The sequence below is a fragment of the Microcaecilia unicolor genome, chromosome 13 (assembly GCF_901765095.1).
Source record: "Microcaecilia unicolor chromosome 13, aMicUni1.1, whole genome shotgun sequence".
NCBI classification, from domain to species: Eukaryota; Metazoa; Chordata; class Amphibia; order Gymnophiona; family Siphonopidae; genus Microcaecilia; species Microcaecilia unicolor.
In genome coordinates this window covers 61,701,617-61,928,572 of record NC_044043.1, presented here as the reverse complement: position 1 = coordinate 61,928,572, position 226,956 = coordinate 61,701,617, and the positions used below count along the sequence as shown (strand labels likewise).

At 43.6% G+C, this 226,956-nt stretch overlaps 4 protein-coding genes across 7 annotated transcripts; 3 read left to right on the top strand and 1 right to left on the bottom strand.

Annotated features, from left to right (window-relative positions):
* Nucleotides 1-10,344: 10,344 nt before the first annotated feature.
* On the top strand, nucleotides 10,345-50,380 carry SERPINF2 (serpin family F member 2). The gene is made up of 10 exons (XM_030222140.1): nucleotides 10,345-10,351; nucleotides 10,619-10,662; nucleotides 35,375-35,440; nucleotides 35,866-35,919; nucleotides 38,643-39,111; nucleotides 40,008-40,151; nucleotides 44,112-44,315; nucleotides 46,728-46,864; nucleotides 48,045-48,249; nucleotides 49,482-50,380. Exons 1-10 carry the CDS (start codon nucleotides 10,345-10,347, stop codon nucleotides 49,823-49,825), a joined length of 1,674 nt encoding a protein of 557 aa, XP_030078000.1. The 3' UTR covers nucleotides 49,826-50,380.
* Nucleotides 50,381-62,903: 12,523 nt separating this feature from the next.
* On the top strand, nucleotides 62,904-86,434 carry SERPINF1 (serpin family F member 1). Its single transcript, XM_030185640.1, is given in 10 exon segments — nucleotides 62,904-63,188; nucleotides 74,509-74,593; nucleotides 76,712-76,914; nucleotides 83,104-83,228; nucleotides 83,230-83,247; nucleotides 83,965-84,025; nucleotides 84,028-84,051; nucleotides 84,054-84,176; nucleotides 86,016-86,132; nucleotides 86,135-86,434. Coding segments are annotated over 9 exon segments (894 nt in total). The 5' UTR covers nucleotides 62,904-63,188; nucleotides 74,509-74,516; the 3' UTR covers nucleotides 86,281-86,434.
* SMYD4 (SET and MYND domain containing 4) lies at nucleotides 66,707-120,629 on the bottom strand. Of its 3 annotated transcripts, none has more exons than XR_003939886.1 (11): nucleotides 117,994-119,923; nucleotides 115,883-116,027; nucleotides 111,196-111,285; nucleotides 101,213-102,359; nucleotides 100,915-101,097; nucleotides 98,517-98,674; nucleotides 97,807-97,939; nucleotides 90,071-90,187; nucleotides 88,080-88,203; nucleotides 87,758-87,972; nucleotides 66,707-67,290 (listed from the first exon to the last, which is right to left on the bottom strand). XR_003939886.1 is itself a non-coding variant. In XM_030185639.1 (11 exons), the coding sequence occupies exons 2-11, from the start codon at nucleotides 118,128-118,130 to the stop codon at nucleotides 87,810-87,812; spliced, it is 2,397 nt and encodes a 798-aa protein (XP_030041499.1). In that variant the 5' UTR covers nucleotides 118,131-118,214; nucleotides 120,584-120,629; the 3' UTR covers nucleotides 86,874-87,809. The 3 variants fall into 3 exon arrangements, 2 of the variants coding, with proteins under 2 accessions (XP_030041499.1, XP_030041498.1); XM_030185639.1 differs by lacking the exon at nucleotides 66,707-67,290 and adding an exon at nucleotides 120,584-120,629 and having other exon boundaries at nucleotides 86,874-87,972; nucleotides 117,994-118,214; XM_030185638.1 differs by lacking the exon at nucleotides 66,707-67,290 and adding an exon at nucleotides 120,251-120,623 and having other exon boundaries at nucleotides 86,874-87,972; nucleotides 117,994-118,214.
* A 100-nt stretch (nucleotides 120,630-120,729) lies between these two features.
* RPA1 (replication protein A1) lies at nucleotides 120,730-214,415 on the top strand. Of its 2 annotated transcripts, none has more exons than XM_030185713.1 (17): nucleotides 120,730-120,910; nucleotides 121,235-121,282; nucleotides 136,288-136,366; nucleotides 139,971-140,079; nucleotides 140,270-140,358; nucleotides 140,944-141,030; nucleotides 145,710-145,845; nucleotides 147,758-147,860; nucleotides 163,644-163,712; nucleotides 163,943-164,135; nucleotides 164,875-165,014; nucleotides 165,479-165,627; nucleotides 185,261-185,393; nucleotides 196,907-197,083; nucleotides 199,068-199,175; nucleotides 204,739-204,825; nucleotides 214,077-214,415. In XM_030185713.1, exons 1-17 carry the CDS (start codon nucleotides 120,872-120,874, stop codon nucleotides 214,185-214,187), a joined length of 1,857 nt encoding a protein of 618 aa, XP_030041573.1. In that variant the 5' UTR covers nucleotides 120,730-120,871; the 3' UTR covers nucleotides 214,188-214,415. The 2 variants fall into 2 exon arrangements, with proteins under 2 accessions (XP_030041573.1, XP_030041574.1); XM_030185714.1 differs by lacking the exon at nucleotides 120,730-120,910 and adding an exon at nucleotides 121,033-121,051.
* Nucleotides 214,416-226,956: the final 12,541 nt, after the last annotated feature.

Sequence of the window (226,956 nt, the reverse complement as noted above, 5' to 3'; positions counted from 1 at the left end):
ATAAGCACGAGGGATCCCACCCAATTTCCAGATGATATGAGTGTTAGTCCTTCACTGCTTCCAATAAGAGTTAAAGCTTATATTTTTACAATGAACCTTTATACTGTAAATTCTTTCTGCCATATGGGAAGGGCATTTGATTTTCAATGTGGTGGATAATTCCGCCCTAAAAGAATAAAAAATGTTTATGAATCCTGCCTACTTCACCTCTGAACAGCAGTACAGAAAATGCTTTGACTGTGGTTTGTCTATGATTGCTGCCCTCTGAACTGCGAAGTTGAGTCCGATTATAGATAGTTTCACAGTAGAAAAATGCTGATTTGAGAGCTGTATGGTAGAGTGTTGTGGAGCATGCTATGATGAGTGATCCACATTTCCTTCCCATTACGTATGGCTCTTCATTACCATTGTCTCCTGCAAGCATTGATTTCATGTCTTCCAGTCCACTGCAAGTTAAATAAAATACACATATTACAAATAAATCAATTTAACATAAGACCCCAAATGGAGGAAGGACTTACCCAAGAACCAACATCTTATTAAGCCAAATATCTATGAAAGAGCCAAATTTTCAGCAGATGGTGAAAAAGCACGTAATCATGCTCTCTTCAGTTGTCAGCAGGTAATTCATTCCAACAACAAGAATCTATATAAATAATCTTAGGTACTCTTATACCAGAGATCTCTACAGTTCAGAAACCTAAGCTTATAAGTGCCAAGAGAATGCAAAGATCTTGAGGGAGTGTTTAACTCTAACAAAGTAGCCATGCAAGCTGGTGCTAACCTGTGAATTTACAACTGACCAATGAATTTTTCATGTTCAATGAAGATGGAGCACTGCGAAAGCGGAGGACCGGATGTCACTACTTGGACTGAAACCAGCAGAAGGAGTAGTAAAGGTAGCAGGGCTGTTCCACAGAATACCATAGGACGAGAGTTATAGTCAAAGTCTTTATTTTTCAAAACCCGACACAGTACTGAGTTTCGGCATAAAACCAGCGTCAGGGGTCTGTATATAGACTGATGGAAGTAGGGGTCAGGATAACGGTCTTTAAAAAGACGCGGATCCTAGAAGACATGCAGTTATCCTGACCCCTACTTCCATCAGTGAGTCTATATACAGACCCCTGAAGCAGGCTTTATGCCGAAACACAGCTCACCTGCCTGCCATTAGCTCCCCGACAGCCCTGCTTTCTGGTCCTGCCGCCCCGCGTTTAAATCTTTTATTTTTTTACCTGAAGTCGCAGCACTGGTGTTAGTGAAAGCAGCAGGCTCGCCTCTTCCAGCCTTCCCTCTCAGTGTCTCGCCTTCCTCTGATGTAGTTTCCTGTTTCCGTGAGGGTGGGACACTGAGAGGGAAGGGAAGGCTGGAGGAGGCGAGCCTGCTGCTTTCACTAACATTGGGAGGGGAGGAAAGACAAAGGAAGGAGATGCACACAGTTGGAGGGGAAGGGAGAGTGGAGAAATACTGGACATGGATGGAGGGAAGGGAAGACAGAGGAAGTAGATGCACATGGATGGAGTGGAGGGGGAGATGAGAAATGCTGGACATGGATGGAGGGGAGGGAAGACAGAGGAGGAGATGCACATGGATTTAGGGGGCAGAGGAGAAATGCTGGACATGGATGGAGGGGAGAGAGGAGAAATGCTGGACATGGATGGAGAGGAAAAATGCTGGATGTGGATGGAAAGAGGAAGGATATGCATACTGATGAGATGAGAGAAAGGGAAAAGAGAAGAAAAACTGCACATGGATGGATGAAATAGGCAAAAGCTGGATCCACTCTATACCTCCTCGAGTCCAGTCTGCGGAGGACCCAACTTTTACCTATGGATGTAGGGCAAAAAATGAAGAAGAAAGGAAGAAATAAATGGAAAGGAAGCACGAGTTAAGGGAATAGATAGAGCAGCAGAATCAGAGATTGGGACCAACATGATCAGAAAAACAAAGTCACCAGACAACGAAGGTAGAAAAAAATCATTTTATTTTCATTTTAGTGTTTAGAAGATGTCCAATTTGAGAATTTATATCTGCTGTCTTAATTTGTACTGGGTATACTGGAGTTGTAACAGCTTATAGTAATTATTTATAATGAAAAAAAAATCACAAATTATTTTTTTCTTCTATACTGATATAATATTTTCAATGATACTGCTTATATGTTCCACAGCTGGTATAAGGGGTGTGGCTACTGTGGGTGTGGCTACCATAGGGGTGGAGCCATAAATGGTGATCCCGCCCATAATGAATACCGGTACCTTTTTTCCTAAAAAAAAAAAACTGTGTCTGTAACAGTGCCCCCCCCTCAGAGGGTTGTAAGCATGGCCTTCACAGCAGCCCCACCCAACTGAGGACATGGCAAGCCAGAGATTGCACTAGGACTCTGGGCACTGCAGCAAACAGCTCTGCCCTGAGCCAAAGAGCTGACCTTTTAGTTATTTTATTTATTTATTTATTAGATTCTTTTTATATATCAATTTTCTGTGTCACAATCAAAGTGGTCTACATATATTATATAAACAAAACAAAAAAAAATAGTGGAAAAGATATGTTCCCACCTATATCATAAATCAGACAGGCTTACAAATTACCTTAAATTAACCCAGTGAGAATAATATCAGAAATAGTAAATCTGGACTTAATTATGAGCTATTAGGTCTCTTATGAGCCATCCCATTTCAGACCTCAGCAGGTACTTTCTGTCCCTAGTGGGCTCACTTTTGTATCTGGGGCAATGGAGAGTTAAATGACTTGCCTAGGATCACAAGGAGCAGCAGTGAGAATTGAACCCAATTCTCTGGGTTCTCAAGCCACTGCATTAACCGTTAAGCTATTTTATGCACTTTGATCTGACTTTGTTTTCTAGTGGAGGAGTAGCCTAGTGGTTAGTGCAGCAGACTTTGATCCTGGGGAACTGGGTTTGATTCCCACTGCAGTTTCTTGTGACTGTGGGCAAGTCACTTAACCCTCCATTGCCCCAGGTACAAAATAAGTATCTGTATATATGTAAACCGCTTTGAATGTAGTTGCAAAATACCACAGAAAGGCAGTATATCAAGTCCCATTTCCCTTCATCATGCCATCATTTTTACGCTTCATCTTGGAAGTACAGTGCAATCCGCTTAAGTGCAAGGGTCTGGGGCCAAAGAAATACATGCAGTTAACCGGAGCATGCACTTAACCGTTGTGACCCAAAGAAGCTTGACATCTGATAAACATATGTACAGTACTGTTTATTATACGTACAGTATACAGTCTCCATTAACCACAAAAAGGTCAGCACACACATTCTTGAATCTCCACTACCCCAGTTGCAAAGGACTTAAATATAAATCAACATATGCATCCAGCTTCTCCTACATTAGCACACAACTATGGAATGCACTGCCAAACGTCATAAAAAACAATGCACGACCTAACAACCTTCCAAAAATTACTAAAGACCAACCTGTTCAAAAAGACATACCACAATGACCCATCCTAAATACCAGACAATGAAACTCTACCAAAACCAGACAAAACCGAACTCTCTACACCGGACTGCTTCAGTCACTCTGTCACTAATGAACGTTAACGCACTACCACCTTACTTCTCACGCTGGAAATGAACTGATTATCTAACTTACTCTATAACTTACTCTATCATTTATGATCTTTAATGCAACACCACTTTGTATTTCTCATTCCGGAAATGGTGATCGCCATTATGGCATAATGTAAGCCACATTGAGCCTGCAAAAAGGTGGGAAAATGTGGGATACAAATGCAACAAATAAACTGACGTTATACAGTCTCCGTTAACTGACGTTAGGCTTACTTGAAGTAATCAGTCATAGTCCTCTGTACACTATTGTGTCTGTGAGTTCCATAGACTACGTCTGCCAGATGGTAAAAACTGTCATAGCACTGACATCCAGTGGCCTCCAGATAGGCCCGCACGATGTTGAGACTCTCCAGCGCTCTTGCAAAAGTGACAGGAGGTTGTTGAATTTCATCAGCATGTGCCTCGCTGCTCATTTCTTCATCTGTTTCATCATCAGCCGTTGCCTGCTTGTAGGCGCATATCTGGACATCAGTGCTGTCGTCAGCTGTTTGTAGATCGTAATCAACAGGTATGTAGTGATTAAACTCCTCTTCAGTAACACCGGCTGGGATGTCAATAGCCTGTTCATCTGACGCGTTTGCAACAGCTACATGTTTTGTCCCTCTGCACATCCTTAACAAAGCTTGCCCGCTTGTAGCAGTTCACAATGGTTGCCTGTGTAACATGATTCCAGGCTTCTTTCTGCATATGTAGGGAATCCAACAGTGATAGATTACGAGCCAGTTCAACAGCACGTTTATCCTTGCCAGTCTGGTCATCCATAACGCTCATCAGACGACGTAGCACAAGAGCCCGATAATGTTGTTTGAAATTGGCTATTATGCCCTGATCCATAGGTTGGATCAGAGAGGTAGTGTTTGGTGGCAGGAAGACCACCTTGACGTTAGACAGCCTGACATCATCACTGTGTGCAGCACAATTATCACAAAGCAACAAAATCTGACACTTTTGTGCCCGCATTCTAGTGTCTTAACTTCTTTAGCCACTGCTTCCAAATTTCCCCAGTTATCCATGAATTTGCGTTAGCCTCGTATGACACAGGAAGTCATTTAACATTCTTGAAGCAACGGGGCTGTTTGCTCTTTCCAATGACGAGGGGTTCCAACTTCTCACTCCCATCCATATTGCAGCAAAGGAGGATCATCAGTTGGTCCTTCAACGTTTTACTGCCTGTAGTTTCAGCTTGTTTGAATGCAAGTGTTCCATCAAGAATCACTCGCCAGTAGAGACCGGTTTCGTCAACATTGAAAATGTCACGAGGTGCAAACTCATTCAAGATGGTAGGAAGAACTGAAACAACCCAATTTTCAGCACCAAAGTCATCAGCGTCTTGTTTTTCACCATGCTGTTTCTTGAATTTTATGTTGTTCCTCTCCTTCCATCTTTCCAACCATCCAACAGTGGCTTTGAATTCAGTTAGTCCAAGACTTTCAGCTAGCTGATTAGCTTTCTCCATAAGCAGTGGACCACTGACAGGAAACTGTCTGCTCCTGACTTGAGAAAACCACTGAAGGAGAGCATTTTCTACATCCTCAGCTTTTCCCGCCCGTTTACGTTTCTGATGTGGATTTGTATTGTTTTGCCAGTCTGCCAGAAGCTGGTCTTTCTGCTGCAAGATGTCACGATTGTGACTTTTTCTTGGTTTGTGCTCCTCTCGCCCTCTGGTGGCCAGAACCGGTGGCTGCCATAGACTTTCTAGACTCTCTTTTCGGTCCGGTCCAGACATTTTAGCCCTCCAGTCTTGCTTGGAAGTTTGGCAGCTAGTCTCACCCTTAGCTGCCTTGAGATTGCTACAGCTGAGCCTCAGCTGCTGATGGGCTTATTAGCCACCTGGAAACTTTCTGCTTTGCCTTTGCAAACGCCAAAGGTCCAGGTTAGTGTTTGGTGCTGATAGGAGCACTTCTGTCTTGCTGTGCTGTTAGGAGCACTTTTGCCTGCTTGTTTAAGCTTCCCTGCTTTACCCTTCTGGTGCTGATAGGAGCACTTCTGTCTTGCTGTGCTGATAGGAGCACTTCTGTCTTGCTGTGCTGTAGAGCATTTCTGCCTTGTCTTGTGTCTTACCTGTATGCCTTGTTCTTGTCTGGGTGCCTGTGGGCACTCCTGTTTTGAACCCTAATCCTGTTTCTGTCAAGCTTGTTCTGTATCCTATTTCCTGTCTGAGAATCCCGTATCAGTAGTCCCGAACCCTGTGTTAGTCAAGCTTGTTTAATATCCTGTTGGTCTAGTCTGTCTGCAAGCTAGGTCCAGTAAGTCCTGCCAGCCGCCTGCACCTGGGGGGTCAACCCCTGGGGAATGGTGGTTAAGCGCAGGTGAAGACCAGTTGCTCTGTCCTGCTTATTCCCTGCCTGCCTACTGCTGTAGTTCCAGTCCTGTGGTTCCAGTTCGGTTGTTCCAGCTTTGCCTGTCTATAGCTTCTCCTGCTTTGTTGGCTTACCCTGTCCTGGTTGAGGGTCTTGCCTACTGCTGCCGCTTGTCGGCAGCGGTCCAAGGGCTCACGTGGTGCCAGTGTCCAAGAGCCTGAGACCGTGACACAAGACACGTGAAATTTGACTGGGATTGACACTATATTCTTTAGCAATAGATGCTTGAGTTTGTTTTCTAATTTTTTAAGAACTTCTATTCGTTCAGCCAGTGTTAAAGTCTTATAGTTGCGCGATGACGACTCCAGTGTACACTACTCTAACATCTTTCTTTCACTTATTCTCCTTGTGGCAGTTAACCAATGAGATTTCAAATTTATCACCCCTTTGTCACGTGCCAATCGGCTTCCATATTCCGTGCGTGTGCTTATGCAGAGTCTTTCCTGCAGAGGAGTGGTCTTAAACCATGCATATAAGCGAATCTTGCACTTATCAGTGGTGCGCTAAACCGAAGTTTGTCCCCATAGAAACTGATGGCGCCAAAAACGGGACTGAAGTACGGCATGCAATTAAACAGAGCATGCACTTATCCGATGTGTACTTAAATGGAGTGCACTGTATAAGATATCAAGAAAATGAAATTTCATCTGTTGTGTCCCAGTCAACTGTTTATCCATGTAGAAACTTGTTTGTCATCATACTGCCCACTCATGTTGTGATATCTCTTTATTTTTTTCTCCATCAACTCTTTGTAGAGAACGAAGACTGCAAGATTCTCATCTGTGTTCTTGGTTTACCTATAGTCTACACATAATGCTGTTGAATAAAGAACTCACATGTGGTGCTGGCCTGTGTGGACCATGTGTTCCTGGTCTGCGCATTTGTACCAGCTACTGTGTTGTTACAGCCTTTAATAGACTTCTGGTTTCTTCCTGTATTTCCCCGGCCCTGAAGTCTCTTTGCTATGGTTTATTCAGGCTTGATTATTGTTACAGTTGACTCGTACTCATCTGCCAGACATCTGTTCCAGATTTCTACCCTCAAAACAGTAATGCAATGGTCCTAGTACTTAACAAATTCTTAATCATAACAAAGAAAAAGTACCTACATATTATACCATTCAAATTAAATATAACAATTCAATAAATATATAAATAATAAAGAACAAAAAATGTTATAAATATTTAGTGCAATGTGCTCAGTTCATCAGTATAATCGCCTATAATATGAAGAAAGTGAAACGGAACCATCATAGCACATTATCTGTTCCTTAAAATCGACTAAATAAATTAGCCAAATATTGACATTTCATCACTCACAATGCATAAATATAAAGTGCAGCCTATATGTATATACACAATTATGTGTGATAGCTGAATTTACTGGGATATAATTTACTATCCTGCAGCAAACACAAATTCTCAATCAAGAAATCTGTGAAAACGTCTATATATGTCCACACCATCAAACGCGACAAGGGTAAAAAAAAAAAAAAAAAGAAAACCAGTTAACTTATCTGCTGCAGGGTAGCACGGTTGATGGAATTGTAGCGATGACTTATGTGCAAACTGTTCCAGTCCAGTAAAGCAATAAAGTATCCATGAGTGAAAAAAAATCATAAATTTATAATTGCCTTCCTCCAACACCGATCTGGTTTCGCTAACGCTTCCTTAGGAGGGAAGGACTTGGGAGAAGAACTCCAACTCGTTCCCTCAGGATAACTGTCAAAAACCAGATGTTCTACCACCTTGTCAATGAGAACTATATACCCATGAAGCAGGAGAGGTGGTATTAGTATGAGGAAATAGATCATTTTATTTCAAATGCAATTGTGCTGTGAGATCTGTGGCCAGTTTATGGAGACCAACTTTAGAAAAAGACCTTGAGAAAATGAAGTCAGTTCAAAGAAGGACTAAGAAAGTGCTGCATGGGCTGCACTATAAATCATATAAGAAGAGATTTAAGAGGCAAAAAGTGTACTCTCTAAAATAAGAGGAAGGAGAGGTACCTTATGTATCTACCAGAGTTCAAAAAGAAACAGGTTCTGTGGAATGGGAAATTCAAGGTCAAAGGGTCATATAAAATTGGAAGGAGGGCAATCCAAAAGAAACAAGGAAATCCTTTAGCCTTCCTCACTTGCTTTATCATATTGACTCTTTTCCCATCAGAGATGCCGACACTCCCGACCTCTCTCCTTTTTGAGTGACTATTACTTCTTCCCCTCCCAAATTGTAAATACCCCTTGGATATCTGCTCCTCAAAGACATGTGGGTCAGTAATCAAAGGAATTTAGATTGTCGGTGGCACTATCCACGGATAAGAAGTATGTCGTCTGTCTAAGCACCATGGCACTATGTGGATGGAGAGTAATACAAATCCAAATAAAAAAAGAATCTATGATTTCACTTCTAACACCCCAATTCGAGTGTATTAAACTTGGGAGGGAAAGACCTCAGTGGCCACTGATTAGCGGGAAAACCGGAAGTACAGCCTTCCTTACATGAAATTAATCATTGATCGATAGCGAGGGACTTACCTTAGGAATGGTCTGTTTTGCTCAATGAACTTGTTCAGGAGCAAAACTCTTGATAAAGACCTGCCAATATTGCCTATCCCCTGTGGAGAAATTTTTTTCCTGCTTCTGCCAGCAGGTCTTTGTCAAGAATTTTGCTCCTGAAGAATCTTATTATTATTATTACATTTGTATCCTCATGAGTAAAACAGACAGTTCTGCTGAGCCTGATCTATTAAGCTTAAGTCCTTGCTATTGCTATTTTGCTGTATTTATGCTCTGGAATGTTTTGAAATATGATTAGTGACGGTTACAATATGTTTTGAAAAATATGGGAGTTTTTTATGATCAACAATTGATTTGATGTAAGGTTTCCCCGCTAATCAGCAGCCACTGAGGTCTTTTCCTCCCAAGTTTAATACTCTTGAATTGTGGTGGTGTTAGTAGTGAAGTCGCAGATTTTGATTTGAATTTGTATTGTTACAGATACAGTAAATCTGTGTGCCATCTCGTTTTGTAATTTTTGGTGTTTACCTCTATTACGATGTTGATAGTGCCAGGGTGAAGTTAGGGCCGAGCATCAATAGCTAAGTGGTTTAATTTAGGCCTTTTTCTGGCCTAAATTAAACCACTTAGCTATTGATGCTCGGCCCTAACTTCCTAAATTAAACTGCATAGCTAGATGTATACTAGCTGAATGTTGTCACTATGCTTGTAGGTAGTTGTGTTTACTGTGTTACATGTAGATTCAGGGCTACTGCCAATCCAAATAATTATGCTAAATATACATATTTTAGAAATGCCATACATTCACCATCAATTGCCGAACCCCTTGACCCATTCTTATTCTTCTTGAAAGGCCTGCCATTTTCTGCCTTACTTGTCTCCCTGTTGTAGATATTCATATTACTCTTGAAGACCTCACAATCCACTAGCCACCTTCCATTCACCAAAGTGGACCCCACTGACTCCCAATCTACAGTCACATTGCTCAGCCAGCATCCTGTTTTGTAACTCCCAGCTGGCTAGCTTGTTCACTACACTTATGCGATGCCCTCCTGAAATCTAGATAAGCCACAGCTGCTCTGTTCTCAATTTTCTATTCTAATTAGGCCATCAAAGAATACAGTCAAGTTTGTTTGACAAAATCTTCACTTTGTGAAAATGTATTACATAAGATCCTGTAATCCTCTAAGCTTGAAGGCATTTCATTACCTTTAGAAATGTTTCCATTATTTTGCCCATAAGTACCCATGTAAGACTAACAGCTCTGCGGTCTTCTGTCCCCTTATTCTCTGCCTGACCCCTGGCTTACATTTCTTTTCCAAAGACAGCTTGAAGAACTTGAGTACTGCCAATAACCCCACCCTATCCCCTTTATTTTCTTATACTTCAGTGGCTTGTTTGGTGCTGCTGCTACCAAAGACCGTGCATAGTATGCAAAAGAAACATGGACTCCTGCAGTCTCTGGAAATAGTTCTACTGATTTTTAGGTATGTTTTGCCCAAGCAATATCACCTATGGAGGAGGCTTCATCCATATATGGCATGATTTTGTCATGCTCCTGTGTGCAGGTTTCATGCTTGTTTTTGAAGTTCCAACTCTCTCAATAGACTTGGGAGTTTTCCTTCAACTTGCAATCCTGTTGACATCAAAAGAACTACTCAGTAAAACCGTCTACAGTTTATTTCCATATCAGTTATTGCAATCCTTTCTCTAATTTACTGATCATGTTTTAAAAGTTTGATATCATAATAATGCTACATATTGACAGGAAAATGTTATAGGAGAAACTGAAAAGCATCAAATAAGATGGAAGAGTAAAGAAACCAAGATAGGACTGAATAAGGCTGTATAATAGGAATTTTATGTACAGTAAGGTAAGAGTGCTCCATTGTGCTGTGCAATGGCCCTGTAATGCTATCCTAGCCAGCCTGAGAGAGAGAGTGCAATATTTCAGCAGAGAAAGGGACCAATATGTTCCCAGTCTGAAAACAAATGTTTAACCGGATGTTCAGGATCAATATTTGTTGAAAGAGACCCCTCCTGAAGTGAGCAGTGAATGGTTGCAGAGAGTGAATCAGTCTAGTTTGCAGCACTGGGATTGCTAGTGCAAAGCACTGACAGGCTTCTTTTCATGAGGACCCTTCACGTGCACTAGAGAAGCCACAAGATCTCCAAAACAGGTAAGAGACTTGAAACACTGCAATCTCACCCAGCATCCTCTGGCTTAGGTGTGAGGTTGCTTCCTGCTATGTAGAGAAACTACTCCTTAAAGATATGCACATTATAGCAATGGATTTGGGGGCTGCTTTCAAGAAAAATTAGTGTGAAAGGGATACTTTTCTCCCAAAACAAATCTTTTGGAAACTCACCAATTGTAAGAAAAAGATTCTGGATAAATTCTAAAGATAGAGCACAAAGGCAAATGCATTCTGTAGTACAATCCTATCCTACTACCTGACAGAGTGGCTCCAAGTAATAATTTTTATTTTTTATTTTGTATGAACCAGAAGTAAGCCTTGAACAAATAACTTATATGCCTGCTGCTTTTTTTTTTCATGTGTAATCTACCACCACTAATATTTCTATAGCTTATGTAGCTCTGCATAAACACAAACAAGAGTCCCTGCTCGGTAGAGCTTACAGTCCTCTTCAGAAGACAAATCCCCCTTCCTTATCCTCTTGGCAGGACTGTATTAACATAAGATCAGAAAACAGCTATGCTAGAGGATGTAAAATGGCTGTGAAATATGTTAATAATAGGGGAGCGGTTGAGATATATATATATATATATATATATATATATATATATATATATATATATATATATATATATATATATATATACAATAATAGGCTAACTTTCTTCAATTGGTTGCAATTATCTTAATCTACAATTACATAAACAACCATATCATATAGTTATCAATCTTTATTCAAAACTTTTTCATTTAATATATCACAATGTTATTCATCACTCATTAAAAAACATACAACCCAACACTCTTCCATACATTCTTAAACATTACACTCATATATCTCATCTTATTTTAAAAAAATAAAAAATGTTACAAATCTACAAATAGATACAAAATATTACAAATCATCTGCTATCAAAGCTATGTATTCTATGATCGTAATCGCAGGGAACACTGTTCATGAATATCAACCTCAGTTGTATGACTGTCATCACATTTACAGGTAGATATATATCTTTCACAAAATATATTAAAAATTCACCTTTAACACCAAAACCTGAGCAAGAAAATAATTTGAAGGATATCAAGAAGCTTGTTTCAAATGTGGAATTTATTAAATCACCATATTAGAATATTGCCATGAGCAGTAACAAATAGGATTGGAACCGGGGCTGCAAACAGAGCAATTGCTGTAGGCTCCCATGCTACGGGGGGGGGGGGGGGGGGGGGGGGGGGGGGGGGGGGGGGGGTTCCAAAACTATATGAAGGTGAAGGAGATTAAGCCTGTTGGTTGGGGAGTGGAGTCCTCTCAAACCTCTGCCCTGTGCCACAGCATGTTTAAACACTGGCTTTGATTGCAATTATGGAAATAACAGAACAATGCCTTCTGCACAGGAATGGATTTTACTTAGATCATTTCTGGTTGTTTTTATGATATTATGAGGAAAATGTCGTTTTGCACAGTGCAGAAAATCCCTCTGCCTCCCGCCCTCCATCAGATCTTCCAAAACTGTGCTGGTGACCCCACTATCTGCAGTGAATATGCATGAGATACATTTGTATATAATTGAGTATCCAGTATGTGCAAACACACTTTATGCACATTCATTGCAGATAGCTTAGTTGAGCCATAAGTGGAATATCAAATTGTAATAAAGAAATATGGAACCAGACTAGCTGTAGGGTGAGCAGGTCAAGTTTAGGAAGCCCTGTAGAGGTAGAGGGTGGGATGGTCTTCCCATGGCTGTGCTTATTGTGGTAGAACTTGCAGCAGCTGAATAAAACGAGGATAAGTAAAAAATAAAATGCAGAAATTCATTAATGTAATAGCTCTGCGGTTAAGCTCTAGGGTCAACAGAAACATGCACAAGGGATAAATAGGAATATCTAATACTATTTTATTGGATTCTATGGGTTTTATAAAGTATTTGGTTCCCTCCCCTGCTCCTTTTTCGCAGGCCAACAGAGGAGATCCTAAAAGAACAGGAAGGGCTTTGTACTCCCTCATCTCCTCCTCCTTAAAATTAGTGTGAAGAGCCTAAGCTGAGAACCCAACCACAACTCCACAGAGTGCATTGGTATGAGTTATGAAAGAGCCCCCCCCCCCCCCCCAAGTCCTGCTCCTGTAGCAGATCTAAAGCTGTCATACCATAGCCCTGCCAAGCCTTGAACTTTTCACTGCTGCGCTGGATAAAGTTTACTCGTTTCTCCACTTTTAATGGTGGCTGTTTAGCACAGTATCAATTAGCTTATGCTCTGCCAAAAAAAAAAAAAAACCCCACCCTCCTTCTCTTACTTTTTTAAACACCATATATTTTGCATGTGGAAGCTTTATTGTTTTTGGCCTTTTTTCTCCCTAATTTTCCACTTGGGCTTTTAAAGTGTGTTTTCAAGCACTGGCAAAGGCTGCACACAGAATTAAGGCTTCATCTTTTCCTTACTCCATTTCATTTTGGGCTTTATTCTCTAGTTGCATTCTCTATCGCTGTTGTCATTTCCCTTGCGCCCCAAGTAGGAAGTGTTCCAGGAGTAACACTTTATGCTCTCTCTGCACTGGAGGCCCTTGGAATCCGCTGACTGAAGGACGACAAAGCATAAAATGGGAAACAGACTTAGGCCTTTAGGGAGAAACATCTCAAATATCATGGTAATGTTATTAAAAGTGCCAAGAAATCATGTAAAATGTTAAAATGTTTCTTCATGGAAAACGTTGGTTTATTAAATGTTTGCTACACTGCATTGTGCAGTAAAGATAAAATGGTTTACAATAATTTAAATAAAAGATAGAAAATGAGAGGATCTCCATATAAACAGAAAAGTAAACGCACAGAGCATAAACAGCTGAAGGCCCAGACCACACCACTGAAGGCTGATTTGAAAACATGGTTCTTTAAAGCAGTTTTAACATTTTATAGGATGACTCACTATGAATAGGATGACTCACTATGAATAAAACTGGTAGTGACCTCCACTGGGAAGGAGCTAGATAGAAAAAGGTAGAGCAAAGGGTAGAATATTCTGAGAACGGCGAGTCCAGGAGGGAGTGAAAAGTGCAGACAGGTAAAACAGAAGTCCAGAGTGACATGTCCTCTGCGCAAGGAGCAGAACCTTACCATTAAGCTGATATGTAATAGGCAACCAGTGATGAGGAAATAGGCTTGGGAGGAATCTAAGAAAATAGTCTTTCACGGAAATGGTGGTGGAGGTCGTGGAGACAAGGACTGTGTCAGAACTTAAGAAAGCATAGGGATCTCTTAGGAAAAGGAGGAGGAGTTAGTGGTTACCGAGGACAGGCAGACTGGATGGGCCATTTGACCCTTACCCGCCCTCATGTTTCTATGATGATATAAAAGTGGTGAAATATGGGCATAGCTAGTCATATTATGTAGGGGTCTGATGACAGTATTTTGAACTGTCTGAAAATGCTCAAGTACCACAGTAAACAGAATTATAGGAATCAAGCAAGAAGAAATTAAGGCGTGAACCAGAGTATGTTAGGCCTGCATATCCATGCAGTATTTGATTACATTAATTCATTGAGAGAACAAAGAAAGAGGTTCAAATGGTAGCTGAAACCGCCTCAAAAGACAATTGAGCATCAAGAATAATCCTAGGTGAGAAGAGAATCAGTGAGCATGATAGGTGAGCCCTAAAGAAGGGGAGGGATTACTGGCTGGAGCGGTCTAACTGTAATCCAGATGGCTGAAGACTTAATCGGATTCAGTCTAAGATGGTGATCATGAAGCCAAGATGCCACAGTATCCAAACAGAAGGCCATTGGTGTGAGAGAAGGAGAACATGGACCTCTGTAGGCAACAAGTAAGATATCGTCAAGGTAGTAAAAGCCACTAATGCCATGGTCTTGAACAAGTACATAAGTATTGCCATACTGGGAAAGACCAAAGGTCCATCAAGCCCAGCATCCTGTTTCCAACAGTGGCCAATCCAGGTCACAAATACCTGGCAAGATCCCAAAAAAGTACAAAACATTCTATACTGCTTAATCCAGAAATAGTGGACTTTCCCCAAGTCCATTTAATAATGGTCTATGGACTTTTCCTTTAGGAAGCCATCCAAACCTTTTTAAAACTCCGCTAAGCTTACCGCCTTTACTACATTCTCTGGCAACAAATTCCAGAGTTTAATTACACATTGAATGAAGAAAACTTTTCTCTGATTCGTTTAAATTTACTACATTGTAGCTTAATCGCATGCCTCCTAGTCCTAGTTTTTTTGGAAAGCGTAAACAGATGCTTCACATCTACCCGTTCAACTGCACTTATTATTTTATAGACCTCTATCATATCTCCTCTCAGCCACCTTTTCTCCAAGCTGTAGAGCCCTAGCCACTTTAGCCTTTCCTCATAGGGAATTCGTCCCATCCCCTTTATCACTTTCGTCACCCTTCTTTGTACCTTTACTAATTCCACTATATCTTTTTTGATATGCGGCAACCAGAATTGAACACAATATTCGAGGTGCGGTCGCACCATGGAGCGATACTAAGGCATTATAACATCCTCATTTTTGTTTTCCATTCCCTTCCTAATAATACCTAACATTCTATTTGCTTTCTTAGCTGCAGCAGCACACTGAGCAGAAGGTTTCAACGTATCATCAATGACGACACCTAGATTCCTTTCTTGGTCTGTGACTCCTAACGTGGAACCTTGCATGACGTAGCTATAATTCGGGTTCCTCTTTCCCACATGCATCACTTTGCCCTTGCTCACATTAAATGTCATCTGCCATTTAGATGCCCAGTCTCGTAAGGTCCTCTTGTAATTTTTCACAATCCTCCCGCAATTTAATGACTTTGAATAACTTTGTGTCATCAGCAAATTTAATTACCTCACTGGTTACTCCCATCTCTAGGTCATTTATAAATATGTTAAAAAGCAGCAGTCCCTTCATAGACCGCTGGGGAACCCCACTAACTACCCTTCTCCACTGAGAATACGGACCATTTAACCCTACTCTCTGTTTTCTGTCTTTTAACCAGTTTTTAATCCACAGTAGAACACTACCTCCTATCCCATGACTCTCCAATTTCCTCTGGAGTCTTTCATGAGGTACTTTGTCAAATACCTTCTGAAAATCCAGATACACAAAGGTGGCAAGAGGAGAGAGATATATGTTAAAAATCCATTAAGATGATACCAAACCCTGAGGGCCACCACCTGACAAAGCATAGGAAGATGAAAAAGAATCCAAACCAGTGAAGACTCGAAAGCTGCAATCTTGAAGGAAGAAGGCAAACCACTTTAGTCCTGACTTCCCTAAATATTGCTTCTAAATCATGCCTACAATTATGGTGATTCATTGATTTAAAAGAGAACATGTAATGGTATTTTATTCTAAATGTAAAAACATTGACACTTTTTGTCACCTAATGTGATACTTATTTATTTATATCATTTATACCCCACAATTTTCCACCACTGGCAGGCTCAATGTGGCTTACAACATTTAGTTAATAAACAGGAAAGTACAATAAATGGAAAGTGATACGAGGGGCGGAAGGGTACAGGGTTAAGAGAAAGTAGTTAAGTCCACAAGATCTTTAGAGGAGTTGGAGTCCAGGAATCACAGAGGCAGGACGGGATCTTTAGGGTAAGCTTGCCCAAATAAGTAGGCCTTGAGAGACTTCCTGAAAGTCAGATGATCTTGAACTGTTTTTACAGATTTAGGTAATGTATTCCACAAATGAATGCTGATATAGGAAAAGGTGGAAGCATATGTGGTCATCCATATATACTGGAGCTGCTCCGTAGAGGATCTTATGGACTAGGGTGCAAATTTTTTTTTATATCAATTTTTATTGATAACGCTTAAACACAATACAGCAAATAAAGTGAACAGCACATAAGAGATGTCATCAGGCTTATAAATTTTCTCCCCTCTTCCCCTAACTCCCCCCCCCTCTCCATCCCCACCCTCAACTCTACCCCCCCCCCTACCGGTTCTGTTAACAATTCAATATCCTGCTTCTCGCAACAGGTGTCAGAGTGTCCCAAAATGGAAGCCAGACTTTACAGAACTGGTCTCCTTTTTTCGAGGCCAAGTCTCCCGCTTTTTTTTTTTTCCAACATGCAGCATTGCATCATGGCTCCTCGCCATTGTGGTATTCCAGGTGGTTCTGATTGCAGCCACAGTTGTAATATAGTACGTTTGCCCATCAGGACCACTCTTTTCAAAAACGATTTGAGTCCCTCTGGTGACTTGCCACGAACATTATAGACATCAAACAGTTGTCCCGGCGTTGGTTGCCAGTATATGTTCCACATTTGTGATATTTGTTGTCCCAGTTTTGTCCAGAAAGGGGTCACTTTTGTGCAATGCCAAAACATATGCCCTAGAGAAGCTCCCACAATTCCACATTTTGGGCAGTCGTCTGTTGTTCTCAAGGTCGCCTTATAAGCCCTGTGTGGTGATATATACAGCCTCATAATAAATTTGTATTGCATTTCCTGCCATGCCACATTCTCTGTCACCCGATACACATTTCTCAAGCACAGTTTGATCTGTTCTGGGTCTGGTTTCCACCGCAACTCTTGGTGCCATTGTTGCGACACTTGTGTGTAGTCCAGTGTCCCCTGTAAGTCTCTGAGGTGATGGTGGAAGTACTTAAGCGGTACTTTTAATTGTGCTTCCAGACCCAGCATATCGCTCATGGATTCCCATATCTGCTGAGTGAGATCCGATGCAGGCAATGTTCGTAGGTAGTGCTTGAGTTGCATATATTGAAAATAGTCTTTCTGTCCAAATTCTGCACACAGGGCCTGGAATGTTTTAATGGTCCCTGTCTCAGAAACTACTTGAAATAAGTATTTAATACCACAAATCTCCCATTTCCTAAACAAAGCAGATTTCCCCCCCTCTGGGAAAGCTAGGTTACCTTTAATGGGCAGTAGTGGGGATGCTACACTGTTCCAATTATTTTTCCTGCTCAACCATTTCCATGTTTTCCGCAAGGGGTTCAAAATAGACTTATATGGGCCCAGGGTTGGGTGTTCTTCAGATGAGGCATGAAGCCAGTAAGCAAATCCCATTGGGGCCATCAGTGAGGTTTCCACTCTAGTGCAGGAGAAAAACTCCCTCGAGCGAAACCAATCTGATAGATGCCGCAGATTACAGGCCATTGTTATAAGTTTTAGGTCAAGTAGCCCCAGCCCCCCTTTTAGACAAGGTCTCATAAGTTTATTTAACCCAATGCGTGCTCGCTTTCCCTGCCACAAGAACGTTGTAAGAGTTTTGTGTAGCCACTTCTCCTCTTTATATCCCAATATAGCAAGGGTGCAAATTTTAAAAGTTATTTGCTCCTGTACAAGAAGCCAGTGTAATTTCTCACGAAGAGGTCTGGAACTGCTGAACTTTGATACTCCGAAGATAAGTCGAGCTGCTGTGTTTTGGGCAGTTTGTAGTTTTTTGAGAAGTAGGTCTCTGCCCCCTGCGTATATGCCATTGCAGTAATCGATTCAGCTTAAGACTAGTGATTGGACTAAATTACAAAATATTCCTCTTGGGAAATAAGGCTTTAATTGTTTTAGTTTCCAGAGAGAGAAGAATATTTCTCAAAATACTTCAAAACAGTAATCCTTATTAGGAACAGACAGCAGTTTAAATTTACCATAGTCCATCTACTCTACCCAGCAAGGTGGCTAGAGTTTATACCCTGCCACTCTGTGTTCACTACTGACCTGGGAGCAAAAACTGCTTAGAAAAATAAGAATATGAGAACTTCAACATTTTTCTGAATGAACTATGACCATCTTGATACTTTGGGATCATCTCTAGGTTATATTTCACATCGCTCTTTCCGATGTTATTAAGACTACCATGTTTTTCTATAAGTGTCTTTTGGGGCCTTGCAGACACTTGGGGGGGCCTGAGTAAACAATTTTCCAGGTGTAACACATGTATAGGTGGAAAACTGCTATTATATAAAGTTGGAGGTAAACATGCACACCAAAATATAGCCACCTACTTTTACGTAGTCTGTGGATAGGTGTGCTTTATAAAATAAACATATACATGTAACGAGTATATGCAACACATCTGCCTCATCAAAGGTGTAAATTTGTGTACTATTTTCAAGATCATATATAAGCATGGATTAATGAAACAAAGCCAAAATGGATTAAGTCAGGAAATCTTGCCTAACCAATCTACTACATTTCTCTGAAGGGGTGAATAAGCATGTGGATAAAGGTGAGCCAGTTAATATTGTGTATCTGGATTTTTAAAAGGCTTTTGACAAAGTACCTTATGAAAGACTCCAGAGGAAATTAGAAAGTCATGGGATAGGAGGCAATGTCATATTGTTGATTAAAAACTGGTTAAAAGAAAACAGAGAGGAGGGTTAAATAATAAAGAAGGGTAGATAGTGGGGTTCCCCCGGAGTCTGTTGAGACTGCTGCTTTTTAACATATTTATAAATGATCTAGAGATGGCAATAACTAGTGAGGTAATTAAATTTGCTGATGACACAAAGTTATTCAAAGTTGTTAAATTGCAAGAGGCAGATGCTTCTTAATGTGAGCAAGTACAAAGTGATGCATGTGGGAAAGAGGAACCCAAACCATAGTTACATGATGTAAGGTTCCACATTAGGAGTCACCGCCCAGGAAAAGGATCTAGGTGCATCGTTGATGATACGTTGAAACCCTCTGCTCACTGTGCAGCGGCAGCTAAGAAAGCAAACAGAATGTTAGGAATTATTAGGCATAGCTGCCGAGAGGGGTGGGCAGGGGGGACAAAATTCCCGGGCCTGGGCCTCCAAAGGGGGCCTGGTGCCGCAGTCCCAGTCCCACCCACCCTCCGTCGTTGACTGTCTGCCCCCTGCATTGAAATTGCAGTCTCACCTCCATGAAAGCAACGCTGCAGGCAGCAGAACGCCTCCCTTCGGCCCTCCTTCCCTCCCTGTGTCCCACCCTCATCTGACGTAACTTCCGCAAGGGTGGGACACAAGGAGGGAAGGAGGGCCGAAGGGAGGCGCTCTGCTGCCTGCAGCGCTGCTTTCACGGAGGTGAGACTGCGATTTGAATGCAGGGGGCCCAGTGGTGGACGGAGGGGGGGAGTGGCAACCTCGGGGGGGGGGTGGAGGGGGGAGCAGCGGCGACCTTGGGGGGAGGGGTGGCGGAGGGCGGCAGTAGCAGGGCCACGGGGGCGGCCTTGCCCCAGGCCCGGCCCAGTCTCTTGGCAGCCCTGTTATTTGGAAAGGAATGTAAAACAAAACCTACGGTCCAGTTTACTAAGCCATGCTGACACGGCCCATTCACTTTGAATGGGTTGTGCTGGCAATAGCGTGTGGACAGCCACTAGCGCTGCTTCATATATAGACCTCTGAGAATGTTATAATGCCTTTGTATCGCTTCATGGTGCAACTGCACCTCAAATACTATGTGCAGTTCTAGTCACTGCATATCAAAAAAGATATAGTGGAATTAGAAAAGGTACAGAGAAGGGCAATGAAAATGATAGGGGGGTCATGTGATGCTCTTAAGCTGAGCAGACGTCTTCTCACCTAGCTCCGCTCTTACCACCCCTAAATCATTGTTATTATCTGTGAATCTTCCTGTGGAGGCGCTGAAAGTCGATCCCGTCGATGTGAGAGTCGAATGACCATTCTGGGGAAGTAGGAGCCATTCTGCTGGCCGTGTGAGGGGATATGCCAGGTTAGGACTCTGCGGTCAGGAAGGCACCGCGGTCAGAACATGAACAGCAAAATGGCGGCAGCACAGGCAAGCTCCACTTCGGCAAATCTTTCTGCAGAATCTACTCAGAATTTAGTGCAGCAGATAATGGAAGCACTGGAGGAGAAATAATCTAAAATTCAATCGTCAGTGGACCAGATAAGAGATTCTTTGGAGCAGCACAGTGTGTAGATCCAGGAAGCTGAAGATCGGATATCTTGCCAGGAAGACCGAACTGTGGCGGCAGAAGCTAAAATTGAGGCGCTTGAGAAGCAATGTGCGTTGCTTGTTCAACTAGTGGATGAGCAGGAGAACAGAAGCAGGCGAAATAATTTGCGGATTATAGGAGTGCCTGAATCTGAAAAAGAAAAAGACCTATGGAATTTTATTGAACACTGGCTGCTAGACCATTTGTGTTGGAATGTAATTGTATTTTACATGCATTGCCTGTCACCTATTATTTCTCTGTGATTACTCTGTGACCTCTGATGTGAATTACTTAGAGAGGTCACACAGCTATGCAACTTCCTGTGGGGGATAGATGCAGCAGATGCAGCACATGGAGCACATGGAGCTCATGATCTCTCCTAACCTGAGAGGATCTATGGTGGTGTGAGCATCCATTACCATCTAAGCACATGGAAGGAGCTGATAATACAAATGTATAGTAATATGTATATATAAGCCTATCTGATTATAATCTAACTACAAACTGTGAGTAAACAGATGTTTTGTTACTTCAACTTTAAAGTGACTCAGCAGTGAATTATTCAGGGGTGAATGAGAGAGAGATGAAGAAAGAAATTAACATTTCTAAAGCTGAAGCTGTGTGTACTAAAATCTGCTAATTATTTACTACAAATAATCCAACAAAAGGGTTATGGGCCCAGGGTCCAGGAATTGAAAAAGAAGAGAAATATTACCAGGCAGAAAAAAAGGCCACATTTTTCTCTTAAGTTTAAAGGAAAGATTCAGTCTGTCTCTCTCTCCCCCCACACAGCAGACAGAAGGCTAAGAAAATGGCTGAGGGAAGAATTCACCATTGTTCTATTCTCTCAAGTGCCTAAATTAACTGAGTTTAATTATCAGCAGTGGGAACTAAGATTCATATGTCTCCTTCGAGCAAAAAGATTAGATATATGCTTAGACCAAGACAGAACAGCTGAAAATATGGCTGAATGGGACATGCAAACTATTATGTGAAGTGCATGCTTTTGGAAGCTCTCTCAGAGAAACAAGCCATATTAGTGGAGGGAAAAGATACACCAAAGGACATTTTATATAAACTGAGAACTATGTATGCAACTACATATGCAAAGCAGCAACCAATTTGGTTGGCAGAGTTGAATGAAACCAAATTAAGGGATAAAAGTAAATGTAATGATCACATTCTGCATCTTATGTCTTCATTTCAAAAGCTAGAACTTTCTGGAATTCCCATGTGTGATGCATTGAAAAAAGCATTTCTTTTTACCTCACTATCAAAGAAGTTTGATGTTTTTAGGTCTGTAAATGAGGCCATGAAGGGCAATCTTTTGAACAGACAACATCAAAACTAAGGCAGGAATGCATAATAAATGATTCTGAGGAGATGTGGTCTCAAAGCAAGTCAGAGAGAAATGAAACAATTTCTTGGCAAAGAACAGAGGAAGGCGGAGCTATGGGAAAACTCCACCCAAGGGCAAGCTGATTTGCTACTCATGTGGAAAGGAGGGACATGTATCTAAATGGTGTAAGGAAACACAAAACAATCCCTCTAGCTCACCTAAGCCAATGGAACCTAAAGAATTTTCAAACAGGAAATGTATGAAGGACAAAGATAAACACCAGGGCTTTCTAATGGCAGAAAATCTTTGACTATGGTAATAATAATTCAAATGAAAGTACTTGGATTTGGATTCGGGGAGCACATGCCATTTAACCAATTGTAAGGATTTCTTTCAGGAAATGTGTCCAGAGGAAGGTATTCTTAAAACTGCAACGCAGGGATGCTAAGATCCAAGCAAAAGGTATTGGATTCTTAAAATGCAAAGTGTCTAATGAAGTTAAAGAAATTCCTGTAAGTGATGTCTTGTATATTCCCCAAGCAGTTGCAATATGCTTAGTGTATCTACATTAGATAAGAAGGGATTGTGATTCATTTTGAAAACAGTAAGTGCACCAATCTCTAAAAATTATGAAGTGTATGCTGAAGCTTTTATGCATAATGATGTTTATAAGCTGAACATTTCAGGTGAAGCCTCACATATTGCGCAAGTAAGGAAGAATGATGGTAAATGTAGTCTGGAAATCTGGCACCGCCGCCTGGGACATCGTGATTCTAAGGTGATCCAGGCATCTTTACAGTAAGCAACTAGCCACCGGCATTCAGATAAGTGCAGATGCTGGTAATATGGAGAAATGCATAGACTGTGTTACTCAAAAAGGTGTGAGACCCTCATTTCCTGCATACACAGGAAATAGGAGTAATTAAAGTGCTGGACTTAATACACAGTGACTTATGTGGACCGTTTAATATCCCATCATTGGGAAATAACAGATTTGTGCTAATATTCTTGGATGATTTCTCTAGATATTGTGTGGCCTATTTGCTGAAAGAGAAAAGTCAAGTCACAGACATGCTGAAGAAATACGTAGCCATGGTGAGCAATAAATTTGAAAGAAAACCAAAGGTTCTTCAGACCGACAATGGTGGTGAGTTCACTTCACAAAGCATGCGCACATTTCTAGAACAAGAAGGCATTCAACATATCACAACAGTAGCTTATACACCAGAGCAAAATTCTGTTGCAGAGAGAAAATTTAGGTCACTTGTGGAAATGACCAGATGTATGCTGTCAGATAGCAATCTCCCTAAAAGACTATGGGGGGAAGCCATTCTCACAGCAGTGTACCTACAAAACAGAATGCCAACTAAAGGCGCTGAGCGCACACCACATGAGACATGCATGGTAGGAAGCCAAACCTGTCACACATAAGAACATTTGGGAGTACAGCATATGCTCATGTACCAAAGCAAAGAATGGCATAAGCTGGATTCCACAACAGAAGGGGCATTTAGTTGGCTATGCTCCAGGACACAAAGGATATAGAATTTTGAATCTGAAAACTGGCATTGTGGCATAAGACATGTTACATATTTTGATGAAACAAAGGGTTGATAAAGGCTGGATTATCCCAGATGAGCCTTATCATCCAGAATATGAAACTAGAACCATAATAGACATGCCAGTGTATATAAATGCCATACCAAGGCAGATGTCTGAAAGCAACTCATCTGTATCTAACGAGGAACAGGCAGAGGAAGCAGACACAGAAAGGATCATTGAAGAAGACAGTACAGTTGGAGAAGGGGAATCAATTGGAGAAGAACTCTCAGATTTAGAGGATGCGGAAAGGTCAGACCAACCTGTTGTCAGACGCTCATCCAGGGAAAACAAAGGTGTTCCACCCCAAGACTGTCTTACCTAACAAAGTCAGCAGAAGCTCAAGAGCCCTTAACATGGGATGAGATTGAGAAAATGCCAGCAGAAGAAGCTGCTGAATGGCATAAAGCTGCACAAGAAGAAATTGATGCATTGGATAAAAATAATACTTGGATTCTTACAAAATTACCTCCTGGCAAGAAAGCTATAGGATGCAAATGGGTATTCAAGTTAAAAAGGAATGCACAAGGAAAAGTGGAAAGGTATAAAGCCAGATTAGTCGCAAAGGGATATCTTCAAAATATGGAGAAGATTTTGATGAAGTGTTTGCACCTGTAGTGAAACACACGACAATAAGAACACTTCTGAGCATTGCAGTCTCAAAAGGCATGCAAGTCAACCACATTGAGTGAAACAGCATTTCTTCACGGAGATATAACTGAAGACTTGTACATGGAACAACCAACAGGTTTCATAAATACAAACAAAGACAGCTAGTGTGTAAATTAAACAAAGGTCTTTATGGATTAAAGCAAAGTGCAAAATGTTGGAATGAAAAATTGCATGAAATATTGACAAATTTAGGATTTAAGCAAGGTGAAGCAGATAAATGCTTGTACACTAGGTGCACAAATGGACAATATGCATACATTTTAGCTTTTGTTGATGATCTGCTCATTGCAAGCAAAAGTGAGCAAGAGTACAAGGACATTGTAAAGTGTTTAAACCACAATGTTGAGATAAAAGAACTTGGTAATGTGTCATACTATCTTGGTATAGAAATGAGAAACAAAATGATGGTTCTTATCTTCTAAGCCAGAAGCAGAAAATAAATGAGCTTATTGAAAGTTTAGGTATGCAAGATGCCCAAGTTGTAAGCACTCCCATGATCACTGATTTTCTGAAGGATGAAACAGTAAGAGAACCTTTACCAGATAACATCCAATATAGATCAGCCATAGGTAAGCTTTTATATCTAGCTACCACATACAGGGCTGATATAGCAAATGCAGTAGGAATTTTGAGCAGAAGGGTCAGCTCACTACCAATCAGATTGGACTGCAGTTAAAAGGATGGTAAGGTATTTAAAGGGTACCATTGATTGTAAATTAAAGATTTCAGCCAATAGTAATCCAAAACTAATATGTTACTGTGATTCAGATTGGGCAGGGGATCATTCTAATTATAAATCCACAAGTGGATATGTGTTTATGTATGGAAATGTACAAATTTCATGGGCCAGTCATAACAAAGTATTGTGAGTTTGTCTTCTACAGAAGCTGAATATGTGGCAGTATCGGAAGCGTGCAGAGAACTGATGTGGATTGAAAAACTTTTGCTGGATTCGGAATAGCTGAACAGAGACCAATCCAGATAATGGAAGATAATCAGAGCTGCATCGACTGTCACAGAATGACAAGGTTCAGTCACGCACCCAAGCACATCGCAACGAAATACCACAACGTGCGAGAGTTGGCAAAAGAAGGGGTCATCAGTCTACACTATGTCACACCAGTGAGATGACAGCTGACATCATGACCAAACCGTTACCCAGAGAACATTTTGTGAATCTGCGTATAAAGCTTGGACTTTGTATGAATAAATAATTGCATGACAGTTATGCATGAGAAGGGGTTTGTTGGAATGTAATTGTATTTTACATGCATTGCCTGTCACCTATTATTTCTCTGTGATTACTCTGTGACCTCTGATGTGAATTACTTAGAGAGGTCACACAGCTATGCAACTTCCTGTGGGGGATAGATGCAGCAGATGCAGCACATGGAGCACATGGAGCTCATGATCTCTCCTAACCTGAGAGGATCTATGGTGGTGTGAGCATCCATTACCATCTAAGCACATGGAAGGAGCTGATAATACAAATGTATAGTAATATGTATATATAAGCCTATCTGATTATAATCTAACTACAAACTGTGAGTAAACAGATGTTTTGTTACTTCAACTTTAAAGTGACTCAGCAGTGAATTATTCAGGGGTGAATGAGAGAGAGATGAAGAAAGAAATTAACATTTCTAAAGCTGAAGCTGTGTGTACTAAAATCTGCTAATTATTTACTACAAATAATCCAACAATTTGAAGGTACAGTTATCTGATAAGGTGCTACAAGTCGAGAGGATTCACAGAGTTGGAGCATTGTGAGAGGGGGAGCAGCAGCCACGTCCTGTGTTGGCAACAATTCTCAACTATGCTGATAAAGAGCGGCTGATGCAAGCAGATAGGAGCAAGAAATTGGTGGAATTTAATGGGCACAGGATCCTGCTTTTCCAGGATTATTCTGCTCGTGTGGCCGATCAAAGGAGGCAGATGGGTCGCCATTGCAAATGCCTCTTTGAGAAGGGAGTGCGGTTTGCGCTACTATATCCGGCTAAGGTGAGAGTGGTGCATGAAAATAAAACCTTATTTTTCTCCAAACCTGGAGCGTTGGGCACCTTTGTGGATAAGCTGCAGTGACTTGACTTTTACTTAGTCTATGTGATATCTCTTCGCACCATGTTGGGTTTGAACTGAAGCATGAGTTTGGACTATGGCGATACTGTGAGGTGACGCAGACTACAACAGAACTGAGACAGAGAGGCCATTGACAGCATCTGTGTTGAATTTAGAATCTGTAGGGAGTATTCTCCTTTATTTTTTTCAGATCTAAGCAGTTGGTTTGAGGAATGTTTATTCTTATTCACCTGTGTTAAAAAAATAAGTTGTTGTTTTGACCTCAGCATTCTCGGGAGGGTTTCAGTGTTTTTTTTCTAGTAAGGGGGGTGGAAGGTGGGATCTAGGGTGGGGTTAGTGGTGTGTAGGAGGAGGGGAATGACTGCTGTGAAGTTGTTTGGGGTTATGCATGATAGTAATTCTTTTATTTTGTTTTGGGGGTTGGAGGGGGGTTAGAAGTGCATGGTCTTTGGGTTGTAGGGGGGGGATTGGGGAAGTTAGGGGGGGGGAATGGTTGGTCCAAGCTCACCGAGGTATAACACATTATGTGGAAGGGACATGTTTGGGGGTTATTGGTGGGGGAGATTATTGTCCCTTGTTTGTTTTCGCATTGTTTGAGGGACTCAGCTGGGAGGGTCCCTTGAGCATACTACTGCTTTCTTGTGTCTGATTATCTTTTCCTTTCCTGACGGTGTCCTATGACTCCCCTTAAGGTTATATCTTTGAATGTTGATGGTGTCCACTCCCCCATAAAACAAACGAAGATCCTACAGGTGCTCAAGCGACAGCACGCAGATATTGCTTTTTTGCAGGAAACGCATTTGAGGAAAGCAGAACATTTTAAATTAAAAAGGGACTGGGTAGGGGACCTCTATTTTGCTGCTTACAACATCAGGCAGCGAGAAGTGGCCATTTTGTTTAGGAAAAATGTGGTGTTTGAGATGCTCTGGCTGTACCAAGACTCAGAACATAGTAACATAGTAACATAGTAGATGACGGCAGAAAACGACCTGCACGGTCCATCCAGTCTGCCCAACAAGATAACTCATATTTGCTGCTTTTTGTGTATACCCTACTTTGATTTGTACCTGTGCTCTTCAGGGCACAGACCATATAAGTCTGCCCAGCACTATCCCCGCCTCCCAACACCAGCCCCTCCTCCCAACCACGGCTCTGGCCACAGACCGTATAAGTCTGCCCAGCACTATCCTCACCTCCTAACCACCAGCCCTGCCTCCCAACCACCGGCTCTGGCACAGACCGTACAAGTCTGTCCAGCACTATCCCCGCCTCCCAACCACCAGTCCGCTTCCCACCACCGGCTCTGGCACAGACCGTATAAGTCTGCCCAGCACTATCCCCGCCTCCCAACCACCAGCCCGTCTCTGATCTTGACTAAGCTCCTGAGGATCCATTCCTTCGGCACAGGATTCCTTTATGCTTATCCCACAAAGGCTGCTTTGTAATAGTAGTGGGGTTGCTGCAAGGAAGAAGAGTAGCTTTTTGTAATATTTATGCACCCAACATTTATTCTCATAAATTCTTTGCGCTATTGTCAGCTCGTTTAGCTACCTTTGATGATTATCCCCTGGTCTTGGGAGGCAATTTTAACATTACTAGTGACCCTTCGATAGATTGTGAGCCTCCTAAAAGACCAGCTAGAGACTACGAAGGGAAGGGAGTGAATTTCTCATTAGTGAGTTGGGGGGTGGTTGATGTTTGGCGTATGCTGCATATGGATGAGCGTGATTTTACATTTTTCTCCCACCCTCATGGCGTTCATGCACATCTGGATTACTTCTTAATTTCTCAACTCTTTGGTTAAAGTCACTTCTAAGGCAGGGATAGGGTCACCTGATATTTCTGATCATGCTTCGGTATGGGTCAGCTGCGCTGGGAGAGGAAGGTGGGGTGCCTCGATGGTGCATGAATCCTGCCTTTATCAAGATCTGGAGTTTTGTAGATATCTGGCCAGGGATGGCTGGATTTTGTGACTGATAATGATGTTGAGTCAGTAGGGCCTCGTGTTTATTGGGAGGCAGCTAAAGCAGTGCTTTGTGGTAAAATGATAGCGTATAGTGCGTCAGTGAATAAAAATAGAGAATCCAAAATCTGGGATTTTACGAAACAGCTAAGGGATGTTAGGAGAGTTTTGATCTTTGCTCCATCTGATGCTAATCGAAAAGTCTACTATGAAATTAAGAAGCAACTGCAGGGCCTTATGGATGCTAGAGCACTTTATCGTGTTAAACTTTATAAGTATCGATTGCACAGTGGGGCAATAGAACTGGTAAGCTGCTGGCTTCTTTAGTGCAGCAGAGGGCAGGGGAAAAGTTATATTGGTAGAATCAAAACTGCTACGAGAGTTATTATAACAGTAGAGAGACCATACAGGGGGAGTTTGTTCGGTTTTATTCCAATTTGTATAGTAGTGGATCCTTCTCAGTTGAAAGTGTGAAGAGTTTTTTACCAAATTGTGCTTACCTTCGTTGACATCTGGTCAGGTGGCAATCTTAAATACACCCTTACGGGGAGTGGAAGTGCAGAAAGTCATTAAGCAATTGAAGTCGGCCAAGCACCAGGCCCAGGTGGTATAGGCACAGATTCTATAAAATCTTGCAGGCACTTGATGATTCTTCTTTTAGTGACATGTGCAAAGAAGTTAAAGAGTCCCAAGTCATGGGTCCTTTCTTAAATCATGTACATATCACAGTTATACCTAAACTGGGGAAGGACGCAGAACTGGTAGGAATGTGTAGACGTTAAGATCTAGGCATCTGTGTTGTCCTCTAGGCTCAACTCTTTTCTGCCTCAGCTGGTACATATGGATCAGGTGGGTTTTGTTCAGGGTGGTTTGCCTCCGTAACATATTAAAAGTGAGCTGCATTTTTGTCAGAGGGGAGACGCTGTCGGGGATGCATTTTAGCCAGTCTGGATGCCGAGAAGGCTTTTGACAAAGTAGTGTGGGAGTACTTGTTTTGGGTTCTGAAGTGGTTTGGTATACAGGGGAATTTTTTTAGATGAAAAAGACAGGTACAAATCAAGGTAAGGTATACACAAAAAATGGCACATGTGAGTTTATCTTGTTGGGCAGACTGGATGGACCGTGCAGGTCTTTTTCTGCCGTCATCTACTATGTTACTATGATTCATGCGCTCTATAGCAACCCTTCAGCTCAGATCATGTTAATGACTTGTTATCTGAAAGGTTTTGTCTGCATGGGGGAAACTGGCAGGGGTGCCCACTGTCCCCTCTATTGTTCTTTACCTTGGAGCCACTTGCCCTGCACGAATCGGCAAGACTCGGTATAGTGAGGGGGTTTTGTGTAGGTGGACAGGGTACCAAATCAACCTATTTGCAGATGAATGCTTCTGGTGCTTGACGATGCGTCTTCTAGTCTCTCCGCAGGTTATGGCACTTGAGAGACTTTGGTGCATTTTCAGGTCTAGCATAAACTTTGGAAATCAGAAGCCTTATCAATTAGTAGGCCGTGTGTTAGTGCCTCTTCATCTTCCTTTTTTTTTGTATGGGCTCGGTGTGGCATTAAATATCCTTGGGGTGTATTTGGGGGCAGACCAGGCCTGGGTTTACAAGAAGAACATAACAGAAAAGCTAGATGCACTCAAACAACTCTGCAGTCGTTGAAAGGATCTCCCTGTGAATTTCATGGGACGAGTCGAATTAGTCAAAATGATCCTTTTGCCTAGCTGTTGTACATATTTAGTGCCTATACTGGGAAAGACCAAAGGTCCATTGAGCCCAGCATCCTGTTTCCAACAGTGGCCAATCCAGGTCCACAAATACCCCGGCAGATCCCCAATGTACAAATATTTTATACTGCTTATCCCAGAAATAGGGGATTGTTCCCCAAGTCCATTTAATAACAGTCTATGACTTTTCCTTTAGGAGCTGTCAAACCTTTTTTAAACTCCGCTAAGCTAACCGTGTTTACCACATGCTCTGGCAATGAATTCCAGAGTTAATTACCCGTTGAGTGAAGAAAGATTTCTCTGATTCGTTTTTAAGTTTACTACATTGTAGCTTCATCGCATGCCCCCTAAGTCCTAGTATTGTTGGAAAAGCGTGAACATAACGCTTCAACATCTACCCGTTCAATTCACTCATTATTTTATAGACCTCTATCATATTCCCCTCAGCCGGCCTTTTCTCCAAGCTGAAGAAACCCTAGCCGCTTTAGTCTTTCCTCATAGGGAATGTCGTCCCCTCCCTTTATCATTTTCGTCGCCCTTCTCTGCACCTTTTCTAATTCCACTATATCTTTTTTGAGATGCGGCGACCAGAATTGAACACAATATCGAGGTGCGGTCGCACCATGGAGTGATACAAAGACATTATAACATCCTCATTTTTGTTTTCCATTCCCTTCCTAATAATACCTAAAATTCTATTTGCTTTCTAGGACTTCCCCCCCGCAGCAGCACACTGAGCAGGTTTCAACATATCAACGACGACACCTAGGCCCCTTCTTCTTGGTCTGTGACTCCTAACGTGAACCTTGCACGACGTAGTTATAATTTGGGTTCCTCTTTCCCACATGCATCACTTTGCCCTTGCTCACATTAAACGTCATCTGCCATTTAGACGCCCAGTCTTGTAAGGTCCTCTTGTAATTTTTCACAATCCTCCCGCGATTTAACGACTTTGAATAACTTTGTGTCATCAGCAAATTTAATTACCTCACTAGTTACTCTCATCTCTAGGTCATTTATAAATATGTAAAAAGCAGCGTCCAGCAGGGAGCCATGGGGAATCCCAGCTAACTACACTTCTCCATTGAGAATACTGACCATTTACCCTACTCTCTGTTTTCTATCTTTTAACCAGTTTTTAATCCACAATAGGCACTCCTCCTATGCCATGTATTCGCTGCAATGTTACCACTTAGGTGCGTGTTAGGGAAAGATCGGGCATTTCGTAGCATGGTTAGTTCGTTTATTTGGCGTGCAAAACGACCTAGGATTTCCTTTAATAAGTAACTTCCGGAAGGGTCCATGGAGGAGTTAGAGGTTACCTGATTTGCGGATGTACAATGTCTCTGCATTGCTCTGTTGGGTGCATGAGATCCATTTGGGAGCTAACCTTTTTGCACCGGCGGATTTCTGGCAGAGTTTGAGTTCCCCTTATGATCCTCTTGTAGTAATAGCGTCCGGGCGACGACAGGGGTATGGGGATGTACGGGGGAATCCTTTTCTAGATGCTCTGAGAAGAGCATGAACGTGGTGGAGAGCTCATCATGGAGCACCTGGAGGTTATAATCCGTTCTTGACTTTAGTGGGTAGCCCTGAGTTCCTGGCTGGTTGTGACTCCCCGGTGTTTAAGGGATGGGGTGAGGGGGGTTGTAGATATCTGGGGCATTTTAGGTTGTGGGGAATAAAGAGTTTCCATCCTTTTAACAATCTGACGTGCATGGAATGTCCTAATTCTCATTTTTTTGCTATCTTCAGGTGAGAGATTATGTCCAGTCACTGAGCGTCATTGGAAGACGCAGTAATTTTCCAACGGTCCGGACCTGCTTTTTCTAAATTTGCCACCTAAATTAAATAAGCTGTCACAGTGGTATCAGGTTATTCAGGACTCCAGGAAGGCCCCCTTTTTGACAAGTTTGGCAAGGGAATGGAGCCGGGATATAACAGTGGATGTATCAGAGGCACAATTGGGAGCTGCTTTCGAGAATGTACATTCCGTGACTCCTAATGCGGCATTGCAAGACATACACTTTAGGGTCTTACATCAAGTGCATATCACTAGACAGAAAAGGGAAGATTATGGGGTTGTAGGAGGATGATGCACGTGTAAGTGTGGGAAACATACGGGTATCTTTTTACACTCCTTTTTGGAATGCCCGGTGTTGTCTTCTTTTTGGACTGACGCACTGGGGGTCATTGAGAAAACGTTGTGTTGCAAAATTGACTGGTCCTATTCGGTAATATTGTTGGGAAGCTCATTGTCGCTGCGCCAGAGAGAGGTCTGGAGGAGGCACAGTGTAGATTTATTTTTATTGGCGACTTTTCTTATGAAAAATTTATTTGCAGTCTTGGGTGGATCCGAGCCCCCGTCGTTGGCTGTTTGGCACAATCTTATGGGTGAGATGGCATGCTGGTTGCTACCTCTCTGAAATTTTCTACTTCAATGGACATCGTCAGATCGAGATTTGTGGGGCAGATATGTCTTACTGTACTCATCCGCAAGCCTCTGGATGAAGTACTGTTGCTAGATTGATGCCCTTGACAAGCATGAGACCCGCGAAATAGGGTCCTGTCGGGCTAATCACAGTATCGGTGTTGCCAATGAGGTTTCACTAGAATTTTGATGGAACCAGCTAAGTCCCAAGCCACGGAAGGACATACACCACGGCGGGAGCATTTAAGCTAAGTTATATCTGTGCATTATTTGCTTTTACATTGCAATAATGTTGATTTTTGAACGGTAGGATGTTTGAAAGCTATTTACGCTGAAACGCAATTAAAGTTCAGTATAAACACTACCGGTTGGCTGGAGGTATTCGATATAGAAATTTGCATTTGACCTGGGAGCCACTGTATAGGTTGATATGCAATGTCCTAAAATGATATGAGATTAACCTCTACAGCCTATATAAGTTATTCTCGATGTTATTTGCAATATAACAGTTTTTGTCTAAATTGACGTGTTGTTATATTTACAAAGTGCTGAGACAAAACTGAGCCATTTATTGAATAGTTGTATTTCTAGGATAAGCAGCATAAAATCTGTTTTACTGTTCTGGGATCTTGCCAGATACTTGTAACCTGGAATGGCCACTATTGGAAACAGGATACTGGGGCTGATGGACCTTCAGTCTCTTCCAGTATGGTAATGCTTATGTTCTTATGCTCTTAACAAAGCAGTTTAAAATCACTAAATAAGGACTGTTAGAAAGGAGCTCTAATATATCACAGGACAGAATTATAAAGCAATGAAGAAAAGCAAAGAAAATATTGGCAAGATAAAAAGCTAATTAGAGACAAAAAATATAAGAAGATGGTCATCGTTTCAAAACTGGAGCCTTCAGATCGTGTTGAAATTACAGAGGGAAATGTAGGCCAAATAAATATGTTTAAGTGCAGCCTTAAACCTAGCTTTCAGATCACGTGGCAAAGAATTCCATAAGAATGCAGCAAGAAAGAAAAATAATAAATTACGAGTTGAATCAAAATGTGCATTGGTCAGTGGAAGAAACACTACGTAGATGAGCAAAGATTATGGGATGGTTTATAAGGGGTTAACAGAGAGGAAACATAAATTGGGACCCCTTTATGAACCACACTATGTGTCAAAATCAAGATTTTAAATTAATATCGATAAGAAAGAGGAAGCCAACGATATTGAATAAGTTAAAGATGAAATGTGATTAAACTTCCACACCCAGCATAAAGCCCTAATTGCCATGTTCTGGATAGATGGAGACAAGCAAATACTGGGGTTGTGTGACTGGCACAACATTACAGTAATCCAAACAGGATATAATTAAGTCACAAATAACTGGTTGTTGATCATTTTTATCCAAATTATATTGAACAGAACGGAATTCATGGAGAGCATATAAACAACATTTAACGACAGCAGAAATGTGAAGATCAAACTACAGCAAGTGGTGAAAAGGAACTCCCAGATATTTAAATCAATCTACCACGGTGCTACTAAGGGTCTCAGGATGTGATCAGTCAGCTAAATAGCTATCATCTTTGATGAATTCAATACTAGCCAGTGGGCCTGAAGCCAGAACATAGTAACATACATAGTAGATGACGGCAGAAAAAGACCTGCATGGTCCATCCAGTCTGCCCAACAAGATAAACTCATATGTGCTACTTTTTGTGTATACCTTACCTTGATTTGTACCTGTCCTTTTCAGGTCACAGACCGTGTAAGTCTGCCCAGCACCATCCCCACCTCCCAACCACCAGCCCCACCTCCCACCACCGGCTCTGGCACAGACCGTATAAGTCTGCCCAGCACTATCCCTGCCTCCCACCCCCGGCTCTGGCACAGACCCTATAAGTCTGCCCAGCACTATCCCTGCCTCCCCACCCCCAGTCCCCTCTCCCAACCACCGGCTCTGGCACAGACCGTATAAGTCTGCCCAGCACTATCACTGCCTCCCACCACCTGCTCTGGCACAGACCATATAAGTCTGCCCAGCACTATCCCCGCCTCCAAACCACCAGTCCCGTCTCCCACCACCGGCTCTGGCACAGACCGTATAAGTCTGCCCAGCACATCCCCACCTCCCAACCACCAGCCCCACCTCCCACCACTGGCTCTGGCACAGACCGTATAAGTCTGCCCAGCACTATCTCTGCCTCCCAACCACCAGCCCTGCCTCCCACCACCGGCTCTGCCACCCGATCTCGACTAAGCTCGTGAGGATCCATTCCTCTGACAGGATTCCTTTATGCTTATCACATGCATGTTTGAATTCCGTTACCGTTTTCATTTCTACCACCTCCCGCGGGAGGGCATTCCAAGCATCCACTACTCTCTCCGTGAAAAAATACTTCCTGACATTTTTTTTGAGGCTGCCCCCCTTCAATCTCATTTCATGTCTTTCAGAAGGAAACCTGATCTAAGCAAATCTGAAGAAAAATCTGTAAGATGGTCTGTATGATGTAAAGGGAGGATATCTTTTGCGTAAGAACTAAGCACTGATTCCCAACAACTGAATGGGAGTTGCTAAAAAAAACTCAGAAATGTATTACAACAATATTACTGATATATTAGTAGAGAAGAGGCAGTAATCTCCATTCAGCCTTGTCCTGCTGTTGTATCCTTCAATGGCTTCCACTAACAACAAAACTTTGGTTAATGATGTTTGTGTGGGCCATTTTCTCACAGGCCACAGGTTGCCTACCCCTTCCTGAGGGCTCCTAATACTTTGTCACTAGCCGTACCTAACTTATGGAGGCATGAAACATTCTCAGATGAAAGTGAGATCTTTCACTATGGACTGACCAGGCAGGAAAGAAACCAAAGCAATATACACACAATTCTTTCATTCTAAGATTTCAAATCAAAAGTCTTTGCTCATAGAGTTCACCATATTCTGAGTTTCATATTCAAATCGTCACCTTCATGTTTATATTTCAGGACAATGAAGAAGCTGCTCTTGCCACATTTTTCCTGTTCTTGTCAGGTCTGCAGCCTCCTATAAAGTGTAATTCAGAGTGAACCAGTGGTTTCTCCTGTGCTCCTTTCACTGTGTAGAACAGTCAGTATTTGATCTAGATAACAGAAGATAATTAGAGACTGTTAAAGTGGTTTGGGCAAATTGGGCTGTCAGTGACTGATGTATGAAACAGGGAAAAGGCACAAAAGATTGGGATGCTCTATTTCTAAAGGAAGGTGGCATGAAGAGTGACTTGCAGGATTAACGACACCCTGAACTATATCGATCAGCATTGTGGCTATGGCAGGGAATGAGGTGGAACAGGAGTACTCGAAGTTATCAGGTTCCAGCTAGGAGTCTGATGTTATAGTAGATGCCAGAGGGTGAATAATTGCAGTATTACACTGAGCACCATTCTAACGTGTATAATTTTCTTAACATCCAAACACATTGATGCCTTTGTATCACACAGGGCCTGGAGCTTGACTGGCTGTTCTATGATCCTGATGTCGGCGAGACTGATGAGGTAGAGCTGTGATAACCTGATCACAATGGAGCAGACCTGGTACCTGTTTGACCTGGTCACAGCTTACTCTTGTTTTTTTTTTTCTGTCTTCCGTTCTTGGCATGGAGTGGGGAAGGATAGCAGAATGGACATTAGGTTGTCCTTTCTTTTCATAGTAACATATAAGATGACGGCAAAACATGACCAAACATCCTGTCCAGCACCCCTCACTTCCCCTGTCTAGCCACAAAAATGTTTTAGTAATGTTACAACCAATACCAATACCAATAAGACCATTGTCCAAACATCCAGCCCTTATGTCCCCTGTTTGTGTAGGTTCCTTTGTTGCTGCTAGGCACTATTCTAATTATTACTGTGCTTATAGCCTGCCAGACAGACTTGTCCATCTGGTTGTCTGTATTTTTGCTAGGATTTCTAATATGTCTTGTTACTCATCTTGCCATCCTGTCTCTACCTACTATATCTGACTATACCCTGAGCTCAGATTTGAGAAGGCAAATATGTGTCCATTCATTTTTTCCCAACCAGTTGGGTATGATCATGGGCCCTAACCCAATCTACTAGGTGTTACCATTGAACAAGGCTTGAGATGCCAGGACCCTGAGCATTGCCTCTAGAGAACCTCAGCAGCAGACTGGCCCTGGAATTGAATCCAGGTCTCCTGCAACGCAGTGTCCTGCACTACAACTGTGTGAGCGAGCCAGTCTCTCTTTTTCACACTACTAAGGTGCCTTTCCCTTTAAAATTGTATTGTAAATAAATTACATATACATATACTTGGATCCATGCTGGGAACAGTACCAAGGGCTAGAGTTACTAATTTGCTACTGCGTTTTACTACGGGTGCTATTTTATACAGTGGGACCTAGTGTCTAATAATGTCTGCTAATGAAATTAGCATGTGTTAGTAACTGTAGCTGAAAGTATGAAGGGTATACTTAATCCTATATGTATACTGATTTTAAATGCACTCTGTTTATCTTAATATCTTTTTTAAAGTCTAGAGTAGAATGACCATAACATATTAAAAGTTAAACTCGATGGAAGTTCTTTTTCCCTCCTGATTTGGCCAGGTACATAAGCTGTGCCCAGTGAAGTGAGATTTCAGGGTGTTAACTGCATGTCGTACAGGTTCTCAGCCTCAGCCAGAAGAGCCCACCCGTAGCTCACAGCTCAAACTCTGTGCTTGGATCTCAGCAAGAAGTAGACTGCACAAAAATCTATAAGGTCCATGTTCAGCCCCCACAGTCAGAGGTTTTTCAAAACTCTGGTTGTGGCTGTCAAAATTATCCATATATTCAGAACCACTATCTGGGTAGTGGCAGTCTACGGTCTGTTAGCTGGATAACTTTAGCTTAGCCTTCCATGTGTCATATATTATCCCAATAGTGGTGGTGTATGGTCTGCTAGCTCGATAACTTAGGATAACCTTCCATGTGCCACACGTTATCTGGATAGTGACGGCATGTGCTCTGTTAATCGGATAACTTAGGATGGCCTTCCATGTGCCACACGTTATCCAGATAGTGACGGTATGCGGTCTGTTAACCGGATAACTTAGGATGGCCTTCCATGTGCCACACGTTATCCGGATAGTGGTGGAATGCAGTCTGTTAGAAGGTTATCCTAAGTTATTCGGCTATCTGTCTTATGTTATCAAGATAGCAGATAGAGGCAACTGTCGATCCAGATACATTCTGGGATCATCCTGACACTACCCAAGTGCAACTCTGGTACTATCTGCATAGTGCAGAGGCAGTCTGCAAGGATATGCAGAGGTACTATCTGGATAGTACCTCTGAATAATCCAGTCAGCAGCACTTTCTGGATAGCAGGTGCTGTTACCAGATAAGTCCTTTAGAGTATTGGCCCCTGTATTTTTAAAAGGGGGATTCAGACTATGATGATTACATTCTTGTCACTGCTGGACAGATACATTATAGCAAAAATTATTTTTTGGTGTGTGACTAAGGGGTGAGAGAAAATAAGATGCCTTATCCTGCTTGTACACGGAGAAAACCTATTTACTTATACTTAGGTTTGTGGAAATAAAGGTCAACAAACACGTTTCTGGTTCCTGTTTCAGTCTTGTAGGTGAAAACCTTTTTTATTGGTCTAACTTAATATGTCTGTGGCTTGCTTTCAAAAGTTCTCATGTCTTTCTCGGGTCAGTGAAGAAATAACAGTTACACTGGGTTTAAAAGTATAGACAGCATAAGTCTTGACCAACATAGGGGTCCTTTTACTAAGGTGCGCTGAAAAATGGCCTGCACCTACAAGAAATCCCTTTTTAAAATTTTTGCCAAAAACAGATGTGCAGCAAAATGAAGATTGCCATGTGTTCATTTTGGGTCTGAGACCTTACCACAAGCCATTGACCTAGTGGTAAGGTCTCACGCAGTAACCGGGCGGTAATGGACTACGCGCATCAAATGCCATTTGACACGCACAGCTGCTGCACGCCAGAAAAAAAATTTCAGATGCGCGTATCTGGCATGCACCAAAATTGAAATTACCGCAAGGACCAAGTGGTAACTGGAAGGTAACTCCAATTTGGTACATGTTGGGCGTGCATAGGCGCCTACGCGGCTTAGTAATAGGACCCAATAGAGAGTTCAGTACATCTTAAGGTAAACTATATTCTTAGTTTTAGAACAGTGAAATGCTGGCACAAATTTCATTCCTGTGTTACCATTTTCTGTGAAGTCTCTGTTTCTGCTTAGCATTCAGGTGAAGTAGCCAATGTAACCAAAACTGATGGATTGTCATTCGAGACCACCACCACGTCTAGTTCTCCTTTGTACACAGACTCTTCATTCCAGGACTCCACTTCTGATACCTGGGAGGACATTTATCCACATGCAAACACAACTGCCTTCCCCCAAACCTCCACGACATCACCAGTGGAGGTCACCACTGCTACAGAGGACCAGGTGGTGCCAGGGATCACAGAGCAAAGTTCAGTGGAAGGCAGTGACTTAGAGGGAGACCAGGAAGACTTCTTAGAAGAAGGGGAGGATGAAGAACGGAGATGCAAAAAAACTGTGTCCCTGAAGGAGATGCACAGTCTTGCTGAAGCTATGATCAAATTCAGCATTGACCTCTTCAAGCAAGTTCACCTGGAATCCAAAACACCTAATGTTCTCTTGTCCCCTTTCAGCATCTTCCTCAGCCTGTCTCAACTTGCTCTAGGTAACTGAGAAACTAATTTAACTTTTACTTACCCGAGGACTTTGCAAACTGAAATTAGATTGACCCAGGACAGACTCGTGAGGAGGGCTCTTCTTTTCATTCTCCCCACCAACCTTGTCTCTACAGCATACCCACACCTGACCAGCCCAAGAATCAAACTCAGACTGTCTAAATGGTAGTACACAGCAAATTTAAGTTTGAGAGCTCCCCTGTAATTCTGTACAGTAAGTCATGAATATGCTTTCCAGCCTCACAACTATTTTAGAAAGAGAAAGTGATGGCGTTTAAGAGCTATAAGTCATATTCACTCTCTCGAATTTATATCCTGCTGCATTGGCATAGACTCCAGTGGGTCTTTGGCTTTCCCTTTACCCCTCTGCAATTAAGGGGCCCCATCTTATTTCAAGTTTATTTGAATTTGGTTATTGGTTTTGATGTTTTTTTCCAATGATATTCTTGAGTCTACTCTTTGGAGAGTTATACTGTGACTTCTTTTTCCTACAGAAAAATGTTTGTCGCTTGGGCACTAAATATACTAGGCATTACATATAGTTAGATCCTATGGTTTCATTTCAAACTTGTTCTAAATAGAAATAAAACAGGAAATTAAGATGATACCTTTTTTATTGGACTGACAATGCATGTTGTTTTTTTTTAACCAGCTTTTGAAGGCAGAACCACGTTCTTCAGGTCAGTTATCAGGCTGTGCTTCTGAAAGCTGGTCAAAAAATGTATGGTTGGGCCCATAAAAAAGGTATTGCTTTATCTTCCTTTCTTTTGTTTTATTTCTATGTATTACCTTTCAAGTGGTTTAACACAGCAACTATCCTCCTTTGTCCTTATTTGTTCTAGTCCCTTCTCTCTCTGGTGACTATTTTGCATTTTATGTTTTTCAGGAGCTGGCAACCAGACAGAGAAGCAGCTATTGGAGAGTCTGCATATAGACACAGTGACCTGTCTCCACAGCACACTAAAAAGTGCCCGGAAAGAGCTCACAAAGACAATCCTGAGCATTGCTGCACGAATCTACACCAAGAAAGGTGCACTCTAAAGGACCTATACAGGAAGAACAAAGGGTGCTGCAGGGCAGGAATGAGGTGTATAAGAGATGGATATATAGGTCTTGGTACAGGAAGAGCAGGGGGTGCTGAGGGCAGGACTGAGGTGCATTAGAGATGGATATGTAGGTCTCAGACCAGGAAGGGCAGGGAATGCTGCAGTGTAGGAATGAGGTGCATTAGAGATGGATATATAGGTCTCAGTACAGGAAGAGAAGGGGGGTACTGCAGGGCAGGAATAAGGAAACTAGGCTGGATGTGTGGGTCTCAGTACAGAAGAACATAGAATGCTGAGGGAGAGTGCAGTACATTGGCAGAGCTGTGCTCATGTGTGCTAGGGGAGGGGGCTCAGTTTTGGAATGAGAGAGCATGTTGTAGGCAGAGCTGATAAAATTCCAAGCACTGGGTTGTTTGGCTCCTAGAATTTGGTTCCTGGCATCTGTTACCTTTCTGAGTCAGCAGGAGCTATTGCTGTTGGTCTAAGGCCCAGGGAATGTGGCCACTTTCACTGCCAGCCTGGGCCATGGAGCTTGGTCACTGCCGGGGAAAAGAAATGGTGAGGACGGAGAGAGAAAGGAAAAAGAAAGAGGAATGGTCTAGTGACTAGAGCAGGAGGCTGAGAACCAAGGAAGCCAGGGTTTGTGACCCTGGGTAAATTACTTCAGCCCCTATTGATTCAGGTACAAAACAGAGGGCTGTATTTACTAATGTGTGTTAATTTAAGTGCACAGTTAATAAGTAGCACTGCTGAGAATAATGGGGCTTGCATTATTTAATACATTTACTGGTGCCCTTAGACTCTCAACCCTCTGCATTTAAGGAAATACCTCTTGTATCTGAATATAGTTTACCTTGAGCTACTAATGACAAGGTGTGAGCTCAGGCCTGGCTTAACCATTAGGCAAGACTAGGCAATCACCTGGGTTGGTAACCTTTTTTTGGAGGCGGAGGTAGCAAAGAACAGTGTAGTCAAAGCAACACAGTAGATCATGTCAACCTCATGCAATTCAAAGTACTACACACACACATTTTGGGATGGTCATCTAATCTAATATTACCATGTTTATATCGCCTTTTCCAATAAACAACGTTCAAGAAAATACAGGAAGCAGTTTAAGCATTAATTAGAAACTTTCGATATAGAGCTGTTTTAAAGTTTTCACAAAATGATGGTGACCACTAATCTAACAAAAAAGGAAGAGGATTCCATTCTTGAACTGCTCTATAAGCAGTGGTGTGCTGGAGCAGGCTCTCACAGGCTCGCAAGAGCCGGTTGTTAAGTTTTTAAAAAGTAGGGCCCTCCATGGCTACTTTAACAACTGGCTCCCAAAATGTGGGCGTGGGCCCCCTGCTGAATTCTCTTTTACTTTGCTGGTGGGGATGCTGAGCCCTGCTAGCCAAGTAAATAGACTGCTGCTGCTCCCCGCTCCTTGTTTCCAGCTCTGAGCAGCAGACTGGGATTTCTGGAGCATGTGTGAGAAGCTCCAGCATGCTGCTCAGAGGAAGACGTTGGGAGTGGTGGCAGTCCATTTATTGGCTGCCAGCAAAGGTATGCCTAGCGTGCCTGCACGAAGGGAGGGAGGAGAGACAAGTGTTGCTCCCCCTCCCCCCCCCCCCCCCCGCCACCTCTGGCCCTTCCAACTGCAGAGCTGGCTACGTCAGGAGTAAGAGCCTGTTGTTAAATATTTACCAACACACCCCTGTCTATAAGAAAAATAATGTTGAATTTAGTTATCAAAGTCTTTCTTGATGGAGTGTAGGTTGGGGGTCTGAAAGTTATTTGGGAGGGTGTAATACTGAAGAGTCATCTAAGGCACCCAATACCTTTGCACCAGCTCTGCGTGAGCTAAATCTAAATAAATAGAGACTGGAACCAAACCAAACTATGGGCAAAATAAGATAATACAAAAATAAAAAGAGAGAATGGAAAGGAGTAAAAGCAAAAAAATAAACCCACCCCCCCCCAAAAAAAAAAAAAAAACACTGTAGGGGGGAGAGGGGGAGGGGTGCTGTGTGTGTGTATGTGTAAAAATGTTCCCCTGGCATCTGAAAAAAAAAACTTGGCTGGTTCTCAAGTTTTCAGAAAATGTTTTCTACACCTAGTTGTGATTCAGGGTTGAGTGTAATGACAACAGCCTAGGCCTCTTGGATTACCACAAAGAGCACAGTTAGGCTGTCAGGAGAAGATTAAACTGAGAGAGTCTTTGCTCCTCTTGTAACCTAGTCACTAAGCGGCTGTCTCACGAAGCAGCAGCCAAAGAGTGTCTGCGCTTCTGATCAGTGGCGTAGCCACAGGTGGGCCTGGGTGGGCCGGGCCCCACCCACTTAGGGCTCAGGCCCATCCAACAGTAGCACATGGTAATGAAAATGCTGCTCTCCACAATACTGGTACCTTTGCATGCTCAGTTTTCAGCGCATGCCTGCTGCAGACTACCAAGTTGGAGACTGGAGAGAAGCATTTTCCCACCAGCGGAGATATTTTTTGGGGGTGGGGGTGGGGGAGAGAACATTTGGTGCCCACCCACTTCTTGCCTAGGCCCACCCAAAATCTGCTGTCTGCCTACACCCCTGCTTCTGATTGGCCATGGAGAGGGAGCCTGATATGCGACACCCTGTGGATCATTTATTAGCGGTGAGCACTAATGGCTTTAGTGTGTGGTCACTGCTGCAGTGCACAGTTATTTCTCTGAGGCTCGTGGCAGGAAGCATGTGCTAAGCATTACTAAAGGACCCCCTCTGTGTGTGTGCTTGTAGCTGTTTCAGTTTTGATGTTCTTACAGCAGATGAGTAGACATACTGGTGGTTTGGTTCTACGTTATGGAAGAGAAAGTTCTGGCATTTGGCCTAAGGTTAGTGTGTGTGATGACTATCCAACTCTATCAGGTAAAATTACTGAGTCAGTTTCAAAGATGGAGCAATGTCTTGACTGGTTGCACTGAACTTTAGAGATGAGTTCTCGTTTGCGATGAAATGTTCACCAAAGCAGTTTACAATATATTTCTCTTAGAAATTTGGACCTAATTTCCTGGGCTCTGAGTTGAGGCTTGCTGACGTAGCAGAGTGAAATAGCTTGCATACAGGACAAAGTTAAGCCCCTCACGTGTCCCTCCTGAGAACATTACCCTGTATTGGGCTAGAATTCAGATGCTGAGATTCTTGATAGAGCTTCAAGAAACAGGAAAACAAAGCAGATGAAACAGGTTCTGCTGGCTTTGACTTTGACTAGAATCTCTCTGAATGGATCTGTCACCACTATTTTGGATGTGGTAAACTAATGTTCTGTAAAGGGTGCTCTCTGCACGGAGAAGTTTTACAGAATACATGCTTAGTGCAGATTTCATGCCTAAATTTGGGCAGGAGCAGTTGTGCCTGCCAAAGGCTGGTGTAAATGTTCGAGTCCAACTAATTAGATGTGCAAATCCAAGTATTCTACAACATCACGCCTAATTTCTGGGAATGCTCTTAACCCACCCATGCTCCTCCCATGGCCACTCCCCTTTTGGAACTGCATGCTATAAAATTTAGGGCATAGGGCAGATCTACAGGTAACTCCTAATTAATGCCAATTAAGTGCTTGTTAACACCAATTAACAGATTTGTGATTCACGTCCAAATTTGTGCACCCAATTTTGGGCGACCTATACAGAATCCGGGGAATACTGCACACTCTTTAAGAAGAGTGAGTACTATTATTGGTGAACATTTCATCGCAAACGAGAACTCATCTCTAAAGTTCAGTGCAACCAGTCAAGACAATAAAGATGCTCCCTCTTTGAAACTGGCTCAGTTACTTTACCTGATAGAGTTGGATAGTCAGACACATAAAAACCCATTTTCATAGCTTTTTTTTTATTTTATAAACATGACTATTGATAAGATTGTAAAGGAGGGGAGATGAGGATAACTGAGCAGAATGACTTTCAAGTGGGTTCTTGTTGGTAGGATTCCAGATGAAGGAAAAATTCTTAAAGAGGTCTGAAAGTTTTTACGGAGCCAAACCTGTGAACCTGATTGGGAAGAGTGACGATGACCTAAAAGCCATAAACAAGTGGGTAAAGGAGGTGACAGGTGGCAAAATCACCAAATTCTTATCCTACCTTCCAGAGGACCTGGTGCTGCTGCTGCTCAACGCTGTGAATTTTAAAGGTAAGGACTTGTACCCTGCAGGAGAGTGTAGGCTGGGTGAAAGGCTTATTCATGAGCACAGGGACCGTCTGCAGGGGAAAGGATGTAGCAAAACAGTCTGGGGGTGGGGGATGGAGGATAGGGGGTAGAAGTAACCTGAGGAAATACTTCATGGAAAGGGTGGGGAATTTGTGGAATGGCATCCCAGTGGAAGTGGTGGAGATGAAAACAGTATCTGAATTCAAGAGAGCTTGAGACAAGTACATTGGATCTCTAAGGGAGTGATCGGGAGAATAGATAGCATGAATAGGCAGACTGGATAGGCCATACGGTCTTTATCTGCCTACATTTTCTATGTTTCTAATCAAGGTGAAAGCCCACAGGGGTGGGGGAGAGGATATGGGGATGGTACTGTGAAGGAATGGGGTGGTGGTGGGCAGGGCCACCGAGAGACTGGGCCAGGCCCGGGACAAGGCCCCCCCCCCCCCCCGAGTTCGCCGCCGCTCCCCCTCCACCCGCCCGCCACTGGGCCGGGCCCCTGCATTGAAATTACAGTGCCTCTCACCTCCATGTGAAAGCGCTGCAGGCAGCAGCAGATCGCCGGCCTCCTTCCCTCCCTGTGTCCCGCCCTCGTCTGGCGTAACTTCCGTGAGGGCGTGACACAGAGAGAGAAGGAAGCTCGAACGGAGGCGATCTGCTGCTGCCTGCAGCGCTTTCACATGGAGGTGAGAGGCGCTGTGATTTCAATGCAGGGGGCCCGGCCCGGTGGCAGACGGTCGACGACGGACAGGGATGGTCTTAGCAATTGCATGGAGCTGAGCAGACCAGTTCGCTGGGGCCTACCCACCCCTCCCCGCTCCAGTATACCCAAAATGACAGAAACCAAATTAGCATGCAGATTCTGCATGCAGCACAATACCAGAAAAACAGAACATTGCTATACATTGCAAAATAAGACAGCAGATGTAAATTCTTAAATTGGACATATTCAAAACACTAAAATGAAAATAAAATGATTTTTTTTCTACCTTTGTTGTCTTGTGACTGTTTTTCAGATCATGTTGGTCCCAGTCTCTGATTCTGCTGCTCTCTAACTGCTCCCTTAACTCCACTTCCAAGGTTTCCTTTCCATTTATTTCTTTACTTTCCTCCTTTCTTCTTCATTTCTTGCCCTACATCCATAGGTAAATGCTGGGTCCTCCGCGGACTTGACTGGAGGAAGTATAGAGTGGATCCAGCTTTTGCCTATTTTCTCCAGCCATGTGCAGTTTTTCTCCTCTTTTTCCTTTCCCTCATCTCCGTCAGGATGCATCTCCTTCCTCTCTCTTCCCTCTCCTCCATCCATGTCCAGCATTTATCCTCTTTCTCCTCCCCTCCATCCATGTTCATCTCATGTCCTCTCTTCCCTTCCCTCCATCCATATCCATTCCCTCCATCCATATCCAGCATTTCAACTCTCCCCTCTCCTCCATCTGTATCCAGAATTTTTCCTCTCCCCTCCATCCATGTGCATCTCCTTCCTGTCTTCCCTCACTTCCAGCCATGTCCAGCATTTCTCCTCCCCTCCCCTCCATCCATCCATAGCAACTCTCCTCTCTCCCCTGCCCTCCCTACCCATGCATGTCCAGCAATTCTCCTTTGCCCTCCCCTCCCATCTATGTCCAGAGATTCTCCTTTGCCCCCTGTCCTCCCCTCTCATTCACATCCAGTGATTTTCCTCTGTCCCCTGCCCTCTCCTCTATCCCCTCCATCCATGTGCATCTCCTTCCCTCACTTCCATCCATGTCCAGCATTTCTCCTACCATCCCCTCCATCCATCCATAGCAACTCTCCTCGCTCCCCTGCCCTCCCTACCCATCCCCAGTGATTCTCCTTTGCTCCCTGTCCTCCCCTCCCTTCTCCTCCATGTCCAGTGACTCATCCCAGCCCCAGCTGTGCCCTCAGTTTTCCACCACAGCCTTCCCTTCCTTCAGCCACCCTGCATTTAAAACGTTGCAGCGGTGGCGAAAAAGCATGGTCACCTCTCCTTTAAGCCCTTCCCCTTCTCTCTCAGCGTGCACTGTGCCACCTTTGTGGAAACCGGAAATTGAATCAGTGCACGCTGAGAGAGAAGGGGAAGGGCTTAAAGGAGAGGCAAGCCTGCTTTTTCGCCGCCGCTGCAACTTTTTAAATGCAGGGCGGCTGGAAAGAATGAAGCTGAGCGTTGCAACGATGTGGCAGGGAGCACCAGGAAGCGCCGTGGGGTCCCTGGAGGCACGAGGGTCCCGATGACGGAGGGCGGGTGGGACTCCGGCACCAGGCCCGGGGCATTTTGTCCCCCCTGTCCCCCCTCTCGGCAGCCCTGGTGGGGGGGGGGGGGGCACAAAGAATGAAAATTTAGTGTTTCTTGCTGCCATTCTTTCTCTGAATGTTGAATTTTTTATATTTGGAAAGGACTTTGGAGGAATAAATTTGATCCCAGCTTAACTACACAGGACATGTTTCATCTGAATGAGCAGGATGTGGTTACAGTAGAAATGATGAATGCTCAGCAGTATCCTCTCAGCTGGTACCCATTGAATAATTTGGAGGTAACCAATCCTGTTGGGAGGGAAGGGCTATGCAATTCTAATGACATAACCATAGGGTAACCATTACCTCCTTCATAAAAGCCTGCAAGCTATGGCAGGTGTCTTTAGCCTTTATCTGCCAACATTCTTTTTATTGGGTTATATGTACAGTTAAACATGGATTATATTTTACATTTATAGTTTATGACAGGTTGTTTTGTAACATGCTGGTAAGGATACAACAGTGATAGCCCTGTCTTAATTCTATCTGGTTGATTTAAATATATTTTGTTGACAAGAATATGGGCTTGGGATGGGGGTTGAATGGGTAGGGGGTTGAGGAGGAGAAGGGATAGGGGCTGGTTGCCTTTTGCTTAACTGCATTCAAATGTATATACCACCAATATGGCTAAAAGTCAGTCAAAGCAGTTTACAATATATGCAATTATAGCCTCATTTACAAATAAACTCCTAACTCATCCCTGTCCCATAAACACCCTCTCTCTCACTCTCAAACAGGTGTAGCCTGCTTAGTCACACTTTCTTTGCTAATTTCCTATCTTGGGTTTTCCCAAATACTCTTTTAAGGCATTCCTTTTTGTTTGAGTCATTTCTTGCTGTTAGTGACTGCTGCCCTACTGAGTGCAACTCATACAGCCACCTTTTGCCTAGGATCAGGACACTGTCACACACAGAGTCTATCTCTATGGGGTCAGTGATGCACACACATAGCATCTAACAGGGATTGAGTCTATGTGGACAATCACAGCGACACACACACAGCGAGCATCCATCTGGGGTCAGTCATGGTGACACACAAACAACAGGAGTCTGTGACTTTCTGTGTTACATGATTCAAATTAGAGCAGTTGGGCTTGATTTTCACTTGAAAGATGTTTGAGATGGATCTGGAAATCCAGAATTTGGCTGTTCTGACTGAGGCTCCTTCTCCTTCTGGGATGTGTGTGTGTGTGTGTGTGTGTGTGTGTGTTTATGTGTGTGTAACATCAGGAGGCCAGTCTCACTGTGTCTTGGGTCTACTCCTCCTTGCATTAATCAAGAAGTAGTTTTCTTCAGTTCAGTTGAGTTAGCTTGCTGTTTAAATGAGAGACTGAAGAATCAGTAGACAAGTTTCAAAATTGTCTCTTCTCTATTGCTCTGTGCTCAGCTCCAGCCTCTCTCATCATTTCTTTGTTTTCAGATTGCCAGGTTTCCCTTCAAAGGAAACATAAGTTTTGTTGTCATCATGCCAAACACTTATGAGTGGGATGCCTTAAGTGTACTCAGGAGCCTCAACTACACAGAACTGTTCAGCCGCTTTCCTAGAGAGATGCCCACCCTGGTAAAAATACCCAAATTGGTTCTGGAATTCCAGCTGGAGCTTAACCATGCACTCACCAGAATGGGTAACCACACTTTCAGAAGTACTATATTTCTAGTTATTTATTTGGGTTTAGCTCATGGTGAGCTACATTCAGGTACACTAGGTAGAGAATGACACGGGGACGGGGACAGGGACAGATCCTACGGGGACAGGGACAGATCCTACGGGGACGAGGAAGGAATGGGGACAGAGCCCACAGGGATGATGACAAACTTTGTCCCCATGTCATTTTCTAGTTGGAAGGGTAGAGGGTGGTGGTGGGAAGGAGGGTTATTATAGCTGCTCATTGTTATTATTGTTTTCTATTTGAATTTATACACAACAGTTGAACAGCATATTGTTCCTTTTTATACTTTAATAAAAAGATTTAAATATAAAACCATAAATGCTCAAGGCTTCTGTAGATGAGGACAGAGCCCACAGGGACGGGGACAGAACCTGCGGGGATGGGGCGGGGACGGAGACAGAACCTGTGGGGACAGGGTGGGGATGGAGACAAACCCACGGGGACGGGGTGGGGACAAACTTTGTCCCCATGTCATTCAACACTAGGTTCACACTCTAATGTTAAGTGATTTGCTCAAAATCACAAAGAGCAGTAGTGGGAGTTGGACTGGGCTTTCCTTGGATGCCAGCCCAGCACTCTAACCACTAGGCTACTCCTCCACTCCATATATATGTGTGTACGTAATAATGACATGTTTCCTCTGCACATTTGTGTACATGCATTCTGGTGCTGAAAGGCTTGTGCATTAAGTACTTTGGGCAGCAGAACACTCTTTGGGGAGCAGGCAAAAACCCTGGCTGCTGAAACTGTGTGGAAGAAAAATTGACAGGCCAGTGGCCCATCCCAATTTATTACCCATGACAAGGAAGCAAGTGAGACTGGGGGAGTTTTAGAGTTGCTTTTTGCTTGTTGTCACATGCAGACACTTCTTCCTAAGCTTGCTGCTTTGCATGAAAATGACGGAGACTACAATGGAAGTGGTGTAGTGTGATCCTTCTGTCTTAGGCCAGGACATTCCAACTCCCCCTTTTTATAATTTCATTTTATTTAATTTATTCAGCTTTACTAAGGTATATATGTAGCCACATTAACATTACCCTGAGCATCTCCTCAGTTGTCTCCACCTCATTCTTCTGGAAACATCAGAGAAAAGGGATGTGACATAAAACATACCCGTTTATAGCTGGACAGTACAGCACAGTCACGCCTGCATCTGCACTCTGACTGATACTGTGATTCTGTTTCAGGCCTTGGAGAGCTGTTCTCCCAGCCAGATTTCCACAAGATCTCCGACGAGACTTTGCTTGTGTCCAGCATCCAGCACCAGACCACGCTAGAGCTAAAGGAAGATGGTGTGGAGGCCTCTGCTGTCACTGGAGTGCTGATGTTTCGCTCATTCTTGACCTTCAGCATAAATCGGCCTTTCATCTTCTTCCTCTACCACGAAACAACAGGTTTCCCACTGTTTCTGGGGCAAGTTCGAAACCCAAAGCCAAACACAAATCCAAACCCAAATTCATCTGTAAAAAGGACAGAGCTGGAGGACTCCCCAGATCTCAAGCACTTTGTGAAAGGTATTGACCCTAAATAAACCAGAAATGTATGTCTCTAGCGTTCCATCTGTCTTCAGAGATCACCTTTGCATCTCAATTTCTCCAGAGAACGTCTGTTCTGACCTCTCTCCCGAGACTACCCTAAGTCTTATCTCTTCAACACCGTGTATTCCTTCATGATTGGAGCAACGACTGAGTGCTAGTAATATTTATACAGAGAACCACCAAATGCACTTGAGGCTTCTCACTGTAAGCTGGCCATTGTTTGCCTCTGTTTTATTTGTTGTCTGCTTTTATGATTTATTTTAAATTTCTGGAGAAGGGTAGAGGAATCTATAATGGCAGGCAATAGCTTCTCGCACAAGCCAGCAGTGGAGCCTGTTTCCATTTTGGCAGCCCACAGAAATGCAGCAGTTCGGCTCTCAAGTTTCTGCTTTCCAGTGGTGTGTTTCAGACAGTCTCAGTTCTCTTTTTGCTGTATCTATTATTCCACTGTATCTCCCTGACGTTTGTTGATATCTGTATCATTGTTGCAACTTTTTCAGTAATTTTGTAGTTGCTGAAAGATGAAGAATTAAAACAGTAAAGGCGAATGGCTTCCGTGGTTATTCTCAACTCTGGTTTCACTAAAGCGGGGGTGGACAACCTTTATACACAGAGGGCTGCATGAATGTTGGCACTTTTCCTTGTGGGCTGCAACATTATGTAAATGTTAGCACAAAAACGCACAGAGCTCCTTTGACATTCTTTGATAAATATGTAAAAATTTAACTAAAAATGGTGGAAACAAATGGCTAGAATGGCTATTCTGAAAAATATTTGTGAAATGCAGTATTTAAAATAATCAAAACTCTGGTTAATGACACTTTCTGTGTATACTTCCTATGGTCTCGCAGGTTGCATAAAATTAAGTGGCAGACCACAGGTTGTCTACCCTTGCACTATAGAGTTTGAAAAGAAGTCAACAAAACTATAAAGGTACTGACTTAATTTAATGATTCTTGACTAACTTTTGGGAGTTATACTCCCTTCCTCAGGTCATGGTGCAGGGTTGCTTCTATTTTTTGTTTTATTGCCCTTTCAGTAAATACTGACTCACTTACCAAGACAATCATCTCTAAATGGTTTGCTTTGTAGGATACAGAAGAACCCAATCTAAAGGTGTCAAATAGTTTTGTTTTGATTTTGGATAAGCAGACACTTACTACCTCATAGCTACTTTTACTTATGAACTCCCTGTTATTCATGTATTTATTTATTTATTTGTATACTACCTTTATGAAAGAGTAAGCTGAACATAGGCAACATACAATTAGAACAGTAAAAATATTCAAACAACAGTACACAGTATGGCATAGTATGCTACTTACAATGTCAACACAATACACATTAAAACATCTTAATAGACAGCATAGTGTGTAACTGGAGATGGAACACGTAGACAGATAAGAGTAATAACAGGACTTAGATAGAGATAAAGGTGATTAACAAGGATAACATGCACATAAAGTTAACAAAGGTATATAAAATGATCTCAGCCAGAATAGAAGTGGAAGCTGGTATTAGTCATATGTATATGACTAGCTAGTTAGTTGTTTCATTAAAGGCTTGGGAGACAAGCCAATCTTTCACTTGTTTCCTGCATGAAGTGAAGCCTTTCTGGAGTGTGTTCCAGAATGTGGGGGGGGGGGGGGGGGGGGGGGGGGGGGGGGGGGGTTATGCATGTCCCGGGGCACTGGCTACTTTTGCCCATAGGTAAAACTGGCCCTGATGAGATGGAAAGAGCAGGTAAAGGACAGGATGGTTTTCTGTGGTGCTTTAACACACCAAGGAACTAATGTTGCTTTCTTTCACTGGGTAGTTCCTTTTCCTTATACTGATCTTGCCTCTTTTTTTTTTTTTAATCCCAGTAATCTTTTAACCTGACTCTCCCAATGTTATCTTTTCACTTTTCTTTCCTTGCTCTATTGCTGAATAGTTTAAAGAAGCTAAAAACATGTATTCCCAGAGTCTGTGGTACCTTGCTGGGCATGGATTAATGTGTGTGGGGATGCCCGGGGTATTTTATAGGGGTTAGACTGGCTGTTTAGGTCTACTGCCCATGGTACATAGACTTCTGGGAGGCCGTTGATCCCTGGGTTCTCTCTTCTCTGCCACAGTACTTCCATTTCCCAAAACAGGGTTTGTTCTGAATAAATAAAGTTTGATGAAAGTCTTTAATCAAAATACTAATAAGAATTAATCAAAATGCAGAGTATAAAAATGGTAAAATTACAGTTCACTTTATTCTTTCCCCTGTGCTTATAGGTATAGGAAAGTTCTTCTTATTCTCTCCCTAAGCTAAGACTCCCAGCATTCTCCACGTTTTCTTCTTCTTCGTGGCAGGCAGGTCCCACACATAGGAAGGTGCTTCTTATTTTGAATTCTGGGTCCTCCTTGATCCAATGCCTTGCCATTTTTGGGATGCTGGATGCAAATGTGGCTGCAGGCACTTCTTTCTGGTAGAATCCTTTTTCTTAGCTCCTGGTGCTCTCCTCCCTATCCTCCTCTTCACTTCCTGGATCTGTAGGAAAGTATTTTACCTCCTTCCTTCAGAGGTCTTCTCTTGTCCCTGACTCAGTCTACTTAACTGATGTTGGCCCAGTTAGATGTAGTCGCTGTGAAGTATGGAGGCCTATGCAAACCATGTCACCATACTGGCTGGCTAAGCCATTGCAGCAGACCTAGATAGACTGCTGTGCAGCAGGAAACTGCCTTTGGCAATGGTTCCCAAACCTGTCTTGTGGGGGGGGGGGGGGGGGGGGGGGGACCACAACCAGTCGGGGGGGGGGGGGGGGGGACCACAACCAGTCGGGTTTTCAGGATATCTGCAATTAATATTCATGAGTTAGATTTGCACGCACTGCCTGTATTGCATGCAAATCTAGTTAATTAATATTCACTGTTACCTCCCAATTTCTAGAAAAACTGGGTGGCATACAAGTTAATAATACCACTAGAAGTCTTTGCCCTCCACACATGAAGAACCTTAGGAGTCTCTATACAAAGATTTAACTTCACATGTTATTATTAATTTAGATTTTGCTCACACCTTTTCCAGTAGTTGCTCAAGGTGAGTTACATTCAGGTATACTGGATATTTCTATGTCCCAGGAGGACTCACAATCTAAGTTTGTACTGGAGGCAATGGAGGGTTAATTGACTTGCCCAAGATCACAAGGAGCAGCAGCAGGATTTGAACTGGCCACCTCTGGATTGCAAGACCGGTGCTCTAACCACTAGGCCACTCCTCATAAGTACATAAGCACCGCCATACTGGGAAAAGACCAAGGGTCCATCAAGCCCAGCATCCTGTCTCCGACAGCAGCCAATCCAGGCTTCAAGACCCCGGCAAACCCCCCCCCCCCCCCAAAAAAAAAAAAATAATAATGTTCAATGGACTTTTCCCTCAGGAATCTGTCCAAACCCCCTTTAAATTCCATAAGGCCAGCTGCTGTCACTACATTCTCCGGCAACGAGTTCCAGAGTCTAACTACACGCTGAGTAAATAAAAACTTTCTCCTATTTGTTTTAAATCTACCATATTCTAGCTTCATCTTGTGTCCCCTGGTTTTGTTGTTGTTTGAAAGTGTAAACAAACGCTTCACATCTGTCCGCTCTACTCCGCTCATTGTCTTGTAGACTTCTATCATATCACCCCCTCAGCCACCTTTTCTCCAAGCTGAAGAGCCCTAACCTTCTCAGCCTTTCCTCATAGAGAAGTCGTTCCATTATTCCCTTTATCATTTTCATTGCCCTTCTCTGCACCTTCTCTAATTCCTTTATATCTTTTTTGAGATGTGGCGACCAGAATTGGACACAATACTCGAGGTGTCCACTCCACTCCAGACCAATCCACTTCCTAACTCTGAAAACAAATTATTTCAGAAGCACAATTATATACAGATGAAATGGAATTAATATTGTTGTACAGTGACTGTAGGTCCATATAGTTGTTATGAATCTTTTTTTGGGAAACTTCAGTTGAATGCAGTGTAAAAAGATAATTCTTTCTGAATTTCTCAATCTGCAGCCCCTCCTTACCTTTCTACCCTCGTCTCCCCTTACGTTCCTACCTGTAACCTCCGCTCTCTAGATAAATCACTCCTTTCAGTACCCTTCTCCACCACCGCCAACTCCAGGCTTCGCCCTTTCTGCCTTGCCTCACCCTATGCTTGGAATAAACTCCCTGAGCCCATACGCTAGGCCCCCTCCCTGCCCATCTTCAAATCCTTGCTCAAAGCCCACCTCTTCAATATCGCCTTCGGCACCTATTCAGGAAATCTAGACTGCCGCAATTTGACATTTCGTCCTTTAGATTGTAAGCTCCTTTGAGCAGGGACTGTCCTTCTTTGTTAAACTGTACAGCGCTGCGTAACCCTAGTAGCGCTCTAGAAATGTCAAGTAGTAGTAGTAGTGGAGAGATGGCACAAAGCAAAGCTATATGTTTGAAAAGAAACTTTATTGCTCATAGTGAACAGCTTCTCTAAGATACCCTGTTTTGGGGGCTGTCCAACTGGAAAAATCATTACATTGAGTCAGGAAATGGAAAGTAGAGTACTTCCAATCAGAAATTAGTGGAATACCCCCAAATACACTTCTTCAGGGCACAACAGGCCCAAGAGAAGCTTTGGTCTGGCTTAAAATGGCAAAACGCACCCAGGCAACCAAACTGGTAATTTTGGCTTTTGTGACCAGGGATGCATTTCGTCACAAAGGAAGGCAGCAGAAGTTTTTTTTTTTTTTTTGGGGGGGGGGGGGGGGGGGGGAGTGGTGGTGGTATGGCATCCATAAGGCAAGGCAATAGAACTTAAATGCTGTCAGTGTGACATAGGACTTTCAGCACAGACCTGTTAATCCTGCCTTCTCTGACAAGAAGTTTTCATCAGAGGGGACAGGATGTGGCAGGCCTATGCTCCAGCTCTGCACGTTGCTGGATTTCATTTTGCAGCAGCAGCCTTAAGTGGAGGTCAGAGGATAGAGGTAGAGTTGCAGTGGCAGCAGCAGGAAAAGAATGGGGGAGATGAGATGTTAGATAGCTTGGGTGGGGTTGGGGAAGGGAAGGAAAGATGTTGGACAATGTGAAGGTAGGGAGAGGAAGGAAGATGAAATGCTGAACACCTTGAGGTGAGGGGGAGGGCTAGGGAAAGGAAGAGGAGATACTGGACTATGGGAGGGGTAGGCAAGGACAGGGGAGAAGCTGCATGGGGTAAGGAATAGAAGGGGAAATAGTGGATGGGGGTAGGGAAGGGAAAGGAAGGTAGTGAAAATGGGGGATACAGAAAGGGAGATGAGATGGACACCTTGGAGTGGGAATGGGAGTGAGGGTGGGGGGCTAGGGAAGGGAAAGAGGAGATGCTGGACTATGGGAAGGGTAGGTAAGGGGAGATGCTGGATGGGGTTAGGGAATGGAAGGGGAAATATTAGACATGGGGGTAGGGAACAGAATGGAAGGGAAAATATTAGACATGGGGGAGGGAGAGTTGGAAAGGGAAAATGAGATGCTACACACCTTGGGGGTAGGCAAAGGAAAGAAAGATGCTAGATGGGCCAGGAAATGCTGGATGGGGGTAAGGGTTGGAAGGGGAAACACTGAATTTCATGGAGGTAAGGAAGAGAAGGGGAAATGGTGGACACACAGACAGGTAAAAGAATTGAAGGGGAGATGCTGCATACCATGAGTAGAGTAGGTAGGGAAAGGAAGGGAAGGAAAGGGGAGATGTTGGACTATGGGATGGAGGCTGTAGAAAAGGGGAAATGAGATGCTGAATACATTGGAGATCAGCAACAGAAGCTTTCAGTGATGCTGGACTACAGGGGGGAGGTAGAGAGGGATGGGAGAGCATGGCCATGAACCCTGGGGAAGACTATATGGCTGAAGGATCAGCTAGGATTTTGGATAGCCTTGGGACAGCCATGAAATATGTCAATACTGGAATATTGTACTGTTTCTACTCATTCCCTTCCTATTCCTTGCAGGTATCTCCAATAGATTAGTCTTTGCTGCGGTGGTTGCAACACTGCTCTTCTTGTGCTGGTGGGGGTTGGGCCACCATTCGTCCTTCAGCAATGTGCTCCTCTTAGGGCAGAGGTTCTCAACCCATTCCTTGGAACACACCTAACCAGCCGGGTTTTCAGGATACCCATACTGAATATGCATGAGATAGATTTACATGCACTACTCCCATTCTATGCAAATTTATCTCATGCATATTCATTGTGGTTATCCTGAAAACCTGACTGAATTGGGTTGAGAACCCCTGTCTTAGGGTATTTAGCTGCTGCACCTGGATCACCCTGTACCATGTTTTTCTCAGCATTCTCCCTATCTGTGCATTTGCAAACAGATGCATACAGATGGATATACCTTCCCTGACAGTTGCTATTGCTTAAGCGAAACACAGCTAATAAATGAATCATAAAAGCATTCCATGATAGTTTGAAGCGAGAGAGAGAGAGAGAGAGAGAGAGAGAGAGAGAGAGAGAGAGAGAGAGTGTGTGTGTGTGTGTGTAATCGGGGGGGGGGGGGGGGGGGGTGGTGAGGAGAGAGAGATGGATTGACAATCAGAAAGTCACAGGCAGTAGAATGTCTCTGTTAAGTCCTTTCTTTTATTTTCACAATATCTGGCCATTTTAATTTCAGAAGTCTTAAGTTCCTGGATTGTTTTAAAGTTCCCTTTTCATATACTGAAACATAAGTACATAAGTTTTGCCACACTGGGACAGACCAAAGGTCCATTAAGTCCAGTGTCCTGTTTCCAACAGTGGCCAATCCAGGTCACAAATACCCTGCAAGATCCCAAAAAAGTTCAAAACATTTTATGCTGCTTATCCCAGAAATAAGCAGTGGATTTTCCCCATCATTTTAATGGTCAATGGGCTTTTGCTTTAGGAAGCCGTCCAAATCTTTTTTAAACCCCGCTAAGCTAGCCGCCTTTACCACATTTTCTGGCAAAGAATTCCAGAGTTTTACATGTTGAATGAAGAAACATTTTCTGAAATTCGTTTTAAATTTACTACATTGTAGCTTCATTGCATGCCCCCTAGTCCTAGTATTTTTGGAAAGAGTAAACAAACTATTCATGTCTACCTGTTCCACTACACTTATTATTTTACAGACCCCCTAGCTGCTTCAATTTTTCCTCATAGGGAAGTCGTCCCATCCCCTTTATCATTTTCGTCGCCCTTCTCTGTACCTTTTCTAATTCCACTATATCTTTTGAGGAGATGCATGAAACACAACATATCAATGATGAGATGCATGAAACACAAACAAAATTATTTTGGTTTCATTTAAAAATCTTAGGATGATGCCAGGCCAGCACCATTTTATTGCAGGGAAAGAATAATATTTATTTATTATATACTGCCTGCAAGCCCAAAAGCTATCAAAGTGGTATACATTCAGATACAGCAGGTATCTTCTCCAACAATGATGCCAGTGTCATCTGTAAATGTCAACCTGGCAGTGTAGAACAACCAGGGATTGGCTGTGCTACAAAAAGAGATAGCAATACAGTAAGAGGGGATGGAGAATTAGGGTAGGGACCAGAAGGAATTAATAAAGTGTGTGTGTAATTTTGTGGCAGCAACTGATCCCAACATTTTGTTTTGTTTCTTTATAAAATTTAATGCATTTATTTTGCCTTTTTAATTTTAAATCTAGGAACTTTTTGCTGATATGTGAGCAGTTATGCCGTGCAACTTTGTTACTGGCAATGATGACGGCTATGATCTACAATTGTGCCTATGCTTTGATGTAAAATTGTCTGTTATGTTTTTATATTTGTTTTTGATATGTGTTATATTGTGCCTCACTTTGAATTATGAAAAGGCAATAAACATTTTAAATAAAACTAAATAAAAACAAAATGGGGAGGGAGGAAGAAGCAAAAAAAAAAATGTCTATGCACCACCTACAGTAGACCTAAGTAATAGAAGTACTTTCTCACCTTCATGTGGCGCCTTCCCACCTACAAGTGGAAGTTCTGCTTCTTTTGTGAGGTGAAGGTGGTTGTTAACATTAGATGACAGAGGAGAATCAGTTTATTTACATAAGTAACTTTTTCCAGACCACTATCATTTGCTTCCAAAATTTAGCCTCTTAATCACAGCTGCACAGCAGAGACAAGAGGGATCCTCAAGCACAGCTGGGAACTATTCACTCTGCAATCGGAGAGTGTTTGTATTGCAACTTGTAATCAACAGAAAGCCTGTCTTAATTAAAGATCTCCAGAAAGGAAAATGAAGACATTTAACCTTCCCAATTCTTTGTAAATTATAGCTCTTTGTAGCTTTAAATCCTCTGGTTGTGAATTGCTAAACCTCTGTTTTTCTTGTCCCAGGTAGACCATCTCATGTTTACTTAAAGTTACATTTAAGTTTAGAACTCTCAGGACGCAAATCACCAGCCTCATTGCTCTGATTACTACTGCTGCTTGGACTCTCAATCTAATTCTTCCATGACAGCCATCAGCGGTTCTAATCAAGTGATTTCATATTGCAGAGGCCTGTGATCTTTAATGGTTTTCTTCATAACATTCACAATGAGGAAGTGGGCTTTTTTTCACTGAGAAACAAGGATTTAGGACCTGTAGTAGCAGAAGCCCAAGGAGTGGGCAGGAGAGAACAAGTTTTATTCTAGTAATAGTTAATGACTGATTTGCATATACTGTACTAAGCCATTTGCACTCATTTATCTCAGTTGCCAGGAATGAATTGAAAGCTCCTTCCAACTCTTCTCCTGCAGTGCCCTCTACTGGTAGGGGCTGGAACTGCAGGGGTTGGGATCTTCCCATCAGCCAGTCTTCTGTCTCATTCCTTATAGCACCTCCTGCTGGGAAAAACTGGGACTGTAGGAATTGTGAGCCTGCTCCAAGTAGGATCTCAGAAACTCAGAATTGTGGACTGGGGGAAAGAGATGAAAATAAGTCAAAGGACTTAACAATGACTTGGATTTTTTTTTTTAACTGGCTACTAGACAACTGTCATCTTCTTACCACTCTAACAAATTGATCCCCTTTCTCTTTCATACTATCATTGTAATATGATCTATTATTCACTTGTATTGGCAAGTACTATCTGTTTTTTTGACCTAGTCATGTTCAGATCTAATGAAAGGGATGTTTGCTCCTGAAAGCTAGCCAAAAATGATTACGTTATTCCAATAAAAATATATCACTTTATATTATTATTTTATTAATCTTTCTATGCATTCAATTGACTGACAGGTCACCCACACAGTATTATTAAAAGTTTGAAATAGATAGCTATAACTGCAGACTGGAAGCTTGCTATGCTTTACATCCCTCCCACACCACCCACTGCATGGACATTTGCAGTCATGGTTTTCTGCCAGGTCACAGAAACAGAGAAAATGACAGCAGATAAATACCATATGGCCCATCCGGTCTGCTCAATCATACCATCTGCTATACTTTCCTCTCCCTTAGAGATCATATGTGCTAGTCTCATGTTTTCTTGGATTCAGATATTCTTTGTCTCCACCACCTTTACCAGAAGGCTATTCCACACATTCATCAACCTTTCCATAAAGAAGTATTTCCTTAGATTACTCCTGAGCTCATCCTTCATCCTATGCCTCTTCACTCCAGAGCCTCTGTTCCATTATGAGAGATTTGCCTTTCCCGATTGGTAAGCAGAGTGAAGGTCTATCTCTCAGAGACCATCAATACTCTTGTGGTTGGTCCTATGGATACATTTATGGATCTCTGAGGGGCACAGAGTCATCTCGAGAAAGGCCTACAGTAAGAGTCCTAGAGACAGGAGGACAAGGAACCCTTTCATTGTTTGATGTCACATTTATTTAGCTCAGATGAGCAAACTCCACCACTATGGCCTGAGGTGCCTCGCCCAACAATTGAAAAAAGCATGAACTAAATCGAAATCCAAAATCCAGTACCAGGCATACTGTGAAGAAATACAAAACCTTACAAAATCACTCAGGACCTATACAGCAATTCTACCATAACATAACATAACATAACATAACATAACATAACGCTAACCTCCAGGAGTCACACAAGGGCATTCCTAGGAAAACACATCATCACAAACATTGCAGTGGGTAGAAGAACATCAGTATACCTACTGGAAAACTAAACAAGCTAGATTAGTAGAAATCAGTCCTACAGACACTCAATGCTAACAGAATCCCAAGCCATTTTCATACATGAACATAAGTAGACCCTCGTCAAGTATAGAATAAGTAATCACACTCTAAAATAAAAATATGTAGACAGAAATGAAACTGAACCTCAAGAAGCCAGACTCTAAATACAGTGCAAAACCAAAGAAATAGAAACAGCTCCTTTGGTGAACTCAAGTCCCGATGATCAATTTCCCTGCTATAAAATTTTTTTTTTATTTGTAAGAAGTCTTTATTCAGCTTTCAATCTTAACAACATAATGTTTTAAACAAACTGTCAACATATTGTTACATGGAAACCCTGACAAAAGATATTGCCTTGTGATACATTTCACTTCCACACCTTTGCATCTAAACTAAACCTTTGCAGACTTCAATAACTTTATTACCTTTTTTTTTCTCAGAAAACATCCTCCCCTTATCCCTCCCTCCCCCCCTCCCCAAACAGTGCTATAAAATTAACGCCAGAACAGTGCAGGGAAATAACGCCACTATGATCAAAGCTAATAGCATTAAAATTTATGTGCATTATTAGCTTTGATCAAGGAGATACTTTAGCAGGAGGATTGTGCCTGGGCATGTCAAGGCACAATCCTCCCACAGAAGTTGTTTGACAGGTCCAGGCTGTCAAAAAATAAAAAAAAGTCTGGATCTGTCAAACATATCAATGCAAGGGGCTGGAGGTCCAGTGGACCTCCAGACCCCCCCAACCCCATCAGACAGAGAGGGTTTGAGGTTAGCACCCCCAAACCTCCTCCCCCACAATACCTTGAAAACAGAGGAGGGAGTAGCACTCCCTCCTCCTTCCAATGCCAACTCCAAAATAGTGTCATCCTACCCTGCCCAGTGCATCCTGGGATGTGCTAAGCAGGGCTTCCTTACCATATAAGAAATTGCCTTGTATGGTAGGGAAGCTCTGCCCAGCGTATCCCAGGATGCACTGGGCAGGGCACGGTGCTGCCATTTTGCAGGTAGCACTAAAAGGAGGAGAGAGTGCAACTCCCTCCTTCATCTTCAAGGTACAGGGGGGCTGGTTCTCTAGCCCTCTGTCAAAGGGGGAGGGGGGTTGTCTGGGGAGGTTGGGGGGCAGTAGACTACCCTAGCCATCTCTGAGGGGGTTTGGGAGCCTGCAAGCCATTCCTCCCCAATGCTCTGCAAACCCTGTCATCTCTGAGGTGGAGTAGGTTTTGCCATGGCAGCAGAGCCCTTCTTTGTTGCACTACCTAAGCATTCGGGAGAAACAGTTAATGCCCTGTTTAGCATATATTTGCATACTACTTTTTAGTACACCAGGATGGCTCCCCACTCACCTTGTTCCAATTTACGGCAGTATTGTGTAGATGTCTACAGAAATTGGGACATAATTTGAGAAACTTTGGAACCCACTCCTTTAGGATTGGTGCTGCCACCAATGTGGTGGCTGAAGGTCTCCCACCAATAGCAACAAAAATAGGCAGATGGAAGTCGGAGACATATAAATCATGTTAGGAATGTACTCCCAGACAGTCATGGGGTCCTGTGATAATCAACCGCCTAATGTGTTTCAGGGACCGCTTATGGGGCAAAAAGCGTGTAGCTTGTTGGACACTCTTTTGTCAAATGGGCTGCTTGCAGAGCCGAGGCAAGACCTTATGGAGCCCACCTGGGTTTGGCTCCCGAGGGCATTAGAGTGCACTGGATGGGAGTTGGGGGAATGAGGTGGGCACAGATTATCCCATTTCTCTGGCGTAGATCGGCTAATCTGCCCCCCACCTTCCCTGAGTGCCACTGTCATACATCTAGGAGGAAACGACTTGGGAGCATGGTCTTGCACTGAATTGGTGCAAATGGCTAGGCTTGACTTGTCTGTCATTTCATATCTTTTCCCCCATATCCTGATGATTTGGTCCACTATAATCTCCAGACTGTGTCACAAACAATGGAAGTTATGGGGCAGAGCAAGGAAAAAGGTGAACAGGCAAATTGCAACATGGGTCCTTCAAATGGGTGGCCTACAGGTGTCACATACATGGGCTGAGGAATTATGTGAGGGGTTCTTTTGGAAGGACAATATACATTTATCCAACATTGGGAACGACCTGTTGCTAGACATACTTGAAGATGTATTTTTGGCACAACTTACTGTAGCAGTGGTGTAGCCAGACCCAGTATTTTGGATGGGCCCAGAGCTAACTTAGATGGGCCCTTCCATGGCACGGCACCTACCCTACATCAACATCTGTTCTCCTCAGCGGTGTCCCAGCATCTGCCTGCCTGTCGCTGAATCCTGTCCCTCCCTGGTGTACCTTACAGGCATCCCCAGTGCTTGCAGTGATTCAATTATTACTGCCTGCACTGGCCCTGCAAGCTTCCATTGGCCGGGTCCCACCAGACAGGAAATGATGAAGGCAAGTGCCGCCGCTGGGTGGGCCTGTGCCCACCCATACCTACGCCACTGGACTGCAGTGGATGGGTAGATGGCCCGGGGCAAGTAATACTACCTCGGGCTGGTGGTGGGTGTACCCAAGTCTGATTTGACATAGGTTTTGTAACTGGGACAGCTGCGCATATGGTTGAGCCCTCTTGCAGTGCGGCAGGGAGTTCTGGTTTGCTGCTTGGTGAATTATCAGTCTTGCTAATGGCGGTGAACTAGGTTTGGCATGTTAAAGCTTGAAAGCTTTAGGATGGCTTGGGTATACTAATTTTAAGTTAAGTTGGATTTAAATAAAGCTGCGGCCAAGTTGTTGCCATTTTTGCAAATACATGAATCCTGTTTTCATTTATGCGAGTTAATGAGGTTTAGGCAGGCTTGAGAAATCACAGCTGCCTATGTTATATATTTTTGCTTAGGAGAGTCTGATACCAAGCTCTGTCCTTGCTCCCCCTCCCTCTCCACAGTTACTGATGCTGGGTGGAGCAAAATTTGGTATGGCCATGGCCCCAGCCCCCTGTCACCTACCCCATTCCAGTGCCTGTGTCCTAAACTAGACACTGTGCAGTGAAAAGCGACCTTTCTTGTTGGCCAAACCTTTAACCTTATATTATTTCCTGCATCATTTCTCTGAGCTAATTCCATGCCAGAATCTGAACGGTGAAGAAGTGCAGCCTGCAGCCTCTGGCTCCAACATCAGCAGAAGCAGCAGGCAGAAAACAAGCTGCAACCCTGCAGCAGTGCAGTGACTCCAGGACAGCCAGCGCCCAGACTCCGCTCAGAGGTAGGCGATGGAGTGCAGGCTCAATGCTTTTCTCTTTCTTTGCTTTCGCTGGGGCAGGATCCCACACACACTCAAAGGAACGGGTAGAGACCAGACTCCATTTGTTGACTTTCCTAACAAATGTTACTCCTTTATAAGCTGCCTCTACCTTTGATCTGTAGGAAACAAGATCCAAGCTTAGCCAGGGCGCTTCTCCCACTTTAAATTCTGTTACAATTACAACTTGAGAAAAGGCAAAGAACATCCGAATTAAAAAAAAACAAAGACTGGTTAAGCAGTTACAGAGTTCACAATATAAGTGAAAGACTCAAATGAAAAATAAAAATAAAACAAAACAGCAAACGAATAAAAAAAAGGGTATACTAATTATCAGAGCTCCAGGGATTAGTGGTTGTAAAAACAAAGCCCCAAATTGCTTCAGGCATCAAAAACGTGATAAAATCTAAAACAGATCCCTACCCTCAACTGAACTGCCGCAAACTACAGACTAAAATATAGCTCCATTTCACTAAGGAATAACCTAGAATTCTATTCTTTAGACCAAAGGAGGAAAAAGATAATATACTTTTGGAGACAGGTGGGATGAATTTAAAGATCAGAGGCAGCCACTTTAGGCAGATGTGTAAGGGGGAGACCTGTTTTACATTATGATCCAGAAAGATATTACCCTTGCTGAGAATGGCTTGTTAAATTTCCATCCTATAAACTGGTTCTTTAAATTGAGGCAAAGATTTAACTCTCTCAGTCTGAGTATGTTGATTAATTATATTGTTTGTTTTGTTATCAATCGTAGATGCATCCTGGACTCTCTCTATTACACTAGATCAGCGTGTTTGGACATCCTTGCTTGTTTTAAAATGTATAGTCCATACTGTCTTGTTTTTTTGAGAATCTTTAAGGCTGTTAGAAAAGGCAGACTGCATGGACCCTAGTTGACCTTCTCTACTGGCAGGCATTACCTATGAAAGAAGTGCCAACAGGACACTTCCAAACAAAACAGGAGGACTTTGTGGGTCCAACAGGAGACTATGTTCTATAAAAGACTCCACACAGCACCGTGTTTAGGCAAGAATGCCTGCCTCAGGAGTTTAAAAACATGAATCATACAGAAATCATACTAAAATTTAAACAATAGTACATACAAATAAAAACTACAAAACAAATAAATAGAAGAATAAAATAATAATAAGATAACCAGGAAATGGTGCACTAATAAAATTATATGATAAAAGCAAAACATAGACATGAACCAGAAATTATGAAATTGTAACATATGGGTGTCCTTAAAATAAAGAAATGTGAATTGGAAAAATGAAAGGGAAGTGGTACTCATAATTAGAAAGTAAAATTCTGGTAACAAGTAAAATGCTGTCACATTGGAAAAGGAATGTGTTATTTTGTAAAATTTGAAGTATATGAATCAAAATAGAATACACAGTCAAAGTTTTATCCAAATAAAAACCTACATAAACACTAACCTTGTAATATAAGTAATGGCTGAAAAGATTCCTAATGTATATATCCAAGCAAGACTGAACAATGAGATAAAGTAGTCTATAAACAAATCAGAATGAACACAATGAGACAAAATAAAGAGAAAGGAACAGCATGTGTGAGAAAAAGTACTGGAGAATAGTGATTCCAAACGCTGCTCTAAAAGAACTAGTAAAACTCCCTGGGTAGAAAAAAAAATAAGATTTACATACCATAGGGCTGATGTCAGAAATTAAAAGATAAACCAAATGAGAATGCTGAGAGCAAAATTATTCACATGAAAGTGTAGAAGATATGTATATAAATAAAATGTTTGTATAGTCTCATAGTTTCTGGTTCATGTCTATGTTTTTGTTTTTATCATAGGATTTTATTGGTACACCATTTCCTGGTTATCTTATTATTATTTTTATTCTTCTATTCAATAACAAATATCAACAACAAACCAGTGGTACATAATAGAAGAAACAACAGTCTGATCCAAACCACCCAACCAAAAATGACAGGAAGCAAAAACACAGTAGAATTAATCACCCATCCATCCCTCCCACCCAAAAAGAATTACTTTTATGCATTCAATTGTTTTATATTTTTATTTGTATGTACATTGTTTAAATTTTAGTATGATTTTTGTATGATTCAGTAAATGTTATCATATATGTTTTTAGACTCCTGAGGCAGGCATTCTTGCCAAAACATGGTGGGGTAATTAGTGCATGCTTCCAGGAGGTGGGGACATGGCCTGTGGCTAGGCTAAATCTGTACTATAGGGAAAAGGGGGAGAATTTGAAGGACTGTGCATTTGAATAGGTTGGCTGGCCACAGTTCGAGAGCAGAACATGAAGGATTTGTGGTGGCAAGAGCACTTTTAAAGGAAGCCAGAGTTGGAGCTATGGAAGTAGCCCAAGAGGAAGTAAGTGAGAGCAGACGTGGGGATGAGGAGAGAAGTGAAAGGGGGTGAAGTGAAAGACATAGGTGCTTGTGGAGCATACATTTTTAACCTTTTGTTCCCAGTAGGTACCTAATGTAGTGGGTGAAAAATAGATTGATTATAGGAGGGCAAGAAGAGCTCGATGGGGAAACTGACTCAATATATTGAAAGAGGGCACGGTGTTTAGAGTCTGCATTAGAGATACATCTTGAAATATAATCCCTTTTGTTTTGATGCAGAAAAGCTATGTATGGACGATAGCATGCATGAAGATCTAAAGTGGATGTAGAGCGATGTTTGCACCAAGTGCGCTCTGCTCTATGAAGTTGCTTCATGTGCAGATAAATGGAGAAAGAAAACCAGGGAGCAGTTAGTTGTCTTACGTTTGTGTTTTGGTGGCTTAAGAGGGGCTACAGTGACAAGAACCAGAGAGATTGATTCAGTGTTTGAATCAATGGTGAAAGTGGTGGGTGAGTAGGAGTAGCTAGGTGTGGTGGGCTTGGAAGAAAGGATAGCAGGGAAGGAAGGGTGTCTTCTGTAATTCACTTTCATGAAGGGGAGTAGAGGAAATAGAAAGTATGGAAACAGGGAGAGGAACGGAAAAGTAAAGAAGAACATTACAGAAATGATGTAGTGGAGAAAGACAAAGGATAGAGAAAAAAATATTCAAAGAAATATAGACCTCACTCATGGAATACACTGGCACTGAACTCCAAGTCTGTGATAATGCATGGAAACTCTCAGTAATGATGAACACCTACAAGAGAAAATTATTCTTCTTTGGCTGTAGGTGTATCCTTCTTTCTCAAATTTCCTTGCAAATGCTTGACCACTTATGGGTCTGATTCATATGTTTCTTGGGATCCTTCTCAATTAGAATCTTCTTTTATGTAAACTTACCTATTTGATATGAATGTGGGTTGGATTGCAGTTTATAATTTGAGTTCCAATTTGTATTTAAGCTTGCAGTTTGCAGTTATGTCTATATTAATGATATTAGTTTTTTCTGGAAGACTCCCCATGATGTGGACTTGATGATTGATTATTATGCTTCTTTTATTTTTTTTCTTCTTCTCATGCCACTTTCTGTCATGTTCTTTATTGTGACATGTTATAAATAAATCAGATTTAAAAAAAAAAAAGGAAAATTATTCTTCACTAGCTTCAGTGTTATGTTAGGGTCAGTGTTGGGGGGCAAAGAGGAGAACATCCCTGGCCCTCCATGCCTATCCAAAGCTGAAAGATACACAGTCTGCTGATGGACACTAGGGGCCCCTTCCAAATTTTTGCCCTGGGCTCCAGCATATATAACTGTGGTCCTGGTAATTCTGGTAGGCCAGCCCAGTGGCTCATTCGTACTATGCACTGCCATGCCGAGGAAATAAAATTGGTTCCTGGGTCAGGCTGGGGTTGGAATAATTTGAAGGCAGCATTCACAGTCCCCAGCGCTGGCAGGAGAATCTCAGATGCTACTTAACAGCAACACCAATTGGACAGACTTAGGGTCCACATTATTTGTGTTCCAGAATGACCTGCAGTCTCTGGCTCTTGGCCAAAGCCCATATTAAGTGTCCAGAAGCAAAAATTTCAGAAAGAGTTTGGAGCAGTCGCAAGAAGACCCTCTGCTTCCTTGGGTCCCTCTGATCTGTAGGAGCTGCCTGGGCTGAGTTTATGGACCTGTAAAGGATGTAAAAATACAAAATATAAAGAAATAGAGGGAAAATCCCTGGGCAGGTGTAAAGGAAGACTCATGACAGTGTAGCAAAAAAGAATCTGGTTCTGAATGAACAGTAAGTTCAAAGTGCTGGGGGGAAATTGCTGGTCTAAAAAATTAGGTATGAAGAGGGGTAAAGACAAAGATAATAACCCATAGCTGTCTCCTTAATTTTTTGTCCTGTTTTGTATATAACAATATTTTTCTTAGTTATGCTGTAACCTGTCGAGGACACAGCATTAGGATCATGTTTAAAATACACAAATAAATAAAGCTCTCATTACAAAACCATTATGCAAGTCTATCACATTTAAAAAAAATCTCCCACATATTAACCAGCATAAGTACAACACCCACCTGCCCCTGGGGCAGCTCTTCATTTATAGTCAGTGTCTAATTAAGGTAATAAGCAAGTGCTGCTCCCACGAAGTCCCAATACATCCATTCATCCAAACAGTAATCACACAATAACAGAACACATTATATCAAAATCCTAAAGACTCTGTGTCTACCCAAACATCCTTAAATTTGTAGCTAGTATTTATATATTGAATTATTCATATATTAATGAGATGGAGTCAGTAGTCCAGCAGCAACAGGGGTGCTACCCAGTCTTTGGCACAGAGTGTTGCATGCATGATTATCTCCCAGTTGGTGTGAAGTCATATGTGTGTGCCCGGTGCAAAGAGCTCCTAGCTCTCAGAGAACAGGTCTGTTCTCTCGAGGCTAGGTACAAGACTTGGTAGAGCTGAGGGGAGATAGAACAGTACATAGAGGAGACCTACAGGGATGTTGTAGAGAGGTCCCACCTCAAGTCGGGTAGCCCCTGTGCTACTTCGGAGGAGAGAGGTCTCCTAGAAGGAGAGCATTGCCCTGGTGAAGTAGGGAGTACTCCTGTAGCCAGGACCTGCCCACCAGAGAATGTATTATCCTCTCGCACTGAGGATATGTCTCCGATTACAGCCCACAGGGGAAAAGATAGGACCACTGTTGTAGTTGGTGACTCAATCATTAGGCATGTAGATAGCTGGGTGGCTGGTGAACGTGAGGATCGCCTGGTGACTTGCCTGCCTGGTGCGAAGGTGGTGGACCTTACGCGGCACCTAGACAAGATTTTAGATAGTGCTGGGGAGGAGCTGGCCGTCTTGGTACAACGTGGGTACCAACGACGTAGAAAATGTGGAGAGACGTTCTGGAAGCTAAATTAGGCTTTTAGGAAGGAAGCTCAAAGCCAGATTCTCTAGGGTATGCATTTTCTGAAATACTACCTGTTCCACGTGCAGGGCCCAAGCGACAGGCAGAGATCCGGAGTCTCAATGTGTGGATGAGACGATGGTGTGGGGAGGAGGGTTTTGGATTTGTCAGGAACTGGTCAGCATTCTGGGGAAGGGAGAGCCGATCTGATGGGCTTCACCTTAACCAGGGTGGGACCAGGCTGCTGGCGTCAACTTTTAGAAAGGAAATAGAGCAGCTTTTAAACTAGAAACGGGGGGAAGGCCGACAGTCGCTCAAAAGTGCATGGTTCGGGAGAAGGTATCTTTTGAGGATATCACCCAGATAGGGAAAAAAGGGTTACTTGTGAGTAAGGACGACAAAGAAATCATAGAGGATCAGATGGACTTAAATAAAATAATAATGACCAGACGGAAGACAACATATTAATAACGCCATGTATTAAACGTAATAAAATCAGAACAACAGCATACATTGAAAAGTCTATACGCAAATGCCAGGAGCCTAAGATGGGAGAGCTGGAGTATATTGCACACAATGGAAAACTGGATATTATAGGCATCTCTGAGACCTGGTGGAAGGAAGATACCAATGGGACACAGTCATACAGGGCTACAAATTATATTGCAGCGATAGGGTGGATAGGATTGGAGGAGGGGTAGCACTGTATGTAAATGAGACCTTGACTCAGATAGGCTGCAAATATTGCAGGAGACAAAACCCCGATTGGAATCCTTGTGGATTAAAATTCCACGTGAAAAGGGAAAAGGGATGGTGATAGGAGTGTACTAAAAAAACAAAAGAAGAAAGTGGAAAACACAACTTCAAGAGATCAATCCGAGACACAAGGTGAGATGCTCCAGGAAGCTTTATTAGGACCCTAATAAAGCTTTCCTGGAGCATCTCACCCTGTGTCTCGGATTGATCTCTTGAAGTTGTGTTTTCCACTTTCTTCTTTTGTTGAATTTTTGTGGAAACTGCGAACCCCTTTTGTTTCTGCGATAGGAGTGTACTACCATCCACCTGGCCGAGATGAGCAGACGGACGCAGCAATGTCAAGGGAAATTAGGGAAGCGAATAAAAAGGGCAATGTAATATTAATGGGTGACTTCAATTATCCAGATATAGACTGGGTGATGAACATCGGTACACGCAAGGGAGGTGAAATTTCTTGATGAAATCAAGGACTGCTCATGGAACAGCTGGTTCAGGAGCTGACAAGAGAAGGGAAATACTAGACTTAATCATTAGTGGAGCTCATGATCTGGTTCTGGGGGGTAACGGTGCAAGGTGCCGCTTGATAACAGTGATCATATGATCGGTTTTGATATTGGCTACGAAGTAAATGAACTCAGGAAATCAAATACACTAGCGTTTAACTTTAGAAAAGGAGACTACGATAAATGAGGAGAACGGTGAAAAAAAGACTGAAGGGAGCGGCTGAAAGGGTAAAAAACTTGAATCAGGCGTGGATGCTGTTCAAAAACCCCATCCTAGAAGTACAGGACAAATATATTCCGCGTATTAGAAAAAGAGGAAAAAAAGACCAAACGTCAGCCGGCGTGGCTAAACGGTAAGGTAAAGGAAGCTATTCGAGCCAAAAAACAATCCTTCAGAAAATGGAGAAGGGAACCGACTGAAGACAATAAGGTAAAGCATAAGGAATGTCAAGTCAAATGCAAAAAGGAGATAAGGAGGGCTAAGAAGGACTTTGAAAAAAAGTTAGCGCTAGAAGCGAAAAACACATAGCAAAAAATTTTTTTAGGTATATTAAAAGCAGAAAGCTGGCTAAAGAATCGGTAGGGCCCCTGGACGACTGTGGTGTGTTAAAGGGGCAATCAGGGAAGACAAAGCTGTAGGGGAGAAATTAAATGAATTCTTTGCTTCGGTCTTCACCGAGGAGGATTTGGGAGGGATACCGGTGCCGGAGAAGGTATTTGAAGCGGATGAGTCAGAAGACTAAATGATTTCTCTGTAAACTTGGAGGATGTAATGGGGCAGTTCTGCAAACTAAAAAGTAGTAAATCACCGGGACCGGATGGTATTCATCCCAGAGTATTAATAGAGCTGAAAAAATGAACTTGTGGAACTACTGTTAGTAATATGCAATTTATCCCTAAAATCAGGTGTGGTACCGGAAAGATCGGAGGGTGGCCAATGTAACACCGATTTTTAAAAAGGGTTTCCAGAGGAGATCCCATAAATTATAGACGGTGAGGTTTGACGTCGGTGCCGGACAAAATGGTGGAGGCTATTATTAAGAATAAATATGGAGCACATACAAAAGCATGGGCTACTGAGACAAAGTCAGCACGGATTTAGTGAAGGGAAGTCTTGCCTCACAAATCTACTGCATTTTTTCGAGGGGGTGAACAAACATGTGGACAAAGGGGCAGCCGGTGGATATTGTATATCTAGATTTTCGAAGGCGTTTGACAAAGTGCCTCATGAAAGACTCCAAAGGAAACTGGAGAGTCATGGGATCGGAGGCAGTGTATTATTATGGATTAAGAGCTGGTTAAAAGATAGGAAGCAGAGAGTAGGGTTGAATGGTCAGTATTCTCGATGGAGAAGGTAGTTAGTGGGGTCCCTCAGGGGTCTGTGCTGGGACCGCTGCTTTTTAAACATATTTATAAATGACCTTGAGATGGGAGTAACTAGTGAGGTAATTAAATTCGCAGATGACACAAAGTTATCCAGGGTCATCTCGTCGCGGGAGGAGTGTGAAAGATTACAATAGGACCGCATGAGACTGGGGATTGGGCGTCCAAATGGCAGATGAAGTTCAACGTTGACAAGTGCAAAGTGATGCACGTGGAAGGAGGAACCCAAATTACGGCTATGTCATGCAAGGTTCCGCTTTAGGAGTTACGGACCAAGAAAGGGATCTGGGAGTCATCGTGGATAGGATGTTGAAATCTTCCGCTCAATGGGAGTAACTAGTGAGGTAATTAAATTCGCAGATGACACAAAGTTATCCAGGGTCATCTCGTCGCGGGAGGAGTGTGAAAGATTACAAGAGGACCTCGTGAGACTGGGGGATTGGGCGTCCAAATAGCAGATGAAGTTCAACGTTGACAAGTGCAACGTGATGCACGTGGGAACCCAAATTACGGCTATGTCATGCACGGTTCCGCTTTAGGAGTTACGGACCAAGAAAGGGATCTGGGAGTCATCGTGGATATGACGTTTAAATCTTCCGCTCAATGTGCTGCGGTGGCCAAGAAGGCGAACAGAATGTTGAGTATTATTAGAAAAGGGATGGAAAACAAGCATGAGGATGTTATAATGTCGTTATATCGCGCATGAGGATGTTATAATGCCGTAATATCGCTCCATGGTGCAACCGCACCTGGAGTATTGTGTTCAGTTCTGGTCGCCTCATCTCAAAAAGATATAAAGGAATGGAGAAGGTGCAGAGAAGGGCGACGAAAATGATAAAAGGGATGGGACGACTACCTTATGAGGAGAGGTTAAGAAGGCTAGGACTCTTTAGCCTGGAGAAAAGGCGGCTGAGGGGTGATATGATAGAGGTCTACAAAATTTTGAGTGGGGTAGAGCGGACAGATGTGAAGCATTTGTTTACGCTTTCTAACAATAATAGAACTAGGGGACACAAGATGAAATTAGAATGTGGTAGGTTTAAAACAAATTGGAGAAAGTTTTTCTTTACTCAGCGCGTGGTTCTGGAACTCATTGCCGGAGAAAGTAGTGACGGCAGCTGGCCTTGCTGAGTTTAAAGGGGGTCTGGACAGATTTCCTGAAGGAAAAGTCCATTGATAGTTATTAAATTTTGGGATTTTGCCAGGTTCTTGGGGCCTGGATTGGCCGCTGTCGGAGACGGAGTGCTGGGCTTGATGGGACTGGTCTTTTCCCAGCGTGGAAGTGCTTATTACTACTACTATTTAGCATTTCTATAAGCGCTACAAAGCGTACGCAGCGCTGCACAAACATAGAAGACAGTCCCTGCTCAAAGAGCTTACAATCTAGTAGACAAAAAATAAAGCAAACAAATCAATTAATGTGTAGAGGAAAAGAGGAGAGGAGGGTAGGTGGAGGCGAGTGGATACAAGTGGTTACGAGTCAAAAGCAATGTTAAAGAGGTGGGCTTCAATCTAGATTTAAGATGGTCAAGGATGGGGCAAGACAAAGGGGCTCAGGAAGTCTATTCCAGGCATAGGGCGCAGCAAGACAGCTTATGTACTTATGTAAAGTCTAATTTGGGAGCCAGCCTATGGTTCAGTGATAGTACTGTGCAGAGACCTGGCTTGGACCTCTGAAACCAGTTTCTGGTCCCAGATGGGCTGCTGGGGCTTGAAATGCTGTGAAGGCAGCATTCACAGTATCTGCATAGCAGAAGAGCCAGGCACCACCCAGCAGTGACTCCTGTGACTGATCTCTGAGTATAATTTGGACTGGACTCTGAAACAAAATTGTTTGTGCCTCTCACTTGAGGATCACCATCATGAGGACAAGTTGGATGAAAGATAAAATAGGTTAGAACCCCCAGAAGCTGCTATAAATGGATGTTACTTGGAATATAGCAAAGCTTTGCATATGTTCTACATAAGAGGTCATAAACTAAGCCACCTTGAAGTGGGACCCTAAGATGGAGAGACTTGGATTAGAAGCTGGCCGAGAGACAACCACAAAAGCCCAGATAACTGTGCAATGTAGAGCATGCTGGATTATCCCAGAGAGGCACCCTTGGCTATTGCTTTGAACTGCATAATTAAGTTGTGGAATCTGTTGATGGAGGACACAGTCCAAGGTGACTAACATAAGAGATCAAAGTGGTTTGACAAGTTTGAAATGTATTTGGTCAGGTAGACTTGGGAAAGTAATTGCTTATGACTAGAAATGAGGAGAACCATGGAAGACCAGTTCAAGTGCTACTGCTACTTCCTTTTGATCTTGGGTAAGTCACTTAACCTGCAAGTGCCTCAAATACAGCTTAGATTGTGAGATCTCATTTGAAAGGAAATGTACTTGCTGTACCTGAATATGACTCATATAGAGCTATTACCAAAAGAATGTGAAATAAATGGAAACCCCCTTCCCCCTCTAAGAAACTGATCAATCTTTTGGGATTCTGCTAGGCACATGAGACCTAGAATGGTCATCAATAAGAGAAAGGATGCTGAGCTCAATGTACCTTGGTCTGACACAGAATGGCTTCACAGTTTTTAAGGATTACTACACAGAAAGCACTGAATTACTTCATAGAGAATTGGATTTAATGGACTTTGGGTTGCCTTTTTTTATTTTTTTATTGATGATGTATACAGGGGTGTAGCCAGACACCCAATTTTGGGTGGGCCTGAGCCCAAAGTGGGTGGGCATGACAACCCTAAACCTGTCCCCCAGGCAATCAGGGTGTCACTTAACTCCACTCCCTCAACCACCCTCCTGTACTTTTCAATCCTTTTGGTCTTTGCCAGCAGCAATATATTTTCCCTTGCTCCATCAATTCCAAGCCTTCCCTCTGATGCAACTTCCGGGCCCAAAAACAGGAAGTTGCATCAGAGGGAAGGCTCGGAAGCGATGTGAGCAAGGGGAATGAGTTGCTGCTGGCGAAGACCTAAAGGTTTTAAAGGCACTGGGAGGGGGGGTGGTTGTTGAGGGAGTGGAGTTAAGTGACCCCGCTGATCTCATGGAGGGAGATGCCAGGAGTTTTCAGCTGGTGGGACTTGGGAATCCCCACCAGCCACATTGCTACTGTGCCACTGCTGGGTGGTCCCGAGTCCAAAGAGGGTGGGCCTGTGTCCACCCAGACCCACCTGTGGCTATGCTACTGGTATATAATAACCTTTTAGTCCTGTATAGAGGGGTGAAGGGCTATTCTCTCAAACTAAGGCCTACTCTATGCCCCTTTGCCCTCTGCCTTCTCAGCTGTGCAGAATTGATGTTCAAGTTGTTTCTGAAATCTACTTCTGTTCTTACTGCAGGTTTCAGCATGAAGTCCTTCCTACTTTTCTGTACTTTGGATCATTGCTATGCACCAGCAGCACCCAAGAAGCTGAAAGACAGGAGGTGAGCTGCTCTGCCCTACTGCATAAAGCAATTGTGTGGAGAAGTGGCTTAGTGCTTAGAGCGCTAGGCTGACAATCAGGGAAATCAGAGTGCAAGCCTGCTGCTGCTGTTTCTCGTGATCTTGGGCAGTCATCTAAGCCTCCAACTCTTCAAGTACAAACTTAGATTGTGAGTCCTCTGGGGCCAGGGCAATACCTAGTGTACCTGAATGTGTAACTCTTCTTGAACTACTACTACTACTTAAAAAAAAAAACAACAACAGTGTGAGCTAAGTCTAAATAAATAAAATGTGCATGGGGCAGTGCAGTAGGAACTCTTAAGTGGACAGAAGAAGAGAAGGTGGAAACAGGTAAAATAATGGGTTCTACATATAGTATTGGATCATTTATGAGATCCCAATGCAGTTTGAAGTGACACTACTTTATAACCATGGACAGCTATTTCTACTGTGGATGCGGAGACACTGAATATAGGCTAGGACCCACATAACTACTGAAGGACTCTGTGAAGCCCTGGAAGCACCCCTCCTTCCCTGCCTTCCACCCCAGAACAGCCCCCTCCCCACCTAGTCTGGGTAGGCCTCCCTCCTTATCCTTTCTGGTCCAGTGGGGCCGATGGGGGCAGAAACAAAGCCCAATCGCTCCTGCCTTTTGCAGCTCCTTGAGAAAAATAGCTGCTGTAGTCTGCAACACACATTTTCATCAAGGAGCTGCAACGGGCAGGAGTAAGTGGGTTTTGCTCCTGCCCCCTAGATCCCACTGGACCAGAAGGGATAAGGAGGTAGGCCTGGGGGGGGGGGGGGCTATCCAGACCAGGGAGGGGGCTGGGGGGCTGTTTTTTTTTTTTGGGGGGGGGGAGTTGGTTCATTCTGCATGGCAGCAGGGAAGGAGGGCAGCTCCCAGGGCTCCATAGAGCTTTCAAGTTATGCGGGCCCCAGCGGAATATCGGCCGAAACCCACACATCAGCTCTGGCTACCAGCATTGGGGGAAATTAGCCCTGGCTCTTCAGTGCTGGGGCCTACATGTGGCTCAGCAATGACTATGTAGGGCTAATTTAACCGGCCACAGTCAGTGTATACTAAAATGCTGACCACTGCCGGCTGATATCAGGGGGTAATATTATATCCTCTTCACCACCCAGGAACCTGGACCAGTGGATGAGGAAGATCCATTCTACAAGATTCCAGTAAATAAGCTGGCAGCTGCAGCATCCAACTTTGGATATGACCTCTATCGCCAGCAAGCCAACAAGAACCCCACTTGCCAACATCTTGATGTCCACCCTTCCAGTGTGGCCCACTGTTCTGTCCAGCCTGTCACTGGGTAAGCCCATTGCCAGTCTTTCCTGTCTTACAGCTGATCCTTATGCTGTGAGATTTCATCCCAGGGAGCGATACAACATTACTTTCTTCCTGGCCGTGTTTTGTAGGTGCTGGACAGAAGACAGAGTCCCTAATTCATCGCACTCTCTTTCTATGACCTTCTCAATAACCCAGAGGTTCATGACACCTACAAGGAGCTTACTGCCAGCTTGCTTACGCCAGTGAAGGCCTGAAAACTGCATCTAGGATCCTGCTGGAAAGAAGTGAATTCTAAAGCTTCCACTTCCATACTTTCTTAGAGGGAATCGTGTAGCTCCAAATTGGGGGTGGGGGTGGGTGGGAGAAGCACTAAGATTGAGGAAAGAGGGGTAGATAGAAGGAATGACCACTATTGCAATGAGAAGGGGTGAGCTTATGTAAGCCAGGCAATGACCCCAAAGAAAGGTTTGAAGGTGAACTGTACCTTAACTGTACCAGCGGACCTTTTAAGTCTTACGTGCAACATATTGCTGTTTAGAGGTGCTGGAGATGGAGGAATTGCATGCTACTTCACGGGGAGAAGAGCTCACATGCTGATGTTGGGGTATTCTAGTGAGGAAGTGGCCATAAGCTGCTTTATGGGTGTCGACAAGGGGGGAGAGGGTCACATGTTGCTTTGAGTAATTGCTGATGGTGGTTGTGGTGGTGGTGGGGGGGGGGGGGGGACAATTTGGAAGGGTTGCATGCCTGTTGCCTATAAGAGTACTACATGGGTATAATACATTCAAGATCTGAATGCATTTTTTTTGGTCTTTAGAACTGCGTCCCAAATTGGAATTTTGAATCAGGTGGAAAAATTCTATGGCTCCCGGCCTAAAGTTCTGAGTGGGAACCCTCGGATGGATCTTCAGGAAGCAAATAACTGGATGCAGCAGAGGACTGGGGGAAAGGTCGTACGGTTTCTGAAAGAAATACCCAGTCAAAACAGCATTCTCCTCCTCACTGCTGCATCATTTAAAGGTAAGAGAGGGCAGTGACACAAGGATAAACCACTTAAGGAGAACTGGCAGAGATGAACTGAACAAAAACAAATCAGCAAAGAACGTGAATAGGTTATTTGGAATCAGCTTTTAGTTAGGACTTTACCTAAAGCATGTAGGATTAACAGGGACAAAAATCAGGCAAAAGAAATCATCCAAAGAAGGGGCAGGATCCATCTCCACTCTCACCTCATTGCACTTCAAACCTTGTACCTTTAGGAGTGGACTTTGAGTATTTTACTTTCCACACACACACACTGCACTAGCCAGTACTACCGCTACCATGGCCCACTGGGAATGGATGCCCAAGCCACACCTGACACTTAGGGCAAGATGCACAAAAGTCCTCGTTAGAGCCGTTCCGTACCGAATTCCATAACGAATCGGTACGGAATGGCTATGCACTAAGGAAAGGCCTTTGAAAAGCACAGTGCAATAATCCAGATGACAACCCGCAGAGCCTTTTTTTTCAAGGAGATGTCAAATGGATTGAAGCATTTGCTAACAGCATATGATGTATGAGCCCAAAAGGACAGCTTGGATAGAACACCTAACACTGTACCGGTGTCATGATTTCATTGTGGGTCTATACTACTGACATATAAAGTTGTAGTTCTTATGTTTCTAGTCCTGCTGTATAATACTGTGCTTGTGATGCTGCACTGCTAGTATATAACACCACGTCATGGTTTGTGGTGCAACCATATAGTGCTTGTTTTTGTGGTGCACAAGCATTACTGTCTAACGCCCATGTTGTGTTTCTGTCCTGCTGCTGTGTCATTATGAGACTCTAGCGCTACCCTCTAATGTTGAATTATTGTGGACATCAAAACAGGCTTATGTGACTATGGGGCTCATTTTCAAAGCATGTAGAAGTACAAAGTTCCATACATTCTTCAAAGTCTGCACAAGATTCCAGGATTTTCAGAGATAAGTTAGTTGGGTGCTGTTTTTTTTTTTTTTTTGCTCCTCATTCTTCTCTTAGACAGCCTACCTAATCAAGATTTCCACTACCCAGATCACAAACTCTAAAATAAATCTTCCTTAACAATTTCAATGCTGCTATTCTAGTTGATGTGTTGTCTTTTTCATAGTACTGAAGTAAATCTATTGTAGTGCTGTTCCATGTCATATGGGTAACTATAGAAAAACTTATATGCTGGCAATCTGCCTCTTATTACCGCCTTTATGTTCTCAACAGGCTACAGACAAGTAACTGCACCTGTCTCGCGGGTGCATCTAGATTCTACATAGCACCTTTTATTTCACAGCTCAGGTACTCTGAAATCTACTGCCTTCTATTTTTCGAATGGAGGCTTCCTACAAGAAACGTAAGACCTCCTTGAAAACCAATCTTTTCACGCAGGCCTTTGATGAGTCCAGCATCATAGAAGATGCAGAGGGGCTCCAGATTGTTGCCCTTATGCTTGTATACCCTCACCTCTATTGTTTGTACCCTGACAGCGGGCTGTGGTGTTCTCTTCTCGGTTCTGTCCTGTTATCTCAATTGAGTTCTTTTCCGCTACTTTTAATAGTTGATGTATACCACGCTAATATGCCTGGCATTATAGGCAGAATATTAAGCACCAACAAGCAGAAAGGATCTGATCTCCAGGTTACTTCTAATCATTTCTAAAGTGCTACTAGACGTACACAGCACTGTACACTTGAACATGAAGAGACAGTCCCTGCTCGACAAAGCTTACAATTCAATTAAGACAAACAGGACAAACAAGATATAAGGGAATATTAAAGTGAGGATGATAAAATAAGGGTTCTGAACAAGTGAATAAGGGTTAGGAGTTAAAAGCAGCATTAAAAAGGTGGGCTTTTAGCTTAGATTTGAAGACGGCCAGAGATGGAGCTTGACGTACCAGCTCAGGAAGTCTATTCCAGGCATATGGTGCAGCAAGATAAAAGGAGCGGAGGCTGGAGTTAGCAGTGGAGGAGAAAGGGTGCAGATAAGAGGATTTACCCAGTGAACGGAGTTCCCGGGGAGGAATGTAGGGAGAGATGAGAGTGGAGAGGTACTGAGGAGCTGCAGCGTGAATGCACTTATAGGTCAATAAGAGGAGTTTGAACTTCCATCTATTTGATAGAAGCACCTCTGTTTCCATCACAGCTCATTAACCAACCACCTTCTGGCCTGGGATGCAAATACTTTATATGCACATCATTTGGTTACCTTTTCACACAGACATTGGTACCAGTCTGGACAATTTTTGTATCAACTGTAACAAGAGTTTCAATCACTAGAACCCTAATCTTATGAATAAACGTTTTTGAAATATGCAACAAACAAGACAAGTATTCCAAACTTATCAAAACATATATACAAAGCCAAAACTGTCTAGATATCTATGCTCACTATTTTACATATTTATCCCTTTCCTCCTCCCGGCCCCCAAAAAGCCAGTAAACGTTATCACCATCAGCCTGGACTCTTATGGCTGCCAGAGATGAAACAAAAAGTACAGTATAAGTAAAGGTGGAGCTCTTTCCCCTCCCCCCAATAATGAACATGTACCATGCCAATTACAAAGAGTTCAATATGAGACTTCTCCCATGTGGTGACATATGCTGAATATAGCTATCCCAAATCATCAAACATTGGTTTTTTTTTTTTTTTTTGCATCGTAGAGCACCTTTTGCTTCCCACACCAGCAATTGGTGCACCTGATTTCTCCATCTCCAATAAGATGGTGGCTCAATGAGCACTCAAGATTGTAAAATACACTTACGTGCTACTAAGCAGAGCTTACATATAAGGAGAGTGTCACCCTTAGAATTCCCACTAGAATCCTAATGTTATTTGGCCACTTAAAATCCACCTTTCCTTATGACTCTCTTTATGGAACAACTTCCCATATCAGGAATATACAAATACCCATTTCAAACAAGGAATGGAAATCACAAACACGCTCCTTGGGACTTAACATAAGCTGTGACAGGCTGGGTCAGATGAAAGCTTCATCAAGCCCAGGATCCCATCTCTAAAAGGGGCCAAAGAGCCTATAGAATAGATCCATTTCCTTCCCAGGGTTGAGCGACACCATTTCAAGTCTAACTGGCTAATAATCGTTTGTAGACATCCCTTCTAGGAATTTGTCCAACCCCTTTAAAACCCAGCCATGTTAGATGCCACATCCTTTGGCAACAATTGCCACAGCTTGATTGTTGAGTGAAAAAAAATACTTTCTCCACTTTGTTTTAAATCTGCTTCCTGTTAGTTTCATGGAGTGTCCCCTAGTCCTAATACAGGTTGAAGGTAAAAATAACCATTCCCTATTTTAAACATCACAAGCAGAACAGAACAGGTAAGTCCTCATCATATCCAGTCTTCTCTTGTCTAAGCTGAAGAACGCCAATTAGCCTTTCCTCCATCCCCTTTAGCATTTAGATGTCCTGCTTTGCTCTTGTATTTTTTTCTAGTTTTACTATATATATATATATTTTTAAATAGGAAAACTTGAACACACAGTATTCAAGATAAAATCATACCTTGCATCAATTTTGAGGCAATCTAGTAAGTCAAGTTGGTTTTAATAAAACAGACTCAACTTGCTGTCTTTGCTTTTATTCTGAATTCAAGTTACTTACCTGTAAGTAGGTGGTCTCCATGGACATGCAAGATACAAATCCTCATAACACGGGTGATGCCACCAATAAAGCCCGGGGCAGGAACACTACTCCAGCCTAGGTTTCTAGAACCTTTAAGTAGGTTTATCACAGATGTGCACCACTTCCTACTTGTTCCTGTTCAACAGGACCATTTCAGTCCATCCCATAGCTTAGTTTAACATAGAATACAAATCCTTGTGAAGGTGGAAGGATATGTGAGGACTTGTATCCTGCTGTCCACAGGTAAGAAACTTGGTTGGGATGAGCAAAAAGAGGAGGAAAGAACCTGGGTCATAAAAACATCCTTTATTATAGGTTAAAGCAGACAGTTTCCACAAAATATAGATTCAAAGGGACTCAGCCTGAGCTGCATGAGTCCATAGGCTCTGAATGGAAGCAACATAAATAATTTGCTGTAACTGCACCTGAACAGACCAAGGTAGAGCAATGTAAAAAGCTGTAAAACTCTGAAACACCCGAGAAACCAAATTGCCGATCAAACTGAAAAACCTGCAGAATTCAGGCATTTCCATGGAAGCCCTGTTCCCTTCAGAACTGCCACAGAAAACCAAGGACCAGAGTGTCAGCAATGGTGCTGCTTCTCTGCATCTTACATCCCACTCCACCTCTAGTGTGATCCCAGTACAAGGATAGCAATGTGCTTCAACCGCATTATTTATAAGCTGCCCAACATTGTAGTGTGGGATAGATTTTTATAAAAAACAAGCATCATCCTCCCACTTGCTTCGGCAGGATGTTTATGCTTTGAACCTCATGGCTTAAGCATAAGTTAGTGTCAGGTGCAAATGAGGACATGGCTTGAGTTGCTACACTACTGATAGTGGCCTCTTTTGGCGACCAAATTGGGATGGGAGTTGTGAATGACCGAGTAAGTGGATGGGTGTCAAGGGAGGAGCAAGGGACTGGATGGAGATCAAGATAGTGAAGAGCTGCCGGGGTGAGGACAAGTAGTAGAACGGGAGCAAGGTGAGATGGAAAGGCAAAAGGACGAGCAAGTAAGTGGATCTGGAGGGGGAGGAGGAGTCAGCAGCTGGGGAAGTGAGTGAGTAATGGATAAGGCACGATGTGTGAATAGATGGAGGATCGGGGCGATAAGACAAGCTGCGGTGGTCTCCCAAGGTTCTATTTAGCCCCTACTCTTGACTCACTCCATCCTTGGAAATTCCTTGCTACATCTACACTGATATAGAAGTTCTAGTAGCCTCAGCTGATTTATCTCAGATACACACTCTAAGTAAGAAGCTCACAGCAATTGCACAATGGCTCTCCCCCCCACCCCCAAAAAAGGGATTGAAACAACTCTCAGAATCAAGATGTTTTTTGATCTTATGCACGGACTTTCTTCACAATCAGCCCTAGTTTTTGGCAGGCTAAGTAAACAAACCATTTGTTCAAATTCTTGGCATTACTCATTGATAAGTCATTAACTTTTCAACCTCAAATTTCCATCATCATCAAACACTCCTTTTCTAAACTCAGAATGATTTATTCCATATGCAACCTCTTTGATAAAACCACTCTTTGCATCCTGACACACGCCTTGGTCATCTCTGGTATTGAATATACTGCCAACTTTCTTCTACATGGACTTGGAGCAGCCATTCCCAACCCAGGGGCACACCTAGTCCCATCGGGTTTTTATGCATGACTAGATTTGCATGCACTGCCTCAATTGCACACAAATCTAACTCATGAATATTCATTGGTAGATATCTGAAAACCTGAACAGGACTAGGTGTGTTGCAAGGACTGGGTTTGCGAATGGCTGGACAAAAGACTTCAAATAGTGCAAAATGCTGCTGTGAGACTTATCACAGGTCAAGAAATTGACCACACTTATGCCTCATTCCTTTGGTCAAGAAACACGTTCTTCCTTCCTGGTCTGTGCAATTCCACACTCCTTGCTCACTCTCTCATGATTACCAGTACCCTACTCTCCCTTCTAAAGCCCTATGATCATCTCATCTCACCAAAATCATCAGGTAATCCCTTCTTTTTTGTCCAACATCTGGCTTTGAAACTTGTTCACTTGATAATTTTCAGTGGGGTAGGCCTCTCTCGCAGGAATGCTTTCCCTCTCCTGTACACCATGAATCCGCACAGATAAAAGTTTAAAAGTGCTCCTTCAAACTTATTATTTCATGATGCTTTTGACTTCCCTGACCTCCTCTTTAACCCATTTAGTGGTCCTCCGAGACTGGGCGGGCAGGGGTGCAACACCTATTTAGCTAGGCTTGGTTATTCTTGTCCTACAGATATTATATTCCTTACTTCCTGTCAGAGCTTTTATTATTTTATATTAAAATTCGAATTTGTAAACTGCCCTGAAAGATTACTCAAGAGCAGTAAATCAAGCACCTAATCAACTTGGTGAAGCTTGGATCTGTGGCTCATGAATGAGGGGAACACAAGGTGGTTGGATGAATGTTGAAGAATAAATTCTGCCTGCACAATTTGCAAACGCTTAGTAAAGAAACAGGATAGTTGTCACTCTTTTTATATACCTATTTTTAATTACTCATTGAAGGTCAGTGGGAGACAAAGTTTGATAACAGTCTAACTACCCTGCGTGATTTTCACCTGGATGAGCACACAGCTGTCAGGATCCCAATGATGTCAGCTAGAAACAAGATCATTAAGTATGGCCTGGACCTCTGATTTCAACTGCAAGGTGAGTGAGGGTAGATTGGTGGTGAAAGAAGCTAAGCACAGGCTCTACAGTTACACACACATAGAACCACATCAGTGCGATTACTGCAAATGTACATTCATACAGCTGCTGGCTATGACTATGAGTACACAGAGCTGGAACTGAGTACCTCAAAGACAGAAGAGGCAACTTAATACTCACACATCATTAACCATTTTCTACCTCCTATCAGTCAAAACTGTTTATTCTGGACTCAGAGCCTTACATGGAAACTGCGACTTCAGCTAGGAAACTATAACTGAGCAGCTGTGTTGGTGAATTTTTTCTGGATATGGTGACTACCTTGGTTTAGATAGGGATGGGATTAGAAGGAATGTACTGTGAGCAGCCTCAATTGGGTCCTGGATTAGAGCATAGATTCCAGTGATGTGTGGAAGCAGGATTAGATTGGTGTGTGATGTGAGCATCCTCAGGGTCTGGATTAGAGCATGGAATCCAGTGCACGTACAGAAGCAGTGTTTAAGTGAGTGTTGTGAGCATCCTAAGAAGGATTTGGATTAAAGTGTGGATCCAGTGCATGTGTGAAAGCAAGAATTAGAAGATATGGTTGTGAGCTTCCTCAAATGAGTTTGGATTAGAGAGTGGACTAGGGCACGTATAAACAGGGTTAGGTGGTGGTGTTGTGAACATTTTTAGTTGAGTCTGGATATGTACCATGAGGTCTCTTTCTCCTTACAGATTGTGTCTCAACTGCCTCTGAGCGGGGGTGTCAGCATCATGTTCTTTTTGCCCAATGAAATAACCAGAATATGACACTGATTGAAGAGGGTTGACTTCAGAATTTGTGCATGACATTTCTAAGGGATTACGGCCTGTCTCTATAGCTTCAGCATGCCAAAACTGCAAGCTGAGCTATGAGATTGATCTGAGCAGCACCTTGCAAGAGACGAGTACGTACCAAGATATATGGCAGAGATCCTTGAAGGAATGAAGTGTATTTACCTAAGCTGTGCTTTCACCAAACACTTTCCCTTTAGCTAAGAGTAAAGGTATACAACACCCAGCAGTTTCACCACCTGGAGACTAATATGCATAATAATTCTGATAGGAGCACTGACAGGCTACAGATGGGGCTATTTAGTGCTAGGCTGGGGCACAACGATAAGCTGGACTGCAGTTCACTGGTAACAAAGAAAACACAGGCATTCTTGTCCTGGAGTGCTGATATGTTCAGCAGTTGTACTGAGACTCGTCAGGCACATCCCTTCACCTCGGCTCCATTTAGTGGGAGGGCATGCCCGCAGACGGAGTTTGACTGAGATAGAGGAAAGAAATACAAACATGGAGACCAGCAGTGGATCGAAATTGACCTTTAGCTGGCAATTTTATACAACAGGTAGAATGGCAGCTGTGCACATTAGCTGCAAGTTTTCTAAGGGAAAGTATAAATATATTTTCCCTTTACAGCAGACACATTACACCCTCACACTATTTTTTTGGTTTATATTCTTAGACACAGTTCATAAAGTATGCATATAGCACCAGTCCAGTCCCCAGCCCATCCCTTGCAATGCCTTCCACAGGTTTAGATAACTTTATGTGTGTATATAGTCTAGGCAATTCTGTGAAAATGCCTCTTAAAACTATCCTAGGGATCAGTGAAAGTGGTGATAGAAGCAAGATAGGAGAAAGCGACAAGAGGACGGTGGAGTGGATGGTTGTAGATTTAAAAAAAAAAGTAGAAACTTCAGTTTCTGGGTATATGCAAGCACCCACTTGGATACAGTAATTAGAAAATGCATTCAGGAGAGAGATTTAAAGATCCATTTCATAGGGGTGAGAAGACGCACTGAACTGAGAGGTAGAAATGACAAGGGGAATGGAGCAGGCAATGAAACTTGCAGCACATACAGCAAAGGACAGTAAACAAGCAGTTAAAATGTGCAAGCAGGCTCAATGTATATAAGCTGTGCAAGCAGACAGCAGCATAGGAGAACAAGTTCCTTGCATGTGTACTGCCACCATAAAGAAACTAGGGGTTCACCATACTGCTCTGCAAGTGGGATGGGGAGAGTTCCCTTGCCTCACATCCCAGGCTTGGTACTCGAAAGCTCTCAGCCATGGCATTAGTCTTCATAAAGACAGTTTTTTTAACGTCTTTCCCCTGGCCCAAAACAGCATTTTAGATGTGCAAATGGGCTACTTGATAAATTGCTCACTCTCTATGTGTAAAATTGCATGTTATGTTTAGCCATATATGGTTTATTTAAAGTTTTCTATACTACCCAAACTGACAATCAGGTCTGGGTGGTGTACAAAAAAATATACAATGAAGGTGTTCCCAAGAAAAGTGCATAGTTTTAGATGTTCAGAACTACGCCTGTTTGGCCAGGAAATGACTTGCATAAAAAAACAAAGGAACAAATCTCTGCAGCTACTTTTTCTAGTGCCAGTAATTAAATCGATACTACCTACACATCTTTACTAGTGCAAACCCAAGTAAAAGCTACTTCGAGTTTGTACCCCGAAAGACAGACATTCCTCAAATAGTGATTCTGTTCAACAGGTATGTGAGGAGGAGATACTACTATTGTTTCCTAATATGAACTCTTTATTCATGAAGCTATAATTAAAGAGGCTTTAGCTTCAACCATGGAGCAGAGAGTGAAGCATTAGTTATGTTTCTGAGTTTCCCATATTGTCATCTGCCCTCTGCTCCCCCTCCTCAGTACTGCCCTCACATGTCATTTTATTAAAAATAAAATAACCTGTCTTCTTCCCTTCTGCAGGGCTTCAATCCCTCTTCTCCTCCCCAGCCTTTACAAACCTATCTCTAAGGCCCTCAAAGCTCTCACAGGTGAAGCATAAGGCGATGCTGGAGTTGAATGAGGAAGGTGCAAAAAAACGTGGCCACATCTGTGGCCACCCAGTCATCTCGCCTTCTCACTGGACTATCATCTGGACAAGCCATTCCTCTTTGTCCTGACAGATGACGAGACTGGAACACTCCTTTTCATTGGCAAAGTTATGGATCCCAGGGGCCTGGCACGCTAATGACCAAATCTCAGAGTGCACCATCGGCAACAAGTGACAGTCCAGTCTCACATTTTAGTTTTAAAATGTACTGAAAAATTTGCTGAATGTTAGAAATAAAATCAAGCCTAGATGGATTCTTCAAAATTCCATCACAGCTGTTTTTTTCATTCCACTTTCTATCTTCTGGTCTTATTCCCAGGTCTCCATCATTTTTATCTTAACATTTTGTTAGGATAAAAGGAGATCATTTCTTTTTGTACCCCAAATCTCAGTTTAAAAAATCATCTTCTTGGAGTCAGCGTTTCTGCTTTCTGTTTGTATTCATGCTTTATGTGTATCAGTGCAATGCTTGATTGCAGCTTTAATGTCTCTGCTATATTCCAGCTTCATTTCTATCAGTCAGAGGCTTGTGTATATTCCTTGTTTACATAGCTGCTTTTAAAAATTAACCTTAAATGTCCTCTTAGAAACTAAAATATCACAACAGAAAATGGGTATTTTAATAAAGATTATTTGACTGTTGAACAATGTCAAAACTTTTCCCTGCAGAAAACGCTGTGGGTAATTATAGGTACAGTTGCTGTAGCCCAGCCCCTTTCTCTTCCCACCTCCAGCACAATTTCACTCCCTAGAATCTCCTCCTGTCACTCTCTCACTTTCAGTTCAGCCTCTCTCATCATGGAGCCCTGCCCTCAGTCCCTCTAACCATGCTTTGGCGGTATATTATTGATACACTCCTGGAGGTGGTTCATGTAACGTTTTGTATAGTCTAAATTATGAGAGTTTCCACTAAAAGCAGGCACAGATATCTGCAACTAGTTTGTGAGGGGCAATAGTCAAATGAATTTACCTGCAGGGCTGGCTTTAAGCAGGGGGACAGGAGCATCTGCAGTGGGTCCCCGTGCTTAACTAGGTCAGCTTTACAACTGGGGGATGACCAAAAGTTAAAAGCTTCTTTCCCCTTTTCATCTCCCTCCCTCCCCCTTGGTAACTGTGCTCCTCAAAACTGATTCTATACTCTCACTGTACTGCCGGCTACCCTTACATCTCTTCACTCTCAGTAGTCAGCAATTAGAAGAATTCTGTTTAAATAAATCAATCCTCGACAACTCAATTGAAATCTTAAGTCCGGGGGACGACACCAAACTAGTTCACAGAGGGCCCCACAATTGCTAAGGCCGGCCCTGTACAGTTTTGTTTGAATATTGGTGCCAACCCCATGGATAAAAATGTCTGCGGGGTGTGTATCAACAGGAGTAATTTGACTATTGCCACCACTGTTTTAAGTAGAGCATAAAACTCCTCAGTTTTTCATGCCTTTTTGTAATACCTTGGTCCCTGTTCTGAGAGCTGCGGAAGTGTGAGAGACCTCTTACCACAAACAGGGGTTCTGCTTAGTCAGCAACAGTTTCAAAACAGACACAACACTCTCTCCATGAGATTATCTTGTCCAAGAATCAAGCATGAAGTTTAGGATGTTTTCAGCCACAACTACCTGTGAAGAGTGGCAGATGTGTAGCCTTCTGGCAGGGATCCAAACACCAGAGTCAGGAAACATCCCCTTTTAGTACTGCTTTCACCCCAGGCAGTTCTGCCAGGCATGCCTTCATTTCCTGCAGCTCTTGTACCATCTCATGCTGCGGGCCATAATGCAGCACTAGGATGTGCTCTGCTCTCACAATTGTCCTGACAGCATCAGTCAAAAAGCACCTGAAAGAAGGCACAGAGAAAGAGGAGTTGGAACTGCTGCAGTTCAACAAGACCCTGCACAAAAACAAATTCCCAATGAGAGCACAACAGCCTGGGGAGGAGCTCACCCATTAAAAAAGATCTGAGCCAGCTTGAAAAGCTCATGACCCAATTCCACGCTGGATGAACCGTGAAGCGCCTCCACACTTTGGATACTGCACTGTAGGTGCTTAGCTGCAGCTGACCAGTTAGCTGCAACCAAGAAAAACACAGAGTCTGTCCTGGACAAGTGATATGCTCAGCAGTTGAATGATATCCCCAAGCATAACCCTCCCCCCTCCAGCTCTCTCAGAGGCAGATGCACAAAGGTCCCGTTAAGGATCTGTTTGCGTTTCCAAATCGGTAAAACTTTACCGATTTAGAAACACAGAGGGATTCACAAAGAAAATCGCATGCAAATGAGCTGCTCGTTGCTTTTGCGATGCAGCTCATTTGCATGTGATATGGGGGAAACAAGTCGGTGAGCTGAGCATGCGCAGAATAGTCAATCGCTATGCCTGGCTGCTCTGCGCATGCTACAGACGACTCTCATACATGCAGACAAGCTGTGTGTATGATAGCAGTAGATTTACCCTTTTTTTGGGGCAAACACAAAAGCGCTTTTTTTTTTTGGATGGGCACATACCTCTGCTGCTCTCGGCTGTTCTGTGAAGAATCAGCAGCATCAGAGCTTGGTTCCACCCCCAGCTGTTCCTGCTGCTTCCTTCTACTGGCTGACTGACATCCTAGAACACCCATCTCCCTGAAGATGGACTCTCATTGGCTGGCTGCTATCCCAACTCCTCCTCCCTGCAGGACTTCCTTGATGACATCACTTTAGAGCTGTGAACTGATTGGATCTGAACTTCCTGGTGTCCCCCTCCAGTAGTGAGTAGGTGGGACATCCTAGGCTGATGCTGTCCAATTGGTTTAGCCTCTCTCTGTGGAGGGGGACATCAGAAAGTTCGGATCCAATCAGTTCACAGCTCTAAAGTGATGTCATCAGGGAAGCCCTGCATGGAGGAGTTGGGACAGCAGCCAGCCAATGAGAGTCCATCTTCAGGGAGATGGGCGTTCTAGGATGTCAGCCGGCCAATAGAAGGAAGCAGCAGGAACAGCTGGGGGGTGGAACCAAGCCCGTTTCCCACAGACGCTGTTTCTTTGATGGACCCTTGTCTTCCTTGCATTTTTGGTAAGTCACCATTACTTTTATGCTTTACATTTCGGTACTGACCCCCCCCTCCCAATTTCTTGCCAGTAAAATGCCATTTGAAAAACATATGGCACGGCTTTCATACATGCAAAGAAGCTGTGTATAAGCTGGTATACTATTTTTTTTGTGGTCCATCTTTCCTGCCTTTTTTCTTCCCTTCTCCTACTTGCAATAATGAAGAACCGGCAGGTCCACACCTCCCGTTAAAATTTTTTGACGGTAAAGGTGGGGACTGCTTTTGTGCATGGGATTGCATCGCATTCACATTATAATAGTAATTAGCTCATTTGCATTCCATTTTCGTTAGCTGCTACCGTGACAGGAAAATGGCTCGGAGAACCCTTTTGTGCATGTCCTGGTTTACTACTTGCGCACTAAACTGGATAGAACCAGTTTAAAAACCATGTTGCTGGCTCGTTAAGTTTAGTGCATCTGGCCCTCAGTGCTGAGACTGTTGCAGAAGCTACTTTAGCCCCTTCCTCTCTGGTGCTGGGAGACTCCTTTACAAGTTAAGAGCCCTTTCCCCTTCTAGTCCTGGAAGAGAAATCCATGGGCTAAGGCTGCTCCCTCTCCGATCTAGGAAATTCTTCATGAGCTTAGATCCTTTCCCCCTCTGATGCTGGAAGATTCCCTTATGGGTTAAATTTAGATCCCTCCTTCTGCTGGGAAACTCCACCATGAGCTAAACCCCCTCTCATTCTGATAATGGAAAACGCCCCATATATTAAGACTGCTCTCCCCCTGCATAAGTACATAAATATTGCCATACTTGGAAAGACCAAAGGTCCATCAAGCCCAGCATCCTGTTTCCAACAGTGGCCAATCCAGGTTGGGAGACCCCTCTCCCAATGGGCTAAAATTCCCTACCGCATGCAGCGTGTGCCTGTGCCAGGCAGTCCTCAATATGTGCCAGGACAGTGTGCTCTGGAGACAGAAAACTCCTTCCTTCACCCCGACAGTCTTCCAGCTGCAGAATGGCCTGCTCTGCAAAGGCAAACACACAAAGACGGCATTGTTCAACAAAGGAAGCTCTGCTTGAGATTAGTATAATTCAAAGAAATGGATTTCCGGCACTGCAAGTGACTGCTGTGTTTTCTATATTTCCTAGAAACAGAAAAGTCCTGAACATGTCTTTGTTCAACCTCACAAGTGTTGTGGAATTCTTTTTCCATGTGTTGCCTTAATTTCAGCTCATGTATCTTGTCTTGTCCTGCCTAATCCTTCTGGAGGCTGGGGCTTGCCTGTGTTCTGAATGTCTCAGAGCTTGTGCCTCGTCCTCTCTGTTTAGGTAAGAGCACAGGCATAAAGCTGGAATGTCCAATGATCTCTTCATAGAAAAGGGTTAAGCCACACCTTTGATTGAACCTCCAACAAAATCTTGTGAATGGGCAAACCAGTTGATTCTTTCGGGTTATCCAGATATTTCAAAGCTCCATGCAAACCATGACAAACATCAGTGTGCCACTGACCCAACAGAACAGAAAATACCTTCTGCAAAAACAGTGGATAAGAAACATCTTCCAGCAGCTCTTCTAACTGGCCAGCAGGAGAAGACAGAGAAAAGAAATCCACATCCTGATCTGCAGACAGCAACTCTGAAGAAAGGGTATGATACATACCTGTAGCAGTTGTTCTCCGAGGACAGCAGGCTGATTGTTCTCACGACTGGGTGACGTCCGCGGCAGCCCCCACCAACCGGAAAGAAGCTTCGCGGGACGGTCGGCACGCAGGGCACGCCCACCGCGCATGCGCGGCCGTCTTCCCGCCCGTGCGCGACCGCTCCCGCCAGTTGAATGACTAGCAAAAGATGAAACACACAACTCCAAAGGGGAGGAGGGAGGGTAGGTGAGAACAATCAGCCTGCTGTCCTCGGAGAACAACTGCTACAGGTATGTATCATACCCTTTCTCCGAGGACAAGCAGGCTGCTTGTTCTCACGACTGGGGTATCCCTAGCTCTCAGGCTCACTCAAAACAAGAACCCAGGTCAATGGAACCTCGCAACGGCGAGGAAACAACAGGAATTGACCTACGAAGAACAACTAACTGAGAGTGCAGCCTGACCAGAATAAATTCGGGTCCTGGAGGGTGGAGTTGGATTTACACCCCAAACAGATTCTGCAGCACCGACTGCCCGAACCGACTGTCGCGTCGGGTATCCTGCTGGAGGCAGTAATGTGATGTGAATGTGTGGACCGATGACCACGTCGCAGCCTTGCAAATCTCTTCAATAGTGGCTGACTTCAAGTGGGCCACTGACGCTGCCATGGCTCTGACACTATGAGCCGTGACATGACCCTCAAGAGTCAGCCCAGCCTGGGCGTAAGTGAAGGAAATGCAATCTGCTAGCCAATTGGAGATGGTGCGTTTCCCGACAGCGACCCCTAGCCTGTTAGGGTCGAAAGAAATAAACAATTGGGCGGACTGTCTGTTGGGCTGTGTCCGCTCCAAGTAGAAGGCCAATGCTCTCTTGCAGTCCAATGTGTGCAACTGACGTTCAGCAGGGCGGGTATGCGGCCTGGGGAAGAATGTTGGCAAGACAATTGACTGGTTAAGATGGAACTCCGACACCACCTTCGGCAGGAACTTTGGGTGAGTGCGGAGCACTACTCTGTTGTGATGAAATTTAGTATATGGAGCATGAGCTACTAGGGCTTGAAGCTCACTGACCCTACGAGCTGAAGTAACTGCCACCAAGAAAATGACCTTCCAGGTCAAGTACTTCAGATGACAGGTATTCAGTGGCTCAAAAGGAGGTTTCATCAGCTGGGTGAGGACGACGTTGAGATCCCATGACACAGTAGGAGGCTTGATAGGGGGCTTTGACAAAAGCAAGCCTCTCATGAATCGAACGACTAAAGGCTCTCCAGAGATGGCTTTACCTTCCACACGATAATGGTAAGCACTAATCGCACTAAGGTGATTCCTTACTGAGTTGGTCTTGAGGCCAGACTCTGATAAGTGCAGAAGGTATTCAAGCAGGTTCTGTGCAGGGCAAGAACGAGGTTCTAGGGCCTTGCTCTCACACCAAACGACAAACCTCCTCCACTTGAAAAAGTAACTCTTTTTAGTGGAATCCTTCCTAGAGGCAAGCAAGACCCGGGAGACACCCTCAGACAGACCCAACGCAGCGAAGTCTACGCCCTCAACATCCAGGCCGTGAGAGCCAGGGATTGAAGGTTGGGGTGCAGCAACGCTCCGTCGTTCTGCGAAATGAGAGTCGGAAAACACTCCAATCTCCACGGTTCTTCTGAGGACAACTCCAGAAGAAGAGGGAACCAGATCTGACGGGGCCAAAAGGGCGCTATCAGAATCATGGTGCCGCGGTCTTGCTTGAGCTTCAGTAAGGTCTTCCCCACCAAAGGTATGGGAGGATAAGCATACAGGAGGCCGGTCCCCCAATGAAGGAGAAAGGCATCTGACGCTAGCCTGCCGTGTGTCTGAAGTCTGGAACAGAACAGAGGCAGCTTGTGGTTGGTCTGAGAGGCGAAAAGATCCACCGAGGGGGTGCCCCACTCTCGGAAGATCTTGCGTACCACTCTGGAATGGAGCGACCACTCGTGCGGTTGCATGACTCTGCTCAGTCTGTCGGCCAGACTGTTGTTTACGCCTGCCAGGTACGTGGCTTGGAGAAGCATGCCGAACCGACACGCCCAACGCCACATACCGACGGCTTCCTGACACAGGGGGCGAGATCCGGTGCCCCCCTGCTTGTTGACGTAATACATTGCAACCTGATTGTCTGTCCGAATTTGGATAATTTGGCAGGACAGCCGATCTCTGAAAGCCTTCAGTGCGTTCCAGATCGCTCGGAGCTCCAGGAGGTTGATCTGCAGATCCTTTTCCTGGAGGGACCACAGACCCTGGGTGTGAAGCCCATCGACATGGGCTCCCCACCCCAGGCGAGATGCATCCGTCGTCAGCACTTTCGTGGGCTGCGGAATTTGGAATGGACGTCCCAGGGTCAAATTGGTCCGTATGGTCCACCAGAGCAGTGAAGTGCGGCAACTGGTGGAGAGGCGGATGACATCCTCTAGATTCCTGGTGGCTTGGAACCACTGGGAAGCTAGGGTCCATTGAGCAGATCTCATATGAAGACGAGCCATGGGAGTCACATGAACTGTGGAGGCCATATGACCCAGAAGTCTCAACATCTGCCGAGCTGTGATCTGCTGAGACGCTCTGGTCCGCGAAGCCAGGGCCAAGAGATTGGTGGCCCTCGCTTCGGGAAGGTAGGCCTGAGCCATCTGGGAATTCAGCAGCGCTCCTATGAATTCCAGAGACTGAGTTGGCTGGAGATGGGACTTTGGGTAATTTATCACAAACCCCAGCAGCTCCAGAAGTTGAATAGTGCACTGCATGGACCGGAGGGCTCCTGCCTCCGAGGTGTTCTTGACCAGCCAATCGTCGAGATAAGGGAACACGTGCACTCCCAGCTTGCGTAGGTAGGCCGCTACCACCACGAGGCACTTTGTAAACACTCGTGGGGCAGAGGCGAGCCCAAAGGGCAGCACACAATACTGAAAGTGCCGTGCGCCCAGGCGGAATCTGAGATACTGTCTGTGAGCTGGCAGTATCGGGATGTGAGTGTATGCGTCCTTTAAATCCAGGGAACATAGCCAATCGTTTTTCTGAATCATTGGCAGAAGGGTGCCCAAGGAAAGCATCCTGAACTTTTCTTTGACCAGGAATTTGTTCAGGCCTCTCAGGTCTAGGATGGGACGCATCCCCCCTGTTTTCTTTTCCACAAGGAAGTACCTGGAATAGAATCCCTGCCCTTCCTGCCCGGGTGGTACGGGCTCGACCGCATTGGCGCTGAGAAGGGCGGAGAGTTCCTCTGCAAGTACCTGCTTGTGATGGGAGCTGAAAGACTGAGCTCCCGGAGGACAATTTGGAGGCAGGGAGGCCAAATTCAGGGCGTATCCGTACCGCACTATTTGGAGAACCCACTGGTCGGAGGTTATGAGAGGCCACCTTTGGTGAAAAATTTTTAACCTCCCTCCGACCGGCAGGTCGTCCGGTACGGACACTTGTAGGGCGGCTATGTTCCCATGGATCCAGTCAAAAGCCCGTCCCCGGCTTTTGCTGTGGAGGCGCAGGGGGCTGCTTAGGCGCACGCTGTTGACGGGAACGAGCGCGCTGGGGCTGTCCCTGTGCCTGACGAGGCCTTCGGGCCGGCTGGTTGTACCTACGCTTCACAAAAGAATAGGGTGCAGCCTGCCGGGCCTGGGAAAAACGCCCGCCCGCGGGGGCGGGTGCTGAAGGCGCCCGGTGGGAGAGCTTGTCGAGAGCGGTTTCCCGCTGATGCAGTTGGTCAACCATCTGCTCGACCTTCTCGCCAAAAATATTATCCCCCCGGCAAGGGACGTCAGCCAGTCTCTGCTGGGTGCGGTTGTCCAGGTCAGAGGCACGCAGCCATGAGAGCCTGCGCATCACTATACCTTGGGCCGCAGCACGAGATGCCACGTCACAGGTGTCAAAAATCCCCCTGGACAGGAACTTTCTGCACGCCTTCAGCTGCCTGACCACCTCCTGATAAGGCCTGGACTGCTCCGGCGGGAGCTTATCGACCAGGTCCGCCAGCTGTTGCACATTGGTCCGCATGTGGATGCTCATATAGAGCAGGTAAGATTGGATGCGGGTCACGAGCATGGAGGATTGGTAGGCCTTCCTCCCAAATGAGTCCAGAGTGCGAGACTCCCGCCCCGGGGGCGCCGAGGCGGTATCCCTCGAACTCCGTGCCCTCTTGAGAGCAGAATCCACGACCGCTGAGTCATGGGGCAACTGGGGCCGCATGAGCTCTGGGTCAGAGTGGATCCTGTACTGGGACTCTGCTTTCTTGGGAATGGTGGGGTTAGTTAGTGGTCGCACCCAGTTCCGAAGCAGCGTCTCCTTCAGGACATTGTGCAGCGGTACCGTGGAGGACTCTCTAGGTGGTGATGGATAGTCGAGGACCTCGAGCATCTCGGCCCTCGGCTCTTCCACAGAGACCACGGGAAAGGGAATGCTTATAGACATATCCCGCACAAAGGAGGCAAAGGAGAGACTCTCAGGAGGTGAGAGCTTCCTCTCCGGTGACGGCGTGGGTTCCGAGGGAAGGCCCGTAGACTCCTCTGAGGAGAAATATCTCGGGTCTTCCTCTTCCCCCCACGAGTCCTCATCCTCGGTATCGGACATTAGCTCATGTAGCTGAGTCCGGTACCGGGCCCGGCTCGACGTCGAGGCACCGAGGCCTCGGTGTCGTCGAGCGGTGGACTCCCGCGCCGGCGGGGACGGAGCTCCCTCCATCGACGTCGACGGGGACTCCACCTGCGTGGCGGTCGAGACCGGCACCGCAAGCGGCGGCGGTGTCGACAGCCCCGGCGCCGGGCTAGAGCTCGCCGGCGCCACAGTCATCGGCGCCGGGGGCGCAAGCACCCCCGACGCCGGCACAGCCTGGCGCATCAGCCCTTCCAGGATCCCCGGAAGGATGGCTCTGAGGCACTCGTCCAGGCCCGCTGCCGGGAAAGGCGGTGGGGCCGGTAAGGGTGTCGGTGCCAGAAGCTGCTGGGGGCCAGGAGACGGCACCGAGGTGCCGGAACCCCGACGCGTCGGTACCTCCACCACCGACGGAGATCTCTCCTCTCTACGATGACGCTTCGGCGTCGACTCCCCTTCAGGGTGCACCGAGGGCTCCCGGTGACGGCGCTTCTTGTCCTTTTTCCGGTGCACGTCACCGGCGCCGGAGGGCATGGAGGAGGAGGAGGTCGATCCCCCTCGGTCTCGAGGTACCGGGTCCGACAGGGTTCGGTCCCGTGGCTCACGAGCTGAGGGAGTGACCGGGGCCGACAGCCCACGCGGCCTCTCAACCCCACTCTCACCGGCGGACCGGCGGGCCGACGGGACCTGTTCTCCTGGGGTCGCTGCCATCGGTGCCGATGTCTCGGGCATCGATACCGGTACCGAAGATCCGGCCTTCGATACCGATGCCGTCGAGGTCGACGTCGAGGGGCCGGCGCAAGTTCCAAAAAGACGGTCCCGCAGAACTTGCCTCGCAACCTGAGTCCGTTTCCGGAGACCGAGACACAGCGCACACGACTTGAGATTGTGCTCCGGCCCGAGGCACTGGAGGCACCAAGCGTGGGTGTCGGTCTGCGAGATCGGCCGGCCGCAGCGACCACACTTTTTAAATCCACTCGGGACCTTCGAGGACATCGACGGAAAAATCGCGTCGGCGAAGTCAAAGTCGGCAATGGTGGCTAAAATCACACCACGAAAAAACTAGCCGACCGAGCGGCCACTAGGCCGCAACGAGGCGTCCCCGCTGGAAGCGAGGGAAAAGGGGAGCGCGTGCTCCACACGCGCAGTCTTTTTTCTTTTTTTTTTGAACAGAAAAATACTAAAAGGAAATTAATTAAACGAAGCGCGATCCGCGTATACGCGATCGCAAGAATCCGGCGGCTGAAGTAGAGAGAGCGGCAAAGCACGACTCTCTCCAGGCGCGGAAAAAAAGGAACTGGCGGGAGCGGTCGCGCACGGGCGGGAAGACGGCCGCGCATGCGCGGTGGGCGTGCCCTGCGTGCCGACCGTCCCGCGAAGCTTCTTTCCGGTTGGTGGGGGCTGCCGCGGACGTCACCCAGTCGTGAGAACAAGCAGCCTGCTTGTCCTCCGAGAACATGAATCTTCATCCAAATTCACAAACACCATAGTTGGAGACTCGGAAGAACTGAACAGTTGGCATAGAGGAAGGTGAAAATCCAAGGCTGCACATCACTGCTGTAGAAATTCCTGCCACATGCAGTTGTTTTGTTAGCACAGGCCACAGACGTTGCAGTCTGATTTATGACATATGTCCAAGGGAGGACAGTTGAAAAAATAAAAATTATTGATTATTCTTCTTTATAATAGGTGTCAGTTTCTTTGTTTGCACTTATATAAGGTGTAAATAAACAATGCGAGGAAACAGGATGAGGCTGGGAGACACACCACAAGCTGCACCACACTGAGCATCATCTTGGCTGAGATTCAAAATCTAAACGTAGCACTCTGCGCTGCTTTGATGATCCCAAGGTGCTAAACTGCTGCGAAATGGCATCCTTGACCTTGCTGAGCCATGATGTTAATATGCAGAGACTGAAGACTGCACATTTTGCACTTTCCACAAGGGAGAGAGTGGCCTAATGAGACATTCTGGCACATTTTATGCAGTTTTGGACTGGATGGTCTTCGACCATTCATTTGACACACCAGTTATAAGTATCCAGCTTAGTCATCTTTCCTTTACACAGTAGACACCTCTTAAAACTCAGCTTAGACAACGATATGTTACCCGAAGATAAAGAGTGTGTGGGATAGAGGTATTGCTTGAATTGGTAGCTAGGGGACAAGATCCGACTAGGGTGATGACATCACCAACAGTGTAATTTTGGATCCTGGCTGTCCATGGAGAAAGGATAAAAACAGAAGCATACATAATTTTGTTTGATTTAACTGCTGGCTGAACTATCTGCAAACAGCCCATTGATCATCTGCTGTTTAACTTCCAGGTCCTATGAACATTTCTCCAAGGTTTGCAGGGGCATGTAGTGCACTGCCATCTAGTGGTAATTGTTTTTAAGACCTTACCTGTGTTGCCGGCAGTGAGTAGTTCTTGCGCTCTGCTCACTCGCAGCCGAATATCCTGAAGTCGGAACATCAGATGACTTCTGTCAGTAGTGAACCTGCAGGCTGCACAAGTACAGTGCAGCACATCCTTACCCTGTGGAAAACAGACTCTTTTCAGCTTCTTTCTGCATGTCAATATACATGTAAACTCAGCACATATATGCAAGTGTATAGTAGCATAACATAGTAAATGATGGCAGATAAAGACCTGTACGGTCCATCCGGTCTGCCCAACAAAATAAACTCATTTTACATGATATGCGATACTTTATATGTATACCCAAGTTTGATTTGTCCTTGCCATTCTCAGGGCACAGACGGTAGAAGTCTGCTCAGCACTCTTCTTGTACTAAAAGATCTGAAGTTAATGTCGAAGCCCCTTAAAATTTACACTCAAGCCCATCCCTATCTATTCAGTCACGATCAGGGCGTAGACTGCAGAAGTCTGCCCAGCACCGGCTTTGCTTCCCAATTACTGGCATCGCCACCCAATCTCTGCTAAGATTCAGTGGATCCATTCCTTCTAAACAGGATTCCTTTGTGTATATACTGTATGTCCAAACATATGGATACCGGGTGCTCATGCAGTGTGAATGCATGCTTGTAAAGCGTACATATTCAAGAAGACAGCTGCACCGCCATCACTTAGTATGTTATACACAGCTACTTACCTGCAGTGGAGCTCTGCAGTGAACACAGCAGAATGGTAGAGAGCATTTGACCTCTGATTCTTGCTGTTCAAGACAAGCACGGCACTGACAATCAAAGAAATACTGAGACCTGAGTAGCTGCAACCTCTCTTCTACCCTCATCCTGGAAAAATGTGGCCCTTCAAGGAAATATTGAAACAAAGCATTACAAGTGGGCCTCTGCATCTCCTTCCCCACATTATACCATGGTCCCTCCAGCACTGGCACAATGAGAAGGTGCCTAAAACAAATCAGATCTAGGAAAACAATTGTGTGGGGCAAAAAGAACCGATCCTGCAAGTGCTATTAACCCTCATGGTCTCAAACTGATAAATAAGGGTCTCCTCCGACCCACAGTTAGAATGGATGTTCCCAATTCTGTGCGTGGAATATCCTCTTTGAACCAGAGTCTGAAGGGAATCTCCCCAACCCTAAGCACAAGTGACCGCCCTCAAGTCAAAGCATGAGACACCATCTGACTGAATTCCTTCCCACCTGGAATAGAAAAGCCCCCTTCAATCCAGAGTCAGAAGGGATTTCCCTCAACCCTAAGCATGAGCAACCCCCTTTAATCTGATCAATGCTGAAGGGGTTGGAAATTGTGACAGTGCAAAACAGTGTAAAATTGCATCTGGGGCCTAAAAATCTAGGAGCCAATTATCAGTTAAGATGACCAAAACTAGCAGCTGTCAAGCAGGAAAGGGACCTGGGAGTAATTCTCTTATGTGATAGTAAAGGTGACTCCTGGGAGAATTCCGAGCCACAGCACATGGCAGAGTTCTGCACAGAAGCCAGGGAGGCAGCACAATTCACATGTTGCTCTCTGGGGGCTTTGAGGCCCACCTGCCTCTCTGCTGCAGTTGTTCTGCCCTCAGTGCACACTTCTCCACACTACCCCATCTTCTCCTCTAAAGGACATACCTGGAAGTTTGCAGCCTATTCCTAACTCCCCTGGCACTAACAGGCAGAAGTAGCAGTGTGGCTACATAATAGGCTGCTTCCTCCTCCTCTGCAGCCCAAGGCCAAGTGTTAAATTTGAAGCATGGGGTTCAATGGTGTCCCATGTGATTCAAATTCAGCAGTCAGAGCCAGGACAGCAGTAAAGAAAAAAAATGAATTTTCATGCAGCTGCTCTTCTCCACTTGTGCCAATTAGTATGGGGGTGGGGGTTAGGATTGGAGTAGGTCCTGGGTTTGTCCTTTATCAGAGGAGGATACGTGAGGGATTTAGAATGATAGCTATACATATGAATGTTGGAGACAGTTTTAAAAAGAGCTATGGTGGTGTGTGGGCTGAGGGGTGTTTGAGAGGTGGGATGGGGGTGAGAGAGATGGACCAAAAATCTACACATACATTCCCCATTCCCCTATATAAGATATGGAATACATATCTATGCTAAAAACATTTCCCCATCAGGTTTTGCACCAGCTCAGAGGCACATACAAATTTTAAAAAGAGCTAGTTTCACCCCCAGTTTTACACAAGGGATTAAAGCAGAAGTTCTCAACACAGTCCTCGGGACACACCTGCCAATCAGATTTTCAGGATATCCACAATGAATGTGCATGGGATAAATTTGTATGCATTACTCTGTGCAAATCTATGTCACGCATAGTTATTGTGGATATCCTGAAAATCCAACTGGCTAGGTGTGTCCTGAGGATTGGGTTGAGAACCCCTGGATTAAAGGGAGTAGTTCTCTTTAATCCCCCTCCCCTTTCTTTTTCCAAAGCTGAAAAAATGAGTAGCTTAATGGCTAGAGCAGTGGGTTAAGAACCAGGGGGACTGGGTTTGATTCCCATTGCAGATCCATGTGACTCTGAGCAAGTCACTTAACCCTCCAATGCCCAAGGGACAAACATCTTCCAGGGGCATTCACTCTCATCATTGGCACTGCCCCTCCTCCTTCTGGTTGTTTAGATTTTTTATATTATACTTTTCAACTTTTTTCTTTTTTGTACTTAAGTACAAAAAGAAAAATTTTGAAAAGTTTAAAAGTATAATATAAAAAATCTAAACAACCAAAAGGAGGAGGAGGAGCGGTGCCAATGTTGACAGTGAATGCCCCCAGAAGATGTAGGCAGATTGCTTAAAAAAAGGGGTGCACTGTTGAGGCTTCTTCAACCTCCAAAATATCCCCTCCTGGTTGTGTGTACGTATGTTAGAAGAGTGGTAAGTGCTAAAAGATTGTTAAATAAACCACTACAAGAAGAGGATTATCAGATTTATAGTACTATGTAATAAAACAGAATCCAGGTCATTTAGTAAATTATAGGCCCCACAAATACTGAAGTACTTAAGAGCAGGAGGCTGAGAAGGGCCCACAGAACACTTACATTTCTGGGCGTTGCCGCTGTATCTGGGTCTCTGTGTAACATACCGTAGCAGTGTGACACCTCCTGAGTTTCTTTGATTGGCTTCACGGCTCGAACTACAGCTGTTCGTCCTTGGAATGAAACACTAATGTTGGGGTCACAGGAATGGTTCATTAAACTGAGGACTGGGAAAAGTGCAGAAGCCACTCTCACCTGCTCTCTGCTTTCCACAACATGGCACCCGATCCCTAAAACAGAAGTCATGATTCAGTGCACAATCCCTAGTATACACTTCTGGACAGTGTATCATAGCTGTCCAGCATTTACACTAGTACACATGTGTAGGGTACAGTTGCCATGCACCTGTTGCTCGGATTATGTAGACTCCTTGGGTGTTACACTGCAGCTGCAACATGTGTCGGAGCATTGCAACTCCTAGATCGCTCAGCTCTGCAGACCACTCATCAGTGGTAGCTGCATTACATTGTTCAGCAGGCACTTTCTGTCCCTGCACAGCCGCCTCTAGACCTGCTTCTTGCAGCTTTCTGCAGATAGCAGCAGCAGTGAATCCACAAAGAAAGTGATGCTCTGGGGTCTGGTGCTCTGAGTGTGGCTGGAGGCTGAAGATAGCTCGGTATGAGCTGCGGTAAACGCCATCTGAATCACAGCCTGGGATGTGGCCTTCTGTCTTCCCAGGATGGTCCTCACTAGAATGTAGTGTTTCCCAAATCTCAACAAGATTCCTCCTCTCAGTCTCTTTAGGATCTCTATGATACTCCTGGACAAGACTGCTGACCTGTGTAAAACCAGCCACCAAGGTTGCACGCAGAGCCAGGTTGGCAAAAACGCCCAGAGTGAGGAGGACACTTCCCAGCACACATTCTGCCCAGTGGTAGTCCTGCCAGGCCTTGTCTTTACACTTGTAACTACAATAGATAGCATAGCTGCAGCCCTGGCAGGGCACAGGGGCAATGGCTTGTACTAGACACAAATGACAATGCCGTTCCTCATTCCCCACCTCTGTGTCCCAGTCCCTCTCTACATTGTATGCTGGGAGTGGCCTCTCTTCTGGAACAACAACACTTACAAAGGCCTCTTCTTTCACCAGCATCTCTCCTGGACTAATGTCCTCTGCAGCTACCAGATGGCGCCCTTTGGCGGAGCTAAGACATAAGCTGATGGCGGAGGAAGCAGTACAAATTCTGGGGTTCTGGCTACAGAGCACCAGGTCTTGTATTGGGTAGCCTGGGTTGTGTTTGGTCACCCTGCTGCTCTGGTGTTTTGTCTCAAGGGCTTTCAGATTCCCGATGTGCACGAGCACTGCCTGGCACTTGTTACTGGATAGGCTGTGCTGTGAGGCCAGTTTCTCTTCTAGCTCCCTGAGAACCTGGGCTGCCTCCTGAGGTCTCTGGAGCTGCAGCAGACACTCTGCCCTCCGCAGCAGGACTTTGTACACTAACTGCTCAGGGTAGCCACTGTCCAGAGCTCTTTCAATGTCCTCTAGACACACCTACAAAATAAGGAGAGACATGAGAGGGCTGCAACAGCCCATGCAATAATATTACTGAATGGACATGCAATCACATTTCATATGCTTAAAACATTACCTCTGTGCACTCTGACCATATATTACGTGGTAATTTTCAAACTATTATGGGTACTTTTTACCTGCTGCTTCTGCACCCAAGGAGCTGGGCACTCTATTCATCGAAAACAACAAAAAGGATCTATTTATTAACATGTGGTAACAGCAAAATTACTGTGCAGTATCTGCAAAGCCTCTGTGTTAACTTTTGAGGGTTCCAACATCTTTCCCCACAGTTAATGTGTAGCTCAGTGGTTCCCAAACCAGGTCCTGGAGGCACCCCAGCCAGTCAGGTTTTCAAGATACCCACAATGAATATTCATGAGAGATTTACATGCACTGTCTCCACTGCATGCAAATCTCTCATGAATATTCATTGTGGATATCCTGAAAACCTGACTGGCTGGGGTGTGTTTTAATTTCCCCCTCTTGGACCTCTTTCTGACTCCAGATCACACGGGGGACTAAAGATACCTATTTCACATAACAGGTTCTGTATGGTTTCTCCAACCTCCATTGTCACCCAATCACAAGGAGGTCTGCTCTGGGTTTGCATTAGGGGCTGTAATCGAATTCTAATTCCCATAACTACTGCTTTCTGTCTTCCTGGATCTAGGTATACTCTGGGCCATTTATGTTCCCAGATAATGCCTATTAAAATTCTGTCTAAGTTTCTCCAGAGAGTGAGTGTATGTGATTTGCCTTGTAAGCTAAATGTAAGGTAAAGAGAAGATAGAATAAAGACAGAGATAGGTTTAAATAGATAGATACATTTTATTTCTTACCCAAAGACAAGTCTTCAAGTTGATACAAATACAGACATCAGACTTTAATCAGGTACATTCAGCAGATAGATTCTGGGTACAACCGGACAGAGCTTCGCCGTCTGAGATAAGCGTTGGGGCGGATACCAAAGCTATGGCAAATTGTCCCCTCTTTTATACACAAACTCTCCATAGAAGTCAATGGTGAGATACCTAGCTCTCAATTTCTGAGATGATACTTTCCCATGCAGTCTTATCAGTATGTTTTGAGAAGCTTTGAGATAACAGTTCCACATCTGTCTGTGTCGCAATACTTTTAAGAACTCTGTATAACCTCTGTAGCCTTCTATACAAAACTAATAGACTCCATTTTGTTCATCTGATTTAAAGTGACAGTTGTACCAGTTTGTGTCAGGACTCATTGTTCAGACCTGTTTTTTTACAGATTCTGAAATATTAAATCATGTACTTGTTATTTGGCCTAGTCAGTACTTCTTCAGTTATTTTAGCTGTTAAAGGTATGTAAATTGACCCATCACTATTCCAGTGGATGGATCCCAAGCGGGGACACATATTAACTTACAGGAAAAGCAAGTCCTTGCGCAGCCAGTCATAGATTTTTAAACCTGGCTGGTATTTTTACAGCCTGAGTCCTAAAATCTGGCCTTCCCACCCTTCCGGTGGATCCAGTGAGGGTCTCTTGCTGTACTATAATTATACAGGTGCCTCCAGGACCAAGTTTGGGAACCACTGGTGTAAGACAGTTTCCTTACTGTAAGTTAACTACATTTCAGATAGGATAGCTTCATCTGTTTGAGACAGGCTGTCAGCGTACCAATCTCTTTTGCTCTTTAGCCTATCATTCTCTTCTACTCTTTCCCTGTCCTAATGATTATGGAGTTCCTTTCTTATTAAGGCCTTAATTTTTTAACTATATTGTACACCACCTTGTTTTTTTCCATAAAGAAAGGTAGTATGTAAAATATTAATGAACCATAATCTATTTAGAAGATGTTAACTGTTAACACACAATACTTTTGCGTTAACTGTAAAAGTGCAGTGCCCATCCTCCAAGCTAGTCATTAATTATTATTATCAGCATTTGTACAGCGCTACCAGACGCACGCAGCACTGAACACCTGATACAAAGAGACAGTCCCTGCCCAAAAGAGCTTACAATCATTAATGTGAAAATTAGCCTGTGTTACCAGTTAGTACAGTGCTCGCATTAACAGGTAATGCAACTTACACAGGTTTGAAAAAAAAAAAAGCAATCTAAGCATGTTGTTATCCCTTCCTCAACTTAATCACAGTCTTGGAACACCTCCTCAAAATAAACACTTTATACTTTTTGCTGCACTTAATGACTGCAATTTACACAAAATATTAAAATGACTTGCTACATATTGAAATTCCATTTTCTGAGGTAGTCTGATGGCTCAGAGGCAATGTGTGTTCGGAGGGGAGGGGAGAGAAGGTGGGCTGGCTAAGGTTGGGGAGGTGATAGAGGCTAAGGAGGGGCATTTCAGCTACTATCAATAATATAGGGGAGAAACTTAAAACAGCTCTGAATGAAGGTTCATTGTGCCATTGCCTAGTAGATGCTGTTTCCAAGCGAGCCAAAAGGAAACAAATAGGAGGAAGATTGCTTGGCCAAAAACATAATTTAAAAAAAGAAATAGAAATGTCCTTCACAGATGTGCCAGTTCTTGAAGTAAGAGTGGAGGAGTGGCCTAGTGGTTAGGGTGGTGGACTTTGGTCCTGGGGAACTGAGGAACTGCGTTTGATTCCCACTTCAGGCACAGGCAACTCCTTGTGACTCTGGGCAAGTCACTTAACCCTCCATTGTCCCAGGTACAAATAAGTACCTTTATATAATATGTAAGCCGCATTGAGCCTGCCATTGATCCTGTCTCACTTTGACCTCTGCCGCCAGCAAAAGGAGCTCTTCACCAGATCGCTCTCTCTCTCTCTCTCTCTATATATATATATATTTAGTGTTTTCTCTCTTTTGGTAGTGGTTTTAATTTAAGGTGAAGGGATTCTCTCTGGACTGATTACAGCAAGTTTAATCCTTCAGATACTGTTAGATTAATAAGAAAATCATTTCCCATGCCTCTTAATTTTCTTTTCCTGTTGAGATATCAGAATTCAGACAAACCCACAACAGACTCCGAGAACCAGATGCACAATGGTCCCGTTAAAGATCCGTCTGCGTTTCCAAATCGGTAAAAATTTACCGATTTAGAAACACAGAGGGATTCACAAAGAAAATCGCATGCAAATGAGATGCTCGTTGCTTTTGCAACCCAGCTCATTTGCATGCGATATGGGGGAAGCAAGTTGGTGAGCCGAGCATGCGCAGAACAGTCAATCACTATGCGTGGCTGCTCTGCGCATGCTACAGACGGCTCTCATACACGCAGCCAAGCTGCGTGTACGATAGCAGATTTACACTTTTTTTTTTTTGGCACACACAAAAGCAGTTTTTTTTGAATGGGCATACCTGTATTGCAGCTCCCTGCTTCCCGCTGATGAGAAAAAGTGGGAAAAACCTCTCCGCTCTTCTGTGAGGAATCAGAGGCATCAGGACTTGGTTCCACCCCCAGCTGTTCCTGCTGCTTCCTTCTATTGGCTGGCTGACATCCTAGAACGCACATCTCCCTGAAGATGGACTCTCATTGGCTGGTTGCTGTCCCAACTCCGCCTCCTTGCAGGACTTCCCTGATGACATCACTTTAGAGCTGTGAACTGATTGGATTCAAACTTCCTGGTGTCCTCCTCCAGTAGTGAGTGGGCAGGACATCCCAGGCTGATGCTGTCCAACTGGTTTAGCCCTCTCTGTGGAGGGGGACACCAGGAAGTTCAGATCCAATCAGTTCACAGCTCTAAAGTGATGTCATCAGGGAAGCCCTGCAGGGAGGAGGAGTTGGGACAGCAGCCAGCCAATGAGAGTCCATCTTCAGAGAGATGGGCGTTCTAGGATGTGAGCCGGTCAATAGAAGGAAGCAGCAGGAATAGCTGGGGGGGGGGGGGGGGGGGGGGGGGTGTAGAACCAAGCCCGTTTCCCACAGATGCTGTTTCTTTGATGGACCCTTGTCTTCCTTGCATTTTTGGTAAGTCACCATTACTTTTATGCTTTACATTTCGGTACTGACTCCCCCCCCTCCCAATTTCTTGCAAGTAAAATGCCATTTGAAAAAGAAACATATGGCACGGTTTCATACACGCAAAGAAGCTGCGTATAAGCTGGTATACTTTTTTTTTTGGTGCTCCCATCTTCCCTGCCTTTTTTCTCCCCTTCTTCTACTTGCGATAATGAAGAACTAGCAGGTCCACATCCCCATTAAAATTTCCACTGTAAAGGTAGGGACTGCTTTTGTGCATGGGAGTCAGAAACAGCAGTGCATTGCATCACATTCACATTATAATAGTAATTAGCTCATTTGCATTCCGTTTTCGTTAGCTGCTACCGTGACAGGAAAATGGCTTGGAGAACCCTTTTGTGCATGTCCTGGTTTACTACTTGTGTGCTAAACTGGCTAGAACCAGTTTAAAACCACATTGCTGGCTCGTTACGTTTAGTGCATCTGGCCCTGAAAAGATTAAGAAAGGCAAGAAAACAAGCATCTACCTCTGGATCCTAACAGAATGATGATGGGAAGTGGTGCTTGGACAAGCAAGGAACAAAGAAATTTATGAAGAATGCTACAAGAAATTAATCCTTTAGAGCAGTGGCGTAGCCAAGTGTGGGCCCAGGCCCACCTACTTTGGGCTCAGACCCACCCAGTAGCAGTACAACAATGATGTGGCTGGCAGGGATTCCCAAGCCCCACCAGCTGAAAATTCCCAACAACTGTCCCTTCTGCATACCCTGTAAAAAGCACATCTTTGCTTACGGCAATCAGCGACTGATACATATTACTCGCATTGGCCCCACAGCCTTCCCTCTGACATATTCCTGCCTATGTGAAAACAGGAGTTACATCAGTGGGAAGGGTGTGGGGCCAACATGAGCAGTGTGTATTAGTTGCTGCCGGTGAAAATCTGCTATTTAAAAGGTATGCGGGAGAGGGGGGATGTTTGAGAGACCATATGGCATGCAGGTGAGAGAAGGAGAGACCAAATCACCTGTGGGACGGGGAGGGGTTCTTCTACTCACCCATCTTGGGCCCAGGCCCACCCAAAATTGGATGTCTGGCTACGCCCCTGTTTTAGAGAGTTTTCTAGAATAGCTCAATGTTTGAGGCTGCCAGTGCTGTTTTAGCATTTGAGACAATATTTTGTATCTGAAGTAAATCTGTGTCAGAATAATCTCTGAAGGATGACATTATTCAGGAAAAAGAAAGGAGAACTAAGAGGGCTGATATTAAAAAAGCTGGCAAGTGGGTAACACGTGTGCATAAGTCTACTATTGAATGTATGTGTATAAAGTTATACACAAAACTTTATCCGCTTAAGACAGCCTTTCACCATGATCAGACTTATGCATATAACTTTATGCAGTGAGCACAGAATATTAACTGGAGCACAAATATTTGTTTCAGCTAGCCTTCTAGCTTCCTATCCTGTAGGTCTTTTACGGCAATGTCCCCTTCCACTGGCAAGATGTTCTTCTTAGTCACAGCTGTAACCAGGGAGCCCACTCTGGGAAGCTGCAATTTATCTTTCTCCTCTGGCACCAACAGGTACAGGCAAGCAGTAGCTCTTCACTCTCAGCTCCATGCCCGGTGAGACTTCTACTGTAATCAGGTCCTGAATGTCTGGATGCATTGGTAAAGTCTTAGAAGGACTTCTAAGCCCCCTCATGATTGATGAAGATGGAACTCCTGATGATGAAGCAGAAGGCTCCTCAAGGGAAAACACCACCATTGCTTCAGAAATAACAGTACTGAGCTCCTCTTTATGAAAAACCCTCCTCTAATGGTTCCTTCAATGATGGCTCCTCTAAATAGATGGAGGCCACATCAGATAGAGAGAGAAACAGAGAGAGCCATTACTGGAGGTCTAAACAAGATCTCCTAGGAGATGGAAGGGCAGTAAGGCGAGAAACTGAAGCACCTTACAGGAACATTGACTGTCCCTGCTTCAGTAAATAGGCCCGGTTTAAATACCACATAACTCCGTAGAAAACAAAGATCCCAATGCTCTTTCGGGCCCTGAGGCTGTAAAATGGTGGCTGTGCTCCGTGCACGATCAGCCAGAGGCTGCTTCTCACTGCCAGTTGGCCCCGACAAAATGGTGCCCATACCCATGCTCTCCTGCATCAAACTGTGCACTGGCCCTGCCAGCGAGCCCGAAGATCCTGGCATATTAGGATTCTGTGCCAAATCCGAAGATGTGCTGCCGCCGACTGTTTCCTCCGAGTTCTGCGGGATTCCCAGCTTGCATGTACTGCAACACCTCAATGCCGGCCAGTGGGTCCCACAGCAGGAACAAAGCTTAATTGCCTCCATGAGAGTCACCATTCACCCCGATTGCTACCAGTGCAGCACAAAGTGTCCCAAGCAAAGAGTCAGGATCTCCCCTGCACCAAGTAGAACTTGCAGCCCTCCAAGCAGGTCCGAGTCAAAAAATTTAGTTGGACTTACAACTGTCGGCTGCTCCCCCCAAGCTCTCAGTCTCCACAAATCTTACCACAGATGAAAAAGGTTCGATACTCTCTGTCCCACGCTCTCCAGAAAACCTCTTTCCGTTTTTTTTTTTTTAAGGTTGTTGTGCTGGAAAAGGAAAGCTCCACAACAAACAAGGGAGAGGTGAAGGGAGAGAAGAAGTAAATTCACAGGGCACCACAGACAAGGATTTCAAGACTTCCAGATATGACTCCGCATACTGAAGCCACCTGCAAAGCTCACTGGGGACCAGCTGACCAACTGGACCGGAGCAAATCAGTCAGAACCAGAGGCCAAAACGTGTGTCCATCCATCTGCTGGAGCTGGACTGGATGCCAAAAGAGAGTTGTCTCAGCTCAGTTCTCTATCTCCACCTGCTGGTTGATGGACACAATTATCCCAAAGGTTCTGGAATAGTGGGAAGCTATGTAATGGAAGTAGACATCAAGTTATGAAGATATAGTTTAGTTGCTGCAAGAGGCAGAAAATTCAAACTTCGAGTTTTGTGTTAACTATATAAGCCCTTTAGTGCACAACTGAAAGGAAAAGGAAAAAACATTTCCATTTGATGCAGTAAAATCAGCAAGCTATCATCGTGATGCACTAATTTCTCTATAAGTGCACGTTTTTAATGCAGTGCATGTGTTAAAATCCTTCAATGAAGCTCAATGCACATTTCTAACACACTGATTATTATATTGGCCCTTAGGTGGTAAGTACTTGCCTTGAATTATTACTGAAAAATTAACCCATGCTTCACAAACAGATTATTGCAATTCCCTTTATGTCTGCTTGCAGCAGAGGAAGCCAAGAATTATAACTGGTGCAGAATGTGGTAGCTCACTTACTCATAGGATGTAGCATGAAAGATCATATAACCGTGATCCACATGCAGCTGCAATGACTACCAGCTGCTTTAAGGGCCTCACAATCAAGTCCTTGAGAAGGCCCAAATTACACAAGGAATAGACTACAAAGTTTTGTTCTTTCCAGTTATCTGAAATCAAGCCAGGAATCTCTTATTGAAGTACCATCTCTGAAGGACGCAAGGTTGATAAAGACAAGAAATATAGCCTTTTTCATGCATTACACCCCACCTGCAGTAAGCACTCCCAAAGGAGGTATGGTGTAAGAGCAATCATTTACTGAGAACATGGCCTTCTGAAGTAGGAGAAGCAACTACGTTAGTTTAGGTTAATTATGAGACACAAAAAGAGGTAGCTGGTTGGCATTTATGACTGGTCACTAGCACTAATTAGTCATAACCTTACCGTTTCTTAATGGTCTTATATTTTAGAAGGTTGTATGTATCCCTAATTGATATTTTCTATATACTGCACGTCTCATCCTCTGTAATATATTTTATTGTAATAGAGAGATGTATTTTACTAGAGATACACCTATTAACGTGGAAAAGGTTTGTGTATGCTATGTTCTGGTAGAGAGGCAGGCTATAAATCTTTAAATAAACCAGCCATGACTTTGCTGTCACTGTGGGGCTTGTCTGGTATCATTCAACTGCATGTTTGTTGCAGAGCTCATATGACCTTAATCATGGCTGTGTTTTACTTATTTAGGGCCTCTTATCAAGCTGCACTAGCGGCTCCCGGTGCGGTAATGCCAACAAAGCCCATTCACTTTGAATGGGGCTCCACTGGTATTGCTGTGCGGCTTGATAAAAGAGGCCCTTGAAGATTTTTTTTAAAAATTATTTTTATAGAATTTTACATCAGTAATCAAGACAATCCTGATAAGACATTTTCCATACACACAGCAATATTATCACAAAATCAAAAGAAAACGAAAACAGACAACAATTAGGGGAGATCCAAGAGTAATATAAGCCAAGACAGTAGGAAACAAGAAGCCAGAAACAAGAAAAACTGGCTGCTAGATACACACAAAATTATTGGTCCCCAAACTCAGGTCACACCAGGTGTTCCTGAAGTGCCTGTTTTCCAACTCTGAATAAAGCTAAACAATTTAGAAGGTTCAAGCATCTCAAAGCTGAATTGTGCATTTAGAGGGAAACTGAAGAAAACTTTTGCCTCTAGGGGAAAGCACCTCCTCTCTCTAGAGGAACCACTTTCTTCTTTCATGGTCCTCTCCCCCCCACCCCCTCAAAACACATCTGAAAGATAAATAATTTAGAACAAAAATCCATTTAATGATTTGTTATACCATCCTAGTTAAAAATAGGTGGGTTATAAAGAAACATTACAGAAAAACATGATATGATACCTTCCTCATTCCCTCTGCTGCTTACAAGGCATTGCCATATATTTAGCTTCAGCAAGCTGAAGGGCTGATTCATTCTAAAGTGGTTTAAAAGGTTGAATTCATTAATTTCCCCTGGAATCATGGGGACCGCAGACTCGGACTTACCTGATATTGACCAAGGTGAAAAAGTGCAGCTGAACGATTGGCAAAGCAAACCGCAATCTCCTCGCTGCCAGTAGTGGCATGTGAGAGCGCCTGCAAAAATCCACAGTTAAAATCTTGAAGTAATAAATCCTGCTCCTGGCTTGTACTACAACCACCAAAAGTCCAAGGCACACAGCCTCCAAATATGTAACCTGCTAGAAATTCAAGTTTTTGTCATTACCTGTTTCTAGCAATCTAATACAAAAAAGGGGGTCCAAATCTCCCGTAAAAACGGAACCACAAAAAATGGCGGAAGATAAACCAAAACAAACCAGAAACAAAGGGAGTAAGATCGCCAGAAAAGTTTAATGGGACCCTACACGGTCCGTGTTTCGGCCAGCAGGCCTTCCTCAGGGGTCCTGAATCTGACGTTTACAGGTACACTTCCAAGATATTCATGAAACAGAAACAAAATACGTTAGACAGCATCAGCGTATTTTGTTTCTGTTTCATGAATATCTTGGAAGTGTACCTGTAAACGTCAGATTCAGGACCCCTGAGGAAGGCCTGCTGGCCGAAACACGGACCGTGTAGGGTCCCATTAAACTTTTCTGGCGATCTTACTCCCTTTGTTTCTGGTTTGTTTTGGTTTATCTTCTAGAAATCTAATTACACCATCTCCTACAGCAATTCATGGAGCCAGTTGTCCTCCATCATTCCCAACAGTACCTCCTGCCATCATTTCCAACTCGCAAAACAAATATAAAGCTTCAACAATAGGTAGACACACCAGATTCACCACTAAATTATTACAGAGGAAAAAGAACCTCAGACGTTGCAAGAACATTTTCCCAAAACCCATAACATAAAGGGTAAGAGAATTTTCACTTTAGCGACAGTGTAATCAATGGTCCATACATTTTCTTGTGTATGCTTAATTCAAAAGTCCTTTGTGATAGCACAATAGACCATGAGTTTTACTATCATGAAGGACTTTTGAATTAAGCATACACAAGAAAATTTAGGAACCACAGTTTTTTTGGACCAGTGATTAAACTGTTTCAAAAGTGAAAATTCCCTTACCCATAAGTACATAAGTAATGCCATACTGGGAAAAGACCAAAGGTCCATCGAGCCCAGCATCCTGGCCCTGACAGCAGCCAATCCAGGTCAAGGGCATCTGGCAAGCTACCCAAACGTACAAACATTTTATACAAGTTATTCCCGAAATTGTGGATTTTTCCCAAGTCCATTTAGTAGCGGTCTACAGACTTGTCCTTTAGGAAACCGTCCAACCCCTTTTTAAACTCTGCCAAGCTAACCGCCTTCACTACGTTCTCCGGAAATGAATTCCAGAGTTTAATTACATGCTGGGTGAAGAAACATTTTCTCCTATTTGTTTTAAATTTACTACACTGTAGTTTCATCGCATGCCCCCTAGTCCTAGTATTTTTGGAAAGCGTGAACAGACGCTTCACATCAACCTGTTCCACTCCACTCATTATTTTATATACCATTAGGTTATGGGTTTTGGGCAAATGTGTCTTGGGACGTCCAAGGTCCCTTTTCCTCTGAGATAATTTAGTGGTGAATCTGGTGTGTCCACCTATTGCTGAAGCTTTGTAATTATTTGCAAATGGACTTTTGTGACCTTTTTCCTGATTAAGCATAAAAGTGAAATACTGGATCAGATCAAAAGTCCATCAAGTCCAGCACCCTGTAACATGCCAATTCAGGTCTCAAATGCCTGGTAGGATCTCAACAAGCAGATCTATGGTAGCTTTCTTAAGTCTACATGGCTAACAATGGTTTATGTTTTTTTTTCCTTCAGGTACTTGTCCAAACCCTTTTTAAAATTCAGCTACGCTAACTGCCTTGACCACATCCTTCAGGAACAAATTTCACAATTTAATTGTGCATTGGATGAAACCCTCCCCCCTAATTTATTTTAAACATATTACCTATTAGTTTCATGGAATGTTCCTTAGTTCACTTCATATTCACTTGCTCCATTTCACTCATGAGTTTACAGATGTCTACCACATCCCCTCTCAGCCATCTCATCTCCAAGCTGAACAGTCTGGTATTTAGCCTTTCTTTACCAGAGAGGCTTTTGTTCCTTTTATTGTTTTGGCCACCCTTCTCTGTACCTTTTCTATTTCCACTATATCCGTTTTAAGATGAGGTGACCAGAACTGAACACAATACTCAAAGTGTGGATGCACCATAGATTGATCAATACAAAGGCATTATTATAAATCTGTTTTATTCTCCATCCCTTTCTAAACAATTCCTACATCCTGACCACCAATGCATACTAAGCTGAGGATTTCAGCATATTGATCCTTTTCTTGGATGGTAACTCCTAACATGGAACCCAGCATTGTGTATCTAAAGATAGAATTATTTTTTCCTACCTGCATCACTTTACATTTGTCCATATTAAAATTTCATTTGCCATTTAGATGACCAGTATTCCAGTCTAGCAATATCCTCCTACAATTCCTTTGAATAAGCAGAGGGAGCTCTTGACAACAAAGACTTAGCCAGGGCCCAATGCAAAAGAGAGAACTTGTAGCTGAGATACCAGATCCAGAGAAGACAAGATGGTTGGCTCTCACACTCTTTTCTGTAAGGACACGCAACTCTGAACAAGCCCTACAGAAGCAGCTGTGTCTCTCAAGGGGTTCACTCATTCAAAAAGTACAAACACCAGGAGACATTCAATGAAATTGCACAGGAATACTTTTAAAACAAATAGGAGGAAATATTTTTTCACTCAAAGAATAATTAAGCTCTGGAAGTTATTGCTGGAGGATGTGGTAATGGTGGTTTATCTTATCTGAGTTTAAAAAAGGTTTGGACAAGTTCCTGAAGGAAAAGCCACTGCTTGCCCACGGATTGGTAGCATGGAATGGTGCTACTATGTGTTTATGCAAGGTACATGTGACCTGGATTGGCCACTGCTGGAAGCAGATACTGGACTAGATGGACCATTGGTCTGACATAGTATGGCTATTCTTATGTTCAATCAAAGGCTAGATGTCTCAGAAAGCTTGAGCCCTCCTCTCCAGCATGCATGCCACATCAAGAACACCTCTCAGAATATTCAGAAGGCACTTCTATCAGGCTGCAGCAGAGGATCTGAGCAGATTTGCTGATCTGGTCTCCCTGTGCTGTTTCCTATGGCAGTAAACACTGATCCTTTGACTCTTCTCAGCTTGAAACAACCGAGGTGGAGGAGGGGAGAGGCTCCTCTCTTCACTCCTACCTCTTCATCACCCTCAACTGCACTGTATTCATTCCACTCCAGAACTGGAGAACTATCCAGCTTTCCTTTAAGGATTCCTTACCTGGGCCACTCCCTGTCCAGAACTGAACTACAGAGATGGAGGCAAAATGCAGTTGATAGAAATCCCTCCCGCCACTTATTACTGCCAGTCTAGGCTGCCTGCAGTAGCAGACAGCCTTCTCCACAGGTGAAGGGAAAACACCAGAATCAAGGATCTCTAATTATAACTAGTATTAGTTTAAATAACATATCAGGAATAAAAAAAGAGGGAAAGGGGGGCAGGAAGTGAAGATCACCAAACCCAGTGTGGTCCACTTGGGAAGGGGAAGGACCTGGACTCCTCCAGGTATCCCCAGTGCTGTGGAACCTCTCAGAACCCTGGACCTCCTTCCAAACAGGCTGCTGAACTGGACATCCAGTTTTCCAATTGGGCCCAAAAGTTCTTCCAACAGACCAGTCTGCTGCTGCCCAGAATGCCCATCACCATCTGCTGGAGACAGAGAATACTGGGGAGCTGGCACTGCACAGTGCCTGTTATAGGGTCTCTGTCTTCATCTCTACCTGCTGGCTGAGGTCATAACCCATGCATTCTGGGCTGGTATGCTGGACAATGAGAAATTTTGTTTACTAGCAATCTCCCACCATTCCTTACAGCCAAGAGTATCTATGGTCCCTATAGCATTGCACACAGTCAGCACCCCTACACTATCCTCAGCAATGGGTAATACAGGCAAGAGTAAAAGATGCACATGTAAAAGGACAACTAAGTAACAGCAATGAGGTGGCCTGCACAGAGCAGCCAACTGCGGCTTATGTCAAAAGGACCCTTACTTGCAAAAAGAGAAAAGAGAGCAAAAGCATGACCTAATGAAACTACAGGTCACAGGGGTAACCTCTATAAGCAGCGGTTATGACCCTAACAGCAGTGGTACAACTGCAGCGGACTTCCAAGAAGGCACTGGGGTAACCTGAATGGAGTAGCCGAGTTTACAATCCACATGTCAAGTGCCACAATGGTTTTGCTAGTTTTGGTAGGTGTATGGATTATTAGCAAACTTGGCAATAAGATACGTAAGGGGACTTAATGGATTTAGTGCTGGCCTCAAAGATCACACAGGAGGATGACCATGCCTAAGTGGATTAATCAGTGGATATGTTGAAGACCAGTTCTTTAACAATCTGGGCCTGCTTAGGACAGAATGGAAGGCAATGGTAGGAAAGAGGTCAAGAGGTCAGGTGAAAGGAAAGATAAAGGGGGGGGGGCAGCTTGTAATGGGTTGCATACTGAATGTACAAGCTTATCTATCCAAGTGGAAGAATCCAACTGAGCAGACCGGATATGCCAATCTGGTATTTTTCTACAATCATTTGCTAAGTTGGCTTAGAGATAGGATGTATTGTCTTAGGAGTTTTTACCTTGGAATAAAGGACAGCTGCAGATGCATATTTCTTTCCCTGAAACCTCTTGTTCCCTTCCTGCTTGTAAAATGCAGCTGCCTCTGGATCTTTTCTCACCAATTTATCTTGGCTCAGCTTCTGGAGAATCTTCTCATCCTCAGGTCTGCAACAAAAACCAGGCTAGAGTGGATGCGAGTCAAGCAGTTTTATACAGTCCAACTATAAGGGAAGTCTTTCCTTGCTCCTCTCCTGTAAAGTAAATTCCCCACCCATCTCCTCTCCCTCCTGATATATGAAATTTCTCAGACTGTTCACTCTTAAAATGAACCCCACTACCATGGGATCACTTCCTCTTGGTATGCGACACGGAGAACAACTTTGTATAGAAAGTCAAGGAAGCAAAATGGACATTTAGGTTTGTGCATTTTAACAATAACTACCCCCCCCCCCCCCGATATTCAAATCCATTTAACTGGCCAGGAACAGCACCTGGCCGTTTAAATGACACTTAACCGGCTATCTGGCGATATTCAGCTGGGGATAACTGGCTATCCCCCGCTGAATACTCCCAGTTACCGGCTAGGAGATAACCGGCTATATCGGACGATATAGCCAGCTATCCCCGAATATTCCGTGAATAGCCGGCAATTGTAAGTGGCCATATTGGGTCGCATAAATAGCTGGAATATTTTTGGCCGGTTTAAACTTAACTGGCTATCTCTGAATATTAACGTAGCTGGTTAAGTTTAAAACGTCCAGAAATAAACCGGATATTCAATGCTGGTCACCGGAAATGGCTGGGCATTGAATATCTGGGCTCCGTTCTGCAGTCTGAATATCAGCCCCCTAGTATTTTAGAAAAGGGGAACTCTGGAATATACATATATTGTTGTTTTAAAGAGACACAGAAAAGCAGAGGCAATGATCTACAGCAGTGAACACCAGAAAGGAGCAGACCAAGAAAACAGAATTCAAATTTCAGTAATTCTATTCAAATTTCAATAATTCTACTGATGGACAGAAGACCCCCTTTTTAGTGTACTCCTCCCCTGCTATGTCTACAAAGCAGATGCCCAAATATCTAGTCTTCTGGATCCCCTGTGTAATCTACCAGACCTGGTTATAGGAAGGCACTTCCACCAGGTCTTCTAGTTATAACTGCACTTGCACTCAGCCAGAAAGTTCCAGCTGCTAGCTTTGTTCTATCATCACAACCTATATCCATGCCCCATGCTTATATGTATACCCTGGTGGGAGGCCTTGGGATAAGAGTGTCTGATGATCTCAAGGTAGCAGAACAGAGTGCTACCTACAAGCCAGGGAAGATGCTGGAACATACAGGCAGAGGTATAACCATGGCATCAAAAAAGGAAGTCATCATACAACAGGTAAAAGTGTGCATGTTCCCTGTCCCAATGCGAACAGGAATCTCTTACTACCATAAAAGGTTAGTGACTGGTATATTTAACACATCATGGTGAAAGCACACCTCTGAGACTGCTGACAGAATTGATTATGAAATGGAAATAAATAAATAAATCCTGCAGGAGGCAGCTCTCACATCCCAGCACTACTAACCTTGCTAACCACTATGATAGACAAAGTCTGAGTTTTGGGTCATGAAAATTGCCTGGTGAAAAGTAGAATTTCACAGGGGTGTTTTTAGAGTGATGGGGCATTATCCACAACTAGGTGCAAATGATCCCTCAAAAACAAAGTAAACAGGCAAAGTCTCTAATCTAACCTCGGTCCTTGAGGGTCGCAATCCAGTCAGGTTTTCCCAAATGAATATACATGAGATTTATTTGCATGCACTGACTGTATGCAAATAAATCTTGTGCACATTCATTGGGAAAATTCTTAAATCCTGACCTGGTGAGAGCCAAGGCTGGACACCCCTGCTTTAGAAAGATGTTTCTCTCAGTGAACACCCAGTGGCATAAAATCTTAGAAATGTAGAAAATGATGGCAGATAAAGACCATGTGGTCTATCCAGTCTGTCCATCCATACCACTTACTATCCCTTCTTGTCCCTTAGAGATTATATATACTTGTCCCAAGCTCATCTCTGCTACCTTCAGACACATTTTAGCTACAGGGCCAGAGAGAAGATGGTGTCAGTCACTTACTGAAGCTGAGCTGCGCAGGCTTGGAATTTCTGGCTCAGATCCGAGGAAGCTGAAAAATTCTCTCTGAAGGCTGAGGAAGTAAGAGATTCCCACTTCTGATGGACATGTGCCCGCCATTCCTGGATGGGGAGCTCCATGTACTGGACACTTTGGTTGAAAAGATGGTACAAATGTTGCAGGGCCAGTGTCAACTAGAACTCACCATTCTTCCTGTGAATATCCTGAAAAACATGTGCTCACAAACTGTATATGTGGCTAACATATATTAGTGAAAAGCTGACAGCACTAAAGTGAGACTCAAGAGTAGTCATGTCGATCACCAAGCCTGTAACATTAGTTGCTGTCAACTTGCACATCTTTCACAAATGCTTTTTTTTTTTTTTTTGAGAGATCATGAATAATGAAGTCAACAACTCAAAGATACAGAGTGACATTTCCTCCCCCCACAACATCCAACAAAAGCCCCTCCCTCACCCCTTCACAGAGGAAACAGCAGCAGTAACAGTCTGGTCACTTAGTATAATATGAACACACATTCAGGACACTTCAGACCTCCACATCCAAGGTTTAAAGAGTCCCATTCAGAAAGACTGGACCCATTCCTACAAATTGCAAGGAGAAGATCAAATTCTATCATGATCCTCAGCTCAGTATACCACTTCTTCAACGTAGGGGGCTCAAAAGTGAGCCACTTCCTCAAAATTAGTTGCTTAACCACCACCATTAGACTTTTACTCAGGCCCCCAGGAACATCCTCTCTCCCAACTCTCCAGAAACAAAACAAAAATACTTCAGTGCCCTGGAACCCCGATACTTCAGAACTCCTTTACCCCATCTCCTTAATGCCACTCTACAAAGGCTGAAGCTTTGGACATCCATACATTACATAGACCAGATTGCCTCTCCCTCCACACAGTCACCAACAAGCAATGGATTTGGAGCGGTACATAGCATGTAATTGAACAAACCCTTAAACTGTTACTGAAATCACCAAGAAATTTATTAATGACGTCCAGACCCTTAAGGCAATTAGGGACCATGCTTCACCAGATGCACTAAACCCCTCTCTTAATCCACACACCTCTCTTGACATGAGGGGCTTCTCCTGTACCCTCTCACTCGAGGGCTTATAGAACTGGATAGCCTCTTAAATGGAGAAGGTGGTTTTCCAGGTAAAGCCAAGTTAGTAAAAGCTCTGTCGCCCTTTGCATCCTTGTCTTAGTAGCAACATCCCTCAGCTATGACGAGGATCATAAAAAAATCATCTACTATTGAAGGTGCATTAGACAGAAATTCTGTGGGTAGGTATGATTCTCCCACCTATTGAGAAAGGCATGAAATCGTGCCAAGATCATGACTTACAGGTAGAATCTGGAATCTCAGGTGAACTATGTAGTCTGGGTAGCTTGGTTAAAATGATAAATGGTGCATTGGTTGCATTATTTGGATGCACAAAATTTTCATATGATTCTGCAGACAATGGTGCTTAATCGGTTGGATTATTGCAATGCTATTTATATGGGGCTTCTTCAGTATGTTTTACAAAAGTTACCGTGAGTACAGAATGTTGCTGCTCGTATAGCATACAGGAAACTTTGGGAGAGGACTACTGCTCTTTTATATGTATTGCATTGGTTACCTGTAGAGCTTTGTATTCCATTTAAATCATGCTCCTTGATTTTTTGAAGGCTTTGCAAGGGATAGGACCCCAATATTTGAAGGGACCGTTGTAACTCTGAGCCAGTCCGCCAGCTGTAGTCTATTGGTAGGGATAATTTGGTGTTACTGGCAGCAAGAAAGATTTGCTTGGTGCAGATGGGAATCATGTTTTACAGGTATCACACCAGTCTTTGGAATAAGTTACCAGAGAAGTCATTCTGCAAACTTGTGTGTCTTTTTGGAAACAATTGAATACTTTTTAATTCAGTGTTATGGGGATGGGTAATTCTTTTTGTAGGGGGGGGGAGGGAGGGGGGTGTCATGATTTGCTGTTTTTTTGTCCTGAATGTTTTATTGCACACTGCATTGTACAACATTTAATGAAAGTAGTTGGTTACAAAACTTTGAATTAAATTAAAATTTGGCAAAAACTGGAAACTGCTGAAACTTAAAACTCCTTACATAGATCATCCAAAGAACAAAATGCCCTCACCAACATAGCTAGAATGGCATACAATCGTCTGTAAATCTTTCTGCTTTATGTTGACCCCCTACATTTGTGTTCCCACTCATATGCCAAAAGTACTTAGGCACTTACAAGCACTCCAGTGCCTACTCCATTCACAATTTCTATCCAGTGTTGCTGCCATTCTGGTTATTCCACTGGAATAACTGACTAAAAACAGTCAAGTTGCAGAGTAGGCGGGACGCGGCGCGCCTGAGAAGTGGGCCCCCGACGACGCACGCACGCTGGCAGAAGGCTGACAATGGGAATCGCCGGTGCTGGAGGGAAAACGGCGCTTCAGGGCAGTAAAGGTGACCAGACCACGCGGACGGGGAGAGCGGGCAGGAAAGGATTGGAGCCTAGCTTGGGAGAGGGCAGAAAAAAAATATTGCCAAGAGGCTCATATGTGCCATTTTTTCTACTAACCTCTTTGGGGGACAGGACCGCGCTGACCGCTCCCCCTTGCGCCCCGCCCCGCCCCCTAGCTACGCCACTGCCGTACACGCTACGTGTCTACGTACTACGCGATAAGGAACTAGCGTCGATCGCGCGGCGACGTCAGCAGGATTACGGCGGGACTTGGAGCTGGAGCTTTTTATAGTTTTGGCGCCAGCCGATTGGAGAGAGTGGTGTTATGGTATTTGTAAGGCCAGTAATAGCGCTCTTCACAGTTATAAGTGTTTAAGGTGTTTTGTTTTCTATTTCTGTGTATTCATGATGGCGGTACCGCGGCTGTCGGAAGGTGCCATTGCGGTGAGTGGTGTCCTGAAAAGCTTTTGCCTTCTGTTTGGTTATTCCACGGTTATAATGTTAGTATAGCTGCTGTAACATGACCTTTGTGCTCCTGTTTTTCTCTGGGTACAGCTTGGGATTTTAGGATTGGAAGAGCGTGAGGTGGGTAGTGAAGGCTTTGACTTAAACCTGCAAAGTATGGTAGATCTTAATAAGGCATGAATATGTAATAGTGTTTTCGGATTAGTTGTGCTTGTAGACCGAATGTGATTTTGTATTTACCCCAACTTCCTTTTTAAAGCTTATTAAATGTAATCAGCCTTATGTTTTTTGTTTTTTTTACAGAGTATGATGTTAGGAGAAACTGTTTCAAAACCTGTCCTGCAAGTTATTGTAAGTACTTAATTTGATTTGCTACAAGCTGATTTAATACTGATGTTTGTACAGGTTGTTCTAAATGTTTATATTGCACACACTGGAGCGATACAATGGCATTATAACATCCTCACACCTGTTTTCCATACCTTTACTAATAATACCCAGTGTAGAAGGGTTGGTTGACAGGAGCAGGTTTTTAGTGGCACCCCTTCTCTCCCTTCAACCCTGACCACCTTGACCTGGACTGCTTCATGCACTGGCCCTAGCCTCCCTTTCCATTCCCTTAATATTTAAAAACAAACATACAACCCCCCCCCCCCCGGTGGTCTAATAGCACCCCCTTCCCCTAATATGGAAAACAAATACCCTGATAGTCTAATGGCTATCCTGTCACAAAAACAAGCCTTGGTAGTTTATATGGTAGGCAGGCCTTGCCCACTGCATCCCAAGATACATTACGCGGGGTGGAAGCTACCATTTTGCAGATGACACCTGGAGACAGGAGTAGGTAGGTATCACTTTTGCCCTGTGTGAGGTACAGGGGTGAGTAGGCTCCCGCCAGATTACCAATTTTTATTACAACTTGGGAGGGAGACACCACCAGGGCATTTTTATTATTAAGGGAAGGTGGGTCAGATCAGAAAGGTGGGGCCATTAGATCACCAGGTGGTTAGGTCAGGAGGGGAGTTGGTCATTTGGGGGTAGGATGGGTGTTGGGTTGAGGGATTTTTTCAGGGCACTTGTGGCCTTGATTATAAAAAATAAAATGCCATCTTTTCCTGTCACGCACCTGAGCCAGTCACTGCTCAGGCTTTGACATTTAGCGCTGAGCCACAGATTACTGCTGCAATGTTAACATGGCAGTGATTTGCCTATTCATTAGTTTGAGCCTGCCAGGGCAATTTCTTTGCACTAATTTCATGGTAGAATGAAGACTCTACTGTAAACCTTTGAACATCAGCCCCTAAGTTTGAGGCAACAGGTCAAGTGACTCGTCCATGATCACAAGGAGCAGTAGTGGGATCATTTGAACTTGTCTGCCCTGATTGTCAGCCCGGTGCTTTAACTACTAGGTTGCTCCTCCACTCCAACTTTAAGAGTATTAATAGTAAAGATTGTGTGAAAATTAAAAAAATAGTTCATGGTAAATAACCTTTTAGATCCTTTTGTGTATTGGGAACTGGGTAAAGGGTCATGGATTTGATATACTCCTTTCTGTGGTACAACCAAAGCGATTTACACTTACTATATGCAGGTACTTTTTCTGTCCCTACTGGGCTCATGATTTAAACACCCTGTTTACTAAGCCACGCTAGTGGATGCTGTGTGCTAATGCCAACACAGCCCATTCATTTTGAATGGGCTGTGTCAGCATTGCCGCGTGGCAGCTGATAGCACAGCTTAGTAAACGTGGGAATCAAACCCAGTCCTCCAGGTTCTCAGCTAACCATTAGTCTACTCCTCCACACCAATGGTTAAAACATAGAAAAAGAGTAAGAATAAATGGACAATTCTTTCACTTGAAAGAAGGGGAATAGTGGAGTACCACAGGGATCTGTTCTGGGGACTAGTGCTTTTTAATATACAATGCATTCCGGATAAGTGCACAGCCTTGAGACTAAAATTTAACTTGTATATAGCTTTTGTCATCTTTTGATAGCAGCATTATTTTAGTTACCACACAGAGCCAGTGTGGTGTCACTTATTATTGTAATAAGGCAGTCAACAATGTTCTTCCAAAACCTAACTAGTTATAGATGTAAGGCATAGCCAAGTTTGTAAAAATGTTAATAGCACTTAATGTGCAACTGTAGTCAAACCACTAGTCTGTTAAATGGCAGAAATCAGTAATAGTTTTCTGTACAGTGTTCTGTTTATTTGTGTTGTAAGCTTGGTCAAGCAAGTAATAAAAATGTTTGTAACGCTGACATCTAGTACCTTTGAGATAAGGCTCCACAATTTTCAAGCTCTGCAAACATCACAGGGGGTACTGTATCAAGCTCACTGCCCGCTTCTTGCCCCATTGGTTCAGCATTTGAGTTTCCTTCATGTTCAACTGCAAACTGTAGGTCGGAGCAAATCTCTGCATCAGTTATATCAACAGATGTCTGGAGGTCATTAGCAACTGCCACATAGCAATTAGACTCCAGCCATCACTCCAGCTAGGAGATCTACAGGTAGCTTGTCTGTGTTCACCATAGTGGCAGCAGGAGTTTCAGCATCATTACGTTCTTTCATAAAGCTAGCCCATCTGTAGCAGTTGGCAGTTGTACTCTGGAGAACATGACACCAAGCCTTCTGCATGTGTGGTGAGTCCAGCAGTGTAAGCTTGCAAGCCATCTCAGTTGCTTGCTTTGCCTGTGTTTGCATCATCATGTGTTGTGCCCATCAAATGGCACAGCACCAGCACTCTGTAAAGCTTCTTGAAGTTGGCTATGATACCCTGAGAGAAGTTGTTTGTTGTTGAAATACAAGCATAACTTCCATATCATCAAGCAGATCAATCCATAGACTGGTGGGTTGTGTCCATCTACCAGCAGGTGGAGATAGAGTACATAAGTAATGCCACACTGGGAAAAGACCAAGGGTCCATCGAGCCCAGCATCCTGTCCACGACAGCGGCCAATCCAGGCCAAGGGCACCTGGCAAGCTTCCCAAACGTACAAACATTCCACACATGTTATTCCTGGAATCTTGGATCTTTCCAAGTCCGTTTAGTAGCGGTTTATGGACTTGTCCTTTAGGAAACCGTCCAACCCCTTTTTAAACTCTGCTAAGCTAACCGCCTTCACCACTTTCTCCGGCAACGAATTCCAGAGTTTAATTACACGTTGGGTGAAGAGTTTGCCTCTCTATATGTGGTCATGTGCTACCAGGAAATCCTCAGTATTCTCTCTATCTAGCAGGTGTGTGGTCAACGTGGCAACACGGGCCGAGGCCCAGTTTGGAGCTTCAGTGTTGCGTTCTGGGATTTCCATGTCCCGCCCTGGGTGAGTACTGCTTAGGTACATCCCACCAGTCTATGGATTGATCTGCTGGATGATATGGAAGGTAAAATTATGTATCATACCTGATAATTTTCTTTCCATTAATCATAGCAGATCAATCCATAGTCCCTCCCAGATATCTGTACTGTTTGTTCTAGTTCAGTTATATTTCAGGTTCAAGTTTAGACTTCAGTTCCTCTTCAGGAGGACTTCGAGTTCAAGTTCTTCCACTTGGATTTCCCTGGAGTTGCGACGACTTTGTGTTACAGTGAGCTGCTGCTTCTTTCCCCCCGTTTCGACGGTGGTTGGATTCATAACTAAATTATGCCAGTGCTCCCTCCCGCTTTGTGTGGTAGTAGGGTAGCTCTGTTTCCCTCTCGCTTTGGCGGTGATGGGTTAAGCCAGCTCCTCCCGTGGTTGCGGTAGCAGGACATGCCAGTTCCCCCCATGTCGGTGGGAGTGGGTGCCCCCCCCCCCCCCCCGCTTCGGCGGTGGTTGGGTGGCGGAGTGTCCCTTTGTGGGTGTAATTCTCTGTTTGGTGATTCCTGCAGATGGAGCTTTGATATCGACTATACTGAGGATTTCCTGGTAGCACATGACCACATATAGAGAGGCAAAAGATTGCTGTCTATCTCCACCTGCTGGTAGATGGACACAACCCACCAGTCTATGGATTGATCTGCTATGATTAATGGAAAGAAAATTATCAGGTATGATACATAATTTTACCATTTGTTAGTCTAACAACATTGCTGTGTGCTGTGTCAGAATTTCATCATGTTTCTGTTTCAACTTGATGTTGTATCTTGCATCCATTGCTCCAACCAGCCAACAGTTGCACTAAAACCAACCAAGCCAAGGTTTTTTTTTTTTTATTTGTAAGAAGTCTTTTATTGAAAATTCTCAATAAACAATATACAATATTCATCGCTTTACACTGGTTTGTTTACAATGTAGTCCGAACCGGGTGAAATCCAGGTAATGCAATTTACTGCCAAAGTACCACAATGAAGTATAAACTGTATAAACTTCAACTTTTTGTTATTATATTTTGAAAATGAAAACATATCCCCCCCTCTATCCCCCATCTAAACAACCGCTCCCATCAACTTTTAAATCCTGCCCAGTCCCGCCCTCCTTGTCTATTTCCCTGCCCTTCACAACTGTCTCACTGTATGTCATTCACGCATCTCACATGCGCCTGTTCTAGATATTTCCTGCTGCATTAACAAAAAATTGCCATATTTCGTGCCACTTATGCGTTTGGTGTCTCCTGACTGCCAAGAGTCTTTCCATCTCGCACACATGATTCAGTTTATTATGCCATCTCTTAACCGATGGAACCCCCTGTTGCTTCCACTGCTGTGCAATTGTCACTCGAGCAACACATACCGCCTGCTTCAGCAGCTTATGCTGTGCAGCCGGCATGCCCTCTATTTTTACAGCAAAAAGAAACACCGTCGGAGCCCACGGAATGTGTGTTTGTAACCAGCTCTGCAGCCTATTTTGTACCGCCTTCCAGAAAGCTCTCACTTTGTGACAACTCCACCAAAGATGCCCCATAGTCCCCCTCATACCACACCCCCTCCAACAGAGACCCGAGGTGTTTGGATAGATGCGCTGGAGGCGATCAGGAGTAAGGTACCACCTATATAGCACCTTCATGGCATTTTCCTTTAGCGGGACGTGTATGGAGACCCTTGTCGCTTCACGTTCTATTCTCTCCCACCCCGGCACATCTAGCGTCACCCCTAATTCCTTCTCCCAACCCCTCCTATGACACTCATACACAGGATTCTGCGTAGTGATATATTTGTAAAGTGTACCTATCAAGCCTCTGGATGTGGTTAACTTTTCACATATCTCCTCTAGGTAGCCTTTGGTCCGCTTAATAACCGTAGTAACGGCCTTGGTGCGGAGGAAATGAGCTAATTGGTAGTATGCGAAATCGTCTTTCAACACCCCAGGGTTTCGGGACTGCAGCTCTCCAAATTCAAGGAGAGTGTCTCCATCAAACATCTGGTCCCATGTACGCAGCCCTTCTCTATACCACCTCATGACCGAGCCGTCCGTCGTCCCAGGCATGAATAACGGGTTGTGTGCTATAGGGGCCAGTCGTGTCAAGATACACTTCCCCCCCCCGGAAACAGCTTATCCCAATAGTGAAGGGTAACCTCCACCGAAGGGCACACGCTTTCAGCTAGCTTGCGAAATGGTTTTGGTAGCCACATAAGCGCTCCCAATGGTGTCGTGCCCGCAGAGTGTTGTTCCAAGTGCACCCATTGTCTATCAGGATATCCCTGGTACCATTCCAAAGCTACTTTTCCTTGGGCCGCCCGATAGTACCAGAAGACATTCGGGACCGCCAGACCACCCCGACGTTTCCCTTGATACAATAGGGTACGAGACAGCCTAGGATGTTTTCCTGCCCAGACGAAGCGCACAATTCTATCTTGCAAAGAGGCAAGAAATCGTCTGGGCATCATTACAGGCAGCACTTGGAATAAGTATAAGATTCGTGGCAAAACATTCATCTTAAGGATTGCTATACGACCGAACCAGGAGACCTCCAGGTCACCCCAACGTTCCATGTCGGCCGCAAGGGTTCGGAGCAAACCCCTGTAGTTAGCTGAAAATAAGTCTGATAAGTTAGGAGTAAGATTCACCCCCAAGTATCGAATGTACCTATTCGCCCACCGAAAAGCATGAGCAGCTTTAAGTTCTACAACTGTGTCTTCCGGGAGAGAGATATTCAAGGCCTCGGACTTTGTCATATTTACTTTAAAGCCCGATACCCTAGAATACTCCTCAATAAGTTGAGTAAGCCTAGGGAACGCGTCATGGGGGCGAGTAACATACAACAGAACATCATCCGCAAAAAGTGCCATTTTATGCATCCTCCCTGCCACCGTAGGCCCTACGATCAGCGGATCCTTCCGAACCCTAGAAGCAAATGGCTCCATGACAATAGCAAACAGTAGGGGGGAAAGAGGACAACCCTGCCTTGTGCCCCTGTGCAAGGGAAATGAACCTGAGTGACTGCCATTAATCTTAATGCAAGCTCTGGGGGAAGAGTAAAATGCTTGTATCCAAGCCCTAAATCTTGTACCAAACCCCAAAGTCTCCAAGGTCCTGTACATAAAGGGCCAGTGAACTCTATCGAAGGCCTTCTCTGCGTCTAAGCTTAAGAGGCACAACGGTCTCCGATTTCGCTTGGCCAAATATATGAGATCTAGAGTGCGCCTGATATTGTCCATAGCCTTTCGATAGGAAACAAAGCCCACTTGGTCAGGGTGCACTAGGGTTGGCAAAAGCGGCGCCAACCTATTAGCAAGAATCTTTGCCAGGATTTTGACGTCAGCATTTAGTACAGATATAGGCCTATAAGAGCCGCAGTCAGTAGGGTCTTTGCCGGGCTTTGGGATCACCGCTATCCAGGCCTCCAGCATTGTTTGTGGTAAATTTCCTCCCAACCCTACCTGATTAAACATGTCTGCAATCAAGGGGGCCAGCTCAGTGGTAAATGTCCGATAGAACTCGTTAGGGAAGCCGTCTAACCCCGGAGACTTGTTCGAGGGCATACCTCCAATCGCCTCCTGAACCTCTTTAGGTGTAACAGGCTTCTCCAGCAGCTCCTGATGCTGCTTAACTAAAGGGATGAGATCACTGTCTTGCAAATAGTTATCAATTTTTTCCCCAGGCGGTTCGATCTCCTGTTCGTAGAGCTTCTGATAATATTCTCTGAAGCGCTGGCGAATGAGTGCCGAATGACGTAACAAACCACCCTCTCTATCTTTCACCTGCTTAATCATTCTGTCCACTTTCTGCCTGCGCAGTCGCATTGCCAGTAGACGCCCAGCTTTATTAGTTAGTTCATACGATTGTACACCCTGTCTAGCCCTTAGTAACTCAAGTTGTTCCGAGTACATCGAATCCAGTGTCATTCTCTCTCTACACAAGGCATCCCAAATTTGTGGTGTGGGACCATTCTTGTGCTGTTGCTCCAATATCTGTATACGTCCTATGCATGTATTTAAACGAATTCTACGGGCCTTGGCCCGAGCACTAGCCAATTGCAAAAAGTGTCCTCTGGACACCGCCTTTAAAGCGTCCCACACCACATGCAATGGTGGACCAGAAGCTAAATTGTGGTCCAAGTATTCTTTAAACACCTGTTTGTAGCCCTCCACCACCTGTTCATCCTGCAACAGGCTCACGTTCAAAGACCAGCGTCTGTCTTTCATTTCAGTCTGGATATTTGGGAGAGTGACCCATATTGGGGCGTGATCAGATATCGTCATACTACCAATTCCAGCGTCCGGAGCTAGTTCCACTAATGTTGTGTCTAGGAAGATGTAGTCAATACGGGAGTATGTTTCATGTACCGGGGAATAGTAAGTGTAATCCCGCTCTGTTTGATGTGTCAGTCTCCAAAGATCTAAGAGTCCCAGGGAATAAGCCAACGAGGCCAATGAGTGTGCTTCTTTGTGCCCCTCGGCTCTAACTGTCCCTGATCGATCTTGTCCTGGGTTCATTACTGCGTTAAAATCACCCCCAAGTATAAGCGCCCCGTCAGTAAAGGTCCCCAATAAGGTTCGAATTTTGTTAAAAAACTCCCCTTGTCCAGAGTTTGGGGCATATATTGAAGCTATCGTGAGAGCTACTTGGCTCATTCTGCCTTGCCTCACCCTATGCTTGGAACAACCTTCCTGAACCCTTACGCCAAGCCCCCTCCCTGCCCGTCTTCAAGTCTTTGCTTAAAGCCCACCTCTTCAATGCTGTGTTCGGCACCTAACCCTTACCGTTCAGTGAATCCAGACTGCCCCAATTTGACTGCTCCCATCGGACCGACCGTTCACTTGTCTATTAGATTGTAAGCTCTTTGAGCAGGGACTGTCTCTCTTTGTTAAATTGTACAGCGCTGCGTAACCCTAGTAGCGCTCTAGAAATGTTAAGTAGTAGTAGTAGCTTAAGTTGTATGAATAAATAACGCCCCCCAGGGTCTCTTTTTGTCTGCGTCACTTGTGCTCCCAGTGAAGAGTGCAGCAATATCGCCACTCCTCCCCTCCTTGAGTCCCCCCCGGACGCAAAATAGACCCCTGAGTAGCCAGGGCAGGAGAGAAATTTCTCGTGTTTGCGACGCAAGTGTGTTTCTTGCAAGAGAACTATTTGTGGTTTTAACCTGTGGAGTTCACTATAGAGCTTCTGTCTCTTTTGAGGCATGTTAAGTCCCTTGACATTATAGGAGACTATCTTCAGCTCAGGACACATGTCTTAGTGTGTCTAAAAGAGCTAAGGTCTGCAGGAAATAAAGCAATGTACATCCCCCTTGTGAGCCATACAGTTCAGTAAAGCCATTATTGTTACCTTTGTCTTCCCTCCCCCCACAACCCTCCCTCATCCCGTTCCCCCCTACCCTCCCCGTCATCTCCCCTCTATTACACCAACCAGGAGTATAAAAACCCCTAGATGGGTCTGAGTAAGTGGGTCACAACACTCCCGACATCCCAGCCAGGCTTCCCCCCCCTCCCGCCCAATTGCATTCCAACATTCAACAGATATTGTCTATAATCCTAGTTTTCCCCCCTTCAACCTAATGTTAGATCCCATAAAGTGTGTCTTTACACTTCCAGCCTCAGCCAACCACATCATAGCATTCGTGCAATCCAATCAAACTTATAAACCCACAACCTTCACCTCACAGCAACAGTTAGCTGGTCGTCCCCCAAATTTGGTCGTCTGTTTGAACAGTTCCTGACAGACCAACGAGGACTAGGCACTAAGACATATTTCCATGTCCAATTACTTATTTCAAATGTCCTTTTCTGTGATGCAATCTGTCCAATCATCTCTTATTTTTGCCACGTCTCACTGGTCCCGATGCTCGTTGCCAGCCCTGAAGCTTAGCCATGGTAGATGATGCCAGCTCAATTGGTGGGACAGCCGAGTTCACCAATTCTGCTGCGTTCAAGGCCTCCCAGGCTTCTTGCAAGGATCGCACACGGTATTTACTACCCTTCAGGGTGAAGTTCAAAGAAAACGGGAAGCCCTATCTGTATTGCACTTGGTGTTTTATTAAGATGTCTAGGGCTGGTTTCATTTGTCGTCGTTGCTGCAGGGTATATTGTGACAAATCTTGATACACCAAAACCTTTGCGCCTCCAAACTCCAGATTCTGCGCTTTCCGCGCCTTTGTCATGATCAATTCCTTGGTTTCATATTTGTGGAAGCGGACAATAATATCTCGCTGTTGCTGTTCTTTGCGAGCTCCAAGCGCTCTATGCGCTCTGTCTAGTTCCACCTTGTTTTCTCCAGCTTCGGGGCCAAGTAAGGAGGCACATATCGTCTGCACAATCTGTGTAACGTTCTCTATTTTACCTCCTTCTGGCACCCCCCGAAACCTAAGGTTGTTTCGCCTCCCTCGATTTTCCAGATCATCTAACTTATATTCTAGTTCCAATCGATGTTTGTCCAGTTCAAGCAGTTGCTCATTATGTTTAAGCAAGGTCTCTGCCTGTTCGTCTAGTTTAAGTTCGACATCTTCCACCCGCCCCCCCAACTCACGGAGATCCGTGCTCAGGGAATCCATGCGTTCCAGGATTTCGTCCTTCGACTGTTTTATCTCCGCCTGGATATTTGCTAAGAACCTCCGCAGTTCAGGTGGGATACTTTTTTTGGAGGGCGGGTGTCGCTGTTCAGCCTGAGACTGGGCCGATTCGGAGTCGGAATGCGAGGCTCGCTCTGGTGACTCGTGGCGTTTGGCGCTTTTTCCGATCATGTTTTTCTCAGACCGCTCGATCTCTTTTTTGCGTGCAGCAGGCGTCTTGCTCATCGCCAATTCTACCGAAGGGGGATTTTAACAAGCTGATCTCGCTATTTTTTCTCGCGTTTTGCCGTTTTTTATTGCTGTTTAAAGCTGATATCTGGCGCGAGGAGATGGAGCTCCTAAGCTAGGCTGCCATCTCTCCCGGTGACGTCACTTCCTCCCTCCCAAGCCAAGGTTTTAAGCCAGCTGATTACTTTCTCCATCAGCAGATGACCACTGACAGGAAGCTGTTGGCTTCTGGGTTATGAAAACCACCAAAGAGCTGCATCCATATCTTCAGTCTTGCCAGCTTTTTTGCATTTTCTTTCAGGATTGGTGATCTGCCAATCCTCGGGAAGTTTGTCCTGCTGTTTGTTGGTGCGTGAGATTTGGTTTGGATGGATGCAGCGGAAGCCTGACTTTTCCTATTGTTTAGTCTCTTGTTAACATCTACCTTTCAGCCAGCGAAAGAGTTTTACACATGCAAGATGACACCCCCATTTCCTTTGCTTTGCTCTGTATGCCCTAGTGGGGGAGAAATACGACCTATGAAGTACTATAATGATTTTTTAATCTGTGGATGAATAATAAGTCATCAATCTCAGGATTTAGTCCAGCTCTCCTGTCTTCCACAGTCCTTAAAGCAATAGAAAATGGCCTCTCAGAAGATGGTCTGGTAGCAGGGATACATAGGTTCCCCTGTGCAAGTTTTGCCAGTTTTGGCCAGCACTTTTGCTTGTTTTTTCAAAAAAAAAAAAAAAAAAAAATCTAAATATCTGTCGTCTCCATCACTCAAACATAATAACTGTCCAATTCATTAACAGCCTTCAAAGGAGGCATTGTTCCATAAAAGTCGTTCATAAAACTAACATCCATTTTTGTTTTTTGGAGGAGGGGGGGGGGGCTCTTCCACAGATGTGATGCTTTCTGGGAATGTGGATTGTGGAGGATCCTGAGTTGATGTCAGTGGAATCGAGCCTTCCATTTCGATCTGGTCTTGGTATAGCCTTCTCAAAGGTTCGGTTACCTGTGTGTTTTTACATCATCTGGAATTGTCTTTCAGATGTGGATGAACAGGAAAATAAGTGTTGGTTAAGTGTTGGAAATGCTCTTTGATGCTAGCAACAATGGATGAATCTGTTGCAGTAACAGTAAGCTGTGTGAGGTACTGGGCACGTGATGGAAGGGCTTTGCAGATGGTAGGAGTCTGATCAGCAGACAAGACTCTTGCCACATCAAAGGCAGACTAGACACAAATGATGTCATTTAACAGTGCTTCATTTAAATTCAAAAGCAGCTTCTGCAGTTTTTTTATCATTGAATTCAGTTGCCAGTTGTCTAAGATGTGTTAAGTTTTATTTACATATTGATGATATTAGCATTTTATAGATACTGTTCCATCTAGTTGGAACAGCCTGTTTAAGGCTAGCCTTAAGCTTTTAGAGAATAACACCGAGAAAAAGTTTGTCCCTGTACCCGCTGGCTCTGTACCTGTTCCTGTCCCCTCCGTTAACTGCATCTCCCTATCCCTTTGTTGTTCTCTAAAGTATGCCACTGAAATTTCCTCTCTAATTACAAATAGGCTCTTTGGAATCTCTTGTCAAGTCCTTGTCCATGATCTTGAGATTATTCTGTCAACTGTGGTGGTCCCTGATCATTTAGCTGATCACTAGGAGTGCATTAAAAAAAAAAAATGCTCTACCTATGCCATAAGGTTTTCAGTTGCTATTTCTTGTGTTATCAGATATTTTCATTATCACTGATTTTCGTAGCTTGCACAGCCAACGTCTCTCACTTTATGTAAATTGGATAGAAGCTACAACATTTTGTCCTCCAACACTCCTGTCAAGCACTGAGTTTAAGTGGCATGCTACCTCCCCTGATATGATTAAGACTGGCTGTTCGCACCAGCCACTCTTGATTCACTGCAGTCAGCTGCTGAGTCTTAACCAGATCTACCCTTTATTCTCCTCACTGCTATTCCTCCTGATTTTCTCACTCTGCTCCTGCTACATTTCACTTTATTTTTGTCCCCCTGGACAAAAGATGTATCTTTTTATATTTAAAAGTTTTTATTGAGAACCACAGGCTAAGATATGGCAGACATAAACATTCAGTATAAGAGCATAAACTGCAATATGCTAACTGATTGACAAACACATAGTGGTTCAATTTTTCATAAAACTACCAACCTTCCACCCAACAAACCAAGAAACACACAACCTCAGTAGCTAAAGGATAAGATCACACACGTGGTTCCTTCATGGTGATCCTGACCCTGCCACCAATCCAAAGGTACAATCCAACCCCCCTCCCTTTTACTGTGCTCTGTTCACAAATTTAAAAGATAACTGTGGGCTCGATATTTGCCCGTAAAGGTATTCTGTTCCCCAGGATCTTATAAAAATAATTCAGTATCCTCCTTCAAAAGATCCGAATCTGCTCACAGTCCCAAAACATACGTATTAAGGACGCTGGAGAAATCTGGCCTTTAGGGCGCTCAGCACCGTCTGTTGTTTGGGCCAGACCCGCTTGATGCGGGGAAATGTGTAGCATCAGTAAGAATGTATGTTCTTGCTGTTATAAAACAGTGGAGCACATGAGCTTTTTAATATTTTTCATTGGAAGACACAATCACCTGCTCTTCTTGTAGCAAATCCCTATTGTTTGCAATCCCGTTCCCATTTTGAGGCCAAACTATGCAAAGTAGATTGTGCATGTGTGTTTTTATGTAAAACTAGTAAAAAAAAAGGCCCGTTTCTGTATGAAATGAAACGGGCGCTAGCAAGGTTATCCCCCCCCCCTCGCTCTCTCCCTCTGTCCCCTCCAAGTCCCACGGCCCCCTTTCCTACCCTCCGATTTCCTTTCCAGGCCGTCCCCCCCCCCCACACTCCCCTGCAACTCACCACTTTGTCCATAAGTTTCCAGGTGTTCTCTATAGGTCTGATTGGGGGTGCTTTTTTATTTTTTTTTAACAGGTGGTGCATTCCCCCCCTTCGAGTCCCCGCCCCCTCCAAAATCGCCAACCCCCCTCTCTGTCTCAGACACGTCCTTGCAATGCCTCCACCCGCGGCCCTCCCCCTCGTGCACGTCGCCCCCATCCAAAATCGCGACCCCCCCCCCCCCCTCTGCTACCCTCCCCTCCCCCCCTCTTACCACTACTACTACTACTACTTAACATTTCTAGAGCGCTACTGGGGTTACGCAGCGCTGTACAGATTAACAAAAAAGGACAGTCCCTGCTCCAAGGAGTTTGCAATCTAATGGGCGAAATGTCAAGTAGGGGCAGTCCAGATTTCCTGAATAGAGGTTTGATGGTTAGGTGCCGAAGGCGACATTGAAGAGGTGGGCTTTTAGCAAGGCTTTGAAGATGGGCAGGGAAGGGGGCCTGGCATATGGGCTCAGGGAGTTTATTCCAGGCATGGCGTGAGGCAAGGCAGAAAGGGCGGAGCCTGGAGTTGGCGGTGGTGGAGAAGGGTACCGACAGGAGGGATTTGTCTTGAGAACGGAGGTTACGGGTAGGAATGTAAGGCGAGATGAGGGAAGAGAGGTAGGGAGGGGCTGTAGATCGAGTACATTTGTAGGTTAAAAGGAGAAGCTTAAACTATGCGGTAGCTGACCGGAAGCCAGTGAAGTGACTTGAGGTGAGGGGTGATATGAGTGTACCCGTTCTGGCGAAAGATAAGACGTGCAGCAGAGTTTTGAACGGACTGAAGGGGGGATAGATGGCAAAGTGGGAGGCCAGTGAGGAGTAGGTTGCAGTAGTCAAGGCGAGAGGTAATGAGAGAATGGATGAGAGTTCGGGTGGTGTGCTCAAATAAGAAGGGGCGAATTTTGCTGATGTTGTAGAGGAAGAAGCGACAGGTCTTGGCTATCTGCTGGATATGCGCGGAGAGGGAGGAGTCAAAGATGACCCCGAGGTTGCGGGCAGATGAGACGGGGAGGATGGGGGTGTTATCAACAGAGATAAGAGAGTGGAGGGAGAGGAGAAGTGGGTTTGGGAGGGAAGACAATAAGCTCTGTCTTGGCCATGTTCAGTTTCAAGTGGCGGTTGGACATCCAGGTCTCAATGTCGGCTAAGCAGGCCGATACTTTAGCCTGGGTTTCTGCGGTGATGTCTGGTGTGGAGAGATAAAGCTGGGTGTCATCAGCATAAAGATGATATTGGAACCCATGGGAGGAGATTAGGGAACCCAGGGAGGAGGTGTAGATTGAGAAAAGAAGGGGTCCCGGCGGCAGCAGTGAAGAACGAGCAGGCTCGGCGAGTCTGCTGCCTTCCCTTCTCTTCGCTCTCCGCTCTGACTCTGGTCCCGCCCTCATTTCCTGTTTCTGCAAGGGCGGGACCAGAGTCAGAGCTGAGAGCGAAGCGAAGGGAAGGCAGCAGACTCGCTGAGTCTGCTCGCTCTTCACTGCTGCCTCCGGGACCCCGGTAAGAGGGGGGAGGGGAGGGTAGCAGAGGGGGTTGGCGATTTGGGGGGGGGGGGGGGATGTGCAAGTAGGGACGTCTCTGCCCGCTCCCGCTGTTCTTCAACTTTCCGCTGTTCTTTTTGCTGGTTGCGTGCTTCCTGCTCTCTCACTGGGATCGTAACCACCTCATGAGTCCTGACGTCAGGCAAGCAGGGTTCTAGTGCTGGCCAGTGACGTCAACAGGTGGTTACGATCCCAGTGAAACACATTCGAACGTTCAAGTAGCAAATTATTATATTAGATGAAGTCACTGTCAATAGCACGTGCTTACGTTTTTAAAGAAATAGCTGTTGCTCAGTAGATGTTAATACCATTAGGGTATAAAATCTGCCAATGATAGATAAATTCCTGGAATCTTCACATTTTCCACATCAAAAATATTTGAAAATATTCTACTTATGCGACCACTGTATGAAATGAGGGACTATTGGGGCTGATTTCCTGCACCTGTTGTATTGCAGAACAGTGTTCAATAATCTGGATTTTTAGCTGGTCAGATAGTTTTTCCTATATAAATTCTGACACAGAAAAAGCACTGTATGAATGCCACTAGTTTAACAATTAGTAATCCTCCAAAATTTAAACTAAAATTAAAATTGTGGATGGATGAACTTTTGGTTACAAAGTATGCTGGCATGTTTGATTACTGGATTCTGGAGGTGGTGTGAAGAGGTTTTCTCACCACCTTTCACATGCATCTATAGTGTCTAGGCTGGTTATGATAAACATTTAAAACAGGAATCCTTTTTTTCTTTTCCTAGAATATCCGTGCCATTTCTACAGGTAATGGCCCCCCACGTTACCGCTTACTGATGAGTGATGGGCTGAATACTCTGTCCTGTAAGTATGTAGGAGTGATAACAACCACCACTAGGGGTGGTAGGATAGAGACGTGCAAGAAGAATTATGTTATGCACTCTGGATGTTTATTCATATCTCATAATCCACCAATCTGAGTTCAGACTCCTAATGTATGTATGTACTTTAAGAACATGCAACCATAATAAAAAGTTTGTTTACAAGAATATAATAATTATAAGAAATGTTCAGAAATAATGCTTTTTGAAAAGAAAAAAAAAACTTACACTTATTAGAACAAACACACACACACACACTTTACCCTATCGGCAACTGCCTAATCTGTCACGCACAAGCAATTACAAAGTTTGACCGTACAACCTGCATGTGTTGACAGCCTCTCTCAAGGACGATTGAAGAAGCAGGTTCGTCTTTGTGAAGGCAGTTCTTGCTCAGGAAGGCTCACGTGTTCCAACGAGTGGATATATCATCAGATGAAACTCAAAATGTGGTAGCTAAATTGATATTTAGTGATGCTCAATTTGAACATTCTACACCTTACTTAGAGGGTCTTTTACTAAGGCACGCTAGCGTTTTTAGTGTGCGCTAATATTTAGGGTGCTAAATGTTAGCAATGTCCATATATTCCTGTGGATTTTGTTAATATTTAGTGTACCCTAAATATTAGCTCGTGCTAAAAATGCTAGTGTACCTTAGTAAAAGCGGCCCTTAATGAAACTACATTGGCTGCAGTGTAAGACCAGAATCAAGTTTTTTATTGACTAAAAGTTCTATATGGAATAAGCCCTAGTTCTCTTCAAGACTTTAATTTTTACCAACTGAAATAAGCCCTTTGATTAGTGCAAGATGTTAGATAATTTGATTCAATTATAGTTGGAAAGGGCTTTGAACTCTGGAACTCCTTGCCAATGAATATTTGTGTTCTGCAAGTTTTAGGTGATTTGTAAAAATGTGGCTATTTTGGAAATGTTTATGTATTTACTGTTAGATATTTACTAAGTACATTAAATTGTTTTTAGATGGAGGTTGGTTTGTTTTGAATTATGAAAACATTTGTAAAATTGATTGTGCTGTTCTCTGCCTTGAACTTCTTTTGGTTAAGTGGAATATAAATGTTCAGATTAAAATGAAATGAGTCTCAAGAGGCTAAGGGAAGGGTCAAGTTAAGGATCCTTCCAGTTAGAGAGGTCCATCTTTTATACCATTCTGTTATCAGTAACGTCTGATGTTCTGATCAGCGAATCACCTGCTGAAATCTTGAGAAACCAGAGGAGTGTTTTTGATATCATTGAAGATTCATTTCTTGGAATTCAGGACAGCACAACAAAATTTTTTTTTCGTGTGCTACTGGGCAAAAACCATTTGTCCTAATACTAAATTCAGTGTGCGTATTACAAATCCGAAGTCAGAATTGTTGTAACACATCAGGAAATTTTGTTATGTATAAGTTTTGTCCAAATGAATTAACCACTTGGAAAGCATTGAATAATTTTTTACAGAACGAGTTTTACTCCAACAATTACCTGATCTACATCAAAGTTTTCGTAGTAAACAGTATATGAAAATGTAATGGAATAACAAATTTCAAAAAAGTCTCATTCCAGTTTAAAAGTCTTACTTCAGCAAGGCCCAGTACTGTTAAAAGTGCTTCAGGCATCTGCTTTTGCGTTTGTGACCGGTCATACTTTCCTGTTGCAAAAACCAGCAGTAGTCCCTCATCATGTGGGGATTCCAGCGGCCTTGATATCTGTTCTCCATGTTCGTCACTTACGTGTCCCAAATTGGGTGGGAAAAAGTCACAACCACTAAGCCAGGGTAAACATCCCCAATGTTGCAGCCTCACAACTGAGGCTAACCAACATGGCAAAATATTTAGGAATAGCAAGGGTCTCTGGATTGTAAAGCCAAGCACTGAAGGATTGATTTCTTAAGTGTCCCATAGGTGTAACCTAGTTAAACTCTGTGATATGATGGCAGGGGCTTTTCACCCTTACAAGTAGAGTGGGGAAATTCAGGGGTTAGGGGTTTACGGACACCTGTGAGGTGTGCAATTTGTGATCGGGAATGATTGCAGGGCTTTTTAAGATTAACTAGGAAAACCGTCTCAGCTTTATGAAATAATAGTCTGAAGGTTGTTCCTCTTTGTCCCTATAATTTTTTTTCCATTTTTAGAAGCATTACTAACTTGTACTTTTCAGCTGATTGCTTGTTTATCATTTATTAATTTGGTAAACCATCTCTTTTGAGCACAAATTGAGGCGGTCTAATATACAATTGTACAGGTACTTGCACTATCCTTAATAGGCTCACAATCTATCTATGTATATTGTATCTTGGGCAGTGAGGGCTAAGTGACTTGCCCAGAGTCACACAGAACTGCAGAGGGAATTGAACCCGGTTCCCCAGGATCTAAACCCACTGCCCAACCATTAGGCAGCAATGGGAATCGAATCCACTTTCCTAAGTCTGCAACCCACTAGGCCACTCCTTCACTTCTTGGACAGATCCCTTAAAGACATTTTTTGTTTGTTTTCCCTATCCACAGACTGCTTCCTTGTCGACCACCAGACCAGCCCAGAACAAATGGGTTATGCTTCTCAGCCAGCAGTTCTTTGAGGCTGATTTCTGCTGATTTGTTGAACTGCTGTGACTTGTCACCAACTTTTATTTCCATAGATTGATAACTAGAAGCAAGTGTAGGTATAGTGGGTTGCACTCACCTAGCTGGTGCCTGCTTGCCTGTCTGTTCCCAGGCCAGACAAAATGCACCAGCAGCCATGCTGAACTGCCAAGATTTACTGGCATTTCCACCCACCCTTTTTCCTCAGACTGGAAAAAGGGGGGAGAGGGAAACATGATTACTTCAGACCTCCTGACTGAGTCCTAATTCTTCTTGGCTCCGTAAGACACCAGTGGACAGGCTGGGTGGGATGAGACTGTATTTTTTAAAAATTTCTCTTCCAAAAGGTTTAATCAGCTGGAACTCAGGGAACATACCTCTGGCTTCCTCCCAAGAGCAGGAGAGGAGTACAGTAGGCACTGCAGCCACAAACCTTCACAAGGCTTGAGAGGGGCAGGGGACTGGATCCACTACCACTGAGATTAACACCCCTGAACTCTGTAGACCAGCCTCTGCCAATCCAATAATCTGTTCCCAAGAGGGAAGGGAAATCATCCCCAAAGGACTGTTGCCTGCAGCATCCCCAGACTCTGTGTTCTGCTGGGAATCTGGGCCTACAGCCTTGCTGGAAGAGGCCTACTTGTAGTTGCTGCACCTGGCCACATGTCTGCACCATCTGCTGGAGCCAGAGAAATACTGAGGAGCTGAAGGCAACCCCTTGTAAGGCCGTTATAAGGGGAGTAGTCAGCTTTGAGTTGTTTTTGGCACTGTCTCTGTGCATCCTTAACTATTTTGAACTTTCTGATCGTTTGACACTTTGACACTTGATATCCTCATTGCCATTTGTAGCATTTACAGGCTATTGCCTGGCCTAGTTCTATTCATTTCTTTTTGATAATTTTGACGTTTTCTGTGAACTGCTGTGTTATACTCTGTCAGAATCCTTTTAAAAGGAAATAAAAGGGGTAAGCAACAATCCATGACGTGTAGTGCTTGTTTTTACAGCTTTCATGTTGGCTACCCAGCTAAACTCAGTAGTTGAGGAGGAACGCTTGAAAACCAACTGCATCTGTCAATTGAATCGCTCGATTGTGAACACACTGAAGGATGGAAGGTATTCTTGCTAACAGATGCCTTAAGTTAGGGATAAGATGGAACACGTTTCCAGCATAGGGAATATGAGTGTGCTGCTAACCTACATACATGAAACACAAACGCTGAATCTTTTCAGCTTTCAGGGTTAGACATTAGATCCTAGGCCTTAAAGTTGTCGTGTTGACTGAAGTTACTATCTTTACTTACAGACGAGTAATCATAGTGATGGACCTAGAAGTCCTAAAATCTGCTGAGATGGTTGGAGGGAAGATTGGCAATCCTGTACCATTCAATGAAGGTAAAGAACTTCTGGTATAGGGCAGTTGAAATTATTAGACTTTATTTCTCAGATCAAGATGACTATGGACAGCTAACGACAGTGAGAATTTCAAAAGGCAGGACTGAACTGACAACTCAGTCTTTCAATGTAAATGTGACACACTGCTCCTGATGTATTGCTGCCTGGTCACCATTAAAAGTAACACACTGAAACTGTCTTTTGTGTCCTCCTCCTGGGCTCTGTTATCCACCAACAGAAGTCTCATGAGATCTTGCCAGTACATGTCTGTTTTGGCTGACATTTCATGAGGGGGGGGGGGGTATATACGTATCTTTAAACAAGCTTTTGTAGGTACAACTTCTTTCAATGTGCTTGATAAGCCATTGGTAAATATATTACCTGTGAGAATTGCTTATATCCTCATTATGCTGTTACTTAGAGGCAGCTGGTAATTTGAAATATTTTTGCAGTGTGTGCCTAAAGTGATAATGTTGTCTTGCATTGGGTAAATTTCTGGTATTAAATATGTTTGTATACCTACCCCTCTTTTCTCCTTACCTTGAGACTAAAGCTTTTCCCCCCCTGTGCTAAAACTGATTACAGCAGGACAAGGGCAGCAGCAGCAGTCAGTGGTTCCAGCAGCTAACCCTCCGATGAGCAGACCTTCACAGCAGAATGGATTATCAGGCGGTGAGTTACTAATGTTGCTGTTGTTCATATCCTCATGCTGATCATAACCCAGTTTAGAGCTCCAGTCTTCAGGTGTGGTGCTTTTTGTTTGTTTGTTTGTTTTTTTTTTTTTTTGGGGGGGGGGGGGGTTATTTGTGCACTTACCACCATGTCTAAGCTCAGCTTTCCAGAAGACTGAGCTAAATAGTTTGGTTAATATACAATAACTTTTTTTTTTTTTAAAATATGTCCCTCCAAACTTGTGTAACAGTATTTGTACAGTTTTCAGAATGGATTGTAAATTGGCAGGGAGATAACCACCCCTGAAAGGTAATTGGTTCTGATCTAAGTCAGCTTGCTAGTGACCAAACTTCTGAATGTTTGCTGAAATAAGCTAGAATATCAGAGGCAGTTTGGAAACACCAACTTGTGGGGGGAAATGTTTCTTTAACTTCTGCATTTTATTTATTTAACACATTTGTACCCCACATTTTCCCACCAATTTGCAGCCTCAATGTGGCTAACATCAAACCGTAAAGGCAGTCGCCAATCCGGTAACTATACAAATAACATAGTATAGAGGACAGGGAGATTAAAAAAAAACAAAACAGGGTATAATGGTCAATATGGTCCATTAATTTGCTGTGTTGCAGAATATAGGGACTTATGTTGGATCCTTGGGGTAGGCCTTTCCAAATAAGCTGGTCTTGAGTGATTTCCTGAAATTAAAATGATTGTAGATTGTTTTTACAGCTTTTGGCAGTGCATTCCATAGTTGTGTACTTATAAAGGAGGAGAAGGATGCATAAATGGATTTATATTTGAGACCGTTGCAGTTAGGGTAGTTGAGGTTTAAGTATGAATGGGATGATCTGGATATATTCCTGGAAGGTAGATTGATTAGGTTTGTCATGTATCCAGGGGCTTCTCCGTAAAGAATTTTGTGGACTAGGGTGCAGATTTTGAAGGCGATAACGTTCCTTAATTGGAAGCCAATGCAGTTTCTCTCGAAGGGGTTTAGCACTATCGAATTTGAACTTTCCATAGATTAATCTGGCTGCTGTGTTTTGGGTGGTCTGTAGTTTCTTTGTAAGTTGTTCTTTACATCCTGCATATATTCCGTTGCAGTAGTCTAAGTGGCATAATACGATTGATTGTATTAGATTACGAAATACTTTTCTCGGGAAGAAAGGTTTTATCCGTTTGTTTCCACAATGAAAAGAACATTTTCTTTGTAGTGGAGTTTATTTGGCTTTCAAGTGTTAGATTGCGATCGATTTATAACACCAAGTATTTTTAGGCTCTCAGAGATAGTAAGGGTAAGATTTGGGGTGTTGCCTTTCTCTCCTGAGTAAAAAAAAAAAAAAGGTAAGCGTCTCTTTAAGAGACTTTTGTTTTTGTTTAATCATACGGAGGAGCTAGACGGGCTGCTGAGTCTGTGTGAGGGGCAAACATTTAATAATGTCAGGACAGATTTCATGTTAACATAAATTCAGGCATTGTTCAAAATATTATGGCCTGTCATTGAGGGAATATTGCTACTTGTTACCATCTTTCATTTGTTTATTGTTTTTTCTTTTTTCTTAAAAAAAAAATTGCAGATGAAGAAGGTGTTCTGGAGTTCTTGCTCTACTGTCAATGCAGTAGAAAGATTCAGAACTTGCTTTGTTTAGCTTATAATTGACCGATGAATTGGGACTTCCTTGATTTTGCTATTTGAGCATTACTTGGAGGACAAATTGCCATGTCTGGATTATTATTTGCCCTGCTGTGCCTGGGATTTGGGGTTTTCTGTTGTTACATTTTTTTTTGTATTGTAATTACTTGTATGTGTTTTTCTTTTGTTTTTATTATGTGTGCATAAGGACGGACTGTAAATTAATAAATCTTATCTCCTCTCATATGAGGAAAGATTAAAGAGGTTAGGTTGAGGAGAGATGTGATTGAGGGGATCAGGGGAGATATGATGGAGGTCTACAAAATCCTGAGTGGTGTAGAACGAGTAGAAGTGAATCAAAATTTTTTTAACTACTTCCAAAAGTACAAAGACTAGGGGACACTCAAGGAAGTTACATGGAAATACTATTATATGATCCAATGGACTCTTAACTACACCTTACTATTTTCTTATTTACTACTGATTAATTGTTAATTATATCCTACTTCAATACCCATCGCTGTTCAACTGTTATTTCTATTCTGCTCAATTTGAAAAAATTGTATTTCTTGCATTGTAACTTACTACAGTATTATTGTAAGCCTCTTTGAGCCTGCAATCAGTGGGAAAAGGTGGTATGCTAATGTGATAAATACAACAAATAGGAAGAAATATTTTTTTCAATCAACAAATAGTTAAGCTCTGGAACTCTTTGCTGGAAGATGTAGTAACAGCGGTTAGTGTATCTGGATTTATAAAAGGTTTGGACAAGTTCTTGGAGGAAGAGTCTATAGTCTATTGAGACAGACATGGGGATGCTACTGCTTGCCCTGGAATTGGAAGCATGGAATGTTGCCACTATTTGGGTTTCTGCCAGGTACTTTTGACCTGGCTTGGCCATTGTTTGGAAACTGAATACTGGGCTAGATGAACCATTGGTCTGACCCAGTATGGCTTTTCTTATGTTCTTATTTTGATCGGATGTCTTTCCTGTGTTTGTCTCATTATTGATTATCTGATTTTTGTATTTCTGAAAGTGCTTTATGATTTTTTTTTCCCTTAAGATAGTACATAAGTAATGCCACATTGGGAAAAGACCAAGGGTCCATCGAGCCCAGCATCCTATCCACAAATAGGTGGGAAAATGTGGGATACAAATGCAATAAATAAATAAATACATGTTATTCCTGGAATTGTGGATTTTTCACAAACACTATAGTGTTTGTCTCAATATCCGGCTGCTCAGTATCAGATTGTCTCATTCAGATATGAGATCCCCAAAAGAAACCCAGCTTAAGAACGCCCCCAAAAGTTTTAATATTGCCACTGGTCTGGCAATAGCCTAATCAGTACATTGTAATCCACTTTGAGTCTGCACAATGTGGAAAAAAGTGGGGTATAAATGTGCTAAATAAATATGTTTTATCATTATACAATGTAACCATTGGTTTTGAGTGGTAATGTAAACTTCAAAATGGAAAAGTCTCTCTGTTTTTCTTCCTTTGAAGTCCACTCCGTCCGCCTATTCACTCCTTTGCCTCGTCGAATTGCAGTTATTTATTGTCCCCCTGATAAATCCCTTTCATCCTTTCTCAGCGACTTTGATGCTTGGCTTTCCTTCTTTCATGATCCTTCCTCCCCCTCCCTCATCCTTGGCGACTTTAACATTCATGTTAATGATCCCTCTAACTCTTATGTCTCCCAGTTCCTCACCTTAACATCCTCCTTCAAACTTCAACTTTGCTCCACTTCCCCTACCCACCAAAATGGTCGCTGTCTTGATCTTATCTTCTCCTATAACTGCTCTCCCTCCAACTCCTTTACCTCAAATCTTCCCCTCTCTGACCATCATCTAATAACCTTCACACTTAAACTTCCTCCCGCCCATTTATCTAGGAATCTCCAGGCCATTGACCCTACTACCCTATCCTCCAATATCTCAAACCTCTTCTCTACCACTACACCATCCAAATCTGTCAATGATGCCGTCTCTTCCTACAATACTATTCTATCCTATGCCTTAGACACTCTTGCACCTTTCATGCCCCGTCCTATTAGACATACCAAACCCCAGCCCTGGCTAACCCCTAAAATCCGCTACCTTAAGTTCCTGTGCCCGTTCCGCTGAACGCCTCTGGCTGAAATCTCGTGCCTTGCCTTTGCTGACTTCACACACTTCAAGTTCATGTTGCCCTCCTTCCAATCTGCTCTCTTGCTTGCCAAACAGGACAACTACATCCAGCTGACTAATTCTCTCGACTCAAACCCTCGACTTCTCTTCGCCACACTAAACTCTCTCCTCAAGGTGCCTCCACCCTCAACTCCCCCCTCACTAGCTCCCCAGACCCTAGCTGAGTTCTTCCACGACAAGGTTCAGAAGATAAACCTCGAATTCTCTACCAAACCACCCCCACCTCTCCCTCCCCTTGTCCGTTCCCCTATCTCCTCAACCCGTCTGTCCTTTTCTTCCTTTCCTGAGGTCACTGATGATGAAACATCACATCTTCTCTCCTCCTCAAAATGAACTACCAGTTCCTCTGATCCCATTCCTACCTACCTTCTTAACACCATCTCTCCTACTCTCACCCCTTTTATCTGTCATATCCTCAATCTTCCTCTTTCCACTGGGACCGTTCCTGATGCCTTCAAACATGCTGTGGTCATACCGCTCCTGAAGAAGCCTTCACTTGACCCTACCTGTCCTTCCAACTATCAACCCATCTCCCTCCTCACCTTCCTTTCCAAGTTACTTGAACGCGTTCACCGCCGCTGTCTTGACTTTCTCTCATCTCATGCTGTTCTTGACCCACTCCAATCTGGCTTTCACCCTCTTCATTCAACTGAAATGGCTCTTTCAACGCTATCAGACAGCACTTTAGTTGCCAATTAATACTATAGTCAGATGTTGTCTTGAGGGGTAAGGTCCTAAGTTGAGAAACTATGATGCAGCACAACCCTGGAGAATGGTAAATGATCCATGGCCCTACAATTTGTATGTTTTTTTTTTTTTAAATTTTTAAAAAGAATTTGTCTTTGTTTTTAGCTGCTGCAACCACTATGGTCCGTGGTCCCTCAAAATCATTTGGGAAGGCAGGTGGTAGTGACAGTATCCTGAGCACCCCTGGAGGATCACAGTCTAGGGTGGTGCCAATTGCTAGCCTTAACCCATACCAGTCCAAGTAAGTAATCACTTATGCAAAGGGAGCTTATGTGCCCTTTTGTGTGTGGGGTTTTTTTGTTTTTTGTTTGTTTACTGAATCACCTTGTCTTCCAAGCTGTCTCTGTTGGCAATTTTTATTTTCTCTCCTCCCACCTTGAGTCAAGCGTTAGAGCAGCTCATCCATACTGCCTTCATTACTATTAAGCAGTAATAGAAATGTTTAATTTATTAGAATGTTGGGGAGATCTCTAGAGCATTCGTTCATAAAAATAAAGCATGGATTTGGGTAGTGTTTTTGTTTTTGTGTTTTTCTTCCCCCTTTTAAGTAAAACTAACTTTGGAGCAATTAATTAAACCAGCATACATTGAATCTATAAAATAGCTTCTGAAGGCAAGAGGTAAAAGCAAAATTGAATTCAAGAAAGCCTGGGATAAAGACAGAGTATGCCACTTGAAAAGAAAGCCAGATATCAGCAGGAGTCTTTGGGATTGTACCAGGAAGCAAACCTCACAGACTAGATAGGCATATTAGGCTTCACATACCATGATATTTGTTTTTAGGTTTCATTGTTTCAAATAACTGAACAGATTTGAACGTCCTCTTAATGAGGGGCACTACAGTAAAGTCTCTGTTATCTGACCATCTCACATATTTGACAGACCCCCCCCCCCCCCCCCCAGGGGTGTCATGTGGCTTCTTTCCGTTTTCCGATCCCAGGACCCTACTTTTACCAGAATTCTGAGATGGGTCCCTGCTTTTACTGCCTTTGTTTCTGCATTTTTTGAGGGTTTACCATTGTTTCTGTATTATCCATCTTTTCATTTATCCAACAGCGGGTTGGTCCTGTTTAGATCAAATAATCAAGATTTTACTGTATTATTCTTTTTACCTAGTTGTTTGTGTGCTGGCATATGTGTATACTGATGTGTCCCTTATGTGTTAATGTAAAATGGATTTTCTGGAGAACTTGATTAATAGAAGAGTCAATTAGAAATTTGACTGCTCTTGAACACATAACCAAGGATGGGATAAATGGAGGAACTCGTCTTAGGTTTTCCCTTCTGCTTGTGCCTCAATATCTAAACTGGGAGCTAGTCTCCCATGTTGATTTTTCTGATTTGCTTCCCATTGAAGGACCTTTCCACTTCTGCTATTGAGTGGGCTAAGAAAATTTGTCTAGCAATACCTCCTCCTATCTTTAAGTCCATCCCTTTCTGTTAATATATTTACAAAAATCAACAACAAAAAAAATGCACCTATGGGTATTTTGTGGTATGAAAACATGGAGGGAGGGAGGGGGGTGTGGAGAGGGATACATGATTTTGTATACGGTTATATGTAAAATAATAATGAATTTGTCAATAAAAAAAAATTTTAAGCTTCAAAAAAATGAAAACATGGATAAATGCCTATTTTCAGTATTCATTAAAAAACACTTAACTGAAGAGTAACCAATTATATTTAGAATTTACAAACTCTGATAATTGGAAGCCCTGATTATATTATGTCCGCTGCTCCATAACTGTTAATTTCTGTCTGTTTTGAAGAATCATTTTAAAAATGGAAGGCAGCATAACTTAGTCCAATTTAGACCATGTATCTGAAACGTTCCACATTAGTGCTGTAACATCCCTTTATTAAGAATACAATAACCAGTCCTATTACTGTCTTCAGTCCATCAGCTGTAATTTGGCATAGTAACTGAATTGTTAGCTAATAGACTTAGTCTATCTTGGAGGATTTTAATTTACCTGTAATTTTTGTTTATTACAAAAGACATTAATCTCCCTTGTACCTCTCTGGGGTTGGGTCCATTATTTAAAGGGCAGTGGAATGCAGAAGTCATCCTACTGAGTTCATTTTGAAGTATTTAGTACACAAGGATCCCAGAGTCTTCTCAAATGGCAGCTTTTAACTGCTTTCATTACAGGTGGACTATCCGAGCTCGTGTTACCAATAAAAGCCAGATCCGCACTTGGAGCAATTCAAGAGGAGAAGGAAAGCTTTTTTCCATTGAACTGGTAGATGAGAGTGTAAGTTTTTAAAATATTTTTGCACTTTTCCTGCTTCCAGTTGTTGGTCTGTGTTATAAAAATTTATGGAAATCGGGCTGACCTGGTGGCTTCTTGGCAGTGCTGCACATCATCATGTAAAGGACTTAGGTTCTGTTCCCAGGCCTGAATTTTGTTCTCTATGCCAGCTAAGGATACTGTACACACAGGGAGGATTTAAGGCCAAAGAAGGTTTTTTGGTGTGTTACCTCTAGCTAACAGTTGTAACTTTAATGACTGAGCTGAGTGAATTGGTAGAAGGAATATAAAGTAACTCGTGCATTTTCAAATGAAAGTTCTGGTAGCTGTATACTCAGGTGGTTGGTCTTGCTTGAGCTCAAAGCCCAGAGGAGCAGGAGGAAAGCTTGTAGGAAATCAACTCTACAGGATCCTGATTAGAGACTGGAAAACCCAGGACCAAAAAGTGTGGACAAATGTGTCTTCCTTGTCATTCCAAACCAGTTCAGATGATTGGCCTTTATCCTCAGCAGATCCTACCCTATAAAGTACCAGGTAGCATTCAAATTCTCAGTATTCTTTCTTCAGCAGATGATAAATGGATGAGCTTCTGAGGAGCAGTTAGAGAACTGGCCTTCTTAGCTGAGTAGTGATAGTGTGTTGGGGGGATGTCCCTGGGCTTCTGTCTGACAACTGTTGTTTGGTACTAGGTGACGCTGGGAGGAATCCGGATCTCTCTCTCTCTCTCTCTCTCGTATCCCTTCCTTAAGCTGTTACAAATAAATAACTTCTTTCTTTAGTCTAGCACAGATAGAAAGTAAGATGCAGTATACGTTTGAAAACTTGTTCTGGGCTCTGATTGGCCCAGGAGGTCAAATTCATCTAGGATATGTACTGGCATTTGCCCCAGTCTTAGCTAGGAAAAAGAGAAAGAAAGGGGAGGGAGAGGTGGGGTTGGCTTGGTTGAGAATTCGAGGTTTATCTTCTGAACCTTGTCGTGGAAGAACTCAGCTAGGGTCTGAGAAGATAGTGAGGGGGAGTTGGAGATGGAGGCACCTTGAGGAGAGAGTTCAGTGTGGCGAAGAGAAGTCAAGGGCTTTGAGCCGAGAGAATTAGCTGGATGTAATAGTCCTGTTTGGCAAGCAAAAGAGCAGATTGGAAGGAGGTCAGCATGTGGAGGAGTGGCCTAGTGGTTAGGGTGGTGGACTTTGGTCCTGGGGAACTGAGGACTGAGTTCAATTCCCACTTCAGGCACAGGCAGCTCCTTGTGACTCTGGGCAAGTCACTTAACCCTCCATTGCCCCATGTAAGCCGCATTGAGCCTGCCATGAGTGGGAAAGCGCGGGGTACAAATGTAATAAAAATAAAATGAACTTGAAGTGTATGAAGTCAGCATGGGCATGAGATTTCAGCCAGAGGCATTCGGCAGAACGGGCACAGGAACTTAGGTAGCGGATTTTAGAGGTCAGCCAAGGCTGGGGTTTGGTACGCCTTTTAGGATGGGACATGAGAGGTGCAAGAGTGTCTAAAGCAGAGGATAGAATAGTATTGTAGGAAGAGACGGCTTCATTGACAGATTTGGATGTTCAAGTGGTAGAGAAGAGGTTTGAGACACTGGAGGATAGGGTAGTAGGATCAATAGCCTGAAGATTCCTAGATAAATTGGTTAAGATTGGACGGGATTGGGCAGGCAGAAGTTTAAGTGTGAAGGTTATTAAATGATGGTCAGAGAGGGGAAGATCTGAGGCAAAGGAACTGGAGGGAGAGCAGTTATGGGAGAAGATAAGATCAACACAGTGACCAGTTGGAGATTGAAGGAGGATGTTAAGGTGAGGAACTGGGATACGTAAGAGTTGGAGGGATCATTAGCATGAATGTTAAAGTCGCCAAGGATGAGGGAGGGGGAAGAAGGATCATGAAAGAAGGAAAGCCAAGCGTCAAGGTTGCTGAAAAAGGATGAAAGGGACTTATCACGGGGACGATAAATAACTGCTATTCGAAGAGGCAAAGGAGTGAATAGGCGGATGGAGTGGACTTCAAAGGAAGAAAAGCAGTGAGACTGAGGTGGCAGAAGAGATTGAAATTTTTGGAAGAGGGTGAGAGTAATAGTCCAACACCACCACTGCGGCCAGCAGGGCGAGGAGTATGGGAGAAGAGAGATCCACCATGGCAGAGGGCTGCAACTGAAGCAGAATCTTCAGAGCAGAGCCAAGTTTCTGTTATGGCGAGCAGATGGAGGCTGCATACCCCACATGAGGTTAGGTAAAGACTCAGCCAGCTGTGGATCCCTTTACATGAAATGAGGTTGATTTTGTAATAAAGTACTACTACTACTACTATTTAACATTTCTAGAGCGCTACAAAGTGTACGCAGCGCTGTACAAACACAGAAGAAAGACAGTCCCTGCTCAAAGAGCTTACAATCTAATAGACAAAAAGTAAAGCATTTAAATTTAAAATATTTAAGCAGTCAAGCACAAGAGAACAGTCACAGAAGGACAGAAGATGTTGAAGGGTGGTCAGTGTGATTAGGTGTAACTCTGGTTGGAGTAGTGGGAGAAGGTGATAGGAGATATACTATAGGATGTCATTCTGAGGCCAGGCTAAGTCTAAAGCAGGAGAAGGTATTCTCTGCAGCCTATCTGTGAGATGGAAAATGCTCTCTGAAGCTGCTGCTATAAGTTGTTAGTTTTCTCTCCCTGAAAGAGATCCAAGCCACACCCCCGAAGTTCAAACTGTCAGTGGGGAGGGTGAGGGGAGGAAATGGCAGTGCTTGATGAAAAAGAGAGCTCAGTTTGATAGGAGATATACTATAGGATGTCATTCTGAGGCCAGGCTAAGTCTAAAGCAGGAGAAGGTATTCTCTGCAGCCTATCTGTGAGATGGAAAATGCTCTCTGAAGCTGCTGCTATAAGTTGTTAGTTTTCTCTCCCTGAAAGAGATCCAAGCCACACCCACGAAGTTCAAACTGTCAGTGGGGAGGGTGAGGGGAGGAAATGGCAGTGCTTGATGAAAAAGAGAGCTCAGTTTGATAGGAGATATACTATAGGATGTCATTCTGAGGCCAGGCTAAGTCTAAAGCAGGAGAAGGTATTCTCTGCAGCCTATCTGTGAGATGGAAAATGCTCTCTGAAGCTGCTGCTATAAGTTGTTAGTTTTCTCTCCCTGCTTAGTGCGAGTTCTGAACAGTTTGTGCGCTATTGTGGCCACCCAATGCTCAAAGGATGAGAGAATAGAACAAAGGATTTCATATCAGTGCACTGCTCTTTTAAAATCCAGTGCAAAGAAGTGTACATCACCTGACCGGAATACTTAATTCCTGGTTTTCTTTCACTATGGATTGAGAAGCTGATGCTCAAAAGTCCCCGTTAAAAACCGTGTTCATTTAGATCCACGGTAGAAGTTACCGATTTTTAAATAGCAAGCGATGCTTATGGGATTTTATTATGGGAAAATTGGGCACTAATGGGTTAAAGGAAGTCACATGCAAATGAGATTCATATAAATTTAGCAAGCAGCTTGATAGGGAAAGCACCTAGCACATGTGCAGAACAGTCTCTCGGTAAGTGTCCATGTTGTGCGCATGCCCAGGAATCCCACTGCGGTACTCTCTCCTTTTCCCCTGCAGTACTTGCTGGCTCAACTGTCCGCCTGTCTCCTTTTCCGTTTCCCTTGCAGTGCTCTGATTCTGGCTCCACCTTCCTCCCACACCTTACTTGCCTTATCTCAGGCTGCCTCTGATTATTTTTGCTTGGGAATCTCTTCCTTGCTGAAAGCCCCCCCCTTCCCCCCCCACTAGCTGACATAATAGGGCCCCCCTCCCCACCTGCCGATTGCCTGTCTTCTTGTTTTTCCACCTCCCTCAAGCTGACATAGGGGCTTTCTCCCAGCCGATTGGCTGACTGTCCCATGTCAGCTGGGGAGGGGGCAGAGAAACAAGCAGACAGCCAGTCAGCTGGGGGTGCTTTCATCAAGATGGAGATTCAGGTGAAAGCATGGTGGGCAGCCTGAAGGAAGGCAAGTAAGCTGCAGGAGGAAGGTGGCGCCAGTATTAGAGCAATTTGCTATTGAGAAAAATCTCCTCCTTGCTGAAAGCCCTCCCCTGCTTGTTTCTCTGCCCCTCTAAACTATTCTCTGTTCTTGGACAAGTTTTGCTATTGAAAAATGCAAGCAGAGTGCTTCTCCCAGAAGTCGCCCTCACACAATGATAGCTCCAGACCTCACGGGAAAATTTTGCACGTTAAAGGTAGGTGCACCTTTCTGTGCATTGCTCGGAAATGGTTGCATTGCTCAGAATGCTCATTTTAATATTAATCAACTCCATGTAATACATTTGCATAGGGTTATCATTGCCTGCTCCAGCGATCGGTAGGATGGACGCAGAACACCTTTGTTTTTTACTTGCTAAATAACATGCATGCTAAACTGGATAGAACCAGTCAAAATTGGACATCCTAGCACAGTAAGATGTGTGCATCGGCTCCTTAACCCATTAGTGCCCAATGTTCCCATATGGGCACTTATGGGCACTTATTATGGGAATATTGGGCACAAATGGGTTAATGTGAAGTAAAAGGTTGGCATGCTTTTCTGTGGCTAGCATGCATACCATTTTTTTTTTTCTTGCCCCAGCATGACTACCAGCAACTTTTTGCTCCCTTTTTTTTTTTTTAGGGGGTTGGGTGGACGGTGGAAAAGAGATGAAGGGATGATGAGATAGTCATATCATTGAATGTAGGGTTAAGGAAGAAGTGCTGCAGCTGTGAAATGAATGGTGAAGTGCTCTACTGCAGAAGTTTAGATGATACAATACTAGTATTTTATTTTATGTGAGGAAAAGCATTCCAGATATGCACATGTGCATAATGAATGCATTTTTAACTCCTTGTGCTGCCAATTAAAATTTTATGTGCAAAATACTGATTCTGCTACTAGCATAAGCCTTCCCAAACCTGCCCTGGGATCCAACAGTCAGCTAGGTTTTCAGGACATCCGTAATATGCATGAGAATTTACAAGCATTGGAGACTGTGTATGCATATTAACTGTGGATATCCTGAAAACCTGATTGGCTATGGGCTCCGCAGGACAGGTTTGGGGAGGTCTGAGCTAGCACATACTGTTGTGTGCATTTCCATGCCAATTGGAAGGTTCTCCAATGCTTGCACGCAAATTTGCATATGATTTGACTACACCATTGGGTGCAAGCTTTTGTACATCATGTGCATTATGGAACATGTGCTGAGTACATAAGTATTGCCATACTGAGAAAGACCAAAGGTCCATCAAGCCCAGCATCCTGTTTCCAACAGTGGCCAATCCAGGTCACAAATACCTGGCAAGATCCCAAAAAAGTACAAAACATTTTATACTTCTTATCCCAGAAATAGTGGATTTTCCCCAAGTCCATTTAATAACGGTTTATGGACTTTTCCTTTAGGAAGCCGTCCAAACCTTTTTTTAAACTCCGCTAAGATAACCGCCTTTACCACATTCTCTGGCAATGAATTCCAGAGTTTAATTACATGTTGAGTGAAGAAACATTTTCTCCAATTCGTTTTAAATTTACTACATTGTAGCTTCATCACATGCCCCCTAGTTTTAGTATTTTTAGAAAACGTGAACAGACGCTTCACATCTACCCATTCAACTCTACTCATTATTTTATAGACCTCTATCATATCTCCCTTCAGCCGCCTTTTCTCCAAGCTGAAGAGCCCTAGCCGCTTTAGCCTTTCCTCATAGGGAAGTTGTCCCATCCCCTTTATCATTTTCGTCGCCCTTCTCTGCACCTTTTCTAATTCCACTATATCTTTTTTGAGATATGGCGACCAGAATTGAGCTTCAGCACATGGCTCTAAACATGGATTAGTACATTGGCCTTAGTGAATGGTGAATAGCTTCAACACCTCTCTGCTTTGGTGTTGTATTGCAAAGCAGCTGATGGGAACCTGTAGATGAATCTTAAGCAGTAATAGAGCTATGAATGCTTGGTCTCAGCTGCCAGTTGGTGAAAGCATTGCTGATATTATGAATGCAAATTATTTGCTTTTTGATGCTACTTAATCATATAGGTTTTTTAAAATTCGTCACTAAGACAGTCTATTCTTGGTCACTTTACATTCAGTCTTAATGAGTAAAATGTTATCATATGCTGTGCATATGCCATAAAATCTGTTATTGAGTAACTTATTAGATTTGTGCCCTGGGTCAGTTAGAGGAGGAGGGTGACTCATTTTTTAGCCTGCTAAAGAATGACAAATGTGACTCTTCTTTGTCATCAGTTAGGAGAAGAAAATGGCACACAACCAAACCCCACACAACACATGTCCTTGCAAGTGACTTTTTAATATTTATGTTGTTTTCTCAATATAGATCAGGGAGCATACAATTCAGAGGTTAGTACTTTATTTTTATGGAAATAATGGTAATAAGCAGGAGCACATTGACAGTGATCTGGGCTCTTGGGCAGTAAGGATCATACCCCACCCCCCTCCATCTTCCCCATCCAACAGATTACTGGTTCTGCATCTGTTTCTAAAGTTTAGTTTAGACAAAAGCTAATGTAGAAATATACAAAGTCATTAAATTGTGCTAGACTTTTTATATTTCACTTCATAACAAAGACCATCGTGTTGTAAGGAATAAGACTGCAATTTAGAAATAAAACATGAATGACAAAAAATGAAACAAAAAATCAAGAAACCAGACTGCTTGAGCAGTGCAACGGTGAAGAAACAGAAATGCATTTCCTCCACAAGCAGCTCACCAGCCCTCCATGCACCAAAATGTGAAAGAGAAGGTCTTAAAAACAGAGAGCCATACTCTGGAAATGACACCCAAGTGACAACCCACAAGATGCCCAACAGCCTCTCGGAAGAAATGGGTCCCTCACGATCCGGACGACCACCCCCTGCCCACTAGCATCCTCCGTGGGTGGAAACCATCGTTGGGCTGTCCCAACCCAAAGCATGGCCAAAGAAGGTGAAGCTGGCCAAGCTTAGAGTCATTATGCCCCCAGATACCCTGAGGGACTGCCGTGCACAGTATATTCCACCACTAACCAATCAGGTAGAAACCCAGTAGCCCAGCCTTCACGCCTCAAGTAAGGACTCTGCCTTGAAAACCTTCCACATAGCAAGCCTGCGCAAATGGTGCCAGAAGCATCTCCCAGCACAACTACACCTCGCTCTGTCCAGATCCTACCTGTTCGCTGGCGTAGGCTCACCAGCCCTTGCTGGAGCCAGGCACAGAAACGGTTGAGCTGGCAGTGCGAGAAAGAAGCAGCCAACTTAATGAGTGCCCCGGGCAAATGCTCAGCCTGAAGGAAAGAGTAACCTGCAAGCTGCGCAAACCCACACCAATCTAGTCAACTGCAAGCACTGAGCAGATTGTGAATTGACAACCTCCACTACACTCCTGATCTCATCTGTCTCGGCGCCTGTCCTGCCACAGCTTGCACACCACAAGGAAGAGGAACAGCTCCAGGAGTGTAACGTCCTGAAGCAGGCCAGAGCTTACCCAATCCTCCGGCTAGGCCGCTACACACCAGGAGCCTCGGCAAGAGATGCCACATTTTCAACTCCTTTCTGGGTCTGATACCAAGTCCACGTTAGCAGGTACCCCCCCCTTCCACAGAGTAGGCAAGGTGCCATTAAACTCAGCAAGGAAGTGCTGCTGCACACAGTGATCAACAAGGACCCTCGCTGGCAAACCAATGAAATGATGGGGGCACACACACCTGCAGTAAGGACTAAAGCCTCAAGAAGGCCCTGCCCACAGGGCTCGTCTGGCTTACCATGGTCAAATTCTATCGAGCCTGAAGGCCCCCCGGAGGGCTACCTTCTTGGCAGCCGAGATGAAGGCACCGCTCTCCAAGCGTTGTTTGACTGTATCCTGAGGGAGTCTAGTAACTAGGGCAACTGCATTAATCTCGATGTCCAGAAAGGTGAGCACGAGGCTGCGCCCTCCATCTCGTCCTCTTCCAGGGGGACACCGAAGTCCTGCACTACGCCATGAAAGTAACCACAAGGTCCTCACAATTTATGGAGCCAGATAGGCCTACTAAAGGAAATTGGCCAGATAACAGATGAGGGTGTCTCTGAGGGCTTTCAGTGCTGTCAGTTTTGCAGGTAGGTGCAAAACTGCTGAAGTCTTTGCACGACACACAGCAGCCCCATAGATGGGCTCCTGCAGAATGATAAAAAGAGGGGGCCTGCTATCTGCATGCAATGTAGGGTGAACAACATCCTTGAACCCCCACGCAGACTAAGCATCACCACGGACCGAATCCCAGACAGGTTTATTGAAGGAAGAAGCAAAAACCACCAGGAGACCCGACTCCCGCCACATTTGGATAGGGGTAGGTGCCCTGGAATAAACTGGCACACGTCCTAGCCATAGGAGCAGCTCATCTCGAGGCACTAAAGTGCTGGACGTCACTGTCGGCACCGGGTGCATGTAGGCCGGAATATACAATCCAGCAAAAGGCAGACTGGGATGGCACTTGCACGCATCTGCGCTCCCTCCTGCTGTGCCAACTGCAGTCCCTTTCTGCCACTTGGTAGGGCTTTCTAGGAGGAGCCACTGCAGGAGCTCCTGTTTACCCCCCTCTCCCTTACAGAGAGAGATACAGAGCGGCAAGGTGGTCAGGCCAAAATGAACATCTGGAGCGCTCCCAGGACATATGGAGGTTCCTTTCCATCCTGTCCTGGAAGACTTCATCATAATTCACCCAAGCCCCACTCACCACAGAGCTAGCAAGTGGCCAGCGCTGAGTCTAAGTAGGCTAGGAGAATCCCAGAGGGACCCAGATGGGCTGAGTCCCAAACACCAGCCAAGTGAAGAGGCCTGGGCACTGCCCCATCCTGGACAACCGTTCCGTCCTGCCTAGGCTTCCTGTCCCCCTTCCACCAGGCCCTGGCTTCCAGCAGCTCAAAATGGCTATGCAGGTGAGCTTCTGGAATGTACTCTACAGGGAGCATAGCACCCGCTCCCCAAGCTCAGTCAGGGCCACTAATGTTAGCACACTCCTAGACCCCTCTGCCCCAATCATGGATGCATCCGCCTGGGAGGCCCGAACCTGAAACAGGTGGAGATGATGAGTAAGAGATGGTAGAAAAGGAAATAGAAGTGCATCACACCATTACCAACGGCTGACAGTCTGCCGCTCGCAGATCCGGCACTGGAACCACAGCACCTTCCAAAGCTGCTGGCTGCACCAGTCCATGATCCTGTCCTCGCAGGGTCACCTCTAGTCCCTTGCCTCCCTCCCCCTCCCCCCCCAATTCTGTGCCGTTTGTACGGGCAGATGGGAGACCGGACAATATCGAAGACATGGATGCCTCTGAAGCACTGCTTCCAGATGTCCAGCAGCAACCCAAACCATGTCTGTCGGGCAACGTCCCAGGCAGCAAGCAAGACGTGCTGCAATCCCCCCAAGCCATCCACCCGAGGATAACCAGGAATCGGGGGGCCAGTATTGCCCACAGGGCCAGGGCAAGCCACATCAGGCTTTGTGGGGGTGAGGGGCCCCTGAGTCCAGCACTCCAACTGTTGACCAGTTCCTGGCCGGAGACCCCATGCAATGTGGCCCAGCCCTCGTCCTGCTGCAAACCCATGCCAGAAGACCCACGTGCCCCAGCCAGATCCCAAACTATGCTGAAAATACCAGTTCACCCATCAAGGATCCTGGATCGTGGCCCACCCCTCCCGATCCCTGTGGGCCCGAAGGAGCCTAACTCCAGTGCCTGAGTAATCCCATAGCAACTGTCTCTGCACTGGGAGACCCCATGCCAAAATCCCATCCCCTCCCTGATACAGAATTGGGTGCAGGTCCAGCCTGAAAAAAGAAAAGGCAGCCGCACTCCAGCCTATCACTAATGCACCTAATTGGCGCTGGTGGCACGAACAGCTTCGGGAGAGCTGCTGCTGGGCTGAATTGAAATGACCCACTGGGAGCCACTGTGGGAGAGACCATCTGCCCATATCAGCCACCCCTTCGGCACCATGGTCCAAGGAGGACCCCCCCCCCCCCCAATCTTGGTGAAGCCTGCTGACACCGTCAACTAGAGAAGGCCGCTGTCCCATGACACCCCTCCACACACCCTGGAGGACTTCACCCTTTTCCTCCCCTCCTGCACTGCTATGACAGCAAGACAGTGCCACAGCCTTGGAGCTGCCCAGGGAAGGGTGGGAAGGCACAGCACAAGCCTGCTCCAAGGCTGAATGCTAAACAACTCCGGCGAGAAGCAAAACCTCTCCCAGCTCGTGTGCTGAGGTGCTATGAGGTGAGCCAGCTACCCTCCAGCAAATCACTACACTGTTAAGCTGCCTTCGAGGAGCAGGAAGAGGAACCTGCACCTTGGATGCACCCCCTTAAATCCCCTTCTCTCCCCACATCCCTGCCCATTTGTCAAACCTAGTCCGGGGCCTTGGCGAGAAAAGCTGCTTACTCATGAAGTAGCCAATCTCTCAGAGTCTCCTGACCTCCCCCTATCCTCTTTCCTGGTACTAACCCCCCCTCCCCCCGCCCCAGCAGCATCATTAAGGCTGCTGAAGTGGGAAGCCCAGCCCTAAGTTAAATTTTTCCCCTGTGACTCTGGGGGCTCTTGGGCTCAAACTTACTCAAGCTTGATGATGTCATGATCACTATTGCCAAGTGGACCCAATTCAATTTTCTCTCGCACCAAGCCCTGCTTTCCACTAAGGACTAGATGTAAAATAGCTCCCCCTCTTATCTGTTCATGAGCAAGCTGCTGTTTGAAGCAGTTATTTTATTCCTTCTAGGAACTTTACTTCCCTAGTGTTTCTAGTCAATATTTGGGTAATTGAAATGTGGGCTTGAGGCCAAGTACTGTACCGCATATATCTTTTCAGTTGAGTTGAAGGGGAATGTTTTGTCCACATTTGGGTGGTTTTTCTCCTCTTTAAAATATTTTTGGATGTTGGTGAGACCCAATATTGGTTTGTTTATGAATACGCTAAATTAGAAATATAAAGAGGTGGTGAATACTGAGGTGTCCACATCTTGATTTTTGTTGTTTGTATGGTAGTTTAAGTGGCAGAACACTTGGGAATCTGTATGTTGGCAGAAGTTTTGGTTGCTGTTTTGATATTTTGTGCTATCCTTTTTGGTGAAATTGCCCATTATTGTGGTGGTGCCAAATTTGTTAGTCTCCCTAATTTCTGTTACTTTTCATCTTTGTTCATTCTGGCCTGGTGGATGGTAGTACACCCCAACCAGTTTTCACTTTCCCTTCACACATAGAATTTTTATCCATAATGATACCACATTCCAATCTGTTTTCTTCAGAATTTTGATTCTGTTTAACTCATTCCCTCTGTGACATATAACAGCACCCTCCCCCTCCAATGTGATCTACTCTATCTAACTATATAAATGACAAGTGACCGACTCACCCGCAAATGCATAGTAGAGCCCGAACGTTGAGAGAGGAAAAGTCCAAGCCCCGCCTCCAGCTCCAGAACCAGAAAGGAGGGAGGAGTCAGAGGCGGGGCGAGGGGCAGAGAGTACAGAACAGGCCGAACGTAATGGAGGTCGCCGAGATCAAGAGGCGGGGCGAGGGGCAGAGAGTACAGAACAGGCCGAACGTAGTGGAGGTTGCCGAGATCGCTGAAGCACCAACCACCCCCCTCCCCGACGTTGCCGCCGCTGCTCCCGCCCCCCTCCATGCCGGGCCCCCTGCACTGACATGACAGCGCCTCTCACCTCCGTGTGAAAGCGCTGCAGGCAGCAGAAGATCGATCTTCTGTCTGCAGCGCTTTCACACGGTGGTGAGAGGTTCTGTCATGTCAGTGCAGAGGGAGCGGCGGCAAGGAGGGTAGCTGAACATGGGGGGAGGGCAGGGGAGAGAGCAGGGTTGGTGGATGGGGGGAGGGGAGGCCAAGGGAAAGAGGAGGGTTGCTGGACATCCGGGGAGGGCAGGGGAGAGAGGGTTGTGGACATGGGGGGAAGACAGGGGAGAGAGGAGGGTTGCTGAACATGGGGGAGGACAGGGGAGAGGAGGTTTGCTGGATATGGGGGGAGGGCAGGGGAGAGAGGAAGGTTGGTGGACGGGGGGGGGGGGAGGCCAGGGGAGAGAGGAGGGCTGCTGGACATGGGGGGAGGGCAGGGGAGACTGCGGGGTTGCTGGACATGGATGGATGGATGGAGGGGAGGGCAGGGGACAGAGGAGGGTTGCTGGACATGGATGGATGGAGGTGAGAATTATTAAATTTAGAACTACAAAAAACTCGCCCGTTTTTTTTTTGTAAACTTCGTTTATTAACGTAGATTCAAAATAACAGGACAGAATCAACAGTGATAATGTTCAAAAATATGACTTAACAGGTCCTCTCTCACTTACAGATAACATTTATACAACATTTTCTCCCTGCCCTCCTCCCTGCCCTCTCCAAAAAACTCACCCGTTTTAACGGACTTAATGGCTAGTTGTGTTATAATTTGTACCTTGGTATCATAGTGTCCCACTGGTTATCCTCCTCCTATCAGTTCTTTGAGATGCCTATTATATCTACCTCTTCATTTAGTGCTGTATAGTCCAGGACTCCCATCTTATCTTGTTTAGGCTTCTAGCATTTATATACAGACTTTTCAAAATATATATTTTTGTGTTTTTAGCTAAAACTGGCTTCTTAGTTGACCGGGATAATGTTTGATCTTTACTCTTTTGTTCTTTCTTAAAGGCAGTTGACTTATTTAGGCCTTTGTTGTATCCTCTACATTGGGATGCCCTAATTTCCCTGCTTTCATAGTACCCTTCAGAGATATAATCCATGTTCTCCTGAGTGAGTGTTGCCTTTCCTTCAAGCTCTTGTTTAAAAGCTATCTCCTTTTTAAAAGTGCCATCAGTCTGTTTTTACCCTGGTTATGGTGGAGTCTATCTTTTCAGAATAGGCTTCCCCTTGATTAGTGCATAATAAATGTAAATCCCTTATCAGTTTGAAGCTCTGCCTGCCTCTTGAGTCTTGTGCGTGGGAGATGGAGTTCTGAAGTTCAACTTTTTTTTACCTAAAGAGCCTATATTTGACTTCCAGAACCTTCCTTCCATATTTTCCTATGTTTATACCCATATGTATCGAGAGCCAGCTCTTCCATAGCACTGTATAAAATCTTATCTAGGTGATGCATGAGGTCTGCCACTTTCACACCAGGCAGGCAGATATCCAAGCAATCCTCATGCCCAGCAGCCATCCAACTATCTATATGCCTAATGATCAACTAAAATGGCCGTCCCAACCCTTTCCTCCTGGCCAGAAAGCCTTGGAGGTAACATCCGGGTGTGAGAGGATATTGTATCCCTTGGAGGTCAGGTGCTGGTTACAGGTTCACTTCCTGCCTCACGAAGGTGATGCTTTCCTGCCAGATTACCTCTCGCCTCCAAGTTAGCACAGAGGCTAGAAGCAGGATCTCTTAGCTATATACTACTTGGTCTCCTCTAGATCAGTGTTTCTCAATTTCTTCATGACAAGTACCCTTAAGGTGAACAAATTTCAACCAAGTACCCTTGGGCTCTGATCAGATTTTGAAATGGAAATTCCAAAAACTTAAGTATTCTAATAATCACAAAATAGAAAATAAAATTATCTTTTGTTGTCTGGTTATTTTATCGTCCTAATTGTGTTGATCGGAACCTGGTTTCTGTGTTTCAGACCCGGCAGCGTGCACATGGAGACTGGCGCTGCAACTGCTTTGTTGTTTTTGCTGCTGCTGGTCTGGAGCTCTTTCAAGTCTGCTACTGTAGCTTTCAGCAATCAGTCTTGTACTCTGAGAGCAAAGTGCTCTTTGCATCACATGCACATATACGTCCTTTCACCAACTCGGAAATAGTAATTTCTATTATGTAGCTTCCCACTATTCCAGAACCTGTGGGAAATGATTGGTGTTGGGGTTTATAAAAGTTCAGTTTGCAGCTTTGGCCTTTTTTAGGGGCCAGCTAAAGAAGATGACTCTTGTGGCTTACCATCGTTCGATTCTTGGGTTGAGCAGGTTGCATGTGGCCTCCCTTTTGTACGCCGTGTCCAGAGTGGAACATCCTTGAAAGATCATACGCTAAAAGACAGCATTCTTTGGTGGCTGTTTCATCGGCACATAGGGTTTTGGAGCTTCAGGCTCTTTTGTTGGGATCCCTTTCTTTGCTTTTTGGAGGCAGAGGTCACCCTGAACATAGTTCCTTCTATTCTTCCAAAAGTGGAATCAGCATTTCATCTCAACCAATCTGCGGAGCTTCCATCCTTTCACAGAGAGGACGAAGAGGCTCGGTATTCTTCCTTGAAGCTTCTCAATGTGTGTAGAGTCCTCATTAGTCCTAATTAGATTGTAAGCTCTGTCGGGCAGGGACTGTCTCTTCATATTCAAGTGTACAGCGCTGTGTATGTCTAGTAGGGCTTTAGAAATAAGTAGTAGTAGTAGTAATGTGGAAATCACAAATGAGTTTTGCAAATCTGACAGACAGTTTGTGCATTTTGGTAAACAGAGGCTTGGCCCTCATGGCTTCCAACCCACAATTGCTAGATACGCAGCTTATTTGCTTGTGGGGCAGAAGGCTCCTTGGGCCTTGTGGGCTCGTTCTATGAGGCATACAGAGACTACTTCACTGTCTCCGTGGGATATTTGCAATGTGGCTATGTGGTCGACACTGTATACCTTTGCTAAGCACTACAGGGTGTCATGCTCGGAAGCTAGTTTTGGGGCTTCGGTTCTCAGGGTAGTGGTGCCAGGATCCCATCCACTCTAGGTAATTCTTTTGAACATCCCTTGGCTTCTGGAATAGTGGGAAGGACTAATAGAACATTATCAGGTAAGACCTAATTTCTCCAAATGTGGCACTCTGTGTAAAAGACCCATATTGCTGCTGGACTGCTGTCAGCATCTTAGTTTTGATGAAGTTGTTTAGTTATTTAAGGTTGCTAAGGGGATAGGGATACCTAAACCTTAAGATTATTTTGTATATTTTATGCTTTTATTTGTTTTTCTAAGTGAACTTCAAATAATTTAATGTGAATCAAAAGTTGAGGAAAGTATGGTGACAAATTTTCCTTTTTGCCCTCTTAATTGGGTTAACTGATAATAAATTGAGAGATGTGCTTGGGGTGGGTGGGAAAGAAGACTGAACTAGGCCCTACTCAGCTATCTTAATACCGTCTTTTGATGCTGTCTAGGCTGTAAGAGTATATTTTAAAACTGACAAAAATATTTTAAGCCCTCGGAGGGAAAGAATCTAGTTCGAAGTGGTGGCACAATGATTTGCAAGCAGGGGGACTATAAGATACTGCTTTAATGGGTTGTGAGTGCAACAACAGGAGGGTGCTATCCTGGAGGAAATATGTATGTATTTTAATATCATTCCTGTATAAGGAAGACCAGTAGACCTGCTCTGCAAGAAAAGGATATTTTTCTTTTTTCTTTCATTCTCATTTCTTTGGTTCTCTGGGTTTGATATAATTTTACAGGGCATTTAGTTCAATAAACTTATCTGAATATGTCTGCTTAGCAGCAGATGTTAAAATGGGCTAAATTAACCTTGAGCATTCACTGGCTAGAATTGCCTTTCAGGGGGCAATGATACTTGCTATTAATCTCAGGTGCTCAAAGAGGATTTTCTTTAGTGGTCTTTAATAGAAAGCTTGATTAACTGATGAGTTGTAAATGTGCAGAAGCTCAAAGAGGAATTGGGGCTGGGGTGTGGTTAAGGGATGTTGTGCCATGGATAGGAGGGTCTTGATTCTATTTATTCCAGCTCTACTATGTGCATGCTTCTTATACTGTGCATCTGTTTTCCTGCAGGGTGAAATCAGAGCAACAGGTTTTAATGAACAAGTGGACAAGTTCTTTTCTCTCATCGAAGTTAACAAGGTAAAAAGCATTTCAGGGTTGGTTTCACACCCAAGATTTCATATTCCAAAAATACAAAATAGGGATAGCTAAGCAGAAATCTAGTGTAACCCAGCTAATTCAATTATCAAACAAGAGGGATTTCTGTTGCCCTGGGTGCATGTGTCGGCTCCATATTTTACCAACAGCGCAGCATTCAATGCTTGTGAAGTAGTATGTGCCTGTATTAGATTTTTATTTTTTGGTTGTAGGTATATTTCTTCTCCAAAGGCACTTTGAAGATTGCAAACAAGCAGTACACAGCTGTGAAGAATGACTATGAGATGACATTCACAAATGAGACTTCAGTTATCCCCTGTGAAGACTCTGCTGATGTTCCCACAGTGCAGTTTGACTTTGTTTCCATTGGTGATCTAGAGAATAAGGATAAAGACACTTTAGTTGGTAAGTATTGTAGCAGGGTTTGGGGATGGATTGGGTGAGTTCGGGGTGTCTGCGCCCTGGTTCCAGATTACATTATTGTAAGTTAAGTGGGATTTATTTAGTGTAATGTTCTGCATACTAATACGTAGTACCTAGGCTCATAGTACTACATAGGTAGTAAGTGGGTGATCAATTGTTTAGAGCAGTGGTATTCACTTCCAGCCCTAAATGGCCACAGTGAAGGTGGTATGCAAGCAAATGTATTACCTTTGTATTCATTAGGGGTATCCTGAATACTTGAGCTGTTTGCAGCCATCAAAGACTGAGACTGAATATCACTAATTTTAGAGGATGGGGCTGGAAGTTGGCACCAAGCATAGTATTAGATGCTAAGAGTAAAATCTCATGTTTAGAAAAGGTTCCCATCCCAAAGTGGCGGTATTAATGTAATCTCACATGAATGGAAGTAGCAGATCTCTCGATTCTCAAAGTTCTAGTAATTTGTAAGACCCCTTCCAGAGAGGATATGTAAATAATGGAAAAACACAAGATACATATAACTTTAGAGATGCTTGCATGTTCTTTTAATGGAGTGAGAAGTATAAGCTTGGAGAGGAAGGGTGGATGTTGTAATTTCATTGTACAGTATTGTCTAAATGCAGATTCAGTTCTTAGGTTTCAAAATTGACTGCTGCCTGTGACTCTGGCATAAGAGCTGTTATTACATAGGCCTTATGAATGCTTCATATATGCACTACAGATATCATTGGGGTTTGTAAGAGCTTTGAAGATGTCTCAAAGATCATTGTAAAATCCAATAATAGAGAAGTATCTAAGAGAAATATACATCTGATGGATACATCTGGGAAAATGGTAACAGCAACCCTTTGGGGTGAAGAGGTAAGTGATGCACATAATCTGTGGAGAACTATACACATATAGGTGTGCCCCAAGAGAAAGGCAGGAAACTAATGGAGCAATACCCTGCATGAAGGGTGTAGATAAGAAGACCTGGTGAACCATATTCTATCAGGAGGAGAAGAGATATACAGAAGCTGTGTGGCAGTGTTGGAAGCGAAAGACTTGCATGCAGCATTCCCTAAGTAGGACAGATAGGGGAGAGATGTATGAAGCTGAGCCCCAAAAGAAAAGGGAACATGGGAGAGGGAGACATGTATAGGGCTGTGCTCAAGTGGGGCAGGTGACAAAAGTGATTATATAGAAGAAGGGGGAGAAAACCGGTGTAAGTTGACTTTTGCTATCTTTTGTTGGGATACCAGTCTTTTTTTTTTTTTTTTTTCTTTTATAGCAGCACATTGTGAAATGTATTTAGTGTTACTGTAACATGTTGTTTGTTCTTGCAGGCTGATAGATTTGATGGTTCCAGGCAACCTGTGGTAGCTATCAAAGGCGCTAGACTCTCAGATTTTGGTGGGCGTTCCCTATCTGTGTTATCCGCTTCAACTCTCATGTTAAATCCAGATATTCCAAAATCTTTTCAACTCCGAGCATGGTAAGAGACATTTTGGCTTGTCCCCTTATGCTTGAGTTCAAGTTGGGGAAGCTTTCCCGCATATGTGAAGACCGCTTCTTCTCTAGTGGGATTTGTTTTTGGATAGCATTGTTTTGTTTTTACATCAGATAAAAGTACTTAGAAAATAACTTATAACATGTTAAATGCTGCTGAGCTTCTTTTAAGGTTAAATATTTTTATTCAGTCACCAGCAGCAGAAACAAGATACAAAGATTATGTATACTCAGAAGGTATAGCAAAACATGAACAAACAAAAGTTGACGAAAAGATCAGATTTTCACCCCCTTCTCTTTACCAAACCAACCTCCCCAGAGTAAGAGGTCTAAAAATGTGCATTCAAGAAAATCATGAGCCTTAGTCGTACCCATTCAACAGCCTCTCAGTCCCCAAGACCAATGTGTGCAAAACAACCAAAGATTTCAGTTCCTCCAGTGTCCCTTGTACTAAACATCCAAGTCGTTTAAGATCACAGGACGTACTCTCAGTGGCAAGGTCGCTAAATAAGGGTCCATATCTTCAAATATCGCTTCTTCGCAGCCTACCCTCAAAGGACTGCTGTCATATTCTCCATCTGAGGCAGCTCAAACATCTGATTAACGCTATTGGGCCACGGTGGGTGGATCTGTATCAGTCTATTGCAACAGTACACACTACTTCACCATCAAACAGGCTTTACGCAGCAACAGTACTGAAAGGGTCACACCCTCCACAATCCCCTCCATTGAATCCAGGAGGGACCTGTGGGGGAGTGCTGGCCAAATATGGCCACACATTGAACTCAAAACGGTCTCAGAGATTCCTCCCAAAATTCTGAAGCTGGGGACACTTCCACAATGCTTATAGGAGATATGCTTGGCTAAGCGTTTTAAACAATCCCCTGTTGTTAGATACCCCATATTTATGTCTCTATTGGATGGATATACGTGCGCAATAAAAACTTATGTTTCAATAATTTTTATTGAAGAAAGGTCAACAGAACTGTTTCATCAAATAAATTGCCACTTCATATCTAACTCAAATAATACAAAAGCTTAACTACGTGACATTGTATAGTTCCTCAAACTTCCAATAAACTTTGACTTTTTTTCAGTTTTTTGCTTCCCCCCCTTCCCGCCTCCCACCCCCTCCCCTCTCTCGAACACAGTCAAGAGTCCAAGGGTCCGTCCTCCTAGGACCTATCGAATTATAAAGTTCATTTCACCAACAGTCCCATAAAATCAGAAATTTTTTAACAAATGGCTCCTTGCTGGAGGTGTTAAGGTTTGCCAGAATGCTGACCATCGCTTCTCAAAGGACCGATATCCTTTTTTGTCCAGTTGTGTTATTCTTAACCGCTCCATTCTCATAAGTTGTATCATCTGAATTCTCCATTGTTGCATGGTTGGAGCCTTCTTTGAAAGCCACTCCGACAATATCACCTTCTTGGCCACAATGATTGTTCAATTAGTGTATTCTTTAAAGCCTTTGGACATCTGCTTTGTGAGTCTATAATGGCCAAACAATACCTGGCAATCCAGACTCCAAGTTATTCCCCATATAGATGATGATGTTCGGAAAAGCTGTCTCCAAAAGCTTTTAATATATGTTGTGCATGTCCAAAACATGTGTCCTAAGGTGGCGCCCACTGTATTGCACAGTAAAAACTTATAATGTGGCTCCTGATATTTGGTGCACTCTATCCAACGGGAGCTTACTTTTAAACTGAAGGAGCAGCTGGTCAAAGAAGTAATCTCCAAAATCCTGTGACCATTTGCGCACAATTTGTTGTTTCTCAGGAACCCTCCCTCGCTGCTGCTTCTCAATCTTTTTGGAATATTAATCACCCCGATAATTCATTTTCAGTATTTAGGTATTATTTTCAATTCTGCGCTCACATTTTTACCTCAGATTTCACATCTGACTAAAGCTAGTTTTTTTTTTTTTGTTTTGCACAAACTTTGGGCCATTTGACATTACTTTTAATCACAATAACTTTCATGCTTTGATTCTTTGTTTCTGACACTTCTCAATTATTGTAATACTAGTAAAAAAGGCCCGTTTCTGGGAGAGATGGTGTGCAGCGACGCTTGTGTCTCCCTGTGTGTGCAGCCTCTCCACCCATCCGCACGCATCGTGAGCGACCCAGCTGTCCCCCAACCGCCGTGCAGGCATGGGGAGATCGCGTTTCCAGCCCTGGCACCCCATCCACAAGCAGCGTCAGCGACCCAGCTGTCCTGTGGTCAGTGACCCACCTGGCACCGCCGCCCAGCGACCCAGCTGCCCCCCAAGCCCCCTCCAGGCGCCTGCACACTGTGTGATGCGGGTCCCGTCTGAACCATGGCCGCCGAGTCGCCGAGGGGCAGGGGGAGATCGCGTGTGCTCATGGACTGTGCTCTGCCCTTATCGTCATCACATTCTGACACTAGGGTGGGGCACAGGAAGCCTCACAGTTCCGGTTTTGAGCCATGGGCAAAAAGGATATTTCAGACGCCTCACAGTTCCGGTTTTGAGGCTTCATTTAGAATGTTCGGGTCGTGAATTATGTCCGGAAGGGGCGTGGCTGAGGGTGGGTCTATGAGTGACAGTGAGTGGTGAGTGAGTGAGCTGACAGCCTAGCCTTCACTGTTTCCCTCCCACAGAGTGAGCTTCAGAATGTTTTCCAGGTGAGAATTATTTATATAGATTGTCTAGGCTGGTCTTTTGTGATCAACAACAATAAAAAACCAAACAAGATGCTCCAAAATACTGCTGTTTGTCATGCTCATCGAAATGATCATATCATCCATCTTCTGAAAGTTCACCATTGGTTACCAGTAAAACAATGTATCTTTCAGAAAGTAGCTATGCTTACTTTAAGGCTTTCTTTAGGCACACCTGATTACCTATCTTCTCTCACAATCCTGTACTCTCCTGTCAGACTTCTTTCTTCGTTCACTCAATGATCATCGCCTGGTTCTTCCTGGTCTTAAATTTTGGTCTTAAATTTGCTCAACTTGAATCTACTAGACACTCTGCCTTCTTTTTTTCTTGCTCCTTTTATCTGGAATGGGCTTCCCCTCTCTTTGCAGCATCATCTGTCTTAAAAAGTTCAAAGGTGAATTAAAAACCTGGCTTTTTTTCTGATGCCTTTGGCTAGGGTATTGGATTAGGGTCCCCAACGACAGTTCCTTTTATACATTGCTGATGTTTCCCTGCCCCTTAGTTTATCCCTTTTTTTTATTTTGTATGTATGAATGATTTTACTGTCCTATCAAAATTATAGTTCTTTTTCTTATTATATGTTTTTAATTGATTTGTACACCACTCTGCTTTGCTTGCCAGTTAGAGTGGAAACAACTACAAAGAAAATACAAATACACCATTAGATAAACTAAAAGATCATACTATAAAACTAAAATCGGGCCAGACTACAAGGATACACACAAACTCTTCCAACTACTAAATACCACACCAGTTACTAACAACATGGACACCCCATCAGTAAATAATCTTGCAAACTACTTCAAAGAGAAAATTATAAAGCTACGACTCATGATACCTATCAATACAACTGAATATGCAAACCTCCTTGAATGCCTAGATCCAATACCTGGGGAGCACCCAGCAGACCGATCATGGACCAACTTTAACACACTCTCGACTGATAACATCTCCCAACTGCTTAGTAGATACACCAAGTCGCAATGCAGATTAGACATCTGCCCTAGCAGTCTGATAAGATCCGCCCCTCAACAATTCATAACAGACCTCATGAGCCACATGAACTACATGCTACAAAACGGCCTCTTCCCAAAGGACAAAGGAAACATACTACTCATACTAACTGGTTTAGAGGATTCCTGACCTCAAGATCATACCAAGTAACATCTAATGAGAATACATCCACCCCATGGACACCCAAATGCAGAGTTCCCCAAGGATCCCCCCTTTCACCAACCCTCTTAACCTATTGATGATACCCCTAGCCAAGCTACTAGCCAATCAAAACCTCAACCTATATATTTATGCAGATGATGTCACAATCTACAACCCGTTCAAACATGATCTAAAGGAAATCTCCAACGAGATCAACCAAAGCTTCCAAATAATGCACTCCTGGGCGGATGCATTTCAGTTAAAACTCAACGCAGAAAAAACACAATGTCTCATACTCATCTCACAACATAACACAACTAACTTCACCACAATAACCACACCAAATGTTTCCCTTCCCGTCTCAAACACACTGAAAATTCTCGGAGTCACCATAGATCGAAACCTCACACTTGAAAACCACATGAAGAATACAACTAAGAAGATGTTCCACGCCATGTGGAAACTTAAAAGAGTAAAGCCTTACTTCCCAAGATCCATCTTTCGCAACCTGGTACAGTCAATGGTGCTAAGCCACCTGGACTATTGCAACGCACTATACGTTGGTTGCAAAGAACAGACTATCAAGAAACTTCAAACAGCCCAGAACACCGCAGCCAGACTCATATTCGGAAAAACAAAATATGAAAGTGCAAAACCCCTAAGAAAGAAACTGCACTGGCTCTCACTCAAAGAACGAAGCACGTTCAAGATATGCACGATTGTTCATAAAATCATTTACAGAGACGCCCCGACCTACATGCTAGACCTCGTCGACCTACTTCCTAGAAATGCTAAAAGATCTGCCTGCACATTTCTGAATCTACACTTCCCCAGCTGTAAAGGACTAAAATACAAACTAATATATGCGACCAGCTTCTCATACATGAGCACACAACTGTGGAACGCACTACCATCAAAATTGAAAACTATTAACGAAATAACTATCTTTCGCAAATCTCTGAAAACCTATCTCTTCAACAAGGCCTACCACGAGAACCTGTAGCTTAACCATAACACTTCACCACCCCACCCCAACTTAAACAACGTCTTTCTTTAAATGTTTACTTAGTTCTTCTCTGTCGTCCTTGATCTCTTTATAACACCAATTTGTATCTTTTAACCCGTATTGGCGATGCCATAACAGATCTTTGTAAGCCACATTGAGCCTGCAAATAGGTGGGAAAATGTGGGATACAAGTGCAATAAATAAGTAAAATTGTAATGCTTAGTTTCTTTTAAATGAACTACTGTGTTTGCATTACACATTGCCTATAATACAGACCTTTGCTAAGAGTTTTACTGACTCATTCAGATATTTCTTGAGTGGGTAATTTTATTGGACTGATACCTATATAAAAGCAGAGAAATACTGGGAGTGAGGAACTGATAACAATTCTGTCAAATAGCATGAACAGCTGCTGTCTACTATTGGAGCACCTGTTATGGGATAGTATACACAACCAAGCCTTACAGCCACATGTTAAGGGAGAATAAGAAGAAACTTTATCGGGGTGCTGCTTCTTAGTTTGATATATAACCAGACAGATTACTGTAGGGTCAAAAGTCCCTTGCACAGATATATGTTTAATTTGTGGCAGGATGATTTTGATTACTGACTCCTAAAGAAGCAATTTGATAAGCCTTTTTAAATCATTTTTATGCTCGTCCATTACAGTATTGCAACTTACAAAGACTCAAACTTTTCAGGAGTTCTCAGCTGCTGTCACACTAGATGGCGGCATGATCATAAAAGTGGAAAATAACAGTGTGAAGATTTTGTTAGATTATATATATGTAGCTTTTAAATTTATTTAGATTTTGCTTACACCTTTTTCTGTAGTAGTTCAAGGTGAGTTACATTCAGGTACACTGTTGAACCAACATTCTTAGTCCCAATTGATTTAATATTTTTAGTCATGATTAAATCATTTTAATTGCAGTCCTGAAGACCTCCTCCACCTTCTCGAGGAACCCCGTAGGCCCCTCCAGACCTATTTGAAAAGATACCTTGGTGGCCTAGGGAAGGGCAGACTGCAGGAGTCCCCAGCTACTGCTGCTCATGCTGATCTGGGATCAAGACAGTAGCTGTGACCTCTAGTTGTCTGGTGAGACTGCTGCTAGTGGTTGCAACCCTTTTGAACTCTGGATCTGCAAGGGAAGCAGTAATTGGGGATTTCTGCTGCCCACTATACCTTAGACCTGAGAAAATTAGAGTCAAGGGATAGGAGGCAAGGTTCTGTTGTGGATTAGGAATTGGTTATTGGACAGAAAACAAAGGGTAGGGTTAAATGGTCATTCCTCTCAATGGAGGAGGGTGAACAGTGGAGTGCCGCAGACATCTGTACTGGGACCAGTGATATTTAACATATTTATAAATGATATGGAAATCGGAAAGACGAGTGAGGTGATTAAATTTGCAGATGACACAAAACTATTCAAGGTTGTTAAAACATGTGGACTGTGAAATATTGCAGAAAGACCTTGGGAAATTGGAAGATTGGGCATCTAAATGGCAGATGAAATTTAATGTGGACAAATGCAAGGTGATGCACATTGGAAAGAGTAATCCGAATTATAATTCTTGATGCTAGGGTTCACCTTGGGGGTCAGCACTCAAGAAAAAGATCTAGGTGGTGGTGTAGATAATACGTTGAAATCTTATGCTCAGTGTGCAGCGGCAGCCAAAAAAGCAAACAGGATGCTATGAGTTATTGGGAAAGGGATGGTGAATAAGACTGAAAATATTAAAGTGCCTCTGTATCGCTCCATGGTGCGACCGCACCTGAATATTGTGTTCAGTTCTGGTCGCAATATCTTAAAAAAGATATAGCAGAATTAGAAAAGGTTCAAAGAAGAGCGACCAAAATGATGAAGGGGATGGAAAGGCTAAAGCGGTTTGGGCTCTTCAGCTTGGAAAAGAGACAGATGAGGGGAGATACGATGGAGGTCTACAAAATCCTGAGTGGTGTAGAATGAGTAGAAGTAAATAGATTTTTTTTTTTTTTTACTCTTCAAACAGTATAAAGATTAGGGGACACTCAAGGAACTTACATGGAAATACTTTTAAAATAGGAGGAAATATTTTTTCACTCAATGAATAGTTAAGCTCTGGAACTCTTTGCTGGAGGATGTGGTAACAGCAGTTAGTGTATCTGGGCTTAAAAAAGGTTTGGACAGTTTCCTGGAAGAAATGTCTGTCGTCTACTATCGAGACATATATGGGGAAGCAACTGCTTGCCCTGGGATTTGTAGCATAGGATGTTGTCGCGATTTGGATTTTTGCCAGGTACTTGTGACCTGGCTTGGCCACTGTTGGAAACAGGATACTGGGCCAGATGGACCATTGGTCTGATCCAGTTTGGCCACTCTTATGTTCTTGTGCGTTGGTAGCCCATTTGAGGTCATCCTCCATAGAGAAAATTTTGGAGCTGCAGTATGGGCTTTTGTCCACACATTCACATTGCATTATTGCTAGGAATAGGACTTTTGACGTGACTTTTGGTTTGGTCAGACAGTTCTCCACAATCATTTTGGGATATAGAGTCCAACCCCACCCCACCCCCAGCCTAATTTTTCTGTTTCAGGCTGCCCCACCACAAAAAAATATATATGTTTTTAAATCTGTTTTATTGACAACAGTACATTTCATTAAGAGTACAAACAAATATGATCATGAGAAGGAAAATATCAAAAGGCTGGCACAAATTGCCACAAACAAGAAAGTCATCAAAGTTTTTCACACTTTCACCCCCTTCCCAATCCCAAACCCATATCCCATGCTTCAAATTACTGTCTCGTATTACATGGGAACTATCACGTGAACTCCTCCTGTCAAACCCACGCTAACACAGAAATACCCAAAACACCACAAGAAATATAGTAAAGCCACATATCCCCAGCACCTAACATAATATGCCCCAAACACCCCAAAGACCTCAAAAACAGTATAGGAAAACCACAAAGTCCCACAAAGCCCTATCAAGCTAACATGAGATGCCAGAAGTAGAGTGAAATAAGTCCACCGTCTAGTTGGGCTGAAGAAATGCTTTTGGCAGTAAGCAGGGCTGGTCCGACACGGTAAGCAAGGTAAGCATGGCAGGGCGTCAACCTCTGGAGGGCACCGCTGCACCATGCTTACCGACACTTATCTGACCACCCTGGCGCCCTCTTCTCCCCCCAAGGATCCTTTTTCTTTTATTTTAAATTTACCTAACCTCCGTCCGAGTCCGACCGCATGGGCAGTTGCGTCACTGGAAGCGCTCCCCTCCCGAGTCCCGACGTCTCTAGCAGAAGCTTCCCTCGAGGGCGGGACACTGAGAATGAACGAATCAGGAAGCTTCTGCTAGAGACGTCGGGACTCGGGAGGGGAGCGCTTTCAGTGATGCTGCTGCCCATGCGGTTGGACTCGGAAGTCAGGTAAATTTAAAATAAAAGAAAAAGGATCCTTGGGAGGAGAAGAGGGCGCCAGGGCAGGCAGGCAGGCAGTTGGACATGGGAGCGGGAGGGCAAGGGAGAGAGGACCATCTGGACATGGATGGCAGGGCTCAGGGAGAGAGGGGAATTGCTGGATAGGGATGAATGGAGGGGGCAGGGGACAGAGGAGTATGGGAGGGCAGGGCTCAGGGAGAGAGGGAAATTGCTGGATAGGGATGAATGGAGGGGGCAGGGGACAGAGGAGCATGGATGGGAGGGCAGGGCTTAGGAAGAGAGGGGAATTGCTTTATAGGGATGAATGGAGGGGGCAGGGGACAGGAGCATGGATGGGCATGGATGGGAGGGCAGGGCTCAGGGAGAGAGGGGAATTGGTGGATAGGGATGAATGGAGGGGGCAGGGGACAGAGGAGCATGGATGGGAGGGCAGGGCTCAGGGAGAGAGGAGAAATTGCTGGACCTAGAGGGGAGGGAAGAGAGATGAAGGAGATGAAATGAGGGAAAAAGAAGAGAGGAGAAAAACTGCACATGGATGGAGAAAATAGAAGCTGGATCCACTGGACAGTCAAGTCTGCGTAGGACCCAGCTTTTACTTATGGATATAGGGCAAGAAATGAAGAAGAAAGGAGGAAAGTAAAGAAATAAATGGAAAGGAAGCCCTGGAAACGGAGTTAAGAGGACAGATAGCAGCAGCAGAATCAGATACTCGGCCAACATGATCAGAAAAACAGTCACCAGATAACAAAGGTAGAAAAAAATCATTTTATTTTCATTTTAGTGTTTGGAATATGTCCACTTTGAAAATGTACATCTGCTACATCTATCTTATTTTGCAATGTATAGCAATGTGTTTCTTTCTGTTTTTCTGGTATTGTGCTGCATGCAGAGTCTAACTTCTTAGGATTTCAGGTTAATTTTTGAAGGATTTGAAGAGTGGCTATCTCTGTTCTGCATGTGTGACTGCAAGGCCAAATATCTGAATAGGGATCTGTTTGGTAGATTTTGATAACATATTGTTTTTCAGAGTTGGCAAGACTGTTTGTTCTCCTAATTCCTGGTCTGTGTGCTACGTTATTTTTCTTCTATACTGGTGTATATTTTCAATGATGCCATGGCTGGTAAAAGGGGTGTGTCTACTGTAGGGGCAGAGCCATAGTGATCCCGCCCCTGGATGGATAGGGGCGCCGACTAATAGGCTGCAGGAGGGCGCCAGAAACCCTAGGGCTGGCCCTGGCAGTAAGTGTTGCTAAGAGAAAGGGGTCAAAAAGCAACAAGTATCAGAATGATTATCAGTTCCGATAGCTGCCTATTTGAATGTTGGATTTATCTAAGTGCCCACAGCAGCAGGGATATTGTGTATAAAAGTTTGCACTGCTTCCACAGAAAAAAAAATGTTTGACCCTCAACGGTAATCCGGAGTATCGCCGGGTAAAGTAAAACACTGGAAATCTTCCACTCAGAGCTTAGTGCATAAGGGAGCAAATGCTTTGCACTGATTATGCACTTTTGCCTTATAGTCTTGAAAGGTCTTGAAAGCAAAAGACTTTCCAGTTATTATTAGTTTCAATTTGTTTATTAATTTTAAACTTTTAACAAGAATACGCTTGTTATTGAAATACAGCCATAATACAATTCAATGAAGAAATATGAAAAGAAAATTACATTAAATAATAGTAGTTCAGAAGCTAATCTCAATTCTTTAAAATAAATAAATGTTTGCTTCCTTAGACCTCATTAGTTGGAGGAGACGAATAGAGTTAGGAGAAATTATAACAATGATTCGACACATATAACAGGTGGCGTAATTTTCCCATGTCTACTTTACAGTTGTTTAGAATCAAGAAATGATTTTAGGCTATCAGGTGAAAAAAATGTATATTCCTCAGCGACCCTCCAGACCGGTCAAGACGCGTGGGTTATGTCCTCCTACCAGCAGAGGGAGACTGAGAAAACACTAAGCTTTTGAAGCCTGTATATATAACCTGTGCAGAACCTCCACTAGCCAGTATTTTCTCAGTCTCAGCAGAGGTAGCAGTTGACAGCCTGTGCAGTCTCCAATAATCTGGTGAGGTAGTTTGTCATTGGGTCGTAGGATTTTTTCCTTCCAAACTTTATTCTGTTGCAGTACCCTGTACGTGTGTGTAAAAAAAAAAAAAAAAAAAGTGCTTTGGGGCCCTGGGTCTGGTGGGGCCCAGTTTTTCCCCCTGGGGTGTTACACCTATGTTTGGGTCCCTCCCCCTGTGCTGCTCTCTATTTCTGTTTGCTTGGCAGTTTTGTGCCTCGGCTGCTTTCTCAGTATTGTAGCCTTGAGTGCCTTACAATTTCCAGATGCCAGAATTAGAGTACTGTGCCTTTAAGGTCAGTTATTCTATTTCGTTTTGCTTGGCAGCTTTGTGCCTCGGCTGCTTTCTCAGTATTGTAGCCTTGAGTGCCTTACAATTTCCAGCTGCCAGAGTTGGAGTACTGTGCCTTTAAGGGCATTTATTTCTTTATTTTCAGCGGACCGAACGGGGGTTTCGATTCCTTGCTGGAACGAGAGAGCAGCGCTTTCTTCAGTGCTTTTGCAGTGTGAGGGAGTTTTTGGTTTGGCGCGTTAGCGGAACAGCTTTTCCCTTCCCTCGTGGTTTATGGCGGCCCAGCTCCTCCGATGTCGCGCGTGCTCGTGGCGAGGGGTAGAGGCGCCGGGTGCTCAGTGTAGCTTTGCGGTGCACCTATAAAGGTGGCTGCGGCACCCCCCGACTTGACCGCGGAGGGATCGATGGTGTCGGGAGTCTCCGGGTCAGCGGGAGCGTAGGCAGGGCTGCTGTCAGCGGGAACAGTTTCGGCGGGAACAGCCGCCATCTTGAGTCTGACGCGGCCCGTGGAGCCAGCTGTTTTTGGGCCTGCGGCCTCCGTTTTTGGCACAAAAGGGCCTAATGACGGTCCAGGAATGGTGGGCTTTCCTCCAGATTTTGTCTGGACGCGGTATCAGGCCTGGAGATCGGGACCCCCCCCCCCTAATTGGAAGAGGGGGCTATTTCCGTCTTGGCTGAGAGACCACGGTTAGAGTGGTCAGAGGACAGGCAATGTTTTTCTCCTGTAGCTGCAGAAGCTGTGCTTAGTGATCTGGGGGAGTCAGATGGAATTGACGGCTCTCAGGAGCAGGATTGGTGGATTCCTGGAGAGGATCCTTCAATAGTGCGGATTTTCCATAGAGATGAGCTGTCAGAACTCATAGATCAGGTGTCGTCCACCCTTCAGTTTGGTCCTGAGGTGGCTTTGGGGGAAACTGTCCAGGATCCGTTGGTGAAGGGCATTCAGCGTCAGGCGTGATCCTTCCCTATGAACAAGGATCTCCGGGAGATGATTTGTCAGGAATGGGATTTGCCGTGTAAGGTGGCAAAGGCAATGGCGAGGCTTTATCCCCTCCCTCAGGACGATAGGGATTCCTTTAAGGCTCCCACGGTAGATGCAGTAGTGACGGCAGTAATTATAGCTACGGCTATCCCGGTTGATGGAGGAACGGCCCTCCGTGATCCTCAGGATAGGAAGTTGGGATCTTTTCTCAAGCGTAGTTTTATTTTGTCGGCTCTAGCCCTGCAGGCCTCGGTTTGTGGGGGTCTGGTAGCTCGGGCATGTTTTCGTTGGGCCGAGAAGCTCCTGGATGATTCGGTAGATGTTGGTTCTTCTGGGGGTCAGGAGTTAGCCGACTTGGACATGGGTTCATCCTTTTTGTCTGAGGCTTTTATGATTTGTTGCCTACTTCAGACAAAAAATATGGCTATGGTTGTGGGTCTCTGCCACTTAAGGGAGCTATGCTCTTTGGAGAAGATTTGGACAAGTTAGTGTGAGGTCTTAGTGATACCAAGGTTCTATGGCTTCCAGATTTTCGGTTCAAGGCAGGGGCCAGAACTAGTTCCTCTCGGGGACGGTTTAGGGAGGCTCAGCGGTATAGGCCGGGCAGATCGAGTGGGACCTACCCCTAGCTGTCTGTTTGTCTGTCCAATTTAGATTGTGAGCTCTGTTGAGCAGGGACTGTCTTTTCATGTTAATTTGGACAGCGCTGTATAAGTCTAGTAGTGCTATAGAAATGTTTAATAGTAGTAGGACCTCTAGGGGTCGGTTTTTCCAGCGCGCACAGTTCTTTCGTGAGAATCGTCGCGGAGGGCGTGGCTTTTCCGTAGGAGGTTAGTATTCACGCCGCAATTCCCAATGAAGGTGTGCGGGCTCAGGCTCTGGTGCATGTTGGGGCTCGGCTGAGTCTGTTTTACCAGAGCTGGGCCCAAATCAGGTCAGATCAGTGGGTTCTCAAGGTGTTTCGAGGCGGATATGCGCTGTTCTCCCGAAGTGTTTCTGGAATCCCTCTGTCGGTCTTGGAGCAAGAGGGCAGCAGTGAGGGACACTCTGCGGTGGCTGCTCGCATTGGGAGCCGTGGTTCCTGTTCCTTCAGATCAGCAACGCTCAGGGTGCTATTTGATCTATTTTGTGGTCCACAAGAAAGAGGACACTTTTCGTCCCATTTTAGATCTCAAAAGGGTCAATGCGGCACTCAAGGTGCCCTCTTTCCGGATGGAGACGTTGCGGTCGGTCACTGGTGCGGTCCGGAAAGGAGAGTTTCTCACTTCCCTGGATTTGACGGAAGCTTATCTTCACTTTCCTTCGTGCAGCCTTTTGGTTCCAAGTTACAGGGTCCGATTTGTCGGTTCCTTGCAGAGAAGGCGCCGACGGCCCGTACTTATCGTCAGGTCCTGGGCCTGATGGCGGCGACCATAGAGGTAGTTCCGTGGGCCAGGGCGCACATGCGTCAGGTACAGTCAGCTCTGTTCAGTCGTTGGTCCCCTCTGTCGCAGGACTTGGAAATGTGTTGTCCGCTGTCGGTGGCCCCTCGTCTCAGTCTCCGCTGGTGGCTCAACCCGCGCAATTTGGGAACAGGAATGCCGTTGGAGTCCCCACAGGGGCTGGTAATGGTCACGGATGCCAGTCTGCAAGGTTGGGGGGCACATTGTCTCGGTCAGGTAGCTCAAGGCCGGTGGTCTCGGGCAGAAGCAGAGTGGTCCATCAACCGGCTGGAAACTCGGGCCATTCGGGTGGTGCTCCAGGCCTTGACGTCGGTGGTTCGCCACAAGGCAGTCCGAGTGCTCTGTGACAATGCCATGGCAGTAGCATATGTCAACCGTCAAGGGGGGACGAAGAGCCTTGGCGGCGCAGTTGAACTCATCTTCAGGCTCTCTTGGCAGCGCAGGTGGCCGGGGTAGGTCACATAGATGCAGATTATCTCAGCAGGCACACTCTAGATCCCAGAGAGTGGTCTTTTCTTCGGTCAGTGTTCCAGTGAGTTGTGTCGGTCTGGGGACTTTCGGTGATCTTAGGGCAACGGCTCGCTATGCGCAAGTTCAGAGATTTTTTGTTTTTTCAGTCGCTGAAGAGACCCTTGAGCGGAGGGAATCGACGCTCTTCTGTTGCCTTGGCCTCGGGAGTGACTGTATGTGTTTCCTCCGTGGCTGTTAGTCGGTCGAGTAATATAGCGTATCGAACATCGGTCGGGTGATTCTGGTAGCTCCGGATTGGCAGCATTGACCATGGTACGGAGACCTGGTGCGGTTGGCAGGGGCGGCGGCCCTGCCTTTGTTGGGATCAGTTCTGTGTCAAAGCCCGATAATCATGCCGGTTCCGGCTCGGTTTTCGCTTATGGCTTGGCTCTTCAGCGGCACAAGTTGAAGAAGAAGGGGCTTTCGTCCAGTGGCTTTGCTACGATGTTGAGTTGCCGTAGACGATCCACTTCCTTGGCGTATGTCCGGGTTTGGAGAATCTTTGAGCACTGGTGTGAAGACCATCGAGTTCGGCCGTTTCGCTCTTCGGTGGCGGAAGTTTTGGAATTTTTGCACGATGGTGTTGATAGGGGTCTGGCCTTGTCTACACTGAAGGTTCAGGTGGCAGCTTTGTCATGTTTTCGTGGGAAGCTTCAGTGAAAGTCCTTCGCGTCTGTGCCTGAGGTAGTGCGTTTTTTGAAGGGTGTTAAGTTGCTGCGTCCACCTCAGTGACGGATGGTGCCTCCGTGGGATTTGAAGCTAGTTTTGGATGCTTTGATCAGGCCTCCGTTTGTGCCGCTGGTATCGGCATCTTGTAAGGATTTATCTTTAAAGACGGTCTTGTTGGTGGCGATTACTTCAGCACGGAGTGTTTCAGAGCTTCAGGCTTTGTCTTGTAGGGAACCATTTTTGTCCTTTCTGAGGGAAAGGTTTCGTTGCGGACGGTGCTTTCCTTTTTTTGCCCAAGGTGGTTTCCGAGTTCCATGTTAATCAGGTCATCTCTCTGCCAGTGTTGGGTGATATGGCTGGAGATTCGGAGCAGCGTGGTATTGCCAAGCTGGATGTCAGGAGAGTTTTGAGTTGTTATCTCTCTGGAACTCAGGACTTCAGAGCCTCTGACCGTTTGTTCGTTCTTCATGGTGGCCCAAAGAAGGGTGCAGCGGCTCCTAAGGTGACCATAGCACGGTGGTTGAAGGAGGCGGTTGCATCTGCTTACTTGGTGAAGGGTCCTGTGGTGCCTAGGGGCTGGTCTGCTCATTCCACTAGGGGAATGGCAGCCTCGTGGGCGGAGAATAGTATGATTTCTCTGTTAGATATTTGTTGGGCTGCGGTTTGGTTTTCGTTGCATTCCTTTGTGAAGCATTATAGGATTCCTGTGCATGCAAAGGACGAGGTGCGCTTTGGGGCAGCAGTTTTGACCTCTGGCCTTAGTAGGTCCCTCCCGTAAGTTAGTTACTGCTCTGGTACGTCCCACGCGTCTTGACCGGTCTGGAGGGTCGCTGAGGAAGGTGAAATTAGATCTTACCTGCTAATTTTCTTTCCTCTAGACCCTCCAGACCGGTCAAGAGCCCGCCCTGTCTGTATTGGAGGCCAGGAGGTGTGTTGGTTGGATAATTCTTGGCTGCTGTAGATTGTTGTTTCTCTAATTGCAGACTGTTTATTTCTGTTTTGTGATAGGAGTCCGGGACAGGTGGGGCTCTTCTTTGATAGTCCACCTGTAGAAGCCCAACTGTTTTATCAAAGGCAAACGGACATGTTTCCGTAAGAGCAAGCGGAAGATGTTTCTTGTTTTTGCAGTTTACTGTGACCACGTACAGGGTTGCTAGTTGTTGTTAGTGTTTGTTGTTTCTCTGCTTTGTCAGGGTTATACTGGCTAGTGGAGGTTCTGCACAGGTTATATATACAGGCTTCAAAAGCTTAGTGTTTTCTCAGTCTCCCTCTGCTGGTAGGAGGACATAACCCACGCGTCTTGACCGGTCTGGAGGGTCTAGAGGAAAGAAAATTAGCAGGTAAGATCTAATTTCACCTTTAACCTGACCCAATCTAACAATGCATTTACACGGGTAGGCAAGGAAAAACATCCCTCCTATCTCAATAGTTCTTGTTTTCAATGCTAAGAAGGCTTTCCTCCTTTGTTGGGTCAATTTCGTAACATCGGGAAAACTTTGTACCTTGATTCCCCCAAAACAGGTTTTCAAATTCTTAAAATTCTGTTTCATTATGTTATTCAAGTCCTGTTCAAATATTAAAGACACTATCAGTGTAGTCCTTTCTGTACAAAGTTTGTTCAAGTATAGCTGAAATGTTATCAAGATCTAGCTTAGCTTCTTGAGTTTTCCCATTCTCTCCTTTAGAAGCAGGAATATAGTATATTTTATTTACTGGTGGCATAGCTTCAAGAGGCATTTTCAATACCTCATTCAAATATCTTTTGAATAAATCTAACGAAGTAACACCTGAGACTTTGGGAAAGTTCAATAGACGCAAGTTTAACCTTCTATTAAAATTTTCTATTTGTTCCATTCTTCTCCAAAGCTCAATATTATCTTTCACCACATTTGTTCTAAATTCTTGAAAAGAATCTACTTTCTTTTGAATATCAATCACTTTTCCAGCTACTTCTTCTTTTAACAGGTCTACTTTCAAATTTATCTCCTGAAATTTATTCTCAAAGTTACTAACTTCTCCCGATGTTTGTTGTAAAGTTATATCCATCTTGTTCAGCTTTGCCCAAATCATGTCGAGATTTACCTCCTGCGTTCTCACCGGGGCTCCAGCCTCTGCTCTCAGCGTCTTTTGCAATGCTTCCCGACCCTCACTGTGGACTCCACTCACTACACTTCCGGTAGGGCGCTTTTCCACTTCGGTATTCATCGTCGACGCTGGGCACGGAGGTCTAACAATCGATGGTGGAGAAAGAGATGCGTCCTCTCCCCGCGGGTCCTACTCTTCCCCAAGGAGTCCTGCTATGGGATCCGTTTCTTTACTTATCTGGGAAACCGGCGAGAAGAAGTGTTCAAGTCCCGTCTGGGACGAAGAAGGAGTCGAGGTAGGTGGGGGCACTATCCTCGTAGACCCCTTCCGTTTCGTATGGGGCATTTTGTCGGCAGAGAGTTCCTCCCTTTTTCGGTTCCTCGAGCCGCTTCTCCGCGCTGCCTGTTACGCCGCCATCTTGATTCGTCTCTGACTTTCCAGTTATTATATTCCAAAATCATCTCATGGCTCAAGGCCTGCAGGATCGCTTGCTTGTGCGCAAAGAACCACCACACAAGGACGTGCAACATCGTTGCTCCTGGAGCCAAGCCTGTGCACCTGCTTGATTTAAAAAAAGGATTGTCCAGAGAGTGCAAATTGAAAGATTACAGGATCCAAACCTCCAAGATTTTTACAAGCTCTGCTTCTGGCAAGGACTCAGCTAGGCCGACCAGATGCAGATTTTTGCATCTCACTCTGCCTTCCATCTTGTCCACTTTGCGTTCCAGTTGCTGGACTGTCTCAGTTGATCCACCTCATGATCTGCGTGCTAGACCTTGTCCTCCAATGCCCTGTCTCAATGTCTAATTCCAAATCCACACTGTCTAGGCATTCATGGGTAGCCTCCGTTCTATTCTGCAGTTGCTGCAATTTCGTGTCAAGCGCAGTTTCCACCACGGTGCGAACCTGGGCTGAGCTTACTGAAGGGCTTAGCGGGGCCATTTGAGCCACCATCTTGGCTGGTGCTCTCTGCAACATTGCTTTTTCTTTGCGGGGCTGTTTCGATGCGATAACAAATATAGTACCTTTCAAAGTTGCAACCCAACAAAGACCACAGGAGCAGTTAAAGCACTGGTACAATTTCAACCCTTATCTGGCAAAAATATATGGAGTATGTGACTGTTTTCGGTGGGAAGACAGGAGCCTATCAGGCTGCCTCTGCTCTTGTGCTTCACCAGTTGTGAGGTTCATGTTCTATTCCACCCCCCCCCTTTTTATTTTGTTGAAGACAGCCTGTAGCAAGGGAGTACCACATGTATGAGAGAATGTAGCCTGCTTGTCCTCAGAGAAAACAGAGTTACTTAGGTGTTATTCAAAGACAGGATATATATCTTCACATACCCTTCCTCCTTTCCTTGGAGTTGAATTCTAGAAGCTAGACTGACGAGGTCCTGCATGTGTGGGAGAACACGCTTAAAAGTTCTTGTAAAGCTGGAGAGCTGTTCCCACACTGGGCTCCGTCAAATGATGTAGTCTACATGTGAGGATATATGCTGTTCTCGAAGAACACCTGCTACTGATAAGTAACCTTTGTTTTCTTAACTCGCTGCTCTACCTATTAGGCTTCTCATCTACTCCTGATGACCAGACTGAGTATATACAAAGTTATAAAATAGTGAGAAATTCTCTAGGTAAAGGCCTTTAGTGCCAGTAGCCTAGTCCTGGATTCTAATAACTTGGAAGGAAACTTTCAGGTCTGCAAAAAAACTATTCTGATGTTTATGTACCACCTAATTTTATAGATTTTATAATTTTTATACACCATCTAATTTGTAATACAAGTTTTAGGTGGTTTACATACAAATACAAGTATATAATATACAGGAAAAGAATGCCAATAAAATACAGAAAAGACACATTCGCTATCAAATCATACATCAAATAAAATAAAGAAAATAATAGTAGTCTGATTAGGATATTAGTTGGACATCACCACAATATCAGTCAGGTCTGTCTTTGCCTGGGACCCTGCCAATCTCCGAAAAGCAAGGATGAAAAAAAATTTGTTTTCAGGGCTGTCTTAGAATGCATCAGGTTATGTTCAGAATGGAGGATCAAAGGAAGGTTGTTCCAAAGAAAGGGAGCTAAGAAGAAGGCTGCTTTTTTTTTGTAGTTTCCCAGTTCACACTAGAGGGCTCGGGAAGTACCAATCAGTGGTAATTATTGGATTGTAAAAAGCATATTGGGACATAAGGTATGATATGAGTCTAAGTAACCAGGAAGGCCAATATGTATTGCTTTATGGGTCAGTACTAAAATTTTTAACTTTCTACCAGTAACCAGTATAGGTGCTGGAACAATAGTACCTCCAATCTTCAGGTGCTATTGACGACTTTAATGACAGGTCACAGATTACTAATAGCAGATCAGCAATTTCACATTTGAATTCTTTCAGTACCCTTGGATGCACACCATCCGGTCCTGATGATTTTCTACTCTAATTTGTTGATTTGGCTCACTACATCTTCCAGGTTCACCGAGATTTCTTTCAGTTCCTCCGTATCATCACCTACATGGCAAAGTAACCGCACAGCCGTGTTCTGTAACAATTGCAGAGATGCACAGAAAAGGCTTGACTTCAATAGATGGTGCTAGAGTTTTTAGGTGGGGTTTTGGTGTATTTACAGCTTTGTAGTGGATTTATTTGTACCTTATGTTCAATAACTTTAATTTAAAAAATTGAAAGAAAAAGAAGCTTGACTTCAATAAAGTAAGCTTTTTAACCTGAATGCACAAAATGCAAATTTTATGCCAATGTGCTGTGGAATTGCTGTAAAATTTCTCTTGCTACCAGAATCTACACCTAAGCAGTTGCAGGAAAATAGGGATCTTAAGTTTTAGTATAGGTATTCTATGCCCAAGTATTTTTTGTCTAATGGTAAATTGCTGGTTAATTACTAGAGTACTCTGAATCTTAATGCCTGAACCATCATACTTTTGGAAGTCTCTAGATGATTAAGTCCTGTAAGGAGCTCAGTTTTTGCAACCTCTTTTGACACAGGTAGAAAAGCAGCATGCTCTGGTTTCTTTTCAGATCCCATAAACAAGATAGAAATCTTATCTTTACTTTGGTTGGGATATATATACAGTCTGAGCCTTTTGGTTTAGATTGAAAATCTGAATCTGCATCTGTAGCCTGTTGGAAGCTGAGTGTAATAACCATGGCCCAAAGTAAGAAGATTAAGCCTTTTTTTTTGTGTGTGGGGGGGGGGGGAGTTACCAAGCCTCTGGATGTAAGGCTTTTAGTGATCTATAATGGCTTCCATTACAGGGTTTTGTTTCTCATCACAGCCTTTGTTTCTAAGGTTTGACTCGGAGGGGCAAGTCTTGGAGGCCTCATCAATCTCTGAGGGGAGGGGAAGTGGAGGAAGTGGTGGAAACACTAACTGGAAGACACTGAGAGAGGTGAAATCGGAAAACTTAGGCCATGGAGACAAGGTAAGATACCAACTGGATAGATCTGAAAACTGTTCATCTTTGGAGCCAGCATAGGTAGGGCAAGGAGGGGGCTTCCTTTGTTTGGGGAGGAGAGAAAGGAATGCCGGACACCATGAGGTTTAATTTTTGGTCAAAAAATCTCGGTTTATATTCATTGTAATGTGGTATACTATGCCATACCTTATATTGTTATTTGAATAATTTTACTATTCTAATTGTCTATTACCTGTGTTTGACTTATTCTTGCTGTACACCGCCTTGAGTGAATTCCTTCAAAAAGACAGTAAATAAATCCTAATCTTAATAAAAATTCAATTCCAAGCACATGGTTAATAATCTAGGCAGTGGTTACAAAGATTAAATCGGTGTTCTTTTTCATCCTGCTAGACCAGACCAATGGGTTGTGTCTGCCTACCAGCAGTTAGAGAAGCTCACTCTTCCAGTATAAGGGTTGGTGCAGCCTGGAACTTGTAATGGTTCTCCGCTTATAGTAGATGGTATAGGGTTGGTTTGCTACAGCAAGATTTCTCCAAGGACAAGGAAAGGGGATGGGATTGATATAATACAAAGTGTTTACACATTATATACATGTATTTATTTTGTACCTGGGGCAGTGGAGGGTTACATGACTTTCCAGCGTCACGAGGAACTGCAGTGGGAATCAAACCCAGTTACCCTGGTTCTCAGGCCGCTGTACTAACCATTAGGCTACTTCTCTTGAAGCAGAATATTGTAATCTTACATGTAGGTGATGTCATCTTACAGAGCCCACATGGGATGCTCTCCAGCTTGTTTACAACAACCTTTTAAAACAATTCTTTGCATATGGATGTGTGTGTTCCTTCCTTCTACAATTGTGCAGGATCTAGCTAGTCACCATTTTCCTTTGGAGCAAAACGGTCACACTGTTTTCCCTTCATCTTGCTTATATTTGTTGTGTTTTTTCTAAGTCCTGTTATTTGTTGTGCGGAGACGATCTGCAAACCCTTTTATTTTTCTTAGAAAGGCTTTTTGGCACTTTTAAGTTTTTTTATTTTCCATGTCCTGGTCAGGTCACATTTAGGAATTGCGTACCAAGTTAGGTAGTTTTACATAATTGAGTGTTTTGACTATACTGTACCTGTTTTTCCTTATGTTCCAGAGAAATGTTCCTAGTGACTTTAAAAAGTGTACCCGGGGTAACAGGGCCATATCCATTATGGATACCAATAACTATTCCTTTCAATTCTAGGACCCAATCATTATTCCTCCTCTTGTATCCTGTGTTCACAGATGTCAGAAAGAGGGCTCCAAGGTAAAGAAAAACAGCACAAATGTAATTTTGTTGCAGATATGTCTGGTTCATTGACATTTGTCAAAAGAAGCCCTGGTCTCCATGGCTCCAGGAGCTGTATTGGACATTAAGGATGTGTTTGCATCGAGAGTGCATTGATCACCCTCAACATTGAGTATCAATTGAAGCTATCGGGGTTGGTCATTTTGTGATCCTCTCCTGAGGTAAAGAATTGATTTGTTCTCATCCTCATCGGCACCGTGGGACAAAAAAGCCGGATGTCAGGTGGATACCAAGGCTGCTGCTGCTGAGAGCATTGAAGTACCTCCAACATGAGGATCACTCATTCTCCTTGACATACAACCTCCAAGGAGTCGAGACACAGCTTCTAATTCACCCCAGGTGTCTCAGGAGGATGTGTGCACTTCAACTGTGTTGCTACCAGTCTTTGCTAATGGCAGTCTTTGAGGAACAGCTCATGAGGAAGTTTGAAGATCGTATGGAGAGCTTCTTTGCCCAGTGCAAAGCTATGATGTCAAGAGTATCCTACTACTAGGCCTGTGATAAAGTGCTTGTACCCACCGACCGTATGCACTGCCCACCCTCTCCAGGACTTGAAACAAGAAGGGCCATTCCACCTGATCAAATGTCTTTTTGGCATCAACAAGCTGCTGGGATGTGAAAATGTTGCACAAAATCAATCAGGTCAGTATGAACACTGTCTCCCAGGAGTATGCCTTTAACAAGCCCTGTTTGGGCAACTGTGCCTCTAGCCAGGTGGCCAAACTTTTAGCAAAGACTTTAGTAATGCAGTGAGCATGTAGCTGGAGCACATGGTTGGCGGTTTGCCCAGCTTCAGCAATACCACCACCTGAACCTTGTACATGAAGCTAGGCAGCTGATATCCCTGTAGCACTCTGGTGAGCACTGGAGCCACCTGAGGAAGCAGAGCCTTATAAAATTCTAATGGAAACCCGTCCTCCTTTGGGGCCTTCCCAGTGGCTATACACTTGATGGCCCCCCCTCTACTTCCAAGGTTTGAATTTCTCTGCCCATCCATTCAAGCTCCTCCTCGGACAACCTAGGAAGGTGCAGGGGTGCTAAATAACCATCTATTATCTCTGCAGATGAAATGGCCTCTGCCGCATATAAGCGTGCATAAAAGATCCTAAACGCCTCTGTAATACCCAAATTGGTGGTAATCAGACTACCTGGAGGAGATTTTTTTTAAAAATGAGTATTCACAATAATTCAAGGAAAACTCTTGATTTGAAAGATTGAAGAGTGTAAGCAATACATTTTCAAAATAAACAATTATTCAAACAATATATTATTTTTCCCCTCCAATCTCAAGTCCACCACTTTAAAGAGAGAACAAGGTACAATTCCATGAAATATGTTTCCACTAATTAAAGCAAGGAAATAGAAGAGATACTTTAAGTGCCGTAACAATATATAATCACTGAGTAGATGTTGATAATATACTTGGCTGTAGATTAGGAGTAATAGCAACCCTCGACTCCAGAAAAGAGTTCAGGTATGTAGGGTCATAAAAGATATACTTAACTGTGAGAGAGGTTTCTAAGCACATAAGAGCTTCCCATATTGAGTCTAAGGTAATAATGGGTGGTTTTATAGTCAGAGAAGACTTACAGATCAAAGTAAATTCAGCTAAGTTTTCCCCCGATGGTTGCTTCTCCTTTACTGCTCTGGATCTGCCAAAACACTGGCTCTCTCCGCTATCTTCTCTCCAATGGTAACATCCAGCAGATCCACGTTGCAAACCGACCTCGCAGGAGGTAGCACTCCTTGGTCAGCAACACAAGGTGTTTCCTGCCCCTGTTGCAGGTCCACCGCTGGCATCATCGGAGGCCTCCGCTTGTCGGGGCTGAATGAGGTCTCAGCCTCAAGCTGAGGGAGCGGGACACCTCCCACCGCTCCCTCTAGCAGTGAGGGACCTAGCCCCGAAAGACTTCCAGGCACAGCAAAGCGGTCCATCGGTCTTGATGGTCTCACAGGTGTTGCTGGGCCAACACGCTGTTTTCCCCTCCACTTCGGCATAGAAACAGGTAAAGAATTCAATAATGGAGGAAATCGAGTGAAGAGCCACCTTGCAGCATTTATTTCAAGACGCCATCTTGTCCCTCTGGAGGAGATTTCAATTGGCTAATCCAGCGATCACTAAACTGTTTCGTTAATTGCCACTCTTAACAGCTTCCCTGCTCTATTACCATGCTCCATATACTTGGACTTGGTGCATTGCAGCAAATATTCAATATGCTGGGTGTTCATTAAATTGAATTCTTGGCACTTAGCTTGTAATTGGGACAAAGTGACCCAGTCTGCACGCGAAAGGGAGAGACCATTCCTAGAGCACCGTTGCTCAAAAGGGCTTATGTCCAGACATAGCATACAAGGAAGTGGACTGTCTGTGGGCCTTGAGCAAGGCAGAGACTACAGACACTGAGCAGACCTTGTTCTTCAGATACTACCTCTCAAGGGTTAGGTATTAAGACAGAAGGAATCTGGATCTTCTATCATGACAGCCCTAAATCAGAAGCCTTTGACCCCTTGGAAGAGGAAGTGGAGGTCTTACCAGTAATCGAATCAGGTCCGCGTCCCAGGGCGACAAGGACAAGAACCACAAGCAGGGGACACCCAGCTGCCCAACAGAGCATCTGGCTTATTAGAGGCCCTGAATTCTCTTAAGGTTCAGGTAGCAGCCTTGTCTGTTTCTGAGAGAAAATTCAGGGTGTGTCCATGGGATGAAGCACATCTACTCTCTGAATGGGGTTACCACAGTGGCATCTTACCTTGGTCCGCAGTGCTCTTGTCAGTCCACCGTTTGAGTTATTGAAATGAGCTTCTCTTAAATATTTTACCTTGAAGGGACTTTTCTGGTAGCCATTTGTTTGGCTAGGTGAGTTTCCGAATTGCTTGCCTTGTCTTTCAGATAGAATTCAGTTTCTCTTCACTGTATTATTGTTTCCCCCTTTTATGTAAGTCCAGTGGTTAAGCTCCTGGCCTTCATAGGGGCAGGGAACATCGGGATCTTGCTCAAAAGCTTCATAGATCGGATGTACACAAGATACTATTGCGTTATCTGGAAATGATCTATTCCTTCCAGAGATCAGATAAATTTTCTCCTGTTTAAGATGCCATTTAATGGAGAAGTAGCCTTTAAATCTTGATGAGATTGATTCAGTCAGGCTACAGTAGAGGCAGCCTATATTTTGGCAAAAAATAGTTCCTGTTGGGCTGTTCACCCATTCTGCTCAGGCAACTTCCTGGGTAGCTATGCCGGAGAATATTGGCAAGGCAGCAACTTGGTCATTCGCTGCACTTTTTTAAATGAAATACTACAAGATGACATTCTTGCCAGGGGCGATGATGCTTTTGGCAGAGTAATTTTTCAGGAGGCCTTTTCTTCCTTCTCCCAGTAGATTACAGCTTTTTTTGGTCTGGACTGGTCTAGCAGGATGAAGAGAGAGGTGAAATTTAGTCTGTCTTGATGATTTCATTTCTTTCCTTGACTCCTGCTAGACTAGTCCAGGACCCTCACTGGAAAACTTTGGTATTTAGAGGATGCTTGCGTGCCCAGTTTTTAGGGCTTGGGGTTTCAGGAATGTTCAAGTTTATGTAGTAGCTGCAGTATTTCCTTACTGATTATAAACAAAATAAAAGTTTTGTGGAGTTGCTCTGCTTTGGCAAAAGTGTACTGACAAGTTCAGACTGCACTAACCCTTATACTATTGATATAATTGATACCATCTGCTGGTAAGGGGGGGGGGGTGGTCATGATATGTTTATCTGGACTGGTCTAGCAGGAATCAAAGTAAGGAAATTATCAGGTAAGACTAAATTTCACCTTAAGGAATATACACAACAATATGTAAAAGTACAATTGAACTTCATTCTAATAAACACAGGAACAACTCAGTGTAGCAGGTCTTCTGTCTTGCTTCAAAGTCTCCCAACAGAGGGATATGATGTGTCCCCTTTAATTTGGGCAGACCAATTTTTATAGACATTTACATTACCATTGATTACTCAAAAGATTTTCTCCTATTCAGTGAGATATATATCAAGGGTTAAAATGACTGCATATTTATGGAATTTTATTCCTAATCTTTGAAGAGCAAGAAGCGCATTCTGGTACTAAATTGCAAGCATATTGGTAGCACCAGCTAGAAACTTCTGTGAACAAAATTTGCTCTTTATAAATTGGGTTTTTTTGTGTGTTTTTTTTCTTTTAATTTAACCCTAGAACGCATGACGTTAAAAATATACATATTAACGTCATGGGGGCCTTTTAGGCCCCCATGCACATAATGTAGAAAAACACACTTAAATAACTTTCACAAGTTTATTTCAAAATTGCTCAATAAAATATGAATAGTGGACAACATTTTAATTATAATTTTTCACAGAAAACACCAAAAAATCTTTTTTTTCCCAAATTTCACGCAAAGACATGAAAACACACAAAAATGCATAGAAATCTATAGCAAACTAGCTGCAGCTACATTTTTATTCTAACTTTCTTTTCTATTATATTAGTCTTCCAAACAATTCTGACATGTTATTTTTTCAGAAGAGTGTTCTTTGCAAACAGTTTCCTTACAAGTGGAACAATATCGCTCAGTTTTCCTCTCTATGTTTCTTGGACACATGAAACAACGCTTTCGTTTTCTTTCTGCTGGCTCTGGAGTAATCTGAAACTGTACGCCACACCGTTTCATTGCTTCTTTAGTTTTCTTTGGCATAAGTACATAAGTACATAAGTAGTGCCATACTGGGAAAGACCAAAGGTCCATCTAGCCCAGCATCCTGTCACCGACAGTGGCCAATCCAGGTCAAGGGCACCTGGCACGCTCCCTAAACGTAAAAACATTCCAGACAAGTTATACCTAAAAATGCGGAATTTTTCCAAGTCCATTTAATAGCGGTCTATGGACTTGTCCTTTAGGAATCTATCTAACCCCTTTTTAAACTCCGTCAAGCTAACCGCCCGTACCATGTTCTCCGGCAACGAATTCCAGAGTCTAATTACACGTTGGGTGAAGAAAAATTTTCTCCGATTCGTTTTAAATTTACCACACTGTAGCTTCAACTAATGCCCTCTAGTCCTAGTATTTTTGGATGTGAGGTATTACAAGTTCATGACAAAGGTTCTTCAAGAATAAGCGTCTCCTTTCCTTCCTCTGTGCATGAAATTCAGGATGAGTTTCTGTATAAATAATGAATGAATTTAGGGCTGCTACATCAAGCATATTTGAAAATAGTACTACAGGCCATCGTTTTGTTTGCCTCTTACACGAATATTCTCCCACCATCTCATCCATTTTATCTACACCTCCTTTTGTTGCATTGTAATGCAGGATGATTTCTGGTTTCAATTTTTGGTTATTGCTGTCAACACTGCAATCGTGATGCATGGTACTGAGAAAAATTACAGATTTCTCCTTCTTTGCCTTGTAAGATACCAAAGTCGCTTTGTTATTGAATCCAAAGACACTCTCATAAAGTGCTCGCTGACGATTGTGTTTGAGTGCTGCTGGAATTTCTCGTCTGTTTTGCTTTATAGTACCAACAAGTGTAATAGCTTTTGCAAGCAGAAAATTGCCTAGTTCAACATTGGTGAAATAATTGTCCATGGTGATGTTTCTACCTGAATTGAATATTGGAACAGCAAGAGTTTTGACTATTTCAGACCCCAGATCCTTCTGTACTGGTGCACCAACCTCTTTGCCACAGTAGATTACGCCATTTATGCCATAATAATTTGCAGAATCACACATCCAGAAGATTTTTATACCGTACTTGGCTGGCTTGCTGGGCATGTATTGTATGAATTTGCAGCGTCCTCTGAACGGTACAAGTTGCTCATCTACAGTAACATTAGTACTAGGATTGTAAGGTTTTGTGCAATTTTTGATAAATATGTTCCAGATATAACTGATAGGGGCTAATTTGTCTGTTTCAAACCTCGCTGCACGAGTTCGCTTATCATCAAAGCGAATGATCCTTCTAATTTCCTCATATCTGCCCACTGACATTGTCGCCTTATAGTGTGGATCAGAAAGTGGGTCCAGAAATAATTCTCGTATTGGGACATCATACGATTTTTGACTCCCTGCCAGCAGGAAAAGTCCAATATATGCATAAAGTTCCTCTTTTGAGATATTTTTCCAGGACTTATTTTTTGCTGAAGCGATACGTCTTCCTTCTAGGTTTGAACATAATAGGACCTCTTCTGCAATATTGTCAGAAAAATAAGTACAGAATACATCTTTAGGGGTAAAGTAACTGGGACTTCCCACAGCTCCTTGAGCCTGTCTCACAATATTGTGTATTGGAGTACGTCCGACTAATGTAGGATTACTGTCCCAAAAAACATTCGTTTTGGATGTTCTACTTATCACTTCTTGAGGATCCACTAGATTCACTTCTTCATCATCATCAGAAGAATCACTGGATGAGGATGTTTGATTAGCTGGTGGCAGATATTCTTCATCAGACAAAGATAGTTCACTTTCATCATCGCTTTGAAACATAATCGCTTCAATCTCTTGGTCAGTCAGACACTTGGAGGAAGACTGTGCCATTGCTGACTAGATGTTAGAAAATGAAACAGATTTCCTCTCAACAGCTTATCTTATCACAGGTCCTTCAGCAATTAGCTCACAGTGTATACTGTCCTCAGTGTTCAGAGGACCTGAGGTGATGTCATAGCCTTATCACTCCCTCCAAAAATCACATGACATCCTCACATGTTATTATCCACACCCTGGCCCCTCCACCAGCATTACTGAGTACAAATAAAGTAACTTGAGACACAAACACTTCTGAGAACATGATAAAAACAGCGGGGGCCTAAAAGGCCCCCAATTCGTACAGATGTAGTTTTCACCAAACAAGCATTGTTACACCATAATGCCTATGAAAAAAAATTATATGAACAACTGGATATTATCAACAATGACATACTTGAGTAATACCTTGAGTTTCAAAATTCTAACTAAAGTAATTTTGCAGATAATAGCAAAAATGTAAGCATGGGGGCCTAAAAGGCCCCCAATATGCGTTCTAGGGTTAAAAAGGCTGGTTCACTGGTATAATTCTTCATTGTTACAAAAGAAACAAATGCGTCATTGTCTGGAATAGCAGTGGAAGGCAATGAAGAATGTATTAATTCATCAGCAGTGGTGCACCCAAATTAGTGGATATAAGCGAGCAATTCAGGAAGTGAAACACATTTATTCCTCTAAGTTTAATTGATGATTTGATTAATGCCACCAAGCAACTGTTTTGGATGATTAATCAATTATTGCACCAGAATTTGCCCATGTTTCTACAGTGTCTGTTTTTAGTTTAGCAGCGTTTTTCAGAACTAAGATTAAGCTTACTGATCACATTCTCATGTGTCTCCATTTGAGATTCTAAAGCTGATTTTGCAATTCGCAGAGAGTGCATGTTTAATAACATCCGTGCCCGGGTTTTGAAGTGTGAGCACCCCCAAGTCAAACTGTTTTCTGGATTGCTATTTTGTTGATTCAACTATTATCAGAAGGGAAAATTTCCGATTCATTTTTGTCAAACTCCTAGATTGAAGCCAGGTAGTAAAGATCCTTAGATAATGCTCTAATTATAGACCAATAGCAAGCCGCCTTATACCGGCAGAATTATCAGAGGCCATGGCAGCCAAGCAATTACAAAGTTATTTGGATGCACATGATCTACTAAAACGCAGGCTGTCTTTTGAGATTCATTTAATACTAAGATGTTCTTAGTGACTTTGATAAGGCAAAATGTGTCTATATGAGATGTAGATAATTTTGAAGCAGCTTGACTTGTCCTTTTGCTTTTGATTGATTTAGTAGATTATGGTTGCTTCTCTGAATTAAATGATCTAGGTATGGGTAGCCCAGTATTACATTGGTTTTCAGACTTCTAAAGAAATCATATCTAGTTTCTTAGAATAATCAGTTGTCTGACTACTGGCAACAAGATTGTGGGAGTACCTTAAGGTTCCCCTATTGTCCCTGATCCCTGTTCAGTGTTTTTCGGAGGACTTCTGTTAATCTAATGATCTAGGGATTCCCTATTTTACACTGATGATTAGTCTTAATTCTGTTTCAAGAGATGTTGCAATTAACTTATGCTCTACTGAATAAATGTTTGTGGTATTGAACACTGGATCAATTTGGTCCCATTTCAGGAGCCTTTGGTTTCAGGGATAGGCATCTCATTGGTCCAGACCCTTTGGTGTTAACACTAGATTCCACATTGACCATGGAAGCCCAAATAAGTATCCTAAGATGGTCTTGGGCATCTTTGACTTGAGTCAAGTAAACCCTTTTTTTTTAATCTTGAGTATCACTTTTTTTTTTATACTGATTAGGGTGATAATTGTACCACATTTTGATGTTGTATTGTAATTTACTTGGGATTTTCTAAGAAATAGCTATTGTGTTTTGCCTCTTTAAGTGAGCAACCTAAGTTACTTGTTTGGGAGGGCGGGGAAGAATTGGTGGCATGCATTTCCTTTTTTTTTATGCATTTATGCTAGCTTATGATCCAAGCTAGGATTCTATTAAAGGTATAGTTTTTAAAATATTGTATGGTTTGACCCAGTTTACATGTGTGAGGAATTGGAATTGCAGTTAGCGACAGACTCTATCAGATTGGTGGCGGCTAGAAAACTACAGTTTCAAATAGAGATGTGCCGAATAGCATATTTTACTATTCTATTTTACTATTCAGCTGAATACGAATAATGAAAAGTATTTGGCTGAATATGAATAGTGAATACGAATAACGGGCACTGAGCTTTAGCATAAATAATAAAAGATGCAATTTGAAATCAGATCAGGTTTTTATTTCCGTAGGATTGAGCACAGTAGAGACCTCAATTATTCGTATTCAAATTTAAATCACTATTCGGCCAAATACAAATATTCAGTACATTCCTAGTTTCAATCTCCTAAAAATTTGCATTGAAAAAAATGTTTGATAAGATTAGTGTGTGTGTGGGTCCTTTTGTATTGGAATGAAATTTCAAATGATATTAAAGGTATTAATAAGCACATCCTGTTTTGGAAAAGAAGACATACCTTTTTGTAAAATATTTAGGGTAATACAATGTGATAAAATTCTAATGTATCAGAGTATTGGTTTAAGCTGATATTGTAAATTTGAATTTTTTTATTGATGTATTTTTATATTTGATCTTAGATATGATCTTTGATGCATTTTTATTCTGCCTTGACTTGCTATGGTTAAGCAGATTATAAGTACTCAAATTAAAATACATTACAGTACAGAAGCAGAGAATAAGGGCTTGTCTAGTCTGCCCCGTTTGTTGCACTGCCATAGGCCCCAGTTAATGTCTTCTCCTTTCCAGGGATCCTCTGTGCTTAGCTTCCTTGAATTTGGTTAATTTTCTGCTGCCACCTGTACACATTCACAACTCTTTCTGTGGCCATTTGTTTTCTAATGTTGCTCCCGAATGTACCTGCTTTGAACCTCTTTTTTTTTGTTTTTAGGTTTCATAGGAAAGAATTCTTTCTGATTACACATACTCATGACATTTGTTTCCAGTGTTCTGTTTACCTTTCTTTTCAGCAGATAACTATTTTCTATGAATTCTGCACTCCACTCTTAACTTTGGTAAAGGCTGCTTTAGACTTCAGGGATATCTGGCAACCTCTGATAAATCTATACTTTCACATCAGGTCTTTATGGTCTGTAATGTATGAATTACTGTAAAGACTTCTCAGCCTTTTCAATTATTTCACTATTCTGGAAGGAAAGGAAGGACCCAGGTTTCTGCCTGCAAGGCTCGGGAAGTTTGTGGGGGGGTGGGGGGATCGGTGGAGCATGAAATCTCTCTTGTCCTCTTCTGGGAGTAACCGAGAACTGAATCTACTTTCAACCGTCTGTGCAAGGCAGTACTTGCAGTCACAATGCTCTGCAATTAGTTCTAAGAAACTGCTGGCTTAGGTGCTTCATTTAAGTTGATGGAGCCCAGGAGCCGTGTCAGCTTGTGGAAGCATGGTGCTTAGAAATAAACAATTTTATGAGTTGTACGTTTCAAGTGACCCTTAACTATTAGTATTGCCCAGACATGTGACTCTGTCTTTGTGTTTTTCTCTCTTAAGCTCTCTGTTCAATGGCAGTTTAGAGTTTGAAGTCATAAAGTAATAACTGTAGTTTATATGTCCAATATTTCTCTCAGGCAGATTATTTTACCAGTGTGGCTACGATTGTGTATTTCCGCAAAGAAAACTGTTTGTACCAAGCTTGTCCCTCTCAGGATTGCAACAAGAAAGTTATAGACCAGCAGAATGGGCTGTACCGCTGTGAGAAATGCAATTGCGAGTTCCCAAACTTCAAATATCGTTTGATCCTGTCGGTGAGTACCATCGGAAACTTTCCGAGACATTCTACGCTTCATATGTAATATGAATACAAAATGGGACCCATGGTGGTACTAATATGCAAAAATGCATCCAACACAAAGTACCACTTAGTAGTTAGCAGTAGTGAGAGTCAAAAATTTCATAAAATAAGAATTTGAGAGTCTCTTGTATGTAGAAAAGGTCAACATATAAGGTACAGGGGACTATTGGTATTTGTTTTTGGCTAGTTTAGTTGTTGCAAACGGATCACCTACAATTAGGAACTACCTCTGAAGTCCTTATCCAGCATTCTCGCCCTCATTGCATTTCATATATAGAGGCTTTCTTAAGACGTCGATGGCTGGAGAAACAGGAAAGCTGTAGAAGTCATTAATCTTAGGCAGGAAAGAGAAAAGCCATTTCTGTTCTTTAATATTGTTGGAATACATATTGAAAATGCAGCTGACTTTCTCTTCTAATGGCTTAGGTTTTAGTTTAGTTTGAGAAATTTTCGTAACTGTCTTTATGATAAAAAGAGCAAATTGATTTACCTCAATCGAGAAAAGTGGGAGAGAAGAGCCAAGTGGAGTTGTGGTCAAACAATCATAGTAGTGCACAGGTAATGGCATATGCAGGGGCTGGCTTAACCATCATGCATATTAGGTAGCTGCCCCGGGAGGCAAAGAGCAAATGTAGCCAAAGTAAAACATCACAGATTCAATGAAGTTACTCCACTTAAACATGAGGTGCCTTATTACTGTAGTCATATAATTTATATTAGGAAGGAAAAAAGCCTCAGAACTTAAAGGGCTCCAGTCTCAGTTCTGTTTGTAGTCATTGACCCCCCCCCCCCCCCCCCCAAAAAGAAAAAAAAAAAAACCAACAAAAACCTTCCTTAGTCTCCTGTGTAATTCATTCTTTACCAAGCAAAACTGTTTTTTTAAATACATTTTTAAATGATCGAACAAATTGCATGTGTGAATTTCAGGACAAGACCTTCAGCTTTATGCCCAGTTAAAGCTCTTTAGATTACAGAAGAGAGCTGAAGGGAGATATGATAGATCAGCCATTCCCAACCCAGTCCTCAGGGCATGCCTAGTCCCATCGGGTTTTCAGGATATTCACAATGAATATTCATGAGTTAGATTTGCATTCAACTGAGGCAGTGTATGCATATCTATCACATCTATTATTTATTGTGGATATCCTGAAAACTCGATTGGACTAGGTATGCCTCGAGGACTGGGTTGGGAATGGCTGTGATAGATAATTATTAAATCACAAGTGGGTGGAACAGGTTAATGGAGAGCAGTTTTTAACATTTCAAATGCAGGACAGTCCATGAAATTTAACTGGTAGCAGATTTTAAACAAATTCTAGAAATGTTTCTTGTTCAATGCACAATTATGATGTTGGTTTAAGGTTTTAGTGCAGCTAGATTTAAAATATATTTTCTGGAAGACAGATCCATTCACAGTTATCAGCTAGGCGGGTGTGGGGATAGTCATCTCGTATCTGAGAATGAATAATGGGGAATGGATCTGCCTGTTTTTTTCAGCTGTGTTGGATTGACCACTGTTGGAGACAGAATGCTGGGCTCAATGGACTCTTAATCTAATCTAGCATGCTACTACTTAGGGTCTTATCCTCTTGAGTTCTGCTAATTTAATAGCAGCATCATTTAGGCTTTCAAGAAGAACCATATAATGCAATGTACAGCAGCAACATAGCATGCACAGATATGCCTCTTGCTTCCATTGAGAAGTTGTTCTATTCATTTCCCACTATTTCTGTGGATAAATATTTTGTAATTTCAATCCTGAGTAAGATCATGATCCTTTGTGCATTTATACCTCAGAGGTATTGCTCTTTATCATGCTGTCTTTTTGTTTTATTTTCCTTTGGGGTATATGTATTCAGGTCTATAAGACTTTTCTGCTAGCACTTAAGACAGTACTCCATGGTATATTTTTAAATTCCTTGCTGTCTTACTTTCAGGCCAATATTGCAGATTTTGGGACAAATCAGTGGGTAACCTGTTTCCAGGAGGTAGCTGAAACCATTCTGGGGCAAAATTCAAATTATCTTGGAGAGCTGAAAGAAAAGGTATTCATTCCTTTGTTATGTTCTCTTAAACTTTATACATGTTTGTTTGGACTAGATTGTAAGCTGCATGGAACTGGGATGGTTTCATATAAATAGGTAGCTGTGCATGTTGTGTATGGCTGATAGCACTTTAGAAATAATTACCCTTGTTTTAAAAGCATCCTCACATTATTGAATAATTTGAGAACTTAGTATGAAAGAGGGGTGGTGTCACGAAATGTCTAGCCACCTGCCTGAGGTTACCCCGTGGCCACTTAGAGGGTCTATCCCCCAGCACAACTCATGTCTGCATGCACCTGCTGCTTGTGCTCTACACCAGCACACTTCTCCTACTGACTTGGTCACAACCACCTCTGGGCGAATGTCCCACTCTCAGATTATCCCCAGTAATTTCTAGGTTGCTGGGGCCGCACTCCCAGTGGTCCCATAGTTCCCAGAAAGCACTCTCAAACCCAACACACAAACCACCAGGATTCTTTATCAGTCCAGACAGGTAGGGTGAACAAACAAGTGTGTTTATTCTCAGAACTTGAACAGTGGACAGAAAATGTGCAATCGGCAAACAAGAAGAGGTAACTGAAAAATGGATTGATCAGAAAACTAAGTAAACATCTGTTTACTTTCTAAAAAGTACTTGGGAAGGTCAGGACATATAATTGTTCACTGAGCCTCAGCGAAGAGATCTGTGTCTCTTTTCTCCCTGGCTAAAACTGAATCAACAGCCAGCAAGTGCTGGGTAATTTCAAAGTCCAGGCCAATCATTGCCCAGAACAACAACATTAAAAAAAAAAGCTGATTACATCACTATAGGCATTTCCTTTATCTGTGTTAACTAAAGAAGGGAAAGGGTCAGTTCTTTGTAACAGTGTAAAACTAACATGCAGTACCTGCTGGCCAAACTAGAGAAATGCACTTCAAGAATCAGTAAAGGCAATTCTATAGGCTTAAAACACACAGGTGGCATTTACACTTTATGGATCATTTTCTTGAGACTTACACTGACGATGTGCGTGAGTTTTGCACTGCATTATATCCGAAGGAACATATCATACAAAATTTTGGAAAACATCAGACGTTTGAAATTAGTCTGTTGAAACCTCCTTTGTCATTGGTGTGACCCCTGACGCAGGTGCGGTAGCACCGCAACACAGCTCGTGTTGGGTCTTTCTTCAATCAAAGTTCAATATTAAAAGATTTTTCTAATGAAAGAACTGTGTTCCCTTTGTTTTTAAAGGCCCTTCATGCTTTTTTTTTTTTTTTGCATGGATCATTTCATATTTTTGGCATGGAGCAACTGTATGGTATATTTCATGAGAAATGGGGAACTGGGGTGAAAAGTATTATTCAGATCTTGGGAATGTTAGTAAAAGATGTGGCTGTATCTGAGACGTTCTATTCCGTTGTATTTAACTTTTATTGTTCAGATTCAATAAACATGGTTTGTTTGGGGTTTTTTTTTGGGGGGGGGGGAAGCATCCTCACATGTAAATAGCAGCATTTACATACAAATGGAGATTTCAGAAAGCTTCTACTTGCACGTGGAGATATTTCAAGGGGGGCATGGCTTGGGTGGACCAAAAATCTATACGTGTATTCCTCATCTTACATAGATGATATGTCCCTTTAAAACAAACTTCCCTGTGAGATTTTTTGCATCAGCTCAGAGGCTTGCACAGATTTTTAAAAAGTGCTCGTTTGTCCAGAACTTTACAGGAAGGATTAAGGGATTAATTTTCTTTTAATCCTCCAATTTTGTTTTTGATTTCTAAGCAGAACAACAAACACAAAAATTGCACCTATCTACTTAATTGAAGACACTCAAATGTGTAAAAATGGATCTGGCCACATGTGTAAATTTCTGCAGTTACATGTGGAAGTTGCAAAATTGTTGCTTTCACATGCAAGTGCTGGTGCACATGGAACATGCTGAGGTGATGCTGCTCTTTGTCCATGTGTAAATTTGTAAAATGGTTGCTTCTATTGTATGTGTGGCAAAAATTCATACATTCTTGCTCCTATTTATACATATTTTTTAAAAGGCTCTGTTTGACAGAGCCTTTTGTAGAATACTGCTGGAATTGAGCACATTCTGACCTGGATGTCTCAATTCCCATCTCAATATTCTATGTAAAATTGAGCTGTATGTGTAATAGTAAGTAGTAGTGACCATTTATCTTAGCTTGCATGTTGTATACAGATGGTGATCTCTTACTTATCCCTGAGAACCAAGGTTCCCTTAAGCACAAAACCAGTTCTGGAGTTAAATGTTTTCAATTGTTGCCCTAGCAACCCTCAAGACTGTCTATTTGTTTCAACACCTTGTAGAGTTTTTCTTAAAACCTAAAAGGAAAAAGTGTGCTTTTGCAAAATTTCTGCTTGTGAAAGAAAAGCAGGATATCCATTAGTGCATCTTAAACTGATTTTGTGAGCACTAAATTCAGTGCACATTAACTTATAAATTAATGTGATTCTTGTTTCCTTTTAATAATTAAAAAAAGGTGTGAATTGAACTAGAAAATTTGAAAAATGGTTTAAAGCAAAGCTGAATTTTTTCCCTGTGCACATTTCTAAAGAGCTTTCATAAGTGGCTGGGTTACCTTACTGCTTCAAGTCATACTTTAGATAAGTGGTAACCCATGGCATGCATGCAAGAAGCTGAGTAGCTCATTTGCAGAATAAGGTGGAAAGCCATTGTTTTGGTGTAATCCAAAATTGTCCCCTGCTACTTCTCTCTGAGAGGACATTGTACTAATCTGTGCCTTAGAGACATGCTGAAACTCTGGTCCCTATTGCACATCTGAAAAATATTTTTGTATCCATTGCTGTTACTGAATTGTATGTAAATTTTTGAACACACAATGTGCACAGACATGGGATAACATGCCAGTCACCATGAAGACATGCACACTCAGGAACGCTTTAACAGCAGAAACATTATTTTGTACGTAAATTTTATCAGCATTGGGAGGAGTTGCATGCACATACATTATGGGGCTCATTTTCGAAAGCGAAAAATGTCCAAAAAGTGTCATAAAGCACCATTTGGACGGATGTCTTCTCAAAACGTCCAAATTGATATTTTTTGAAACCTATTTTGCAGGCATTTTCTATGCATTTTGTCTGCAATGTATCCAAATCACAAGGGTGTGTGTTGGGGGTGTTTCGAAGACAGGCCTAGGGTGTGCCTAACACTTGGTCATTTTACAGCTATAATGGAACAAAAAAAATGTCCAGTGTGAAAATATCAACATTTTGGTCAGGATCTGTTTTTATATTGAATAAGGTACATGAAGGTGCCTTAAATCAGTGTTTCCCAAGTCCAGTCCTGGAGTACTCCTTGCCAGTCAGGTTTTCAGGATATCCACAATGAGTACGCATGAACTTGATTTGCATGCACTGCCTCCATTATATGCAAATCGTTCATGCATATTTGTGGATTTCCTGAAAACCTGACCGGCAAGGGGTACTCCAAGACCGGACTTGTGAAACACTGCCCTAAATGACCAGATCACCACTGACAAGAATCGGGGATGCCCTCCCCCCATTACTCCTCAAGTGGTCACTGATCCCTCCCACGCCCAAAAAATGTTAATAAAAATGGACTCACCAGCCTCTATGGCAGCCTCAAATGTTATAGCTAGGTCTATTAGAGCAGCAAGCAGGTCCTTGGAGTAGTGTAGTGGTGTGTGCAGTATACTGTAGACAGGTGGGTCCAGGCTCATACCTCCCCCTACCTGTTACACTTGTAGTGGAAACTGTGAGCCCCCCAGAACTCGCCAGAAACTCTCACTGTATCCATATATAGGTTCCCCCTTCACCCATAAGGACTATTGTAGTAGTGTACAGTTAGGGGTAGTGGGTTTTGGAGGGCTCAGCAAACAAGATAAGGGAGTAACAGTGAGATGTGTACCTGGACTATGAAGTCCATAGTACTGCCCCCTAGGGTGCCTCCATGCTCTCCTGGGATGTCTGGAGACCAGTCTGCTAAAAATGCTTGCCCCTCCTACATCCCAATTGCTTGCTTGTTTTTTTTTTTTTTAATAAATATTTTTAATGTAATTGTTTTTTTATTTTCAAAAATGGCCTGAAAAAATAAATGCACAGAGCACAAAACCTTGTTCAAATGGTATGTTCTGAAAAAAAAAAAAGACATTTTGTGGTTTCGAAAATGGACATGTTTCAAAAATGGACAAATGAACTTAGATGTCATATCGAAAATGCCCCTCCACGTGTATGTGAGTAATTGGAATGAATGTATATTATGGCATCTCAATTTCTGTGGTCAAGTACTTTGCCCTTAACTTCACAGCTGCAGCAACTCTCCCTTTATCCTGCATTTGGTGATGTGATCCCTCTGCTGTTCTCCTGCCCCCCCCCCCCCCCCCCGATTTGTCTAAGCATCTCGTTTTTAATAAATAAAAAAAATAAAAAGTTGTAGGTAGTTAATTGTCGCACAGAAAAGGAGAAATTTGATCTGTCTTGATGATGATTTTCCCCTCTTGATCTCTATTAGACCAGTCCAGGCCAGATGGTTATGCCTCTTAGCCCGCAGATGGAGACAGAACAAAGTTGTAGTCCTGCTATATATGGGACACCATACAGGCACAAGCTCTCCAGTATTTCTGTAACAAAGCAGATGGAAGCAAAACACAATTTTTTTCAGACCTTTCCAGAAAGAAGGGGGAATCCAGGGTTCTTCACATCTATACAATCACATACTTGAGAGTTCCCAGTAGAGGATCTAATAACTCCTCTTATAAACCAGACAAAATATAATAATTCTTTGCAATAAACAATAGGATGGACTGGTCTGGTTGGATCAAGGAAAGAAAATTATCAGGTAAGACCAAATTTCGCCTTCCTTTTTTTTTTTCCAATACATTTTTTTTTTTAAATTAAGCATAAACTCCCGAAGCATGAACCGGATGCGCAAGAAAACTGCTTGAATACAAAATTAACTCCAGTCAAGCCCATGGCGAATGACAACAAAGCAGTTAACTACACCTCCCCTCCCCTAAGCAGAATCTTTAAATCTCTTTTGGGAGCACACTCTGTTGGTCCTTCAGAGTGCACTCAAACTTGTTAATTTCTCCTTCCTTATTGTCCATCAGTCCAGTCCAGAACCAATGGGATATAACAAAGAACCCTTCCTAAACCAGATTGGATCCTGATGTAAACAAGACCAAGTTGCAGCTTTACAAGTATCTTCAGGAGAAGCTATATGAGACTGCCATAAAAATGCCAGTCCTCTGGTAGAATGTGCGATAAGAGCCTTAGGAGGCACAGAAAAAGATAACACTAACGAAATAACGAGCTAATGCACACAAATTATTTGAATATTTGCTTTCTGAATTGGATGCAAAATATTGTGTGCTTTTTTTTTTTTGCTGTGCACTGAAGCTTAGCGTCTGGTTCTTTTAACATGCAGATTAGTACATCAGACTCAGTGAAAAAGAAAAACACTTAATGATAAAGGTACAATTAGATCCTGAATTGAATGGAGATCTTTTTTGATGGTAGAATTCAGGATGAGTGTGTTAATTTTGTGGTGTTCTCCTTACAGAATGAGCAGGCCTTTGAGGAGGTCTTCCACAATGCTAACTTCTGCACATATATCTTCCGGATCCGTGTCAAGTTAGAGACCTTCAATGTGAGTACATAACTTATGATACTGCAAAGCCTGGCATGGTTTGGTATGTTGTAGCACAAGATTTTTATTACATTTTAAGTTAATGCTTTTTTAGTACTGGCCTAATGCATGTTTCTTTCAAGTATGCTAGGTATTTCCTCTTTGACCCCCTAGACCAGTAAGCCTATGCAGTCTGGATCTGTTTTTTTGTAAATTCTTGTGGGGATCCATCTGGGATCTTTTTCCTTAGGAGGAGACAAGAATTAGTTGGTCCTCTTGGGCCTAGTTTTTCAGAGAGAGAGAAACAAGAAAGCTAGGACCAGTAGGGGCTGCTGAATCCAGTGGGACTGGGTCCTTCCCTATGTCCCTCTTCTCTAATTAACATATGCATTCGTTAAACAAGATCTTAGTTATATGTACATCTGTGTATATATGTTGAAGATATAAAATCTCAAATACACACAATACATTTACATACAAATATGTTAAGCATATGGCATATTAAAAATATATTCAGATTTCATCACACACACACTTAAAAAAACAAAAACAACTTTCCATTTCCATACCTAGAGGCCTACAAAAGAACTGAGGTTTTTAATATTTTTCTACATCATTTCAAGTATTCCTCTATCCTAATCTCCCTAGGTAGACTATTCAAATTTGGTATCATTTCAGAAAATATTCTGCTTCCATTATAAAGCTTCCCACTATTCTAGAACATGTGTGATAGTTGTATCTAGCAACCAGCAGGTGGAGATAGAGAACTAAAAACTGAGCTGAGACATATCTTTCTTTGCATCCAATCCAGCTACTCAGTATTTTCTATTTCCAGCAGGTGGATGGACACATTTTTCAGTGTCTGGTTCAGTGATTTGCTCCTGGTCCAATTGGTCAACTGGTCCCCAGTTGAGCTTTGTGGGTAGCGAGTCATATCTGGAGTTCTTCAGATCCCTGTCTTACGCCCTGTGAATTTATTTCGTCCCTATTCCCTATAGAGCTCTCCTAACACAAACTTGAAAAAAAACAGCCCCAAAAAAACAAGGAAAGAAGTTTACTGGAGAGCGTGGAACAGATTATCTGTCCTGATTTTCTCATCTGTGTAAGACTTGTGTAGACTGTGAGCTTTTGGTGGGGTTGGGGGTGGGGTGGGGGAGGGAGCAGCCAGCAGTGGTAAGTCTGACTAAAGTTTGACTCAGAACTGCTTGGAGAGCTGCAAGTTCTACTTGGTGCAGAGGAGGAATCCCTGACTCACCATTTGGGACTGCGTTGTGCTGCATTTGTACCAGTCGGAGTAGAGGCATTTAAGTGGTTTTCCTATAGGTGGACCTACTGGCTGGTGTAGGGACGTTGTAGTGCGTGCAAGCTGGGAATCCTGTGGGATGTGGGGGAAACGGTCAGCCGCAGCATATTTTCGGATTTGGTGCAGAATCTGAATATATCGGGGACTTTGGACTCTCTGGTGCACAGTTTGATGCAGGAGAGCATGGGGATGGGCGCCATTTTGTCGGCATCCACTGGCAGTGAGGAACAGTCTCTATTTGATCATGTGTGGAGCACAGCTGCCATTTTACAACCTCAGGGGCCTGACAGCATTCAACTGCATCGGGATCTTTGTTTTCTTTGGAGTTTATATTTCTCTTACACCAGACCTATTTACTGAAGCAGGGACAGTCGGAGTTATTGCAAGAATCTTCAGTTTCTTGCAGTGCTGCCCCTCTGACTCCTGAGAGGTCTGATTTAGTTTCATCTGTCCACTCCTGGAGGTCTATCTCTGTTTCACTCTCCTCATCTGATCTGGCCTTGGTCTGTTCAGAGGAGCCGTCATTAAAGGAGCCATTAGAGGAGGGGGATGACTTGAAATTACTGAGGTTGTTTGATAGAGAGGGGCTTGTTTTTGAGGCATTGGCAGGGCTTGCCATTGAGGAGCCTTCTGCTACGGTGTGAAGATTTCCATAAGGCCTTCCTGATGCAGCCAGACATTCAAGACCTGATTACAGCAGAATGGGTCTCACCAAACACGGGACTGAGTGGGAAGGCTTGGTTGTACCCATTGGCTTCAGAGGAGAAAGCGAAATTGCAGCTTCCCAGGATGGGCTCCCTTGTTACAGCGATGACTAAGAAGACCACCTTGCAGTTGGAAGGGGGCATTGCCTTAAATGACCTACAGGATGGAAAGCTAGAAGGCTAGCTGAAACAAGCCTTTGGCCTTCAAGCGACAGTGTGCAGCTTGTTCGTGGCTAGAGCATGTCTGAAGTGGCATCAGCAGTAAGCAACACAAGACAGGCGCCATAACGTCCAGCTGAAAGTGGGGTTGGCCTACTTGGAAGATGCTATTTATGATGTTACAGCATACAGTATGTTTTTGGCTGTCACATCACATTGGCAACTGAAATTGAGGCATTAGGCAGCGGACTCAGCGTCCTCGCATTTAGTTATTAAACTGCACTTTTGGGGCAAGTGGTTATTTGGAGAAGATCTCTGTAACTTGGTGAAAGAACTGGGGGGAAACTAAGCTACAGTGGTTGCTGAAGGATAAGCCAAAAGCCTCTCGTCATCCTACTTCAGGGGGCTCTTTATCTCGATTTCGAGACAGCATGTGGTACCGGCCTGATTGTCAGCAATATGGTTGGATTGAAGTCCTGTTTTTAGGCATGCCAATGTTCCTTTTGTGTGGACAGGCAGTCCTCCTCTCAGTCGGCTAGAACACCCAATGCTTCCCGAACTTTGCAATGATGCAAGGCTGGTCTACTGTTCTTCTGGTGGGAGAATGTCTTCAGGAGTTAGGAGGTGTGGACCAAAATCTTGTCAGACCAGTGGGTTCTGGTTTTCTTACAGGTGGTTGAAGTTCTCCCGCCCAGTCGCTTCTCTCTTCTTTGAAGTCTCCTTGTCTAAAGGGAACCAAAGCGTTCGAGGTTCAAACCACTGTAGATTCCTGGCTGGCTCTCTGGGCTAATGTTCCAGTTCCCCAGGCCGAACAGAGACAAGGCAGATACTCCATCTACTTCATTGTCCCAAAGAAGGAAGGCACATTTTGTCCTGTCTTAGATCTCAAAGGTCTAAACCGCTGTCTCCAATTACCCCGCTTTTGCATGGAAACACTAAGAGTAGTTATAGCTTCGGTTGAAGTGGGAGAATTTCTCATCACACTTTATTCTTGAGAAGGTGTATTTGCATATACCCAATTGGTCGCTGCATCAGAGATTTCTATGTTTTGAGGTGCTAGGCTGTCACTTCCAGGTCAGGGCTTTGCCCTTGGGTCTTGGCATGGATTACCAAGATAATGGTGGTGGTGGCGGCCTTCTTTGGCACCAGGGAATCTGTGATCACCTGTATCTCGGTGACTGGCTTATTCATGTGTTGTTCGATTCAGTCAGTGTGGTAGCAATGGACTGTGTTGTTCGATTCAGTCAGTGTGGTAGCAATGGACTAAGTTCGCCTTCTGTAGTGGTTGGGTGATCAATTTTGAGAGGAGCAGACTATCTTAATTGCAGATGCTGGAGTATCTGGGTGTTCTAGTTGACACATCATAGGAGAGGAACTTTCTCACAGAACACAGGAGGTCGAAGCTGGATATCCAAATAGCAGACAAAATTTAATGTGGACAAATGCAAAGTGATGTACGTTGGGAAGAAAAATCCAAATCATAGTTACCTGATGCTGGGGAGTCGGCACCCAAGAAAAAGATCTAGGTGTCATTGTAGACAATACGCTGAAATCTTCTGCTCAGTGTGTGGTGGCGGCAGCCAAAAAAGCAAAGAGGATGCTAGGAATTATTAGGAAAGAGATGGTAAATAAGACCAAGAATATTATAATGCCTCTGTATCACTCCACGTATTGCATTCAATTCTGGTTGCCATTTCTCAAAAAAGATAGAGCAGAATTAGAAAAGATTCAATGAAGAGTGACCAAAATGATAAAGGGGGTGGAGGAGTAGCCTAGTGGTTAGTGCAGTGGACTTTGATCCTGGGGGACTGAGTTTGATTCCCACTGCAGCCCCTTGTGACTCTGGGCAAGTCACTTAACCCTCCATTGCCCCTGGTACAAAGTAAGTACCTGAATATATGTAAACCGCTTTGAATGTAGTTGCAAAAACCTCAGAAAGGCGGTATATCAAGTCCCATTTCCCTTATATGAGGAAAGGCTAAAGAGGTTAGGGCTCCAGCTTGGAAAACACATGGCTGAGAGGATAAGTACATAAGTATTGCCATACTGGGAAAGACCAAAGGTCCATCGAGTCCAGCATCCTGTTTCCAACAGTGGCTAATCCAGGTCACAAATACCCGGCAAGATCCCAAAAATTTCTGATCGCACTTATTCTTGAGAAGGTGTACTTGCATATACCCAATTGGATGATATAATTGAGGTCTACAAAATCCTTAGTGGTGTAAAATGGGTAAAAGTGAATCATTTTTTTTTTCACTCTTTCAAAAAGTACAAAGACCAGGGGACACTCAATGAAAGTACTTGGGAAATACTTTTAAAACAAATAAGGGGATATATTTTTTCACTCAAAGAATAGTTGAGCTCTGGAATGGAATGTTGTTACTATTTGGGTTTGTGCCAGGTACTTGTGACCTGTATTGTCCACTGTTGGAAACAGGATACTGGACTAAATGGTCCATTCGTCTGACCCAGTATGGCTATTATGTTGTTACATCTTTTCCTCAGTCAAGGCAGGCCCAGGATCTGAGATTACATTCAGGTTCCAGGGTCAGTGATGGTGGCAATGGAAGTGATGCCCATGGGCAAGGGAATCCAAACAAAAGAGGGTCTACATGACTTCCACAGATAATCCAAGAAACAAACATGGGGTGGAAGAAAGTTCCAAGCTGCTCAGGTTAAATAAAAGGAAAAAGGAAATGGGACTTGATATACCGTCTTTCTGAGGTTTTTCCAACAATAATCCACATGGACTTGAAGAGGTAGCCCAAATGATCCTACACAGGCCATGTTTTGGCATAAAGCCTTCCTTAGGGGTCACCTGGGTTGAAATTAGACTCCAGTATTCCTGAATGATAGTGTGGTATTTGAATAGTGCAATGAGAGGATAAAAACCTCAAGAGGAGCCCATCTCCTTCCCAGTGTGGTTGCCTGAAACAGCAGCTGGCTGTACAGCAGTGCAATGCACTTTTTTGTGTGGATAACTAGGGCTGAATTTCTGGGCCTGGCTTCTGCTTTCTGGGCTGATTGGGACTGGGGATGCTGTAGTCGGTGCTCATAGCTCTTGAGGGAAGGGGATATCAGCCATTCCTACACTCAGGCTCTCTTTTAACCAGAAATTGGCAAGAGTTGCAGTCTGTGGTCTGGCCATAACTCTTGTTGTAATGGGCTATCTGCTGTTTATAGACTAGGGGAAAAATCTCCAGGTGTGTTCAAATAAAGGCTCAATAGAGGCTGGTTCCATTAAGGTTGAAAGCCCAAAACAGCAGGAAGAAACTGCTGGGCCAAAAAGTGATTGATTGCTTTAGTGCCTGCATTTTTAAAGTTGAAAACGCAAGCATCACCCGAGGCTTCTATTACTTATGTACAGCTTAAGTCTGTGCATATAAAATCTAATAACTATAAACCATATCTCCCAATTAGCAGGTTTTAACAGCTGCTACATAATCTGATTTCCTACTGTTAGCTTTGTGTAGCAACAGTTGAAATGCTTATTACGCTGAAATTCCTGTATATAAACTCTGCAGATAAAAATACACCCAGTGTGAGGGACAAAAAACAAAAACAAACAATAAACGTATTGTAATAAATAGAGGGCAGTAGTAGGAAAATAGCTAAGAGATGAGATGGGGCTAGCCTGAGTTGGCAGAAGACTCTTTAGAGACATTAACATCCCTTGGAAAGAAGGGGAGATGGTCAGGGTCACTGCTTGAGGGAGGCATCTGGTGGCTGAGTCAGGGTCAATGATTGTAGGGTTCTGGATGGAGACATGGTGCCCGGTTCCCAGCTTGGGATTATTGTTGAAATGACCAGACTAGTTATGTTAGTTAGGTACTGGGATGAGGATATAAAATAGGGGGGAGGGAGTCCTGGAAAGTTGAACTAAAACTCATGGCAGCAGATCTTGGTTCTGGCTCCAGATGAACTGGAAATACAAAAGAGCAGAAGGAGACAACGGGCCAAAAAACTGGGTAAAAGACATGAGGAAGGGGAAGCTGGTGTTGGGTTGCACATGGGAAGAGGTAGGGTTGTTTTTTTTTTTTTTTTTTTTTTTTGGATTTAGCTCATGCCTTTATCAGTTGTAGCTCAAGGTAAAGTACAGACGGATACATTAGATATTTTCCTATCCCTAGAAGGCTTAGTCTGTTTATACCTGGGGCAATGGAGAGTTAAGTGACTTGCCCAAGGGGGAGGGAGTGACATCACCAGATAGAATGGCTGCCTGAGGACTCTGCTCTGAGCAACCTCATTGCTAATCAACAATATCGGAGCAATCCGGTAGGATCGCTTAGTTTCTTTGGCGGAGATGGTTATAAAAGCTGGTTGACGACCATCTGGATGAGCTCAAAGCTAAGGGCGCCTAATCTCGCAGCATTCGCATACCTTGGAAGATCCATGGTTGACCACGTGGTGGAATCAGGCCTGAGGCCGTCCCTTCCGGCCATGGCTTCATTGCCATCTTCCCAAGAAGATTTATTTACTTTGCATGATACTTCGGGGGAGACGGTGGAGGATCCGATAGCGGTGATCCGAATGTGGATGCGAAAAATAAAAGCAGATGTTAAAGTGGTGCTGAATGAGCTGTCTGCACTTGCAGTGGATCTCAGAAGGGAGATCAGTGAATTGGGGCAAAGGCTGGAGGATGCCAAACTTAGAATAGACAAGTAATGAAGAGGCTTTGGGTGCACTGGACAAATAGAAGATTGGAAGATCTGAAGAATCAAAGCTGTTGGAGCAATTTGAGGTTCTGGGGTATTCCAGAGAACCCTGACTTATGACGACTGAGTTTGTGGTGCAGCAAATAGTAAGTAACCTCCTTAGTGATGCTCAGCAGGTGACCCACCTGAAATAATACAACTGGAACAGGCCTATAGAGCATTAGGGACACCCAGAAATAATAAGCTGAAAGACATTATAGTGTGTTTCTGTGATTATAAGGTGAAGGAAAAAGCTCTGCATAGGACTCGCACAGTAGAGAACTTTTGCTGAGACTCATATTTTATGGAAATTTACCAGGATTTGGTGGCGTTCACCTTGCAGAGGAGGATGGAGCTCTGCCCGTTGACCCAGTATTTAAGAGCTCATGATGTCCGCTATCGTTGGTGACATCCTTTTGTCCTTGTATTTTATATGGACGGTAAACAGTGTCAGGTATGCTCTCTTACAGAGACCAGAGCTATCTTTCCTGATTTGATATAAATTCTAATGCAACAACAGCATCCCAGCCTAAGTCAGCACCGGTGCCTCATGGGGCACCTACATGGCAGCAAATTCATAGATATAAATGCCTGAAGAACATACCATTTTCTGCGGCTGCTTGGACCAGAGGTTGGCCTGGCTTGATATATTTACTTTTGCTATACTGCAGACTACTACCCAGCATAGAAAGATTGTTTATGGGTTCTGCTTGTTTATTTTACCTGGACCTGGTCCGGCTGGCAAGTAAGCTGGATTTTGCCAGTTGACTGACTGATTGTTTTCCAGCATTGAGGGACTGATTTCTATGGATTGTAATCATCAGAACTACACCATACATAGTTATTTTGTTCTGGACTAGATGGTACTCTTTGATACTACACTATTGGATTCTCTTTATTTTTTTTGCTCCAGTTGGATTGTGTGTTTGACACCAGAGCCAGTGTTGGAATTGCCTTAGGTCATGACATCTGTTTATTAAACTAGGGGTTGCCACTAAGGAGCCTCGGGAGCCTCTTCCTCCAGGGATGCCTAGTTGGGGTGACTGGATATGTATGTTCAGTGTGTTTCCATGTACGGCAGAGCCAAAGATGTCAAGAGTGGACAATTTCCAAAGAGTGAGAATGAGATTTTTTTTGAGGTAGTGTCCAGTGTACAAATCTAGAAAGATCTAAGTGTCTTATTGCTTGGCAAATGAATAAAGTAGCAAAACACATTTATTTTATCATATAAGAGGGAAAGGGAAATGGGACTTGATATACCGCCTTTCTGTGGTTTTTGCAACTACATTCAAAGCAGTTTACATAATATATACAGGTACTTATTTGTACCAGGGACAATGGAAGGTTAAGTGACTTACCCAGAGTCACAAGGAGCTGCAGTAGGACTCTAACCCAGTTCCCCAGGATCAAGGCCCGCTGCACTAACCACTAGGCTGCTACTCCATTCCAGATTACTCCATAACCCCACATTTTATTATCTACTAATTTAGATAATCACTCCAAGCCATTGATTTAATAACTTTAATCTCCAGTGGAAACAGATGACTTTTTAAAAGTTTCCAAAACCCCAGCATTGAACTACCATTTTCAAGCTCCTTTGGCAATTTATTGTACCATTCCACTGCCATAGATCTAAAGGTATTGTTCCTCTACTTTTCCTTCCTCACAATAGATTTACTGTGAATCTGCAAGAGACTTCTGTGATAACCGCTTTATTTTAGGTGCCTCTGAAAAGATAAATAGAGAGAGTCAACAACATGAGTCGATTTTTAAAGGAATTTGCCCAGATAAACTAAGTTACCTGTGTAAATTTTTACAGATGGAAAAGTGCTCTACACTCAGTGACTATAAAAATATGCATAAGTTTTGGAGCACATGTACTTATAACTCAGGCTTGTCCAAGTTCAGACCTCAAGGGCCGCAAACGGGTCAAGTTTTCAAGGTATTCATAATGAATAAGCATTAGAGACATGTTCATACAAAGAAGGAAGTGGATATGCAAATCCTGAAATCCTGGCCTGAACTTCAACAAGCCTGTTGTAGGTTCAGGAAAAAGGGAAATAACAGGTGGTGGCAAAATACACAGGAAGGTATTCTCAGATTTCTTTCTCCTGGTAAAGCCCCTTGGTATTTATTTTCCCTTAGTCTTGCCTCTCATGAAAGAAGTGATTAGGATTATTGTGTTGGCACAGAGACTCTAATGAATGAGAAAAGCAGCTTAGTGTTTGAAAGAGTGCCTTCAAATGAGTGTGAGACACTCCTAGTGATTTGACCATCCAAACTGTATGGAACGATAAGAAATGAATTGGTTGGCTTTGTAAATGGTTATGATTTTGTGAAATTTTATATCTTTTTTTTTTAATTATTATTTATTTTATTTTTTAAAAATCTTTTTTACTTTCTCTTTGAAAGGATGAATCTCGTGTCAAGGCCACAGTATTGGAAGCGAAGCCTGTGGATCATAAGGAATATGCTCGAAGGCTGATCATGAATATTCGGAAGCTGGCTGCTCACTTAGTTTGAGTATGAGGAAGATGTGATCAGGCTTCTTGTTTGTGCTGCTGAAGAGGTTACAACAAGCAGGAATGCTGTCTTACATGTATCACAGATGCACTTTGGTGATGTTGGCGTAAGATCTGGTTAGCTTGGGCAAAAACATGTATATTTTCTATATTACATTGTCCAGATTACCAAATTTTAGTTGTATAGTTTCAAATGGTGTATTATACTTTTAATAAAGGTCTTTCCTCATCTCCTGCACCTACCATGAAACTTCTGTAACTCAGCTATTTTATATGTCTGCCCCTCTTTAGTGGGATCTTGTCTTCTGCCTGGGGACCTGCTCATCTTTTCACATGCTCATCTGCTTTTGCAATAAGAGTAGAGTTCTTGAAGGCATCCCTATTCTTAGACTCTTATTGTAAACATTTGCTGGTTGGAGGAAATGAACTTTTTGGCATGGGAAGGCTTCAACATCTCATTCCATTAACATTTTGGTGTACATTCTTCAGTTTGGGAAGCAAGTGATTTGTTAGGGATGCAGTTAGAATTGTAGTGATTGGAGAGAGGGGACATTCTGCAGTAGCCTTTTGTTGCAAGCACACTCATTCTTGGTTCTGGTTATACTTACTGCACCTACATGCTCACTTCTGATGTCTTTTTCTTTGCATTCAGATAACCTGTTATTTATTTGTTTTAGTTCAGTTTCATTAATACTATGCTGGATTTAGTTAGCCGTGAAGAGACCAATATAATGTTAGACGTTTTTTTACTCAAGTGCCTTCCTCTGAAGAATGGTACAACAGTTCACTTCCTGATGAGCATCGTGTAGGATGAAGGCAGTTTCATTACATCCTTTTTGGACTTGAAGCTTAGTGCTCCAGGAAACCTTCCATTCTTCTTTCTAGAGGTTCTCAGTTTTAATGTTTGGAATGACTACATGGCAGAATTATTAATCAAAGACTTATCTTTTATATCTGAAGAATATCCTTCCTTCAGGGTTTAATAGACTGAGTCAGATGGTTCTGATATTAATCAAAATTGTCTCTTCTGAGGAGTGCTGATAAGCATTGTCTTTTTTTTTTTCTCCCCTTAGGGAAATCTCACCAACTACAAAGCCTTGCTTTATTTTTCATTTGAATTAATATTGTGTAGCTTTTGGATGATGGGTAATTGCATCCTAAGTTTGCTTCTACATTTTTGTTACATTTTGTACCTTCAACTTTTGTTTTACAAAATCAATCTGTGATGGATTGTTTGGGTAGATGGAGGGGGGCTGTGTAAGGAATGAAACTTGTTTTTTTTTTAGTTCTTCTTTAGTTTTGTTTAATAAAAAAACAAAATGTGTTGTTTGTATATACTTCTTTTGAATACTGAATCGTTCTCCTTACAGGAGAGTAGTCAGTTTGGTTTGATAATACAGTGATCACTGAGGAGGGGTGGGAGAGGGAAGACCTGGAGGTTAGAAGAATGGGGAGAGTAAAATTCCTTCAATGTCTGGAAGGAGACACTTGTTCATATCATTTGCAGTCTTGAAGAATTCTTTGTTTCCACTGCTTGAGAATACCGCCGATCAGCACTTTTCGGATTTTTATTGACGTTTACTCAGCCATCTAACCAGGCTCTAAAATGTGTGCAGACAGCAAGGTAGTACAGAAAGCAGTAATTATTCTACTGGGCTTTCAGCCATGAGTGTATAGAAGCTCAGTGTATGCCTAATCACATTAATTCTGTGTCTGCTAGCTGTAGCTTCCTCTCCTGCTTTTTTTTTATGCTTTCTTTATAGATTTAGGGGTGCTACAGAAGCCCCCACTGGATCCATCTTGGATTCTTTCCAAGTTGTTGTTGGGGGTTTTTTTTGTTGTTGTTTTTTTTGTTCTTTTAAACCCCCTCCCCTTTTTTTTTTTTTTTTTCATTTCTGCTAGCATGTTAATTTAACATAGCCCCCAGTAGCATTAAGATATCTCACCAGGGACATGTACCCAAGAGGAAAGGGTGAAGACTGCTGTGTAGTTGTTGACTCAGTCATTAGAAACATAGATAGCTGTGTGGCTGGTAGTCTTGAGTTGCTTAATAACTTGCCTCATGCCGAGACAGTGGACCTCATGTATTACGTAGGTAGAATTTGAGTACTGGGGGAGAGGGTGTCTAGCATATGTGGGACCAATGTCTTAGGGATGATCTGACAGACAATTTTAGGATTTTATATAGCATTCTTAGAAATGTTTTTTTCATGTACAAGATCTCAGAGGTGGTCTGAGCTCCAGTCAATGTGTGATGAAATGATGGTGCAGGCAAGAGGGCTTTATGTTTGTTAGAACTTGGCAGTATCCTAAGGAAGGGGGATTCTATTCAAAAACGCTGGCCTTTAACTTCTAACTAGGGTGCATCCTAGCAGCTGGCACAAACTTTTTGAAAAGGAGGGCAAGCTCCATGGTGTGGGAAAGCAGACAGTTACAGGTGCTCGCCTAGCATGGAAGCTTCTAAGGGGGGCAGCAAAAAGCAGCTGCAATCAAATCAGAATGAATTCTGATAGCCCCACAGACTCAATTTGCAAAAAAAGGTTAAATATTTAAATATAATGTCTGAGTTTTTATGGAATTGTTGTAGGATAATCATGATTGTAGTTTAGCTATCAAAATCATGGAGGAGAGAGATGATAGGCTAGAGCCCTGAAAGTTAATTAGGGGGTGGGGCCTAAGACTAAATGTTTGCCTAGGGCACCCAGTACTCTTGCACCATACTTGCTTGCAGGCAGATGCATCAAAGTCCTGTTAAAGCACCAATTGCTGTTTCCAAATCTGTAAAAATTACCGCGTTGGAAATAACAAAGGACGTTCAAAACAAATGAGATGCAAATGAGCTGCTCAAAAAAACAGCGAGCGGCTCAGCAGGGGGAAGGCAGTCGCTAAGTGTGGCTGCTCTGTGCATGCTGCAGCTGTCTTTCATACATGCATACAAGCTGCATGTATGAAAGCAGTGTGTAGCTTCCCCCCCCAAAATTTATTTTAATCGCTGCCAGCTGTCTCCTCTGCAGCACTCCCTTTCCTGTGGCCAGGCCTGCCTGGTGACCCTCGGCAGCAGTGGATATGATGTTGATGGGGGAGGTAAGCAAGCCAGGCGAAAGAGAGCGAAGGGCTGCTTGGCGAGCAGGGGCAGGCACTATAGATGCCACAGCTCTCCTCAGCCTAATACTCTTCTCTCAACATAATACGAACAAATTCACCACCATTAACACACCAAAACTGAATCTCCCAATCTCGGACACCCTAAAAATTCTTGGAGTTACCATTGATCAACACCTAACACTTGAGAACCATGTGAAAAACACAACCAAGAAGATGTTCCACTCAATGTGGAAATTAAAAAGAGTAAGATCTTACTTCCCAAGGACCGTCTTCTGTAACCTGGTACAATCAATGGTACTCAGTCATCTAGACTACTGCAACGCACTCTATGCTGGCTGCAAAGAACAAATAATCAAGAAGCAGACAGCCCAGAACACTGCAGCCAGACTCATATTCGGTAAAATAAAATATGAACGTGCTAAGCCCCTACGAGAAAAGCTACACTGGCTCCCACTTAAAGAATGCATCACGTTCAAAATATGCTCCCTAGTTCACAAAATCATTCACGGAGATGCCCTAGCCTACATGTCAGACCTGATAGACTTACCACCCAGGAATGCAAAAAGATCATCCCGCATATTCCTTAATCTTCACTTCCCCAGCTGCAAAGGTCTAAAATACAAACTAACGCATGCGTCAACCTTTTCATACCTGAGCACACAATTCTGGAATGTGCTGCCGTGCAACTTAAAAACGATTTATGAACTAACTAACTTCCGCAAACTACTGAAGACCCATCTCTTTAACAAGGTATACCACAAAGATCAACAAATGTGAACTCCACATACATCCAGAATTGTCTTATAATATCTACTTGTTATACTATCATGTCTTATCATTATAATGTTACCCAAGATCCTTCTGTAATATGAAATGTCTATTTTCTTAGATAATTCCACTATTCATGATGTATTGTAAGCCACATTGAACCTGCAAAGAGGTGGGAAAATGTGGGATACAATTTTAACAAATAAATAAATACAGACAGCTGACCACCTTTAAAAATTTTATTGTTAAGGTAGGTGGTCCTTTCTGTGCATCGCTAAGAAAATAGCTGTGCATAACTTGGAGTGCACATTTGAATGGTAAGTATCTCATTTAAATAACTTAGGGGCCCTTTTACAAAGTGTCTGTAAACCCAACGCGAGCTTTTACCGCTTGCTAAAAGGGAAGTACTGCTGGGCTACTGCAGCAGCCTGGCGGTAGTTCCCTCCCCCATTGCACGCCATTTCCCATGCTGCAAAAATATTTCAATTTTTGTAGCGCCTGTGTGTATCCAGCGGTAATCGGGTAGTGCTGCACACTGCCTGGTTACCGTGGGAGCCTTTACCGCCACCTCAGTGGCACCCAGTTCTCAGTAGCTTGTCTCTCATGGAAATGCCAGTATTACAGTGAGTAGATATTAACTCAGTGGTGTGCTGGAGCCGGCTCGCACCGGCTCGCAAGAGTCGATTGTTAAGTTTTGCTCCAACTTGCGAGACAGTTGTTACTACGTGCGAGCCGGCTCTCTTCGCTCCCTCCCTCTGGATCCGGTCCCTCACCTGAGTTGCCTTGTCCATCGAATTCTTCGTGGCAGGCAGTCTTGCCTGCCCGCTGCCAACGCTGACCTCCCTCGCTGCCGGTTCGGTCTTTAAAAATGGCCGCCGAGACTTCCAGAGGCGGCCTCACGAGACTTCTGCTGAAGTCTTGGAGGTCGCCCTTGTAAGTCTCTGCAGCCATTTTGAATAACGATCCGGCAGTGGGGGAGAGTCAGCGCTGGCAGTGGGCAGGCAAAGCTACCGGCCCCAAAGAATTCGATGAACAACTCAGGAGGGGGGTGGCAGGGGAGAGAAGGGAGTCAATCGCTGGACATGAGTGGCTGGAGGGGGGGCAGGCGAGAGAAGGGAGTTGCTGGATATGGGTGGCTGGAGGAGGAAGGGGGGCAGGGGAGAGAAGGGAGTCCCTGGACATGGGTGGCTGGAGGAGGAAGGGGGGCAGGGGAGAGAAGGGAGTCCCTGGACATGGGTGGCTGGAGGAGGAGGAGGGGGCAAGGGAGAGAAGGGAGTTGCTGGGTATAGGTGGCTGGAGGGGGGCAGGGGAGAGAGGTCAAATCGCTGGGTATGGGTGGCTGGAGGGGGGGCAGGGGCGAGAAGGGAGTCACTGGACATGGGTGGCTGGAGGGGGGAGGGGAGAGAAGGGAGTCGCTGGATATGGGTGGCTGGAGGAGGGGGGCAAGGGAGAGAAGGGAGTCGCTAGGCATGGGTGGCTGGAGGCGGGGCAGGGGAGAGAGGTCAATCGCTGGGTATGGGTGGCCAGAGGGGGGGGCAGGGGAGAGAAGGGAGTCGCTGGGCATGGGTGGATGCAGGGCAGGCGGAGAGAAGGGTAGCTGGACATGGGTGGATGGAGGGGAGAGAAGAAATGCTGGACATGGGTGGAGGGAGGGCAGCGGAGAAGAGGGGAGAGAGAAGAAATGCTGGACATGGAGGGGAGGGAAGAGTGAGGAAGGAGATGAGATGAGGGAAAAGGAAGAGAGGAGAAAAACTGCACATGGATGAAGAAAATAGGCAGAAGCTGGATCCCCTGGACAGTCAAGTCTGCGGAGGACCAGAAATGAAGAAGAAAGGAAAATAAATGGAAAGGAAGCCCGTGAAACGGAGTTAAGAGGACAGATAGCAGCAGCATCAGAATAGCATGATCAGAATAACAGTCACCAGACAACAAAGAAAAAAAATCATTTTATTTTCATTATAGTGTTTGGAATATGTTCACTTTGAGAATCAGGTGCTCAACATTAAAAGTTTATATTTATTTACTTATTTATGGCATTTTATTGCACACTAAACATGAATTAGATTGTAACCTGGGATCATTTAAATTTTTTTTCCTGGAGTAATGCATTGCTCCCCCCTCCCCCCAGGCTCTTTCCCCGGCTATAGCCACCTCTGCAATTTGGGGGAGGGGCGCAGAGGGGGACCGGGGAGAGAGCCTGTTGTTAAACATTTACCAGCACACCACTGTATTAACTGTACCTCCATACAACAGTCCCAGTATCTCTCCTCTCCAAGAGAACATATTTCAAAAATTGGAAGAAGGATCCAAATGAAGAAAAGAAGAAACAGCACAAATACTGACAAAGTTAAATTTAAAAAATTGATAAGGCAGGCTAAAAAAAATTTGTAAAGAAGCTTGCAATAATGGCAAAACTCATAATAAAAACATTTTCAGATACATTGGAAACAAAACCCCTTTGCGAGTCAATTAGATCATCAAGGAGTGAAAAGGGGTACTCAGTGAGGACAAGGCCATAGTAGAGATATTAAATGAGTGTTTTGCTTTGGTCTCTACTGCACGTATAAACATGCAAATAATAGGTACAATTGATATAGTGCCAGATTTTATAAATGGTGCCAAACATTCAGTGCTTAAAGCTATTCCATAAAGAGTGCTACAGGGTGAGCACTCTTTATGGAATAGTGTTGAGCGCTAAATTTGGCACTAAACCTTGGGTGTGAAGACAATGCCAGTTGAAACCTGGTGTACAAATTGGGTGCAGATCCCCACTATTCTGTAATTGCATACCTTTTGTGAATACCGCTGACCTGCCCATGCCCCCTTTTGAGTTGCTTGTGATCCAACTTAGGCGCCCACTGGTACAGAATAGCATGTAGCCAGATTGGCACCCAAATCATAATTAGTGCCAATTAAGTGCTTAGCTCAATAATTAAATCTTGGAGCCTATTAACTAATTATGTTGGCACCCAAATTTGTATGACCTTTATAGAATCCGAAGCACAGTGTATGTAGGTTTTCAGTGTGCTCTTGGCAAAATCCCTTTTGAGAGACTCCTGAGCAAATTAAAAATCTGGGATAGGAGGCAATGCCCTGTTGTGGATTGGAAACTGGTTAGAAATAGAAAATGGAGAGTAGTGTTTAAAATAGACATTTTTCTCAGTGGAGGAGGGTGAATAGGGGAGCACCACAGGTATCTGTACTGCAAGTGGTGCTTTATAAATAATCTGAAAGTGGGAGCTATGAGTGAGATAATCCAATTTGCAGATAATTTTTTTAGAATGATTTTCTTTAAATCACATGTGGACTGTGAAAAAAAAAAACAGGAGGACCTTATGAGTCTGTGGAAGACTAAATTTCATCTGCCATTTGGATGTATAATGTAGATAAGTGCAAAGTGATCCACATAGGGAAGAATAAACCAAATTACAGCTACATAATGCTAGTTTTCACCTTGGGTGTAGGGCCAGCTCAAGGGTTTCTGGTACCCTGAGCCAACTTTTACTTTGGCACGCTTTCCAAAAATACTAGGACTAGCGGGCATGTGATGAAACTACAGTGTAGTAAATTTAAAACAAATCGGAGAAACTTTCTTCACCCAACGCATAATTAAACTCTGGAATTCGTTGCCGGAGAATGTGGTGAAGGCGGTTAGCTTAGCAGAGTTTAAAAAGGGGTTAGATGGTTTCCTTAAGAACAAGTCCATAAACCATTACTAAATGGACTAGGTAAAAATCCACAATTCTAGGAATAACATGTATAGAATGTTTGTACGTTTGGGAAGCTTGCCAGGTGCCCTTGGCCTGGATTGGCCACTGTCATGGACAGGATGCTGGGCTCCATGGAACCTTGGTCTTTTCCCAGTGTGGCATTGCTTATGTACTTATGCACCCTCCCCCTCACTGCACCCAAATTTAGCTCTCAGCTACTGGTCATTCAGCATCAGCTCCTGGCCAGCCAGCTTCCCTTGCCTGCCCACCTGCATTGGCTCCCTCCCACCATGCTCACATCAGCTCTCTTCCAACCAACTTCTCTCCCCACCTACTCACTGGTATACCCTGAATTGCCCCAGGGGTTTTCTACTCCTGCCTTGGCAGCTGCATTCTGAACCCTGAGGGATTTGAGCTAGGGGATGCTGGGGGGGGGGGGGGGGGACTCAGATTCCCTGTGCTGCTGCTGGTTGAAAGGTGAGAATAGGAATTATCTGTTCTCGTATTTAAACTTGTAATTGTGGCAGTTGTGCATAAAGGCATGCACAGCAGCATATAAAGGCATGCACAGCAGCAAGAGCAGAGCAACACATTTTTTTGCCGCTATGAAGGCGTGAGCCATTGGGTAGGCTTTTAGTGTCCTGAGCCAGGGCTTTACCTGATTCATGACAAGCCAGCCCTAATTAGGTGTCAGCACTCCAGGCAAAGGTTTAGGTGATATTGTGGACAATATGTTGAAATCTGCTCTGTGTGTGATGGTGGCCAGAAAAGCAAATAGAATGCTTGAAATTATTAAGACATTACTAGAGAATCAAACGCAGAATATCATAATGCCTCTGTATTGCTCCATGATGCAACCACACCTTGAATAGTTTATGCATTTCTGGTCATTGCATCTTAAAAAAAAAAGATATAGTGGAATTAGAAAAGTACAGAGAAAGGTGGATAAAATGATTAAGGGGCTGGAATGACTCCTATGATGAAAGTCTTAAGAGATTAGGGCTGTTCAGCTCGAAGAAGATATGATAGAAGTCTACAAAATCCTGAGTGTATTTTGCGAGAGTAAACAATAGATTTATGTTTACCTGTTTCATTCCAATACTAGGGGATACATCATAAAGTTATGTAGTAGTGCATTTAAAACCAGTAGGAAAACATTATTTTTTTCCCTCAATGCATAGTTAAGACCTGGAACTTGTTGCCAGAGTATGGAAAGTTACTTAAGTTACTTTTGGGATTCTGCCAGGTGCTTATGACCTGGATTGACCACTGCTTAAAACAGGATACTGGGCTAGATTGATCTTTGGTCTGATCCAGTATGACATTTCTTATATTCTCACAGTCATCATAATGTGATCAAAATAGACATAATCACTGGAGGGAGGATATTAAAGACAGTGATTGTGAATGTCTTTTAATGTTAAAAAGGAAGACTATGATAATGTAAGGAAATCCAGACATGAAAAGGTACTGTTTCCAAGGTTAAATGTTTATGTGTGGTAAGGATAAATGATGGTAAAGCTTCATTAAGACAGTCAAAAAGTTTGAAAAGCTTGCTATTGAGGGAAAAAACTAATAAGAACTGTATCAAGTAATATTTCAAGCAAAAAGCCTGTGAAGGAGTCAGTCGGATCATTAGAATACCCCCCAGGAATGTCATCTTTGCAAACTGTCAAATGCAGAATTTGCATAGAAATATATTTGCTCAGCAGATTTTGGTGTGGGGACTAGGGTGTGGCAGTAGTAGCCTTATCCTGCAAGAGAGGAGGCTGCAGTGGATGGCTTTGACTGTTGTAGGCTAAAGAACAGGGAAAGGGTCTGGTGGATAATCAGCAGTTAGCTTAGCGGACTTTAAAAAAGGTTTGTACGGCTTCCTAAAGGAAAAGTCCATAGACCATTATTAAATGGACTTGGGGAAAATCCACTATTTCTGGGATAAGCAGTATAAAATGTTTTGTACTTTTTTGGGATCTTGCCATGTATTTGTGACCTGGATTGGCCACTGTTGGAAACAGGATGCTGGGCTTGATGGACCTTTGGTCTTTCCCAGTATGGCAATACTTATGTACTTATGTAAGATTAGAGAGCTGAAGCTCTTGCTGGGGGAAGGGGAGGGGAGGAAATCAGAGAGGATCTTGCTGGGAAGGGGGTGGTGGCAAAGGGATGGAGGTGCTAATAATAAATGAGCATCGGGCCTGATCTTGACAGAGGTTTGCACCAAGGAGCATTGAATCATATATTCAACTTGTTTTGTATAAATAATCTTTTTATTGTAAAGACCATCAGAAGCAAAGCTAATTCCAACATGCAGCATATCACTGCTTAATACTTGCCCACAATCGTCATTGGTCTTTTGTCTTTTTAACTATAAACAATTTCTCTGCTTTCTTTATTTTCAAGTTTCTCATCTTCATGTGAAATGATGGAATGTAAGTTAAAACAATAAAGAAAGCAGAGAAATTGATAATTAAAAAGACAAAAGACTGATGACAACTGTAGGCAAGTATTAAGTAGCGATGTTGGAATTAGCTTTGCTTCTGATGGTCTTTACAAGAAAAAGGTACTTATATAAAACAAGTTGAATAGATGATTAAATGCTGATATTTGGATCTGGTTTTAGCTATATTTAAAGTGGTTATAGCTGAGAGCTCTTTGAATGACATTGTAATGTGGCATACTATGCTATACCTTGTATTGTTTTCTGCAGTAATTGTCTATTGCTTATGTTTGACTTATTCTTGCTGTACACCGCCTTGAGTGGTGAATGCCTTTGAAAAGACGATAAATCTGAATAAATGTAGTTCAGAGTACATTTTTTTTTTCAGAATTCCCCACTGAATGAAAGAAGGGGCACTTGGGCGGACGGACGGACATGGCCATAGCAGAAAACCTAAAGGGCCCTTTTACAAAGGGCTTGCCGTGTGCCAGTCTGGAACTACTTCCGGGCTCCCATAGGAGCCCAGCAATAGTCCCTGCCCCCACCGTGTGCCATTTCCAGAGCTACAAAAATTTAATTTTGTAGTGCTGGGGCTTAGCGCAGTAGCCCTTACCATTACCTAAATAGGTGATGCCAATCCCTGTGATTAACACATGGCTATTCCTTTTTTAAAGCAAAACATACCTTTTACCCACTGCGGTAAAAGAAGGACTCGGCGCAGGGCAAATCCATGCACCAACACCACTGCAGGCCCCCTTTTACCGTAGCTTGGTAAAAGGGCCCCTAAACGAATTCTCTCTTTTGCCTCCCTGTGTACTAAGCCGTGCGCTAATGCTGACACAGCCCATTCACTTTGAATGGACTGTGTTGGCATTGCCACACAGCAGCTACTTTTGTGGGTTAGTAAACGGGGGGGGGGGGGGGGGGGAGGTTGGTGTTTTATTGGGATGGATATTGCAGGGATTTCCATATTAACACACAGATGGTGATACAGAGAATGGCAACCAAAATGATAAATGGAGTATATAAAAAGGCTAAATAGGTTAGTTTAATTTAAATGAGACTTTAAGCCCACCTTTTATCAAAAACTTTGTGGGTTAAATATTAAAATATAAAATTATAAATAAAAATCATAGATGAAAACCCAAATTACAATAAAAATATTGGAGCCTATCTATTGAATGAAATGTGACCTGGCCAGCCCCGCCAGCTGCTTTCAGTCATACCCTGCCAGTGATCAGTTCACATGGAAACTGAAATACCATCAAATTCCCTTAACTGGCCATGTTTATTTTAGTTATATTCCACTTCAATCAAAGTGGATCACAAAATCAAACATACACAGTTTAAAAGCAAACATTTGCAAACAAAATACAAACAAACAACACTTCTGCCCTCCTGTTTGAATCAATCACCTGTATCTGCTACTAAAAATAAGACTGGATGGGTTCTGCTATAAGTTTATAAAGCTCTCCCAATCCTCGGTATTAATATTTTAAATATTTTAATATTTTAATATTTTAAAACCAAAAGTCTCATCAACATCTTTTTCAAAGCTACGCTATCTGCCTTCCTACTCTGATCAATCTTAAGAGAATTAAAAAAAAAATCACCTTTACCTATGCCATCTCCTACCAAACTCATCCACTACCAAAACTGAAGCAATAGAGCCTTCCCACTCAGGATTAATTTTTTAAGGACCAAAAATCTTAATAAATGGCTCTTGAGCATCGCTTTAAATGCTACAGTGTCTGACATCTATTCAACTGGACCAGCCATTGAAAAGTATTTCTTGTTTCCTCATGAATGCTTTCAGTTATTTAATCAATATGATGGAACAGCCTGCCTAAGGAAATACAACAGGAGACTGATGTAAACATTTTTTAAAAACTGCTGAAAGTCTGGCTTTTTATTGGGCAGTAGATTATAATATTGGATATTTTGCCTGGTGATTTGGTAATTAGCCCTTTGGAAGATGGCTTGATGTATTACTAATACTTCAACTTAATTTATAAATGAAATTATGTGGTTTTCTTTTATTGCACTGGTTTTATGAATGTTTTTATGTGCACCACCTTGAATGGGCAATTTTTGTCTAAGGTGGTATATAAATCTTTTAATAAAGATCCAACATAAATGCCTGATCTCTGCGACACAACAACACTAAAGCTCGTAATGGCCTTCACCGAACTCTCCCATTGAACGATTCCTCCATGTGGTCCTTACCCTATCACATCTTCACCTTGTATTTGTATACACCGGAGTCTGCAACTGCTCTCCGGCACTATGTAAGCCACATTGAACCTAAAACGAAGTGGGAAAATGTGGGGTACAAATGTAACTAAATAAATTTTACTCAGAATGGCTACTGAACAAAAGTTCCTTCTGACCTCAATGCTCACCTTCGCTCATATACCTTAAGAACATTTGACAAAAAGCTTTACTCAGAATGGGTACTGAAACTTCCGACCTCAATGCTCACTTTTGCTCGTATACCTTAAGCTTTATGTATCAAATGCAGAATTTTAACAAAGAACTCTTGTTTCTACTAGTAACCAATGTGGCTGCTTTAACACCGGCATAACAGATTGATAACATGAGACACCACTGATCCCACATGCAGCTGCATTCTGTACAATCTGCAAAGATTTTATAGTAGAAGCAGTAATCCGGAGCTATAATGAGTTAACAATGATCCATACTACTGAGGATCATAGCTTGAACAACAGTTTGAAAATCTTTCGGTGGAA

What these genes read in the sequence shown, in the direction of transcription:
- SERPINF2 (XM_030222140.1), top strand. An exon ending in CCACAAGATCTCCAAAACAG is followed by an intron (nt 10,663 to 35,374) that starts GTAAGAGACTTG and finishes TTTATATTTCAG; the next exon opens with GACAATGAAGAAGCTGCTCT. An exon ending in CCATGCACTCACCAGAATGG is followed by an intron (nt 48,250 to 49,481) that starts GTAACCACACTT and finishes ATTCTGTTTCAG; the next exon opens with GCCTTGGAGAGCTGTTCTCC.
- SMYD4 (XM_030185639.1), bottom strand. Translation starts at nt 118,130, where the DNA reads ATGGAGCTCCCCATCCAGGAATGGCGGGCACATGTCCATCAGAAGTGG. An exon ending in CAGCTGTCCTTTATTCCAAG is followed by an intron (nt 111,286 to 115,882) that starts GTAAAAACTCCT and finishes GGATTTTTGCAG; the next exon opens with GCGCTCTCACATGCCACTAC. An exon ending in TTCACCTTGGTCAATATCAG is followed by an intron (nt 102,360 to 111,195) that starts GTAAGTCCGAGT and finishes CTTATTTTGTAG; the next exon opens with GTGTGTCTAGAGGACATTGA.
- RPA1 (XM_030185713.1), top strand. Translation starts at nt 120,872, where the DNA reads ATGATGGCGGTACCGCGGCTGTCGGAAGGTGCCATTGCG. An exon ending in TGGGCTGAATACTCTGTCCT is followed by an intron (nt 136,367 to 139,970) that starts GTAAGTATGTAG and finishes TTGTTTTTACAG; the next exon opens with CTTTCATGTTGGCTACCCAG. An exon ending in TCCTGTACCATTCAATGAAG is followed by an intron (nt 140,359 to 140,943) that starts GTAAAGAACTTC and finishes AACTGATTACAG; the next exon opens with CAGGACAAGGGCAGCAGCAG.